Raw genomic sequence first — 265,577 nt, forward strand, 5'->3', positions numbered from 1 at the left:
CATCTACACTCTCGATTGTCCTTTACCCATCACAAGACTTGCTCCTAACTGAGGTATCTATGGAACTGGACAATAATCGTCCATGGTGGTTCCCCCAATCTCGGCTTCTGTCTCAGCGATTAATGGGCCTGGTCCAACTCAGGAGCAGACGAGAAAACCCTCCCTCCCACCAACTTCCCAAACATCTTACAAACATAATCAGTGGCGTTTGTACCTTCCAGGCCCTCCGGCAGCCCAACACCTCTTAAACCCTGTTGTCGAGAGCAATTTTCCAGATCATCGACTTTGGCCTTTAACGCCTTTCTCTCCTCCGCCAACAACCCCATCTCTGCCTCCAAACAGATAATCCAATCGCTGTAATCATTCAGTGCCACCTCCACCTTATTAGTTGTCGTTCCCTTTACCTCCACCCACTGGTCCAACCTTCCCAAGGTTGCATGAATAGGTGACACGGGCCCCTCAATCGCCCAGCAGATCCTCAGCAACCTCTTGTTACTGTTTCCGAAGTTCACCTGACACAAAGTCCACCAACTTCACCAACTGAGGGGGCAACAACTCCACAGAGATCGCCACCATTTTCTCCCCTTCTGAGGCTCGAGAGACATGCGAATCACATGGAGAATCATGACCCGAATGATGCCTTGTGTTGTACCCCCCAGACATCTCTCACCAGCGTGGGTATAATTCTGTCCATCTGTCACAATTTCTTCCCAAAAATCACCCACTAATCGGCCAAAAAAACAAATCCCCAGGTGGGAGAATGCTCACTTCATAGCAACCACCAGAAAGAATTGTCAATCATATGGGCGGAACATTAGCACAGTGGTTAGCACTGTTGCTTCACAGCTCCTGGGTCCCAAGTTCGATTCCCAGCTTGGGAATTTGTCTTTGCGGAATCTGCGCATTCTCCCCGTGTGTGCGTGGGTTTCCTCTGGGTTCTCCGGTTTCCTCCCACAGTCGAAACATGTGCAGGTTAGGTGGATTGGCCAGGCTAAATTGCCCTTAGTGTCCAAAAAGGTTGGGTGGAGTTACTGGGTTGCGGGGATAGGGCGGAGTTGTGGCTTGAATGGCATGCTCTTTCCAGGGGACAGTGCAGACTCGTAGGACCAAATGGCCTCCTTCTGACTGTAAATTGTATGATTCTATGATAAAGGAATGGAATTCTCGTTTGATGAAAAAGGAAGACATTCTAAATGCTGGAAATCTGTAATTGAAACAGAAAATCCTGGAAATAGTCAGCTGGTCTAACAGCATTGTCAGAGAAACAGTAAGCTCAAAATTCTGACCTTAAATCAGAAAGGTGATGAAATGTCACAGTGCTGACATTTAACTGTTTCTCTCTCCATAGATGCTGCCAGACCTTCTGAGTATTTCCAGAATTTTGAGTGTCTATTTTATATGAGGCAATTCAGAAGCATTGGTTGTGGAAGGTGGCACCCTCAGGGGCTGGTTTAGCACAGTGGGCTAAACAGCTGACTTGTAAAGCAGAATAAGGCCAGTTGCGTGTGTTCAAGTCTCGTACCAGCTTACCCGAACAAGCACCGGAATGTGGCGACTAGGGGCTTTTCATTTAACTTCATTTGAGGCCTACTTGTGACAATAAGCGATTTTCATTTCATTTCATTCCATCAGAACAGATGTGACGGAGACAGAGGACCTGAGAGGATGGAATAGGGGGCGGGATTCTCTGATCCTGAGGCTAAGTGTTGACACCGACGTAAATGCCGCCGCGTTTCTCGAAGGCATTAACATGGCCTCAAGAGCAGCAATTCTCACCCCTACGGGGGGGCCAGCACGGCACTGGAGCGACCCAGGCCGCTCCAGCTGCCAATCCACGGTGTCAGATGGTCTCCGCGGGTATGCGCATGCACAGTGGGTCCGGCGCCAATGCGCGCATGCGCAGTGGCTCTCTTCTCCGCGCTGGTCCCGACGCAACATGACGTAGGGCTACAGGGGCCGGCGCAAAACAAAAGAGGCCGCCAGTCCAAGAGGCCGGCCCGCCGGTCAGCAGGCCCCGATCGCGGGCCAGGCCACAGCAGAGGCCCCCCCAGCAGTCGGACGCCCCCCCCCCCCACGCTGCCCCCAGATGCATCCAGGCCGAGATCCCGCTGGGTAAGAGCAGGTGTGAATGGCGGAAGCGGGGCTCGGCTTTTTTAGCTTTGCCGCTTGGCCCATCTCGGGCCGAGAATCACCAGGTGGGCCCCGTAGAGCAGCCCCCGACCGGCGCTGTGCCGACCGCTCTCCGGCGATTCTCCGGCCCGGCCCCGGGGTGAGGGAATCCCGCCCAGGGTTCTTACAAGAATTTTTTAAAATTAGAAATGTAGAGTACCCAATTCTATTTTCCAATTATGGAGCAATTTAGCATGGCCAATCCACCTACCCTGCACACCTTTCTGGATGGCGAGGGCGAGATCCACGCAGACACGGGGAGAATGAGTCCTTACAAGAAATGGGAGGGACGTGTAATCAAGGTAGCCGTGGGAGTCGGAGAGCTTCTAATGGATATAGGTTGATAACCCACCCTCCAAAATGGAGATGCAGAAGCTGAGGATGGGAAGAGTTGGAGATAGGACACCTGCATCTGCATGAGTGCAGTGACCCCACGTGGATAGGAGATTCTAATTATCTCATCATTCGCAGCAAAATAAGTCCCACCACCAGTTTTTTAACTGGTGCCCTCTGATCCGAGGGAATTCAATTTGTGTATTTTCCTGCTTTTACTGAGTTGTAATCATTGGTTTCTGCAATGATAACACATTCATAAGAACTTACAAAATAGGAGCAAGAGTGGACCGTAGAGCCCAACAAGCCTGCTCCGCCATTCAATAGGATCAAGTCTGATCATTGGCTTCAGCTCCGCCTGTTCCCCATATCCCTTTCGGGAACAGAAGTTAGGACAATAATTGCTCGGAGTGTGTCATAATTACAGGAAGTCCTCTCAGCAGAAAGCTTGAGAGCCACTTATAAACTGCTATTCCACCCAGCGACTTACTATCTAATGTCTCAGGTTAAGGCGTTGGCCATTTCACATTGTGATGAGGTACATTTTCTTCACTCGGAAGATTACCTATCCCAGAGGAGTGTGGGTGCTCAGTCAATGAAAATAAAGGTCTCGATTCTCCGCTTCGCCAGACCGAAATCGTGAATCGGGACCGGGCGGAGGATCGGGCGATAGCCGATAATCGAATCTGCCGCCGGGCTCCAGTGCCTCGCCAGAGGCGTCGACACGCTCCATGCCCCGGCCAGCATGCAAAATTTGCATGCGTTACCATATCATTACCAGGTTTGACCTAGTCTTCTCCAGGGATCCCGTTATGCTCTTGCCCCCCCCCCCCCCCCCCCCACCCCCGCCAGGTGGAAGTGATATTTGCGGTATTTAAAAATGGGGCCTGGGCGCTGAGGCTGCTGAGGGAGAAAAAGGAGGTAAGAAAAGTTCCCGAAAACGCGATAGTGGGCTGACAGTTTGCTGCTGGCTGGGGTGCGTCTGCCAGGGTTGGGGGAGTAGCGGGGGCCGACTCGGAGACGGAACATGGGTTCAGGATGGCTGGGCATGGACCACCATTCATTACCGTGGCCTGCGAGCAGCTATCTGGCTGCACACCCAGCCGACTGCCCACTGTGTCCTGTGGACGTATAGAGTGCCACTGGTCGTATCGGAGCCCCCCACAGGCTACCCCATGGGAACCCGCAGACCCCAGCTGACCCATCAATGGGACGGGCATGGCCATGAGCACCCAGTGGCCCACCAGGTGATGCCATTCCTCAGTTCACTTATCGGATGCGCTGCCCCATTGCAGCGACACAGGGAATGAACAGAATGTACCCTGGACAGCGGGCACTTGCACCTTAGCTTTTAGCACCCTCACAAACACACTGCCCCTCTCAGGGCAGAGGCCCCACTAGTGTCACTCTCATCTGGCTCACTCTGCAGGACCACCAGCTGTCTCCAAGCCCTGCCTACCTGCTGTACCCTGCCCTCCTCAATCCTGCTCCCAACTGGGTGCCACAGCCCATGTGGCACACACAGGACCCACACCACATAACTATGGATCCAACAGGTGCCCACCCCCCCCCCCCACCTCCCCCCCTTGGCCCTGCCACCAAGCATGGAGGCGGTCAGTGCATCACAGTGACCCATTTACCCCACAGCCAAGTGCCACCCTGCTAGTAGGGTATCAGATGGCACACCCAAGGAGGACACCCATGGTAGATCCCACAGTGGGGTGCAGGACAGGGGTCACTGGCATGGGTAGCACCAGCCACCGGTACCACTGCCAACAGGGATGGGTGATAGGGTCAGAGGCACCCCAGTGCCAAGCACCGATGGGGCCAGTGGTGAGGCGTGGAAGGAAAAGTGTTGGGGGGAACGGCCGATGGTTGGAGGGTGGGGTTGGGAGGGGGTGCATCCGGAGGCTGGAGCTGTGGTGCAACGCGGGGCCACCATGTAGACTATTGGACCCAGAAAGGAACAGGAGTACACACCATGCTAACATGTCTGCCCCTTTCCCCCAGCAGAGAATGGACTTCAGTATTCAGCCAGCAATGGTTGCCTTCTGCCTGGCCACAGAAACCTTTGCACAACAGGAACCTGCCCTGGATGAGCAAGGGCCAGCCGTGAGGCTTCCATCGCGAATGCCACCCATTCATTTTTGGCCTGGGTGGCAGGCATTGTCGGCATCGCCTCCTGCTCCTGCAGGTGGTTGAACTCCTCTAACTGTACCTGCAGGCGCTGGATGGTTGCTGACACCCTATTATATAGTTCCCGGCTCTGTGTCAGTGCTGGCATACTCATCTAGGCTGGCCACCGAGTTCTTGGATATGGACCAGTCCACTGATTCAAAGCAGTTGCCCAGGAACTCTTCCATTTCCTCGGACCAGCATTGCACGACCTTCTTAACTGGGTCCTCCAGCTTGATTTTCTGAAATGCAGTCGGGGGTGGGCGGGGGGTGTGTGTGGAGGGGGGGGGGGGGGGGGGGGGGTGGAGCGGTAGGTGCCCTTGATGGTTGTGTAGCAGTGGTCAAGCATATTAGGGTCCCTGGTGGGAAAGGAGATGTGTTGGCTGCATTTTGGTTGGACACTCTTGAGGTTGGCCTGCTTGAAGTCCCCGGCTTTGACGAACAAGGCTCCGGGTATTCCATGTCCAGGTTGTTTATATCGGTGTACAATTCATCAAGCACCTCCTTCACTTCCGCCTGGCGAGGGATGATGACAGAAGTGAACTCCCACGGAAAAAAGTATGGGCGGAACTTCACAGTCCGGTATTCCAGGTCCAGGGAACAGTAATTCGCCAGGGTCGTCACATCTGAGCACCAGGAGGAGTTGACGAGTTGGAAAACCCCACCACCCTTTGCCCTGCCCGATGAAGCCGTGCGGTCCATCCGCTGAATTGAGAAATCATCAGGTTGTATGGCACAGTCTGGTGGGGCAGGAGCGAGCTTTGTCTCTGTGAGCAGAGCACACAGCCGACTCTCACTTCCCTCGAAGAGTTAAGTCTAATGTTAAGCTCATCCACCTTGTTTTTCGATTGCTTGGAAGTTTGCTGGGTGTATGCTGGGGAGGGGAGATTTGAAACCATGTTGCTTTAGTCTCACCTGCAGACAGGCTCGTTTTCCTCATTTCCTTCATCGGCAGCTGCTTCTGGGTGGTCCCGGGATCCAATGAGAGGAGCCTGATCCTTCTGGAAGGCAGGTGGTTGGGTCAGGAGGGTTCCTGGGCTCTGGTTACGGTTTTGGGGTCGCTGAGGGGTGCATGTTCGCGATCCGGTCGGGCCCCAGGTTTCCACGAGGTTAGGTCTTCCTTCCGGTGTGGTCAGGTCCCCGTGTGGGGTCTTCTCTGTTTTGGGAGTGATTCTGTTGCATTTGGGACGCTGGCAGGGTCTTCCTGGGTCGGGTTGGGCTGGGTCACCTGACCAGATCCAGCACCGGTGGCCAGGTCGGGTGCTCTTGCGATCAGGCCTCCAACCCGGCCTGATCGGGCCTCCACGTCGATTACCGTCCTTCTCTTCTCTGGTGAGTTGGGGCACTGGGCATCTCTGGGTCGGGTCAGGTGAGGCCGTGTGGCTGGGTACCGGGTCAGGCGCACCGGTCGCTGGGTAGGGCACTTTGGGAGGTGGGTCGGGTGCTTTGGATGCGGGGAATAGTTCCAGGACCTCTTCATCGGGTCTCCTCTGCTTCCAGGTCGAGGTCGGGGTCACGTTGCCATTCGATTCCTGCCGGGTCAGGCCAGGTCATGTGGCGAATCTCCAGACATGAAAATAAACATAAAAGTATTGATAGGTCCTCCCTTTCCAAAAGTCCAAGACCCTTCTGGGCAACAATTAATCCCTGAGATCGGGCCACCATCGACCATCCGCCCCTTCGGAGGTTCCTACCTCCACCTGATGAACTACAGCATGTGTGTCATGTGCACCAGGGAGTGACCCAGGAGCCTCTTTACTATAATGACCCACCCAGGTGAGACCCTCTGGGGTAGTGGAGGGTGTCAATGAAAGCAGTGATGAGAAACCAGTGTCGTCCCTGGACGGGTGCTGGGGGTTGAAGGGTTGTGGCTGGGGGCGATGGAACCCCGGACAGTCCGGCCTCGAGGGGAAGCGACCCTGCAAGTCAAAAGGCAAAACACATGGTAAGATGAGGCTAGGTGTGGTGTGGGATAGAGGCGTGACTCACGTGCCATAGGGTTGTTTAGCACAGGGCTAAATCGCTAGCTTTGAAAGCAGACCAAGGCAGGCCAGCAGCACGGTTCGATTCCTGTAACAGCCTCCCCGAACAGGCGCCGGAATGTGGCGACTAGGGGCTTTTCACAGTAACTTTATTTGAAGCCTACTCGTGACAATAAGCGATTTTCATTTCATTTCATTTCACATCACAATTCATTGCGGGCTCACTTAGTTGTCCCATGCCGGCCTCCTGCTGGACGACTGCCTGCTCTCCCACCCCACCAGCCAGGTCCCTCGCTTTCTGCTGCCCAATGGTGAGGACCCCCAGATCTGACTGGTCCGCTCAGTTCCTCTCGTCCTCCTGCTGGTTGTGGGCCATCTTCGCTTGGGATGACAGATAATGCACAATGTGAGATAGTGTGGGACAAGGGCTGCACAGGGTATCCGCACTTGGTAGCCTTTTTGTGCAGGGCACCCAGCCATGGTGGGCAATACAGGCGTTGGCATGCAAGGTGGGGTGCGAGGGGGCTGCCGGCAGCTGGGGTTCAATCGCCCTCTGGGAGGTGTCCAATTGTCCTCTGGGGGGGAAGGCACGTGTGAGGTGCGGGGGGTTCGCTCACAACCTCTGCCACATCCGCACAGGCCCAGTTGACCTTGGTGGGTGGCAGCCTCCTTCCCACTGGCAACATTCCCGATTCAGTCCCGGCATCAACACTTAGGACGCGGTTCACCCCAAAATTTTAAAGTTCATTTCATAGAATCATAGAATTTACAGTGCAGAAGGAGGCCTGTCGAGTCTGCACAGGCTCTTGGAAAGAGCACCCCACTTAATCCCATGCCTCCGCCCTAACCCCGTAACCCAGTAACCCCTCCTAACCTTTTGGACACTAAGGGGCAATTTATCATGGTCAATCCAGCTAACCTGCACATCTTTGGACTGTGGGAGGAAACCGGAGCACCTGGAGGAAACCCACGCAGACACTGGGAAAAAGTCAAACTCCATACATACAATCACCCGAGGTTGGAATTGAACCTTGGACCCTGTAGCTGTGGGGCAGCAGTGCTAACCACTTGTGGTGTGTTTTTAGGGAGTTTCCCACTGACTCTGCCGGCGAGTTCCCCACCGTTATTCAATGACACTTAGTCACTTTTGTGGGTCCAGGGGAGTTTCCAACTGGCTTAGAATTTTAGGACTGGGGAGCTGAAAACAGAGGGCGTGATCTTCCCAAAAGGGAACAAAGTCCCCTAGCGAGCGGGTTTAGCCACGTGTTTCCTGGCACTCGCTGTGCTGAAAAACGCATGGCTATTCAACAAGACTCTCTTTGAATATGGAGCCTGAATGGCCAAGGCTGCACATAGTCCCAATTTTTACAGTGGGGTGCTTTTTTCGCCGGAGCTCCTTATTGTACCGAGAGAATGGGATGCCATTTTTTAATAGCGTCTGTGGTAATCACCACTGTTGTATATATTAGGAGGTGTGGTAAGGCCCTGTACTACAGGTACGGGGGTAGTCCCTGCCTGCTGGCTCCGCCCAGTAGGCGGAGTATAAATATGTGTGCTCCCCGTACAGCAGCCATTTCGCCAGCTGCTGTAGGAGGCCACACATCTTAGAGTAATAAAGCCTCAGTTGTATTCAACTCTTGTCCTTGTGCAATTGATTGTGCATCAATCCCAATCTCCAAGGCCCCAAACAGAATCCCCGACCTCCCCCCCACCCACACAACCTGAACCCAACATGGGAGAGTCCTCACAACCCCACCCTCCCCAACACCCATGTCAGGCAACCCCAGCTCGATCGCGTGCGCACTTGACAGTGCAAACCTGACTGTGCCACCAGGACACCTTGGCAGTGCCAGGGTACCCAGGTAGCACCAGCAGTGCTGGGGCACCACCCTGTCCAAAGGGCATACAGCTGGGTTCCTCTGATCCCTTTGGGGACCCTCATGAGTGCCGTTCTGTCTGGTCCCCTTTTGTGCCAAACAGGCAGTGCCAAAATACGCATAAAGAGCCTGAATAAAGAGCCTGAGCGGGAAACAGGCAGTGCGCGACCGAGGCTGCACATAGTGAAGGAATAGAATTCCAAACCCACAGGTACCTCAGTGATGCTGACCTGGGGTGTCTCCTGGACGCAGTGGAGGCCAGGAGGGATGGCCTGTTCCGCCGAGGGTCCCGGAGGGTGAGCCACAAGACAGCCAGTGCTGCCTGGGACGAGATGGCGGCAGCAGTCAGCTCGGGGAGTGTGACCAGGAGGACTGGCCTCCAGTGTCGGAACTGTGAACCACGCGTGTGGCTGACAATACCTCAGTCCCCTCAGGAAAAACTCTCCACAATCGCCGGGAAAGGGCCCAGACTGGCGGTGGGGTGCCGAGCTTGAGAATCGTCACCTTCTTTGAGGAGCGGGCCGTGAAGGGGACCGGTGTGGCCGAGGACAGGGCGATCACCAACGCGGAGGTTGGCGGACGCCGTGGAGGTGAGGAACCATTGGGCCCCACCAGAGGACCTGTCAAAGGTGAGTAGTGCTTGCCTTACTGACGGACTCATCCCTCCCATTGACCACATGTCCATTCTCCCGCAGGTCCAGCAGCCGGCTTGATGCCAGCCGGCCCATCCTGGGCGGCATCTTTCCTGACTCCTCAGAGGAGAGCTCCAAGGATGCAACTGTTATAGTCGGGGCACGGCTGTCATCCCCACCCTCCACCAGCGCAGATACTCATACCTCGGTGGGAAATGTTAGTGGTCAGGCTTCTGGGGCACAACCTGGTGAGCACCACACTGCTGACAATGTAGATCAGGTGGAGGCAGGAACCCCCAGGCGAGGCAGCAGTCGGAGGTCTGCTGGTTCCCTGGACCCAGCTGGGTCCCAGCCTGATGCTGAGCCTCTGGAACAGAGTTACCCGGGGCTGAGGGGGACGATGGAGAGCGGCCGGGATGTTCAGAGGGAGATATCAGTGTCACTTCAGCAGGTCCATAGCCGCTTGGAGGAGTCCCAGAGGCTACAGGCACAGGAGATGGTACCGGCAATGAGTGGCATCGAGACCAACACTGCTAGGGTGGTGACCGCAGTGGAGAGCCTGGTGCACAACGTTGGCACCATTAGTGAAGGTGTCCAAGGCGGTGCACAGCCATGGCTGAGGACCTCGGCAGTTTGTCTGCCTCACTGGGGGATGTTACACACATCCAGCCGACCTTAATGGGGTTCTGCGGGACATGTCCCGCTCTCAGATGGGGATGGCTGAGGCGCTGCAGAGCTTGTCCTAGTCGCAGGTGGGCATGGCTGAGGCACAACAGACCATGGCCCAGTCACTGGGGGATGTGTCCCAGTCACTGAGGAGCATCACCGAGGATGTCGACACGATGGTGCGGACTATGGGGAACCACCAGGACTAGTAGAGCCAGATGACGCAGGGGCAGCCGGGGCCTAAACCAACTGCCCTCCGTCCCAAGGTGAACCCCTGGGACCTAAGTGCACTGGGACTGGGAGGAGGGGGCGTTGAGTGCCAATCCGGACCCGTCCCATGGGGCGGTGACGGTGGTCACTGGCACTCCCGAGTTCCACACCTCTGATGAGGCTGCATCTCGGGGTCAGCACATGGGACAGGGCGGCACGGCTGTGCATGTGCTGTCGACAACTAAGCCGGTCCCTCCGGCCCCAGAGGACGCCTGCCGGGGCATCGAAGGCCACGAGACGAGGTAAGGAGCTGGCTGCCTCCACCTCAGATATGCATCCTGGGGAAACACCGAGACGTAGTGTTAGAACTAGGAGGGCCAGGTACATTGAGCATCACTGAGGGCACAGGTGTAGGGGGGAGGGGTTAGGTAGGGGGTGGGGAGGTGGTGTCGTTGGGGGCCAGGGTGGTTGGGGCAGTGGTACGATAGGGAATGAGCTATTGTACAGCACATTAAACAACTTTTTGCACAACCATTATGATGCTGCTGTCACGTTCGTCCGCAATGCAGGCTGATTCCCGAACCCTTTGCCTGTCTCTCCAGGCAATCCCTGTTCCCGTATGATGCTCGATCAATAACTACTGAAACGAAGGAGTAGTCCGAATTGAAGGCTTTAATCTACAAGATGTTTCCCCAGCAGCTCGAGCGCAGAAAGAAGGATGGCTGCTGGGAAACACGGGTTCTTATACCCCGCCTCATTGGGCGGAGCTACCTTACGTCTCGACCAATGAAAAGGCAAACACTTGGGCTAATGAGCAGCGAGCCTTCTCCACCAATGGTACCTCACATTCCCAGGTACCGTAGTGCCTCTATTCATAGTACCACACCGTAGCACCAACCTACCCTCCACCTGTGGTCATGTCCAGGGACCTGTGACCCATCCCCTGGGAGTTCGGATGTTGGCTGCTGCGTGTTGATTGGAATGCCAGGCAATGACTTCCACATGCTGCATTGCCCGCCTACGCACAGGAACCCACTTGGTATGTGCCAAGTGCTCGCTTAACCATGATTGCCAATTCCCTATTAGCGATAGCCTTCAACTGCGCAGCCAGATGCCTCTGAGGTCTGTGTGGATTATGGGTGATCGGTGGGGCAGACGGGCAGGGACAGGGCTTGCCACTGGCATCGGGTTAGTATCCAAGGGTGGCAAGGTGGTTGAGGCCCACCCGCGCTGCTCAGTCCCCAACCGGCCGAGTTCCCGACGGCCTGGGTTACGTGTGCTCACACCGTCCGGGGACCTCGCTTGGCGGGTGCGAACTCAGTCCAGCACCGCCACGGTCGGGGGATGGGGGACCGGGGGGGGGGGGGGGACGACGACAGGGGGGGGGGGGGGGGAGACGATCCTGGGCAAGGGGGGGCTTCATTCGGGGCAGGGGCACTGTGGGCGGGTGGTCCGGGGTGCGCGAGCTGCTGAAGGCGGCACTACTTTTGCAGTCCAGGCTGAGTCCACCATGTATCACGGCACGCCCGCTGCAGGCTGCTGCCGTGCGCATGCGCAGTGCTCAGGGTCATATCGGCAGCTAAAGCAGCGAGCTCTATGCTGCCTCCCTGCCTTCCCACAGCAAAATGACGAATCCGTGGCCGTTTTGCGCCAGTTTTCATGCCGGCATGGGGATGTAGTCTCCAAAATGGAGAATCCAGCCCAGGGAATCAAGGGAATAGGGCGGGAAAAGTGGAGTTGAGATAGAAGATCCGTCATATTGAATGGTGTAACAGGCCCACTCCTGCTCCTATTTTTTTTTTTAAATTTAGATTAGCCAATTATTTTTTTCCAATTAAGGGGCAATTTAGCGTGGCCAATCCACCTACTTTGCACATTTTTGGGTTGTGGGGGCGAAACCCACGCAGACACGGGGAGAACGTGCAAACTCCACACGGACAGTGACCCAGAGCCGGGATCGAACCTGGGACCTCAGCGCCGTGAGGCGGTTGTGCTAACCACTAGGCCACCGTGCTGCCCTTTCCTGCTCCTATTACGTATTATTTTACTGTTAGCAGCAAGAATAGATGCAACATTGCAGAAGATGTGCAAATTTGTGATAATAGGGTCATTATGATTGATTCTGTATTGTTTTGTGACCAAGCTAACCAACTTTCATCACTATGGCTGGAATTCTCCATTGCGGTCCGCCCCGCTAGTGTGGATGGAAAATTTGGTGCTCAGCCAAATCTCCCATTCACTACAGCGGGACTGGAGAATCCCGCTGCCATGAAAGGACGGAGAATCCCTCTCTAAACTTCCAGAACCTCCCCTCTTGTACTTTCAGACTTTCTCCCAGTGGTGTTTAATCAAGCTCTCCTTCAGCTCCCTCCACTGGCTGTAAATGTTATTGCAGCTGCAAGTTTCCATCCTGCACAGCGCCTCAGAACAATGCAATGGAGAGGCTATCATCAGCTACATTTTCCACTGAGCATGGGAACCCTGACTGGTTCCAATGGGCATTTGGCACGAATTTTGATCATCAATGTCTTTTGTGAGCACTGATCTGTTCACTAAACCAATTCTGCTTGCACTCTTGCCGCATTCAGTTAACGCTTGCCCAATATCACATAAATCTAGGACCTGAAAAGGAAATTCAGCGGATTGAAACTTAGCCCTCCTGAACCCTACCTCTCCTGTTCCAACAGACAACTGAAAATTTGTCCCTCCTAATGCATCGCTATTAAACTTGGGATCAGTGTTGTGAGAAATACCTTGAATTCCGTCAATATGACCGACACTGCTATTGCCAAATTAAGAAAACCATTGTACCTACCAAAGGCCTGTTGAGAGGGTTACATGATGGTTTCCTGAGTTACACGTTATTGGTGCAGGCATTGATGTGAAATAGATGTTAGCAGCTGAAAAGCAGGAACGCTAGTGTAACATTTAAAAAGTGCTGTTGAGCTTGCGTTAGCAGCACTCTGAGGGACAAGCAGGACCAGGCAGGGGTGAGCTCCACTCTTGTATGTCCCTCTCTGCACGTTTACCAGGATTTGATTGCCATTGGACAGAATTATGCCAATGGCCAGAGTAGTTCAGAGGCTTCATCCAGGGGAGGAATTTAGAAGGTTGGAGGTGCAAACCTTTAAATCCTACTCAGCAAGTTTCAAGACAGGAAGCAGAGAGTCCAGAATGTGCAACAACACATTAAGTCTGCCAGCATGAAGGTCACTTATGTGCCCAGAGGGACACGACACTGGCACAGAGTACTCCCTCACCACAAACTCTAATCAATGTCCAGTGGTTAATAAATACAAAGCCCACACTTTCTTGGATGGAGATAACATGATAGGTTGTAGTGACAAACCGTACCTTCTTCCACAAGAAAGCTCAGCAGCAGGTGAGTCTTTTTTAAAAATTAAGTAGTGAGAACATAGAACATACAGTGCACAAGGAGGCCATTTGGCCCATCGAGTCTGCAGTGACCCATTTAAGTCCTCACTCCCACCCTATCGCCGTAACCTAACCTTTTTTTTGGACACTCAGGGCAATTTAGCATGGCCAATCCGCCTAACCTGCAAGTCTTTGGACTGTGGGCGGAAACCGGAGCACCCGGAAGAATCCCACGCAGACACGGAGAGAACGGGCAGACTCCGCACAGACAGTGACCCAAGCTGGGAATCGAACCTGGGACCCTGGAGCTGTGATGCCACAGAGCTATCCACTTGTGCTGCCGTACTGCCCTCAAGTCTTATGATCTAATAGATGGAGCACCCCGAGAGTGCACATGCTGTTCCATATGGGAACCTCGGGACATTCCCCTTGCCCTGGGTAAACAGATATGTCGAAAGTGTCAACGGCTGTAACAGCATGAGTTCTGTGTTCCGGAGCTGAAGGAGCAACTAGTGTCACTACAAAGCATCTGCAAAGTTGAGAGTTTTGTGGATAGCACGTTTATCGATGCAGTCACACCGCAGCCAAGGAGTATGCCGGGGGAGAGGGAATGGGGTGACCGCAAGGCAGCCGGGGAAAATAGGCAAGTAATGCAGGAGGCCCCAAAATGCAGCTCGCTCTCCAATCAGTATTCTGAAGACGTTGATGGATCACCTGGGGAGTGCAGCCAGAGCCAAGTCCGCGGCACCATGACTGACTCAACTATGCAGAGAAGCGAGAGGACGACAGGAGATTTGAGAAGCAGACAGCCATTTCTGCAGTCACAGATGTAAATACAGAATGTTATATGACCTCCCTGGTGTCGGGGTCAATGGCGTCACTGAATGGCTGCAGCGCGCCCGATACCAACGGCATAGATGGAAAGAGGATGTGGTCTCCAAGCATCATTGAGAGAGCAGGGTAGGAAATTAGCAAGCAAAACGTCAAAGGTTGTACTCTCCAGATTAGTCCCGATACAACTCGTAAACAGACATAGAAATAGGATAGAGCAGATGAATTTGTAGCTGGAGAGATAGTGCAGGAGGGAGGGCATTAGATTCTTGGGAATTGGGATCAGCTCTGGGGGATTATAAGACCTGTGCAGGTTGCATCTAAGCAGAGCTGGGAGCAATTTCCTTGCAGGGCGAAGGTTTAACCTAATTTGGCAGCAGTGTTCGAACGAGGAGGCAATATTTGAGATGATTTTTTTCATTATTAGATGTGGACGTCACTGGCTGGGCCAGCATTTGTTGCTCCTCTCTAATTGCCCTTGAACTGAGCGTATTGCTGGGCCATTTCAGAGTCAACTATATTGCTGAGGAGAAGCAAAGAGAGAGGGCGCGAATCTCCGGCCTCATTACGCTCTCGCTCAAGCCAAACGAGAGCGGGAGAGGCCAAAAAACGAGGACCCAGCCAGGCGCCAAAGAGTTTGCGATGCAACCGGTTTGGTCCCGTAGGCGAAATCAGGATCTCTCCGTAGCGTGGTGAGAAACCAATTATCACCACTTACGCCCCATTTCCATACAATTAACGAGAGCCACCCCGTACCAATGGCCTCCCGTCATTCACCGGCCTCCCCAGCAAGTGGTCACACTGGCACCCATTCGTACTCCTTTTGAAAAACATTAACCTGGTGGAAGGGCTTCTGTGGGGAGCCAAGGAGGGGAGTAGCCATTTTTGCTGACAGGCAACGAGCCCGGAGGTGCTGGGCTTCCCACCCCTGTGCTCGGTGGGGGGTGGGGGACACTCGGTTGGGGGTTGGGGACCCTCCACAGGGGTGGGCTGCCATGGGAGGGTGGGGGCGGTGCGCTGGGGGGAAACCGGGGCACAACTGCTCGCGGCGCCACCATGCCAAGCCATGTACCCATTCCTGGGGTTTCCCTTGTCCCTGCCCGTCTGCCCTGCCAACGACCCATTACCCCCACCGACTGCCGATGACTCTGGCCGTGTGGCTGAAGGCTATCGCCAATGGGGAATGGACAATCGTGGTTAAGTGAGAATTTCACACTTCCCAAGTGGATTCCCGTGGGTAGCCGGGCCATATAGCATGTCGGAGTCATTGCCTAGCATCCTAATCACGCCTTGATGCATGGACTCTGTGCTTAAACACTGAGGGAGGCAGTACAACAGTTGCAGCAGTCGACATCCGAACACCCAGGGGATGGGATACAGCTCCGGGGACATGTCCACAGCCGGAGGGTGGGTGAGTGCTGCGGGAAGGGGGAGATGCCTGGAGAGATGGGCCAAGGGTTCGGGGGTGGCCTACATTGCGAAAGAAGGTGACAGAAGCATCATACTGTTTGTGCACAAAGGTGTTTACTGTGTTTGACAATTCCTCACTCTCCCGATGGTGCCACCCACCCCCCCCCCTTTCCCCACCCCCCGCCCCCTCACACCCTACCTACGCTCCCACCCCCTCCCCCCGGTGCCCTGAGTGATCCTCAATGTGATTTGCCCACCTAATTCTACCGCTACGTTTAGGTATGTTCCCAGGATGCGCAGCTGAGGTGGAGGCCGGCAGCTGCTTACCTCGTCTCGTGGCCTTCGATGCCCCTGGCAGGCATCCTCTGTGGGCTCTGGGGCCACACGGCGGCACATTTACAGCCTGATACCCTGTTTCATGTGCTAGCTGTGAGACACTGCCTCATCAGAGGGGTGGAATGCGGGGGAGCTGGTGGCCACCATTCCCACTCCATGGGACGGGTCCGGGTTGGCACTCAGCGCACTCGCCTCTCGGTCGTGCCCATCGGGCTCTGGGGTTCGGCTTGCGATGGGGGTGCAGTTGGTTGGAGCCCCTGCTGCCCCTGCATCATCTGGCTCTGCCAGTCCTGGTGGTTTCCCATAGTCCACACCATCGTGTCGACACCCTTGGCGATGTTCCTCAGTGACTGGGCCATGCTCTGCAGTGCCTCGGCAATGCCCACCTGCGACTGGGACAAGCTTTGCAGCACCTCAGCCATGCCCATCTGAGAGTGTGCCATGCCCCGCAGAACCTCATCAAGGTCAGCCTAGTACTGGGTGACATCCCCCAGTGAGGCAGACATAATGCGAGACCCTCAGTCATAGCTGTCACCCACTGCATGACGCCTTGGACACTTTCACTAATGATGCTGACATCGTGCACCAGGCTCTCCTCTGCAGTCGGCACCCCGGCAGTGTTGGCCTCGGTGCCACGCATTGCTGGCGACATCTCCTGAGCCGTAGCCTCTGGGACCCCTCCAAGCGGCTATGGTCCTGCTAGAGTGTCGCTGACATCAGCTCTGGGTAACCCTGTTCCACAGACTCAGCATCATACTGGGACCCAGCGGGATGGGCTGGCCCTGTCGGCTGGAGGACCTGCGGGTGAATGGACATGTGGGCAGTGGGAGGGATGGGTCAGTCAGTAGGGGAATAACAACTCAAGTTTGACAGGTCCTTCGGGTGAGGCCTGTGGTTCCTCACCTCTGCAGCATCTGTCAGCCTCCACGTGGGTAACCGCTCTGTCCACGGCCACACCAGTCACCTCCGGGGCCTGTTCCTCAAAGGTGGGGAGGATTCTTATGCCCGGCATGTCACCGGCAGTCTGGGAAATCTCTCGCCGATTGTGGGACGTTTCCTGACGAGATACAGAGAGAGCATCATTAACCACACACATGGTTCACAGTGGTGGGGGGGGGGGGGGGCAATGTCAAGGAGTGGTTGAGGGGGTTGAAGGGGGAGGGAGTGGAGGAAGGATTGGGGTGTTGAAGGGGGAGGTGGGTAGATGCTCCCTTGGGGGTGGATAGGTTTTGGTGGTGGGGGGGGGGGGGGGAGCATTAGTGTCTATTCACTCGTGCTGCCCGATGTAGGTCATTGACCTTCTTCCTGCACTGGAGGCCAATCCTCCTGGTCACACTCTCCGAGCTCGCAGTCGCAACCACCCCATCCTAGTAGCATTGGCTACCCTTTGATTAACCCTGCTGGATCCTCGCGGGAACAGGATATCCTTCCTGTCCCCCCCTGCGTCCAGCAGCTTCCCCACGTCAGCGTCCCTGAATCTTGGGGCCGGTCTCCTCGATGCCATTGTTGCGAGCTGGCTGGGGTTGGCTGAGCAAGTGCAGCTTAAATGCTGCTCGACCTTGTTAGCGGGGGGGGGGGGACGGCTGGCGAGCGCCGTGCCGGTGAATCTGCTGGCGAGCCTTCATTTGCGGTGAGAAGCCCGTGAGACTAATTAACGTTGAATAGCATTGCCAGCCTTGCTGGGCAGAGCGCCGGGAAGCCCGCGGCAATCCCAGCTCGCAAAAACACCTTCCCAGGGAAATCTTCTCAGGGAATCGCACCATAAGTATTGGGAGAGGGTTGCAGATAACATAAAATGGAATTGAAGAGTCTTCATCAGGCATAAGTAGTACACGGGCGCTAAGAGGAAAAGCTGTGTTGATTAGGAAACACAAAGTGTATTTACGCATGTAGGCACGGGCATGATCGAGATATTAAATTAATATTTGTATTTGTCGTTAGCGAGGAACGTTCTGCTCTCCAGGCAATGGCAAAAAGTGAGGTAGCTCAGGCACTTGAAGGATTTAAAATTAATAAGAAGCAGGTATTGGATAGGCTGTCCGTGCTTAAAGTTGATAAGGCACCAGGGCCAGATTAGATACATCCAAAGATGCAGAAGGAACATAATTTTGCAGCCTTTCTTAGGCTCAAGGGGTACACCACTAGTAACTGAACTCAAGGATGAACATTTGCCATCAACCACCACCCTCTGTCTTCTTTCAGCTAGCCAATTACTGATCCAAACCGCTAAATCACCTTCAATCCCATACTTCCGTATTTTCTGCAATAGCCTACCGTGGGGAACCTTATCAAACGCCTTACTGAAATCCATATACACCACATCAACCGCTTTACCCTCATCCACCTGTTTGGTAACTTTCTCAAAAACCTCAATAAGGTTTGTGAGGCATGACCTACCCTTCACAAAACCGTGTTGACTATCGCTAATCAACTTGTTCTTTTCAAGATGATTATAAACCCTATCTCTTATAACCTTTTCCAACATTTTACCCACAACCGAAGTAAGGCTCACAGGTCTATAATTACCAGGGTTGTCTCTACTCCCCTTCTTGAACAAGGGGACAACATTTGCTATCCTCCAGTTTTCCGGCACTATTCCTGTCGACAAAGACGACATAAAGATCAAGGACAAAGGCTCTGCAATCTCCTCCCTGGCTTCCCAGAGAATCCTAAGATAAATCCCACCTGGCCCAGGGGACTTATCTATTTTTACACTTTCCAAAATTGCTAACACCTCTCCTTGTGAACCTCAATTCCATCTAGCCTTGTCAACTGTACCTTAGTATTCTCCTCGACAACATTGTCTTTCTCCAGTGTTAACACTGACGAAAAATATCCATTTAACGCTTCCCCTATCTCCTCTGATTCCACACACAACTTTCCACTACTATCCTTGATTGGCCCTAATCTTACTCTAGTCATTCTTTTGTTCCTGATATACCTATAGAAAGCCTTAGGGTTTTCCTTTATCCTATCCGCCAACGACTTTTCGTGTCCTCTCCTTGCTCTTCTGGTGCCTGAGCATTGGAGAACTGAAAATGTTCCACCCTTATTTAGAAAAGCGTGTAAAGATAAACCCAGCAAGTCGGCCAGTTTGGCTTTGGTGGTGGGGGCCACTTATAGAAACAATAATTGGGCACAAAATTATTAGTGAGTTTGGGAAATGCAGGTTAATGAAGAAAAGTCAGTGTGGATTCGTAGCGGGCAAATTGTGTTCAATTAACTTGCTTGAGGTTTTTGATCGGATAACAGAAGGGGTTGATGAGGGTAATAGTGTACATGGACTTCCAAAGGCATTGATACAGTGCAACACAACAGGCATGTGAGCAAAGGTAGAAGTTATGAAATAAAAGGAACAGTAGCTACAAGGATACAAAATTGGCTGAGTTACAAGAAACAAGGAGTGCTGGTGAATGGCTGATTTTTGGTCTGGAGGAAGGTTTATGGTGGAATTCCCCAAGTGATACATCTTCTTGATATATATTAATGACCTTGACTTTGGTGTTCAGAGCACATTTTCAAAGTTTTTGGATGAAATGAAACTTGGAATTATTGTGGAGAAGAACGCAGAACTTCAAAAGGACATGGAAAGGTTGGTGGAATGGGTGGACAAGTAGCAGATAAAGTTTAATGCAGAAAAGTGAGAAGTGATTTAATTTGATAGAAAGAACGCAGTGAGACAACATAAAATCAAAGATGTAATTCTAAAGGGGGTGCAGGAGCAGATGGACCTGGGGATATATGTATGTAAATCATTGAAGGTGGCAGGACAAGGACAGGCTGAGAGAGCGTTTACTAAAGCTTGGGACATCGAGGCTTTATGTATAGGGGCAGAGAATACAAAATCTCAAAGGAAGATATGTTAGACTTGTATAAAACACATGTTAAGCTTCAACTGAAGCATTCTATTCACACTTTAGGAAGGATGTGAAGGCCCGACAGAGGGTGCAGCAAAGACGCACAAGAATAATTTCATGAATGAGGAACTTCAGTTTAGTAGATAGATTGGAGAAGTTGGGACTATTCTCCGTGGAGAAGAGAAGGTTAAGAAGAATGATGAGTGATCTGGACAGCGTAGATAGGGAGAAACTGTTCCCACTGGCAAAATGATCAGAAGAGACCTTGGGTAGTGCTCTGGGAATCCCGGTTCAAAACCGGCCAGGGCGGATGGTGAAATTCAAATTCTGTAAAAATTTGGAATTAAACGTCTAATGATGACCGTGAAACCATTGCTGATGGTTGTAAAAACCCAAATGTACTTTAGGGAAGGAAATCTGCTGTCCTTACTGGTCTGGCCTATATGTCACTCCAGACCCAGAGCAATTTGCTTGACTCTGAAGAGCCACATAGTTCAAGGGCAATTAGGGATGGGCAATAAATGCTCGTCCAGCTGACAACGTCCACATCCCATGAAATAATTTTTAAAAATAAATCGGAGAGCACAAATTTAAGGTAATTTGCAAAGGAAGGAATGGGGCACGAAGAGAATGGTGGAGGCAATGGAAGCTTTCAAAGCGGAATAGGATCGTTATCTGAAAAGGAAAGATTTGCAAGGCTATGGGGAACAGTGTGGCATTAGATGAATTGTTCATTCCGAGAGCCAACACAGACATGACAGGCTGAATGGCCTCCTTCAGTAGTGTAACTATTGTTCTGTGAATCCAAGAACAGATTTCAGTGAGTTGAGCTCTGGTGAATCATTGAAACAAGGCATAAAATGGATTGCAATAATACTTTTATTTGAAGATCTCAGCAGTGGTACAATGCACACGGTACGTTACAAATTTCTTTTGAAGCATGAACAAGCTTTTAGCTAGGAAATGGTTATCACATCAAAATGTATGTATTTTTCAAAAGAGCAACCACCTAGAAAAGGTTGAAGTGGGTAAGCATGGACAGATACCTTCACTATTGTGAGTCCACCTGGCTTTTTGTTTGAAAACTGCTGTTTTTAAATTTCTTGGGCCAGCAATTCTTGGGCTTGTCTTTTTGGCGAGGGGCGGGGGGGGGGGGGGGGCACCCAAGATCTGCGATGTGGGTGATTCTTTCACCCAGCCCCTCGCCCTTTCACCCCGTCCCACAGTTAAATCCATATTCCACAGTCAGGACGGCTTATTTTCCATTTGCAACCTTGATGGGACATCCACGTCATTTGCAGAAGGTTGGTGAAGAAATTCACTGCATTGCCAAGGGGAATTTTGATTTTAAAATCCTCAGGCCCTTCTGGACACCCTTACACCCAGTATCATTGGGGTGCAGACAATTACTCCACAAGCCCGGTAGTAGTGACAGCCCTGAGGGTGCGGGGACAGTGCAGGCAGCACATAGGGTAGGGAGGGGGTGTCGGTGTGGGCACCAATATGTGATAACCACCGGTTCTCTCCGGGGCGGGGGCTGGACGGGGGGGGTGGTTTCAGAGGTGGCAGCGGGCAGGGATCGACAGATTTGGGATCTCTTTATTGATGAGGGTTTCCCGAGTCTGGAAGAGCTGGAGGAGGAGTTTGAGTTGGCATGGGGAATGGGTTTGGGTATCTGCCGGTGACGGATTTTGTGTGGAGGCAGGTTTCAACCTTGCCGCACCTGCCGCCCCAGGGGCTACAGGATAAGGCGGTGTCAAGAACAGGAGTAGGAGAGGGGAAGGTCTCACAGACCTATAAGGACAGCATGGTAGCACAATGCGTAGCACAGTTGCTTCACAGCTCCAGGATCCCAGGTTCGATTTGCATTGTCTGTGTAGATTCTGCACCTTCTCCCCGTATGAGCGTGTGTTTCTTCCGGGTGCTCCGCTTTCCTCCCACACTTCAAAGATGTGCAGGTTAGGTGGATTGGTCATGCTAAATTGCCCTTAGGTTAGGCGGGGTTATTGGGTTATGGGGATAGGGTGGATGTGTTGGCTTAAATAGAGTGCTCTTTCCAAGAGCCAGTGCAGACTCAATGGGCCGAATGGCCTCCTTCTGCACTGTAAATTCTATGATTCTAATTAGAAATCTCATTGCTCACTTGCAGGACATTATAATAAATCTGCCTTTCATTGGGCAGAAAATATGATCATGCCCAATTCTGGTGGCATTTAGATGTCAGCTTTGCCCCGGAATTCCGAGGATCACGATCCCAAAAGAAAAGTTGGACAATGCTGGAAATGCAGGCTTGAGGGAAATATTGGGTTCCTCTTCATCATTCCATTTTTTTCATTTCATTTTTGTCTTCTGATCACAGTGAATTATATGGGTACACCATCGATGCTGCTGTATTTCTCCCATGTGATTATTCCGGGGGCTGGATTCCCCGAGCCTCCGCGCCGAAATCGCGATCGGCGCAGGGGCGACGCCGCTCCCGCAATTCTCCGGTCCCAGGAGAATAGCTGCGAATCGCATGCGGTCTACACGGCGGGGGAAGGGGGGCCTTGTAGACCGCACGCCCTTGACAGAAGCCCCCACGGCGATTCTCCAAGTGTAACTGGCCGAGTTTCCGACGGCGTGGGTCTCTCAGTTCGGAACTCAGCGTGTCCACAGCCGCCCCGGTGAGGGGCAGGGGGATCCTTCACCGGGAGGGGGGCTCACAGATGGCCAGGCTATCGATCGGGGACCATTGATCCGTGGGCACGCATGATCTCGGGGGTGGGGGGCTTATCTTTTTCGTGCAGGTCCACGGTGTGGGTCCGCTATGTTGCACGGGATGGCCAATGCAGACTGCCGCCGTGTGCATGCGCGGACTCCTGACCGGATGTGCAGGGCCCTGTATCGTCAACCGGAGCTGCAAGGACAACTAGCCCCCTTCAGGTAGGAGAATTACTCTGGACCTTCTTCAAGAAAGTCCAGAGTGATTCGCCTGCGTTTTGTCTCTGGAACGGGGACATAGTCCCATTATTGGAGAATCCCGCCCCAGGTTTTTATTATTATTATAATAGGTAAGCAAAAAAAACCTGCAAATCTCCAAAGGTGTGCAGGTTAGGTGGATCGGCCATCCTAAATTGTTCTTTAGTGTCCAAAGACGTGCAGGTTAGGTGGGGTTATGGGGATAGGGCAGGGGAGTGAGCCTAGGTAGGGTGCTCTTTCAGAGGGGTGGTGCAGACACGATGGGCTGAATGGCCTCAGTCTGCACTGTAGGGATTCAATGGTTCTATTCTGAAGAGAACCAATTAGTCCTATTCTGAGAGCTGGTTTGCAGGTTACATCACCATCTTTAATTTATTCAGCTTGCAAACAATTATAGAACATGTTTGATTCAGGAGAGACTTGGGATAGGCTACTACAAAAGACACATAAAATACAAGACTCCAATGGAGAAATCTGTCAGTCAATCAGGACAGATGTAGCCATCTCAAATTAAAACATTTTCAACCACTTAATTTTGCAGCTTTTACTAATTTTTCAGAGTATTTTTTTGATGACTTACTCCTGTTTTCTTCCGTTTGTTCCTGAAGATTCAGCGCTACAAATCCACAGTTTGCACATGTGAGTGGAGACAAGCCTAACTTTGCTCTGACCTGATGCCCAGATGTATTTACTTTCTGATAGAGACAATATGAATCCTGACTGATTGCCCTTTCCCTAAAGCAGGCCCAAACTGTCTAATGTATAGATGGCTCACTAAGTATAATTGGCCAGCTTGGATAAGGTACGAGTAGCATTTCAGTGGTTTATAATCATGCAGCGAAATTCAAAAAGAGAATTTAACAATTCCCTCATGTCCAACCTTATGTATTGGTTTGGTGAAAGAAGAATTGAGCCAGAAGCTACATTATTCAGGCGGCTGATTAGGGGGCTGGGGGAATTAGTGTCCTTTTCATTGTGCTAGTGACGGATATCATTGTAGGGAGTTGACTTACAAGCTGTTCAGTCTCAGTAAGGAAGCTCCTGAACATTACTGCCTGATCATTTTCTTATCTTTGGGAAGTTTCATTACAGTCGAGATCGTTAAGACTGTGTTGAGAAGAAAACAAATGAAGGGATTTGGTAAACTCTCCGAGCTCCGATGCTTTCGAATGCCTGAGAAATGCCAGAGAAATTCATAAATTGTGATAAGTTTCCCCCTTAATGAAAAACGCTCCATGTGACTCCAGGTAGCCTTATGGCCATGTCCTCAGCTGCCCTGGTTCAAACTCTAACCTCAGCTCCAACTCTAACTCTAACCTCAGCTCCAAAATGGCAACATTGATGAATTCTAACAGATGATCTTTGCAACAACAGATTTCCATCCACTGCAAAGCAACGAAGCGAGTCCTCAAGCCCTGTGCAGACAGACTTTCCTGGACACGACCACGCCAGCAACTGCCATACAAGTGGAAAAGCTGAGCACCATCAGGAATACCGGCACAGAGGGCAGGCGCCGCTCCCAGAATGTTGTGATGATTGGTCGACCTGGAACTTCCTGGGTGGGGGTAAAGAGTAAGCTTTAGTATTTCCTGTCCAGCAATACAGCGTACTGTTCTTGCATGTCATTGACGTTTTTTATTTTAAGAAGTATATCTCTATCCTTTTTTAAAATGTATTCTTTCAGGATATGGGTGTCTTTGGCTAGATCAGCATTTATTGCCCATCCCTAATCGCCCTTGAGAAGGTGGTGGTGAGCTGCCTTCTTGAGCCACTGTAGTCTTTGTGGTGTAGGTACACCCACAGGGCTATTAGGAATGCAGTTCCAGCACTTTTATCCAGTGATAATGAAGGGATAGCAAAATAGTACCGAGTCATAAAAGTGAATGGAGGGGACCTGTAGATAGTGATATTCCCATGTATCTACTACCCTTGCCATTCTGGGTGGTGAGGGTCATGGTTTTGGAAGGTGCTGCTGAAGGAGTATTGACGAGTTGCTGCAGTGCATCTTGTAGGTGGCACTGCTGCTACTATGCATTGGTAGTGGAGGGAGTGCATGTTTAATGTGAATGTGGGATGTGACGTGACAGTATCTTTAAGAAATTGGTGTTTATCAGTGATGTCAGAGTGTGGGTGGAGCTGGGCTGTCCATCAGCTTTTTACTTTTGTTTTAGGCTGTTTGCTGCAGGGTGTGTTTTAGTTTTGTTTTCAGTGTTGGAGCTGAAGCCAGACAGAGCAGGTGTACTGTTGGTCTCTCTGCCATGAAAAGACTATCTCTTGATCATTTGGTGAATTCAGAATTATAAATGTTCTCAGTAGTGAATGTAAATCTAATGTGCTTCTGTTAAAAGGTTTTTCTTCTGTCTTCTGGATGTTGTTTGGGAAGTTATTGTGGATTACCTAGTGTTGTATTCTTTGAGGGTTGTACTTGAATTGATAGTTGCTAAGGTGTTCACTGTATGTTTTAAAAAGGTTAACTTGAGTTCATAGAATAAACATTGTTTTGCTTTTAAAAAATACTTTTCCATTTCTGCTGTACCGCACCTGTAGAGTGGGCCGTGTGCTCCCCATACCACAATCTATTAAAAGTTGTTGGTCAAGTGAACTCCATGATACACTTTGGGGTTCGCTAAACCCTGGCCCATAACAGATGCCAATCAAAGCAGACTGCTTTGTCCTGGATGGTGTCATCGAGTGTCTTAGGAGCTTCAGGCCAGAATTGTCTGGCCGTTTGCTGGGCGGGCGTTCTCTGGTCCCATTGGCAGCACACCCCCCCACTTGCGGCATTCCTAGCTGAATGGGGTGTCTTCAATGGGAAATTCCATTGACAGTGGCGGGAACAGAGAATCCCACTGCCACCACCAGCGAACAGCGCGCCGCCTCCTGCCACCGATAAACACACAGCGGGGGGACCGGATATATCAGCCCACAGTCATCCAGCCAAGAGAGTATTCCAACAACCTCCTGACTTGAGACGCTGCAGAATTCCCAGCCTATAAACTGCTCTTGGAGCCACAGAATTTACATGGTTTATATGACTGGTCCAGTTCAGTTCCTGGACAGTCGTAATACCCAGGATGTTGATGGTGGGAATTTAGTGATAGTAATGTCATTGAATGTCAAGGGGATATGATTAGATTCTCTAATTGGAGGTAGTCATTGACTGGCACTTGTGCGACGCACATGTTATTTGCACATATTATCCCAAGCTTAGATGTCTTGTTGCATATGGGACAGGGATGGCTTCAGTACCTGAGGAGGTGCTGAACATTATGCAATCATCAGCAAACATTCCCGATTTAGACTTTATATTGCGAAAAGGTCAGTGGTGAAGCATTTGAAAATGGTTGAGACTCGGATACTCTCCTGAGGAACACCTCCAGAAATGACCTGAGATTGATTTCCAACAAGCACAACCATCTTCCTTTGTGCTAGGTATGACTCCAACCAGTGGAGAGGAGCTCAGGCTCCCTGATGCCACTGTCCGTCAAATGCTAACTTGATGTCAAGGGCAGTCACTCACATCTCACCTCTTATGTTTGGCTCTTTTGTCCATGTTTGGACCTACGCTGTATAGAGGTCAGGGCTTAGGGGAATCCAAGCTGAGAATCAGTGAGCAACCTATTGTTGAGATAGTGCTGCTTGATAGCTCTATTTAAATTCTACCATTTTGCTGATGACCGAGAGTAGACTGATGAGGCAGTAATTGGCTGGGTTGAATTTGTCCTGCTATTTGTGAAAAGGTCATACCTGGGTAATTTTCCAATTTACCAAGTAGATGCCAATTTTGTAGCTGTACTGCAGCCCAGATCTTCAGTACTATTGCTGGAATGTTATCAGGGGCCATCGCCTTTACAGTCACCTGTACTTTCAGCTGTTTCTTGATATTACGTGGGGTGAATCAAATTGTTTGTAGACTAGCACTGTCTTGCTGGGGACTTCTGGAGGAGGCCAAGATGGACCATCCACTTGGCACTTCTGACTGAAGGTGGTTGCAAATGCTTCAACATGGAGGAGCACTGATTCATCAGCTGAGGGGGCTTGGTAGGTGGTATTCAGCAGGAAATTTATATATTTATATATACTATTATCTATATTAGACCTGGATGAGTTTTGGATTCAATGTCAAGGGGTCCCACGGCAACTCCCTCCCAACTGTATACCATTGTGCTGCTACCTCTGGTGGGCCTGTCCTGTCAGTAGGACTGGACATACCCAAGGATAATGATGGTGGTGTCTCAGATATTGGGCGGGATTCTCCGTCCCACTGCACCCGTTTTCTGGTGAGGCACCCCCCGCCGGCAGAGGGATCCTCTGTCCCGGTAGCCAGCCAATGGGGATTCACATTGTGGACACCCCCATGCTGCCGGCGAAAAGAGGATCCTGCCGATGGAGAATCCAGCCCATTATCTGTAAGGTATGATTCTGTGAGTATGACTACATCCAGCTGTCCAGGTAAGGATGGCAAATTCCCTCCCCTCAGGGACACTAATGAACCAGGTGGGTTTCTATGACAGCTGATGATGATTTCATGGTCACCATCACTGAGACTAGTTTTTTAATTCCAGATTTATTAATTGAATTTAAATTTAACCTGCTGCCCTGGGAGGATTCGAACCCGTTGTCCCCAGATCATTAGTTTGGGCATCCAGTGACATTACCACTGCCACTATGGCCATTGCCACTCCACAGTTGTGGCTCAGAGCTGGTACGCCAAGGGTGTAGATAAATTTATTTCAACAAATGCCGATGACTCCCAAGAACCTTGTAAAGCACTCAAATAAAACAGAAAGAGCTTGAATTTATATAGTGCTTTCACATTTACAGGGCCTCCCAAGGCACAATACAAGTAATAACTTTTCAGTAAATTTCAGTAAATTCAGTAAGATCCTAAAACTGTGACCATAGGGCCATAAATCTCCAATTCTTACTTCCATCTGGTTACCCTCCGCTTTGTGAATACAATCTTTCTGAATTTGCTTTAAGTTTGAAGGTTTCTTATTCACATCTCACAGCAATAAATGGCCAAATAATCAGCCATCCTGCCGTTCACCCTACTGACCGCCCACTATAGCCTGTGGATGCATAGAACAACCCAACCCAAACCCCCCCCCTTCCATCCCCAACCCCTCCCTCCACCCCACTAAACCCCCCCACCCACAACCAACCCACATGACCCACCCAAGGGCAACGCCCATGGTAGCCGCTACAGTAGGGTGCTGGGCTGCAGAGCATACCTCTGGCATGGGTGGTGCCAGCCACCAGTACATCTGCCGACAGGGACAGTTGCCGGGGTCAGAGGCCAACGCGTTGCAGGACACCGATGGGCCCAGGGGTACGGTGCGGAGGGCATAGTGCCAGGGAAACAGCCAGGGGTGGGTGTGAGAATGGCGGAGGAGGGAGATGTGGGGCAGGGGCTGAAGTGCAAGCCGGGCCACCACGTACCATGGAGGTGGCTTGGCACATGGGTACACACAATGCTAACTCTTCTGCCTTTCACTCCCTGCAGACTATAGATTTTAGAATCTAACCAGGAATGGTTGCCAGCTGCCTAGTCGCCACAACCCTGGGGATGCGCTGAGGCTGTACAAGCAGGAGCTGCTCGGGAAGGGTCCTGCAGCAGTGGAACATACCCCATAGAAACAGGAGCCAGTCAGTGAGGATGCAGAGCAGGCTGCCCAACAGGCCAAGGAGGAGGTGGTAAGGAGGCGCCACATTAGGCCTCGTGTGTACCGGCAGCGCATGTTATTCGAGGACATGCTAGACCGGTCATGCCATCGAAGACCCTGGCTGAGCAGGGGAGAACCAGTGCATGAGGGTGTGGTCTTCACAAACCATGAGCGTACAGTTGGTGTGTGACCACGAGATGCACATCATGAACTTATGCCCCAGAAACCCGAGCAGTGCCCATGACGGCTTCATCCTGGAGCACTCAATGATTTCCAGAAGCTTTGAGGCGATCGCCAGCTAAGGTATTGGCACTTGGGCGACACGGGTTATTCGTGACTGATGACGTCTATCCGTAGGCCACAGACTGCCATGGAGATCAGCTACAACGATGCCAAAGCCACGGCCAGAGCCGTGATCGAGCATTCCATCGGCATCCTGAAGATGCGGTTCAGGTGCCTGCACCGCCCTGGAGGGCCCTCCAGTATAGCGCCAGAAGTGTCTCCCATATGGTGGTGGCTTCTTGCATCCTCCACAACATCGCGCAGCAGAGGGTTGACTTGATGGAGGAGGGGGATGAAGCTAGGCCTCATCTGACAAGGAGGATGCGGGGCAGCGTCAGCATGGGCAGGGCATGAGCCATGGGCAGGCACAGGAGGCCGCACAACGTGTGCATCAGCCCTGGTGCACAGGGACACTCACAGGGACTAGGGGGCCTGGCTGTCGACAGCATGAACATCCCATCCCACACCTCCACTCGCCAACCAGCCCCTCCCATGGTCATCCTCCCTGCAGCAACCCCCCCCCCCCCCTCCTCCCCGCAACTGCTGCAACGCCCCCTCCTCCCCTCTCCTCTGTGATTTCTACCTGCCTCACTATGGGATGTGGGCCCTGGGTTGGCAGTAACAGTGGGTTTGATCCATGATATGGAGGGTGAAGAGGACCCGCTATGCATTGAACTCTGGTGCTCCGCATCATTTGACAACGTCTGACGCCTGCCCACGGTAACACTCTCCACCATCCACCTGGGTGGTCCCTGCATGCGAGCTGGCCATTCCATCACACAGTCCACTGAACCCTTGGAGTGGCAGAGGTGGGGCTGAGGTGATGCGGGGGGGTGGGGTGGACTGGTGTGTAGAGGGATGGGGCGTGGTGGCTAACCTGGGAGTCGTGGCCTGTGCCTCCCTCTAATGGCTGCCCATCCCCCACTCCCCCAATGCCCCCTCTGCAGCCAGCACAGTCCATCACTCACATCCTTCTGACAGAGCACCGAGACAGGTTGAAACATTTGTGAACAGGTGTTTATTGTGAACAGGTGAACATGTATCTATAGGTTTATTCCCTAGTCCCTAACACAATCCTGTGTGTTGCACCTGTGACAGCTTAACTGCTGTCTAACTTTCTGGCCTTACAGGCCCTAATGCTATGTCTAGGTGGAAGTGGCCTGCTGCGATTCCCACCCTGTGACCATGATCCCCTTTGGCAGCTGTCCTCTGGAGCGATCGGGCTTGGACAGGCCGGCAGTATCTCGGGCGTCCCAAGTGGCATATTGCCACCCTGTTTTGCCCGCCACCCATCGGATGCGCCAGGGACTGGAGGAGGGAATCAGAGGCGCTATGGTGTTCCGGCACTTTCCCTACGGAGGGTCACCAGCATGGGCCCCATCACCTCCTCTTCTCTCGAGGTGCCCGACGGCCCCCGGGATAATCGTTCAGACGGGAGTGCATGCGGAGTGAGCTCCGGGGCCTCCCCCTCCACCTGCCACTCCCAGTCCCGGAGGCCGCTCCCGTCTCGACCAGTGTCTCAATGCTCGCAGCCATGAAGCTTAGGGATGAAAGAGCTGCGCTCCGAAAGCTAGTGACTCCAAACAAACCTGTTGGGATTTTAATCTGGCGTTGTAAGACGTCTTACTGTGCCCACCCCAGTCCAACACCAACACCTCCACATCAGGGATAAGGGAGGGGGGTGGGGAGCGGGAAGGAGGGGTAGAGCAGCGAAGGGGGACCAAAACAGACAAAAGAGGAAGAAAAGAGGAAGGGGGTAGGGAAAGGGGGAGGGGAGACACCACCCAGAGTACAGGAGAAGAAGGGCGGAGGAACCAAAGGGTATCAAGAGTAAGAAAAACCCCATGGGTGCAGCCACAGCAAACATCAACATTGGTCCCCTCAAACACGCCCCTGGTATGTTTTAATACCATGGGACAACATGTAGATAGTTAAACAGTGCGGTTGTGATAACTTATTACTGGGAGCCCAATGTTAGTAAGCCTCCTATATGTATATATGTTTCCTATGTATTCATACCTGTTTATTTTTTCTCTTTCTCCTTTTTGTCCCTTGCAATGCTGTTACAAATAAATGCAAAAACCAATAAAAATATATTTTTTAAAAGTTCTCCTCCAAGTCGCTCACCATCTGGACTCGGAAATGTATTGCCATTCCTTCACTGTCACTGGATCAAAATCCTGGAACTCCCTCCCTAACAGCAGAGCGGGTGTACCTACACCACATGGACTGCAGCAGTTCACCAATACCTTCTCAAGGGCAATTAAGGATGGACAATGAATGAATAAAAAACAAATTGTGTAGCCACATGGCCAATGCTAAACAGCAAATTCAGTGAGGCCTCACTCCCAAACTAGAGTTGAAATAGGCTGGAGTATGTGTTTAAGATAGGACTATAACATTGCCATGTTTCTTTGACCTTTGCCCCCTTCTCGGGATGCTGGGGCCGCTAAATCTTCCTCAAATCAAAGGGCTGTTTATCATTCAAATTCCAGAGGTATAGCTGTGATGATCTGGATCCATTTCCAGACCCAGCATTCAAAATCAGTTCACCTTGGAGAAGCAAAAGGAGTCAACAGCAATAATAACATGTATATAGAGCATCGTTTGAATGCTGTTGAAGGTTGCAGACAGATTAGGAAGGATGAGGGAGGATTCGTTTACCATGGGCACAGTCACAGAGCAAGACTTTCCTAGGCATGTTTTCCGGCGGGGGAGGAAGCTCGTCATTGGCTGTTGGCAAGATCTTCGGGTCCCGCTGATGCCTATGGCGTTTTGTGTGCCTCATCCATCCAGTCACCAGGGAACCCGCTGGGGGGGGGGGGGGACCATTGGCAGGACCGGAAGGTCCCGCCAGCAGGAATGGCCAGAAAATCCCACCCACAGTGTCATCTGTGACTTTGCTAATAGCAGTTTCAGTACTGCGGCAGGATGGAAATCTAATTAGAGGGAATCAAGATTTGTGGGCAGGATGGGCATGGATTTAGAAGGCGACAACACGTTCAAGGACTTTGGAGAGAAATGGGAGATTGGGGATGGGGGTCATAGTTTGCAAGGAGAGAGGGCTCTAGGTTGTTTTTTTTTATGTTGAAGAGGGGGGGCAACAAAGAGAGAGAAAACAGCTAACAACGTCCACTAACATGGGAACCGCAAAGATAAGTTAGGTGGTCAGCAGCTGAGATAGGGTCAAAGGGAGCCTGTGGAGGGTCTCATGAACCAGATAAGCACAGGGAAGGCAAGAGAGGTCAAAAAGAATCTAGAGATAAGGACTGGAGTACATCTGAACCTTAGGGGAATTTGGGCCAGATGGATCAATGGATGGCAGGGTAGCATGGGGCAGCTGAATGGGATGGTATCAATCTTTATAACAAAAAAGCCCATAAGCTCCTCGCACTTACTTAACAAAGCTGAGGTTAGAGGAAGCAGAGGAGGGTGGTTTAAGGTGATGGTTTGCAGTAGAGAAGGGAGCCAAAGTTATCTTTGATGATCCTTGAATACTCAGCAGATTTGACAAAGAAGAGCAGGGCCTGCTAGTGCTTTAGTTGGTCTGAGCAGATCTCCAATGCAATGAATCGTGATTTGAGAACAGAGTTCCCACACAATGATCTATAGACCTTCATTCCCATTATATAAAACAGTTAAAAGTTCCTGATCTACACAAAATGTAAACATGAAATACTGCACTCCAGTAGATTGATCACATAAACCTGGGTCCAGGAGAGGATAATCATTCAAACATTGCTTTCCTGGTTCAATACACCATCAATTTCAATTCAGTCCTGTGGGAGTGATTAACCAGGCTGACTATCAATATAACAGATTAATTCTTATTCTATTCATAAACACTGATGATCACATTATATATTTGCTTTTGTGAACATATCCTCCAGTGTCACTTCAAATTTACTAAAGGATCACACAGGGTTTGATTATTCACCATTCATCCATCTGATTACTCAATTTTCAAGTTGCCATTTTGATGGGTAGCTTTACGATTTTAACTTAATCTGTTCACCGCTTACCTCAACCTCAGGCTCAAGGGTCCAGATTGCTGTCTCTGGAATAATTCCTATAGCACACATCACCTACAGAAAGAACAGAGGTTACAGCATTGAACAAATACTCATGCACACATCAAACATATCAAACAGACCTGAGAAATGAAGAGAGTTTTGACTTTGATGCTGAGTGAGAATGCAAAATAGGAGATAACAAATCAGCCCACTCTTTAAACATCCTTCCCAATTTTCAATTCCACTGACTTCATTGCTTGTGTTACGCCATCACCAAATGTCTAAATTACACCCAACCAATTACACACACTGCACAGTTTTTAGTTCAGGAGCAGAACACAAATGTTGCCTTATAGCCCCCAGTGCATCACAGCACTTAGAAGGTAAGGTTTTAAAGTGTCTATTTTCACGTTGCAACTCCAAGCGTACACTTCAATACCGGCCAGAACGTTTTGTTTAACAGAACATTGATGATTATATGAACACCTGCGAATAGAACATGGTAAAATACTCAGCAGGTGAGATAGCATCTGTCAAAAGAGAAACAGAGCTAATGTTTCAGGTCTGTGGCATTTCCTCACAAACCTGAAACTTCATCTCATTTACTCTCCCCACAGATGGCCCTTTCCACCATTTTCTATTTATATTTCAAATTTCAGACAGGGCAGCACGGTAGCACAAGTGATTAGCACTGTGGCTTCACAGCGCCAGGGTCCCAGGTTCGATTCCCTGCTGGGTCACTGTTTGTGCAAAGTCTTCACGCTCTCCCCGTGTGTGCGTGGGTTTCCTCCAGGGGCTCCAGTTTCCTCCCACAGTCCAAAGACGTGCGAGTTAGGTGGATTGGCCTTGATAAATTGCCCTTAGTGACAAAAAAATGTTAGGAGGGGTTACTGGGTTACGGGAATAGGGGGGAAGTGAGGGCTTAAGTGGGTCGGTGCAGAATCGATGGGCCGAATGGTCTCCTTCTGCACTGTATGTTCTATGTTCCAGCATCTGCAGTATTTTGCCTTTTACGTTGATGATTATCAGCCTCTCTTCACTAGCATAATCATCTAGTATGCCACTCCAACATCTACCTGGGTCTAATCAGTGTGGCCTGGAGTTGGGGGGGGATCAATTAACATTTCGCTCCAGTGGTACCTCTCTGGCAGCACGTTCTCCAGCCTGCACTGCTCCATCCATATACCCACTCCACTTGGTGGCTGTCTCGGTCCCAGCAAAATATATCCTCCCAAAGGGCTCTCGCAGAACTCTGCACAAAAATTTAAATCAACTTGTGTGAATTAATCCCTTCAAATAAAACCACTTTATCCAAACCAAATAAAGAAAAGGCTTCAAATATGCAGTAGGCCAGACAGCATCAATAGAGACAGAAACAAATTTAACATTTCAGATTGATGAATTTTCATTAAAACTGGATTTTAACCAAATGCAGAGAAAGGAAAGACAAAAAGAAAAGGTTTATGACAGGGTTGTGTTGTATTATGCCTTTAAAGAATATCAGCATGACATCACTAGAAGGGAAGTGTTTTATGTGATCCAGCCATAGTTTTACTTTTGCATTGAGCTTTTAAATTTATACCTGTGTAAAACTGTATCGAGTCTTAATAAATGAGCCCACAACATATTTACCCAATCCCTTAGGAGTGGTTGCTGCCTTGTGCCTTGCACAGTAAATAAACCCAAGGTATTCTATCATCATAATAATGCAACAGATGGAAGGCATCAGAGATTAAATTAAGGGATGATGGTGCAAGGGTTATAGGGCTGACTGTATCAGCTTTACGCTCCATCTCAGCTGTAGCTGATAATTAAGCATACTCAGGTTATACCATTTACCAAAGACTAGTGAGGTGGAAGCAGGGTATTGACCCCAATCAGCTGGCACTGTCGTGCTTGTGAGAAAGCAGAGACAAAGTTCAGCCCTCCACTTTGAGCAAGAAACACCGTGTGCTATGGTGCAGGTATCTGGAGCGAATATTCACAGGCACGTACCGGCCAAACTGAACAAACATCCCTGGTGGGAAGTATGCAGTATAGCAGCCACCCGAGTACTGCTCCTCACACCAATCTTTCTCTTCATAATGAACAGCCTGGCAACAAGAAAGGTTTGTGTTTTAATGACAAGAGATGATGAAAACCATAATTTATCACCAGTCATAAAAGATACATCTTTGAGCATTGTCAACTTCTTTTCCAAGTAAGGAGTCTTACAGCACCAGGTTAAAGTCCAACATGTTTGTTTCAAACACTAGCTTTCGGAGCGCTGCTCCTTCCTCAGGTGAATTTTCCAAGGCCATGGGAGCTTGAGTGAGTGGCTCCCAAAATCAGGCACAGGAATTAGCAAATCCAATTAAATTCTGCCCATTCAAAGTAATGCAAACACCTCGCAAACTTTGTCCTGCCTGCTAATGACAATGATTGCGGTGTTCAGCCCAGCACTGTAGGCACGTTTGAGTGGCCGTCTACTTCAGTAGAGGGCCCAAGGTCAGCACCACTTAAAGCTAGCCTGCACTACTTAAAGCCAAACTGCACCTCTTAAAAGTGCTTCTCTCCCGCCCCTCCCATTTCCCTCAACCCAACCCAAAACAAGAGCTGCCACTTGGCCAGGCAGCAGGGCAGGCAGTTGAAGCCCTCGAAAAATAAGAAATCGATGAAGATGAATTACCATCACTTGATGTCAAACAAGCAGCCGCCAGTTCTGATACAGACTCTGTGTGAGCATTAGAGTGTAGCTTAGAGGTGGCATCTACACATGGTGAATCACTGGGCACTAGCGGCTACACCCAAATCAGAGGGAAAGGATAGCTGCATAGAGTAGAGATTGGGAGTTGAGGTAAGTGTGGAAGTTTGGAGAAGTGGGGGAAGGAGGTATTGCTGTGTCTTGTTTTTTTAATTATGTCCGCAGGTCAGTGGGGCAGGAGCAGAACCAAGCCAGAGAGCTGGGAGACAAGAAGTCCCACAACATCAAGTGAACATGCCCGTGTGATATCACAGGTAAGTGATTGGTAGGTGAGTATTTCTCTCTTCTACCTTTTCTGACTTGTTTTGTGATTGAAGATTAAGTAAGGAAAAATGAGAGTGAAAGCTAAAGATCGGTAATAAAATTAAAAACAAATTGAAAGTCTAATTAAACAAAATAGGGATGCAGGGCCAGGCGATGTGTTGTGGCTGCAGCATTTGGGAGCTGGTCGACCCCATTGTGGTTCACAGTGACCACATCTTTTCCTTGGAGCAGAGGAGACTGATGAGGGACATGATTGAGATGTATAAAATTATGAGGGGCATAGATAGTGTAGACAGGAAGAAACCTTTCCTCTTGGTGGATGGGGCGACCATCAATTCACGCGAGACAGAGAGTGGATGTAAACTGTGGCTTTAATCAACTAGAACAGTGCCTACCTGCGACTGATCTGCTAGAGAGAGCCGCCTACAGAGCTGCTGCTCTTTATACCTCCCCTCAAGGGGCGGAGCCCACAAGGGCACCAACATGATACATTCTATGTAATATTGTACAATGGTCCATAGGTGGAGCCCACATGGGCAACAGCGTGATACAGAGTATTACATGGTGAAGGTTGATACGATACGTTCACCACATTTACCCCCTGTTAAAGTAGGGAAACCGAACAGGGTGAAGACACTATGTTGGGCTTTAATGACGGTGGCCGCGGTCATTCCGGCGCAGGGGATTGCAAAGGGGAAGTGGGAGAATTCGTCAATGACGTTGAGGAAATACGTGTTGCGGTTGGTGGAGGGGACGGGCCCTTTGAAGTCAATACTGAGGCGCTCAAAGGGCCGGGTGCCTTTACCAGGTGGGCCTTATCCGGTCGATATAGAAGTGCGGCTTGCACTCCGCGCAGATTTCGCAGTCCCTGGTCATTGCCCTGACCTCCTCGGTGGTGTAGGGCAGGTTGCGGACCTTGATGTAGTGGAGGAGCCGGGTGACCCCCGGGTGGCAGAGGTCATCGTGGATGGCCCGGAGTCGGTCATCTTGCGCGCTGGCACATCTGCCGCGGGACAGGGCATCTGGGGGCTTGTTGAGCTTCCCAGGATGATACACTATATCGTAATTATAGGTGGAGAGTTCGATCCTCCACCTCAAGATCTTATCATTCTTGATTTTGCCCCGCTGTGTATTATCAAACATGAAGGCTACCGACCGTTGGTCGGTGACGAGGGTAAACCTCCTACCAGCAAGGTAGTGCCTCCAGTGCCGCACAGCTTCCACGATGGCTTGGGCTTCTTTTTTGACTGAGGACTGTCGAATTTCGGAGGCATTGAGGGTACAGGAAAAAACGCTACTGGCCTGCTTGCCTGGTTAAGGGTGGCGGCGAGGGCGACTTCTGACGCGTCGCTCTCCACCTGGAAGGGGACGGACTTGTCCACCGCGTGCATCGCGGCCTTGGCAATATCTGCCTTGATGCAGCTGAAGGCCTGGCGGGCCTCAGCCGCCAGTGGGAAGGTGGTGGCCTTGATTAGTGGGCGGGCTTTCTCCGCATAGTTGGGGACCCACTGGGCGTAATAGGAAAAGAACCTGATGCACCTTTTCAGGGCCTTGGGGCAGTGGGGAGTTGCAGGAGGGGGCGCATACAGTCGGGGTCGGGTCCTAGAACTTTGTTTGCCACGACGTAGCCGAGGATGTCTAGTCTGTGCGGAAAACGCATTTCTCCTTGTTATAAGTGAGGTTGAGGGCTTGGGCGGCTGGAGAAATTTGTGGAGGTTGGCATCGTGGTCCTGCTGGTTATGGCTGCAGATGGTGACGTTGTCCAAGTACGGAAATGTGGCCCACAGCTCATACTGGTCCACCATTCGGTCCATCGTTCTTTGGAAGACCGAGACCCTGTTTGTGACGCCGAAGGGAACCTGGAGGAAGTGGAAGAGGTGGCCGTCTGCTTCAAAGGCCGTGTAGCGGTCCTCTGGGCAGATTGGGAGCTGATAGTATGCAGACTTCAGATCAACGGGGGAGAACATCCGGTAGTGTGCGATCTGATTAACCATGTCTGCGATCCAGGGAAGGGTGTACGCATCGAGGTGCGTGTACCGGTTTATGGTTTGGCTGTAGTCTACAGTCATCCGGTTCTTTTCCCTGGTCCTGACGACCACCACCTGAGCTCTCCAGGGGCTATTGCTGGCCTCGATGATCCTCTCCCGCAAGAGTCTCTGGACCTCGGACCGGATGAAAGTCCTGTCCTGGATACTGTACCGCCTGCTTCTGGTGGCTACTGGCTTACAGTCAGCGGTGAGATTTGCGAAGAGCGGGGGAGGGTCGACCTTCAGGGTTGTGAGGCTACATACGGTGAGCGGGGGTAGGGGCCCGCCGAACTTCAGGGTTAGGCTCCTGAGGTTGCACTGGAAGTCCAGTCCCAACAGGAGAGGAGCTCAGAGGTGGGGGAGTACATATAGTTTAAATTTGGCGTACTCGGCGCCCTGTATTGCAAGGTTTGCGGCAGTGAACCCCCGATGTGCGATCTAGAAGCGAGGGAGATTGTTTGAAGTGCGGGGAAGATTTGGAGCAAGCAGCGCCTTACCGTATCTGGGTGAATGAAGCTCTCAGTGCTCCCGGAGTCAAACAGGCAAGGCGTTCCTTGTCCATTGACCCGGACGGTCATCATGGAGCTCCGGAGGTGTTTCGGTCGTGACTGGTTGAGGGTTGCCGCCGTGGTCGGAGGTAATGGGGTGGTCCCAAGATGGCTGCCCCTGTCGGTTGCACGTGCCGGGCGGCGTTGCAGATGGCGGCCAAGATGGCGGCCCCCGTTGGTCGCACATGTCGGGCGGCGAGGAAGATGGAGTCCAAGATGGCGGCCCCTGTGAGTCGCACATGTTGTACGGGCTTGGAGATGGCTGCCCCCACGGACAACTCGAGGCAGATGACACGTCCGAAGGGGGCGGAGCCGGCAGGCACGCAGCCACACTGCGGGGTCTGCGGGCCTGTGAGTCTGAGAGTCGGGCCTGCGACTTAGAGGATTTGGACCTGGCCAGGCAAACTTTGGCAAAGTGTCCCTTTTTGCCGCAGTCGCTGCAGTTCATGTTTCGATCTGGGCATCGCTGCATAGGGTTCTGGTGCTGGCCGCAGAAATAGCAGGGTAACCTCCCAGATTGGTCGAGCAGCCGCGCGGCACAGGCCTGGGGTACCCTCTGGTCGGGGGTCCACGAGGGGGGTCGCGTGATCAGACGGGAACGCGTTGAGGATTTGGAACGCTACTTCTAGGGAGGTAGCTAGCTTTACCATCTCTTCCAGGTCGAGGGCACCCTTCTCGTGCAGGCCCTGTCTCACGCAGTTGGACCTGATTCCAGCCATGTAGGTGTCCCGGATGGCGAGGTCCATATGTTGAGAGGCCATAACGACCTCGTAGTTGCAGCTTTGTGCGAGGATTTTGAGGTCGCGTAGGTACTCCTCCAGCGATTCCCCGGGGCGTTAGCGGCGAATGGTGAGGAGATGCCACGCGTACACCTCATTCACTGGCCTTATGTATAGACGCTTCAGCATCGCGAGGGTGTCCGCGTATGTGGAGGCTTCCTCGAGTTGTACAGAGATTCGATTGCTCACCCGGGCGTGGAGGAGGCTCAGCTTCTGATCGTCGGTGACGGAAGGCGAGGAGGAGGTGGCGAGGTAGGCCTCGAAACGGCGGAGCCAGTGTGAAAAAATCCCTTTGGCTTCCGCGGCCTGTGAGTCGTGTTCCAGTCGGTCAGGTTTGAGGGCCGATTCCATTGTGGTGTTGTAGTCAATTAAATTGATGCGACCATCAATTCACGCGAGACAGAGAGTGGATGTAAACTGTGGCTTTAATCGACTAGAACAGAGCCTGCCTGCGACTGCTCTGCTCGTGAGAGCCGCCTACAGGGCAATTTTCTTTATACCTCCCCTCAAGGGGCAGAGCCAGGGGCGGAGCCCACAAGGGCACCAAAATGATACATCCTATGTAATATCGTACAATGGCCCATAGGTGGAGCCCACATGGGCAACAGCGTGATACAGAGTAATACATGGTGAAGGTTAATGCAATACGTTCACCACAGTGGAGGGCTCAATGACCAGGAGGCATAGATTTAAGGTAAGGGGCAGGAGCTTTAGCCGGATTGTGAGGAAAATCTTTCACCCAGAAGGAGGTGAGAATCTGGAACTCGCTGCCTGAAAAGGTGGGAGAGGCAGAGGCCCTCATAACATTTAAGAAGTATTTAAATGCACACTTGCTATGCCAAGGATACAAGGCTATGGGCTGTGCTGGAAAATGGGATTAGAATAGTTAGGTGGTTGTTTTTGACCGGCATAGACCTGATGGGCCGATGGGCTTTTTCTGCGCTGTAGACTTCTATGGCTCTATCTGTAGCACATGTTGATTGCTTGAGGAACTTCGGCTCAGAGTTAATGAGATGGAGCCCACGTTTCAGACATTTCGATACACCAGGGAGGAGGAGAGTTACCTGGATGCTGTGTTTCAGGAGGCAGTCACACCCCATCCCTTAGATTAACTACCTTTAATTCAGTCGATGGACAGGGGCAGGAGGGTGTGACTATCAGTGAGGCAGGTAGAGAGATCCAAGAGGTAGCACTGCAGGAGCCTCAGCCCCTGTCCTTGTCCAACAGGTTCAAGATTCTTGCTCCCTGTGTGGATGACAGCGGAGGTTGTAGGGAGGATGAGCAAACTGACCAAAGGGCTGGCTTAGCTCAGTGGGCTAGACAGCTGGTTTGTGATGCAGAACAAGTCCAGCAGCATGGGTTCAATTCCCGTACCAGCTTACCCGAACAGGCGCCAGAATGTGGTGACTAGGAGCTTTTCACAGTAACTTCATACTTGTGACAATAAAAGATTAATATTAGTAGTAGTACAGTGGTACAGGGAGCCATTCAAGTGGAAGGAGAAAAGAGAAATGTTGTCGTAATTAGGGATAGTGTAGTTAGGGGAATAGACACTGCTCCCTGTAGCCAGGATCGAGAATCCTGAAGGCTGATTGGTGCCAGAGTAAAGGCAATCTCCTCTGGGCTGCAAAAGAACGCGGAGTGGGAAAAAAGATTACTGGGAAAAAAGAGAGATATCTCACTTTCAATGATTCACAGTGGGGGCACGGTGACATAGTGGTTAGCACTGCTGCCTCACAGCGCCAGGGATCTGGGTTCAATTCAGCCTTGGGTGATTGTGTAGACTTTACACTTTCTCCCCGTGTGTGCGTGGGTTTCCTCCTGCTGCTCCGGTTTCCTCCCACAGTCCAAAGGTGTCCCGGTTAGGTGGCTTGGCCATGCTAAATTGCACTTTAGTGTCCAAAGATGTGCAGATTAGTGGGGTTACTGGGTTATGGGGACGTGGCGGGGCAGTGGGCCTAGGTAGGATGCTCTTTCAGAGGGTTGGTTCAGACACGATGGGTCGAATGGCTTCCTTCTGCGCTGTAGGAATTCTATGTTTCTAAGACATCTTTCCCCTTCATAATTGCATATATTGCCTGCAACGAAGTGACACATTTCCCTCTTCCTTCCCATAATGATAGGCCCAATGCCCATTATAGAATCGCTCTGCCATGTGTGAAGTAGACATTTTACCCGATCTGCTCACATTTTCCAGGGTTGGATATAATCTGACTAGCAGCCGCCGCCAAAAGAGTCAATACATTTTGAAAAATAATTCAAGTTGAACCAAGGAGGAGGAGTCCACTCCTCAGCTACACGCCACTGCTGAAGGCTGCTGCCAGCTGCAGCCAGCTGCTGACGCCTTTGCCCTCTCCCCTCCTCCCACCATTCCCAGCAGGCACCTGAGAACCACTGCCAATCAGGCAAACAGCCCAAATCTGTTTTCACCTTGTCTGTGACAGGCTCTTGTAGCGTTCCCAAATTAAATAAAGTAATTTTACTCCATTAACTCACATCCTCACAAATGGATGATAATTGATTGCCGTGATGTCTTATATTAAAAGATACCTACATACAGGGCTTCTTCTGTCTCCAGCACCCGTGCATAAATCTGGCAAATTCGCTGTTGTCTGAAAAACAAGATTTTTTTCATTATTTCCAGGAATGTGGCTATATTGATATTGAGGCACACAATGTGCTAGTATAATCTCCTGCACCTGTGGTTACACAAGTTGCAGCAGACAGAAATATTATCGATTAGTTGCAGATTAAGCTCTATTTATGCTGCTCTATCAACCACTCTCTTTACATAGAGAGTGGTGGGTGTATGGAACTCCGTTGTCACACTGGGTGGTTGATACATTTAAGGTGGATAGATGCACACATGAGGGAGAAAGGGCAGAAGGAGGAGGGCTGGGTAGGACATGGCAATGAGAGTAGGAGGAAGCTTATGGAGAGTATAAATATTGTCCAAAAGCCTATGCTGCAGATTCGATGGAATTCGATGTGGGAGGGTCACCAAGTTGGGTGTTGGCGAGTGGGAGAGAGGTAGTGAGTGGGAGGGTCAGCGAGCAGGAGAGAGGTGGTGAGCGGTGTGGTAGACACCACTGATTGTACAATAGTTATTATTAGAGGTAATACGGTAAGGCTCCTGTACTACAGATACAGGGGTAAATCCCTGCTTGCTGGCTCTGCCCAGTAGGCGGAGTATAAACGTGTGTGCACACCGGGCTGCTTCCGTTCTGGTCGCAGCTGCAGGGGCCACACATCTCTGCTTAATAAAGCCTCGATTACTCTCTACTCTCGTCTCGTTGTAATTGCTAGTGTATCAATCGGGAGAATCTGAAAGTTCTGGGGGGTGGTGGTGGTTTGCAAGCAGGAGAAGATCAGCGAGCAGGAGGGTTGGCAAATGGGAGAGAGGTGGCAAGCAGGAGGGTCAATGCACAGGTCGCAAGAAACACAAATGTGGGCCACGTAGTGAATACCGTTGAGTTACAGCTCATTATAGTTCCCTCTAATCTCAACAAATTAAAGCACTGTAATTTTTCCATTTCCCACATTAGCCATTCTCAATGTTCCTCTTGGGCAGACAACTTTGTGACAATTTACACTGGACAATTCTGTATGTGAACGTACATTTTACACATCAGTTGTAAACTCATATTGCAGGGGTGAAAGGACAATAGGGTAGATCTTGACTTTGGGACATAGTGTAAAATAGGGAAGACTGGACCAGCAGCCTGATTTCGATCTCTCTCGATTTTGATTTCCATTGAGTTGGCTGAGTGACAGAAACAGAAAATAGGGGTGAACAGTTGATCTCAGACTGAAGGTAGGTGCCTTGTTGGGTTCCTAAGGGGTGGTGTCAAGACCACTAGTGGAGGCAGACTCAACTGTGGCTTTAAAAAGGGTATTGGATAATGATCTTGAAGATGGAAATGTGTGGGGTTACAGGGAAGCAAAGGGTGAGTGGGATTAGCTGAGTTGCTCTTGCAGAGAGCTGCCATGGACACTTGGGCCGAATGGCCACCTTCTGTGTTGAAGCTGTTCTAAGATTGACTTCAGGTTTTATGGTGTAACTCTTGAACATTGCAGCCCACAGTGGATGGCGCTCTCATCACAGTGTTATCTGGTGGATCGATGCAATTTTGCAGAATTAACTCTGCACCAATGTGAAAATATAGCCATTTCAAAAACAGCAGCCATTTAGGAAAAGGGTTGGAAGCAAACAGCATGATGTATCAGTTATTTTTAATGTTTCCCATATCTAACTCTCAGTTAAATTTAAATACAGGGTCTTGTCGGAAATGGTAAACGTTGCTGAAGGTACAGGTTTATATTAAACAGCAATGCTGTAGGAAAATTGCAAAGTCACTCCCACTTTTACGTCAGGCAGTTTTGAAAGCTATCGTAGCTTCACATAGTGTCAGCCAAACATCACAATACCCACCTCTCTGCTTTGCTGAGATTAAGTAAAAGTCGAGCCTTCCGTGCCAATATAAACCTAGAAAGAAATAACAGTACTCAATTATACCGTAGATCATTTAATTTGAGGTAATTTAGTTACTGATCCATTGGACATGTGTGCCAATGGGATTATCCCTATTTAAAATTTGGGAGCAAAACATTACGTTTAACAGTTAAAAAGATTTGCACGCATATGAAAAAAAAGATCAAAGGCGGTTAAATGCTAATCAGTAAGGTTTTGAAGTTGCTTCAGTAAAACTTATGATCAATAAACAATTAATTAGCTTGTCTCAGTCGAGGGTAAACACATCACACCATTGTTTTGGAGGGTTTACAAGGGTTAGCAGGATTCTCTGTTGTCGGCCTTTTCCAAAGGTTGTGAATGCAAATAAATAAATGATAGGGACAGAGGTACACGATTTGAATAAGGTTAATAAACGTGGGCTGGCCAATCAAGCCCTCACCAAGTTCAGAAGGTTAGGATGTAGGGCGGTAGAATTGAAGCAAGGCAGTTTACTCATTTGTGAAAGTATAGCGACTTTACTATTTTGTATTATTACATGAAAACAAATTGTACACAAATAAATAAGGGAGTAGAAGCAGAATTGATTTTTTTATTTTTTCATTTGCTGTTTGTAAAATTAAACAGCTTCATGGTATGTATATCCTTGCAACACATGGTACATTTTCTCTGCCAACATTTGAAAAGATTAAAGAAGCATGTTTGTGGGCACATGGTATAATGTCCAGTTTGTATGTCAAGGGAGATGTTCTATTATTTTCCCAGTGTAATGCCATTGTACAAGTAGACATTGGGCAATGTGAGCTAGCACTTAAGGAACGCGGGGTCCACATACAAGGGCAACTGAATTAATAACAGGTGAATAACCATTACCTCCATGTGAAGCCTGGCTTTAGCATCTCTACTCCTGAAGGCCTCCTTGTAGAATGCTGACCCGGAGATCAGAGGCTGAATGTCCTTGACTGCTGAAGTGTTCCCCAACTGGAAGGGAACAGTCCTGCCTGTTGATAGTCGCACGATGCCCGTTTATTCGTTGTCGCAGTGTCTGCATGGTCTCGCCAATGTACCACGCTTCGGGACATCCTTTCCTGCAGCGTATGAGGTAGACTACATTGGTCGAGTCGCACGAGTATGCGCCGCGTACCTGGTGGGTGGTGTTTCCACGTGTAATGGTGGTGTCCCATGTCGATGATCTGGCATGTCTTGCAGAGATTACCCTGGCAGGGTTTTGTGGTGTTGTGGTTGCTGTTCTGAAGGCTGGGTAATTTGCTGCAAACAATGGTTTGTTTGAGGTTGCGCGGTTGTTTGAAGGCCAGTAGTGGGGGTGTGGGGATGACCTTGGCAAGATGTCCATCCTCGCTGATGATGTGTTGGAGGCTGCGAAGAAGATGTCGTAGTTTCTCCGCCCCAGGAAAGTACTGGACGACGAAGGGTACTCTGTCAGTGGTGTCCCGTGTTTGTCTTCTGAGGAGGTCGGTGCGGTTTTTTGCTGTGGCGCGGTGGAACTGTCGATCAATGAGTCGAGCGCCATATCCCGTTCGTACGAGGGCATCTTTCAGCATCTGTAGGTGTCTGTTGCGCTCCTCCTTGTCTGAGCAGATCCTGTGTATACGGAGGGCTTGTCCATAGGGGATGGCTTCTTTAATGTGTTTCGGGTGAAAGCTGGAGAAGTGGAGCATCGTGAGATTATCTGTGGGCTTGCGGTAAAGCGAGGTGCTGAGGTGACCGTCCTTGATGGAGACGAGTGTGTCCAAGAATGGAACTGAATTTGGAGAATAGTCCATGGTGAGTTTGATGGTGGGATGGAACTTATTGATGTCATCGTGTAGTCGTTTCAGTGATGTCTCGCCGTGGGTCCAAAGGAAAAAAATGTCATCGATGTATCTGGTGTATAGCATCGGTTGAAAGTCCTGTGTGGTGAGGAAGTCCTGTTCAAACTTGTGCATGAAGATGTTGGCATATTGAGGTGCAAATTTGGTCCCCATGGCTGTTCCGTGCGTCTGGATGAAGAATTTGTTGTCGAAGGTGAAGACGTTGTGGTCTAGAATGAAACGGATGACTGTCGCGACACGACGGACTTCCTACAGAAACTCAGCACCCATGGACCAGTTGAACCAGGAACATTCCTCGTCACAATGGATGTCTCGGCACTCTACACCAGCATCCCCCATGACGACGGCATTGCTGCAACAGCCTCAGTCCTCAACACCGACAACTGCCAATCTCCAGACGCAATTCTGCAACTCATCCGTTTCATTCTAGACCACAACGTCTTCACCTTCGACAACAAATTCTTCATCCAGACGCACGGAACAGCCATGGGGACCAAATTTGCACCTCAATATGCCAACATCTTCATGCACAAGTTTGAACAGGACTTCCTCACCACACAGGACTTTCAACCGATGCTATACACCAGATACATCGATGACATTTTTTTCCTTTGGACCCACGGCGAGACATCACTGAACGACTACACGATGACATCAATAAGTTCCATCCCACCATCAAACTCACCATGGACTATTCTCCAAATTCAGTTCCATTCTTGGACACACTCGTCTCCATCAAGGACGGTCACCTCAGCACCTCGCTTTACCGCAAGCCCACAGATAATCTCACGATGCTCCACTTCTCCAGCTTTCACCCGAAACACATTAAAGAAGCCATCCCCTATGGACAAGCCCTCCGTATACACAGGATCTGCTCAGACAAGGAGGAGCGCAACAGACACCTACAGATGCTGAAAGATGCCCTCGTACGAACGGGATATGGCGCTCGACTCATTGATCGACAGTTCCACCGCGCCACAGCAAAAAACCGCACCGACCTCCTCAGAAGACAAACACGGGACACCACTGACAGAGTACCCTTCGTCGTCCAGTACTTTCCTGGGGCGGAGAAACTACGACATCTTCTTCGCAGCCTCCAACACATCATCAGCGAGGATGGACATCTTGCCAAGGTCATCCCCACACCCCCACTACTGGCCTTCAAACAACCGCGCAACCTCAAACAAACCATTGTTTGCAGCAAATTACCCAGCCTTCAGAACAGCAACCACAACACCACAAAACCCTGCCAGGGTAATCTCTGCAAGACATGCCAGATCATCGACATGGACACCACCATTACACGTGGAAACACCACCCACCAGGTACGCGGCGCATACTCGTGCGACTCGACCAATGTAGTCTACCTCATACGCTGCAGGAAAGGATGTCCCGAAGCGTGGTACATTGGCGAGACCATGCAGACACTGCGACAACGAATAAACGGGCATCGTGCGACTATCAACAGGCAGGACTGTTCCCTTCCAGTTGGGGAACACTTCAGCAGTCAAGGACATTCAGCCTCTGATCTCCGGGTCAGCATTCTACAAGGAGGCCTTCAGGAGACGCGACAACGCAAAATTGCTTGAGCAAAAACTTATAGCTAAGTTCCGCACGCATGAATGCGGACCTCAACGGTGATCTGGGATTCATGTCGCATTACATTTGGCCCCACCAACAAGCCTGGACTTGCAGAGGCCTACCGACTGAACTGGCTTGGGACAATTCACACCTCTTTAACCTGGAGTTACCTCTCTCTCGCATCTTTGATGATTTGATTGCCTGCAGTGCTGCATTCGGGGCATCTCTGACTGTGTCTATATAAACATTTCTGGAACAAGCCTTTCCATTCACCTGAAGAAGGAGCCGTGCTCGAAAGCTCGTGTTGAAACAAACCTGTTGGACTTTACTGGTGTTGTACGACTTCTTACTTTTATATAGCCATTCCTGTTAGATGAAAAATTGCTCTTGTTGCAATCTGTCCAAAGCATGTATGTTTCTGTTAAAGTGTGACAACCAGAATTGAACTCCACATTGAAAGTAGGATCTAACCTGTGTGTTATAAATGTTTTGCATAATTTCTAAAGATTTAAACTCCACTGCTTTGACAATGTATCCCAGCATTTTATCTGCTCTTACTTCTCCATATTGTCTTGATATTTAAGCCTCCAGGTGTGTTTCAAAATTTATCTGTGCTAATTTTGATCTCTTAAACATAATGTAAGATATTGGTGGTGTGCAGTTATTTCTTCAGCCCTGTGAACTTTACCCCATGATTGCAGGGTAGGAACCATCAGGCTTGGTGTCATCCAATGTCAGGGAAATAGGCGACTCTTCATCTTCGATCATCATGGTCCCGCAATAACCTGTCAACAGAAAGCTGCTTTTAGTCTCACCTATTCTTTCTTTACTCATCACCCTGCAAAATTCTTCTCACCTAGAGTATTTATCAATTCCCTTTTGAAAACTACTATTAAATCTGTACCCACCATTCTATTCAAAATCCTAACTCATTCCATAAAAAAGGATCCCCTTGTATCATCTTTGGTTCTTTTGTCAATGATTCTGCAGTTTGATCATTCTTTGTGCCCTCATTGTTACTGATGTAGAAAGTTATTTTTAAAAAAATAATTGTATTAATGTATATACATTAAACACAACCAGCACGGTAGCATGGTGGTTGGCATAAATGCTTCACAGCTCCAGGGTCCCAGGTTCGATTCCCGGCTGGGTCACTGTCTGTGCGGAGTCCGCACGTCCTCCTCGTGTGTGCGTGGGTTTCCTCCGGGTGCTCCAGTTTCCTCCCACAGTCCAAAGATGTGCGGGTTAGGTGGATTGGCCATGCTAAATTGCCCGCAGTGTCCTAAAAAGTAAGGTTAAGGGGTGGGGGGTTGTTGGGTTACGGGTATAGGGTGGATACGTGGGTTTGAGTAGGGTGATCATGGCTCGGCACAACATCGAGGGCCGAAGGGCCTGTTCTGTGCTGTACTGTTCTATGTTCTAAAACCAGAGTAAGACCAGACAGAAAACCTCATAACAAATAAATAACTACCCACCCGCACCCACCTCCCTGCCGTTCCTATCCTGCCTTGCCCATTTTAACCCTTTTACCCCCCCCCCTCCCTACCCCCTACCCGCTCCCTGCTGACATCTTAATTTAGCTTGAAAATGGCGATAAACGGCTTCCATCTCCAGACAAACGCAGTCACTGACCCTCTCAAGGCAAGCTTAATTTTCTCCAACATTAGGAACTCCATCAGGTCGCTCACCCACACCCCCCCCCCGGCTTCAATGGCCCCGAGTTTCTCCACTCCAACAAAATTTGTCTCCGGGCTACCAGGGAGGCAAAGGCCAAAACGTCGGCCTCTCTCGTCCCCTGGACTCCCAGGTCTTCTGACTCTCCGAATATCGGCACTTCTGGACTCGGGGCCAACTTCACATACAGCACATCAGATATTACATCCGCAAATGCCTGCCAGAACCCTTTCAGCTTCGGATATGCCCAAAACATGTGGACATAGTTCACAGGCCTCCCCGCGCACTGCCCACATCTATTCTACCCTATGCACCTGAATCGATATGAACTCCTCCCTGACCACCACCTTAAGCGCCTCCCAAAGTTGTTTTTAATTTGTTCAGGCTGGCTGGGCCAGCATTTATTGCACCTCCTATTTTCCCTTGAACTGTGTGCTAGTCAACTACATTGCTGTGGGTCTGGAGTGTGCCAAACCAGGTAAGGACAGCAGAGTTCCTTCCCTAAAGGCCATTAGTAAACCAGATGTTTAATGAATTAAAATTTCACCATCTACTGTGGGAGGATTTGAACCCAGGTCCCCAGTGCATTACCCACAGTGTCTCTGGAATACTAATCCACTGACAATATCACTATACCCTATTAGTATCACTGATTATTGAACTTGGAGGTCTTGTGGTGCAGTGGGTAGCATCCTGGCCCCTGAGCCAGATGCTTCGGGTTAGAGTCCCACCCTGAGACTTGATGGCCAAGAAAGGTGCGTTTATAATGCGAGCAACAGATTGAGTGTCAACCTGCTAAATCCTTCCAACACACCAGCGGCAGGCGGTAGGAGTAGGAGATGGTCCTGGTCAGCCATGCTTGGTGTGGAGTGGGCCCTTCAAGCTATATGCATCTAGTGACAGGGTAGTGACCTGTTTCAGGAACAAAACCTTGCATTTGGAACAGATGGAAGTCTGCCTCGTGCACCAGTAGGTGTGGGAAGAGAAACATCAGCAAAGAACTGATATAGAGGGTTGGATTCTCCGAGCCCCCATGCCGAAATCGCGTTCGGAGAGGGGGCAGAGAATGGGTGTTCGCATGGAAATCGTGCCTGGCACCGCTGAATCCCGGAGAATCGCTCGGGAGTCGTGCGCGCAATCTATGCGGCGCATGTAGGGGGCCATTGACAGAGGCTCCCACCGCGATTCTCCGCGGGCAACTGGCCGAGTTCCCGACGGCGTTGTTCTAACCACGTATTGGCCGATGAGAACCGCGGGTGAAGGCTGCGGACTCAGTCCACGGCCGCCCTGGTGAGGGGCAGGGGATCAAGTACCAGGGGAGACCTTATGGGCGGCCGGTGGGGCGATCGGGCGGGTCATATGAAGCGGCACGGGACTGATCGCTGGGACCTTCTTTCCTGGTCCAGGTTCGCCGGCTGAGTCTGCCATGTCGCACGGGGTGGCTGCCGCTGGTCGCCTCCATGCGCATGTGTGGACTCCTGACCGTGCGGGGTCCCATATCCACAGCCAGAGCTGCGAGAAGCATTCCGGGGCCTTGCCAGCCCCCTGCAGATGGGAGAATCACTCAGGACTTTCTTAAGCAAAGTGCAGAGTGAAACGCCAGCGTTTTGACGCTGGCGTGGGGACATAGCCCTATTTTTGGTGAATCCAGCCCAGAATGTATCATTTCACAGAGCTGTACTCAATACAACTATTTAAATTCAAAGGCGATGGCTGGACTATCAATGATTGTCCTGAAAATTAGTACTTCTCTCCCATGAACTATTTTCTTTCCTTTAGCGAAAGGGGTAAACAGGATGCCTGTCCCTAAAGCATTCAGCAATACAGAGTGCCTAACCATAAAGAGATTGATGTGAATGATCTAACATGACAAAATGCGTGTTTGCTATCGCTCCTATTTCCTAGTATGTTCGTATTTGTTACGTGAGGTTGATAAGGGCAGAGCCATTTTCTGCTACATCGGAAGGTGGATGGTGAGACGTAAAATCAATGTGGGACTGGGTCATTCAGACTGGAAGAGCTCAGAATTAATCCAGAGTTTGATCTGAGTTAGCTGACCTTAGTCAGAGTGTCAGTGGTGAAGCTACAATTGCTCACCAGGCCTGGCAGCTTCTGTGGGGACAGAAACAGAGGGCAAAATTCTCCAGCCCTTCCAGCCACAGGTCGATTCCCAGTGCCGGTTCCCTGACAGCGGCAGAAGCACGGAATGTGAATCGCCATCTGCGCCGGATCCCGCCAACGGGCAATGGGGAGCTGTGTAGGCTGCGGGAAAACTAGTCGTGAGGGGGCTGCCGAATATCACCCAGAGTTAACGTTTCGAGTCCACATGAATTCTTCAGAACCCGAATCAAGCTTCGGATTCCAAAGAAAAGCCATTAGACTCGAAATGTTAACTCTGTTTCTCTCTCCAAAGATGCCGCCCGACTTGCTCAGCTTTTCCAGCACTTCCTGGTTTTATTTCGGATTTCCAGCATCCGCGGTATTTTGCTTTTATTTTATAATTGCTCACTGTGCCCCTGGGTGAAGAAGGAGAAAAAACATCAGCCAGGATCCTGCTCCTGATTGTTATCCAGTAGCTCCTGCTGCAAACTGGCAGACTAAGATGATAGGCCCAACTCTGATACCTCCTGCAGTTGAATAGCCTGCTTCCACTATCTAGGCAGGTACAAGAAAAATAGCCAGTTGGGTAAGATAAGGGAAATGGGGTGGTCTAGGCCCGTTCAGCATTACCACAGCATGCATCAAGTGTCTCAGGAGAGAAAGGCTAGATCATTGAAATTAAGAAGGCTTGTTGATTCACCTGATAATGACTGGTACTTAGCTTCCAAAGGTTCAGCACTTCAGTGTGCCTAATAGGGTCAAATCAATAAGTCCACCACAGACATAAATTTTCAGAACATGCACACATTCTGGAATGCCACTGATAGCCTGCCCCTTCCACTAATAGCCACAGTGCTGGCAAATGCCACATCGGTTAGACTGGTACAGACACAATCATACAATTGTGGACTGTTTTATCCCACATCCAGTGGGTGGCGCTATTAGTCAACCAGTCCGTAGCCAAGTCAGGTTAGACTGCTGACTGGTGAAGATGAAAATCCCGGAACGTGAGTTGTTGTTCTGCAAACATCAAAATGACATTGGAACTTTTAGAGAGTTAATATTGTCTCCGGCTATGTTGGACGCAATCTAGCCAAAGAAAACCAGAGCCCGTTCTGGGATTTAATTAGATCTGGGATCTAATGGCACTTTTGTTTCCGGGCCTCAAATGAGGAAATGGCAGCCCAGGCTGCACTTAGCTGCATTTCCTGCACTGAGGAGCTCCGATCTCTCGAGTCTGATGTGACACCTGGACGCCCCCTCAATGCCTCAGTTCACCTATTGGGGAGTCCTTGAGCCCTCCGCACCCCACCTCACATGGGCAAGGCAACCCGGGCCCGATCCCTGACGTGAGCAAAATGCTACTTGGGCACCTTAGCATTGCCAACCTAATGCCCCTGCTAGCCTGGCAGTGTAACCCGTGAACTGGCTGCCATTTGGGTGGCACTGCCAGGGGATCAACGTGGCACGGCTAGCGAGCCAGGCTGGCAGTGCCAAGGTGCCTGGGTGGCATCAGCAGCACCAGGGTACCACCCGGCCCAGATTCCAGTCACCTGGCATCCACCGGTAACCCCCCTCCCCCAAATTGCCAGTACACCTGGTCCCCGTTTGTTGGGGGCGAGTAATAATCGGTGCCTGGCTGGGGTCTCCTCGGCGAGGCCGGTAGACACCAGGAGCCGGTTCAATCTGGCGAAGGCAGAGTTAAATGAGTTTTTAAAATGGGTCCTGCCCATTGTGGGCGGGATCCAGATCACAACGTCTCGCGAGACCTCATTAGACCTCACGAAGCGCAACGAGCATCGCAAATCCCGGGAGAGGCCTCTTCTGGGGTCTACCGGCCGTGTGCTGTTCTGATTCAGGCGGAATGTGGCCAGTAAATCATGCCTGATGTTACCCTTTCTCTGCCCAGGATGTCATTCTTTGGCCAGGAATCCACCTGAGCAGCAAGAGGTTTTTAAACCCAGTTAGGCCAGCATTTATTGCCCATCCCTAGTTGCCCTTCAGAAGGTGCTGGTTATAATGATATGTATATTGACTGGGATGTAAAGAGTTAACAAGTTAATGATAATGTTTCTTACCACTAGAGGGAACTATAGAGCAGTCATATATATATAACCTGACTTTGGGGATTCTGGGAATTAAGAGTTAGGAGAGAGCTGGAAGAGTATCAGGCATGGGAGCAGTTGTATACTTGAGAGTTCTGTAAGTTAGAGATAGCATAGTTTTATATAATAACCTTCTATTTTAGGAATGTGATCGCATCATAAGGTTAAGGGGGGGAGTTGTTGGGTTATGGGTATAGGGTGGATGCGTAGGTTTGAGTAGGGTGATCATTGCTCGGCACAACATCGAGGGCCGAAGGGCCTGTTCTGTGCTGTACTGTTCTATGTTCTATGTTCTATCTTAGTTAGTAGTGTAACAAATTTATAGTTTTGTTCATTAACAAAGCTTTGTGTTCGTTATTCAACACTACAAATTCGAGCCATCCAGGTACAGCAGAATTGAGAACATAATACTGGTGAGCTGCTGTCTTGAACCGCTGCAGCTCCTGAGGTGTAAGGACACCCACTGTGCTGTTAGGGAGGGATTTGTAGGATTTTGATCCAGAGACATGAAGGAGCGGCGAAATATTTCCAAGTCAGCATGGTAAGTGACATGGAAGGAAACCTCCAGATGGTGATGATCCCATCTATCCGTTACTATTGTCCTACAAGATGGAAGTGGTCGTGGGTTTGTAAGGTGCTCCCTAAGGAATTATGATGAGTTCCGACAGTGCATTTTGTACATAGTACACATAACTGCCACTGTTTGTTGGTGGCGGAGGGATTGAATTTTTGTGGAAGGGGTGGCAATCAAGAAGGCTGCTTTGTGCTGGATGGAGTCGAGCTTATCGAGTGTTGTTGGAGCTGCATTCATCCAGGCAAGTGTATTCCATCACACTTGTACCTTGTGCATCAGTCATTTTCAAAACTAGGATCATGCCCCGTGGGTAGGTCGCGGGCAGGTGCCATGTGTCCCGCTGTTCCTGATCGCAGGGTCATGCATCAGCGTTCTCGACTGCGGGAAGAGTGTCTGATGGCGCAACCAGCTTTTAAAAATGCCGGATGGGACTGGCATTCAAAATGTTGGCCTGGAGCCCAACGGGGCAAAACTCCTGCTGGCGCGCTGACCCACGAACAGGTTTTGTTTTTAATCGGTGGCGTCTTCCTGCCTGAAGCAGCGACAGAGAGCAGGTCACCCATTCTGGGCAGGAGAGAGATTCCTCCATTTTGCAGCTTCAAGGACCTCTGGTGAACAACCCATGAAGAAGAAGCTGAGAACAGGAACAAAGCAGCATCACAATGATTACTTGAGGTGTGGGTTATTGTTCCACTGCAAATCAGGATTTAAAGTTCATGTGTGGCATATGCAGGGAAGCCCTGGCAAATAAAAGTTAAAACCCTCAAAACTTCAAAGATATGGTGAGTTTGAGGCCAAACCTCTTTATTTTTTTCAGCGGATGCAGTGAGATCTTCAATCATCAGCTGAAGTCATTATCAGAAATGTAACATTGAATAACAAAGCGAGTGAGATCGTGAGGACCAAGCAGGCTCACCTGTCACATTAAAGGTAAGTGAAAATGGTGGGCCGCGAAATTCAGGCGGTGTGGGACACGAAGGTCGGCTGGCTTGGGTCGTAAATGTCAGCCAGCGTGGGTCACGAAGATCTGCCGGCGTGGGTCACAAAGGCTGGCCGGCGTGGGTCCCGAAGGATGACCGGCTTGGGTCCCAAAGGATGACTGGCTTGGGTCCCAAAAGATGACTGGTTTGTGTCCTGAAGGATGACGGGCGTGGGTCCCAAAGGATGACTAGCGTGGGTCCCAAGGATTCACCGGCATGGATCCCGAAGGATGGCCAGCATGGGTCACAAAGGTCGGCCAGCATGGGTCGCAAAGGTCGGCCAGCGTGAGTCACAAAGATCGGCCGACATGGGTCCCGAAGGATGGCCAGTTGGTAAAAACAGGTCCCGGGCAAAAAAAGTTTGAAAGACACTACTGTAGATGACGGTCAGGGGTATTCAGCAATGGTAATGCTATCGAATGTCAAGGGGTAATGGTTAGATCCTCTCTTGTTGGAGGTGATCATTGCCTTGCACTAGTGAAGCGTAAATGTTATTTGTCACTTGTCAGTCCAAGCCTGGAGGTTGTCCACATCTTGCTCCATTTGAACATGGACTGCTTCAGTAGCTGAGAAGTCACGAACGGCACTGAACATTGTGCAATCATCAACGAGCATCCCCACTTCTGACCTTATGATGGAAGAAAGGTCATTGATGAAGCATCTGAAGATGGTTGGGCCTACGACATAACCCTGAGGAACTCCTGCATGATGTCTTGGAGCTGAGATGATTGACCTCCAACCACCACAAGCATCATCCTTTGTGCCAGGTATGCCTAAATCACCTATGGCTTTGGCCCATGATTCCCATTGACTCCACTTTAGCTAGGGTTCCTTGATGCTGTTCTCGGTCAAATGCTGGCTTGATGACAAGGGCAGTCACTCTCACCTCACCTCTGGAGTTCAGCTCTTTTATCCAAGTTTGAACCAAGGCTGTAATGAGGCCAAGAGCTGAGTGACCCTGGCGGAACCCAAACTGAGAGTCCGTGAGCATGTTATTGTTAAGCAAGTGCCACTTGATAGCCCCGTTGATGACCCCTTCCACCAATTTACAAATGATTGAGAGTAGACTGGTAGTGCGTTAATTGGCTGGGTTGGAATTGTTCGGTTTCTTGTGTACAGGACATACCTGGACTATTTCCACATTGTCAGGTAGTTGAGTGTTTGTGCTGTTCTGGAACACAAGTCTTCAGTATTATTGCAGGGATATAGTCAGGGTCCATAGACTTTGCAGCATCCAGTGCCTTCATCCATTTCTTGATATCACATGGAGTGAATCGAATTGGCCGAAGACTGTCATCTGTGATACCGAGGACCTCCGAAGGAGGCTGAGATGGATATTCCACTTGGCACTACTGACTGAAGAGTATTGCGAATGCTTCAGCCTTATCTTTTGCACTCATGTGCTGGGCCTCTCCATTATTGGGGATGGGAATATTTGTGAAGCCCAGGTCTCCAGTGAGTTTTTAAAATGTCCACCAGCATTCACAGCTGGAAGTAGCAGGGCTGCGGAGCTTAGATCTAATGATTGTGGATTTGCCTAGCTCTGTCTATTGCATGCTGTTTATGCTGTTTATGCTGTTTGGCACACAAGTAGCTTCACCTCATTTTACGGTATGTCTGGTGTTGCTCCTGGCATGCTCTCCATTGTGCTCTCCATTGCAACCACAAGAAGCTAAACATGGAAGCTGTTGCTCCTTATTTCTGATTGCAAAAATTGTTGTAATGTTAAGTCCTTTAAAAATCCATTAATGGCATATTGTACAGTCTATTTGCTTTAGAAACAAAGTCTTCAGGATGGAAATCTAGCCATCTGAGGTCAGGGCAATTAGGTTTGTGTGGGGTTTGCAGTTAATAAAAGTACCTGTGAAGTTACCTTGCCTTCTTCTTGTCCTCCATCTTATCCTCCATCTTCACACATCGGGGGCAGGTTTCTCCGACCCCCCGCCAGCTCGGAGAATCCATGGGGGGGGGGGCACGAATCCCCCCCTACCGCCCCGACGCCGGCTGCTGTATTCTCCAGCGCCGTTTTTCGGGTGGGGGGCGGGATTCAAGCCACACCAGTCGGGGGCCATTGGCAGGGGCCCCCCCAGCAATTCACCGGGCCCCGATGGGCCGAGCGGCCGTCCATTTTTGGCCAGTCCCGCCGGCATAGGTTACGCATGGTCCCAGTTTAGCTAGGGTTCTGGCAGGTAAGCCAGCAGGGGTGGCCCACGGGGTGGCGCGGGGGGATCCGGCCCCGGGGGGGGGGAGGCATGGAGGCCTGGCTCGCGATCGGGGCCCACCGATCTGCGGGTGGGCCTGTTCCGTGGGGGCACTTCTTCCTTCCGCGCCAGTCACTGTAGGGCTCCACCATGGCCACGCGTAGAAGAGAACCCCCCTCCGCGCATGCGGCAAAATACGCCGGCTGCTCTGCGCATCTGCGGAACCACAAACTCGCGCAGCCCCTTCGTCGCTGGTGGAGTGGCGGCAACCCCTCCGCCGTCCACCTAGCCCCGGAAAGTGCGGAGAATTCCGCACTTTCAGGGGCTGTTGACATCGGAGTGGTTGGCGCTGGTTCTCCTGCCAGCGTGGGGACTTAGTTCCGCAGAAGGGAGAATCCTGCTGCAGGTATTTGAAAGGTGATGTATTGCCACAAAAGATATTCGACTATTCGAGTAGTTTTTTTGAACTAGGAACTAGTCAATGTGCAAACAATGATTACTTTCTGTCTGAAATGTATCTATTTCATACCAAGCTGAAACACCATCTGCTGCTCAGGTGAATCGAAAAGATCCGCTCGCAGTTTTCAATGAAGAGGAGAGATTTCCCAGTGCACTGATCAAAATTTCCCTCCTTAATCTGCAGCACCGAAAACACATTGGTTAATTATTCAGTTGCTATTTGTAATATGTGTGATTACATTTCAAAAATACTATCCCACGGATGTGAATAAAGGCAAGTTATTTTTTGATCTCAATACATGTTTTGGGTTTGGAATCTGCCTCAGATCATTGAGCATTCCTCAACAGATACAGACCTTTCTCTCTCCAGAAAGCCCGGCTGTAGTAAACCATACACTTAATGATGGATCCCATTGGCACACGCTGGATCAACTGGTTTCGCAACGGAGGCAGTGGAGGACTGTAGTGAATTTGCTGAGTGAGGGTAGGTGGGATAGCACTGATGACATAGTCAGCCTAGAAATAGCACAAACAAAATTAATCATAGAATCATAGAATTTACAGTGCAGAAGGCCCATCAAGTCTGCACCGACTCACTTAGGTCCTCACTTCCAACCTATCCTCATAACCCAATACCCCCATCTAAACCTTTTTGTGCAACTAAAGGCACTTTAACCGCCTTCTGAGGGCATCATAATAACATTTAAAAGCCTTTGAACATTGGCCTTGAGTTGCCTTCCCTTTACAAATCCCGTCTGGTCTTCCCCTATCATCCCTGGGACACAGTCCTCTATCCTTGAGGCCAGTATCTTAGCCAGCAGTTTGGCATCCTCATTCAGTAGAGAAATCGGCCTGCATGACCCGCATTGCTCCGGATCCTTCTCCCGTTTCAGGATCAATGTAATCGAGGCCTGCGACATTGTTGGGGGGAGGACTCCCTTCTCTCTTGCTTCATTAAATGTCCTCACCAGCAGTGGGCTCAATGTCACTGAAAACTTCTTATAGAATTCCACCGGGTAGCGGTCAGGCCCGGGGCCTTGCCCAGCTGCATGCCCTCCAGCCCCTCGATTATTTCCTTAATTTCAATTGGCGCTTCCAGCCCTTCCACCAGATCCTCATCTACCCTCGGAAACATCAACTGATCCAAAAACTTCCTCATCCCGATCCATCCCAGCCGGGGGTTCCAACTCATATAATTTACTATAAAAGTCCTTAAATACCTCATTCACCCCCACTGGGTCCAGGATAGTATTCTCACCTCTACTCTTTACTTTACCTATCTTCCTGGCCACCTCCCTTTTCCTGAGCTGGTGCGCTAACATTCTGCTAGCCTTTTCCCCGTACTCATAAATCGCCCCCCTTGCCTTCCTCAACTGTTCCACCGCTTTCCCTGTGATCAACAGCCCAAACTCCACCTGTAACCTCCGCTGCTCCCTCAGTAGCCCCACGTCCGGGGCCTCCGAGTATCTCCTGTCTACCTGGAGTATCTCCTCCACAAACCTATCCCTCTCAGCCCATTCTGCTTTATCTCTGTGGGCCCGTATTGAGATTAATTCCCCTCTGACCACTGCATTCAAAGCTTCCCACACCGTTGCTTCAGAGACCTCCCCAGTATCATTTGTTTCCAGGTAGTTCTGGATGGACTTGTTAACCCGCCCACAAACCGCCTCGTCCGCGAGCAACCCCACATCCAGTCTCCATAGCGGGCGTTGTCCTCTCTCCACACTAACCCGTAGATCCACCCAATGTGGGGCATGATCCGACACTGTGATTGCCGAGTACTCAGTGTCCACCACCCCCGGTATTAGAGCACTGCTCAGAACAAAAAAGTCAATGCGAGAGTATACCTTGTGGACATGTGAGCAAAAAGAAAACTCCTTCGCCCTTGGCCGTGCAAACCCCTCCATGAGTCGACTCCCCCCATCTGTTCCATAAAACCCTTCAATTCCTTTGCCGTAGCCGGCCTCCTCCCTGTCCTGGATTTTGACCGGTCCAATTCCGGATCAATGACTGTGTTGAAGCTCCTCCCATGATCAGGTTATGTGACTCTAAGTCTGGGATCTTACCTAACACCTGCCTCATAAATTCCACATCGTCCCAATTCAGAGCATATATATTCACAAGTACCACTCGCAACCCTCCAGCTTCCCACTCACCATTATGTACCTAACCCCCTTATCTGACACAATTCTCCCTGCCTCGAATGCCACTCGTTTGTTGATCAAGATCACTTCCCCCCTGGTCTTTGAGACCAGCCCTGATGGAATACTTGGCCAACCCACCCCTTTCTCAATCTCGTCTGGTCTGTAACCTTTACGTGTGTCTCTTGTAGCATTGCCACTTCTGCCTTCAGCCTCCTCAAATGCGCAAACTCGCCGACTAGACATCACCCTTTATAGGCCAGCCTCTAGCTCGCGCTCTCCGCCTCATCGAGCCGCCCCCCACCTCGGGCATTCACCATTCCCAACGTCATATTTGTCTTCTAGTAGCAGTTCCTTCAGCAAAGCAGCTCCTCCCCTCCCTCCCCCCCCCCCTAGTATCAGCACTAGAAACCCAACTCCCCTAGTCAAGCTCCAGCTTAACACCTGCTCACCCCCCACTATGCTTCTGTGAGTCAGCTGACCCATGCTGACTTGATAGCGCCCACCCATGGCAGCAAGCAGTCTGTCTCCCCATTGTTCTCTCCCCCCACTTGGACAAACATATTAAAAGCATCACATTCCCCAGTAAACAAACATCAGAAAAAACAGTGAAGAAACAGCCACTCTGGAAAATAAAAACACCCAAAAACAGAACCAGCCCCAAAGACCACCCCCCTCTCTAACCAGCTCCCTGCAAGACAACTTTAGCCATCCAAACAGTCCCTTATTATACATAACACTACTTATACTTATACAACCCAGCACAACAAATCACCACCACAGTACTCTCCAAGGCTTCAGTGTCTTTTAGTTCACCTCCAGCCTCTTTCCTTCAATAAAAGTCCATACTTCGTCTGGTGTGTCTGGGCTGGGTACAACCTCCCGAACTTCACCCCCTTCTTAAAGAGGGCCGTTTTTGCCTGATTAAACCCAGCTCGCCTCTTGGCCAAATCCACGCCCAGGTCCTGATAAATGCGCAGCTCACAATTCTCCCACTTGCTGCTCCATTCTTTCTTGGCCCACCGCAGAACGTGTTCTTTGTCCAGGAATTGATGTAAATGTACCACCATCGCCCTCGGCAGCTTGTTCGCTCGGGGCTTCTTCGCGAGGGCTCTGTGTGCTCTATCCACTTCCAGGGGCCGAGGGAACGCCTCAGCCCCCATCAACTTCTCCAGCATGTCTGTCACATAAGCCCCAGCATCCGATCCCTGACTGCCTTCAGGGAGGCTGACAATTTTAAGATTCTGCCTCCTGGACCTGTTCTCCAAGTCCTCCAGCTTCTCCTGCATTCTTTTCTGGCGATCATTCATCATCCCCACCTTGGTCTCCAGCACAGTTAGGTATTCCTCATGCTCGGACACCTTTTTCTCCACCTCCTGGATCGTTCTTCCGTGGGTCTCTTGATTCTGCAGAACTTGATCAATCGAAGCCTTAATCGGGTCGAGCTTGGTGAAGCAATCTTCGAAAAACTTCACCAGCTGCTCCATCGACCACTATGCCGTCTCCCTGCGCGCGGCCCTTGCTCTCCGCCATGCTTTGCCACATTACCGGCTCTGATCGCGTCTTCCTTATAGGACTTTGTCTTCTCACACGGCCACTTCTGGTCCAATTCTCCATACACTGGAGGGGGATTTCTCCTCACTGTCTCACTCTTCACCGATTTACCCCATAAAATCAGGAAAAAAACGGGGGAAAAAGATCCAAAAGTCCGTCACAGGCGAGAGCTATCAAATGTGCGACCTACTCCTCCATAGCCGCCACCAGAAGTCCCTGCAGAATTGTATTCAAGCACAATATGCAACCTCATGGCCTGGCATATCCCCCACTCTATCATTACCACCAAGCCAGGAGATCAACCCTGGTTCAATGAAGAATGCAGCAGAGCATGCCAGGAGCAACAACAGGCATACCGAAAAATGAGGTGCCAACTTGGTGAAGCTACAACACAGGACTACTTGTGTGCCAAACAACATCAGCAGCAAGCAATAGACAGAGCTGAGCGATTCCACAATGTGAACGCATAAGATCGAAGCTCTGTAGTCCTGTCACATCCAGCCGTGAATGGTGGTGGACAATTAAACAACTCACCGGAGGAGGAGGCTCCACAAATATTCCCATCCCCAATGATGGAGGAGCCCAGCACATATGTGCAAAAGACAAGGCTGAGGTATTCACAACAATCTTCAACCAGAAGTGCCGAGGGGGTGATCCATCTCGGTCTCTTCCAGAGGTCCCCAGCATCACAGATGTCAGTCTTCAGCCAATACGATTCACTTCACGTGATAGCAAGAAATGGCTGAAAGCACTGGATACTGCAAAGGCTATGGGCCCTGACAATGACCCGGCAATAGTACTAAAGACCTGTGCTCCAGAACTTGCTGCACCCCTAGCTAAGCTGTTCCAGTACAGCTACAACCCAGCAATGTGGCAAATTGCCCAGGTGTGTCTTGTACACAAAAAAAGGACAAATCTAAACCAGCCAATCAGTCTACTCTCCATCATCAGCAAAATGATGGAAGGAGTCATCAACAGTGCTATCAAGCAGCACTTATTCAGCAATAACCTGCTCACAGATGCTCAGTATGGGTTCTGCCAGGGTCACTCAGCTCCTAACCTCATTACAGCCTTGGTTCAAACATTAACAGAAGAGCTGAATGACAGAGATGAGCATTTGACCGAGTATTGGGCCCTAGCCAAACTGGAGTCAATGGGAATCAGGGGGAATCGCACCGCTAGTTGGAGTCATACCCGGCACAAAGGAAGATGGTTGTGGTGGTTGGAGGTCAATTATCTCAGCTCCAACACATTACTGCAGGAGTTCCTCAGGGTAGTGTCCTACGCCCAACCATCTTCAGCTGCTTCATCAATGATCTCCCTTCCATTTTAAGGTCAAAAGTGGGATGTTTGTGCATAACTGCACAAAGTTCAGCACCATTCATGACTCCTCAGATAATGAAGCAGTCCATGTCCAAAAGCAGCAAGACCTGGACAATATCCAGGCTTGGGCTGACAAGTGGCAAGTTACATCCATGCCACACAAGTGCCAGGCAATGACCATCTCCTACAAGAAAGGATCTAACCATCACCCCTTCACATTCAATGGCATTACCATTGTGGAATCCCCCACAATCAACATCCCGGGGTGTTACCATTGATCAGAAACTGAACTGGACTAGCCACATTAATACTGTGGCTATCAGGGCAGGTCAAAGGCTAGGAATTCTATGGCGAGTAACTCACCTCCTGACCCCCAAAAGCCTGTCCACCATCTACCAGGCACAAGTCAGGAGTGTAGTGGAATATTCTCCACTTGCCTGGATGAGTGCAGCTCCAACAACACTCAATTAGCTCAACACCATCCAGGACAAAGCAGCCCACTTGATTATTCCCCCTTGTACAAACATTAACCCCTTCTACCACCACCGAACAGTTGCAGCCATGTGTACCGTCTACAAGATGCATTGCAGTAACTCACCAAGGTTCCTTAGACAACACCTTCCAAACCCACAACCACTGCCATCTAGAAGGACAAGAGCAGCAGATAACTGGGATCCCCACAATCTGGAGGTTCCCCTCCAATTCACTCACCACCCTGACCTGGAAATATGTCGCCGTCCCTTCACTGTCGCTGGGGCAACATCCTTGAACTCCCTCCCTAACAGCACAGTGAGTGTGCCTACACCTCAAAGACTGCAGCGGTTCAAGAAGGCAACTCACCACCACCTTCTGAAGGGCAACTAGGGATGGGCAATAAACGCTGGCCTAACTAGCGAAGCCCACATCTCGTAAATGAATTTGTTTTTAAATAAAGGGCTCACTGTGCCATTTTCAGGATAAGTATGATTCTGGCCTAATTGCACCATCCCACAACTATACTTCACTAGACCAATTAAAAACTACATGGTCATGCCAAGGTGTCCAAAATGATACAGGTGCAGCATTTGCTGTATTGCCAATAACATCATTGTATTTGAACACTAAGGTGCCATTTCCTTAATGGTAGTAAGTTGATGGAGCAGTACTTCACCAATGAAATATGTTTGCATTTATGTTGCACCTTGAGTGTAACAAACGACCCAAGGAGCTTTAGATGGATGTGTGGCAAATGGATACTGAGCTAAAAAAGAATCATTTATGAGTGGTGACCAAAATCTGGTTGAAATGCTGAGTTTTGAGCAGCTTCAGGTTTTTGTTTAAAGAAGCTAAGGAAGCTGGAAAGGCAGAAAGGGTTTTAAAGAGGGAATTCAGACACTACGACCTAGATGTCTGAATATTCTGTCCTCAATGATGAGGCAAAAAGACCAGAATCTGAGAAACAAAGCGTACAAGAGGAAGTATAGGTTTGGCGGAATTTTCAACACTCAGGAATAGATAGCAGAGCTTTAAACTAATTCGGACTGATGGAGGGTGAAGGATGGGATTGCAGGAACAAGAGTGTAAGAGTAGTCAACTCTAGAAGTGATTGAAGCACCGTTAAAGTTTTCAGTAGTGGAGGGGTTGAAGTAAGATGAGCAGGAAATGTTGTGGTGGCAGAAGGAGACAGTCTTTGTGATGACAAGACTGTAGTGGCGTCTGAAGCTCAACTTCAGGGTTGACTGAGAGTAACCAGAGAAGAGAACATAATCATTAGTAAGGGAGCAGAGTTTGTGATGAGTGCTGAAGACAATAGCTGGTCTTCTAAATGCTGTAGTAGCTAGAACATTCTAGAAGGGCAGTGATTTCCAAACTCAGAATGCTCAATGTCATAATATGCACCCATGCACATCATGAGGTAAAAGCAGGCAGTGACAGACACCCAGGTGAGCCAATCAATATACAGAACAGAACACGACCAATCACAAGTCAGAACACCAAAGGGGGCTTCCAACTATAAAACACACGAGGCATCAGCACTCTGCCTCTTTCCACTGGTGATAGCTGTAGTGACAGTCAGGGTGTACTAATCATTCAACACCTATACGTGGATCAGAGCTAGCCTGGTCTAGATAGTTAGTGTTAGTTTACTTAGAGAAATAGAGAGTAAACCCACAGGCAGCTGTGTGTTTCGTTACTAAAGTTCAATAAACTCTATTGAACAACTCCTTGTTTGCTGTGTGCTTTATCAGTCAACTGCATCGTGTTGCAGTCGGTGTTAACCCAGGGCGAATAACATGACACTCAAGTCTTAGACCCTTCCAATCTCTGCCTCAAACCTTTGCTTAACTTCACTTTTCTTCTCAAAGAAAAGCTCTCATGGTCAGGAACTTTAATAAAATCACTTTATATCATTTTCTATCCAATTATGTTTTTTTCAAAAAATAATTTTTATTGGAATTTTTTGAAAAATATATAGCAACAGAACAATAATAATAATAATACCAATAATAAACACCCCCCCAGCACCTGTAACAATGCATGTAGCGAACCCCCCAACCCAATAAACAACAAAATAAATTAACAATAAACAAATTAACTTAAACAATACCCTCCTGAGACCCCCCCCCCCCCCTTTCCCCCCTCCCCCCGGGTTGCTTCTGCTGCTGACCTAGTTCCTTATCTTTGAGCCAGAAAGTCGAGGAAAGGCTGCCACCTCCTAAAGAACCCTTGTACCGAACCCCTCAGGGCGAATTTGACCCTCTCCAGCTTAATGAATCCTGCCATGTCATTGATCCAGGTCTCCACGCTCGGAGGTCTCGCATCTTTCCACTGCAGCAAGATCCTCTGCCGGGCTACAAGGGACGCAAAGGCCAAAACATCGGCCTCTTTCACCTCCTGCACTCCCGGCTCCACCCCAACCCCAAATATCGCGAGTCCCCAGCCTGGCTTGACCCTGAACCCTACCACCCTCGACACCGTCCTCGCCACCCCCTGCCAGAATGCCCCCAGTGCCGGGCATGCCCAAAACATATGGGCATGGTTCGCTGGGCTCCCCGAACACCTAATGCACCTGTCCCCACCCCCAAAAAACTTGCTCATCCTCGTCCCGGAAATATGAGCCCTGTGCAGTACCTTGAACTGGATGAGGCTAAGCCTCGCACATGAAGAGGAGGAGTTCACCCTCTCCAGGGCGTCTGCCCATGTCCCCTCCTCAATCTTCTCCCCCAGCTCCACTTCCCACTTAGCCTTCAGCTCCTCTACCGACGCCTCCTCCACCTCCTGCATCACCTGGTAGATGTCAGACACCTTCCCGTCCCTGACCCACACTCCCGAAAGCACCCTATCCCTTACCCCCCGCGGGGTCAGCGAAGAGAACCCCTCCACCTGCCGCCTAGCAAACGCCTTGACCTGAAGGTACCTAAACATATTCCCCGGGGGGGAGCTCAAACTTCTCCTCCAGCTCACCCAGGCTCGCAAACCTCCCGTCAATGAACAGGTCTCCCAACTTCCTAATGCCCGCCCTGTGCCACCCCAGGAACCCGCCATCAATGTTCCCTGGGACAAACCGGTGGTTCCCCCGCAGCGGGACCTCCACCGAGCCCCCCGCTTCCCCCCTGTGTCGCCTCCACTGCCCCCAAATTTTGAGGGTAGCCGCCACCACCGAACTCGTAGTGTACCTCTTTGGAGGGAGCGGCAACGGCGCCGTTACCAGTGCCTTCAGGCTCGTGCCTTCACAGGACGTCATCTCCAGCCGTTTCCATGCTGCCCCCTCCCCATCCATTACCCACTTGCGTATCATCGACACATTAGCCGCCCAGTAATACCCAGAGAGGTTCGGCAGCGCCAGTCCCCCTCTATCCCTGCCCCACTCCAAAAAGACCCTCCTCACCCTCGGAGTCCCGTGCGCCCAAACAAATCCCATAATGCTGCTGTTCACCCTCCTAAAAAAGGCCCTCGGAATGAAAATGGGGAGGCACTGAAACAAAAACAAAAACCTCGGGAGCACCGTCATTTTAACAGCTCGGGAGCACCGTCATTTTAACGGTTTATCCAATTATGTTGACTATTTTTCACGACAATGTTTTATTGAGGAGACTGGGTAGCTTCGTGCACTGGCCTGCCAACTGAGTTTCCAATGAACTGTTGAAACTTTCTGTGTCAGCTGACTGTGAAATGGAGAGCTGGTGCAGACATGATGGGCAAATTGACCTCCTTCTCAATTTATTGCTGAATGAGTCAAAACACACAACACAAAATCACCTTTCATTTGGTACCAACGTCACCAAACTAAGAGAGGCCACAAGAAAACTCATAAGGAAAGTAATGCATTTCTGGAGTGGGAGCTACGTCTGATTGTTGGTTATTTCTTGTCCAAGTTGAGAAAAAGTGTTGTTTGCACCCCCAGAATTTGATTTAAAAAAATCATTACTTAAAAAAGCTCATCAGTATGTTTCTCAAAAACATCTCAAATATTTTACAAACAGTGAGTTATTTGTTGCATAGGCAAATACAGCAGCTCTCTTTCATTTAACAAGTTCTTACAAGGTAGTGCCATAAATAATCTGTTAATATCATTTGTCAGTATGAGTTAAAGGATGAATCTTGGTCAGGAAATTGGGGATCCTCCATTTTCTTTTTTGAATAGTGCCAAGAGATTTGCTCTTGGACTACTGGAAGAAGCATTGATTTTAGAACTCAGTGAAAAGATGGGATGTCACTATTTAAACAATTATTTTGTGTTTAAGAATATCAATGGACAAATCCTGTCTTTAATAAAACAAATAAAGTTGGCAAATTGAGTGTGACGTTAGCACATTTTACAACTTGACAAAGGATATTGGACTAGTTAGACACAACTGACATTTTTTAGTATTGCATTCACAGTAATCTGTTGCCCACACACCTCATATTCTTCTCCGTGCAATGTCTCCACACGGATAGTCCCCTCAGTTTGTTCCACTCTCACCACTGGACTGTTTAACTTCACACGATCCTTCATTCGCTCAGCCAAACGTTCACTGATTTGCCCCGAACCGCCAATAAATTTCCTTTCCTGATGAGATGGAAGGTTAAACTGAATGTGCTGCATCTTCCACAGAAAATCAAGGTAAAGGGAGTAGCATTAATACAAACAAAACAGCTATGGTATTGCAATATTTGGCATCTGGGACAAAGAACAGGGGAAACATTTTTCACATGGAGTTGTGAGGCTGTGGATTGCATGACTGGAATTGGTGATGGAAGCAGAGACCATGTACCAGCCTCCCCGAACAGGCGCCGGAATGTGGCGACTAGGGGATTTTCACAGTAACTTCATTTGAAGCCAACTTGTGACAATAAGCGATTTTCATTTTTCTTTCATTTCATTTCATTTCATTTTTCATTTCATTCATGTCAACACGTTACGTACCAACCACTTTGGACGCGATCTAACAGGATCTCGCAAGACATTGCGATCTGGAGTGGGCGGGACCTAAATTTGCACATTAAAGTATGCAGTAAGCAGCATTTTAATATGCACATGCCGGAGTTACCCAAGGCGCGGGATCTAACCCCACCGCCTCGGAGGTTCCGAGTGAGCGCCGGTCAGCACTGGTCTCCACAAACATGGACCAGACGTACCGGCACTTGGGAGGGGGTGGTCTCTCAGGCTATTGGAGCAGCTGGGCAGTCGGGCTCTGGGCAGGGTGGTACCCTGACACCCTGGTGCCACCCTGGCACCCTAGCACTGCCAGGGTTGCAAGGTGGCACAGCCTCAGTCAGACTGGCAGGACCAAGGTGACCAGGTGGTATTTCTCCCGCACTGGGGATTGGGCCTGGGGTGCCCTGCCCTTATGAGGAGGGGTGCAGGAGGCTCGATGACCCCCTTGTAGGTGAGTTGGGAGGTTCAGGAGACTGTGATGGTGCCCCGATCTCACCCGTCAGTGTAGGAAATGGGACTGTGCGAACTCGGTGGGGTGTTCACCGTTGAGTCTCAGGAATGAAGCAGAGTCCAGTTTGATAGCGGGATTGTTCTCGGCGCTGCCAGCACCGGGAAACACCCGGCTAACCGCACTCGACACGGGACTCTGTTTCATTTCCGTTAAACCACGCCCTTTATATTGGTTATTGAGAGGAAAGATGAAAAAAGGGATGAAAGCAGGACAGACAGAATTAGGACTACACCTTGTCTGAACAATACATACCCCAAAGGTTAGTGTCAGTGCAAAATCAAACCAGCTTATGTTGCTAAATGTGGAGCATAAATCAGATATGAAGACCTGAATGAACACTGAAGTGATGTGGAGTTATAACATGATTACATTTTTAATTCATTCTTGATAAGGTATTTATAGTTTGAAGCTAGGAAATTGTCACAATTCCATTTTGAAAGTGGCCATCAAGTATCATTATTGGATGGAAAGTATCAATTGAAATAATGAATAAAATGAATCTGACTGGATTTTCTGAGCTGCATTCGCTTGAGTGACAGCTGAAATTCTAAGGCCTAAGAAATATCAAGCTCTCAAACCTGGCCTCCATTGGTGGTAGAAAATATCCGCCTTGTCCCTCCGCACTGTCTCACATACCACAGAAACCAAAGAGCAGAGACTTCGTATGGTTCCGAAGTGACATTAACGTTGACAAAAAGTGTTGCAAAGTCTCTGGCCACCCTGCAATTAAACATATAGGGTAAGGTTCCTGGTTAAAGTATGCAATAACCCTCCACAGCAATTTACTGTTTACCCATTTTAAATCGGACCAAATGTTTGGCAGAAAAAAGGAAGGGGGTCCTTGAAGCTGGCAGGACAGATGGATAAGGTGGTCAAGGAAGCATATGGAATGATTTCTTTCATTGGGCGAGGTATTGAATACAAAAGCAGAGATGCAATGATTGAACTATATAACACGCCAGTTAGGCGACAGCTGGAATCTTGTGTACAGGTCTGGTCACCACATTACAGGAAGGACATAATTGCTTTGGAGAGAGTAGAGGCGATTTACAAGAATCTTGCCAGGGCTTGAAAGTTGCAGCTATGAGGAGAGATTGGATAGGCTAGAGTTTTTTTCCTTAGAATACGGGCGAAAGACGGGACGAACGGCTGAAGCGGAGGTGAACGCGAGACGACAACGGCAGTGAAAACCATCCGGGAGAAGCAAGCTACAACACCAACACCAGATCCATTCGCGTATTGCCCTCTGTAATTGTTCTGTAATTGTTTCTCCGGCACCCAAATGTATATGTACCTCCCCAGTTTCCCACCCCTCCACAAACAGATGCCTACATATGTGTTAAAGAACAAAGAAAAGTACAGCACAGGAACAGGCCCTTCGGCCCTCTAAGCCCGTGCCGACCATGCTGCCCAACTAAACTACAATCTTCTACACTTCATGGGTCTGTATCCCACTATTCCCATCATATTCATGTATTTGTCAAGATGCCCCTTAAATATCACTATCGTCCCTGCTTCCAGCACCTCCTCCGGCAGCGAGTTCCAGGCACCTCTGTGTAAAAAACTTGCCTCGTACATCTACTCTAAACCTTGCCCCTCGCACCTTAAACCTCTGCCCCCTAGTAATTGACCGCTCTACCCTGGGGAAAAGCCTCTGACTACCCACTCTGTCTATGCCCCATATAATTTTGTAGACCTCTATCAGGTCGCCCTTCAACCTCCGTCGTTCCAGTTAGAACAAACCGAGTTTATTCAAACGCTCCTCATAGCTAATGAAATAAAAATTAAAATCGCTTATTGTCACGAGTAGGCTTCAATGAAGTTACTGTGAAAAGCCCCTAGTTGCCACATTCCGGCGCCTGTCCAGGGAGGCTGGTACGGGAATCGAACCGTGCTGCTGGCCTGCTTGGTCTGCTTTAAAAGCCAGCTATTTAGCCCAGTGAGCTAAACCAGCCCCTCCATACTAGGCAACATGCTGGTAAATCTCTTCTGCACCCTCTCTAAAGCCTCCACATCCTTCTGGTAGTGTGGCGACCAGAATTGAACACTATACTCCAAGTGTGGTCTAACTAAGATTCTATACAGCTGCAACATTACTTGTCAATTCTTAAACTCAAAGCCCCAGCCAATGAAGGCAAGCATGCCGTATGCCTTCTTGACTACCTTCTCCACCTGTGTTGCCCCTTTCAATGACCTGTGGACCTGTACAACTAGATCTATCTGACTGCTAATACTCTTGAGGGTTCTACCATTCACTACTAGACCACCTACCTGCATTAGACCTTCCAAAATGCATTACCTCACATTTGTCCAGATTAAACTCCATCTGCCATCTCTTCGCCCAAGTCTCCAAACAATCTAAATCCTGCTGTACCCTCTGACAGACCTCATCGCTATCCGCAATTCCACCAACCTTTGTGTCGTCTGCAAACTTACTAATCAGACCAGTAAAATAATATTGCCAATTGTACCGAGTTGCTGTTGTTGAGCTGGTGCATAATACCCTACGGTAAATATACTTTGTTCAAAAACCCAATAAAAAATATTTCTAAAAAAAGAAGGGTGACGCAGAATGTCAATGCGCATGTATGAACGTTTGAAGTTGTTCACTGGCGTGGCATTGTAAAGCTGAAACCGACGTTGTAAAGTCGAAACAGGGTGTCAATTTATAAATGTCATGAGTGTCGTTCATCGTAACTCAGAAGTCGTAAAGTCGAGGCTGCATACAGTTCAAGGTACTCCACAGGGCACTTATGACAGTGGCCAGAATGAGTAGATTTTTGAGGGGTTCGAGGATAGATGTGGCCTGAAAACCATGTCCACATGTTTTGGGCCTGTCCGAAGCTGGAGGAATTCTGGCAGGGGTTTGCTGACGTTATGTCTGAGGTCGTGAGGGTGAAAGTGGTCCCGAAGAAGTGGCAATCTTTTGACTATCGGAAGACCCAGGAGTCCAGGGGATGAGAGAGGCTGATGTCTTGGCCTTTACCTTCCTGGTAACCTGGAGACGGACCTTGTTGGAATGGAGGGAATCAGGGCCCCGAAACCAGGCGTTTGGGGGAGCGACCTTGCGGAATTCCTCAGATTGGAAAAGATCAAGTTCGCCTTGTGAGCGACTGTGGCGGGGTTTTGCCGGAGATGGAAGCCGTTCATCGACTACTTTGAAAACAGTTAAGATGTCAGCAGTGAGGTGGGGGTGGTTGGGGATTAAAAAAGAAGGTAGGGGAGGTGGAGATTAGCGGCAGGGAGGGGGGGGACGATAGATTGTTCGATATTTATTTGTTATTTGAATTCCTGTTTGCTTTCTTTTTGGTGTGGTTTTGTTTGATGTATATATATAAATGCCTTAATAAAAATATTTCAAAAATAAGAATTCAGGACAGTTACACTTGGCTGTCTTCAGCCCCTGAGGGATCAAGGGGTTATTGTCACTGTTAACTGTCACGGCCAACAGGAGCAACCTACCTCGTCCAGCAAAGTTTGTCAATTAACTCTTTCATGGTCATGTTATCCCACTCAATTGCATGTTCAGCATTCCATGGTGCCTCTGCAGGAATCTAAAAATATTAAATTAATGATGGTTACAATAATGCGGCCAATATGGGGGTGAGTTAGCTACTGCCTCTCCACATTTAAGATTTGGTTAGAGAGAGAGATGAACAAAGGTTTCCTAATTTTCATATATTATCTGTATTATAACATTCTTCTCAATTATATAAATCTTGCCAAGACAAAAAGCAACTGGCCCCCAAATTGCAGTAGGGCAGGAGGGCGAAATCAGAAATCAAGCTTTTGTGAGGCCAGGAATTTCTGGTAGGCCAAGATTCAACTGGAGAAGCGAACTGGATCAGTTTCAGAGGCTGAAGTGCCTGTCATCACAGTAGCAACCACAGGAAAATGATGAAGCTAGGACAAGATTGTACAACCGTTGCATATCCATTTCCCTTTGAGAATGTATGCAACTGCTTAAAAGGCACAATTTGGCAGGCCATTGCATCAAGGCAGTTGTGGTAGATCAAAGGGAACAAAGATTGTTTATGGCCATATCTTGGGACCCACAGCAAGCTTTGGAAAAATTGACTCACTTTATACGCAAGAAGCCTTCATTACTCTTGGAAATTATTCAATTTTGACACAGTCATTGAGCTAGGACTGATTTCTCAGTGGGAATCATATTTTATATGATCTATATCAGGATTGCCAACTGTGATTAAATGCATTCGTGGAGATATCCCCCATGCTCCAGCCATTAGTCACCCAACACATCTAATTTGTGACTCACTACCATCCTGTGCCACATGGAATGCAAAAAGATGCATTACCCATTTGGCTGATGCTTGACACTAAACACCCTTCCTCCCCCCCCCCCCCCCCCCCCCCCCCCCCTCCATTTTCAATATTTCTATCTGACAAAGGGAAATTTTCAAAGCAAGTTAGAATAAATACCCAATCCTTTTTAATGTCCATTTGATTTTTCTCCAATATTGCACAGGAGGAGGAAATCAAAAAGGTAACCAGGTAGGAGCACGATCATCTTAAAAATATCCATCCCATAGGATTGATATATCAATCTGCGCATTCCAAAACCCCTCTCGAGAGCTCTGCCTCAAGCAGTTGCATTTTAATCACAGTACAGACCGCTCTCACAGGGACACACGATGTGACCACAGATGTCGACTATTCGGCCACTGGTTCTTCCCAGAGAAATCACGGGAGGATTTTTGATTTCACTTCTATCAGTTCAGCAAATGCGTTCTGCTTTCCTCTGTGAAACATGACTGCCAGGGCATCTCAATTCAGGCAATTTGATCATGCTCCCAAACAAACGACTCAGTGGGACCTCAACTGTTTCAGAAATTGCCAGAACTCCCAGGATTGTCAGAGCTGTTGATTGCATCTTTTTGGCACTTACGTGTTTGCCAGGGGCGTGATTGATTTAACCACTGCGTTGCACTAGCCTTGCATCTATGCGCTCTAGTTAAATAGCGGGAAAGGCCAAAATGGAGATCCACACCAGGCTTGAATCAGTTTGCCATGTAACTGGCCCACTCCCGATGGTGGGTTCCAGATCTCACCCAAATATGGCGAGCATTTCACTATTTGCATTAATTTTAGTGAGATTGAAGTCAAATATAATGGCTTCCTGAGAATTAAATGGCCAGAAATCACTTGGGCATCGTTTATTATTCCATTTTTAAAATGTGAAGCTGGCGCAATAGCTACTGAGGGGAACTGAGGAGATGAGTAGCCATTTCCAATCCGGTTTGAAGCAAGAAGTCGCTGTGGGACCTGGTGTGCGACATTGATCCAAATGAGCCACCTGATGACGCCATTGAAGAAAGGGTGATGCAGATTGCTGATGCTTTTGTTGCTGGTGTGGTGAGTCTGCATGTAACTGGCATGTCACCGCAGGTTAAACACGTTGGAAGTCATGGATGTTCAACTGCACCCTGAGCAATGGTGGAATATATGGATGCCAGGATTTGGTTCCGGTGTGATTAGGACATCTGGAAGGGCCTGCACAGCTGCGGCTGCTGGATAGAGAATGGCACTGATATGTGGAATAAGTCACACATCGATGTACACATCATTTCTATGACAAAGTTCAGGACATGATAATACATTCACAGTCATATCGTCCATTGCTGTTGAGGAACCTGCGAGGGGTGATATCATGGGCAGGATTCTCCGACCCCCCACCGGGTCGGAGAATCCCCGGGGGGGGGGGGGGCGGTGTGAATCCACTGGCAGTGGCCCCCCAAGCAATTCTCTGGGCCCCGATGGGCCGAGCAGCCGTCGGTTTCTGGCCAGTCCCGCCGGCGTGAATTGGACATAGTCCCACACGGACCTGGTTGGTAGGCCATCTGGTGTGGTCCTCAGGGGGGGGGGGCGCGGGAGGGTCCGGCCCCAGGGGGGCCCCCACGGTAGCCTGGCCCGCGATCGGGGCCCATCGATCTGCGGGCGGGCCTGTGCCGTGGGGGCACTTCTTCCTTCCGCACTGGCCACTGTAGGGCTCCGCCATGGCCGGCGCAGAGAAGACACCCCCCTACGCATGCGCCAGAATACCCTACCAGTCTGCGCATGCGCAGAACCACGTCGGCGGTCCTGCGCATGCAGCAACTCGCGCCGGACCTTCGGCGCCAGCCTGTTTCCCCGTAAGTGTGGAGGATTCCGCACCTTCTGGTCGGCCCGAAGCCGGAGTGGTTGCGCCGCTGTTGGTGCTGACGTCGGGCCATCCGGCCAGTTGCAGGAGAATCCTGCCCCCGATCTCCCAGCTTCAGGTGTATCTCCTGCAAAAATCCAATGACTGCCTTCAGACTACTCAGATGCATGAACACACACAACTGTTTAACCGGTCCATTCAGCCCTCTCACATTCCATGTGACCAACCTGGTCAGGGGGCGCCCTGCACCCCCTCCCCGACCGATCAATCATATCCATTTTTAAGCCAGTCCCCCATCCATGTCACGCCCCCCCCCCCCCCCCCCGGATGTCCACCTCCACCTCTCCCTTCCCACCTGTGTCACACCAACCACATGCATGTCACCAACCCTCCCCCCATCCCCACGACCAAACAACAAAACCAACCTCCCCCCCATGCCTACCTCCTGGCAGCCCCCCACTTCACTCCCGTTAACTAACCCACCCAGCTAGCATGGTGGACCTCTCCCAAGGTCTCTGACTTCCCCTCATGCCTCCAATATACCTCTAACCCCCAATCCTCCCAACCACCAATAATCAGAGAAACAAAAGGCACACTCACCCAGACCACTCCCCCTTCGAAACCCACCCAAATTGCCCATCCCATGTACCTTACAATGAACATAAAGCTCCTCTCCAAAGTTCAGTGTCCTCACAATCCTCGCAGCCCATGGTCCCTCATAAAGTCTATCGTCTCCTTGGTGAGTCAAAACTCCTGCTCTTAGTGTGTCACCCAAGAGCGGGCAGGGTACAAAACCCTGAATTTCACCCCTCCTTAAAGAGGGCAGCCTTTATCTGGTTAAACCCAGCCCTCCGCTTTGCCAGTTCTTCTGCCAGGGTCCTGATTAATCCACAGCTCACTCTCATCCCAGGTGCATTTCCTGGCCTGCCTCGCCCACCAGAATTTTTCCTTGTCCAAAAATCGATGCAGCTTCACCACCATCACACTCGGCGGTTCCCCCACCTGCGGCCTCCTCCACAGCACCCTGTGCACCCAAGGGGCAGGTCGAAAGCCCTCCGCCCCCATCAACCTCTCCAGCACGTTAGCCACTTGGCAGCCTCCGCTCCCTCGATGCCCTCAGGCATCCCGACAATCCTCAAATTCTGCCTCCTGGAGCGGTTCTCAAGGTCCTCCAATTTCTCTCGTAACCTCTTCTGGCTGTTCAACCTCATCCCCAGCTCCATCTCCAGTGAGGCCAGCCGTTCCTCATGCTCCTCCTTCTAATATAACAATAATAATAGTTTATTTTCACAAGTAGGCTTCAATGAAGTTACTATGAAAAGCCCCGAGTCGCCACATTCCGGCGCCTGTTCGGGGAGGCCGGTACGGGAATTGAACCCGCGCTGCTGGTCTTGTTCTGCATTACCAGCAGCTGTTTAGCCCAGATTGCCAGGCCCTGAGCCTCCTGCCTTCGCTCCACCCTCTCAATCGTCGCCCTGGGCGGCTCCACCACCTTGGTCAAATCCTCCAAAGCCTCTTACCTCGGCTGCTGGAATTTGTTATTCAAAAGCTCCACCAGCTGATCCGTTGGCCATTGGGTGGGCAGCACTGCCTCCTTGCCCCCCCCCCCCCCTCTGCCATCTTCACCTGTGGAGCACCACAAAACGTTCCTGCTCCAGCTGCTCTCTCCTTCTCATGGCACTTCCCATCCACTGATCCATACATTAGCTTCACCAGAGCAGTGTCACCTTCTCTGGACACTCATACACCTTTTGCCCTTAAATACCGCACCATTTGGGTGGGGTAGGGCTGAAAATATCCAACTTGAGCGGGAGCCACCAAATGTGCGACCACTCAATCCACGGCCGCCACCGGAAATGACAGCATCACATTTCAATCAAACTTTGAAGCCTGAACAGTTTGCCTGACCTCTTGAAGCATCAGCATCATAGAGGCAGCAGTCAACAATCAAACACTTAGTACTGCAGATATCCTCACAACCAAAGGGTGAGTGTGTGAATTAGGGGAGGGGGGGGGGGGTGGAAGCCCTAACTGGTTGTCAGTCTCTCACTTTCCCCAATTCCATAAAGATACCAAAATGAATGGCAGTGCCAGTCCCGCAGAGGATGCCCTCATGGTGTTGGTAGCAGCCTAGGCAGCCAGATGCCAGAGAAGACAGCAGGGTTGATGCAGGTTGAATGCGGTACCCCAGATGCAGGTGGCGGCCACACACCTTGAAGTTCCGGCCGCCCATCAGGCCGAGGAGGAACCCAGAGCGTGAGGCCAGCAATGACCCAAGGTGCACAGGCGTTGTGGGGCTTTTGAGATGACAGACAGCATGTGCTGCAGGAGACCCCATCTCAACCCCTGCTTGAAAGGCACCAACAAAGAGATGGTGCTTTTCCTGTGCCATGTCCTCATGGACTTGGCACCCCATGGAGGAAGAGGACACCCATTAAGATCACTGCAGCCCTGAATATCTATGCCATCAGGGAGCGTGCATGACAGCTACATCCTGGGACACTCGGAGATCCCCAGGATGACAGCTTGGCTCTTGCAGCATAAGGGGTACCCGCTGAGGTCCTGGCTGATGATTTAAGATGCCAGTGCAGAGGCTGGAGACCAAGGCGGAGACCCGAAATAATGAGGCCCATGTTGCCACCCGTGCTGTCATTGAGCGGTGCATCAGCCTGCTCAAAATGTGGTTCCAATGCCTGGAATAATCTGGTGGTCCACTACAGTCACCACCCTAGCAGTTGGCTTCATGCCACGTGTTGTTGGCATTATCTCTTGCGCACAGAGCCTTTTGGACTCCTCCAACCGGCTATGCACTCACTGGAAAGTCACTGACATCTTCTCCTGAATCTCACGGCCATGTCCTGGCATCTGCATCAGTTCTGGGCTAACCTTGTCCAGAGGCTCAGCATCTGACCAGGTCTCAGCTGAGCCCTGGAATCCAGCAGAGCTCTGACTGCTGACTCCCCTGGATGTTCCTGCCTCCACGTGATGTGCATCAGCAACTGTATGGTGTCCACCAGATTGTGCCGCAGAAGCCTGTCCACTAATGACGCCCACCGAGGTGTGTGTTTCTGTGCTGGTGGAAGGTGGGGATGACAGCTGTGAGGCCTCGATGGTGGTCTCCTTGGAGCTTGGCTCCGAGGTGTTCTCTTGGGTGGGGGAGGATGACTCTGGCTGGCCCAGCCCCATCAGATGGAGATCCTGAGAGACAATGGACATGTGGTCAGTAAGAGGGAAGGATCATTTTGTCTGACATGAACTACTCACTTGAGAAAAGTGATCTGGGTGAACGGACAATGGATCTGCACCTCTGCGGCACAGGCCAACATCCTGAGTTGGTGACTACTCTCTCTCCTCAGTCAACACCACCATCTCCAGGGTCCGTTCCTCATGGGGGGTGAGGACTTGTATCCATTTATTATGGGCTATCTTCTCCTGTGGGGACAAAGAGAGGGCTTTGTGAGCCGTGCACTGAATGGATCAGGGAGTTTATAGTAGGTGGCATGTGTGGGCATTGCAACAGGACATGAAAGGGTTGTGCTGGTTGGTGCCCCAGAGGCTGCTGAGTAACAACACAAAGGTCAGATGTGGAAAGGGTGCGGGGGGGGGGGGGGGAGTGGATGGATGGGAATTTGAGGGTTGGCAGGTGGAATAAATACCAGGAGAGAGGTGGTAACTTAACCTTGCAGCTCAATGATGGTCATTGGTCTTCCTACATTGTACGATGGTCCTGCCCACACTGACAGTCACTATCACTTTCGCTCAGGCAGTATTGGTGACCCTGCTGCTGGTCTTCTGACCCCCTCATGGGAACAGGCTGCCCCATCTCTCATCAACGGTGTCAGGAAGCCTGACCAGGTCAGCATTGTCAAAGCGAGGGGCAGGTCTGTGTGCTGACATGCTTGTGTGTTGACGAGGAGTGAGTGGGGAGGGAGTTCTGTGAAGCAGCTCCCTCTTGGTAGTGGTGAGCTGCTGAGACGTGAGTCAGGTGAATCAGACAGCAGATAATGGTGAGAAGCTCATGGGGTTCATTTCCAGTACTAAGTGTCATTAACTATGGGCTGTTGTCTCACCAATCACTCCCAAAATTACACTTAGAAATTGTCCAGTTAAATTGCGCCCCAGATGTCAACCCCAGATCTATGTCAAACAGGTGGCTCTTGGTGAGCCCAGTTCCTAGTTAGTGGGCAGCAGAGGTTAGAAGAGCACCCCTTCTTATCTCACTGACTACATATCTACAAGAGAGACAAGAAATGGAAATATAGACAGGAAAATAAACGTATGCGACCTTTCCAACTCAGAATACTCTGGAAAGCAGCTAGCTTGTCACCTTCTTTCCCATTTCATCCAAAGTTCTCCAGAGGTTGTTGTAATCCAAGTACGCAATAGGGTTCCACACAGGAGGAAATGGCCCATTAAACGGGTAAGACCTTCCCTGTAAAAGACGAGAGTAAATGCAACGGAAACTGCTGGATACGTATTCATTACTCAGAGATTATATTGCACTGGATATGCATCTATTACTCAGACATACCAGTTACTACATTAAATATGTTTATGATACTCAGGGATGTACAGTCCTGTGCTGGTTACATACCATTTTACTCAAAGTTACCCATTACTGTGTTGGATATGTTCTTGTTACTCAAGGATACACCTTGAAGTGCTGATTATGTGCCCTACCTTCAGATATAACGTCACCATGCATGTCCATTATGCAAGAGATACGCAGCACTCTGCTGGATACATAATTGTTACAAGGGTTGTATATTGGTATTGTTACTGGACTAGTAACATAGAAACCCAGCGTAATGTTCTGGGGACTAGGGTTCAAATCCTCCTGTGGTGATTTGTTGTCATGCACTTCTTAGCGAACAAAAAGGGATTTATTTAGTGATCCTCAAGAGCAGCAGCATGTTTGCCGCTAGTTCTAAAATACCTCTGCCTCGTAAAGCTCCTCTCCCCGGAGTGGATTCCCCACTCTGAGTCCTGATTGGTCACCCTGGCCAGCTGACTCTTCCTCTGCTGTGATGCCCTTGACAATCACCACACCCACCATGGCAGAATGTGGAATTTCAATTCAATAAATATCTAGAATTAATTCTACTGATGATCGTGAAACCATTGGTGATTGTTGTAAAAGCACATCTGGATCATTAATGTCCTCACCTGCTCTGGCCTACACGTGATTCCAGACCCACAGCAAGATATTTGGATCATAAGTTTTTTTATTTGTTACTTAAGGTTTTGGGTGTTTGTTTTGCTGGGGGTGGTGGGGGGGGGGGGGGGGGGGTTGATTTTCAGTGGGTTGTTTGTGGTCTTTTTACAGGAGACACATTTGAGTGTTCGGGATCAAACAAGGTTGCGGAAAGGATGGGTTGGACAAGTGTTTCATTCGAGCTTTGATGCCAGGACACAGGTTACGCGGCAGAACCATAAGATTTAAACATCCGAGTGTAGAGGAGTTTTCTTCCTTTTCCCATGCTCGTCGGGTTTATTCCCAGATTGTTTTTTTTGTATTGGGTAGGTCTTTGCTCCCTGGGGTTGGCGGGTAATGGGGTTGGAGGGGCTGGTTTAGCTCACAAGGCTAAATCGCTGGCTTTTAAAGCAGACCAAGCAGGCCAGCAGCACGGTTCGATTCCCGTACCAGCCTCCCCGGACAGGCGCCGGAATGTGGCGACTAGGGGCTTTTCACAGTAACTTCATTGAAGCCTACTCGTGACAATAAGCGATTTTCATTTTCATAATGGGGTGGGGGGGGGGGGCACTCGGCAATCATGTCCAACATTATGTGGCTCTGTTATTGGAGCCGGGCTGCTCTCAGTGTCCCCCATCACCGTCAGAGGTGACAGTACCTCCCGGGATATTGTTCAGATCAGGGTCTCAGGTCATGGGTTGGCTTCTGCCCCAGAGAAGGTCAATGAGACATTTGTGACCTTTTACTGTGGGCTGGACAAGTCTGAGCCTCTGGAGGCGAAGTTGACCATGGTACAATATTTAGATGGGTTGATCTTTCTGGAGGTGGAGCAGGATAGAAGGCAGGAGCTGGAGGCGCCAATTGGAGGAGGTTTTGAATTGTATTCGTCTAATGCAGTCAGGTGAAGCACCAGGTCCGGGTGGATTCACTGCCCAGTTTTATAAACAGTTTGCTGGGCTGCTGGTTCCACTTCTGTTGGATATGGTCAACGATTCGCTGTCTCAGGAGGTACTGTCAGCCACGCTGACTCAGGCATCGATCTCCTTGATCTTTAAAAAGGAGAAGGATCCCATGGAGTGTGAATGGTAACGATCTAATGTTCTGTTAAATGTTGAAGCTGAACCGTTAGCTAAGGTGTTAGCAACTCATTTGCCTGGTCGGAGAATCGCCCGGGGCTGACGTCAATCCCGCCCCCCGCCGTGTCCCGAATTCTCCGCCACCAGAGATTCGGCGGGGGCGGGAATCGCGCCTTGCCGGTCGGCGGGTCCCCCGCGGCGAGCCGTGCAATAGGCCGAACTCCCGCCGCTGTCAACCCTCTCCCGCCGGCGTGGATGAAACCACCTACCTTACCAGCGGGAGCAGACGGCGCGGGCGGGCGCTGGGGTCCTGGGGGGTGGCACAGGGTGATCTGACCCCTGGGGGGGTGCCGCCATGGTGGTCTGGCCCGCGATCGGGGCCCACCGATTGGCGGGCGGGCCTATGCCATGGTGGTACTCTTTTTCTTCCGCCTTCGCGATGGTCTTCACCATGGCGGAGGCGGAAGAGACCCCCTCCCCTGCGCATGCGCCGGGATGACGTCAGCAGCCGCTGACGCTCCGGCGCATGCGCGGACTTACATCAGCAGGCGAAGTCCTTTCAGCCCCAGCTGTCGTGGCGCCAAAGGCCATTCACACCAGCCGGCGGAGTGTCAACCACTCCGGCACGGGCCTAGCCCCTCAATGTGAGGGCTTGGTCCCTAAAGGTGCGGAGACTTCCGCACCCTTGGGGCGGCCCGACACCGGACTGGTTCACGCCACCCCAAAATGCTGGGACCCCCCGCCGGGAGGGGAGAACCCCTGCCCAGGTTGCTATGGAGCAACTATATAAATGTCCTTAACTTCTGGGATACAGATGGAGAGAGTGGAAGAGAGCAAGACAGAGTAGTTATGAGATAGTTGAACTAATAGTATAGTTAATAGTGTAGATGTTAATGTGACCATCAATTCACAAGACACGTGGTTGGAAGTGAACAGTGGTTTTAATTGTCTTACCACTGAGCCTGCCTGCGACGAGATGAACTGGCAGCAGGCTCACAACTGCAGATCTCTATACTTCCAGTTAGTGGGAAGAGCCCTGGGCGGAACCAAGGGTGGAGCCCAGTACAAACTCCTCATCTCCCCCTATGGGCAGAGCCGCGCAACTGCTCATATACCGAGTTTACAGAGACACAACACATACAATAAAACATAGTGTGAATTACTAGGATTGTGATTCACCACAGATGTGTAGTGTAATCTTTACTTAACTAATTCTGTAGTAATATGTTCAAATCTAATTCAGCATAATGTAATAAATTAGCTTTGTTTATCAAAAATAACTTGCTGTTCTTTGTTAGCACTATAACCTTCACCATCCTTGGATTTGTAGGGCTTTTTTACAGAGGGATAGACAGTTTGGGGGGGTCGACACTACCTAATCTGCTGTGTTATTACTGGGCGGCAAACATTGATAAGGTACAGGGATGGTTTAAGGATCCGGACTCCATATGGGGGTGGATGGAGGAAACTTCTTCTATAGGATCGAGCTTGAGGGTTCTAGTTACCACTGCTCCTGTTCTCACCAGTAAGATTATCATCAAGCCCAGTGGTAATAGCTTCTTTGAGAATTTGGAACCAATTTAGGCAGCATTTAAACTTAAGTTCCATGTTGCTGTTGACGCCGATCTCCAGGAATCATAGGCTTGTGATGTCGGGTCTAGATTCAACATCCAGAGCATGAGAGAGATTGGAGGGCTAGAGAGATTTAGAGACGTGTTTTTGGAGGGTAGATTTGCTGGGTTAGTAGAGATTGCAGAGAAGTTCCAGCTTCCGAGAGGGAATATATTTTGATATTTGCAGATGCGAGATTGTGTGCATAAAGTGCTTCCTTAATTTCCCCTGGTGTAGGCACCTTCGCTTTTGGGTAGGTTTCTGTTCTTGGACTAGCTAGGCAGGGAAGGATCTCAGACATTTATAGGCAGATGTTGGTGACAGAGAAAACTTCTTTGGAAGAAGTAAAGAGGAAGTGGGAGGACGAGTTGGGGGTGGTCTGGGGGGGGGGGGGGGAGGTAGGGGAGTATAGAGTGAAGTTCTTCATTGGGTCAACTCCACCACCTCTTGCGCGAGGTTAAGTTTGATACGTGATGCATAGGGCACACTTGAATCGGGCACGTATGAGTGGGTTCTTCTCGGGTTGAAGGATAGGTGTGAGAGGTGGTCTAGGGGGCCGGAAAACCATATGCACATGTTGTGGTCTTTTCCCAGGCTTGTTGAGTTTTGGATCTCCTTTTTCAAAACAGTTTCAGGGATTCTAGGTGTTAAGGTGGAGCCATGCCTGAAGGTGGCCATCTTTGGAGTTTTGGACTTGCCGGAGCTGTAGGAGGGGAAGAAGGCGGATGTCTTGGCCTTCGTCTCTCTAATAGCCCAGAGGCGTCCTGCTCGGATGGAAGTCCCTAGCACCGCCTAAGACGTCAGCTTGGTTAGGGTGACGTGGTGGATTTTCTGCATCTGGAGAAGATAAAATATTCCACGAGAAGATCGATAGATGTGTTTTACTCGAGGTGGCAGCCGTTCATTACATTTTTAGAGAGCTGGTTAACTGTTGGAGGCGGGGGGGGGGGGGGTTGGTCAGTTTGGTAGGGCTTTCTTTGTGGGCTGGGTTGTTTTTGGGGGGGGGGGGGGGGGGACGTTGGGGTCGTTAGTCTTGGTCCGAAGCTGGGTTAGGATGGATGGGATTGTGCTGGGGGTATTTGTTTTGTGAAGTTTGTTTGAATGGTTTGAATATTTTGTCTGCTATAAACAAAGATTTCGGAGCTGGGAATAGGATTTCACTTGGCAAAAAGCTGTTTCCAGGGATCTGATTGAATGGTTTCCAACAGTAAATGTTTGGGATGTTGTTTCAATGTGGAGTGAAGACTGGGGCAGGGGAGGCTTCAAGTTTTCTTGTGAAATCCAGAAAAACATTCACGTTCCTCTTGGCCAAATATAAACCAATTGTTTTTATTTTTTTACCGTTTTGGGTCTCTTCTGACCGAGGCTTTGTTTCCTAAAAGGTTTGGCCTGGTTTCCGCTGGGCGGGAAAAGTTGCAATCCACATCTCATATGTAAAAACATTGGAAATATAAACTTTTTTTTGTTACATTACTGTACAAATTATAAAATGGTAAGAAAATGCAAGGATGACATTTATTGTTTGTGAAATGATTCTTTGATAGTATTGGAACACTGGTCAAAGAAATCTGTGCTTGTGCTCTACCTCAAACAGGAACGAAGGCCGATTCCAAAGGCAACAGGATACAGAAGCTAATCTATCAGAAATTTCAACAATGTTATCATCAGAAATGTCATCATACATGACATGGCATCAGCAGCAACATCTTATCAGTGGATACAGTGAGCAGGAAGTCTCCAACTCCTTGGCGAACACACTATTCACTTGCCTGGAAACATGAGACTTTGTAATTACACAGCAGGGAAACAGCAGCTCTGAAAGGAGATCACCTTCTGGTGATATTACTGCTGGAATATAACTCTACATCCCAATTTAGCGATTGTCCGCAGTTTACATCCTAACTATTCGTCATGGAGGGGCCTTCATGTCACGTTGTTTTATTTCTCTATTGTGTTTCTTACTCATGCTCATACACAGGAAATATATGAACAGGTTTCCCCTGATGCCACACTATTATAGATATACTTTTTTTTTTTATAAATGTTTTTATTCAGTTTTCGTATTTTATATTGAACAAATTACAAATTGTTAGGAGAGAGAAAAAAAAACCCAACAAAAACAAACACGCAAAAATTAACACACATATTTACAGGTAAGCATCTTCGTAGTAGTAACTGCGCCCCCCCCCCCCCCCCCCTCCCCCCCTCAACATGTTTATTTAGCTTGGTTTTGGGCCTTAGCTAGCCATCGAACCCCCGTAACGAACCTGTAGCCCCCCCCCCCCTCCCGCTACCTTCCCCCGACTATTCTTCCTCTTGTACATTGGCCACAAATAGGTCCCGGAACAGTCGCATGAATGGCTCCCACGTTCTGTGGAAGCCGTCGTCCGACCCTCGGATGGCAAATTTGATTTTCTCCATTTGGAGAGATTCCGAGAGGTCGGACAGCCAGTCCGCAGCTCTGGGCGGTGCTGCTGACCGCCAGCCAAACAGGATTCTACGGCGGGCGATCAGGGAGGCAAAGGCAAGGGCATCCGCCCTCCTCCCCAGGAATAGATCTGGCTGTTCTGAAACCCCGAAGACCGCCACTATCGGGCATGGCTCCACCCTCACTCCCACCACTTTGGACATTACCTCGAAGAAGGCTGTCCAGTACTCCACGAGTCTGGGGCAGGACCAGAACATGTGGGCGTGGTTGGCCGGGCCTCTTTGGCACCGTTCACATCTGTCTTCCACCTCCGGGAAGAACCTACTCATACGGGTTCTTGTTAAGTGGGCCCTATGTACCACTTTTAGTTGCGTCAGGCTGAGCCTTGCGCACGTGGAGGTGGAGTTGACCCTATGCAGTGCTTCGCTCCAGAGTCCCCACCCGATCTCCATCCCCAGGTCGTCCTCCCATTTCCTCCTTGTTGCGTCCAGTACGGTGTCGTCCCTATCTACCAGTCGGTCATACATGTCACTACAGTTCCCTTTCTCTAGGATACTTGCGTCCAGTAGGTCTTCCAGTAGTGTCTGTCGTGGCGGTTGTGGGTACGTCCTTGTCTCCTTTCGTAGGAAGTTTTTGAGCTGCAGGTACCGTAGCTCGTTCCCCCCAGCTAGCTGAAATTTCTCTGTCAGTTCGTCCAGTGTTGCGATCCTGTCGTCCGCGTATAGGTCCCTGACTGTCAGTGTCCCCCCGTCCTGCCTCCACCTTTTGAAGGTGGCGTCGGTCAGTGCTGGTTTGAACCTATGGTTGTTGCAGATGGGAGCCCTGTTCGACATTTTGGTCAGGCCAAGTTGCTGCCGCAGTTGGTTCCAGGATTGGAGGGTGGCTGTCACCACTGGGCTGCTGGAGTGTTTTTTGGGTGGGGATGGGAGTGCTGCCGTGGCGAGGGCCCGGAGGGAGGTTCCCATGCAGGAGGCCTCCTCCGCACGCACCCACTCAGCTTCTGGCTCCTGGATCCATCCCCTTACTCGCTCGGCTGTTGCTGCCCAGTGGTAGAATTGTAGATTCGGGAGGGCTAACCCTCCCCTGGTTTTTGTTTTTTGTAAGACCTTCTTTGGGATCCTAGCATTTTTACCCCCCCATACGAACGCCATGATGAGTTTGTCCAGCGCTTTGAAAAAGGCCTTGGGGATGTAGATCGGAATGGATCTAAACAGGAAGAGGAACCTGGGCAGTACGTTCATTTTGATCGTCTGAACTCTCCCCGCGAGGGAGAGCGGGAGTGTGTTCCATCTTTGCAGGTCCTTTTTAACTTCCTCCGTCAGGCTGGTGAGGTTCCATTTGTGGATCCCTTTCCAGTCATGGGCTATTTGGATCCCCAGGTAGCGGAATTTATGTCGGGCTTGTTTGAACGGCAGCCCCTTTAGTGCTGCCCCCCCCCCCCCCTTGCGGGTGTAATGGGAAGATCTCACTTTTGCTCATGTTGAGTTTGTAGCCCGAGAAGGCTCCAAACTCTTTCAGGAGCGCGATGATTCCGTCCATGCTGCTTTGTGGGTCCGAGATATAGAGGAGCAGATCATCCGCATAGAGTGAGACTCTGTGCTCTCTACCTCCCCTTCGGATCCCCCTCCAATTTTTTGCTGCCCTGAGCGCGATTGCTAGCGGTTCGATTGCTAGTGCGAACAGCAGCGGGGACAGTGGGCATCCTTGTCTGGTGCCCCTGTGCAGCTGGAAGTATTGGGAGTTGGTATTGTTGGTCTGTACACTCGCCATGGGAGCGTTGTACAGGAGCTTTACCCAAGCGGTGAACCCTGTTCCAAGCCCGAACCGCTCCAGTACCTCTATGAGGTATTTCCATTCGACTCTGTCGAAGGCCTTTTCTGCGTCCAGGGAGACGATCACCTCTTGTGTTCTCTCCCCGGAGGGGGTCATTATCACGTTCAGCAGGCGCCTGATGTTCGCGGTCAGCTGTCTACCTTTGACAAAGCCCGTCTGGTCCTCTGTGACCACCTCAGGTACACAGTCTTCTAGCCTTTTGGCTAGGATTTTGGCCAGTATTTTGGCGTCTGCGTTCAGCAGAGATATGGGTCTGTATGACCCACATTCCGTTGGGTCTTTGTCTTTCTTAGGTATCAGCGAGATTGAGGCCTGTGCTAACGTGGGTGGCAACGTGCCCCTAGCTAGCGAGTCTGTGAACATCTCCCGCATGTGCGGGGCCAGCGCTGTCGCAAATTTTTTGTAGAAGTCCGCCGGGAATCCGTCCGGTCTCGGCGCCTTCCCCGCCTGCATGGAGCTAATGCTGTCCATGATCTCTCCCAGTGCTAGTGGTGCTTCCAGATCCCGTTTTCTGCCCTCTCCCACAACTGGTATGTTCAGTCCGTCAAGAAACCGGTTCATCCCAGCCTTCCCCGTTGGGGGCTCTGAGGTGTACAGCTCTTGGTAGAAGGCCTTGAAGGTTTTGTTAATCTTCTCTGGTTCTGTTTCCAACGTGCCTCTGGTATCTCTGATTTGCGCGATTTCTCTGCTGGCTGCCTGCTTTCTCAGCTGGTGGGCCAACAGGCGGCTGGCTTTGTCTCCGTGTTCGTATAGGGCCCCGCGTGCCTGGCGGAGTTGGTGTACTGCTTTCCTGGTGGAGAGCAGGTCAAAGTTCCTTTGTAATTCTTTTCTCTCCGCCAGGAGTTCTACAGTCGGGGCCTCGGAGTATTTATGGTCTACCTCCAGTATGGAGTCGACCAGCTTCTGCCTAGCCACCCTTTCCTCCCTATCTCTTTGCGCTTTGTAGGCTATGATTTTATTATAGATATACTTGATCATTTTGAACTGTTCAATCAGCCACACAACAGGGTCTCAATACTACCTGGTTCAGTTCATCAATCACACAATGACAGGGCTTCACTATCGTGGAGATTAGTCAGACAATCACACATGGACTGACTTTTTATAGGGTTCAGACAGTCAGCCACAGACTATTGTAGATTTTTAGTTTAACAGCAGTGCTGTAAACTAGAACACAGGCAGGAGCAAACATAAGCAGGAGCTGGGGCAGCACGGTGGCACAGTGGTTAGCACTGCTGCCTCACAGCTCCAGGGACCCGAATTCAATTCTGGCTTTGGGTCACAGTCTGTGTAGAGTTTCTCTCTGTGCCTGTATGGGTTTCCTCCGGGTGCTCTGGTTTCCTCCCACAGTCCAAAGATGTGCAGGTTAGGTGGTTTGGCCATGATAAATTGCTCCGCCGTGTCCAAAAATGGTTAGGTGGGGGTACCGGGTTACTGGGATAGGGTGGAGGCATGGGCTTAAGTAGGGTGCTCTTTCCAAGGGCCAGTGCAGACTCAATGGGCAGAATGGCCTCCTTCTGCACTGTATGATTCTATGATAAAAAAAAGAACTAATAACACAAGAATAGCTTGACATGCCTTGTGAAAACCAAATTACACGGGTTTTAAAACGGAAGTCATTGAGTCAAAGAGGTTTACAGCATGGCGAAAGGCCCTTTGGGCCATCTTTTCTATGCCGCCCAGTTTTTACCACTAAGCTAGTCCAATTTTCCCACATTTGACCCATATCCCTCTATACCCATCTTACCCATATAACTGTCTAAATGCTTCTTAAAATTGTACCCGCCTCTACTACTGCCGTTCCAGACACTCACCGCCCTCTGTGAGAAACAATTGCCCCTCTGGACCCTGTTGTATCTCTCCCCTCTCACCTTAAACCTGTGCCCTTGAGTTTTAGACTCCCCTACGTTTGGGAAAAGGTGTTGACTATCTACCTTTTCATTTTCATTTTTTCATTTCACCTTATCTATGCCCCTCGTTATTTTATAGACCTCTATAAGAACACCCCTAAGCTTCCTATGCTCCAGGGAAAAAAGTCCCAGTCTCTTCATTCACTCCTTAAAACTCAAACCATCAAGTCCCAGTAGCATCCCAGTGAATCTTTTCTGCACTCTTTCAAGTTTAATAATAGCCTTTCTATAATAGGGTGAACAGAACTATACACAGTATTCCGATTGTGGACTTACTAATGTTTTGTACAACTTCTGTATTCAATGTTCTGACCAATGAAACCACGCATGCCAAATGCCTCCTTCATCACCCTGTCCAACTGTGACTCCACTTTCAAGGAGCAATGAATCTGTACTCCTAGATCTCTTTGTTCTATAACTCTCCCCAACACTCTACCATTAACTGAGTAGGTCCTGCCCCAATTTGATCTACCAAAATGCATCACCTCACATTTATGCAAATTAAACTCCATCTGCCATTCATCGGCCAAACTGGCCCAATTGATCAAGTTCTGTTTCAATCCTCGATAACCTTCTTCACTATCCACTATGCCACTAATCTTGGTGTCATCTGCAAACTTACTAATCATGCCTCCTAAATTCTCATCCAAATCATTAACATAAATAATATGGTCACAGGCCTCCAGTTTGAAAAACAATCCTCCACAATCACCCTTTGTCTTCTGTCGTCAAGCCAATTTTGTATCCAGTTAGCTACCCACCCTGAATCCTGTGAGATTTAACCTTATGCAACAAGCTACCGTGCGGTATCTTGTCAAAGGCCTTGCTAAAGTCAATGTAGATAATGTCGACTGCACTACCTTCTTGGTTACCCCTTCAAAAAACTCAATCAAATTTGTGAGACATAATTTTCAACTCACAAAGCCATGCTGACTGTCCCTAATCAGTCCTTGCCTCTCTAAATGCCTGTAGATCCTGTCTCTCAGAATACCTTTTGACAACCTACCCACCACAAACATAAGGCTCATCATTCTGCAGTTCCCAGGCTTCTCCCTGCAGCCCTTCTTAAACAAAGGCACAACATTTGCTACCCTCCAACCTTCAGGCACCTCACTTCTGGCTGTCGATGATTCAAATATCTCTGCTAGCAGACTCAAAATTTCCTCCCTAGCCTCCCACAATGTCCGGGGATACATTTCATCAGGTCCCAGGGATTTATCTACCTTGATGCGCCTTAAGACCTCCAGGACCTCCTTCTCTGTAATTTGTACACTCCTCAAGACATCACTAATTATTTCCCCAAGTTCCCTAACATCCATGCCTTTCTCAACAGGAAATACCGATGAGAAATATTCATTTCAGATCTCACCTATCTCTTGTGGGTGCACACATAGATGACCATGTAGATCCTTAGGAGGCCTTACTCTCCCCCTAGTTACTCCTTTGCCCTTTATGTATTTATAGAAGCTCTTTGGATCCTCCTTTGCCTTATTTGCCAAAGCAATCTCATGTCTGCTTTTTGCCCTCCTGATTTCTCTCTTAACTCTACTCTGGCAACCTCTATACTCTTCAAGGGATCCACTTGATCCCAGCTGCCTATGCACGTCATATGCTTCCTTCTTCTTTTTGACCAGAGCCTCAATATCACGAGTCATTCAGGGTTCCCTACTTCTACCAGCCTGGTAAATGTTCATTTGTATCAGGAAGAAAAAACATATTAGTACTTGAAAGAAATTTTAAATATTGAAGACATGGAATTGGTGCTGCATATCTAGTAGTGTTTGGGTACATATTATCCACAAATCTCAATCTATAACATTAATGAATGCTTTCGAGTACATATTAAGCACTTATAATTCACACTTAATATAATTTTCATAAGTAAAGGTATCAGTTGGATTTTTAGCAGATCTTATGGGTCATAGTTAGCACCCTGTAATAAGTAACCTAGAACCTCCCCTCACCACTGCCAGTGCAGGTGGTCAAGTTTAGAGTCCCTGTACATTGTTGGTCTATATTCACTATAAAGAGGTCACATCCCTAGCCTGTAACATTGTGCACAGCACGTAGCGAAGACAGGAACACACTCTAGTATCTTAATCACTGAATTTGTTTCACTGGGTGACTTGGGTATAGGAGGAAGGGAGAGAGGTGCACTAATTCTTGTCAGCAAATACTGATGTATGGGCCAATCCTTCAAAAGGCTGCACAAAACTTTGTTAGTAGGCATGTATGCAATTGGATGGTACCATCATGGCATGCAGTGAATAATTTACACAACAAACTACACTATCATAAGGTTCAGTCACAGAAACAAACTTGAGTAATGTAGGATTCAATCAATCAAACCACCTCAAACTGTTATCATAAAGAGCTGGTCAGTCACACAGCAATAGAACTAATAATAATAATAATCGCTTATTGTCACAAGTAGGCTTCAATGAAGTTACTGTGAAAAGCCCCTAGTCGCCACATTCCGGCGCCTGTTCGGGGAGGCCGGTACGGGAATTGAACCCACGCTGCTGGTCTTGTTCTGCATTACAAGCCTACTGTGCTAAACCAACCCCAACTATGTTGCATAAAACCTAAACATCTTGCTTTTAAAATAGTCTAAAACACTGGGTGTTCATTAAAAGGTAGCTACAAGATTAATCATATGGAGAACACAGAAAAACATGCAATACGCGTAAGAAAGTAGCAATTGAGAGGATATCCACAGAAGTCAAATAACTGCCCATCAATTCCAAGAGAATTCTACTTTTGCATCAACACATTGTGAAATGGCATGTGTGAGATCAGCTGGTGTTATATGATCATCTCTTGTGTACTGCTATAAATTCGGGCCTGGATGTAGTTTGGGGCAGGTTTTACTCAAGTAGGTAATCCTGTCAGAGACAGTAAGTACAATGACGGAATTAGCCGTGACTCAGTAACTCCTAAAGGTTATTGCCAGATATCAGTATGCACAAAAAGATGTATTAAAGATAACAGCCTACCTTCAGGAGCTTTACTTCAACGATGTATCCATGACAACAAAAACACAATACAAACCAGAAAGGGCAATTTCTCTTTGGAAACAGTGATAGAAGCACATTGCCATTTATATCAAAAAAAGATGAAAATACGAGGCATTTTACTTATAGTTAAAGCAAAGAAATGTAAACACAGGCAAAAGTAGGATACAAGAAATGTTTTTTTAATCTAATAGGCTGGTAACTGCTGAGACTTAACAATCTATCACATATACTGTTTAACATAAAGATTAACATTTTGTCCATTCTGCAAAATTTCGGTCCTGGCTTTCCATCGGTCAGTTAATTCCCGGCTCCGCAAACCTGACTTTGAGAGCTAGTTTTTCACAGAGTTGGGATGGCTCGGAAGCCCTGTGAAAAAAGCGGACATCGCTCAATTCCCAACCCCATCCCTGCAGCTTCTGAGCTTCAAGAAGTTGTTTAGGGTGCAGGCTGGTTTGGGTCAAAGGCCCCCAACCTGCATTCCCGACCTGACCGGCTACATTTGAAGATAGGCATGACCGAGTCCTCCTCCACAATTTTCATGGAGACACGCCAGTTTTTGCTGTTGATGCTGTAAAGTGTCTGAATGATTGACACTTTTATTGGGTTGCAGTAAAAATGAGGTTTTAAGAAAGTGGAAAGTTCTCAATAAACCACAGTTTTGAAAGTTTTTTTTTACATATCCTACTGTCACTATGGGGGTAATTGCTTCTTTACAGTGTATAGTGGATGAATTGGCATGGAAATGCTATTACTTTGCATGGGGAGGCATGAGGGACCACAGGGACAATTTGGGAGCATAGCCAGGCATGAAGGGGCATGAAGGATTATAGCGGGTTGGTGGGGGTCATATCTTGGCATGGGGGTATGAGAGGCAAAGGGGGTGAATGGAACACATAGCATGGCAGGGGTCAAATGAGGGGCCATAGGAGGCAGTTGGGGGCATAAGATGGCACGGATCGAGCTTGGAGAGTATTTGGGGGGTGGGGTGAGAGAATGTGAGGGATGGAGGGCCTGTCTGTTTTATTTTAAATGGGATGAAAGCCCATAGGATCAAGGCGAGCCTTTTAAACAGCCCACATTGACTCCCAGTAGCCCCATTGGCTGCTTCTGAACTCTTTCCTGCGATGGCTGGCTCAATTGTAGACCACACCCGCATCTTATCCTTCCTCCTACAGTGGGCAGGCAAAGCCTGGGGTTTTCCCAACTCTCACTACCCAACTCAAAGATGAAAATCAAGCCCTCAAAATTGGCTGCCCAGATATCAAATTTTTGGTTCAGGAGGACGGGTTATAATTGACATCCAGGTGGCTGACTCCAGAAGTAGTGAGGAGGATGTAGTGGTGGGCCAGGTGGAAGGCCTATCTCGGGGCTAAGGCTCTCCTACCTTGGGGCTAGGCACTGTGTTCAAATATTATTTAAAAAGAATAAAACATAAACCACCCCTCCAGCCCTCACATCTCCACAACCCTCATACGCACCCCATGCCACTTCATGCGCTATGTCCACACGGGAATCGTCTTAAGCTTCTCACCAAAATTGTAAAGGGCAGTTGAGAGTGCCCTCTATTGGTCTGAGTTGAAAATTTCCCGCACGGATGACCCTGCCGTATGGGAAATTTTAGCCTGGAGTGAAATGTGTTGATGATGTTGAGGACTCCTCGGGCAACTCCCTCCCGACTGTATACAACTGTGCCGCCACCTCTGCTGGGTCTGTCCTGCCAGTGGGACAGGACACAACCAGGGATGATGATAGCGGTGATTGATTGATTGATTGATTGATTGTCACATGTACCTAAGTACAGTGAAAAGTATTTTTTTTTGCGGCCAAGGGAATATACACAGTACGTACACAGTAGACAAAAAGAATAATCAAGTACATTGACAAATAGTACATCGACAAATAATGATTGGTTACAGTGCGGAGCAAGGGCCAAACAAAGCAAATACATGAGCAAGAGCAGCATATGGTGAATAGTGTCTTACAGGGAACAGATCAGTCCGAGGGAGAGTCGTTGAGGAGTCTAGTAGCTGTGGGGAAGAAGCTGTTCCTATGTCTGGATGTGCGGGTCTTCAGACTTCTGTATCTTCTGCCTGATGGAAGGGTCTGGAAGAGGGAAAAGCTTGGGTGGGAGGGATCTCTGGCAATGTTGTCTGGGATGTTAGCCGTGAAGTATGATTCTGTGAGTACGACTATGTCAGGCTGTTGCTTGACTAGTCCGTGAGACAGCTCTCCCAATTTTGGCACAATGCTGGGTGGTCCGTCAGGTTTCTTTCCTTTTTATTGACTACGTAGCGATTTGAGACAACTGACTGTCTTACTGGGCCATTTCAAAGGGCGTTTAAGAATCAACCACATTGCTGTTGGTCTGGAATGACATATAGGCCAGACCAGCTGAGGACTGTAGATTTCCTTCCCAAAAATATATCAGTGAACCAGCTGTATTTTTACAACAATCAACAATGGCTTCATATAGACTTTTAATTCTGGATATTTATTGGATTCGATTCAATCTGCATACAAATGCTCTGCGACTGCTGCCTCTATGGCTTTGGTGAAGGCAAACAAGAGCAGAGGAATTCTGCAGTGAGTAGCTCACCTCCTGACTCCCCAAAGCTGTGAAGCTGTGAAGGCACACAGTATGGAAGATTGAAAAATTCACAATCTGCTATACTTAACGTCTGTATGTAGTAGCGTCAGAGACAACAAAAACATGCTAAACAAACTTCAATCTCCAGAACGACATCCCTCCATTTTAATATCGTATTTATAAAATTTTGCTTGAAGTAGAATATTTTACCTTCACAAAGTGAATCAGTTGTTCTTTTTCATTTACTTGGTATGTGTTTATCCCCAGTTCCTTTGCTAACTGCAAAATCCGATTCTGAGTGGGTCCAACATATGCTCCTCCTAAGTCAACATATTGGAACTCCGGACCCTATGAGAAATAATTATATCAGCAGTGTTGGAACCATCAATTCACCAGACACGTGCTTTCAGATATGAACAGTGGTTTTAATCTACTTACTACAGAGCCAGCCTGTTACCCGTTGATGAACTCTCGATGAACTGCAGGCTGACTCTGGACAAGGGTATTTATACAGCAGCACAGGGGGAGGAGTCGTGGGCGGAGCCAAGGGAGGAGCCCTGTACAAACTCCTGAGCATTCCCAGAGCTACTCCCCCTAGTGGTCGGATAACACTACTGCGCTTACAAAGGTATTGGTAAATACAGTGTGAATTACCAAGTTACATTCACCACAAGCAGCATTATTATCTGTAAGATTTTTCTTCTTAATTTCTTGTCTGTTATTCTGATAGCAATGATTCCTGTTGGTCTGGGTGCCAGTCACTCTCTCTGTGATACTCAATTGCTCTTCTTCAAATGCAAGTCCAGGCAATATTTGCTGACAAACCATCCTCCAGTGTGGGCATCGCAGACAGGATGATTCTGTCACTGTATGATATTTGCACAATCTGCTTTCCAGGAGGAATCAATTGGGACCGATCAGAAAGCAGGAATCTTATTCAGTTCAATGACACTGGGGCCAATTTGGCAAGCTGCAACTCAACCAACTGATGCAACAATAATAATTGGCAATCCCGTTTCTCTCCTTAGGTGTTGGAAATATTTCAAAGCACTTTACATTGAGGAGGCAAAACTACAGTGGGCCTTAGTGGGAGGGAGAAAGGGGGAATAAAGAGAATTTGGTTGAAAATTAGTTCTTGGTAAGGTTTGTTAAACTAGGGAGAGAGATAACAAAAAAGAAATCAAGGGAGAGGGAGGCCTAGAGCACAGGAGTGTAATGGTAGGCCTGGCACATTGAGAATATAAGTTTTTTTTATTTGTTCATGAGATGTTGGCCTCACCGGCAAGACCAGCATTTATTATCCATCCTTAATTGCCTTTGAGAAGTTGGTGGTGGATTGCCTGCATTAACAACTGCAGTCCATGTTGTGCAGGTAAACCCACTGTGATTTTAGGGAGTAAATTACACAATCTTAACCCAGCGACTGTGAAGGAATGGCGATATAGTTCTAAGTCAAGTGATGTGTGGTTTGGAGGGGAATTTGCAGATGGTGAGGCTCACTTGCTACTTCTGCCCTTGTCTTTCTAGGTGATAGAAGTCATGGGTTTGTCAAGGAGACACAGCCGGAGTGAGGCACATCCAGAGTGGGAATTGCAACTTGGTAATTTGGTGCAGTGAGGTAATCAGGAAAGGTAAGTGGTAAATCTAATTCTGCTGTTTTTCAGTTAAAAGCGCAGTGTGTAGCTTATTGTCTGATTGGCATAAGCTGCCCCCACCCTAATTGCTGAGAGGCAGTTATCTGTCAGTCACCTGAGGCCTGTTTAGGGGCACAAAGGGCACATTGTATTCTTCTCTTTGAAGTTTAGGTATTTTTGAGTCATCGGTTAGCTGAGGTCTGCATAAAAGACAGACAGAAAGCGCACACAGTAAGCTTGCGCTTGTCAAGGAGACACAGCCGGAGTGAGGCCCATCCAGAGTGGGAATTGCAACTTGGTAATTTGGTGCAGTGAGGCACATCCAGAGTGGGAATTGCAACTTGAAATGAAATGAAAATCGCTTATTGTCACGAGTAGAATTCAACGAAGTTACTGTAAAAAGCCCCTAGTCGCCACATTCCGGCGCCTGTCCGGGGAGACTGGTACGGGAATCGAACCGTGCTGCTGGCCTGCTTGGTCTGCTTTAAAAGCCAGCAATTTAGCCGAGTGAGCCAAACCAGCCCCTGGTAATTTGGTACAGTGAGGCACATCCAGAGTGGGAATTGCAACTTGGTAATTTGGTGCAGTGAGGTAATTTGGTGCAGAGTGAGAGAAGGTGCTTTTTCGGAGGTGCTTTCTAACCCTGGTAAGTGACTGGTAAGTAGTTTTTCTTTTCATTGTCTAATTTATTTATTTTTATTTTGAAATTGTAGTTGGATAAGTTTACCTAAGGTTTAAGACATGGCAAGAGATCCCAGACCCGTGTCATGCTCCTCGTGTGCGATGTGGGAGCTCAGGGACACTTACACTGTCCCTGGCTCTTTCACGTGCAAGAAGTGTGTTCAGTTGCAGCTCCTGTTAGACCGCTTGACGGCTCTGGAGCTGCGGATGGACTCACTTTGGAGCATCCGCGATGCTGAGGAGGTCGTGGATAGCACGTTTAGCGAGTTGGTCACACCGCAGGTGAAAGTTACTGAGGGAGATAGCAAATGGGTGACCAAAAGACAGAGCAAGAGTAGGAAGGCAGTGCAGGTGTCCCCTGCGGTCATCTCCCTGCAAAACAGATACACCGCTTTGGATACTATTGGGGGAGATGGCTCACCAGGGGAAGGCAGCAGCAAGATTCATGGCACCGTGGATGGCTCTGCTGCACAGCAGGGCAGGAAGAAAAATGGCAGGGCCATAGTGATAGGGGACTCGATCATAAGGGGAATAGACAGGCGGTTCTGTGGACGCAATCGAGACTCCAGGATGGTATGTTGCCTCCCTGGTGCAAGGGTCAAGGATGTCTCAGAGCGGCTGCAGGACATTCTGGGGGGGGGGGGGGGGGGAGGGTGAACAGCCAGCTGTCGTGGTGCACATAGGCACCAACGATATAGGTAAAAAACGGGATGAGGTCCTACAAGCGGAATTCAGGGAGTTAGGAGTTAAACTAAAAAGTAGGACCTCAAAGGTAGTAATCTCAGGATTGCTACCAGTGCCACGAGCTAGTTAGAGTAGGAATGTCAGGATAGATAGGATGAATGCGTGGCTCGAGAGATGGTGCAAGAGGGAGGGATTCAAATTCCTGGGGCATTGGGACCGGTTCTGGGGGAGGTGGGACAAGTACAAACCGGACGGTCTGCACCTGGGCAGGACTGGAACCGATGTCCTGGGGGGGGTGTTTGCTACAGCTGTTGGGGAGGGTCTAAACTAATCTGGCAGGGGGATGGGAACCGATGCAGGTAGTTGGAAGGTAGTAAAACAGGGACAGAAGCAAAAGGAAGTAAGGGGAAAAGTGCAAGACAGAGAAGACATAGTCAAAAATCAAAAAGGGCGACAGTACAAGGTACAGTGACTGAGGGGAGCTCAGTGAATAGGCCCAGTAATACTAAAAGGAATAAACTGGAGATGTTAAGATTTAAAGTAGAGGTAAAAAAAAAACAACATAAGTGTACTTTACCTGAATGCTCGTAGTGTTTGGAAAAAGGTAAATGAGTTGATGGCACAAATCATCGTGAATGACTATGATTTAGTGGCCATTACTGAAACATGGTTAAAGGATGGTCACGACTGGGAGTTAAATATCCAAGGGTATCAAACTATTCGGAAGGACAGAGTGGATGGTAAGGGAGGTGGTGTTGCTCTGTTATTTAAGGATGACATCCGGGCAATAGTAAGGGATGACATCGGTGCTATGGAGGATAAGGTTGAATCCATTTGGGTGGAAATCAGGAATAGTAAGGCAAAAAAGTCACTGATAGGAGTAGTCTATCGGCCACCAAATAGTAACGTTATGGTGGGGCAGGCAATAAACAAAGAAATAACTGATGCATGTAGAAATGGTACAGAAGTTATCATGGGGGATTTTAATCTACATGTCGATTGGTTTAACCAGGTCGGTCAAGGCAACCTTGAGGAGGAGTTTATAGAATGTATCCACGATAGTTTCCTAGAACAGTATGTAATGGAACCTATGAGGGAACAAGCGGTCCTCGATCTTGTCCTGTGTAATGAGACAGGATTGATTCATGATCTCATAGTTAGGGATCCTCTCGGAAGGATCGATTACAATATGGTGGAATTTAAAATACAAATGGAGGGTGAGAAAGTAAAATCAAATACTAGTGTTTTGTGTTTAAACAAAGGAGATTACAATGGGATGAGAGAAGAACTAGCTAAGGTAGACTGGGAGCAAAGACTTTATGGTGGAACAGTTGAGGAACAGTGGAGAACCTTCCAAGCGATTTTTCACAGTGCTCAGCAAAGGTTTATACCAAAAAAAAGGAAGGACGGTAGAAAGAGGGAAAATCGACCGTGGATATCTAAGGAAATAAGGGAGAGTATCAAATTGAAGGAAAAAGCATATAAAGTGGCAAAGATTGGTGGGAGACTAGAGGACTGGGAAATCTTTAGGGGGCAATAGAAAGCTACTAAAAAAGCTATAAAGAAGAGTAAGATAGAGTATGAGAGTAAACTTGCTCAGAATATAAAAACAGACAGTAAAAGTTTTTACAAATATATAAAACAAAAAAGAGTGGCTAAGGTCAATATTGGTCCTTTAGAGGATGAGAAGGGAGTTTTAATAATGGGAGATGAGGAAATGGCTGAGGAACTGAACAGGTTTTTTGGGTCGGTCTTCACAGTGGAAGACACAAATAACATGCCAGCGACTGATAGAAATGAGGCTAAGACAGGTGAGGACCTTGAGAGGATTGTTATCACTAAGGAGGTAGTGATGGGCAAGCTAATGGGGCTAAAGGTAGACAAGTCTGCTGGCCCTGATGGAATGCATCCCAGAGTGCTAAAAGAGATGGCTAGGGAAATTGCAGATGCACTAATGATGATGTACCAAAATTCACTAGACTCTGGGATGGTCCCGGTGGATTGGAAATTAGCAAATGTGACACCACTGTTTAAAAAAGGAGGTAGGCAGAGAGCAGGAAATTATAGGCCAGTGAGCTTAACTTCGGTAGTAGGGAAGATGCTGGAATCTATCATCAAGGAAGAAATAGCGAGGCATCTGGATAGAAATTGTCCCATTGGGCAGACGCAGCATGGGTTCATAAAGGGCAGGTTGTGCCTAACTAATTTAGTGGAATTTTTTAAAGACATTACCAGTGCAGTAGATAACGGGGAGCCAATGGATGTGGTATATCTGGATTTCCAGAAAGCCTTTGACAAGGTGCCACACAAAAGGTTGCTGCATAAGATAAAGATGCAAGGCATTAAGGGTAAAGTAGTAGCATGGATAGAGGATTGGTTAATTAATAGAAAGCAAAGAGTGGGGATTAATGGGTGTTTCTCTGGTTGGCAATCAGTAGCTAATGGTGTCCCTCAGGGATCCATGTTGGGCCCACAATTGTTCACAATTTACATAGATGATTTGGAGTTGGGGATCAAGGGCAATGTGTCCAAGTTTGCAAATGGCACTAAGGTGAGTGGTAAAGCGAAAAGTGCAGAGGATACTGGAAGTCTGCAGAGGGATTTGGATAGGTTAAGTGAATGGGCTAGGGTCTGGCAGATGGAATACAATGTTGACAAATGTGAGGTTATCCATTTTGGTAGGAATAACAGCAAACAGGATTATCATTTAAACGATAAAATATTAAAGCATGCCGCTGTGCAGAGAGACCTGGGTGTGCTCGTGCATGAGTCACAGAAAGTTGGTTTACAGGTGCAACAGGTGATTAAGAAGGCAAATGGAATTTTGTCCTTAATTGCTAGAGGGATGGAGTTTAAGACCAGGGAGGTTATGTTGCAATTGTATAAGGTGTTAGTGAGGCCACACCTGGAGTATTGTGTTCAGTTTTGGTCTCATTACTTGAGAAAGAACATACTGGCACTGGAGGGTGTGCAGAGGAGATTCACTAGGTTAATCCCAGAGCTGAAGGTGTTGGATTATGAGGAGAGGTTGAGTAGACTGGGACTGTACTAGTTGGAATTTAGAAGGATGAGGGGGGATCTTATAGAAACATTTAAAATTATGAAGGGAATAGATAGGATAGATGCGGGCAGGTTTTTTCCACTGGCGGGTGAAAGCAGAACTAGGGGACATAGCCTCAAAATAAGGGGAAGTAGATTTAGGACTGAGTTTAGGAGGAACTTCTTCACCCAAAGGGTTGTGAATGTATGGAATTCCTTGCCCAGTGAAGCAGTTGAGGCTCCTTCATTAAATGTTTTTAAGGTAAAGATAGATAGTTTTTTGAAGAATAAAGGGATTAAGGGTTATGGTGTTCGGGCCAGAAAGTGGAGCTGGGTCCACAAAAGATTAGCCATGATCTCATTGAATGGCGGAGCAGACTCAAGGGGCCAGATGGCCTACTCCTGCTCCTAGTTCTTATGTTCTTATGTTCTATGAAGGTGCTGTTGAAGAAGCCTTGGTGAGTTGCTATAATGCATCTTATAGATAGTACACACTGTTACCACTGTATGTCGGCGGTGGAGGGAGTAAATGTTTAAGGTGGTGTGGAAGGGGTGGCAATCAAGTGAGCTGCTTTATCCTGGATGGTGACGAGTTTCTTCAGTGTTGTTGGAGCTGCACTCATCCAGGCAAGTGGGGAGTGTTCCATCATGCCCCAGATTTGTGTCTTGTAGGTGATTGACAAACTTTGGGGAGTCTGAATGCGAGTTACCTGCTACTGAATTCCTCGCCGCTAACCTGCCCTTGTAGCCACAGTATTTATATGGCTTATCTAATTCAGTTTCTGTTCAATAGCCATCCCAGGATGTTGATAGTGGGAGTTTCAGTGAAGGTAATGCCATTGAATATCAAGGGAGATAGTTAGACTCTCTTTTTGGAGGTGGCCATTGCCTGACACTTGTGTTATAAACGCCTAGTTCATGGTTCAATGTATTATGTTAGAGGTAATTTTTAACTCTTGGAAAATTAGTTTAGTAGGCCTGATATGTGAAAGTGAAACGTTTGGAATCCTTTGTCAGGGACCCAGGGACTGGAATTCTCCGGCCATTGAGATTCTCTTTTTCCGCTGGCAACGCTCCCACCCATGGGTTTCCTGGAGGCGTGAGGCGGGCATCAATGGGAAATCCCATTGAAAGGGGCAGGAAGACAGAATCCCACCACTAGCGAGCGGCGCCCCGCCGGGAAAACATGTGGCTGGGGGACCGGAGTTTCAACAAGATTGACTCAGTGGGCACAATTCTCTCAAAGAATTACAGTGTCAGCTCGGCAGGAAACACTGTGCAATTCCAGCCGGGTGGGTCAGCACGTCCCTGATTACAATCCACCCACACTCACTTGTTTTTACGGGGGGGGGCATGTTTTGCACTGGCATTGAGGGGAGGGGGCAGGGGGCGATGGCTAATCATGCCAGCAGATCCAGACCCTCTAAAGGGCACCCCAATCTCAAATTTAAGTGACAGGCCCCCCGTTCTCCCCACCATGGACATCACAACTGCCCGCAGACAAGGGGAACAACCCGAACCCTTGACCACAGAAGGTTAACATACCCCCACCACTAATATTTGGGTCACCACCACCTCCCCCTTGACAACACTACCCATCCTCGCTGGCATCAGTCCCCCCTCCCTCTATCCTCGCCTGCAATAGTCCCCTCCCCATCCTCTCCAGCATCAGCCACCTCCCCCATCCTCACTATCATCAATTCCTTCGCCATCCTCATTGGCATCAGTCAACCGCACCACGCATTCCTCGGCAGCAGGAGTCCTCTTACCCCTTTCTCATTGGCATCACCCCAACCTCCCCAATCCTTGCCATCATCAGATCCCCCCATCCTCGACGGCATCAGTCTCCTCCCCCCATCCTCACCGACATAAGTCCATCCCCCCTCCATTCCCGCCAACATCAGTTCCCCAACTCCCATCTCATTGGCATCAGTGTGGCAGGTGGTTTTTATTACGGTATGTATTCAATTACAATGCATTGCTGATCCTTTCATGCACAAGTTCATCGTCAACATATTTTATAGGCCAGCAAGAGTGTTTGGTGCTGAAAAGGTCTCTGTGCACAATAATGTGAGGCTCTGTTATACAAAGCACTAAAATACGTCAGGAGTCACTGATCATATTATCAGTCCTAATGAATCACTAGGGGGGGGGGGGGGGCAAATATAATGTTTAACTTTCAAATATTGCTTTAAAGGAAATGCTTAATTACTGCCTACATGGCTGACAAACTGGGCAAATAGGTTGTGTGATTGTTCAAATATGCAAATGAATGCACACTTTGCTGTTTGAATACTCGCTCCCCTTTACTTCCAACCGCAACCTTGTACGAAAAATGTTGGAATTTTCATCAGTCCTTCTGGAGCACGTGTCACCAGTACTCTTCTTAGAGCACAGTGTCAACGAAACAGCCTTCACATTAGCCAGAGTATAACCAGCTCATTGCACAGATCCTGAAGTACTCTTCCACAGAATGTGTCCTGGTTTCCTGTTTGATTCCTGTAACACCCGAAATGTAGAAGTTGGAGTCATTTTCATGACTTACTTGAACAGTGTATGTTCGTCCACCAACACGATCTCTAGCCTCCAAAACCATCACTTTCAGGCCCCTCTCTGTTAAGACTTTGGCAGCGGACAGACCTAGAGAATGAAGACAACAGGATAAGATAGGAACCAGGAGGATGTGCATGCCAAGGAAAAGCCTGGACCCAGACCAGAAAATGAAATGAAAAGAAAATCGCTTATTGTCACGCGTAGGCTTCAAATGAAGTTACTGTGAAAAGCCCCTAGTCGCCACATTCCGGCGCCTGTTCGGGGAGGCTGTTACGGGAATCGAACCATGCTGCTGGCCTGCTTGGTCTGCTTTCAAAGCCAGCGATTTAGCCCAGTGTGCTAAACAGCCCCTTGTTGCATCAAAGATAAGTAACTGCATTAAAACGCACCTCATGTTAATTCTTCAGATCTTCTGTATGATAGTTACAAAAATATAAAATGCTGTTGATCAGCTTAAAATGGGCACACTCAGAATCAGGCTCAGGTCATTTGTGATCCTTTGCAGTAACCCTAGAACTACATTGGAACTTTTAAAATGAAAACTGACTGGGAAAATCTGGTCAGTGGACATCATCTAGAAAGTGAATCGCGTGGAAGATAGCTAGTAATTATTGGTCTTCCATAAGCTTAATCGGCTAATGTCAGCATTTTCTTACTAAAATAGGACAACTTAGATACAGGGCGTGATCTAATGGTCACGTTGCGCTCGACATGGATCCATGCAATCTGGTTAGATCGTGAGAGAGGCCTAAATTGCGATCTGCGCCAGGCGCCGACTGGTTTCTGACCTAACTGGCCCACTCTCGTTGGTGGGTACCGGACCCCACCCAGACATGGCAAGGTGCCAAGTAACACCGACTAAGACCAACCTCCATATCGTTAACGGTACAGGCCCCCTATCTAACGGCCTCCTGTGATCTGACCGGCTCCCCAGCAAGCGGTCATGTGGGCGTGAGGGGATCGGAGAAGGTGAGTTGCCATCTTCAAAATCGGGGATACGGCCCAGCGACACTGGAGCTGCTGCCCCAGTGGGGCCGAGGGGGGAATGGGTGCCATCGGTGGGGGTCCGCTCCTGGGCTAGGGGGTGAGGGGCTCAGTGCCTGCAGGTCTAGCAGGCCACCTCGCGTATTGTGTAAATCCATAACCAGGGCAACCTCAGCTGCTACCTGTCTGTCCCACCGAACACCCCCAAGGCAGAGCTCTGACCATGGTAATATGGTGAAGGTCACCTGAACTCTCTCTGACCGTGGCAGCCTCTGGCTGCACAGCTGAATGCTATTGCTACGAAGGAATTAGCATTGTTAGTTACACGAGCACTTGACAGCTCTCAAGTGGAGTCCTGTGGGTCGATGTGCCATGTCGCAGGTGATTGTTACTGTCCATCGTCCCAATCAGATTGCAAGGACTGGACACTTTGCCTGAACACTGAAGGCAGCAGCCTCAATCGAATATCTGGAGCTGGGCTTCAGCACTGGGGATGTCCCCGTGACCACAGAGTGAGTGTGTGGATTGGGGAGGCAACCGAGCCATGGTCCAAGTTATGTTCTGACAGGAGTCTCAGGTCCAGTTCCCAAGGGCCCTGCTATGGCCAGGGGTATGTATGCAGGACGCGTCCCTCCAGCACAACTGACTCTTTGGATGCCGTAATTGATTGTTGGTCTCTCGCCTTCTCAAATCCCTGACAGATATTGTGGATCCTAAAGAGGCTGCTGTCGCGGTGCTGGTGGCAGTCCAGGCAGCCAGACGCCAGAGAAGGGGATGGCAGCAGCGCCGACAGAGCCATGAGGTGACAGCCCATGTGCAGGGACCCACCCTACAGTCTGAGGACCCAGACACCCATCAAGCCGGCAAGGAACCCAGAGGGCTGGCCAGTGACGGCTGAAGGTGTACAGGCATCATGGTCGTTCGAGGAGATGTTGGACAGCATGTGCCGCAGTTGGCTCCATCTCATCAAGGGACTGGTGCAGCATCTGTGCTATATCCTTGCGGACTTGGCATCACGTGGAGGAGGAGACTACCCGCTCCCGGTGGCCATCAAGGCCACCACAGCCCAGAACCTCCGTGCGTCGGGTTAACTCCAGGGCTGGAGCAGGGACTTCTGTGGCATTTCACAACCCAAAGCCCACTAGTGAATCCGTAAAGTCGCAGATACCCTGTTTTCCCAGGCAGCCGTCTGCATAATTTTTGACCTGGACCAGGCCCAACAAGATGCCCGGTCAGTAGGATTCTCCGCCACCACCAGGGCGCCCCTGGTCCAGGGGGTAACAGTAGGCAGGCATGTCACCCTGCATGCAGTGAGGGGTCCGGGAGTGCCCTGGAAGGAGTTCCACTCCCTGAACATTCATAGAATTCATAGAAGTTACAGTGCGAAGGAGGCCATTCAGCCTATCGAGTCTGCACCGGCCCTTGGATAGAGAACCCTACTCAAGCCCACGCTTCCACCCTATCCGCGTAACCCAGTTACCCCACTTACCCTTTTTGGACACTAAAGACAATTTAGCATGGCCAATCCACCTAACCTGCATATCTTTGGACTGTGGGAGGAAACCGGAGCACCCGGAGGAAACCCGCGCACACACGGGGAGGACGTGCAGACTCCGCACAGACAGTGACCCAAGCCGGGAATCGAACCTGGGACCCTGGAGCGGTGAAGCAACTGTGCTATCCACTGTGCTACCGTGCTCCTAATTCATGTGTGACCACCACCTCTGGATCATGCACGTTTGTGCACGCACCCCCGGGGGTGCGTACAACAGTTACATCCTGGGGCAGTCGAAGATCCCCGGCATCTTCAAGGACCATCCCAGGATGACGGGTTGGCTCTTGGGGGATAAGGAGTACCCACTCAGGCCCTGGCCAATGCAGAGGCCGGAGACCGATGCGGAGACCTGATATAATCAGGTCCATGTGGCCACCCGTGCTGTCATTGAGCGGTGCATCGGGCTGCACAAAATGTGGTTCCAATGCCTAAATCGCTCTGGTGGTGCACTGCAGAGAATCGCCCACTTCGTGGTGGTCTGCTGTGCCCTCCACAACCTGGCACAACAGTAGGGCGGTGTGCTGGGGGTGGAGGAGGAGGCACATGCAGCCTCATCTGAAGAGGAGGAAGAGGAGGGGCCGGACCAGGAAGGGTGGGCGGATGAGCCCGTTAAGAACCTGGGGGAGCAGTCAATGGATGGAGGACAGGTGGCAGCTAGGGTCAGATGTGCTCGGAGGACCAGGGAGGCGCTCATTCTCACCCGCTTCTCATAGGATGATTCTTCGTCCATCAGCTCATCACCCCCTCTTCCCTTCCCACTCATCCCCCCTCATCCACTGCACACCCACCCATTCCCCCCCCCCCCCTCCCCCAACACAGTAACACTTTTCCACCCTCCCATCGCGTGTGCAACATCACTCCAAAATGATGGGCCTGTGTCATCACTGTCAACAGGCCAATATACAAGGCAGGAGCGTGCTGATATTCTGCTGTGAGGAAAGCTTTGGTGCCCCTCAAAATATGCCATAGTCTGACTCCTGCCTTTCTGCTGACAGTGCGCACACACCCACCACCTGCACTCACTATGCCAGACCTTGGGCCACCGTGTCCAGGAAGCTGGGGCCGGGGGAGAGTGGAGGGCACCACGGGGTGGGGCTGCAGGCTGGCCCGCAGTGTAGAATAACTTGACAGCCGTTTCACATGTCTCATGTGTAAGGTGTTTTAATTGTGTACAATCCAAACCCTAGCCCTAGCTACCGATGGTGCCTCTCCCCGCCCCCCATTGCCCTCTCAATGATCCTTTCCTTAGCCCTCTGTGCTCCGCCACATCTAGGTGCAGCTCCAAGATGCTCATCAGAGGTGGAGGGAGCCTGCTGCTTTCCACACCGTGTGGCCTTTTATGCCCCTAGCATGCATCCTCTGGAGGGCCTGGAGTCAAAGGATCCTGGCCAACTTGCCAGTGGCACATAGAACATAGAACATAGAACAGTACAGCACAGAACAGGCCCTTCGGCCTTCGATGTTGTGCCGAGCAATGATCACCCTACTCAAACCCACGTATCCACCCTATACCCGTAACCCAACAACCCCCCATTAACCTTACTTTTAAGGACACTACGGGCAATTTAGCATGGCCAATCCACCTAACCCGCACATCTTTGGACTGTGAGAGGAAACCGGAGCACCCGGAGGAAACCCACGCACACACGGGGAGGACGTGCAGACTCCACACAGACAGTGACCCAGCCGGGAATCGAACCTGGGACCCTGGAACTGTGAAGCATTTATGCTAACCACCATGCTACCGTGCTACCATGACTCACCATGCCACCCAGTTCCGCCTGATTACCTTGAGGTGCGTCATTGTCGGGGTGGGGACATTCGGGAGAGCTGGAGACCACCGTCGTCTCCCTGTTGGAAGGATCTGGTCGACCTCTGGTGTTCCCTCCTCCCTGACAGAGGGGCAGCTGGAGTGAGCTCCAGAGGCCCTGCATCATCCCCGGATCCCCATTGTCTTCAACATGGTCTCAATGCCCTCAGAGATGCTCCACTGTGACTGGGCCACAGAGTGCCTCAGCAATGCCCATCTGCTTCTGGGACACGGTCCTCAGTGACTGGGAAATGCTGCAGAGCGTCTCGGTAATGCCCATCTGAGCCCACCCAATGGGCTGGCACCATCCGTTGGAGATCCTGCGGTAGAATGGACATGTGGTCAATGAGAGGGAAGGATCATCTTGTCTGGGATCATCTTGTCTGGCATGCAACACTTACTTGAGACAGGTCATCTGGGTCGGTAGATCCTCACCGCTGCAGCGCAGGCTTACCTTCATGCCAGGGTCTGCTCTGTCCTCGGTCACCACTACAATCTCCAGGGCCCAACCCTCATAGGAGGTGAGGGGCTAGATCTCCGGTTTCCAGCGGGCGGGCCGTGCCGCCGCCAAAGAGTGGTGTGAACCACTCCGGCACAGGACGACCGGAAGGTGCGGAATCCACCGCACCTTCGGGGGCTAGGCTGGCGCTGGAGTGGTTGGCGCCGCGCCAACTTGCACCGAAGGGCCTCCGCAGGCCGGCGCAAGTTGGCCCATGTGCAGAAGCGCCAGCGTGTTCCCAGAACCTCTGGCCTGATTCCTGCGCATGCGCAGGGGGTTTCTTCTCCGCGCCGGCCATGGCGGAGCCTTACAACGGCTGGCGCGGAGGGAAAGAGTGCCCTCAAGGCACAGGTTCGCCCGCTGACCGGTGGGCCCCGATCACGGGCCAGACTACCGTGGCCCCCCCCCCCGGGCCAGATCCTCCTGCGCCCCCCCCGAGGATTCCGCAGGCCGCCCGCAAAGCCAGGTCCCGCCAGTACAAACCTTCTGTAATTTACCCCGCCTGCAGTGGCTGAAAACGGGCAGCCGCTCGGCCCATCGTGGATTGGAGAATCGCCGGGGGGGCCGCTGCCAAAGGCGCGATTCCCAGCCGGCCAAAAACCCTGCGCCAGAGAATTTGGCAGCTGGCTTCGGGGCGGTGGGGCGGGATTCACGGCGGGAGGTCGGAGAATCCCACCCGAGGACTCTATGTGCGGTACCCTGCTGCCCGCCTGGGCTCTTTCCTGCCTATTGCATTCCGACTTCTCCTGCGGGGACAGAGATAGGCCATTGTGAGCCTTATGCTTCATGCTTCATAACGGGGGGGCGAGGAGGGTGCTGATGGGATTCAGGCGTGAGCACCACTGTTTGGTGGTATGGTGCTGGAGGGGGTGTACAGTGTCAACCACTGGCTGTTTGGCAGGGGAGTCTGGGGTGTCAGGTGGGACTGGTGCCAGGGGCCAATGCCAATTCACCCGTGCGGCACGGTAGAGGTCGTTGAGCTTCTTCCGACACTGAACTGAGGTCCTCCTAGTTATGCTAGTTACGAGGTCCTCCTAGGTCCTAGGTCCTCCGCACCTTCAGGGGCTAGACTGGCGCCAGAGTGTTTGGCGCTGTGCCAGGCGGCGCGGAAGGGCTTGGCGCCATGCCAACTGGCGCCGAAGGGTGTCCGTCGGCCGGCACGAGTTGCCGCATGTGCGGGAGCACCAGCATGTGCTGGCCTCATCCCAGTGCATGAGCAAAGGGTTCTTCTCCACGCCGGCCATGGCGGAGATTGTCAGCGGCCGGTGCGGAGGGAAAGAGTGCCCCCACGGCAGAGGCCCGCCCGCGGATTGGTTGGCCCCGATCGCGGGCCAAGCCACCGTGGGGGCACCCTCCCAGGGCCAGATCTCCCCGTGCCCCCCGCAAGGACTCTGCAGGCCACCCGTGGTGCCAGGTCCCACCGGTAAGGACCTGTTGTGATTTACACCAGCGGGACCCGCCGAAAACGGGCAGCCACTCGGCCCATCGTGGGCCAGAGAATCGCCGGGGGGGCCACTGCCAGCGGCCGCCGACCGTCGCGGCACGATTCCCGCCCCCGCCAAAACCCTGGCGCCGGAGAATTCGGCAGCCGGCACCGCCCCCTGGTAATTCTCCGACCCGTCTCGCCTGGTCGACCGTCGGGAAGCACCCGGCAAGTCATACTCTCTCGCTACCGCACTTACTGCTTTTCCCTTTAGATCGCGCCCATACCTTTGAGATGAAAAAAATAGTGTGGGCATCCTGCCGTCTGTGACTTCACGCACTGACCTTGCTAACTCTCACTCCTTTTGAGACGCTATATGTTAAAATGTTTTTCTTTCAAAACACCAGCAAACCCAGTTCCAAAAATGACAAAATAAATCTGTCTGCCTGGCCAGAACCTTTCATTTCCACTACCAGTAAACCTTAGAGTTTAATGATCTATCACTGATATAAATCAATTCAAAGTCATTCATCTGCATTCAGTACAACACTTGCCTCCCACTCATTTCCGACGCACTGACAGTACAATAAAGGTTTTGAGATGATTTGTTCAAGCTATTGAGGTGTAAATCAATACACGTCAAAGTACAGCAGCAGGGCAGGAAATTACACGCCTCAGACAGAGGGTTGTAAACAACTAAACAGGAATGACTTCAGAACACCAGCTGCTGCTGCTGCTGGTCGAATCTACACATCATACAACTTGCTTCATCTGATTCATTTTACGGATGCAATATCCTGTTTCAGTAGCTCAATTCTAATTAAAAATGTCCAAAGTAAATTTGCTTTTGCTTTGTCGAAGGCTGGTATTGTCATTTGGTAAAATGCAAGTGAAGTTAACAAAAATGTACAATATCATTAAATAGGTGTTGTACCTAACTTTTGTCAGTAGTTTCTGTGGCCTATTTACTTAATGGAGTGCTGAAGGGCTTTGACCATGCTCTAATACTATAGCATGTTGCTTTGCATGTCCACACTACCACATTCACTGCAAAGAAATATTCTCACTGAAGCAGCTATACTTACCTCAGGGTGATCGTGACATGAGCATGATGTCTTGCATGTTTTCTTTCTCATTTCTGATGATGCTCCAGACTTGTGAACCCTAGATACAGATGATGTATCACAATAGCCAACAACAACTTGTATTTATATAACACCTCTAAAGCTGTAAAATGTCCCAAAGCACTTGACAGGAACTATAAAAGCTCAGGAGATCCGAGAAGGTGATTCAAATGGAAGTTTATTTATTACCGAAAGAAAAGGCCCTTACACGGCTAACAGCACATAGGTCCCATCCGGGACTACCGATCATGTCGGTCCCAATCTGGGCCGGCTTTTAAGGGTTGTGTGGTGATCACAAGTTAACCAGATGCAACACAACTGAGCGACCACTAGAGGGAGCACGGGAGAGCCATATAAATACATCAGGACAGGAAGTGAGGACACTCTTCACAGCAGGCGGGCTGGTAAGCAGGACACACAGCAAGCAAAGCTGGTAGTTAGCACTGGAAGGTAGTTCTAGGTCGAGCTCTGGAAACTGAACGAACTCACAATAAAGCATCTTCTCCACACTTGAGACTACGAGCTTTATTAAGATACGAGGAACAACACATGGTACCCAGGAGTGATTTCAGGACGCTTACGACAGGACAACTCAGCTGCAGATACAGAAAGCACAAAATGGCATGGAAATCTCATACTGGACATTTGACTGGGGAAGACATCGCTAATTCGAGGATGTGGCATGGATACCCACCTCAGCTGGACACGACTGGTAATGTAATAAATGTCTGGAAAAGGTTTAAACAAATGTTCGATTTTTATCTCCTAGCTAATGATGTTGCAGAAGCCTCAGACAAAATTAAAATAGCAATTCTCATCGAAGGGCCTGTCAATAGGAAAGTGTATAATGGATTTAAATACTCAAAAGGTGAAGACAGGAACAGCTTACAAACGTTACTAAACAAATTTGAAGAGTACTGTGAGAAGTTTGAACAGCAAGGCATGCTCACAGTCCAACCTGCACAGAGACTGAGTGATGCAAGACTTAAAAAATCACAAAAAGATCAGGAAATCGCGAATGCACAGTACAGATCAAAAAGAAGAAATAACAGGAATTTTTCACAAAGCCAAAACGCTGAAATCCAGTCCAGATCGGAAATAAAAGGTAACTTACAACTTTTAGAAAGAAAAAACGCTGAAATCCGCGATAAAATGGCGTCGGGGCACATTTTGCAGTCTATGGTAAACAAAGAACTACAAATCGCGTCTGCGCATGCGCCGGAACCGGAAGTCGCGCATGCGCAGTTTACAAAAGATCGCGGCGCCGATCGTTATGCGCATGCGCAAGCCGCGCATGCGCAGTCAAAAAAAGTGCGCAATGGACACCGAACCGCACAAGGAAAGAAAGCCGATTTGCGCATGTGCAAGTCGTTCCTACGCGTGACGTCATGACGTCTGAGAATCCTGACCACGCCCACTTAAAAGGGAAATGCCCGAAAATTGAAAACAAGACACTTAAAGTGGTAAAACCAAATTTTCTTGCCTCAGAACACAGAAAAACGCCTGAACTTAAACCAACAGTGAAAAACAACTTGCACAAAACCTTGGAAAAAGCTGCCTTCACCACACACAGTGAAGCGAACAAAAAGAATTCCGAAACAACAAAAGATGATTTGTTTTTCGACGATTACCTCTCAGACCTGACTGGGTCAGTCGGATATGCTTATCACAGCATCAGCGACACGGTCGCAAAGCACAACACGAACCAACTCGTGGTAGAAGAAGCCAACGAAGATGAAATGGGTTTCAAAGAATACTACTCAGACATGGAGGAGTTATTTGGACATGCTGATCACAGCATCAGCGACACCGTTGCAAAGCTCAACACGACTCTACTCATGGTGGATGAATCCAACACCATGGTGCCATGGCAGCTCGTCGATACATTGGATGACAGCAATACCCAAGACGAAGACGACGCCACACAGAGAGCACAGGAAGACTCCACGGAGCGAGCGATGACAGGCTCCACAGTGCGGGTGATGAAAGACGCCAACAGGGATGCAAGCAAACACTCCCAGGCGGACACCAAGCATGAACAAGACCATGAAGGTAAACCCGCTGTACCTGAGCAACCGCAAGCAGACTATGAAAGTCTACCAAGCTCACAGGAACAAGAAGAAAGAGCGGACTATGAAAGTCCAACACGCTCACAGGAACAAGAAGAAAAAGCAGACTATGAAAGTCCAACACGCTCACAGGAACAAGAAGAAAGAGCAGACTATGAAAGTCCAACACGCTCACAGGAACAAGAAGAAAGAGCGGACTATGAAAGTCCAACACGCTCACAGGAACAAGAAGAAGACAATGCACCTCTGCCCACTGCATGCGAAGACAGTGACAGGGTGCTCGCACTCGACGTACAGGATCACAGTGAGACTGACAGTTCTCAGCTTGTCTGTACCGAAGCACAGAGCGAAAACAGTGACAAGGTGCTCGCACTTGACGTACAGGATCACAGTGAGACTGACAGTTCTCAGCTTGTCTGTACAGAAGCACAGAGTCGGGCCACCCAACAGTCCAGAGAGACAACGCCAAAAGAAAACATGCAGATTTTGACTCCAGAAGAGGAGCACCTGGAGTCCACAGAGACAATGCCGAAAGAAACCATGCAGATTCTGACTCCAGAAGAGGAGCACCTGGAGTCCAGAGACATCAAACAAAAAGAAACCGTGCAGATTTTGACTCCAGAAGAGGAGCACCTGGAGTCCAGTGAGATAACATCAACAGAAATCATGAAGATTTTAACTCCAGAAGCGGAGCACCAAGAGTCTAGAGAAACCACGTCAACTGAAATCATGCAGATTTGGACTCCAGAAGAGGAGCGCCGAGAGTCCACAGACACCGCGTCAAATGTAATCAAGAAGACTTTGACTCCGGAAGACGAGCACCAAGAAAGCAAAGATGCGGAATCCAATTCTCCACAACTGATTGATGTCACCTGCACCGATGCAACATCAGATCATTCGCACCACTCGCGAGAAGACGAGCACCAAGAAAGCAAAGATGCGGAATCCAATTCTCCACAACTGATTGATGTCACCTGCACCGATGCAACATCAGATCATTCGCACCACTCGCGAGACGGAATGCTCAATGACTCAAATTATCCACTCGGGATACTCATAGAGTATAACAAGAAAAACAAAAGTCAAAAGAAACACAGCAAGAACAAAAACAACATGAAGCGCGACAAGACCAACAACAATAGCAAGAAGCACAGCAGAAACGAGAACGACAACAGCAAGAATAAAAGCAACATGAAGCGCGACAAGACAAACAACAATAGCAAGAAGCACAGCAGAAACGAGAACGACAACAGCAAGAATAAAAGCAACATGACGCGCAACAAGACAAACAACAACGTCAGCCACAAAGATAGCGACAACGACAGAGGCAGAAACAACAAGAATGGCAACAAACACAACAAAGTCAGGAGCAAAGATAGCGACAACAACAAAGACGGAAACGACAAAAACAGCGACAAGTACGGCAACGGAAACAACAAAAACAGGAACGACAGAAACAACAGCAATGAAACAACGACTTGTACACAATGGCACTACTTGGCACATGATGGACGATGCCACAGCACACTGCAAAACGATAACAAGACTACAAACATGTCATGGGATGACAACGAATCGCACAAACTCACGTCTGCTCCAGAACAAGCAAGCACACCAGCATCCAAGGCGGATGAGACAATAAATCAACACCACAAGCACAAAAAAAAAAGTCCATGCCAGTCAACATCAGTGATGTGACCATGCAAACACCTCGGGATGACGCATTGGGTACTTAAGATAACAAGGAACACCAACAACATTCACAGCGGACTTGCAATATCAATATCAACACGTCATCAACAACAAAAAGAAAAAAAAAGCTCTGAACAAATTCATCAAGTTTGGACTCATAAATGTGTTTATTAAGTTTGGACATATAAATACATTGGCTTTGTTAACTAAGGCAATAGCATCATCACTTGTATAGATACGCATATCATAAGTTACTGTTTTGTATAATTTTCCTTAATGATGTACAGAAACTATGTAATGAGAAAGAGGGGGATGTGGTGATCGTAGATTGACCAGATACAAAAACAACAGAGCAAACACGAGCGGGAGAGCTATAAATACACTGGGACAGGATATACAATTTTCTTTAACGATGTTCAGAAAATATGTTAAGAGAAAAAGGGGGATGTGGTGATCACAAGTTAACCAGATGCAACACAACTGAGCGACCACTAGAGGGAGCACGGGAGAGCCATATAAATACATCAGGACAGGAAGTGAGGACACTCTTCACAGCAGGCGGGCTGGTAAGCAGGACACACAGCAAGCAAAGCTGGTAGTTAGCACTGGAAGGTAGTTCTAGGTCGAGCTCTGGAAACTGAACGAACTCACAATAAAGCATCTTCTCCACACTTGAGACTACGAGCTTTATTAAGATACGAGGAACAACACAGGTTGATTCAACGGGCCCCAGTCCTCGTATGCGCGAGCCCCATGGGGTGATCAATCCAATCAGCCCCGTGGGTCTCATGAGGGTTATTACAGGAATATAATCAGACAAAAATTAACACCAAGCCAAAGAAGGTGATTGGTGGATCTCAGTTAAAGAGATAGGTTTTAAGACACATCTTAAAAGGGAGAGATGGGCAGGTGAAAAGGTTGCAGGAAAGTTAGATGCAGATTTGGCATTCGCTCTTATACCGGACATTTGTGGATTTTGAGAAGTTCACATTTAGTGTACTTGCTGGTGTGTGGGGTTCAATATTTTTGCCAGCTCTTCAAAACTTGTGCTTCCTTTTACTCCAAATGTTTCCAAACCCTTCCTTTAAAGTTTTTGATGCCGAAGTTTTAAAATTGGCCGCCCTGATGCAATACCCACCTCTGGATTGTTGAGCTGCTTCAGGGGACGCATGCCGGACTGGACTAACAGTTATCTGGGGAAATGTAAATGAGGCCAGGCCGCAATAATGAAATTGATGCTGATTCGCTCAGGTGGACACATCACATGGTCTGACCATCACATGCCTGATATGCCACCAAGCAAAATAATTTACCTTAGATCTTCCCAATCTCATCTATGCTGTACATGGCCATGTAATATGTTACACTGATATACTGTGCTAGAGAGTAGTAAGATATATTTTGGCACATGCACGTTCTCAGTGTTCGACTGGTCATTGGGGCAAACCCCAAATGTTCAGTCAAATGGATGAAGGAAAGCTGGCAGGCAGCTTAATGTCTTTCTTTTGCACATTTTGTGACAAGCTCAACAATGGTATTATCAGATGCCAATCTCTTCACCAGGAAATGTCTTCATCATCTTTGAACCACTTCTTTAGCACAATGCCTGTAAATTCTCCTCTGAGATTTTCTCCCAGGTATGTGGAATTGTTGAAAAAAATTCCTGCTGGAGAGGACGCTGGGAATTTGCACCGTATTATGCAGTCTGGAGTGTCCTGAAGTTCAGCACAGCGGGGCAGGCTAGATGGCTCGCACCCAACCATCATATCCAGGTGCCATATTTAACAGGAGACTGGACATCAACTGACCCACCATTGAAGTCAGAAGATCCACCTTCTGGAAGATTGTGAAGATAATAGATCCATTTCATATAGGTTACACCCAGCTGCTGCACGTGGTGTTCCAGGATCCCATTGTTGGAGGCCTCCACCTTCACTCCCAATCTCAGTGAGTTGTCCCAGGCCTTCTTCTAGGGAAGTCTGACATTTGCACGTGGCACCACGTTGGTCCAAAAACCCTCGAAAAAGCTGCTGTCAAAAACGCTTGAAAAAGTTATATCTTGTTGACTAAGGTGAAACTGGGTTTTTAACAAGTCCACTAAGATTATAATCGGTGCTGAAAAACCTCTCAGACTCATGAAAACGAACTTTATATTTTTGGAATGTCATATTTCTTCACTATAATAAATTTCACATTTTTAAAAATAATTTTTGTAGAGATTTGTATATGCTTTATCCTGTGAATATCCAAATCATTTGTTTTACATTCTGTAAAATGTGATTAAAGGTGAAGCATAATCAGTACATATTAGTCCCTGGCAAGTTGTCTCTGTGAATACATCAATGTGATTGGCTACTTATCCTGCTTCATGACATCACTGTTACTGAATGCCCGAAGATCACCTAGACTTAGCTTGAATCAAACCAAACTGATGTCAGAGAAGGGGAAGCCACATCACAGATTCCTTGATTTTGTGAGCAGCTTTCTTCAAGAACAAACAATGACTCTTTGTTGCTGACCACAAAATCAGAGTTAATGTTTTATGTTGGTCTTGGGGGTTTAGTGGTGGCAGACTCGCAGCTAAGTCAGAAAGCTGTAGATTTAAACCCCATTCCAGAGATTTGAGCCTGTAATCTAGGCTGACACTTCGGTGCAATGCTCACAGGGTGCTGCTGTTTTGGAGGTGCAGTATTTCAGCTGCACTGTTAAAGGAAAGCCTGTTCTGCTGTCTCAGTAGGATTGAAAAGGTCCCAATGCTCTATTCATAGAACAGCGAAAGAAGTATCAGGGTTGTCATTTATCTTTCAACCAACATAGAATTTGAATTTCTACAACATTCTACATTCGGCCCATCGAGTCTGCACCGACCTTCTGAAGGAGCACCATACCTAGGCCCATACCCCTACCCTTACCCTGTAACCCCACCTAACCTGTACACCCATGGACACTAAGGGGCAATTTTATTATGGTGAATCCACCTAACCTGCATGCCTTTGGACTGTTGAAATGGCAACTTTAATTTTTCTTTTCCTCTCTGGCCATTTTCTCTCTCTCTTAGTCCAATTTTTCTTTCCCTCTCATTGTTTTGCTTTCAATGCATGATTTGAGTCCAATTCACCAACCTTATCTTTCATTTCTGTTTCTTTCTCAATCCTCATTAGTGAAGAACTAATCGATCCCGTCGATCTTGTCATTCACTAAGATTCCAGATCCCCCATTGCCCTCACTATGCCATTTATCACCCCATATTTTCAGCAAAGTATGGGGTAAAACATTTTCAAGATAAAGGGTGCAGGAATAAATCTAACTAACGGGACATGCCGCAAGGTGCCATGCTCCAGCAAGACCTGGTTTATTATGTTTTACATCCCTTTTTTTGTTCCCAGTCATTTGTTGATTTAATTTAGAAAATTGTCTGTTTGGACAATGAGAACGAATTGCCTTGCTGGGAGAAGGGAAATTGGCTTGGCAAAAATATACATTGCAATTGGAATCATGACTAAGAAAACAAAGATAGAATGCTTGCTATAAAAACCCACATTATAACATGCTCTGGCATCACACAGCTCTGCAAGGAGATTTTAAATAAAAGTGTTCTGTATTAACAAATAGTTCATTACAATGATGACTGCAGCTTGCACACATGAAGTCTGAATTTTAAATAAGAACTAAATTAATGTTCATAGAAAACTAAAACACTCACTGTTTCAATACTCATGGGATAAATTGGCAATTTCTTTTCCAGAAATGATGAATAAATTCTAATATATTTATAAACGAGTTTAATTTCCCCCCCCCCTCCGCAAACCCCGCCCCTATCACCAATGATTATGAGATGAATTGAATCCAGATTACTGCTTCCTGCATTATTGTCGTTTACCCATTTATTCATCAAGTAGAAATTGCTTTTCATTTGAATGACTCCAGCTCTGAACCCATCATGCTGACAACTTAGGGAAAAAAGCGTGAACATGAAGAAGCATAACAACAAAGAAACTCACCCGACAAGCCCCCGCCAATGATTACCACGTCTTGTTTTCCACTCGATATTTTCACCATATCTGTTTACACCTGTCTCTTGTGCAGACGATCTTGAATGTGGTTGTTTGGTGATTTCTATTGTTTTTCTACAATTTGGTGGTGTTTGGCTCTAGGCTGCAACTAAATCAACCAGTGTTCATTTGTATGGTCTGAGCTGCACCTGCTCATGCTTTAGACTGCCTGACACAGACATACCTCTTTTATCACTGTGTGTGATGTGTCCTGCTCAAGAGGAGGGGCCATTAACAAGATTGTTACAGATTATGCATTTAATTCTTCAAGTGAAGAACCAAAAATGGGAATCTACTGCGGATATATACAAATAAGAGCATTGTGTTTAAAAGCAGAGAAAGGAACAAACAAGACATTAAACAGAAATATTGAATTACCTTATTCAGAGCTGTTAATTAAACCATAACCCAGGGTTCTTTAGAGGCCTGCATTTCAGATCACAGTGTTGAGCAAATTAATGATTTGTTATTACTATCCAAGGTAACTGATCTATTGCAGAGATAGAAGCATGGTAGCAGAGTGGGTAGCACTGTTGCTTCACAGCTCCAGGGTCCAGGTTTGATTCCCGGCTTGGATCACTGTCTGTGTGGAATCTGTATGTTCTCACGGTATGTGCGTGGGTTTACTCCGGGTGCTCCGGTTTCCTCCCACAAGTCCCGAAAAGCATGCAGTTAGATAATTTGGACATTCTGAATTCTCCCTTTGTGTACCCGAACAGGCAGCGGAATGTGGCGACATGGGGCTTTTCACAGTAACTTCATTGTAGTGTTAATGTAAGTCTACTTGTGACAATAAAGATGGCTTTATTGGTGAGAATCAACATTTGCCTCAAAGGTTACATGGTTATGAGCATATAACTGCATGCAGGTAACACCGCTTAGAGCATGTATAATAACTATGCCATTTTAACTTCTCAGGTTGATTTTATTTTTCTGGGCACAAGGAATTAGCTATTATAATTTTTTTTCCAGAGGAACCAGTTGGTAGATCCAATGAACATCAAAGTGTTACTGTTGTTTTGACACCCTAGGTTAGGGTGCGGTCAATTCCAGTCCCCCTTGACTCAAAGTTGTACCACAACTAAATTAATAATTTAGAAAAATATCCGAAGTCTTTGGCCCGTGGCTACCCAATAATTACAGTCACCAGGTTTGTAAATTGAAATTACCTTTTATTTATAACAAGAACTATAATGAAATTTGCAGCAAATACATCTGCTTAACGGTGATCTAATTCCTAATCCCCCACTTTAACATGTCCCCCACCCTTTATACATACCCACACACACACGTGCAAGAGTTTCAGATAGTTGTCTTTAAGGACACCTTCCTTTAAAGTTAACTTTAAGGTCGAGATCTCTGTTGTCCAGTCTGTATGGTTTTCACTGTAGATTCATTCAAATCTCTGCCATATCAGAAATACAGCAGATTGTCTGGAGAAAACATGAGAGAAAGAGAGCAGGTTCTTTCCCCTTCGTGTCCAGGATTCAAACTGAGCTCCTTGTTCTCTGAAAATAATTCCACTCGAGTAGGACCCAATCACTACTTATTATCGGGAAGAATGAGGCCTTTTGGTCAATTCATTAGCCACCGACCAACCAATTGAACCAAGTTCCACATCTCTCGGGAGTCGAAAAATCTGAGTTCTCCTGTTCAAAAAACCTGCACCATGTACTATGTTGCAATTTTCTGAATTCCTCATTCTCTCTGCTGCTTGACTTAACGACACATGTCCATTAAATAAAGAAAGGGGAAATAAGGGAATCAACAGGAAGGAAGGATGCTTACCCAGTGCAACTTTATACCATCTCATATTATAATTTGAGACAGCTGATAATACATAAGTGGAACCTCAAAGATTAGCAATATATGGATCAAAAGATGGTGCAAAAACAAAAAGCATTCAAATGTCCTGTACTTTTACTACCGTGTCCAATTGGGAATCAAAAATACACTTGAGAGAAACACTTTGAGAGAGGGAAGAAAGAAAAAAGAAAAATGAGAGAGGGAAGTAAATAAAAACAAAGAAAAATAATGAATTAATTAATTTCAGGTCTTTATTATGCCGTACTTTATAACCAGCTGATTACTTTTTAAGTACAGTTTGCTGCAGGCAAACAGCAGCAAATTTGCATGAGGCAATGTCCTGTTATGGGACAATCAGGGCCCAATTTTAACTCTGTATATGTGAATGAATTTTGAATGATTTAAAATCAGGGCCAGCAGGATGCTCCGGGAAAACACAGAGCTGGATTTTGCAGTCAACAGTGTAATGATGGCAAACACCAATTACCTGAGGAAAGTTGCCCACTTAGATCTAGCAATCTCTGTAGCTCAGACCTCCCCATGCCCAATGTCAGATTGAATCTTGTGCCAAATCAAGGGGATGTCCAGGCATCCCGCAGCAATGATATCATCATTCCGGGTAAGTAGCCAAGTATTCTCACGGACAGCAAACCAGGAAGTTAATAATCGATGAATCCCTTCACTTTTAATTTTGAGACAGCAAAATTAAAAAAAGTGGCACATACAGATGGGATACAGTGAGAATTTAAAAAAAAATATTATTTCCCTTTTTCACATTTTTCCCAAATTTACACCCAACAATAAACAACAATCAGTAACTAATGCAATGTCAATCCCATATCAATAACAACGATCTCATCCTCCCACCAAACCTCAAAACATTAGCCACATGTTAACATAAACAAATGACAAAAAGGAATCAGGAATCACCCATAGTCACCATTAACACATTACAGTCCCCCTCCCCCCAACCCTCCCAGCACCTCCCCGCCTAATATTCAATGTAATCCAATTCTCGAAAGTGCATAATGAATAACGCCCATGAATTGTAGAACCACTCCATCCTCCCTCAGTTCAGTTTTGACTTCTCAAGAGTTAAGAAGTCCAGCAGGTCCCCCCACCACACCAGGGCACAGGGTGGAGAGGTTGATCTCTACCCTAACAGGATCCGCCTTCGGGCGATCAACGAGGTGAAGGTGACAACATCTGCCTCCGCACTCGTTTCCAACCCTGGCAGATCCTGGCCGAGGGCCCGGGTCCAGTTTCACGTGCACCACTTTAGAGATTACCCTAAAAACCTCCTTCCAATAATCCTCCATCTTTGGACAGGTCCAAAACATATGAATGTGGTTTGCGGTTCCCCTGCCCCCCCCCCCCCCCCCCCCCCCCCCCCCCCCCACCCCCGTAACGTTAACACACATCTAACCCTTCAGAGAGACGGCTCATCCTCGCCCTTGTAAGGTGTGCTCTATATACCACCTTCAGCTGTATCATGAGGTGGAGGCGTTCACCCTTCGGAGCACCTCACACCAGAACCCCTCCTCCATATCCTCTCCCAACTCTTCCTCCCACTTTGCCTTGATCCCTTCCAGCGGTGCCTTCTCCTCTTCCAGAATAGCCCCATAAACCGTCGATACTACTCCCTTCTCCCCCTGTCATATATTTATAGTTGTATATTTATAAAAGAGTTTAATTTCTCCCCCTCTGCAAACCCCGCCCCTATCACCAATGATTATGAGATTACTTGAATCCAGGTTACTGCTTCCTGCATTATTGTCGTTTACCCATTTATTCATCAAGTAGAAATTGCTTTTCATTTGAATGACTCCAGCTCTAAACCCAGCATGCTGACAACTTAGGGAAAAAAGCGTGAACATGAAGAAGCATAACAACAAAGAAACTCACCCGACAAGCCCCCGCCAATGATTACCACGTCTTGTTTTCCACTCGATATTTTCACCATATCTGTTTACACCTGTCTCTTGTGCAGACGATCTTGAATGTGGTTGTTTGGTGATTTCTATTGTTTTTCTACAATTTGGTGGTGTTTGGCTCTAGGCTGCAACTAAATCAACCAGTGTTCATTTGTATGGTCTGAGCTGCACCTGCTCATGCTTTAGACTGCCTGACACAGACATACCTCTTTTATCACTGTGTGTGATGTGTCCTGCTCAAGAGGAGGGGCCATTAACAAGATTGTTACAGATTATGCATTTAATTCTTCAAGTGAAGAACCAAAAATGGGAATCTACTGCGGATATATACAAATAAGAGCATTGTGTTTAAAAGCAGAGAAAGGAACAAACAAGACATTAAACAGAAATATTGAATTACCTTATTCAGAGCTGTTAATTAAACCATAACCCAGGGTTCTTTAGAGGCCTGCATTTCAGATCACAGTGTTGAGCAAATTAATGATTTGTTATTACTATCCAAGGTAACTGATCCAATGCAGAGATAGAAGCACGGTAGCAGAGTGGGTAGCACTGTTGCTTCACAGCTCCAGGGTCCAGGTTTGATTCCCGGCTTGGATCACTGCCTGTGTGGAATCTGTATGTTCTCCCGGTATGTGCGTGGGTTTACTCCGGGTGCTCCGGTTTCCTCCCACAAGTCCCGAAAAGCATGCAGTTAGATAATTTGGACATTCTGAATTCTCCCTTTGTGTAACCGAACAGGCAGCGGAATGTGGCGACATGGGGCTTTTCACAGTAACTTCATTGCAGTGTTAATGTAAGTCTACTTGTGACAATAAAGATGGCTTTATTGGTGAGAATTAACATTTGCCTCAAAGGTTACATGGTTATGAGCATATAACTGCATGCAGGTAACACCGCTTAGAGCATGTATAATAACTATGCCATTTAACTTCTCAGGTTGATTTTATTTTTCTGGGCACAAGGAATTAGCTATTATAATTTTTTTTTCCAGAGGAACCAGTTGGGAGATCCAATGAACATCAAAGTGTTACTGTTGTTTTGATACCCTAGGTTAGGGTGCGGTCAATTCCAGTCCCCCTTGACTCAAAGTTGTACCACAACTAAATTAACCAATAATTTGGAAAAATATCCGAAGTCTTTGGCCCGTGGCTACCCAATAATTACAGTCACCAGGTTTGTAAATTGAAATACAATTACCTTTTATTTATAACAAGAACTATAATGAAATTTGCTGCAAATACATCTGCTTAACGATGATCTAATTCCTAATCCCCCACTTTAACGTGTCCCCCACCCTTTATACACACCCACGTGCAAGAGTTTCAGATAGTTGTCTTTAAGGACACCTTCCTTTAAAGTAAGCTTTAAGGTCGAGATCTCTGTTGTCCAGTCTGTGACGGTTTTCACTGTAGATTCATTCAAATCACTGCCGCATCAGAAATACAGCATATTGTCTGGAGAAAACATGAGAGAAAGAGAGCAGGTTCTTTCCCCTTCATGTCCAGGATTCAAACTGAGCTCTTTGTTCTCTGAAAATTAATTCCACTCGAGTAGGACCCAATCACTACTTATTATCGGGAAGAATAAGGCCTTTTGGCCAATTCATTAGCCACCGACCAACCAATTGAACCAAGTTCCACATCTCTCGGGTGTCGAAAAATCTGAGTTCTCCTGTTCAAAAAACCTGCACCATGTACTATGTTGCAACTTTCTGAATTCCTCATTCTCTCTGCTGCTTGACTTAACGACACATGTCCATTAAATAAAGAAAGGGGAAATAAGGGCATCAACAGGAAGGAAGGATCCTTACACAGTGCAACTTTACCATCTTATATTATAATTTGAGACAGCTGATAATACATAAGTGGAACCGCAAAGATTAGCAATATATGGATCAAAAGATGGTGCAAAAACAAAAAGCATTCAAATGTCCTGTACTTTTACTACCGTGTCCAATTGGGAATTAAAAATACTCTTGAGAGAAACACTTTGAGAGAGGGAAGAAAGAAAAAAGAAAAATGAGAGAGGGAAGTAAATAAAAACAAAGAAAAATAATTAATGAATTAATTTCCAGGTCTTTATTATGCCGTACTTTATAACCAACTGATTACTTTTTAAGTACAGTTTGCTGCAGACAAACAGCAGCAAATTTGCATGAGGCAATGTCCTGTTATGGGACAATCAGGGCCCAATTTTAACTCTGTATATGTGAATGAATTTTGAATGATTTAAAATCAGGGCCAGCAGGATGCTCCGGGAAAACACAGAGCTGGATTTTGCAGTCAACAGTGTAATGATGGCAAACACCACTTACCTGAGGAAAGTTGCCCACTTAGATCTAGCAATCTCTGTAGCTCAGACCTCCCCATGCCCAATGTCACATTGAATCTTGTGCCAAATCAAGGGGATTTCCAGGCATCCCGCATCAATTCCGGGTAAGTAGTCTCACAGACAGCAAACCAGGAAGTTAAAAATCGATGAATCCCTTCACTTTTAATATTGAGACAGCAAAATAAAAAAGTGGCACATACAGATGGGATACAGTGAGAATTTAAAAAAATATATTATTCCCCTTTTTCACAATTTTCCCAAATTTACACCCAACAATAAACAACAATCAGTAACTAATGCAATGTCAATCCCCATATCAATAACAACAATCTCATCCTCCCACCAAACCCCAAAACATTAGCCCGCATGTTAACATAAACAAATGACAAAAAGGAATCAGGAATCACCCATAGTCACCATTAACACATTACAGTCCCCCTCCCCCCAACCCTCCCAGCATCCCTCTGCCTAATGTTCGATGTAATCCAATTCTCGAAAGTGCATAATGAATAATGCCCATGAATTGTAGAACCACTCCAGCCTTCCCCTCAGTTCAATTTTGATTTCTCAAGAGTTAAGAATTCCAGCAGGTCCCCCCGTCATGCCAGGGCACAGGGTGGAGAGGTTGATCTCTACCCTAACAGGATCCACCTTCGGGCGATCAACGAGGTGAAGGCGACAACATCTGCCTCCGCTCTCGTTTCCAACCCTGGCTGATCCTACACCCGGAATATGGCCTCCCGAGGGCCCGGGTCCAGTTTCGCGTGCGCCACTTTAGAGATTATCCTAAAAACCTCCTTCCAGTAATCCTCCAGCTTTGGACAGGTCCAAAACATATGAACGTGGTTTGCGGTTCCCCTGCCACCCCCCCTCCCGTAACGTTAACGCACATCTAACCCCTCAAAGAGACGGCTCATCCTCGCCCTTGTAAGGTGTGCTCTATATATCACCTTCAGCTGTATCACGAGGTTGAGGCGTTCACCCTTCGGAGCACCTCACACCAGAACCCCTCCTCCATACCCTCTCCCAACTTTTCCTCCCACTTTGCCTTGATCCCTTCCAGCGGTGCCTTCTCCTCTTCCAAAATAGCCCCATAATCCGCCGATACTACTCCCTTCTCCAGTCCCCCTGTTGTCAGCACCTCCTCCTGCAATGTGGAAGCCGGCTCTGCTGGGAAGCTCTGTATCTCCTTTCTGGCAAAGTCTTGAACCTGCATGTATCCAAATATTTCCCCCTTGTCCAGCAAATAAGTCGCTCCCAGCTCCTTAAATCCTGCAAACCGGCCCCAAGAAACAAATCTTTTAGTGTTCTAAATCCTTTCTCCTCCCATTTCCGAAAATTTCCATCCCACTTCCCTGGCTCAAATCTATGGTTTCCCTGAATCAGCATTTCCCTTGGCCCTGCCCCAACCCAAAGTGCTGTCAAAACTGCCTCCAAATTCTCAACAAAGCTATTACTACCGGACTCCCTGACTATCTCCCCGGGGCCGTCGGGAGCGGTTCTGTCGCTCGTTCCTTCAATCCCGACCCCCTACACAAACTCTCCTCCATTCTGACCCATTGGGAGTCAACCCCTCTGACCCAGCTCCGTACATTCTCCACATTCGCCGCCCAGTAATAATACATCAGGTTCGGAAGACCCAAACAGAGTGAGGATTAAAGAAGAAGCTAAAATATCAGAAATTTAAAAATTGCAATTTCTTACCATAATGGAGAAAATTGATCTCCAACAAATAAAAATATACTCTTTCTGGGTCAGTAAGGCTGTTTAGTGTTAATTATTAACCTAGTACGCTGTTAAAAGCTAATACACCTCATCCAATAAGAATAACTTTATCGAGGGTTTTTCAGTGAGTCTGAGTGGAATTTCAAATTAGTTCCATGGTGTCTAATTAATTGCATTCTGGAGAGGCTTCCAGAAGGTAGTCTCAGAAGCAAATGATGACATGTAATGAAGATTCACCACATTACTGCTGCAAGATCAGGCAAAAATCTAGGCAGACATTTCAGGCAAAAAATAAATGGTATGGGAGCTGTGTTGATTTGATTTGATTTGATTTATTGTCACATGTACCGAAGTACAGTAAAAAGTATTTTTCTGCGGCCGAGGGAACGTACACAGCACGTACATAGTAGACAAAAAGAATAATCAACAGAGAACATTGACAAATGGTACATCGACAAACGGTGATTGGTTACAGTGCGGAACAAGGGGCCAAACAAAGCAAATACATGAGCAAAAGCAGCATAGGGCATCGTGAATAGTATTCTTACAGGGAACAGATCAGTCCTAGGGAGAGTCGTTGAGGAGTCTTGTAGCTGTAGGGAAGAAGCTGTTCCTATGTCTGGATGTGCGAGTCTTCAGACTTCTGTACCTTCTGTCTGATGGAAGGGTCTGGAAGAAGACTATGCCTGGGAGGGAGGGAGGGGTCTCTGATAATGCTGTCTGCTTTCCTGAAGCAGCGGGAGATGTATACAGAATCAATGTGGGAGTGGCAAGCTTGTGTGATGCGTTGAGCTGAGTTCATCACACTCTGCAGTTTCTTGCGATCTTGGACAGAGCAGTTGCCATACCAGGCTGTAATGCAGCCGGATAGGATGCTGTCTATTGCGCATCTGTAGAGGTTTGTGAGAGTCGATGCAGACATACCAAATTTCTTTAGCTTCCATTGGTTGTTGGGCTTTCTTAACTGTTGCATCAACGTGAGTGGACCAGGACAGACCATTGGTGATGGTGACTCCCAGGAACTTAAAGCTATCAACCATCTCCACTTTGGAGAGATTAAATCGTGCCTAGTCTGCTCTCTCAATTTGACATTAAAGATCTCGTAGCACTATTTAAAAAGACCAAGGAAGTTCTCCAAGTGCCCTGATCAACATTTATTTCTGAATTAATATTATTCCGAAGAATAGATTACCTGGTCATTTATCTCATTGCTTTTTGTTGTACCTTGCTGGGTGACAATTGCTTACTACATTTACCCATACAATAACTGCAACGATACTTCAAAAAGTACTTAATTGACTGAAAAGCTTTTTGGGACATCCTGAGGTTATAAAAGACATCACATGAATTCTATTTCTTAAATGTATTCATAAGCCAATGCCCTTCTGCCTGAACACATGGTTGTGAATCTATGGTGCAATGGAAAAAAGAGCAAGGAGTTATCATTCTTTAAAATTTGTTTTATGGGATGTAGTTGATGCTTGCTAGGCCAGCATTTATTGCCCATCTGTACTTGCCCTTCAGAAGGTGGTGATGAGCTGCCTTCTTGAACTGCTGCAGTCCATGAGGTGTAGGTACACCCACACTGCTGTTAGGCAGGGAATTCCAAGATTTTAACCTAGCAACAGTGAAGAAGCAATCATATATTTCCAAGTCAGGTTGGTGAGTGGCTTGGAGGGGAACCTCCAGATGGGGGTGTTCCCAGGTATCAGCTGCTCTTGTCCTTCTAGATGGTAGTGGTTGTTATAATGATACGTATAATGTAAGAAGTGTAAAGGGTTAAAAAGATGATATTCATGTATCTCAACACTAGATGGCACCATAGAGTAATCATATAAATAGACTCCACCTCCTAGAGTTTACATAGAACAGTACAGCACAGAACAGGCCCTTCGGCCCTCGATGTTGTGCCGAGCAATGATCACCCTACTCAAACCCACATATCCACCCTATACCCATAACCCAACATCTCCCCCCCCCTTAACCTTACTATTAGGACACTACGGGCAATTTAGCATGGCCAATCCACCTAACCTGCACATCTTTGGACTGTGGGAGGAAACCGGAGCACCCGGAGGAAACCCACGCACACACGGGGAGGACGTGCAGACTCCGCACAGACAGTGACCCAGCCGGGAATCGAACCTGGGACCCTGGAGCTGTGAAGCATTTATGCTAACCACCATGCTACCGTGCTGCCAGTTCTGAGAGAAGGTTGGAGACGGTTGGAGAAGATGTTAGAGAAGGTTAGTTACGGGTTGAGATAGAGTGTTAGTTGTATTAGAGATATTATAGATTTCTGTCGATAGATTGTTCTTATATTAACTGTCACTTAGTAAAGTGCGAGAATTATTTAAGGTTGTGGAAAATAAACAAGCTTTGTTTCAAATACATAGCTTGATGTTCTTTGTCAGCACTACGACTTTTAACCATCTTGGAAGACTACAGAAGGAACATCACAGTTGTGGGTTTGGAAGGTGCTGCCTGAGGAACCTTGGTATGTTACTGCAGTGCATCTTGTAGATGGTATACACGGCTGACACTGTTTGTCGGTGGTGGAGGGATTGAGTGTTTGTGGAAGAGGTAGCAATCAAGCGAGTTGTTTTTTCCCGAATGGGTTTAAGCTTCCTGAGTGCTGTTGCACTGATCCAGCCTAGTGGAGAATATTCCAGTACACTCTTGACTCGTACCTTGAGATGGTGGATAGGCTTTGAGGGCTGGGGGGGGGGGGGGGGGGGGGGGGGGGTACTCACTATATTATTCCTAGGGTGGAACTTTCCCATATTTTCTCCAGAGTGTGAGGCTCAGACTGAAACCCGGCCTGCAGCTCTCCAGCTGCACAGCTGTGTTTTTAGTTCAGATCCTGGGCCTCTCTTGAAAAAGAAAAATCAGTGGGCTTGGTTGTCACCATCACTGCGATGGGCGAGACTGGCTCCACAAAGGTTCGGGCGTCATTTTGAAATAGTGCTTGGTCATCACAGATAGAAATGCACTCCCCTCTCCTCCCCCCCCCCCCCCCCCCCCCCCACAAGCATCAGCATTGTATACCCCAAAAAACATAATGTGAATCACACCCTCAATGGGGCCCCCAGAGGGTCCACTCCTGGCACTGCCCCAGCATAGGTTGGTACGCCAGGTTGCGCCACAAATTGAAATAGTTACCAAAGACTTTTAAGACTTCTTCAAACTTATCTGCAATCTCATTAATGCCCTGTCTTACAATATCATCTGCTTAATTTTCCTATATTAACTTGTTTATCTTTAGCCTCATTGTCCAACCCTGAAGCAATTCGGAACCTCATGAATCTTTTACTCCAAAGACCCAATTTTGAATTTGATTTTGTTCTTCCATAGGTAATGTAAATTTTGAATCCATGACAGCTCTGAGCTTTGAGGTGGTTTGTCCTAAATTTTAAACTCTTCTTGCAGTAATTGCATTTTTCACAAGCTTGGCAGCTTCGCATCAAGAGCTGTTGCTGCCAATGTCTCGATTAGCTATTTATTTCATAGACTCTCTAAAGCCTTTAACTTGAAGTTATTACAAGGCTCTCTTCGCTTCCTTCCCCATTGCTTTGGGTATTTGAGGCTTTTGTTCCCCCCTCATTTGCTACTTGCGATCACCATATGTAATGGCACCGACTGCAGAGTCTATTGAAACCCATGCCTGTTAGGGATGTGATTCGTCAGTGCTTCTGTGCTTCCTGCTTAGGTTTCCATTGTAAACCCTTATTAAGGATGGCTCACCGTTCCACGATCGTGGTTCTCCGACTCTATCGTTGGACCAGTGTTTTCTTCTTGGTCACCACACGTGATGCAGCCCTTAACAAGTTGGAACAGTTGATTTCCACACTCTTCTTGCCTCCTCTGGAGCAGCCTTGGAGTTTTTTGACCGTGCCTCACCCAATTCTGAAATTCTGGTGTCACTTTCCCATGTCAGATTTGCAAACATCTTTGAAACTGACTTTGCAAAGTTTTGGAGTCCTTCACAGCTGCCCCTTGTAGGTTTGTTGCTGGCTGAGGAATGGTTGCTCAGACATTAGTATGTCTGAACAATAACTGTTTATTAGATATAACAGAACGATATACATCTATACATGGCGAGGAGTTACTTGCTAAAGCAAGAAACATTCCCCCACTCAACTCTTGGTCCTGTGTTTCTTACATCATTATTATGGTAAGAAGTCTTACAACACCAGGTTAAAGTCCAACAGGTTTGTTTCAAACACGAGCTTTCGGAGCATGGCTCCTTCTTCAGGAAGAAGGAGCCGTGCTCCGAAAGCTCGTGTTTGAAACAAACCTGTTGGACTTTAACCTGGTGTTGTAAGACTTCTTACTGTGCTCACCCCAGTCCAACGCCGGCATCTCCACATCATCATTATTATGGGTGGTGCTACTTCCACAGTCCCACACTTTCAACCCTCATACTACAATATACATATGCATTTGATTGCTTTTCAAGTTACTTACTTCGGTAAAGTTCAAAAGTTAATGTTTTGTTTTATTTTGATGTTTTCATGCAAAGAAAAGCACTCTTCCTGATGATGGATTGCTACTTCTTTGTGCAAAATTACTCCCTTCCCATTGCTACACCAGGGTTGATGGGAAATAGAGAACACGCAGGGATTACAAACAGCAAGTGTCACATACTGCAATAGCTAGTCCTGCTATCAATTATAGCAGTAGAATGTGATATATTTTCACATTCCAAAATATGATAGTCCTAATTACGCTCAGAGAAGAGATAATCTTAAAGCTCACTCAGAGACATAGCATGTTATTCATACATCAACACTGAACTTGCTGTGACTATTGTTCAATACAGTTGCAGAGTAACACTTGTGCATTGTGCAAATAATAATAATAATCTTTTTATTGTCACAATTAACACTGCGCCTGTTCGGGTACACAGAGGGAGAATTCAGAATGTCCAATTCATCTAACAAACGCGTCTTTCAGGACTTGTGGGAATACAGGGCGGGATCTTCCATTGGCTGACGCCAAAATCGGGAAATGTGATTGGACGGAGAATAGGTTCCGAAGCCAAAATTGTGGCGGGCGGCAATTTGACACCAAATCGCAATTCTCTGTTACCTCGGCATTAGGATCAATGCGTTGCGGACCGTTTGCCTGTCATTAGCAGGTCTGACCCGGTATTCTCCATGGGCCTGCGTGATTCTCTTCCTCTGATGGGCCGGGTTCCCGACAGTGCAGTTCACTTATGCTTTTAAAAATCGTGAAACCGGCATTGTGGCCGATGAGGGAGAAGGAAAGGTGGTAGGACACAGAGGCACGACACTGGCCGGGTTGGCTGGCGTTGGGGTGTGGGTCCCTGCGTGGGCGAGGGAGGGTGGGGGTTATGGGGATTATAGGGAAACAGGCCGAGTAGCCGGGGTGACCCCCCCATGGGACTGGGACGTTGTCCAGTCACGGACCGCCATGACTGCGGCCTGCAAGGCAGCCATCTTGCTACACACCTACTGACCACCCACCTTGGCCCCTGGTTCTGCAGACTGACACTGGCTGGTATGGGTGTCTCGCGGTGGACCTGTTTGGGCACCATGCTAACTAGTCAGACTTTCACCCTTGCAGACAATGGATATTTGAATTTAACCAGCAATGGTGGCCTTCTTGCTAGTTGCCGCAGCCCTGGGGGATGCCAGCTGGAGCTGCTCAAGGAGGGGGAAGCTGCAGCAGTGGAGCGTGCCACAGAAGAACAGGAGCCTGCCGCCCAGGATAGAGAGCGAGCCGTCCAACAGGCCAAGGAAGAGGAGGTGCAAAGGAGGCGCTGCAAAGGCCTTGTGTGTACCGGCAGGGCTTGTCATTTGAGGACCTGCCAGGCCGGGCATGCCATTGAAGACTCTGGCTGAGCAGATGAACAGTGCAACATATCTACCAGATGATGGCAAACCTGGCACTGCGGGGTATGGGTAAGGATACCCACTCTCGGTAGCCATCAAGGTGGAGGTCACCGTGAACATTTACGCAATGGGATCCTTCCAGGCGCTGAGTGGGGATCTGTCTAGGATCTCATAGACCTCAGTGCACAGGTGCAGTCACGCTATCACAGAGGCCCTATATGCCCAGGCGGCTCAATACATCCTACTTCAATGGGGACCAAGCCCACCAGGATGCCCAGGCAGCGGTGGTAGGGGCGGTCAAGGAGTTGGGAGCCGGGCCACCCACAACTTCCGCCTATTCCCCCCCCCTCCTCTGACCAGCCCAGACTAGCCTACCCCGCCCCTCACACCCATCTGACAGAGCACTGAGGTAAGTTGTAACAGTGGTAACAGGTGTTTAATGTAAACAAATGTTTAGATTTACACATATCATGATAGGCCCTAGCTCCTATAACTAAACTGTACCCATGCCAACTTTCTGGCCTTATGTGCTCTAATGCTACATCTAGGTGGATCCCTAGACGCTACAGCACGAGCGGGGCAGCCCTGTTCTGCCCACTGGGCGCCAGGTGCATCAGGGCCGGGGGGGGGGGGGGGTCCTGCGGTATTCCAGCACCTCCCCTGCAGGAGTCACTGGCAAGGCCCCGTCACATCCTCCCCCCTTGGGGCGCCCGGGATACTCCATGGGTCTGACGAGCAGAGCTATCTATTCTCTGTGGCTCCCCCACCACCTGTCGCTGCCAGTCCTGGAGGCCCCCTCTGGTCTCAACCAGTGTCCACATGCTCCAGGCCATGGAGCACAGGGAGTGGACAATCTCCATCTGGGACTGTGCCACCACCTTCTGGGTTTGTGCCACATCAACCAGTCACTGAGCTGCCTCCCTCTAGGACGTTCTATGTCTGCACCACGTCGCCAAGCGCCTGGGCTGGCACATGGTTGCCTCTGAGGTGGCAACCCTGCCCTGGGCATCAGCCAGTGCCTGCACAGGAATTCCCCAGGCCTTGGACATGCTGATCCATAGCCAGAATCATCACCCCCAATGCCTCCACTGCAGATGCCACCTGTGCAATGTTGGCCTGGGTGGCAAGTATTGTTGGCCACCTCCTGCTGCTGCGCACGGTTGGACTCCTCCAACTGCACCTGAGCCAAAGCATCTCAAGCCACTTACTGCAGACATGTTTACCCTGGAACTCCCACATTCTGGAGTCACAACACATCATTTACTCTGCTATCTTTATTATGTAATTCATTTAGAATTAATATAGCCTACAGCTCCAACTGAGCTTTGTTACCACCGTAAACCATAATAACTCTAATAAATCCTTCCCAAGTTTTGAAAGTTAAATTAGCAAATTATTCACCAATCATTACTTGCTTCTCTTCTTCCCCACTGCATCAAAATCCCTTAAACTCGATGAGTCAGCACTCCTAGATAAATTAGCTACCAAATTGAACATCTGCAACCGCCTCTCCTGTAATGAGCTTGCTTATGCTTGACTAAAACAGAAAGAAACACAACTCTTAACAGTAAATTGTTGTTAAATTCCAAATGCAAACTGGACTAAATTTTAGAATGAGATTAACCTTAATTCTAACTCTTAAAATGCCCTTACTCACCACATCCCCAACTTCCAACTCTGTGACTAGTTGCACTTAGTGACGAGATGCTGTCTTCAGGCATGCTTCTTTACATCTAATTTAAATCTTTATCATGGTGGAAATTTCACTTCCAGCATAAAGTCACAATGTAATTTTTTTTAAAAACAAGACAGCAGATAAAACCATTTTCCCTGATTCCATTCACCTTCGTGTCAAATTAAGTTGATAATCCATTTGTAGTTTTCATTCCTGCTTTTGATTGGTATTTTCCTTATTTGTCAGTGAAATTCCTCATTTTCATGATCAAATTTGAATCAATCAGCTTCAAATGTCAAAATTTGCATGTTAAGATGAATGATGTCTGAATTGGATTAGATTTTGTTTATTGTCACATGTACTGAGGTACAGTGAAAAGTATTTTTCTGCAAGCAGCTCAACAGATCTTTAAGTACATGAAAGGAAAATAAAATTAAAAAAATTATTTAGAATTAATAGCATTGTTCCCCATGTAATGACAGTGGATTTATTATAAATGCAGGAGCATACCAAATAAAACAAAGTATTATTCATCGACAAAAGTTTAGATGTGTCCACGTCCCTTTCTAACCACAAAGTCTAACTGACATTAAGTATTGCTATTCAGACTGAAAATATAGCCTCCGAGGCTTAGTTGTTAGAAAGCCACTCAGAGGGCTGGCACTACCCAATCTCTCGGGGTATTACTGGGCGGCAAATGTGTCGATGGTGCGCAAGTGGATGATGGAAGGGGAGGGGGCAGCTTGGAAACGAATGGAGAGGGCGTCCTGTGGCAACACAAGCCTGGGGGCCCTGGTAACGGCACCATGGCCGCTCCCCCCCACGAGGTACACCACGAGCCCGGTGGTGGCGGCCACCCTCAAGATATGGGGGCAGTGGAGGCGACACAGGGGGGAAAAGGGAGGTCTGTTGGCGGCGCCAATAAGAGGGAACCATAGATTCATCCCGGGGAACATCGACGGGGGATTTCAGAGCTGGTACAGGGTGGGCATACGGCAGCTGAAGGACCTGTTTATAGAGGGGAGGTTTGCGAGCCTGGGAGGGCTGGAGGAGAAGTTTGAGCTCCCCCCGGGAAACATGTTCAGATATTTACAAGTGAAGGCATTTGCTAGGCGGCAGGTGGAGGGGTTCCCCCTGCTCCCCAGTAAGGGGGCGAGTGATAGGGTGCTCTCGGGGGTCTGGGTCGGAGGGGGGAGGATATCGGACATCTACAAGATAATGCAGGAGGCGGAGGAAGCATCGGGGGAGGAGCTGAAAGCCAAGTGGGAAGGGGAGCTGGGAGAGCAGATAGAAGACGGGACGTGGGCGGATGCACTGGAGAAGGTCAATTCTTCCTCCTCGTGTGCGAGGCTGAGCCTCATTCAATTTAAGGTGCTGCATAGAGCTCACATGACGGGGACAAGGATGAGCCGGTTCTTTGGGGGTGAGGACAGGTGTGTCAGATGTCGGGGAAGCCCAGCGAACCATGTGCATATGTTCTGGGCATGTCCGGTGCTGGAAGGGTTCTGGAAGGGGGTGGCAAGGACGGTGTCGAAGGTGGTGGGGTCCAGGGTCAAACCAGGATGGGGGCTTGCGATCCTTGGGGTCGGGGTAGAACCGGGGGTACAGGAGGCTAGGGAGGCCGGAATACTGGCCTTTGCGTCCCTAGTGGCTCGACGAAGGATATTAATTCAATGGAAGGACGCGAGGCCTCCAAGTGTTGAAACTTGGATTAACGATATGGCTAGCTATATTCAGCTAGAAAGGATCAAATTTGCCCTGAGAGGGTCGGTACAGGGATTCTCCAGGCGGTGGCAACCTTTCCTTGACTTTTTAGATCAGAGATAGGCGTTCGGGGTCGTGGCAGCAGCAACCCGGGGGGGAGGGGGAGGGGAGGGGAGGGGAGGGGGGGGGCAGCAATGGTCGTGGGGGGACATGCACGACTGTAACGCGGGCAAGTCTGCTCGCTGCTCATGTCTGAAACTGTAGGCTGCCTTGTTTGTTAAGTTGTTGCTTGGGGGGGGGGGGGGGGGGAGGACTGGTGCGCGCGAGAGGGCGGGCGAGGGAGGGATATTTGCCTAGAGGGATTGTGTTGTAAACAATTTAAAAATTAGTAGGGGTAAATGTCTGTATGGAAAAACTCTTTCAATAAAAATTATTTTAAAAAAAAAGAAAGCCACTCAGGAGTCTTCAGCTTCTGTATTTTCTGGTACTGGAGACATTTCCAACTACTCTTTGTGTCTGTTTAGAAATTATAACGCGTGGTGAGTAGTACATGCATTGCTTCTTTTTGTTTTTGCACTGTACAATGTCACTTTTTCTATATGCCTAAAATACCTCAATAAAATTGTTTGTTTTAAAAAAAAATAGTGCATGCATTGGTAAGTTTTTATATTACAGTAGATCTCAGGTGTTATTGCTCACAGGAATCAGTTATAAACTGTACAAAATAGCATCAAGGCAAATGAGTCAAGATGAATAAGTCAAATCATGATTTTAAACAAGCTTTAGTAACAAATCTTTTTAAGATTCAATAAACATGTACGTACAGAACATCATTTAAGGCAGAAAACGTTTGGTCGATATTACGTCAGATCCGTAGAAAGCCGGCGTAATTCTTAATACTGTTTAATTACAAATTACATTAAATACAAAGATCCAATTCAACACATACCCACATCAGTGAACATCTAGGTTGAAGGCTACAAGGCTGCTTTGGTTTATTTGTAGAGGTCAGTATGCTTCACCAGAAGTCACAAATGTGCAGTTAGTGCAATGGTCATAAGCAAGCCAAAACTTTTATTATCTGTGGAAACTACAATTTAGCAAGAAGTGCAGCACCAGTCATTGTGGGATATGGTTGAAATATTTCTGTAAAGTATTAATTCAAACCTTCCAGAGAATCTCAGTGCATTTCAGACTGAATTGTGGCTATATCAGTCCAACAGTTCACCAGATGTATATTAATAACAATGTATTGAGATCAAGCTTGGATACCAATGAATAGCACTAGGGCAGCACAGTAGCACAGTGGGTAGTACTGTTGTTTCACAGCGCCAGGGTCCCAGGTTCGATTCCTGGCTTGGGTCACTGTCTGTGTGGCACCTGCACATTCTCCCCGTGTCTGCGTGGATTTCCTCCAGGCGCTCCAGTTTCCTCCCACAAGTCCTGAAAGACGTGTTTGTTAGGTGAATTGAACATTCTGAATTCTCCCTCAGTGTAACCGAACAGGCGGCAAACAGGCACCGGAGTGTGGCAAGTGGGGGAGGTTCACAGTAACTTCATTGCAGTATTAACGTAAGCCCACTTATGACACTAATAAAGATTATTATTAAATGAAAGTGGTTACTCAAATTATGCCTTAGCCCAAGAAATAAAAGGCACATTCAAAGTTGTTTATGCAGTGGAATAGACAATGGTAGTTTGTAAAAGCTAATTCCTGCAGATGCTGGAATCGGAAACAAAAACAGAAAATATTGGACAATCTCAGCAGGTCTGACAGCATCTTTGGAGAGAGAGGAGGGAGCTAAGGTTTTGAGTCTGAGTGACTGTAAAGTGGGCCTGGCACATGTATTCAATTAAGCCAAGCCACGTTGCTTTGTTGCAGGTCAATGGTTTCCATTCTCACCAGTAACAGGAGAATGGTCTGGGTGCAATTTGCCTGTCCCCCTTCCTATAGCTCCTGTAATTCATTTTCTTTTAGAGCTGTGGAAAAACTGGTCCTTCTCTTGTTGAAGTTCCAGCATATGCTGTTTGCCTAAGTTGATTCCATAATGCCACTCAGATGCCATAGAGTCCAAAATGTTGAAATATTCAATATAATGCAGACTGATGATGTGTTGACACTCTGCTCCCAATAAAGCATCCTAAACATATCTGAAGTGGAGAAGAAAAATTGTTTATACACAGAATTTCCTCCACTTTACTCACTAAACCCAGTCATGGGAAACAAAAAAGTGAAATAAACAATCTAACCTCTTTAGATATAAATGAAGTCTTCTGGAACCTTGTGGCATTGAAAGGTTTGTTCTCCGGTATCCGCCAGCTCTAAACTTTACCAACATGTAGCGTGTATAAAATGATCAGAACATCTACTGACTATCAGCTGTCCAATATGTAGATCACAAATAAAAACACAAGCAGCCATTGTTTTGTTGACAAATTTATCGAATAGTCAACAAATTGTTTCCTGGTTATGAGACATAATATTGATTAAACCAACTTCTAACACCACATTGTGCAACTGACAAAATCATTAATTAAAACATGGTAGAAAACCTGCTTATGCAACAACCTTGCGTAAATAGAGCCACCAATTCCAGTGCTGGACTCCTGAAATGTGGATTCGTAGGTCCAGGAATGGTTCGAACTATCTCCCTTTGACACAAAAGCCAACCATTGCTGCAATATGTCTGCTTCCATTTGTTTGGGCATTAGACTGGCTTGATAAGCAAGACGAAGGGCAAATAAAGGAAATAGGTCTTAAACATGACACTAAAGCTTTGCTACACATCTTGGTTGCAGTCCAACAGCTTCCTTGCTCATCAGCAACAGAAGAATAATTGTGTGCAATTTCCTGTCCCTCTTCCCATAGCTCCTACAATTCCTTTCACTTTAAGGCCGCTAGTTCCTGGAGGAGCTGTTCCTTCTCCCGCTGAAGTTCCAGAATGTGCTGTTTGTTCTGATCTAGGCGATCCTCCAGCCATTGTAGCAGAGGACCACTGATGGATGACATCTGGCTACACAGATTCTTTGTGAATACTAGAGAAATAAAAGAGGTCAGTCAAGAAATGTTAAAACCACATTGGGTATATTCCACATAAGTGGATATTTTTGTATGAAATATGAAACAGAAATATGTAACTAATTCAGATAAAATAAGTGTGACAAACAAAACTCTAAAGCAATGTCTGTCACACCCTGAATTTAGCCCATCCTTATTAAAAACATTCAGAATTACATCTACACAATGATTTGGTCACATCTAGCAAATGCCAAGTCAAAGAGCTCATTCATAGTTTGTACCATTTAGTTTTAATTGGAACTATAATTTTACACAATAAATGGGAACATTACAGTAAGACACCTCTTTCCCCATCCTGTTATCTTTTAATTTACCTATTGGGATTTAGTTTTTTTTTTTAAATTTAGTGCACCCAATTCATTTTTTTCCAATTAAGGGGCAATTTAGCGTGGCCAATCCACCTAGATTGCACATCTTTGGGTTGTGGGGGTGAAACTCACGCAAACACAGGGAGAATGTGCAAACTCCACACGGCCAGTGACCCAGAGTCGGGATCGAACCTGGGATCTCGGCGCTGTGAGACCGCAGTACTAACCCACTGCGCCACCGTGCTGCACTCAGTTAATAATAGGATTGGTTTTTAGCTGGCAATTTTCAGTTTAAGATCCATCAGTATATATCCAACAGCAGAATGAGAAAGTTAGCTAGCTGTCAGATTTCTTAAATATATTTGGCAACCTTTTTCTCTGTTTTAAACTAACTTAAAGATAACTTCTGTATCTTTGCCCTTTAAAATCAAATACTCTCCTGGATCAATTTGTTTGTGGAACAAGAACATTATGTTTCACAATTCACAAGTTATGCACCCTATGGTGCACATTCCCAGAATCCTCTTACATTCTATATCCCATCCCCCATCCATTACCAAAATCATCTATTTCTATCGCGCTAAGATTACCTACTTCTGTCCCTATCTCACCATTCTGATTTCCACAGTTAGGAAAACAAAGGGAATTTTAAGGGATTTACATTTGTATTTAACGTTTCTGTGCCTGGCAAAGTTTGAAATGTCAGCTCTGAGTGCTGTTGGCTGCAATTTTGTGATTCTACATAGAAGTTAGGAGGTTTTGTAGCAGTGGACAGTGCCCCTGCCTCTGAGCCAGAAGCTCCTTGTTCAAGTCTCATTGATGGCCAAGTTAGGTGCATTTATAATGTCGACAAATAGGTTGGGTATCAACTTGTAAATTCATCCAACATACGGCAGTCAGGGTGGGAGAGATCCCTGGTCAGCCATGTGATGGGAAGAAATTGGAGTCTCCACCATCATTATCCATAGCTCCCGACTGCAAAATGCATGTAAAAGTATATGTTGCTGCAGCAACTCAAGAATCCCTGGGGGCTGGTTGGCCCAGTTGCCTTGTCAGCAGGTTGGTGCCAAAATCCCCGTCCTGGCTGGGGTCATTCAGGACCTGTCTCCTTGCCCAACCCATGGTGGAGGTTGTGGCACTGAGTGTTAAGACCTGCTTGTGGTTAGAGAAGTCAAGAAGAAGGAATAGAGGTTTAAGCACATAGTTAATCATTCCTCCTGCAGGAAACCTTTGTAAACTGAGAGGAAGGGGGAGAAAAAGAGCTAATTTGTGAAATGGCGATCTTTCATTCCCACCTTATTATACCTTCTCTAACTCTTCTACCGAATAGCATGTCTGGTTTGCCTGGCTAGCTCAGTTGGTAAAGCATGAGACTCTTAATCTCAGGGTCGTGCGTTCGCGCCCCATGTTAGGCGCCATTGTTTTTGGGGGGCCAGTTTAGCTCACTCAGCTAGACAGCTGGTCCGTGATGCAAAAGCAGAGCCAGCAGCGCAGGTTCAATTCCTGTACCGACTCAGGTTATTCATGAAGGCCTGCCTTCTCAAACATGCTCCTCGCCTGAGGTGTGGTGATCCTCAGGATGAATCACCACCAGTCAGCTCTCTCCCTCAAAAGGGGAAAGCAGACTATGGTGATCTGGGACTATGGTAACTTTACCTTACCTTAAACGCCCCAAACTGGGATGATGTAGAATTTAAGAAGAGGGTATTAGCAAATGGTATATTCCCGGATTGATTTCTTTGCCACGAGCAAAGCGTTGTATGCAGGGGTGGTTGGGTCGGAATATTTGCCGATAGTAGCATCCGACCACGTGCCACATTTGGTGGACTTGTGGGTGGTGGAGGGAGAGGGGCTCCAGGTGGCCGCAGTGGAGATTAGATGTGGGATTATTAGCCGACAAAAGATTTGCGAAAAGGTAGGGGTGACTATTCAAAACTATGTGAAGCACAATAAGATGGGCAAGGTCTCTGCCTCCGTGGTGTGGGAGGTGTTGAAGGCTGTGGAAAGAAGGGAGTTCATTTCAGTCCGGGTGTATTGGTCGAAGGAATGTGGTTGGAGAGGTAGAGGTTGGTGGAGGCCACTTTGGCAAGGGTCGGAGGTATTCAGCGGCCCCTGGCTTCGTTCCCGAAATTGCCATCACCGCGCTACAAGATTCTCTCTGAGGACGAGATACAGGAGGGGCAAGATCACGGACATATATGGGGGGGCTAATGGAGAGAGAGAGAGATCCCCGGTGGAGGAAGTCACATAGAAATGGGAAGAGGAGCTGGGGGTGTGGCCGTTGAAGCCAGGATCTGGGGTAAGGCAATATGAAGGGTTAATTCAACCTCATAATACACAAGACCAAGTCTCATTCAGTTCAAAGTGGTACTAGAGCACACATGACGGTGTCAAGGATGAATCGGTTCTTTCCCGGGGTAGAGGGTAGGTGTGGGCAGCGTGCACGGGGGCCAGCAAACCACATCCACATGTTCTAGGCAACTCCAAAGCTGGAGTTTTGTAAAGCTTTTACAGAGACAATGTCATAGATTTTGGGGGTGAAAATGGCTCCGAGCCTGTGTATGGCAACAGCATGGCAGCATTTGGAGTTTCAAAAGATCTAGGAGTGCAGGTGGGTTGAGAGGCTAACTTGTTGGTCTTTGACTCAGTTAGCCCGTATGCGGATATTGCTGGGATGGCGGGACCGGAGCCGCCTAAAGCGGGGGTATGGGTGAGCGACTTGGCAGCGTTTCTGCAACTAGAAAAGATAACGTTTGCCATCAGAGGCGTGGTTGAGGGGTTCTGCTCGAGGTGGAGGCTGTTCATTGACTTCTGTAAAGATTGGTAAAACATCCATGGGGGTCAGAGGCTTTCTTCTTTTTGGGGTTTGTTACTATAATTAAAAAGTGGGATCTGTGGGAGTAGGCTAGGATGAAGAGATGGGAGTTGTTAGGATATGGTTACTGGTTAATGATTATCGGTGTTGTTGCTTTCTCTTTTTTTCTGTGCGTACTTGAAAATACCTCTAATAAAAATATTCTTTTAACAAATCAGGGTCAAAGACACAAGTCTCCAACTATAATCTTCAATTATGCACCTCCGTGTGCAACTTATTTTCTCAAAAATAGGATTTTGGAGGCAGAGAGCCATCATCTACCTGATCCATTGTGAATCTTGGTTATAGGATCCAGATGTGTCAGGCTGAAAGAAATGATGGAGAGTTACAGCTTTTGGAGAACCTTCTATTGAATAGAAACATCTACTGTTAGAAAGAAAGTGAACTAGATGAATAAACTTTAACCATACAAAACAAAGCAAGAACGCTGTACAATCTACTGAGCCACGGGAAAATGATCCTTCTGTTTCCAATAATATAAACGCCATAAACTAAAAGTAAATTTAAGTTGGGACAAGAGAAATTGTACTGAGCATCCTGCTACAGGGTACAGGAATGTCTCATGATAAAAATAAGTCAACAGGACCATAATGCGACAAAACCATAAACATTTTTATGACATACAGAAGGGAATAAAGTGCAGTCCTTTAGTTTGCACTGTACTGCGGATTCCTCGTTTTTTCTCCAGAGTGATCATGAATCCATTCAAAAGGATAAAATGATTATAACAGAACTGCAGGACTTAACTAACAATTGATCACATATATAATGGCGGGAATTATCCGGCCGTTGGAATTCTCTGTTCCCGACGTCAGTGGACCCCCACCAGTGGGTTTCCCAGCAATATGGAGTGACTTCAAAGGGAAATCTCAGTGACAAGTGGCAGGAAGCGAGAATGCAACACAGGAAGAGGAGTAGGTCATTTAGTCTACCAAGCCTGTTCCTCCCTCCATTCAATGAGATCATGACCACCTGTGACCTAACTCTGTTTCATATCCCTTAGCACCTTTGGTTCACAAAATCTATCAATCTCAGATTTAAATGTAATACTTTATCTTCCCATGGTGATTGGTTAGCTCAGTTAGCTAAATGGCTAGAGTGTGGTGCAGAATGATGTCAACAGCACACATACGATCCCCATACTGGTTGTAGTAGATTATAGAAACCTGTCTTTTTGCCTTGTCCTATTATTGATGCAAGAGTGGTGCCCCTCAAGCTATGGTCCCTCGTGAACAATGGCTAATTCCTTATCTGATCTACCATCAATTGCAGTTTGTGGAAGAAAGTTCCAAATTTGTACCATTCTTGACATGAAAAAGTGCTTCACCCCGAAAGATCTGGCTCTAATCTTTTGACTAATCCCCCTAGTCTAGACTTCCCGACTAGAGGAAACTGTTTTTCCCAATCTATCCCACCTTGCCCTCTTAATATCTTTAAAACTTCAATCAAATCAACCCTTACCCATCTAATTCTGGGGAACACAACCCTAGTTTGTGTAATATCTCCTCATCATTCTTTCCAAGGCTAATATATCCTTCCTACGGTGTGATGCCCATAAATGTTCACAGTATTCCAGTGTGCTCTAAAAGAGCTTCGTATATCTGAAGCATGACTTTTACTTTCTTGTATTCTATTCCTCTACATATAGTGGTCAACATTCTACTAGTTTTGTTGATTGTTTTCTGTACCCGTTCATGACGTTTTAATGATCTGTGTACCTGGAAGTCAAAGTCTCTTTAGACCTCCATTGTTTCTCAAAAGTATTTTAAAAGTGTCCGATGCTCAAGGTTACATCTTATTTCCAACTGTACCTGTGAATTCTTCTGTAAGCATCCTGCTCCTCTTGACAAAGAATTTTTGGAAGCTCCACAGCAGACTCCAGGCACACTTTACCAATGGTTTCATGGGGCACTACATGAATAGGGATTTCTATGCGTTCATACCTGTAACAAAATTATCAAAGGGTTAATGCCATTCAGACGACATCCTAGCCGATAAGCTTAGTTCAAGTACTTTACATTTGTATGGCTGCAGATTAAATTACAGCCTACCAACTTCTATGTATTTCGAGCACAAGTCTCCCTAACTTGAAATTGTTTTCTCCACTAATTGGTTATCTCATATAATGTTCAATCCTTGGCAGAGAAGACAAACAGCTCCCAGCCTATGTGAAAAGTACTGTGTGGACATATGCACCGACCAACTATCCAACATTCCATTACTTCCACTTGGCATTTTCCCATAATTATAAGGTTAATCAAGGTGATTAACATCATTTTCATCAGAATAATATACATTACATTATACTTACTCAGAACCTTTCTGTGCTTGAATTGACTGGAAACAGGTATAGAGAACTCGGCCAGTCTGAAAAAAACATGTAAAAAAAACATATTCTTTAATTCTGCCTGCAACTTTCTAATGTTTTCTTATTTTAAGCAAAAAGTCCATCAAACTGGTGCTTTTAACAATGAGCTACCACAAAATATAGGTGGAATTCAATCATTATTTACTGAAGTACTGACATGACCTTAATTAACCCTGCTCTAAAATTCAGCCTCTCTCTTTATGACCATGTATTCAAATCTATGCCAAATTGAAGGGATAAATGTGACTTTTACCCTTGATGGCATTAAGATTATGGATGTAAAAGGAGTTTGGTTTAGTATCAACCCAAGTCTACAACACAAAACTATTGATGAGTCATTACAAATTGGCAACCACATTCATCAATGCAACAAGGAAGATTCGTTTGGGCAATGTTATATTGTTGCAGCAGGTAGTACTTTGTTTTAGTTTAGATTTTTGAAAATGCATCCAAAGTATGTGAACATCACTGGCAAGGACGGATTCATTGTCCATCCCTAACTGCCCTCGAGAAAGTGGTGGTAATTAGCCTTTATAAATTAACTGCAGTTTGTGTGGTGATATTATTCCCATATTGCTGCCAGGTAGGTGGTTCCAGCAATGATAAAGAATGCCCGTATGCTTTGTTATGATCCCTGTTGATGTTACTACTGGATGGAAAGATTCATGAATGAATCCTAACTCAACTTTTATTTTTCTTTAGAAAACATGGATGAACGGAAACACAGGGCTGTCAAATAGCTTTTAACAACATGAAAAGTTTGACTATAATACAAACTCCCTCCTTCATTCCCACTTATCTTCACAAATGTACACAGATTTCAAAACTGACACAGGTTACAAAATATATCTTCTGCTATAATGTTCTCAGGAAATGCACAGTCCCTGTAACCCAACAGGCTAACAACCCACTCTGAAGCCATCCAATCAATCTTCTGTGGATTTCTCCCCAAATCCCCCAGGTGACTATTACACTGGAGCCAATTGATCTCATTGGATTCCGGCTTCCACGAGTGTTTGCAAACTCTATCCTTGAAAAGACACGCCTTAAAATCTTCTTTCAAACAATGTCTTCCCTCAACTGTTTCTAGCAAGGGTTTACTTCCGGGACTTGTGTACTTGCGGATTACCCCATTCTTCTCTCTCTAGCTGCGTCCAGTAAAATTAAAAACACCAGGGGCATGATCTAATGAAAATGAACATGTCAGCGCATTTAACCAGGTGTGTCCTAATGCCGGCAACACCGAGGACGACCCTGCTAAAGAACGGAACTCTGTTTAATTTTGGGGCCTTGACGAGGAACGGCCCGCCAAGACCACACTCAGTCCCATTTCCTGCACTGGCGAGAAGAGATCAGGGCGCAATTTCTAAATGGTTCCCTGATCTCAAGACCCTCCCACCGCAGCCTGCGGACCCCCCCAAACGCACATCGATTCACCTATAAGAGGATCATCATGCCCCACCCGGACCCCACCTCATAAGGGCCTCATCATGCCCCCCCCCCCCCCACCGATCCCCAGAAAAGGCTAAATGTCAACCGGACACCTTGGTAGTGTCAGCCTGGTACCCTGACATCGCCACCTGGGCATCCTGACAGTGCCAGGGTGGCACCCAGGCAGCATCAGGTCTGCCAGCGTACCACCCTGCCCAGAACCTAACCACTCAGGGACCCCGATCGCCTGGGAGATCCCCCCAAGTGTCTGGCCCACGTTGGTGGAGACCAATATTAACAGGTGCTCGCTCGGGGTCTCCGAGGTGCGGGAGTTCGATCCCATGCCTTGGGTGATACGGCGAGTGCATGTCAAAGTGTGCCTAATTGCACACTTTAATATGCAGATTTGAGTCCTGCCCATTGTGGGAATCCAACAGGATCTTGCGAGATGTCGCGAGTTAGATAAATCTTGCAAGAGGCCTCTCGCAAAATACTGCAGATTCTGGAAATATGAAATAAAACAGAAAGTAATGGAAAAGGTCAAATCCAAAATGACTCTTCTTTTGAAGAAATAAACCACCACTGACAGCCACGAAAGAGACAACACACATTAGAGTAAAGAGCTGGTACATACCTTGGTATTCTTGTCCTCAATGAAACAGGAGAAGATCAGCCCTACGAAGCCCTGGTCCATCATCTGGTACATGGCCTGAGTACGGACATCTGTCAGAGATAACAGAGATTACGAAGCAATAGATCAAGTTTTGCTTCTTGAACAGGTTACCCATGTGTAAACTTAACTGGCAAGGAAACAAAATTGACTCCAAACTACTCCAAGCAAAAAGGCAATAACAGTTAGGATCTGAATTGGTATATTACGGGCTTAACACAAATTCTACTGGCAAGGTGCACTTTTATTGTGACCTGATGCATAATGTCCAAATAGCCGACATAATTAGGAGCTAGCCCTCCTGCAAGCAGTTACTGTAAAGATCCCTAACTGAAAATATTGACTGCCTGCAAAAGAATCATTGTTCTCTTTTAAGTTGACTCAAACAAAATATGCTGAGATGACAGGTGCCCATGCTGCATGATAATGTTAGATAACAAAATGTCTAACAAATTAAAGACCCTGGATAAAGCTCTCTGATGGCTTAGGGGTAAAAAACATCCAAAATGCTTAGTAAAATATGAAAGGCCTTTTGGTTTATCGAGTTTATCTTTGAATGGAAGCGCCCATAGGTCTCTTTAATAACTTGAAAAGATTTGACTGCAGCGTTCCAGACTCTGTTCTGAGTTCGTCAGTTTAGGAAATCAATGAGGATACTCCAACTAGGTTCTAAACCACAAAGCCAGGAAGGAGGGAGAAAATGCAAATATGTCAGTCATTGAGCCTACAGTGAACCCTGCTGTAAGTACATTAAGATACAACTGGGGTCATATTTAATGTCTTTCACAGTCAATTAACATGATTACATATAGGGTAGATTTTAACTTTCCCAAGCGGACAGTAAAATTGGCGTTGTCTTTTGGCCTTTTGTTACAAGCTCTGTGGATTTTTCTTTTCATCGAAGTTGGTGGGAAAAACTGGGTGGTGTGTACAATGAACAGTCAATCCACAATTCCAACTTCAACATCCGTCAGTGAAAGTTAAAGTCTATCTCAGTGACCTGGTTCATATATAAATAACCTATTTGAGCAAGGTGCCAGAGGGCTGTCAACAAGTTTGGCAATAAGAAAAGGGGGGAAAAGGTCATAGCTAACACGAGATACCTACTCTCTAATCTGCTCACACAGGTCACCTTAGCTTCACTGTTACTTGATACCCAGTTCAATTATATACTTACCCACATGTGAAGGCCATACGGTGATATGAGGGTGAGAATGATACCATCCTACCACTCTCATTGGGCGACCAGTCATTTCAGCTAACCTGTGTGAGTTGTCAAAGATCATAAGTGAAATCTCGACCACAAGTTTTTAGTGATGCATCTTTCCCAGAATCTTGCAAACCCACAAACTCTATATAATGCAAAATCTCTAGAATCCTCTGACATCAAAGCCACCAAAAAAACATGCACTTCTCCTAAATAGAAATACAGAAAAATAAGGTTACTAAGGAATATTAGAATTCTAAAAAACATTTTCTTATCTCATCCCAGTATCTTCCAGTTAAGTAGGCAAAAATAAATTACATCTGTCTGTTTCATAATTTGAAATAGTAGCATGGAGGGAGATGTACTCTTCACCTCCTAGTCATTTTATTCTGCATTCAACTTCAAAACCCATGTAAAGACCTTTTTGGAATTTGGAGTTGAAGATGTGGTGGGGTGGGGGGGGGGGGGGGGGGGGGGGGGGGGTTATTTTGAAGCAGATGTCCTTCCTCACGTTTCTGCTTAGTGGAACTACTTCTCTAAAGACAATGGATCCAGTAGCAGTATACCTACACACTCCTCTCAGCTACTACCGTCAGCTGTTGCTCTACTGCTCAAATGCTGACAGTTAAATGACAACTTGCCCTCTCACTCCTGTCCAGGCTTTCATTCCTGATTTTCTGAAAGTAAGGAGAATAGATGCAGGGAAAAATGAAAATTCAGTAACAAGAGCCAGCACTGAAATCTAAATGGTTACCGAAATAGCACAACGAGAGTGGAGTGGAGCGGAGCAATAACCTAATGAGAATGCAGTATATGAAATGAAAGTGAGGGACAATGTATTTGTGGATCTGTCAACCTACATGAAATGGCAAATTAGGGTATTAAAAACTTAAATCATTTCAGCGTTCAATTTACATAGAGGTTGTAGATTTTTCTGCGGTGGAAATTGTTAGTTTCCATGTACGTGAGTAAATATGGTTAAAAATACTGTTACCTGACCTTGGACTGCTTCACAGGTGGATTGGCCATGCTAAATTGTCCCATAGTGTCCAAAAGGTTTGGTGAGGTTACAGGAATAGGGTAGGGGTGTGGGCCTAGGTAGGGTGCTCTTTCAGAGGGTTCGTGCAGACCTGATGGGCCAAATGGCCTCCTTCTGCACTGTAGGGATTGTATGATTCACAAGGCAAAGGGGGAGGAAGCTTTACTCTCCATGTGACCCATGTTATATCCACTCTTGGGCTGCTGAACGAGGACACTGACTGCAAAAGATCCTTATTTCCCAGTGTTTAGATGTCTCAACTTGTTTTTAAATGTGGTAATGTATTGCTCGCCAAAAAACATGTGAATCCCAGAGTCTGTTGATAGTAATCTCTATGAAAAGGATATCTCAGCTTCAGTTGAGGCTGCAGAAAGTTGCTCTGGAGAAATTTCCACCCGATCCTTGCGCTTGTCCGAGCGGCGAAGAATGATGACAGAATGAATATGAACAATTCTGCTTGTGTCAACCTATAGCAAAAATGAAGAGGTTAATTATCTTCTATTTCATCAAAGGGCACACTGGGTTAGAACATTATCTCTTATCTCTGGAACCTGGTCTCACATCCAGCCAGAGAGAACAGATTAAAATTTCTCTCTCCTTGCTGACTGAGTTTTTGTAGTGCTAATCAAACTTGAGACAATCTTGAGACAAACTTGGGAAAATCTTATGAGGAAAGGCTGATGGACTTGAGGTTGTTTTCGTTAGAGAGAAGAAGGTTAAGAGGTGACTTAATAGAGGCATACAAAATGATCAGAGGGTTAGATAGGGTGGACAGCGAGAGCCTTCTCCCGCGGATGGAGGTGGCTAGCACGAGGGGACATAGCCTTAAATTGAGGGGTAATAGATATAGGACAGAGGTCAGAGGTGGGTTTTTTACGCAAAGAGTGGTGAGGCCGTGGAATGCCCTACCTGCAACAGTAGTGAACTCGCCAACATTGAGGGCATTTAAAAATTTATTGGATAAGCATATGGATGATAAGGGCATAGTGTAGGTTAGATGCCCTTTAGTTTTTTTCCATGTCGGTGCAACATCGAGGGCCGAAGGGCCTGTACTGCGCTGTATCGTTCTATGTTCTATGTTCTAATTGCGGAAACAAAATTTCACTCTGGTGCAGTATAGTGTTATCTACTGAGATTCCAATTAGCTGGAGCAGATAGAGAGACCTCTGCATCCCATTCATACTATACCAGAGTGTCCATAATGCTGACACTGAATAAATAAAATGGAAAGTGCGCTATTTCCCTACTAGAAACATGCTTCAGAACTGAATTAAACATAACACAAAAACACTGACGACGCTGGGATTTCTCTGTTTCTCCAATCAACCATTCGGCAGAAGCGCTGCTCATGTGGCAAAAATCTGGGCTGACGTGAATCGTGATGTTTACTTGTTCAGTGTGTGTGCATAATCACAGAGCCAAGCAATAGCCTCGTCAATGGCTTGAAGGAGGTCTTGAAGCCATTCAAGTTTAGTCAGTGGACATTCTTGATAACATAAGATAAATGAAAGAAAGAATGAAACAGATTAGATCGGAGGACTTTATCAGGGTGGGTGTGAAAAGGGTGTTTCCTCTTGTGGGAGAATCTAGAACTAGAACCCATTTAAGACAGAGATGAGGAGAAATGTTTTCTCTCAGAGTGTTGAACGTCTTTGGAACTCCCTTCTTCAAAAGGCATTGGAAACATAGAGGCTGGATATTTTTAAAGCAGAACTAGATAGATTCTTGATAAGCAACGGGGTGAAAAGTTATCAGGGATATGTGGGAATGTGGAGTTGAGGTTATAATCAAATCAGCCCATAATTTTATTGAATGACAGAACAGGGTTGAGAACAAAGCCTCCCCGTTTATCCAGGTGTCATCCTTGACTGAATCCTCATGCTCATTAAGACTTCAAGAAAAAATTAAAACCTACAATAATCTCCATAGTAAATTGGTCATTACCTTGAGGGATCACTGATCAAGACCTCTGCTTTTGTCTTAACATACTCATTCACACCCACCCTGATAAAGTCCTCCGATTGCAGTATAGCAATGTGATTCATTATTTTGACTGCACCACAGCTGCAGCCTGGATGGTCTTGGCGATCCCAATGATGGTGGGTGGCTGCACAGGGATGTTGGCAATCTGGAAAATTTAAAATTGCCCACTGTCGCCACAGGAGATGGGTGCACGAGCATGGCAGTCTACAATGAGAGAGCAATTTCTGGTTGATGTTTTCTCTTGCATTAATTCCTCAGCTGTTGGTGTTGTGAGTTTAACCATATGGGGTGGTATGATGGAAGGCATACGGCACGTGGGTTAAAGAGGTAATTGAATAAGGACAGGCTTGAGTTGGAGGAGACTTTCTCCAGTAGCTTGCCAGGTGAAATAAGTTAACCCCCTGATGTGTGGGGAAAACGGCGGAAATGTTACTGAAGACTGGGGGGACAGGGGAGGTCAGTCGGGTTGAAGTGTATCTGTGATGGTGAGCATAGTTGAGTTGGGTTGCACATCAACAAGTTTGGTGCGGGCAGATTGGTACCATACTCATGCGCCGTATTCTTGCAGATGAGTATGTTAAGACAAAAGCAGAGGTCTTGATCAGTGATCCCTCAAGGTAATGGCCAATTTACTATGGAGATTATTGTAGGTTTTAATTTTTTTTGAAGTCTTAATGAGCATGAAGATTCAGTCAAGGATGACACCTGGATAAACGGGGAGGCTTTGTTCTTTAATTGCTGATCATCCAGGGTGATGTTCAGTTACCTCTTACTTCTGTAATAGTGAACATGGAACATGCGAGACAGTGTCTATCTGGTGCTTGGATGTGGGCACCATGTCTTGCAGTGATCAGCCAGCCTTGCAATGTCATAATTTAGTGCATCTTGCAGCTCAGGCTATGTCTGAGCAAGTATGTCACAGCAGATGTCATCTGCAAAGATAAACTTCCGGGACTGGGTAGTAGGTAGATCATTGGTGTACAGATTGAACATGGTTAAGACTAAGACAGATCCCTGGAGTAATCCTTTTATTCATTTCCTCAGGTGCTAGTTCCGTCACCCATATGCACCCAGGCTATCCGTCTGGAGTAGCAGTTCAATGGAGGGAGAAAACTTGAAGTTCAGCTGGCCGATTGAGAGAATCTCTGAGAAAATGCCCAAAAACGATTTATCCCTTTTGGCTTGAATCTGGAATCTATTGTTATCTTGCAGTTGCTGGAAATATTCCTACAGCAGTGACCAGGAGAGCAGATGAGCAAGATCAGAGCAGGATATAAGGTGTAGGGAGAGATCAAGTCTGAGAGCAGGGGAGTGGGAGCTGAGTGAGAGCAGAGCAGGAGTACGAGCAGAGATTGCTAATAGGGATGATGGCAGAGCAAAGGTGTGGCCAGAAGCAGCACAGGCAGAACTGGGATGAGCCAGTGTAGAGAGCAAGGAACACGAGAACCTGAGGGAACAACAAAAGATACAAATACAAATGTAAATGTAATTCAGTGCGTAACACCCAACCCCGACCACAACCATATTCTGCCAACATAGCTTATACACACAACCCCAAGTCCCTCCAACTCTTCTCGCTAATCCCACCTAAATTTAACTAAACTAAACTAACCCCCCCTGCCCTTCTTATTCCATAACCCCCGCCCCCTTACTGTATCTGCTAACAGTTTAGTTTTACCCAAAGAAGTCGATAAATGGCTGCCACCTCTGGATGAACCCTCGCACTGATCCTCTCGGGGCAAACTTAATTTTCTCAAGCCTGTCGCTAACCCATACCCCCTCCACACTAATAAGATCCGTCTCTGGGCTACCAAGGAGGCAAAGGCCAAAACATCAGCCACTCTCGCCCCCTGGACTCCCGGGTCTTCCGACACACCAAAGATTGCCACCTCTGGACTCGGCACCACCCCTGTTTTTAGCACCGTGGACATGACATCGGCAAACCCCTGCCAGGATCCCCTAAGGTTTAGACATGTCAAAAACATGTGGACATGATCTGCAGGCCCTCCTGCACACCTGTCCTCTACGCCAAAAAACCTGCTCATCCGGGCCACCATCATGTGTGCCCGGCGAACCACCTTGAATTGTATCAGGCTGAGCCTGGCACTTGATGAAGACGTGCTGACTATGCTCAGAGCATCCACCCACAGACCTGCCTCTAGTTCCTTACCCAGCTCATCTTCCCACTTGCGCTTCACCTCTTCTACCTGGGTTCCCTCCCACTCCATAAGTTCTTTATGAATTTCCGAGACCTTCCCTTCCCCCACTCACGTTTTTGAAACTACCTTGTCCTGTATCCCCTGTGGCGGTAGAAGTGGAAAGGTTGAAACCTGCCTTCTCATAAAGTCCCTCACCTGCAGATAGCAAAACTCATTCCCACAAGGTAATTCAAACTTCTCCTCCAGATCCTCCAAACAAGGAAAGCTCAATAAACAGATCTTCCAGTCAAGCAATGCCTGCTCTCTGCCACCTCCAAGACCCCCCATCCAACTTCCCCGAGAGAAACCAGTGATTGCCACAAATTGGAGCCCAGACCGAAGCTCCTTCCACTCCCATATGTTTCCGCCACTGTCCCCAAACTCTCAGAGCCGCCATCACCGCTGGGCTGGTGGAGTATAGGGCCGGCAAGAACGGCAGAGGTGCCGTTATCAGTGCTCCTAAACTTATACCTCTACGTGATGCCGTCTCTACCCGCTCCCATACCGAGCCCCTCCCACTACCCACTTCCTGATCATAGCTATATTTGCCGCCCAATAGTAATTCCTAAAGTTCGGCAAGGCCAACCCCCCACCCCCCCCCCCCCCCCCCCCCCCCCCCCCCCCCCCCCCCCCCCCCCCCGGCTCCGCTCCAACAGCACTTTCCTTACTCGTGGGGTTTTACCCGCCCATACTAACCCAGAGATCACCCAATTAACCCATTTAAAAAGGCCTTTGGTATATAAATAGGGAGACACTGGAAGACAAACAAAAATCTCAGGAGAACCGTCACCTTTATGGTCTGTACCCTCCCTGCCAGTGACAACGGGAGCATGTCCCACCTCTGAAAGTCCTCCATTATTTGCTCAACTAACTGGGCCAGGTTTGATTTATGTAACTACTCCCTCTGCCACCTGGATTCCCAAGTATTGAAAACTCCCTCCCACCACTTTGAACGGCAACTCCCCCAGTCGCCTTGCCTGGATCACAAAAACCTCACTTTTCCCCATATTCAATTTGTACCCCAAGAACCGGACAATTTCCCCTAAGATCTGCATAATCTCTCCATCCCCCTTAACGGGTCAGAAATATACAGGAGTAGGTCGTCCACATACGAGACCACCCCCCCCCCCCCCCCCCACCCCACCTCCGAACTAGCCCCTTCCAATCTTTTGACGCTCTCAGCGCCATCTCTTATGGCTCTGCAGCCAAGGCAAACAGCAGTGGGGAGAGTGGACATCCCTAGCTTGTCCCCTGGTGTAGTCTAAAGTAGTCCAAAGCCACCTGATTCGTCCGTAAAGTCAAAGGCCTTCTCCGTGTCCATAGAGACCGATACCTCCACCTCCCTCCCCTCTGAGGACACCATGATGACATTCAAGAGCCTCCTGACGTTGGCCATTAACTGCCTGCCTTTAACAAATCCCGTCTGGTCTTGCCCTATCACCCCCGGTACACAATCCTTTATTCTCAAGGCCAAAATCTTGGCCAGCAAGTTGGCGTCAACATTTAGTAGGGAGATTGGTCTGTATGACCCGCATTGTTCTGGGTCCTTCTCCTGCTTCAGGATCAATGAGATCGAAGCCTGTGACATTTTCGGGGGGAAGAACACCCCGCTCCTTTGCCTCATTAAATGCCTTCACCAGCCGCAGACCCAGCACCCCAGAGGACCTCTTATAAAATTCCACTGGGTAACCGTTCGGTCCCGGGGCCTTGCCCGACTGCAAACTCCAAATCCTCCAAGAATTGCCTCATCCCCTCCACCCCAGCAGGGGGCTCCAACTCATACAACTGGCTGTAAAATTCCTTGAACACCCCATTCACCCCCGCTGAGTCCAAGACTGTGTTCCCCCCTCTATCCTTCACTCTCCCTATCTCCCTGGCCGTCTCCCTTTTCCTGAGCTGAAGTGCTAGCATCTTACTGGCCTTCTCCCCATGCTCATATCCCGCCCCCTCAACTGCCCCGCCACCTTCCTTGCCCAAACTCCATCTGCAGCTTCCGCCACTCATTCAACAGTTTCGCCTCCGGGGCTTCAAAGTATCTCCTATCCACCTGGAGTATCTCCCTAACCAGCCTATCTATCTCTGCCCACTCCAGCTTCTCCCTATGAGCCCGTATCGAAATCAGCTCCCCCCTAACTACTGCCTTCAGTCCCTCCCATACCGTTGCCGCCGAAACCTCCCCCGTGTCATTTATCTCCAAATAATTTTGTATGGCCGCCCTCACTGCCCGCACACCACCTCACCCGCTAGCAGTCCTGCATCCAATCTCTATTGCGGGCGCTGCCCCGCACTCCTTGCTCACCCGTAAATCCATCCAGTGTGGGGCATGGTCCGACAGAACAATTACCAAATACTCGGCATCCACCACCCCCGCCAGCAAGGCCCTATCCAAAACAAAAAAAATCTATACTTTGTGTACATGGGAGAAAAAAGAAAATTCCTTTGCTTTTGATCGTCCGAACCTCCATGGATTTACCCCCCCACCCCATCTGTTCCATAAACCCCTTTAGCTCCTTCGCCATGGTTGGCACCATCCCTGTCCTCAAACACGACCGATCCAACCTCAGATCTATAACCGTATTAAAGTCCCCTCACTATTTGAGTCCCGGTCTGGGATCTTTCCTAGCACCCGCCTCATAAACTCCACGTCATCCCAGTTTGGTGCATAAATATTCACTATTACCACCGGCATCCCCTCCAATTTCCCACTCACCGTAATGTACCATAATGACCCCTCCTCCCGAGTCCGCCACTATTCTCCCGATTTCGAAAGACACCCGCTTATTGATCAAGATCGCTACCCCCCTAGTTTTAGAGTCCAGCCCTGAATGAAATACCTGCCCGACCCACCCCTTCCTCAGCCTAGTCTGATCCACTACCCTCAGGTAGAATTGCCACGTCCACCTTCAAACTCTTCAAATGCGGGAATACGCGAGCCCTCTTGACCGGCCCATTCAGCCCTCTCACGTTCCATGTGATCAGCCTGGTTGGGGGGTACCCCGGGGGGTGGAGCTAGTCAATGTGGTGCAACTGCAAGACGGAATTTCAAAGATAGCACATTGCAGCAGAGGGTCACATCACAGATTAAGGATGTGGTGGTGGTCAGTTTAACCATCGTGGTGAAAATGCTTTTAGAAATTGTAATCTGGAATAAAATTAACAATCACTTGATTATAGTGCATGAACTAAAGTAAACTAGCTTAGATTTGTTAAAGGCAAACTATGTTATAACTAATTTTTTGAGTTTTTAGACAGGTGGTCTGTCCTGGTACCTAACCACAAATAAAATTTGTCATGCAGCCTAAGTGAAATAAAATGCATTCACTAATTATCATTCTCCCCCACTCGCCTCCCTCCAAACCTATTCCTACACCTTTTTATTTGATTGTAATGTCTGAATTAATTTCTTGTTCTTCTGTTGGTCAGCAACACATAACCAATGCCCACATTTCTCATCTTTAAGACACTTTCCATTGTCAACTCTACATATTTTCTTGTCAAATATCTGAATGTTTTCACAAATGAAACTACCAACACAAGTACAGAATCGCAAACCGTTAAGGGACAATGAGCTACAGGAGTCACAGACAAAAACTGAGGCTTATTTGGTATTAAATGGCTGACCTTGTTCTCTCCTCCCCAAGTTATGAACCATCATGACTAACAGCTAGTTTCTGGGCTGCGTTATTCAGTTGCTGTGCTCATTCAGTAGTAGAACAAACATTTTGGCCTGTTGCTGTGATGATGGTGGCTCAAATCTATTTTCTGAAAGTGATGCAATAATCAGATATTCTTGGAACATTAATAATTTCACAGCATGGAGGCACGAGCCTGAAGGCACTGGTAACGGCGCCGCTGCCGCTCCCGCCAACGAGGTACACTACGAGCCTGGTGGTGGCGGCTACCCTCAAAATTTGGGGGCAGTGGAGGCGACACAGGGGGGAAGTGGGGGGCTCGGTGGAGGCCCCACTGCGGGGGAACCACCGGTTTGTCCCAGGGAACATGGATGGCGGGTTCCTGGGATGGCACAGGGCGGGCATTAGGAAGTTGGGAGACCTGTTTATTGACGGGAGGTTCGCGAGCCTTGGTGAACTGGAGGAGAAGTTTGAGCTCCCCCCGAGGAATATGTTCAGGTACCTTCAGGTCAAGGCATTTGCTAGGCGACAGGTGGAGGGGTTCCCTTTGCTGCCCCCGCGGGGGGTAAGGGATAGGGTGCTTTCAGGGTGTGGGTCGAGGATGGGAAGGTGTCTGACATCTACCAGGTAATGCAGGAGGTGGGGGAGGCGTCGGTAGAGGAGCTGAAGGCTAAGTGGGAGGTGGAGCTGGGGGAGCAGATTGAGGAGGGGACATGGGCGCATGCCCTGGAGAGGGTGAACTCCTCCTCTTCATGTGCGAGGCTTAGTCTCATCCAGTTCAAGGTGCTGCACTGGGCCCACATGTCCGGATCTAGGATGAGTAGGTTCTTTGGGGGAAAAGACAGGTGCGTCAGGTGTTCGGGGAGTCCAGCGAACCATACCCATATGTTCTGGGCATGCCCGGCACTGGAGGAGTTCTGGAAGGGGGTGGCGGGGACGGTGTAGAGGGTGGTGGGATCCAGGGTCAAGCCAGGCTGGGGACTCGCGATATTTGGGGTTGGGATGGAGCCGGGAGTGCAGGAGGCGAAAGTGGCCGATGTCTTGGCCTTTGCGTCCCTAGTAGCCCGGCGGAGGATCTTGCTGCAGTGGAAAGATGCGAGACCTCCAAGTGTGGAGACCTGGATTAATGACATGGCGGGATTCATTAAGTTGGAGAGGGTTAAGTTCGCCCTGAGGGAGTCGGTACAAGGGTTCTTTAGGAGGTGGCAGCCTTTCCTCGACTTTCTGGCTCAACGATAAGGTACTAGGTCAGCAGCAACCCGGGGGGGGGGGGGGGGGGGGGATGGGGGGGAAAGTGGGGGTTTAGGGGGATAGTGTTTAAGTTAATTTGCTTATTGTTCATTTATTTTGTTGTTTATTGGGGTTGGGGGGTGGGGGGTGTGGGGGGGTTTGTTACATGCGTTGTTACGGGTGCCGGGGGATGTTTATTGTTATTATTGTTTTGTTGATATATATTTTTCAAAAAATTCCAATAAAAATTATTTAAAAAAATAATAATTTCACAGCATCATTACAGACTAATCCAAAGTAGTGCAAATTGGGCACAAAACAGGCTTCCTGGTTCCAATGCAATGTGACCAATAGAGAATTCAGAGGAAACTTTAAAAATTCTTTCAAGGGATATGGACATTGCTGGCATGGCCAGGATTTGTACCCATCCCCAATTTCCCTTCTACTGCAGGGCTTGCTAGGCCATTTCAGAGGGCATTAGGAGTCAACCACATTCCTCTGGATCTGAAATCACTCGTAGGCCAGGCTGGCAAGTCCCAGGTGCGTTTTTGAAACAATGGATGATACTTTCATGGTCACTATTGTGACTACTAGCTTTATATTCCAGATTTATGAATTCAATTTAAATTCCATCAGCTGCCATTGTGCGATTTCCAAAGCTATGCTGCCTGAGCCTCTGGATTACTCTTCCAGTGACATAACCACTTTGCCACTATCTCCCTCCCCTCCACATCCCCCACCACAAGGAGTAGTTGAAGCAAGCAGCATTGATAGAAGAAACACAGGACTTAGGAACAGGGGCAGGCCATTTGGCCCTTCAAGCTTGCTCCAATAGTCAATAAGATCTTAGTTGATCTTGTTGTGGTCTGAACTTCACTTTTATGTTTCCTTTTATTCCCTATCAAAAAATCTATCAAACGCAATCTTGAATAAATTCAATAAGCCAGCCTCCACTGCTTTCTAAGTGTAGGGTGGTTCCACCGATTATCGAACCCAAGAGAAAAAATTTCTCATCTCCATCTTTCTATTTGTAAACTGTGCCCCCTGGGTCTAGTCTTCTCCACATGAGAAAACATCCTACTGACTCACCATCTCATGTCCCCTCTGATTCTTCGAAACTCCAATGGGTATTTGCCCAACTGTTCAACTTCTATTCATAAGGTAAGCCTTTCATCCCAGGAATGATTCTGGTGAACCTGCTCTAAAGTGCGAAAGCAACATTGGACTGGATTGTTCCGCCCAGTCCCAAGATTGCCACGGGCGGGATGAGGACCATGTGAAGGTCCATTGACCTTGGGCAGGAATTTCCAGTTGCCGGGCAGACATGGCCAGAGAATCCCACCCCACATCTTTTTCCAAATATGAAAACCAAAAACCTACACAATACTCCAGGTGTAGTCTCCCCAAGACCCTGTAAAGCTACGTAAAACTTCCCTATTTTATGTTCCATTCACCTTACAATAAACACCAACATTTCACTTGCCTTCCTAATCATATGCTGTACATGAAAAATAACATTTTAGGATTTGAGTACCAGGACACCCAGGTGGCTCTGTACCACCAAGGTCTGCAATATTTCTACATTTAAATAGTATACTCTATCCTTCCTGCAAGTACCAAGTTCACATTCTCCCATTATATTCCAACTGCCAAATTTTTGGCACTCACTTAACCTATCTATTTCCCTTTGTAAACTCTTTACCTCCTCTTGACAACATATTTCCCTACCTATATTTGTGCCATCAAATTTAGCTACCAAATATTCAACCCCTTCATCATTGATATTAATTGTAAACAATTGAGCTGCTAGCACTGATTCACTAGTTACAGCTCACCAAACCCAAAACTATCCACTTATCCTAACTCAAGGGCAATTAGGGATGGACAATAAATGCCAGCCTAGCCAGTGATGTCTACATTGTGACAATGAATTTAAAAAAAAACATATCTTCTGGGAAAAATTAATTAATTTCATATTCAAATGAAACCATAACAGCTTCTGCCTTTTCTCTAGGGAACCTTTTGGAACTTGTATATTGTTTCCGAAGGAGTTGGGTTTGCAGCTCGGGATTTGCTCGGTTGAGATATCAATAGCCTCAGTAAATAATCCCTGCACATCAATTTGGAAGTGATTCAAAAACCTAATAATCTTTATTGTCACAAGTAGGCTTACATTATCACTGCAATGAAGTTATTGTGAAAATCTCCTAGTCACCATATTCTGGCACCTGTTGTTACCCAGATGGAGAATTCAGAATGTCCAAATTCCTTAACAGCCTGTCTTTCGGGACTTGTGGAAGCAAACCAGAGCAAACCCATGTAGGCGCAAGGAGAACGTGCAGACTCCACAGAGTGACCCAAGCCAAGAATCAAACCTGGGACCCTGGAGCTGTGAAGCAACAATGCTACCCACTGGGCTACCATGCTACCCATTACACTACCAGCCTCAGACACAGACAGGATTGGATTATTGTCACATGTACAAAGGTACAGTGAAAAGTATTTTTCTGCAAGCAGCTCAACAGATCATTAAGTACATGGGAGGGATGGGCGAATGGCCTCTTGCAATGTGCTCCATGATTTTACTGTGTCAGGAGCCTCCCATCAAACAGTGCTGGGAGTCCTGTAGAAAAGCAGGTTGTGCCAGCTGGTTTGTCCTGGTGGGAGGATGGAGCAGTCCCATGAACGTTGCCCCCCATCCAAGGTGGGGGCAGAGGCTAAGCCTCCCTTGCGGGGAGGGGAGCGGAGGAAAGTGGGCGATGAGGTAAAGGGCTGGTTACCAGGGTACCAATGCTCCGGCCGGTTGCTGAGATGACCGGGGAGGGGGTAAGAGCGCGGTTGCCAGGGTGACGGTCTCCCGGCCCGGTTGCTAAGGGAAGATGTGATCGGTACCTCTCCGATACAGAGCCCCATCACTTCCTCCTTCTCCGTGGACAGGGCGTGATTTAAACAGACCAGGAACGCGTCCGAGTCCAGGTGAACCCCGCACACCGCCATGTCCGCCCGGCCTACACTCGGGATCGAACGTAAACTCGATTTAACCAAACCGGATCCTCTGCCCTTCCCGACAGCAGAGCGGACAATCGGCGCCGGGTGAAAAACCGGGCGTCGCAAATGGGTTCCGGGACATTCGCCGAGTGGAGCTGGAGCGAGTGGCGCGGGGAACCGAGGACCAACGCAACGAGCCGGTTAGAGTTTGAGGCCGAGGGAATCTGACTTGTTCCCACACCCACGGCCGTGACACAAGTTTGAGAAGACGTTGATATTCGCTTCTCCTCGGTTCATTGTGATCTGAACCCGAGCAGATTATGAGGTGACACCGACTCTCCAGCAGGTGAAGGAGGTTTGTCTAATGACAGGGTGAACCCAGCCTTGTGAGTAAATACATCGCCCCTCAAGTGACTAATTGTGCTGGTTAGTTTACAACTCGTACTTAAACGAAGAGAACCGTATTAACTTTTGCACCTTGAGATTCAAGGAAGTTGTCTTCCCCAACCAGGAATACAAATCAAGTCGAACAAAAATATTAATCTGGGTGATTGCAGATTAATGTTCGTGGGTCTGTGGCCATAAAAAGAAACTGGATGCAAACACTTGGAGATTTTTTTTACATGGATGATAGATGCACTAAAGTAGGTATCTTTAAACAAAAGTCACCTTCACTTGGGTGTTTTGCAGCAGAAAATGTCTTTGAAAGGAGGGAATTTGAGAGGCACCAGCATACCTGTCATAGATTTCGATACTGGTTCAATAGAGAGTTGAATCATAGAATACCTACACTGCAGAAGGCCATTCAGCCCATCGAGTGTGCACCAACTCTCTGAAAGAGCATTCCCCCCCCCCCCCCCCCCACCTAACCTTTGTGCAATTTAGGCAATCTTTAGACACTAAGGGCAGTTTAGCACAGCCAATCCTCCTAACCTGCACATCTTTGGACTGTGGGAGGAAACCAGAGCACCCGGAGGAAACCCACGCTGACACGGGAGAATGTGAAAATTCCACACAAGGTGGAATGGAAGACAGGTCCCTGTGCAGTGAGGCAGCAGTGCTAACTGCTCTGCCATCATGCTGTCCGTCATGTCCAAAAACCAATGGTGGGCAGAAATAGTCAACTTGGGATTTAATGTTAACTTTGTATACATTACTGAAGTGAAACTCTGGTGTAAAATGTGGGACACTTTTTAAAAGCTACCTGCAGCTAATTTAAATGTTTAACTGCTGTCAGAGTAGGGAACAGAGTTCCTGATAGGCAGTGTAAACAGGTTGGAACTGGTAATTATAATAACTTTTAAGCTTGGGACAAAAGTGCTCATTTTAAAATTTTGAATTGTTGAAAGTTAGTCTGGAAATTTTTTAAATATAAAATAGCTACTTAAAACTCACTTTTCAAACAGAACTTCCCTACTTCTTATGTGGTATGATGATGAAGACACCAGTTTTTAAAATATTCCAAAAAAGTCATCATAATGCTACTCTGGGGAGTTCCATTTCAGAGTCGGTTCATATTTCACCTCTAATTATGCTGCGACTTCAGCATTCCTGTGAAACAGAAAGTGAGATGTTGTAGCATAAATGTACCTCGGATTTTTTGGGAAATGACCAGATCAACTCTTAAAGTGTAACTCATTTGTAAAGTAAACAAGCCATCTGGCTTCAGCACTGACAACTTTGTGTTCTGTTGCTGGCTGTGTCCTTATTTAGTTACAAATGAAATCAATCATTCTAATCCCATGAATACTTCTTGTTTCTCTATATCTACTTAAAAGTCTTGCATTTTTCTATCACATGTGAAATGAAATTGTTACACATGCAAAATATAAGTCATACTTGGCAGCTGATTAGCTCAAATATCATTCATGATTTTTATATTTTGGAGATCAATATTTGCAACTGTATCAATTAAAAGGATTTTATTTTACTTAGACCATGAATTCAATTCTTTTCCAACAACATCTATTTACTGCATGAGTAGAAAAATACCCTTTAATACACAAATTATCACTTATCCCTTCAATAGTCCTTGTAAGCTCTTTCAAAAATACTTGGTTTAGTCCCAAGCTCAATAAAGATGCCAGAATCATGTTTGCCAACAGGGGAAAATTTCAACTCATTTGGGCTGGTTTCAAAAGTATCTTCTAACTACATCGGACAGTTAATTAGACTAGTTGCCTGGTGATATCCATAATGGTGTCTGTCTCTGCTGTCTAATATAAATTTGATAAACATATTATTTCCGTATGGATGAAGCTTTCCTTTTAGAGCATCCAAGGGAATTGAAACATCCGTAGAAAAATGCCATATATGCCCTTCTCTTGCAGGCACACTGCTATGTCTACCAAAGACCCCTGTCAGAAACAGGCATGTGAAATACAGAAGTGCCTACAAGGTAAAATTTAGGATTTTCCAATTTTCTTCAGTGTACTTAGTTTGAAGTATCTCAGTCTGAAAGTCATCATATATTCTGTATTATCTAGCATAAATTACTTGAATTTTATTGAGACACAAAGATAATGCAACTAGGTATTTTCTCTGGTTCACATGGTGTTTGATACTTTAGCACTAATATACAATATATAATTTTCTCTAACAGGGGCAGCACAATGGTGCAGTGATTAGCACTGCTGCCTCACAGCGCCGAGGATCCGGGTTCGATTCTGACCCTGAGTCACTGTCCCATGTGGAGTTTGCACATTCTCCCTGTATCTGCGTGGGTCTCACCCCCACAATCTAAAGATGCGCCTGGTAGGTGAATTGGCCACGCTAAATTACCCTTTGATTGGAAAAGAATTGGGCATTCTAAATTTATTTATTTTTAAAATAATTTTCTCTCGAGCTATCACACGTTGCTGGTACACGTTGGTGATGACAGCTGCTCTGTACACTAGGACTTTTGTTGTCATTCAGTGGTCTTTGTTGAATTGAAAAACTGAACTGTTGCCCAGCAACCAGGGCCCCACACAGAGAAGCAAAAGCGGTTTGAGTGCAGTTGAAAGAATGTAACTTAAACGCTAGGAGCTTCTCACTGTAACTTCCAAAACAGACAGGACAATACAGAAGGACAAAAACTAAGGAAGAAAGTCACAGAAACCAGGGAATAGGAACAAGAGAGTTTCAGGAAGACCGTAAAGTCAAGGAACAAAACTTGGGAACCAGGACCTATTCAGTGAAGTTAAAAAAGAGGCACAAAATTTAAAAAGACAAAACTGCAGAAAGCAAAGTGGGCTTACAAGTAGCAAAAAGTCTAAGGTGACCGGAAGGTTGGTGACTACATTCTAACAGCCTTTGAAGAAGTTGTATTTTGTCGGAACAACTAGGTATCTGAGAGAATGTGTAGTCAGGAAGCTTGAATGCACGTGAATGCACCAGGGCAGTGGAACATCAGAAGGAGAGGTGGAAATCCTGGAGGTGGATCTTTGTGAAGGCATTCGAGACAAAAGCATCATTTGGGGGGAGATCCAAGGCATGGTCTTGAGAGTAGAGATTGGAAATTCTTGTGTGAAAGACAGAGCTCCACTGAGACCAGTTGGCTCACAGTGGGACAAACGTGAGGGGAGTTAATAAGTAATCCATAGATGTTGTTTCGGTTAGCATCTGCCACTTGGTTTCAGAGTTTGGGGTATCTGACCATTGTTTGCCTATTGGTTTACTTGAACTGTGAACTGACTGAGAACATGAGAGTATAAGAGAGATTTTGTATTATCTTTATAAATCTGCAAATATATGAAATAGTATGGTTGGAGTGAACGACTGGTGTAAAATAATTGATCTTATCTTGTTTAATGAGCTTTCAGCTAACGCATGTGACTGTTCAGTAGCTGACCCCCATGTATATAAACAAAAACAATTTAGGATTATCAAGCCACGCCCCACCCTGAGATCTGACTTTCCAACCGTAACATCAGGTGGGATCGTAAAGTCCACAGTTTTAGCTCCAATTCATTGTTCACTAATTCTACTCACTGAAAAGTTAAACCAAGAATCCAAAGTAACACATGGAGAAAAAAGGTTTTTTTCTTTCTTTTCCACGCTGCCAGCGACGATCAGCTGGAGTCAATGGTAGAAACTCCTATATGAAAACTGTACTGGATGAACACCTATGAAATTGCGATGATTCATACTTTTCCATGTTTCTTTTACAGCCTATAATTATCAGGAGAGCAAATGTCAGCACGTAATCCAAGAAATGCATAAGTGCTGTAAGACATATGCAAAGACCTCTATTTGCTGTTCAGGTTTTTTGAAAGAAGAAGACAGGAAAAGGCTACAAGAATCCACTGAATGCCAGTGAGTGCAAACCCTTTGTTCGTGCTGCACCTTTAGAGATTGCCATGGTACAGTTTAAGTCATTGACTCTGTAAGTCATATCGCTGCTGACCACGAGGATTTGGAAAGAGGAAATAAAAAGCACAATGAAGTCCTTAAATCAGTAAAATGTTAAATGAGAAGTGTACAGAATGCATAATAAATTAATTAAATAATATATTAAACTTCCAATTTTCTGGTCATCAACTGTTCATTATTTCTTGGCACTGCCATTAATGGTATCGCAATTATTTAATCTTAGAATGTGAATATAATTTTGAAATATGAGCATCCGAACGATAGAGGCAGACTGTCCACGTAAAATTTAAATGGGAACTATGTGCATATGTTTTGGTCCAGCCTGAAGCTGGAACGATATTGGAGTGAGGATTTAACACCATCTCAAGGGTGCTGTATATGGACTTGGAGCCGGGTCCCCTAGAGCCATTTTTGGGGTGTCAGACTGGCCCGAGTTGCGGGCAGGTGTGGGGGCTGATGTTTTAGCCTTCGCCTCACTGATTGCTTGTAGGCGGATCCTTTTGGGGTGGAGGTCAGCTTCTCCGCTCTGTGCCTTGGCGTGGCGGGGCAATCTGCTGGAATTTCTGACCCTGGAGACGGTGAAGTTTGAGTCGCGGGGGGGGGGGGGGGGGGGGGGGCGAAGGAGGGGTTCTACGGTTCATGGGGCTTGTTTATCAGGCATTTGAGAGAGTTGGTTGCCGTTGAACATTAAAGGGAGGAGAGGTTTTGTTTGTTGTTTACTTTTTGTTTTTAACTTGGAAATCGATGTTTTAGGTTGCATATTACGGGGTCGTTTGATGTTGCTTTATATTATATATCGAAGGCTGGTTGAAAGTGGTTAATAAGGCATACGGGATCCTGGGCTTTATAAACAGGTGTAGAGTACAAAGCAAATCTTGTTGAAAAAAGATATCTTCTCAAAGCTTTTTGTCTTGTACTCAGAATCACACAGTGCAAAAGAGGCCCTTTGGTCCATCGAGTCTGCATTGACACGTGAAAAACACCTGACCTACATATCTAATCCCATTTCCCAGCACTTGGCCCAACCTTGAATGTTATGATGTGCCACGTGCTCATCCAAGCACTTTTTAAAGGATGTGAGGCAACTCACCTCTACCATTCACCCAGACAGTGCATTCCAGACTGTCACCACCCTCTGGGTAAAAAAGCTCTTCTTCACATACCCCCTAAATCTCCTGCCCCTCACCTTGAACTTATGCCCCCTCATGTCTGACCCTTCAACTAAGGGGAACAGGTGCTCCCTAGCCACCTTGTCAATGCCCCTCATCATTTTGTACACCTCGATCACAACGCCCCCTCAGTTTACTCTGCTCCATAAAAACAACCCAAGATATCCAACCTCTCTTCATAACTTAAATGTTCCATCCCAGGCAATAGCCTGGTGAATCTCCTCCAGTGCAATAATAATAATAACTTATTTCACAAGTAGGCTTCAATGAAGTTATTGTGAAAAGTGCCTAGTCGCTACATTCGGTGCCTGTTCGGGGAGGCCGGTACACATCCTTCCTATAATGTGGTGAACAGAATTGCACACAGTACTCCAGCTGTGGCCTCACCAAAGTTCTATACAACTCCCTATTTTTGTAATCTATGTCTTGATTGATAAAGGCCATGATGTGGAGATGCCGATGTTGGACTGGGGTGAGCACAGGTGTTGGACTTTAACCTGATGTTGTAAGAATTCTTACTTAATTGGCAAGTGTCCCAAATGCCTCTTTCACCACTCTATTAACCTGTCCTTTCGCCCTCAGCTCTATGGACAAACACACCAGGGTCCCTTCGTTCCTCAGAACTTCCTCGTGTCATGACATTCATTGAATATTTCTTTATCAAATTACTCCTTCCAAAGTGTATCACCTCACCTTTCAGGGTTAGATTGCATCTGCCACTTATCTGCTCATTTGACTATCTTGTCTATACCTTCTTGTAACCCAAGACACTCAACCTCATTATTAACCACCCGGCCAATCTTTGTGTCATTCACAAACTACCCCCCACATAGTCATCTATGTTGTTTATATAAATGACGAATAATCGGAGACTCAACACAAATTCCTGAAGTATGCCACTGGCTTCCAGACACTAAAGCAGCCTTCTCTCATTGCCCTCGGTCTCCTACAACTAAGCCAATTTTGAATCTACCGTATCAAATTACCCTGGATCCCATGTGCATTTGTCTTCTTTATAAGTCTCCCATGTGAGACATTGATGTGGAGATGCCAGCGTTGGACTGGGGTGGGCACAGTAAGAAGTCTTACAACACCAGGTTAAAGTCCAACAGGTTTATTTGGAATCACTGGCTTTCGGAGGGCAGCTCCTTCATCAGGAAGCTCCGAAAAGCTAGTGATTCCAAATAACCCTGTTGGACTTTAACCTGGTGTTGCAAGACGTCTTAATGTGGGACCTTGTTAGAGGCTTTGCTGAAATTCATATAAACTACATCAATTGCATAATCTTCATATACACATCTGGTCAACTACTCAAAAAATTAAATCAAATTTGTTGGGCATGACACCCCGCCCCGGACAAAGCTATGCTGACTATCCCTGATCACACCTTGCTTCTCCAATGGAGATAGATTCTCACCTTAAGAATTTTCTCCAATAGTTTCTCTACTGCGGACGTGAGACTCACTGGTAAGTAGTTTCCTGGCTTATTCCTACAACCCTTCTTTAATGTGGAACCACATTAGCTGTTCTCCAGTCCTCTGGCACCTCCCCCATGACCAGAGAGAAATTACATTTTGGGCCAGAACCCCTGAAATCTCCTCCCTAGCCTCCCACAGCAGCCTGGCACACTAATGCTGCATACTCCCTGAACGCATCATTTATCTTCCCCTGCTCCGACGCTACCTTCCCTTCCCAGTCCATACTCTCAGGATTGCTCTAGATGCGGCCTGCCTCCGTAGCTGATGGGCTAGCATGCGGTTTACCTTCTCTCCATATTCATGTTGCAACTCCCCCCACCCTTGCCCTCTGTAGCTGCCCAACAGCCTTCCCTGTCGTCAGCCTGTCGAACTGCCCTGCAACGTCTTTCTCTTCGCCAATCCATCCTTGGCGGGGGCCCTGAAATATTTCCTTTCCACCTCTACTACCTCATCCAATAACCATCCATATTCCTCCCTCCTCCTGCCATCTGTGTGCCTTAAACAAGATAATCTCCCCCAAACCACAGTCTTCAATGCCTCCCAAAATGTGATCGCCGATACCTCCCCATTCTGGTTCATCCTTAATCACCAACTGCACCTTATCACAGAACGCCCTTGTCTGCGAAAAGCCCCGAACCAATCTCCATCCCCGCCTCTGCTCCTGCCTCGAGCTAAGTCTAACCTCCAGCCAATGTGGTGCATGGTCAGAAATCACGATTCCCGTATACTTTATCCCCACCACCACTCCTTGCTCACCACAAAAAAAAGTTCAATTCTGAAGTACATGCGAGTACTCCCTCTCCCCTGGATTCCAAAACCTCTACCGCTTTTCCATTCCCATCCTTTCTTTTTTTTAAAATGTTTTTTATTGAGTTTTCATATTTTATATATGACAGATTACAAATTATTAGAGAGGAAAAAAAAAGAAAACACAAAAATTTAAAATGAATATTTACAGGTAAGCATCTTCATAACAACAATTGTGGCCGCCCCCTTTAGCCAGCATACATATTTTACATTCCCCAGTATGGCCGAGGCACATGTTTATAGGCATTCATTTATAGTTTGGTTTTGGGCCTTGGCTTGCCATCAAACCCCCATAACGAGCCCGTAACCCCCCCCCCCGGCTACCTTCCCCCGATTCCCGTCCATTTTCCCGATTCTTGGCCACCCGACTATTCTTCCTCTTGTACATTGGCCACAAACAGGTCCCGGAACAGTTGCATGAATGGCTCCCACGTTCTGTGGAAGCCGTCGTCCGACCCTCGGATGGCGAATTTGATTTTCTCCATTTGGAGAGATTCCGAGAGGTCGGATAGCCAGTCTGCAGCTCTGGGCGGTGCTGCTGACCGCCAGCCAAACAGGATTCTACGGCGGGCGATCAGGGAGGCAAAGACAAGGGCGTCCGCCCTCCTCCCCAGGAATAGATCTGGCTGGTCTGAAACCCCGAAGGCCGCCACTATCGGGCATGGCTCCACCCTCACCCCCACCACTTTGGACATAGCCTCGAAGAAGGCTGTCCAGTACTCCACAAGTCTGGGGCAAGACCAGAACATGTGGGCGTGGTTGGCCGGGCCTCTTTGGCACCGCTTACATCTGTCCTCCACCTCCGGGAAGAACCTACTCATACGGTTTCTCGTTAAGTGGGCTCTATGTACCACTTTTAGTTGCGTCAGGCGGAGCCTTGCGCACGTGGAGGTGGAGTTGACCCTATGCAGTGCTTCGCTCCAGAGTCCCCACCCTATCTCCATCCCCAGGTCGTCCTCCCATTTCCTTCTTGTTGCGTCCAGTACGGTGTCGTCCCTATCTACCAGTCGGCCATACATGTCACTACAGTTCCCTTTCTCTAGGATACTTGCGTCCAGTAGGTCTTCCAGTAGTGTCTGTCGTGGCGGTTGTGGGTACGTCCTTGTCTCCTTTCGTAGGAAGTTTTTGAGCTGCAGGTACCGTAGCTCGTTCCCCCCAGCTAGCTGAAATTTCTCTGTCAGTTCGTCCAGTGTTGCGATCCTGTCGTCCGTGTATAGGTCCCTGACTGTCAGTGTCCCCCCCCGTCCTGTCTCCACCTTTTGAAGGTGGCGTCAGTCAGTGCTGGTTTGAACCTATGGTTGTTGCAGATGGGAGCCTTGTCCGACATTTTGTACAGGCCAAATTGCTGCCGCAGTTGGTTCCAGGATTGGAGGGTGGCTGTCACCACTGGGCTGCTGGAGTGTTTTTTGGGTGGGGATGGGAGTTCTGCCGTGGCGAGGGCCCGGAGGGAGGTTCCCATGCAGGAGGCCTCCTCCGCACGTACCCACTCGGCCTCTGGCTCCTGGATCCATCCCCTTACTCGCTCGGCTGTTGCCGCCCAGTGGTAGAATTGTAGATTCGGGAGGGCTAGCCCCCCCCTGGTTTTTGTTTTTTGTAGGACCTTCTTTGGGATCCTAGCATTTTTACCCCCCCCATACGAACGCCATGATAAGCTTGTCCAGCGCTTTGAAAAAGGCCTTGGGGATGTAGATCGGAATGGATCTAAACAGGAAGAGGAACCTGGGCAGTACGTTCATTTTGATCGTCTGGACTCTCCCCGCGAGGGAGAGCGGGAGTGTGTTCCATCTTTGCAGGTCCTGTTTAACTTCCTCCGTCAGGCTGGTGAGGTTCCATTTGTGGATCCCTTTCCAGTCATGGGCTATTTGGATCCCCAGGTAGCGGAATTTATGTCGAGCTTGTTTGAACGGCAGCCCCTTTAGTGCTGCCTCCCCCCCCCCCACGCGGGTGTACTGGGAAGATCTCACTTTTGCTCATGTTGAGTTTGTAGCCCGAGAAGGCTCCAAACTCTTTCAGGAGCGCGATGATTCCGTCCATGCTGCTTTGTGGGTCCGAGATATAGAGGAGCAGATCATCCGCATAGAATGAGACTCTGTGCTCTCTCCCCTTCGGATCCCCCTCCAATATTCCCATCCTTTCTATAACCCCTCCAAGCTCCTTCGCCAACTTTCCCATTGACTTGGGGCTCGACCTAGTCACCCACGGCTCCAGTACGCAATTAAAATCATCCCCCCCCCCCCCATGATCAACTGGTGCATGTACAGGTCTGGAATCGCTCCCAGCAACCCCTTCGCAAACCCCATGTCGTCCCAATTCGGTGAATAAACATTCACCAGCACCCTGCTCATCATCCAGTATCTCTCCTGTGGATTGTGGATCTCATCTTTCCTTAGTCCCTATGAACCCAGTTTTTTTGTTCAATATGATGGCACATCCTTGGCCCCTACAAACCCCTTCTTTGTTCAACATGATGGCCAGTCCCCAAGACTTTGAATCAAACCCAGAGTGAAATACCTGACCCACCCATCCCTTTCTCAACCTAAACTGGTCCTTCAGGTGCACGGGGGGGGGGGGCGGTTGCCCCCTTACAAACTTATTGCCCATTAACAATCACAACAAAATCACCCCACCCAAGAGAAACCCCCCCCCCCTTCAAACCCCCACACTACCCACATCGTCCAAACTCAGTTGTTCCAACTCCTCGGTCTCCCATTAACGTTCAGTTCTCCCCCAGTTTATGGTCACTAATAAAGTCATTGACCTCCTCTATAGAACTCCCGGCTTCAAAAGTCACCCAGTTTCACCTGGTACAGCAGCCCAAACTTGATCTGCTTTCAGTAACAAACCATTTTGGGCCTGTTGAACCCAGCAGCCTTTTTGCCAGCTCCGCTCTAATGTCCTGATAGATTCAGACCCTGATCCCCTCCCATTCACAGTTCCACTTATCCCTGGCCCATTGCAGGATCTTCCCTTCTCCACAAATTTGTGGAGACTCACAATCGCCACCTGTGGCAGCTCCCCCATTCTCTGCTTTTGCCTTGGGTACCTGTGCGCCCCATCCACCTCTGGGACCCTGTCCACCAGCATCTTTGAGATGTATCTCATGACACTTGTACCTTCCGGCAAGCCGACGATACTCAGATTCTGCCTTCTCGATCTATTCTCCTGCTCCTCTAGCTTTTCCCTTAGCGACTTGCAAAGGACCCCCAGGAGCCCCACCTCAGCCTCCAATGCCATCACCCAATCACCGTGGTCGGACATCACCCTCTCCATCTCCCGGATCTGCGACCCCTGTGCGTCCAAGCACTTCTCAACTCTCCATTGAGCCTTTCAAGGGTGCAACCGCTCCTTCGATCGGTCTTCCTGCATCTCCCTTCATTGCTGGCGGAACTCCTTTCTGAAGAACGCCATCAACTGTTCCATCTGGGGTTTTCCATCATGAGACAACCCTTCACCCTCCGCCATCTTTCCAATTGTTGCTGCACCACAGGTCTCTTCCAGTTCATTGGCCAGGTCTTTGACGTTCTTCTGCTGAGGTTGATAACCAGCAGATATTCCACTCCCGGGGGTGGGCAGGGAGAAAGCTTCAGCTACTTTCCTGCCACCGCCCCCACCCCCACCCCCACCCCCACTTTCGGATAAAAAGAGCTCAAACCAACGCCTTCGAGCCGGAGCTGCCCTGTGCTGCAAAACCAGCCATTCCATGACCACCACCAGAGGTCAAAATGTATTTTTCAGCAATACTCAATCCCGTAATATCAGATGACTATGAAGTTCTAAAAGTAAAGAAGCAGGAACGTTCAGGGCAAGGAGCCTCGTCGCCTTTCCAAACAAGGACGTTTGGATTCCCAAACACATTAAATATTTGGAGGGGAAAGCTATGGAAAAAAAAAGTGATTGCATTTGAAACACTGTACCAAAGAGCCTACGATCTGATAGTCTGTACTATACCATTATTTAATCCTGCGGGTTTAGAGGGCCAATTAGCCTGTTCCTGTCCTTTGTTCTATCCCTCCCCACAGGAGGGCAGTGTGACTGTGTTTAACTGATACTGACTTTGTTTAGGTCACTCCCATTACCACCACAAGTATTCACTCCACTACTGCCACCTCTTATAGCTCATGTTTCATCTATGAAAGGCAGCTGAATTAAGTACTTCTGCCACCCAGTAGTAACCATATCAGAATATCCTAACATACCCCTACGAGACTGCTGCAGTAGCTTCACAGCTTGGTTACTGTCCACTTTAACTAAAACTTGGCATTAGACTATCTTTGTCAATGGACGTGGGCTATTACCATGAGATCTCTAATCCCCATGTAGATGGGGATTAATACAAATCACAATAAAATACACAACATTTGGCAAAACTTTTTTATGCAGCACTTTCTCCACACCAAGTTATCAGAATAGTGCATTATTTTTCAAGAAACAATACAATTAAAAGTACAATCATAAAATAAACAATGTAAATAGGAGGCACCAAGTGGCAAAATATTCAGTAAAGCAGATATCTGTACTAAGTAGTGTAACTATACTTAAATTAAAAATAAATCAATACATACATGGGAATTTAATGCAAACTATCAGTTTCTCAAACGTATATCAGATTGCAGGCCACAGTATTGCCATCACCATGACACACTTATAAATGTATTTAAATACAGTACACTATTCACTATTGCAACGTCAACATGCCCTTCAGCTGCATTCTTCAATTTAAAACAGATAAATCTAACAATATCTCTAAACGCATGAATTTTTCCAGCAAACATCAGCCTCTAAAAAGATTGCCTTTTGGCTAGAAAGACAAGTAAATACTAGTTTAAAAATGAAAAACAATATTGTATTTCCACTGAATGAGAATACAGCTATATCAGCTCTCCCCCACCATCTCATCCCATTATATTTATCTCGGACGAGGACAGAAAGTTAATTGGTAGTGATGTAGGAGAGCATATTGAACACATTTTTAAACACTAATTTGAAAGATTTTTTAAGAATCACTGTTCGAAGACTAGGACACGTTCTGTACTCCACTACTGCAGTGATCCTTCCCAATAGGTGCATCAATTTTGAAAGAAAAAGATTCCCCATTTAAGATCATGTGTCGCAGAGACTAAATAACAAGTGCCCTCAAAAATAGTCAGTAAATCTTCTCATTTTCTGGTAGGTTAAGGTTTTCAACTTAAGATTGTAATTACAGTCAGCAATTTTTTTGTATGGTGGGCAGAGGAAAGTGCAGATAAAGCTGTATTGTGGCCTTGCATTGTTTACTTCATTTCCTCAAATCGAAGATATTCCCAGACATGTAATAAATTAACGATGCAAACAATCATGGTCACCATGACAGAACTTGCATTTCCAGCCAAGTTCTGAAAAGGGTGGCAAGGACGGAGGACAATCAACCGAGGACATATATTGTACTATGCCCATTATAATGATAGTGACTACTTAAATTTTTGTCAATTAATAAATGGAAATTGAAATAATAGAAACTCAATTAGTAAAACAGATCTAAAGAATTCAAATTGAAGAATTATGTTTGGGGTCCATTCTGAATAGTGTGGGCAAAAGCTACTTTCTGCTCTGAGTGTATAACTGGGTATTTTTAAAAACAAAATCACCAGTTCATCCAAAAAATTAGGTATTTTGCTTAAATGTATAAAAAGAGTACTGGTTTTATAGGCCTACACCAAAAATACATGTTACTGTTCTACATTCCATTTCACAAATAGCAAATGGAAATTTCAATTTAGCTGATTTTAAAAATGATAACCTCACATTTGTTTAACACCTTTCATGTTCTCAAGATATCCCACGCCCTTCCCATTCCATGAAGTACTTTTGAAATATAGTTACTATTGTGGTCAAACACAACAGCCAAATTTGTGCACAGCAAGGTCCCATTGTGACCAGAGTATCTGTTTTCGTGATTCTGTTGAGATATAAATATAGGCTCGGACTCCAGAACTCCCAAACTACCACAAGGTCTTTTACATCCATCTGTGAAGGAATATGGGACCTCAGTCAAGATGCCGCCTCTGCTAGTGCAGTAATCCCTCAGTACCACATAATGTCAACCTCAATTTTATGCTGAAACAGGAGATGAACATATGACCATCCGATTCAAATACAAGTCTTAACTTTAAAAGAAATACTAATGTAAAGGCAAGGCATCATAAAAGCCAGTATTATGACATACATAGCTCCACAATAAACGTATGAAATCAGACATACATAGAATACTTTTCCTTTTAGTGTGACACCAGGCTCTTCGAGGTCTTAGCATTGACTACTGCTGAAGCCAAACAAGTTCTAACTCTAGGTGTGTACTGCAGCAATTGAACTATAAACACCAAGCTTTGGAAAGACATGTTGATTCAGATTTTGCTTTTATGTGACATGATCTGAAAACAATTATGGCAAGGCAATTAATAAGACACAAGACATCTGTGAGTAACTTTAAAAGCTAGAATACAATCAAGATGTTCAAAGGACAAAGCAAACCAAGAGTGCTTATAAAAACTCCTAAGACACTGTTTTAACCTTGCAATACTCTGAAGGACCCAATTTTTAAAATAATTACATTGAATTTGTAGATATACCCGTGTCATGCTGGCGATTACAGCATGTGGTGTAACATAAACAAGTAGCGTAGGTTCCAGTCTTTCTAAAGTGTCATTATGCAGAGTGTCCAGCCTTCATTAACATCTCAACATTTAGAAAATACATACGGTTAACAATGTGCAACATATAGCCCAACAAACATGCAAACATAGGAGCAATGTCAGTCCAGAAGTTACACATGAAGTTAAAATGTGCAGTATGTGAAGTATGAAGTGTCACAAGATTTTTATTCGGTGGGGGAAAATCACCAAGATCAGTGATTATACTACGAAGCAAGTTAAGCTGCAATCAGCCATTTTAAAACATTGCACCACAATTTTGAAATCAGGGTAAAAGCAATGTTGATAGTCTTGAGTCACACATTGAGAATATTGAGGCCACAAAGTCAATTCAGTAAAGGTAAATCCCCTCCAGTACAATATATTGAAGCTACTAGCTCAGCACTGCCTGTGGGGCACTCATACCCAACATAACAAAGCACATACAATCTATCAATGGTTTCAGGGGCAGTGAGCGAAGTGATAATGGAGTGTAGTTCTTCAATTGAAGTAAAATCTTCAACTAATCCTCATGAGGCAAGTCCAAGTAGGAACCCACCGACAAAACCCCCAGTGAGGACAATATTCTTCTTAACAAACACAGTCACCTGCGTGGGGAGAACGAAAGGAGAGAATGGTTAGCATTTCACAGCATCTGCAGAGATCAAAGGACATTCAATCTCATGGAAGAGGATGCCATGTTAAAACTGTTTCTAAAACATAGCTGTCTAAAAATGCAAACCGTAAATCTCAGATTGAGATATACCGAGCACACGCTTGTGAATTTTTGAATCCCAAACTGTTAAAATTTGTTTTGGCAGCATTTAATCAAGCAAAGCTTAACAATCAATGTTAAATTTAAAAATAAATCCCTCCAACATCAATAGTTCAAAGTAGTTTCAGTAAGGGTCAAGGAACAACGGTGGGGATACTTAACTGGAAGGGCTAATTTCAATGAACTGAAAAAAGAACCTGGCCCAAGTAGATTGGAAATAAAGATTAATGGGTAAAATATTAAGTGGACAATGGGAGGCCTTCAAAGTGGACATAGTTCAGATACAGAAGAGACATGAGAAAAAAGGGGAAAGTCTGAAATACTCAATTAGCATGTTATACCTGCCTTTGCAAAATGAGAAGATACTAGCAAAATCACAGTAAAAGGAGAGGGTAGTAGAATAATTAGAGGTATTTAAAGGGTCGGTGGAGCTCAAAGCACAAGTTATTTGGTCCAAATGGCTTGCATTCTAGGTTGCTGTGGGAAGTAAAGGGGGAAATGACAAAAGCTCTGGCCACAATATTTCAATCCTTTTGGATATGGGTGTCAGAAGACTGACAACTATAGGCCAATTAGCCCACTTGCTGGTAGTCGGAAAACTTCTAAAGACTACTCTCAGACAGAATTGTCACCTGGAAAGACATGGGTTGACAAAGACAGCCAGTGTAGATTTGATGAGGAAAATCAGGCCTGACAAACTTGATTGAGTTCTTTGATGAACTAACAGAGAAGGTTGTGGAGTGCTAGTATCGTGTATCTGAACTTTCACATCGGCCTTTGACAAAATACCACATGATAGACTTGTTGGCAAAATTAAAACCCATTGGATTAAAGGAGCAGTGGCTGTGTGGTTAGAAAACTGGCTAAGGAACAGGAAGGAGCGTCGTAGTGATTTTTCCCCCCAGACTAGAGCAAAGTAGACAGTGTGCCCCCAAAGTGCAGTAATGGAGTCACTGATCTTTTTGATGTATGTTAATCACCTGGACCTGATTTCAACAGCGAGGATAGTGGCAGACTTTAGGAAGTGGAAACTTCCAAGACTATTGAAAAATTAATATGGAAGTGTGCAAAATTGTGGTAACTTGGCCACAAAATCGTCGAAATGTATTAATCTTCTTTAATATATAAAAATAATCAAGTTTAAAATACAGTATGGACTCAAAAACAGGAGTGGCTAATTAAACATTTAAATAACAGTAATTGAGGAGAATCAGAACTAACGGAAGTTAAATATGAATATACACAGAAAACAACAATGACACTAACGTTGTTACAGCACTTACTGATGCCATCAGCAAGGGATTTTAAATTAGATGCATAATAACAGTACAACTCTTCTCTCCCCCCCACCAATTTTAATCCCCACTAAAGACAGAAATACAATGAAACTAATGCCTTAATTATATGTCAGTCTTCAGGAGCTTTGCAACTACACTGTGATCTGCGCAGTAACACTGGTGACTCCGTCAACTCCTCCTCCACTTTGCCTTTCATGACGTAGGGCATTGTCCTCAGTTTGAAAAAGCGAGTAGCCTGAGGATTACCAATAATTTAACTGTAGTGCCACGCAATGTAACCCTGTTCATCTTTGAAAACCTCAGGATATTTCTGAATGACATCTTCTGTCACTTGTGTGCTTTATCTCACCCCAGTTCTATTGAATTTTCCTGAGCCAGTCATGCCAGTCGACTAGGTCTTTTATCACCAGGAGCCATGCTCTTACTTCTTGGCTGATATTTTGCAATGTCCGCCACTAACACTCCAAGAAATGGTATAGTCTGTAATGTGAAGCTCCAAAGGTAACTCTGCTAATATGATTGGGTAGCAAATCTTGACTTCTTCAAATCCAGGTTTATTCTGTGCAGCAAATCACTTCTCCATCAACTCACCCAGTGCCACCTGTATCCCCTTTATTTATATGGTGCAGTTATTTAAACATCGTGAAATCTATTTAACAATAAAATCAATTAGAACACCAATTCTAACTCAAATGCTGGGGAACATAAACTCTTTCCTAACATGCAATGGTATAGATCTGAAGGTTGATTCCTGCCTGAGTAAAGGATGGTGCCTGCTTCGAGCCCCAAATCTTCCTGAAGATCTCACTGATTACTAATGCCGAGGCTCCCGTTGCCATCTCCTTCTTGATTTTCTGTCCATCAAAACTCCACTGTAGCATAAATAGGTTCTGTTTGCCCCCACTCATATTAAACACGTCATGAGAGTGTTCCTCTGCCTGCTGAGGTTTCTAAGCGATGCACCTTTAACTGAGACTTCCTTGCATTAGAGTTCCCTGCTCAGCCTTTGACTTTCTCTTAACACCCCGGAACTTCTTTGCTAAATACCCCTTCTTGATGCACTGGTGACATACAGCATCTGAACAACAATTCGCAGTTTGATCTTTCACACCCAAAATACTCCAGTCTTCACCTTTTTAACAGCAGCTTCTTTCCCGACTTGACGCAGTGCACTTGCCTGCGTGCCGCCATTGGCCTTCTCAATATCTTTGGCATTATTGGGAGTCATTTCCATGCCCAAAAAAACATTTCTGGAGCCTTCTTATAAGTTCTCCCCGTGTCTGCATGGGTTTCCTCCGGGTGCTCCGGTTTCCCCCCCCCAGTCTAAAGATGTGCAGGTTGGGTGGATAAGTCATGCTAAATTGCACTTAGTGTCCAAAAAGGTTAGGTGCGCTTACAGGGGGATAGGGTGAAGGTATGGGCTTCAGTAGGTGCTCTTTCCAAGGGCCAGTGCAGACTCGATGGGCTGAATGGTCTCCTTTCTGCACCGTAAATTCTATTCTAAGTGTGGCTTCTCCCAGCAAATGCCACTAGTCTATCCCAAAAAACGTCTTCAAAATCTGCCCCAAACTCACAATGTTCAGAGAGCTGGTGCAATTGAGCAACAAAGTTAGCTACAGACTGTTCTGTTTTCGAAAATGACTAATGAACTGGAAAAGTTGTAAAATTACTGAGGGTTTAGGATTGTGGTGATTCTGAACGAATGTAACTAAATCCGCAAGTGAAATGGCTCCTCGGTTTATGTGGTGTAGCTAAATTTCTCACTAGCTTGCATTCGCCACACACATTCAGGAGAATTGAGCACTTTCTAGCCTCATCCATGATCCCATTCAAAGAAAAAAAAGTGTTCCAACCTTTCCACAAATTCAGTCCAGTTCTCGTCTCTTCCACAAGCTCACTGATAGACCCAAATATAGCCATGGTTCAACTTTGTGTCGAACGTGCTGAAACTCAAATTATTTTTATTCTCCTCATCAAAAAGATGTGCCAACTTGACTACAAAATGTTGTCGAAATGCAATAATCTTAAGGTTAACCTTCTTTAATACATAAAAGTAACAAAGTTTAAAATACAATATGGACTCAAAAACAAGAGTAGTTCGTTAAACATCGAAATAACAGGAATTGAAAAGAATCAGAACAGCAGTTTAAAAACAAATATACACAGCTAACAACACTAATGCTCACAGCACTTACTGATGACATCAGCAATGGATTTAAATAAGATGTCTAACCATAACACTAATGGAAATGTAAGTGGAAACTTCAAGACTATTGAAAAATGGGTCTGCAAGTTTTCAAAATGGACAAGTTACTGAAGGAGTGGCGATGCATGAGCAATAGGTACAATAGCATGAAATCAGTGTGGTCAAGAAAAAAGGAAGGAAACTAGAAAAAATAAAAAGTTAAATCTCTATTGTGGAGAGAGCATTTTAAAAAAAAGTTTTATTCTCTTTTTCATATTTTCTCCCAAATTTACACCCACCAACAATAAACAATAATCAGTAACAGATGTGTCAATCCCCATATCAATAACAACAATCCCATCCTCCCACCAAACCCCACACATTAGCCCGCATGTTCACAAACAAATGGCAAAAAGGAATCAGGAATCACCCATAGTCACCATTAACACACACAGTCCCCCTCCCCCAACCATCCCCCAACTAACGTTCAATGTTATCCAGTTCTTGAAAGTGCATAATGAATAATGCCCATGAATTGTAGAACCCCTCCATCCTTCCCCTCAGTTCAAACTTAACCTTCTCAAGAGTCAAGAATTCCAACAGGTCCCCCCCGCCACGCCAGGGCGTCGGGTGGAGAGGTTGCTCTCCATCCCATCAGGATCTGCCTTTGGGCGATCAACGAGGCGAAGGCTACAACATCTGCCTCCGTACCGGTTTCCAACCCTGACTGGTCCAACACCCCGAATATGGCCTCCCGAGGGTCCGGGTCCAGTTTCACATGTACCACTTTAGAGATGACCCTAAAAACTTCCTTCCAGTAATCCTCGAGCTTTGGACAGGACCAAAACATATGACTGTGATTAGCGCCCCCCCCGGGCAACGTTCACACACATCTTCTACTCCTTCAAATAATTGACTCATCCTCGCCCTCGTGAGGTGTGCTCTATATACCACCTTCAGCTGTATCAGCCCCAACCTCACACGCACGAGGTGGAGGCGTTCACTCTCCGGAGCACCTCACACCAGAACCCCTCTTCAATACCCTCTCCCAACTCTTCCTCCCACTTTGCTTTGATCCCTTCCAGTGGTGCCTTCTCCTCTTCCAAAATAGCTCTATAAATCGCCGACACTGCCCCGTTCTCCAGTACCCCTGTCGTCAGCACTTCCTCCAGCAATGTGGAGGCCAGTTCCACTGGGAAGCTATTTCCTTCCTGGCAAAATCTCGAAACTGCATGTGTCTAAACATTTCCCCCTGCTCCAGCTTCCAGCTCCTTCAATCCTGCAAACCGACCCCTTAAGAAACAAATCTTTTAGTGTCTTAATCCCCTTCTCTTCCCATTTCCGCAAATTTCCATCCCACCTCCCTGGCTCAAATCTGTGGTTCCCCCGAATCAGCATTTCCCTTGACCCTGTCCCCAAACTGAAGTGTTGGCAAAACTGCCTCCAAATTCTCAATGAAGCTATTATTAACAAACTCCCCAAGGCGGCTGGATATAGCACTTGGGGAGAAGGGGATCAAAGGCTATAGGGAGAAAGCAGGATTAGTCTATTGAGTTGGATGATCAGCCACGATCGTGATGAATGGCGGAGCAGGCTTGAAGGGCCAAAAGGCCTCCTCCTGCTCCTATCTTCTATGTATTTACCCGGGGCCATCGGGAGCGGCGCTGTTGCTAGCACCTTCAATCCCGACCCCTTGCACAAACTGTCCTCCATTCTGACCCACAGGGAATCAATCCCTCTGACCCAGCTACGCACCTTCTCCACATTCGGCACCCAGTAATAATGCATCAGGTTCAGAAGACCCAAACCCCCTGCCTGCCTTCCCCTCTGCAGCAGCACCTTTCTAACTCTGGCCACCTTCCCTCCCCATATGAATGAGGTAATCATTCCTTCAATCTCTCTGAAAAATGCCTTTGGCAGGAAAATCAGCAGGCTTTGGAAAATAAACAGAAATCGCGGCAACATGTTAATTTTAACCGCCTGTACCCGACCCGCCAGTGACAGAAGACCATCCCACCTTGCCAGATCAGCTTTCACTCTCCCCACCAAACTAGAAATGTTGTATCTGCGGAGCCCCCCCCCCCCCCCCCCCCCCCCCACCACTCTCCCCGGCAACCTGCACCCCCAAATACCTAAAATGAGTCCCTGCCCTACGGAATGGCAGCCCGCCCCCCCCCCTCACCCCTGCCCCTCCCGGCTGAGACACCACAAAATACTCACTCTTGTCTAGATTTAGTTTGTACCCCGAGAAAGACCCAAACACCCAAAGCAGCTCCAATATTCCCCCTACTGACACTCGGTTCCGACATGTAGAACAGCAAGTCATCGGCATACAAGGACACCCTCTGCCCTGTCCCCCCCCCCGCGCCCCCGCACTATTCCTTTCCATACCCGAACATCTTAATGCGATGGCCAATGGCTCAATCGTGAGTGTAAACAGCAGGGGGGTGGGACATAGGACATCCCAGCCTAGTTCCACGGTGGAGAGAATAGTATAGGAGAGAGCATTTTAAAGAATTACTTAGAGTTAGTTTACTAATTGTCTTGTCAACACAGTGTCATCAAGTTTAAAACAAAAACTGCTATAAATCTATTGGTACAAACATATTGCTCACCATCAATATACTTGTACTTCAACTGGATGTGTTCAAGATTTTCTGCATTTAGTACATTATAGAAATCTACTCAAATCTTCACATGGGACAAATATGCTCACTGGTGTTTCTCTATTCATAATGTACAGGAAACATATATGTATAGCTCTCCCCTTAACACTGACTGTGACTGAATCCATTTACACCACACATATGGCATCACATTTTCCAGTTCTTTCTTTATCTGCAGCAAAAAAAAGTTTCTTTTTGCATAACTCCTTTTAATATGCTTGAAAACTTCTGAATACTTAAATGTGGTGGGATACTAGACAGGAGAGATTAAAAAGTGTCAGACACTGAAGGGAGCTCGACTGACTGAGTTTTTAAGCAAGGACAAAAGGGAAGAGAGCTAACAGGGCAAAGAGCTCTCAGGAAAGATTACACAATTAAAGCAGCTTAATGCTGAAACGCATCTTAGATATTCGGGTAGTAATTTAAATAAATGCCACTTCTTAAAGAAACAAAATAAACTAGCTGCCCAGCTTTAGCAAAGCCACCATTTTGGAGTCAGGAACCTAAAGGCGGCAATTTTTGCCAGGTGTGGTGCAAAATTACAGCAACCTATCGTTTTTCTCATCCTTAGTTTCAAAGTATAATTTAAACCAAAATTAAAGCATGCAGCTTCATTATTTTACTTTTTTTTATAATTATAGGACAATTTAGCATGGCCAATCCACCTATCCTGTACATCTTTGAGTTGTGGGGGTGAGACCCCCACACACACAGGGAGAATGTGCAAACTCCACACGGACAGTGACCCGTGGCTGGGATTGAACACGGGCCCTCAGTGCTGTGAGGCATCAGTGCTAACCACTGTGCCACCCTATACAGCTTAATTAATAAGGTTCAACTGAAAATAAAACAATGCCAAGTGAATTATTTGGTTTCACCATTAACGTTTATTGGATTAATGAAACTGCTGCAGTAAGTGCACCACTCTGACATAATCTCCTTACCTCATCAATTGCACCATGTACTTCTGGAGTAACCTTATTCTTGCCAATTTTCAACTGTTTCTTTGCCTTGTTCACATCCCTCTCCACTCGCTTCCAGTCAACAGTGATATATCCTGTGTGGTTTGCAATCTGGGAAAAAAACTAGAGTATCACCACATCCATCTTTAGGGAGACTTCAACAATCATTATTTCTCACAGGGTTCAGCGTTATAGAATTCCCATGTGGATAAATACACCACTTGGTTCTGAATCATGTGAAATGTTACTGTACGCTTGTTTCTTGCCATGCAATATTGTCAATGTAGTTTTTCTTCCTCGCCATACTAAGTGGAAACAAGGACATGTTCTTAGGAAGTTGGCTTTCACCATTTCCACAGGAGAAGTGGAAGTGGAATAAAAACAGAAAATGCTGGATAAACTGAGCAGGTCTGGCAGGATCTGTGGAGAGAGAAACAGAGTTAACGTTTCGAGTCTAAATGACCCTCCACAGAACTGAAGAAATGTAAATTCTGACCGCCTCCTCCAGTCCCTTCCAAACTATATCATTCTACCGTTCTTGTGTTCTGCAGAAGAGCCATATAGACTCAAAGCGTTAGCCGTTTCTCTCCACAGATGCTGCCAGACCTGCTGAGTTTATCTAGCATTTTCTGTTTTATTCCAGATTCCCAGCATTTGCGGTTATTTTTCTCATTTTAAAGTGAAGGTGGGCGCCTTTCACTTGTATTCTGGAAATTTGATTAATTTCTCTGTTCAACAACACTCAATCTGCTCTCTCCCTTTGGGAATAGCATAAATATTACATATACAGGTTTACAGGTTAATAAACACAGGCATGCAAAATTACACTGCAATAGGGCATTCATGAGGCCTGGACACGATCAGAAGTAATTGCCCATCCACAACTGTCCTTGAGAAAGTGGTGGTGAAGATGGTCCCACAGTGCTGTGAGGGAGGGAGTTCCACAATTTTGACTCTGATGATGAAGGACCAGTGGTATATTTACAAGTCAAGGTAGTCCGACTTGGAGGAAAACTTGTAGGTAGTGGTGTTCTGATGCTCCTGCTGCTCAGCTATTCTGCAAAGCGGTCACCCAGTCTGCATTTGATCTCCCCAGGTGTAGAAGAGACTGTATTGTGATCAGTGAAACAGTAGATTAAATTGAAAGGAGTACACAAAAATTGCTGCTTCACCTGGAAAGAATGTTTGGGGCCTTGGACAATGAGGAGCGAGGTGATAAAAGGGCAGGTGTTACACCCCCTGTGATTGCATGGGAAGGTGCCATGGGAGTGGGATGAGGTGTTGAGATGATAGAGGTTAGGGTTAGGGTTGGACCAGGGTGCCGTGGAGGGAATGGTTCTTTTGGAATGCTGACAGGGGAGAGGAGGGGAAGATATTCTTGGTGGTGGCATCATGCGAGAAATGGCAGAGGCTAATGGGATAGAAAGTGAGAACAAGGGGAACCCTATCATGGTTCGGAGTGGAAAAGAAAGGGACGAGGACAGAAGTGTGGAAATGAGTTGGCCACAATTGCGGTCCCTTGAACCACAATGGGGGAGGGGAAGGGTGAGAATCTTCGATGAGGAAAATGACAGACATGTCGGAAGTGCTGCGGAAGATAGCATCATGAGAACAGATGTGGTGGAGAAATTGAGAGAATGGAATGGAGTTCTTACAGGAAGTTAGGTGTGAGGTGTAGTTGAGGCATGTTTTAAAGTGAATGAATTGCATACTTTTCATACAGCCAGCGATGAACTAATGAATATGCTCTAATTGGTGCAAGTGATTTTTACTTACATGTATGTTGAATATCAGTCCAATTCCACCCGCCACAAAAAAACTTCCAAAGTATTAAGATTGCTCAATTTCTACAGGTTTAAATTCCTCGACCAACAAACACACAAGCCCCAAAATATGCATGCATTTGAATGCATGGATGGATAATAATGAACCACCACCAGTTTGAGAATTAACTCGGCTTTACAGGCCCTCTCCTCAGCTGTCTGCTCTTCTGAAGTCCCTCATTCCACCAGTCTCAGAAGATTCTTGATTTACCAGGTCAATGACGATCTCACCTGGAGCAGGAAGAAGCCTCCACCGACTGCTGTTGCAGCTAATTTTCCAACCTTCTGAAACAGGAATCCTGCACACCTGCAAAAGAGAAGTGGAAGAAATTATTAAAAATTATAATGGAAAAAATTAGGGATTTAGTCATCGCTTCCAAAAAGAAACTTCATTATATTTTAGATTCAGTTGACAATGGAAGGCTTCTTCTGCAAGTTAGTCTGTGAAATAACTAGAGTCTGTATATTGCAGTTGGATACAAAATCAAAAATGAGCCTGAATGGAGCTTAGACTAATAGTATGAAAGGGTTAGCCAACAGCTCGTACTGTACCCACACAGTGGTTAGCACTTCTGCCTCAGCGCCAGGTACCCGTGTTCAATTCCAGCCTTAGGTCTGTGTGGAGTTTGCACGTTCTCCCTGCGTCTGCATGGGTTTCCTCCGGGTGCTCTGGTTTCCTCCCACAGTGTAGGTTAGGTGGGTTATGGGTATGGGGCGGGGGAGTGGTCCTAGGTTGTATGCTTTTTCAGACAATCGGTACAGACTTGATGGGTCGAATGGCTTCCTTCTGCACTGTAGGGATTCTATGGACCCCGAGTGAAACTAATTAAGCAAGTAGGCGATTGAGGCTGAAATGATCAGTATTGGGCACTTGATCAGAAAGTGCTTCTGCTTACACCACTCCTCCATATTGAATATTGAAACCACTCCTCTTCGACAAGAGATTTGAAATCTGTTCTAAATACTTACACTAATGAAATCTGCGATTTGGAAGTGATTTAAGGAGCAGCCTAGGACTCAAACGGAAATATGGAGTCTCGGTTTTATTAAAATCTCTCTTTCTAGTCTATTCACCTACCCAATAGCTATTTGAGCTACTTGGATCTTCATTTTTATTGATGCAGATCACAATGGATGTGTTACCCTAGACGTTTTCTTCAAATCATACAGACTTAGAGATATGTTACTTTCATTCACTGGAATATTGAAGTGGAAAGGAAATTGCTTATTTTACTTCATCAGCGTAGCTTCTGTCTCAATGTTTCTTGGAAATGTAAGTAACCTCATCTGGCAACATTGATATTTCTTCACAGTTAGCGTTTGTTAATCTGCTCACCAGACAAATCTGCAACATCACAACCTCTGCCCACCCTCCTCTCTCACGTTGTTAATGTGATACACAACAAGCAGAAAAATACTCTCTGCTTAAGATCAATATTAAAAGTTAAAAGCTCACCAACCACTGGCTCCTCCAATCATCAGCTGTGTTGCTACTGTATATTTCTCAGCAATTGGCCCAGAGTTTCTTCCAAAGAATCGGCTCCACCACCTTTGTCGTTTGGCATATTCAGCTAAATCCAACACCTCAAACTGACCATCATCATTGCCCTGGTCTGGAGAGAAACAATAAGATCTCAGGGTTTTTTTTATTTCTGCACAGCATATCCAGATGTGTCATCCACTATCCGTAGTATATTCTTACATGCTGCAGTCACCATTAGAATGATGGGTGAACAGATAGCATGGCATTATTGGATGGACAGTCTTATTGGTACAGATAGCACTTCACATTCTGAACAATGGAAAGAAGCAGTATGTGATGATGTTACTACTCAGAACTACAGGTACATCCTTAAATATTATGGCACGGTCCTCAAATATTATGGCATGGTGTTCAGATGTAATACTTCCTGGAAAATGAGGGATTTGGTTTGCATATTTACAAAATGTTGGAAGATCATTTGACCTAGTTACTCAGAGACATCTTTGAATGGAAGAAAGAATACAGTAACTATTAACATCCTGGGGGTTAGCACTGACTAGAAACTGAGCTGGACCAGCCATATAAATAATGTGGCTACAGCAGCAAGTAAGAGGCTAGAAATTCTGTAAAGAGTAACTCGCCTCCTGACTCCTCAGCCGTGTCCACCACCTACAAGGCATATGTCACTCTCCACTTGCCTGGATGAATGAAGCTCCCAACAACACAAGAAGCTTCATACCACGCAGGACAAAGTAACTTGATTAGCACCTTCAGCATCCATTTCCTCCACCACTGACACACGGAGGCAGCAATGTGCACCATCTACAAGATGTACTGCAGCACTTCACGAAGACTTCTTTGACAGCACTTTCCAAGCACACAACCTCTGCAAGCTAGAAGGACAAAAGCAGCAGACACAACAGCACTTTCAAATTCCTTTCCAAGCCACACACCATCCTGACTTGGAACTATATCACTGTTCCTTCACTGTCATTGAGTTAAAATTCTGGAACACCCTAACAGCACTTTGGGTGTACCTACAGTAGATGGACTACAGTAGTTAAAGGCAGTGGCTCACCGTCATTATCTCAAGGGCAATTAGGGATGGGCATTAGAAATGCTGGTCCAGCCAGCAAATCCACACCCGAAGAATGATTTTTAAAAAACTACATTTCTTCTCATCCAATATTGTGTGCTTGACTGTCTTCCCAGCGTGGTACATTGTACAAAATCACTTTCAAACAGGCCTAAAGGCACATTTTCCACTGTATCCAAAGAGCATTGCGAACATTGAAGGCGCAACATCCCAATATATACATTTTAGTAGGTACAGGATAGGTATACATTTTTAACTTCCAGTATTGCCAAAACAACGATTCAATAATTGGATGGAGGTATTTGCATTGCAGAATATGGTTGAATCATGGCTGTGCGTAGTGGAACATTTGGCAGAACCTGCTTATAGCATTTACATGCACAGGAAACCAGTTTTTCCTTTTTAAATTAAACTATGATAATTAACAACAAACAAAACCCAAACTTTAGTGGGTACTTCTGCTTAGACCAATTTCCCCAAGATGACCATTACAACTATAATACTGCACCATGGTGGCCACAAAGAAGTCAAATATGTTATTGAATCCTGGGCAGCACAATCACTGAATATAACCAGAGATATTAAATTGAACATAACTAGCAGGTACACTTTGCAAGAATTTATTTTCAGTTTCATATTTTTTTTTTTTTTTAAATAATTTTTATTCAAATTTTCACATTTTCACAAAGAAAACAATAACAGGGCAGCACGGTGGCACAGTGGTTAGCATTGCTGCCTACGGCGCTGAGGACCCGGGTTCGAATCCCGGCCCTGGGTCACTGTCCGTGTGGAGTTTGCACATTCTCCCCGTGTCTGCGTGGGTTTCGCCCCCACAACCCAAAGATGTGCAGGTTAGGTGAATTGGCCACGCTAAATTGCCCCTTAATTGGAAAAAATAATTGGGTGCTCTAAATTTATTTAAAAAAAAGAAAACAATAACAAAAAATTCTAAGAATGATAAATACAAAAGAGAAACAATAAATTAACGCCAGTCATTGGCAAAAAACAGATATTCAACCCAAAACAAAAACAAAGAGACAACCCCCCCCCTCCCGGGTTGCTGCTGTGCTGACCTTTTGTTTTTACCGTTCTGCCAGGAGATCTAGGAATGGTTGCCATCTCCTGAAAAACACCTGCACTGACCCCCTTAGGGCAAATTTCACCCTCTCCAATTTAATAAACCCCGCCATATCATTGACCCAAGCCTCCACGCTTGGGGGCCTCGCATCCTTCCACTGAAGAAGAATCCTCCGCTGGGCTACTAGGGACGCAAAGGCCAGAACACCGGCCTCTTTCGCCTCCTGCACTCCCGGCTCCACTGCAACCCCAAATATTGCGAGTCCCAGCCTGGATTGACCCTGGATCCTACCATCCTCGATACCGTCCTTGCTACACCCTTCCAAAATTCCCCCAGCATTGGGCATGCCCAGAACATGTGGACATGGTTTGCTGGGCTCCCTGAGCACCTAATACACCTGTCCTCGGTCCCAAAAAAAAACCGGCTCATCCTTGTCCCGATCATATGAGCCCTATGCAGTACCTTAAACTGCATGAGGCTAAGCCTCGCACACGAAGGCGAGGAGTTCACCCTTTCTAGGGCATCCACCCACGTCCCCTACTCAATCTCCACACCCAGCTCCTCCACCCATTTATCTTTCAGGTCCTCCACCGAGGCCTCGTCTACCTCCTGCATCACCTGGTACACTATCGAGATCCTGCCCTCTCCAACCCATACCCCCGAGAGCACCCTGTCCTGGACCCCACGCGGCGGCAGCAGGGGGAACCCTGCCACCTGCCGCCTGACAAACGCCCTTACTTGCATGTACCTAAAGGTGTTCCCCGGGGGGAGCCTGAACTTCCCTTCCAACTCACCCAGGCTCGCAAACTTCCCGTCTCTGAACAGGTCCCCCAGCCTCCTGACACCTGCCCTGTGCCAACTCAGGAACCCGCCATCAATTCTCCCCGGAACAAACCGGTGGTTCCCCCGTATCGGGGACCCCAATCGAGGCCCCCCCCTCCCCCCCTGTGCCGCCTCCATTTCCCCCAAATCTTGAGGGTAGCTGCCACCACTGGGCTCGTGGTATACCTCGTCGGAGGGAGCGGCAGCAGCGCTGTTGCAAGCACTTCCAGGCTCGTACCCACACAGGATGCCATCTCCAGCCTCTTCCATGCCGCCCCCTCCCCGTCCATTACCCACTTACGTACCATCGCTGCGTTGGTAGCCCAATAATACCCACAGAGGTTGGGCAATGCCAGCCCCCCCCAATCCCTGCCCCGCTCCAAGAACACCCGTCTCACCCTTGGAGTCCCGTGTGCCCACACAAACCCCGTAATGCTCCTGTTAACCCGCCTGAAAAAGGCCTTCGGGATAAGGATGGGGAGGCACTGGAACAGGAACAGAAACCTCGGGAGCACCGTCACAGTTTCATATTTTTAACTCTGATCTTTTCAGAGTAAAAAACAAAATCACATCAAAAGAGAATCAGCCACAAAGGCCCGCTTGGAGGTGGTCAAATTTTACACCTCAGTCCAGATATGCTGATGGGTTATCAGCTGGGATACTTGCTAATATTTTACATCCCTCTTGCACGACAGACATGGTGGTAGCATGGTGGTTAGCATAAATGCTTCACAGCTCCAGGGTCCCAGGTTCGATTCCCGGCTGGGTCACTGTCTGTGTGGAGTCTGCACGTCCTCCCCCTGTGTGCGTGGGTTTCCTTCCGGTTTCCTCCCACAGTCCAAAGATGTGCGGGTTAGGTGGATTGGCCATGCTAAATTGCCCGTAGTGTCCTAATAAAAGTAAGGTTAAGGGGGGGTTGTTGGGTTACGGGTATAGGGTGGATACGTGGGTTTGAGTAGGGTGATCATGGCTCGGCACAACATTGAGGGCCGAAGGGCCTGTTCTGTGCTGTACTGTTCTATGTTCTATAGGGTATCATGACATATTCACTATTTGACATCGCAACTGAATAGTTGGACAACAAAAAAAAACAAACCAAGGTTGTAAGAGATGTGGCAGATTGTTATTCAGTAAAATGATTGAACAAGCAAAAGAAATGAATGGGGCAATTATACTTATTGATCAGCTGCTAATATTTACATTTTAGAGCACATGATACCACTTAAACGGAGGCGAGTCTGGGATACACTGACCCTACATTCTGCATGTTATCCATTCTACTTTTTAAAAGTTCACAAGCAAACTTTCTGTCTGAAATCTACTGAAGGGAATGATCATTAACCAGGATCCAAGAAGATTTGATGATCCTACTGTTTAGTCCAAAACACCCACATCAGCTATCACTTTTCAGCACCATGAAAGGAATGCTTGCAGGATTCCTATCCGACATCTGTAAAATGATAGACATTAGCAGCTGCTTTTTGTACATATGAACAAAGTCAGTCTGTATGTCTTCAAATAGGGGTAGTGCGAAAACATTTCTTGGGACATTCTTGTGTCAAATCCAGAATTCCTTCCAAAAAAGCTACAGTGCTGCATTTATTTCCAAACTAATCATCCATTTATCCTAATACCCTGTATCTCCTCTTGTGTCAATTTTTAAAGCAGATGAAGAAAACAAGACAACAAGGAGATGAAAATGAAGTTTAAGCCTTTTTATAGTACAGATCATCTAACAGTCATCTAGATCAGTAATTCCAGCTGACTTTTCTCCCTTTGGCTAGAGAGCTAACAGAATTATGATCAGACAAAATGGGTGCTGAGCCAAACTAGGACATGATAGGGAGGTGATCCAAAGTTTGAAGAAAGAGTGAAACATTCGGAGAGAAATTGTACAGTGTAGAGCATACATAACTGGTGGCATAGGTCTACAAGGGTCAGAATAGAATAACAAAGTTTGTGGGGGCAGGGAGCAGTGGTGGTGGTGAGGTGGTCGTAGGGCTCAAGAAGGCTATATAAAAGGGCAGAGGGATAAGGCCACGTAGGGGAACTAAATATGACGTTAAGAATTTTAAATTTGACGCATTCAGGAAACAGGAGCCAATATCAGTCAGCAAGATTAGCAGTGATGTGACACAACATGGGCAACAGAGACTTAGGCAAGCTGGCGTTCACAGAGGAGAGAGAATAGAAAGAAAATATTGGAATAGGAAATTTTCAAGGAAATTAGAAGCTCACCTAATTGTCTAATAGGATAGAAAGATTACACTCATTCTGGTTCAACTCGAGATAGTGGTCGAGGAGGGCAATAGAATCAATGCTTTGAGTATGGAGTTTCTGGTGGATCTGATGGCATCGAACTCAATCTTTTCAATAAAGGGGTTGACAGTGGCAATATTAGTTGGAACAACCAAATTGGGAGAGTGTAAAGGTTTTATTGGGTATGAAGGCTTTATAAAAGGAAATGTGGAAAATGGAAGGGCAAAGGCTCAGCTATTGGTACCTTGGATATGCAATTATAAGTGACATGAAGGCAACTGTGTACTAACCACTGGACGCATCTCCCTTACAAAGAGTATTGGTTTCATCTTAAGGTCAGTAAAGGCCAACATGAAGTTTAGCAGCATAATTACAGGGTCTACAGCATTTAACTAACGTCAAATTATCAACAAAAGCTTATCCAGCAACCAATCAGAGCAAAGAATCAGACTACAGATACAGATAAAAACACCCAGATGCAAACCAGTCGACTAATAAAAGCTTGCTGCATTGTATTGTAGCCCAATTAGTGAACTTGATTTGACTTGTACAGTCAGGTCTCTTCTTCAATTGTTCTGAGCAAACTAACACTAATGTCCTGATGCTGTAAACGGCACTAATCAAACGCTGCAAGTTTTATCTTTCTCTCTCTATCAAATGATGTGTATTATTCAGTACATTAGTAGAATTTATTTATTTGGTCAGATATCATAAGTCTCCAAATAATCAATTTGAGATAAATTACTGGTGCGACAAGCCTGAATTATAACCAATGTGCCTCTAAATTTGCACTGTGCAGTCCCTTTGCACAACCATGCATGCCAACATCCTAAATTGCTGTGCAACCACATTCCCACACAATTTAGAGAGAATGATGGCTATAACAGATTGAATACAAAGAGATACCAATCAACCTCCTGTAAAGTCAATAAAGAACATAGGCAAAAGGCAAGATACTGAAGCAACTGGAAGACTGAAAATCAGACAAAGTTAGAAATATACAGGTCAGGCAGCACCTAGGTAAAAACTGAAAAGTCAGTCAATGTTTCAGATCTTAAAATATCAACTGACTGCTCATATATCTTTAATTACAACCGATCTACTATAACCAATGTTCTCTCTTAAGCTACACAGGAGTGTGGTTGCACAGTAATCCAAGGCTGTGCAATGTTTCAAACAGGTTGGGTCCAACCAATGTTCCATTTAGGATGCTGGCGTGCATGGTTTTGCAAAAGGACTACAAAGTGCAAAATTAGACATACACTCGTTATCATTTAGACTTTTTCCATCAATAGTGTATCTTTAATTGATCGAAGGCTGATGACATTATCTGATCAAAGAAGTCAATTCTTCTAATGTACTGAATGGTACATGTTATGTTAGAGAGGTCAAACTTGCATTTGATTAGAACCAAAGCACTTTACCACCAATGAAATATATTTGAAGCATGATCACTGTTGTAATGTAAGAAACACAGCAGCCAGCCCTCACATAGTGATAATGCCCAGAAAAGCCTGTTTTTTGAGATGCTGACTGAAGAGATAAATATTGGCCAAGTCGCTAGATTGACTCTCCTGTTTTTATATAAAATAGTGCCATGGGGATCATTCACATCCACTCAAGATAGCTGACAAAAGACTCGCTTTAATGTCTCATCCAACAGGTTTAACAGTTAACCCCAGGATGCTGCCACTGGAGAGCAGGTACCATTACTGAATGTCAGGGTCTATATATTAATGTTCATCACTGACACAACCACAGAATCAGACAATAATATAAACTGTGCAGTAATGTCAGTTTATATTAATGTCTGATTATACAATGTCAGCGATAAACATTACTAATATATAAACAGTATAGTTCATATGAGACATGGACACCAGGCCTATGTAGGGACAGCTTGCCAGTGCAACCTTGACTTGACTTCTCCGTTCTCGGCCTCCTGCCCGCTACTCTTTACCCGCCTTTCGCTTCCCCCTGCGGTCTCCCTCAGCCCGTGACGAACATTAGTTTCCCAGGCTAGCTACCAGCTTTCTCACCTTTCGCCTCCGCCATCCTGCTCCGCCCTCTCACCCGGAAACACTCCTCCCACGTCGGCGGAAATAGATGTTATCGAACCTTGCGTCACGGCGCGCACGCGCTGTTAATCATCCAGCTTGAGATCCAGTCGCAGGGTCAGCCTGTGAGGGTCATCATGAGGGTTACTCTGCCAGGGTCTGTCTGCCAGGGTCAGCATGAGAGACACTCTACCAGGGTCAGTCTGCCAGGTTTAGCCTGAGGGTCAGCATGCCTGGGTCAGTTTGTCAGGGTCAGCATGAGGTTCACTCTTCCAGGGTCTGCATGAGGGTCACTATCAGGGTCAGCATGAGAGGCACTCTGCCAGGGTCAGTCTGCCAGGTTTAGCCTGAGGGTCAGCATGCCTGAGTCAGTTTGTCAGTGTCCGCATGCCAAGGTCAGCCTGTAGCTGCATGTGATGGGAGAAGGATACAGCCATCTCTTGCGATTTTTTTTCTTGACATCTTGATTAGAGAATTAGAATTCCAAACATACATGCATTGTTAAGATATGTTGCGAGATATACATATGTAATAGTGATGCACATTATTATATCGCACAGTTTTAGACTATTGTTAGTGATACACATTGTTAATATATACTGCTATGTGAGGTAATGAAACATATAAGTAAATGTCGACAGCAAAATATCTGAACGGTCTGTTTCCATGTGGTAATTCATATGTAATTCTTCAGTTCATTGTGCAGTAAAGGATACTATTCAGCCCATCTTACCTATGCTGACTTTGAAAGACTTATCCCATTACATCGAATCTCCCTTCTCTTCCCCACAGCCCTATAAATAATTGTGTTTATCAGTACATAGCCAATTCAGTTTTGGAAGATGGCCTTGCACTTTCTGCCTATGTGCCAATGTAATCATTTGTCTGCCTATCTAACCATTTGTTTTAGTAAAAATGTATCTACTTGTCTTTCTAACGATTTTCCGTCTGTATTTACCAATCTAACCATCTTGTAGGTTCAAGTCCCAGTTGAGTGCAAAAAAAAACGATGGACGTTCCTGTACAGAAGCATTCCAAGAAGTTAACACCATTTGGAAAAAACACTATATGCAGCATGAGCACAAAATGCACTTAGAATCATAGAAAAGTTACAGCACAGAAGAAGGCCATTCGGCACATTTTGTCCATGCCAGCCCGAGGACTCTCAGGTGCCCTTTCTAATTCCACCTTCTTGCATCTGGTCCAACATAGCTCTGTAGCTTAGAGTACTTAAGGTGCAGACCCAGGTACTTTTTGAAAGAGTTTAGGGGCTCTGCCTCCACCACTAACTCAGGAAGCGAATTCCACTTGTGGTAGGGTGGGGAGGAAATTCACTGTCCATCCTCCAAAATGGCTCAGCAGCACCAGAATTGACTGAGCTGGTCAAGTCCTAAAGAACTGCCAGACTGGATCTGCAGCAGGTGGTGAAAGGCCCAACACAAGGGAAAAACCCCAATTGACTTCATCGTAGGGAGAGGTGTAGTGGTATTGTCTCTGGACTAGTAATCCAGAGAAAACCAGAGGGTGCTGCTTGGGGGACCAGGTTTAAATCCCACCAAACAGAAAGTGGAATTTGAATTCAATAAAAGAAATGTAGAATTAGAAGTCCAATCATGACCACCAGCGCCGGCCCTAGGGTTGCTGGTGCCCCGGGTAAGCTGAACTTCGGCGCCCTTCGGGGGGGGGGGGGGGGGGGGGGGGTGGAGGGGGGGGGGGGGGGGAGGTTGGGGGGGGGTGAGGGTGTGTGGGGGGGGGTGAGGGTGTGTGGTGGGGGGGGTGGGTGTGTGGTGGGGGGGTGGGGTGGGTGTGTGGTGGGGGGGGTGGGGGGGTGTGGTGGGGGGGTGGGGGGTGTGGTGGGGGGAGGGGGGTGGGGGGGAGGGGGGTGGGGGGGAGGGGGGTGGTGGGTGGGGGGGAGGGTGGGGGGGTGGGTGGTGGTGGGTGGGGGGGTGGGTGGGGGGGGAGGGGGGTGGGGGGGGAGGGTGGTGGTGGGTGGGGGGGAGGGTGGGGGGGTGGGTGGTGGTGGGTGGGGGGGTGGGTGGTGGTGGGTGGGGGGGGGTGGGGGGGGAGGGTGGGGGGGGGTGGGTGGTGGTGGGTGGGGGGGTGGGTGGGGGGGGGTGGGTGGTGGTGGGTGGGGGGGGTGGGTGGTGGGGGGTGGGGGGTGGTGGGGGGGGGTGGGGGGGGTGGGTGGTGGTGGGTGGGGGGGGTGGGGGGGGAGGGTGGTGGTGGGGTGGGGGGGAGGGTGGTGGTGGGTGGGGGGGAGGGTGGGGGGGAGGGTGGTGGTGGGTGGGGGGGTGGGTGGTGGTGGGTGGGGGGCGGTGGGGGGGGAGGGTGGGGGGGGTGGGTGGTGGTGGGTGGGGGGGGTGGGTGGTGGGTGGGGGGGGTGGGTGGTGGTGGGTGGGGGGGGTGGGGGGGGGTGGGGGGGGGAGGGTGGTGGGGGGGTGGGTGGTGGGGGGAGGGGGGGTGGGGGGGGAGGGGGGTGGTGGGTGGGGGGGAGGGTGGGGAGGTGGGGGGGTGGGTGGTGGTGGGTGGGTGGTGGTGGGTGGGGGGTGGGGGGGGTGGGGGGTGGGGGGGGTGGGTGGTGGTGGGTGGGGGGGGTGGGTGGTGGGTGGGGGGGAGGGGGGGTGGGGGGGGGAGGGTGGTGGTGGGTGGGGGGGAGGGTGGGTGGTGGTGGGTGGGGGGGGGGTGGGGGGGGAGGGTGGTGGGGGGGGGGTGGTGGTGGGTGGGGGGGGGAGGGTGGTGGGGGGGGTGGGGTGGTGGTGGGTGGGGGGGTGGGTGGTGGGAGGGGTGGGGGGGGGGTGGTGGGTGGGGGGGTGGGTGGTGGGGGGGGTGGGGGGGAGGGTGGGGGTGGGGGGGAGGGTGGGGGTGGGGGGGAGGGTGGTGGGGGGGTGTGGGGGTGGTGGTGGGGAGGGTGGTGGGGGGGAGGGTGGGGGGGGGGTGGTGGGTGGGGGGGAGGGGGAGGGTGGGGGGGGAGGGGGGGGGAGGTGTGGGGAGGGGTGGTGGTGGGGAGGGGTGGTGGTGGGTGGGGTGGTGGTGGGTGGGGGGGGTGGGTGGGGGGGTGGTGGGGGGGAGGGTGGTGGGTGGGGGGGAGGGTGGTGGGTGGGGGGGGAGGTGTGGGGGGGGGTGGTGGTGGGTGGGGGGGTGGGTGGGGGGGGAGGTGTGGGGAGGGGTGGTGGGTGGGGGGGAGGGTGGGGGGGGAGGTGTGGGGAGGGGTGGTGGTGGGGAGGGGTGGTGGTGGGGGGAGGGGTGTGGGGAGGGGTGGGGGTGTGTGGGGAGGGGTGGGGGTGTGTGGGGAGGGGTGGGGGGGTGTGGGGAGGGGGGTGGGGGGGTGTGGGGAGGGGGGTGGGGGGGTGTGGGGAGGGGGGTGTGGGGAGGGAGGTGGGGGGTGGGGGGGGGGTGTGGGGTGGGTGGGGGGGAGGGGTGGGGGGAGGGGAGGGGTGGTGGTGTGGGGGGGGTGGTGGTGGGGGTGGGGGGGGAGTGGTGGGGGGGGGGGTCGGGGCAGTGGGGGGTGTCGGGGCGGGTCGGGGGGCGGAGTGACCTGGTATATGATCGGGACTCACCGATCGGCGGGCCGGTCTCTCTGTCGGCAGGTCTCTGACGCCGGTCACACACTCGTTGATGGCGCCCTTCTAGCACATGGCGCCCCGGGCGACTGCCCGAGTTGCCCGTACCTTGAGCCGGCCCTGATGACCACGAAACCATTATTGTTTTTCAAAATGCCTATCTGGTTCTTATGTCCTTTAGGGAAGGAGATCTGCTGTTCTTACCTGGTCTGGCCCACATGTGACTCCAACTATTTATATAAACCGATTAAACTAAATCAAATGAACTGAGGGACAAAGTAAAAGGGACAGCCCCTTAAAGGAATACTGCCTTGAACAAATCACAAATGAAACTTGAAACATCAAACTAAAATGTGATTAAAGGGGTCACTAGGTTACTCCACTCCCTGCAGTGTCCCAACGAGCATGGAAGGCCTCAATCGTGCCAGTGGACACTGCATGCTCCGTCACCATGAATGTAGCCGTGGTAGACGGGCAGATGACCCCCTCGGATACCCACTGCCTGGACTTGTCGATGTACATGTGACTCCAGATCCACAGCAATGTGGTTGACTCTTAACTGCTGCCTGAAATGGCTGAGCACGCCACTCAGATCAAGGTTTTGACAAATGCTGATTTTGATAAATGCTGGCTTTGCCGGCGACAGCCACATTCCATGTTCCACAATTCCAATTTTTAAAACCCTCCGTAATGTACCTGTCAAAGATACATTTATCTGGGATTAAATTTGTAAGAAGACAAAGTTCCATCCTCACACGAATGACACCCTTCACCATGTGTGACACCACCGCCATACTAAATAGGATAGATTCAGAATAGGTCAAGCAGCTCAAAACTGGGCATTCATGGGGCGGCACAGTGGTTAGCACTGTTGCCTCACCGCGCCAGGGACCCGGATTTAATCCCAACCTCAGATAACTCTCTGTGTGGAGTTTGCATTTTCTCCCTGTGTCTGCGTGGGTTTCCTCCCACAGTCCAGGTTAGGTGGATTGGCCATGCTAAATTGCTCCTTAATATCCAAAGATGTAACGGTTAGGTTAAGCGATTGTTGGGATAGGACTGGGGGAGTAGGCTTGGTTGGCATGCTCTTTCAGAGCATTGGTGCAGACCCGATGGGCCGAATGGCCTCCTTCTGCACTGTACTGTATTGTAGGGATTCTCTGCTGAGGACCATCAGCAGCATAATTGTATTTAACCACAGTCTGGAATTGCTTGGCCTGGCCTATCCCTCCCTTACCATTCAGCCAGGAGATTTCAATGAAGAGTGCTGAAAAGCATGCCAGCAACAAACCAAAATTAGGTGCCAGCCTGGTGAGGTTATAGCACAGGATATAAGTAGCAGAAGCAACATGCTAAAAGTAGAGCTAAACAATTCCACAACCAATGGTTCAGATCAAAGCTCTGCAGCCCTGGCACAAACAGATGTGAAAATGGTTCAGGTCAAAGCACTACTCCCCAATACCTTTTGATTTATTTCATTTTGGGGATGTGTGTCTTACTGGCAAAGCCATCCCTAATTCACCTTCAGGAGATGGTGGTAAGATGCCTTCTTGAACTACTGCAGTCCATATGGTGCTGGGTCAAAATCCTCAAACTCCCTCCGTTTCTGAGATGAGATTTTAAACCGGTGCTTTGTTTGCTCTCTCAGGAGGTCAATATTTATCCCTCAGTCAACATTAAATGACTGCGGATGCTGGAATCTGAAACAAAAACACGAAATACTGGACAATCTGAACAGGTCTGACAGCATCTGTAGAGAGAGAAAGGAGCTAACATTTCCAGACTGGATGATTCTTTGTCAATTGCTGTTGGGTGGATTAGGGTGAGTGAAGCAGTGCTTAATATGTTGGTTCGACTGCATCCTTGTGGCATCCACCAGTTTTTGTATGAGATTCACCCCGTCTTGACCTCAACTCCGGTGATCTGGGTGTGACGCTTATAGATTAATGTACAATTAAGAACGATACCAAGCAGCAGCATGGTGGCGCAGTGGTTAGCATTGCTGCCTCACGGCGCCGACGTCCCAAGTTCGATCCCGGCTCTGGGTCACTGTCCGTGTGGAGTTTGCACTTTCTCCCCGTGTTTGCGTGGGTTTTGCTCCCACAACCCAAAGATGTGTAGGGTAGGTGGATTGGCCACACTAAACTGCCCCTTAATTGGAAAAAATTAATTGAGTACTCTAAATTTATTTTTAAAAAAGAACGATACCAAGGTATTTTGGTGTTGGGTCATGGGTAAGTGGTTGACCACAGAACTGGACATAAAAATTCCTCCCTAGCCTTCAAGTTATTCAGGTCAAAGGCAGAAAATTAAGGCTAGAGCATTCAGGCGCGATGTTAGGAAGCACTGTTTCTCTTGGGGTGGAAGTGGTTTGGAACTCTCTCCCACAAACAGCAGTTGAAGCCAGGACAGTTGTTAATTTTAAATCTGAGATAGATAGATGTTTGTTCAGCAAAGATATTAAGGGATATGGGCCAAAGGCCGGTCAATGGAGTTAGGCCTCAGATCAGCCGTGATCTCAGTAAATGACGGGACAGGCTGGAGGCACTGAATGGCCTACTCCTGATCCTATGTTAATGATGTTTAAATGAATGTAAATTCATGGTAATCAAGTTCACACCATGAGCAGGGTCGGGGGGCACATCTCTAAGTGAGACTTCCCCAGCACAAATCCTATTATGACCCTCTCACGGGCTTTAGCTACCATGACGGTATTTGCGCCCACAGCTAACTGATCCAAAAAATCACTCCCGCAGATTCAGGTTAGCTGCATTGAATAGAATGTTTGTGGCCCTGTCTGGCTCCCATGCCTAAAAAATTGGTTCCTTTAGCCTCTTTTAGGTTATAAACTGTCTGCATTAGTTAGCTCAGGTGTAGAGCACAGCCAAAAGACTGAATCACTAAAAAGGCAGTTGTCCTGCTGGGGTCCAAGCTGACTGTACTGCCAGAAAACCAGGTTTTCTGACAGTAAACCAAAAATAGAAATGTAGCTCCAGGAACTGGAACATTGGTTCCTCTGGTTATAGATCACAGCCTGCCACCTGGTGCGACTAAAGCAAGGTTAATTACTGCAGCTCACTCAACTCAACAGAAACACAACTAAACTGGGAGTGGATTTTGGAAAAGATTGATTACTTTTACAATTAACCTTGGGTGTCTCGGACAACTAAAATGTTGATTTCTCATGCAGTTCCTGATGGTTGGTTTATTCCACCGGGTGAAAAATTAATTGTTTTGGTTATATACATGTGGCTAACAAGCTGGCTATGATGAATATTTAACCTGCAGATCTTGGTTGTGAAGTTGGTTATCCTGATGTGACTTTCGGACCGTCTCCAAATCAATGCAAGGTTCGCATTCCTAAGTGTAGATGAATGGTGGACTGGAAGGTTGGTTCATGGACAATAATTCAGGTAAATCCATCATTGTCTATGTAAGCAATTGTGAGATTAATAACTGACAGATGTAACCCTCCTATAATTTAATTAACTTGTGTAAGGATCCTCCTGTTTAAACCTTGTTTGTTTCCTGTTTCCCCCTTTTTTAAATTTTTGCAATTACAATTTTGATCCATGGATGAATAATGGACCTGTGACTTTAAAGCATCCTGTGCCTTTAACTCAAGCAGGAGAGATCAGTGGTGATTTCGTTTGACTGACTTGGCTGGTAGCCAATGAACTGGCTCGAAAAGCTGGGCTTTGCCGGTAACCAGCAGTGATTGGTTCTGATTTCTCAGGAATGTTTCTCAGTGCTGGATTGTTTTTAGTTTTGCTTTTCGTTCTGCAGCTGAAAGGGGCAGCTCTGATTTCTCTCTCTCTGATATGATAAAATCTCTTTAGAAATCCAGTAGAGCTCTCTCTCCAGAAAAGGCTGTGCAAGCAGAATCCAGAATCTGATAATCCTCTCTCTGCAGGAAAGAGGCTGAGGTGAAGCAGAGACCAGAATCTGATCGTTCTCTGTGCAAGAAATAAGCTGCTGTGAAGCCAAAGGCCTCTCCTGGACGTTGCGAGTAAGATATACTGCTGGGCTGCAAAGAGGATCATTACATGCTTTATTCCAGAGACTTTAAACCACACTCGTACTGTGAAAGCAAGGACTCTTATGCTTTTAACTTAAAACATATTGACCGGGATTCTCCCCTACCCAGCGGGGCGGGGGGTCCCAGCGGGACAGAGAGGCGTGAACCACTCGGCGTCGGGCCTCCCCATTCTGCACCTTTAGGGGCCAAGCCCTCACATTGAGGGGCTAGGCCCGCGCCGGAGTGGTTCCCGCTCCGCCGGCCGGCGCGCACGGCCTTAGCCGCCCCGCCAGCCGGGACATCAGTGGCTGCTAACGTCAAACCGGCGCATGCGTAGGGGAGGGGGTCTCTTCCGCCCCCGCCATGGTGAAGGCCATGGCGGGGCGGAAGAAAAAGAGTGCCCCACGACGCAGGCCCAACCACCGATGAGTGGGCCCCAATTGCGGGCCAGGCCACCGTGGGGGCACCCCCCTGGGTCAGGTCATCCCGCGCCCCCACCCAGGACCCCGGAGCCCACCCGTGCCGCCAATCCCGCTGGTACTAGAGGAGGTTTAAACCACGCCGGCGGGAAAGGCCTGTCAGTGGCGGGACTTCAGCCCATCGCGGGCCCCTGGGGGGCCAGAGAATTCCGCCCATTATTTTTACCCCTTTGCACCCCTCTGTATTTGTGTGTCTGTGTGTGCTGATAGAGGGTGGAACAGTTGGGGGGGAGGGGGTGGTAGTATATTAGCTTGCTTGTTATCCAGCTGAAATTACTGCATTTTTCATCTTTATTCCTGTTATAAATAAACAGTAATTGTACTTCAATTTACAAACCTGGTGACTGTCATTATTGGGCGACCAAGGACCAAAGATTTTGGGAATTTTTAGAAGAATTATTGGTTAATTCACTTGTGTTGTGCCTCTGGGACGAGTGGGGCTGGAATTGACTACGCACTTGCTCAGCATGTTGTTACTCTTGCTTTCCCCGTTGCATTGTTCACCCCAGCCTTCTTTGTTCAGGTTCACAGAAAGAGAGTGATTTTATTAAATATATCCATTATCCAAACAATTAGTTTGCTTGGAAAAATAGATGCACAGAAGTTATCCCACAAACTATCCACACCAATAGTATGATTTTTTAAAAAAACAGCAAAACTAAAATAGTGGGCGGCACAGTAGCACAGTGGTTAGCACTGTTGTTTCACAGAGCCAGGGCCTCAGGTTTGATTCCCGGCTTGGGTCACTGTCTGTGCAGCGTCTGCACGTTCTTCCTGTGTCTGCGTGGGTACCCTCCGAGTGCTCCGGTTTCCTTCACAAGTCCGGAAGGACGTGCTTGTTAGGTGAATTGGATGTTATGAATTCTCCCTCGGTGTACCCAAACAGGTGCTGGTGTGTTTCGCTAGGGGATTTTCACAGTAACTTCATTGCAGTGTTAATGTAAGCCTACTTGTGACAATAATAAAGATTATTATTATTATCCTACATTACAGTCAATCTGCTAAATGTTTGCCCACTCACTGGTTTAGCTCTCTCAGCTAAATCGCTGGCTTTTAAAGCAGACCAAGCAGGCCAGCAGCACGGTTCGATTCCCGTACCAGCCTCCCCGGACAGGCGCCGGAATGTGGCGACTGGGGGCTTTTCACAGTAACTTCATTGAAGCCTACTCGTGACAATAAGCGATTTTCATTTCAACCTGTCTACATCCCTTTGCAGACTCCTATGTTCTCTTCACAGCTTACATTCCTACCTATCTTTGTAGGCACTGTTGAAAGTCTGTCTCCCCATATCATTAGTTTAAGTATTTTGTTTTCCAGCGGTTAAAATCAAAGATCCTGCAGTTTGTGCGAGGTTTCTGACCTGTGCACTGTCTGTGAGGATTCTGTACGTTCTCCCTGTGCGTGGGTTTCCTCCGGGTACTCCAGTTTCCTCCCACAAGTCCCAAAAGACGTGCCGTTATGTAATTTGGACATTCTGAATTCGGAATGTGGCGACTGGGGGCTTTTCACGGTAACTCCATTACATTTTTATGTAAGCCAACTTGTGACAATAAAGATTATTAATTAAAGGTTATTACTAATCACCTCTGCGAGTATCTGGATGACCAAACGTAGTAAGTGAAATTGTGATGGTGTATTCTTGAGTATAAAGTTTGGAAAATAAACAAATGTCTATACAAGGTCACTTTCGCCACACAATATTATAATGAAGCATTCAACATTTTCTGGTTGGACTCATTAGTACCTCCAGAAATCTGTAGTGAGAAGGTTTGTCAGACCAAATATAGGAGAGGATCCTGTGATATGTATCTCTGCCCAATTTTGATTTGCTCCTCTACTCAATATGCACCTCTGGGTGAGCTGTAATAGAAATGAAAACTGGCATATATCTTAGGAAGAATTTTGGTGTTTCTGAGGATATGATGAAGCTGTGGAAGAGCTTTGCATCTATCGTTTGTTTCGATCAAAAATGTAGGAGCCCCGATGAACATTGGAGCAATATTGTGCACTCAGGAATAATTGTTTTTTTTTATAGTCCTGTGCACTATTTGCCACCAATGTTATAATTTTGTGGTAAATGAAGACATTAGAAAACAGAGCTTGCAGCTGAGAAACAGAAGGGAGAACGGAGCAATAACAAGAATGTTATACTGTATATATGTGTACTGCAACTCATGAAATGTGTTCCAAATAAGATCAACATCACCAAGCATATTTAGTTTCTGAGAACATTTATTAAGGAATAAGGTTTTAAAACACTTCTGAATATATTTTGTTACAAACTTGTTCCCCATTGATGTGCTTTCCTGAACCCTGTCATCTAGGAGTTTTGATTATGTCAACAAATAATGACTGTTTAATGACTTGTCACGGCCTAGAATATAACTTTGTTATTCAGCAAATGTTACATCCTATTTTAAATGTTCCTGTTTGTATGCAAACAATGTGCCTATCTAATAACACAAAGTGCCGTAAGCCAAACATGTAGGTGGCCCAACAACATGGAGAGTCATCCCATCAGAACTCAGGAGTAAGCACTGGGGAGGAATCAGAGAAGTCTATCCAGGGAATACTCCTGAGGTCTAATGGTCACTACTGGGCTCACAAGGCAAAGATGTTTGTGCACAATGACAATGCTTAAGTTGCATGGGGAATTACTATCTATGTACAGGACTGCAATAATGTATTATGTGTGACAGTTAGGGAGTTTTGTACAATTTTGCAGTGAAACAGTGAAAACGTGGGTGTTGGAGAGCCTACAGCACAGTGGTAATGTGGAGTTAAGAATGTTCGATGCAGGATTACAGTAATAATTGTGTCGGTTTGAGAGCTTAGTACAGTATTAGATTGATACATTGACCTTAGGGCTATAGCGAGCTTGATAGGATGTGACTCCATGGGGTTTAGTGAGTGCAGGATTGCAGTGAATCAGTGACACCATAGGAGGTCGGGAGCTCAGTGCAGGATTGCAGGAGCTGAATAAATCCTGTTCATTATCAGATCATCATATTTTCCAACCTTCTTAATGTTGAGTTCTAACATCGAACTGTTTGCTGTCCTGTTCTTTGTTTTAAATTTTAAATAGCACTTGCTGTCGATTTATTTTTGTCGAGGCTGAAAGCTCCTCAGCTGATAGCAAATGAAGTGAATGTGTTTTATAAACCCACATATGTGAATATTCTGTGAAGATCTGGGTCGCCATGACTTCTCAGTACCCTTAAATATAAGTAGATAACACTGAATGATGCAAATATATACACTGTCTTCACACTTTATTATTTCTGCTATTCTCTCTTCATATCCTGCATCTCCTTACTTCTCAGTTTAGTTTTCCACGATGTTTAAATGCGATTTATAAGGTTTTTGACCAGTATTGATTAATTATGTTATAATGTAGTTATGCTGCAACATAATCTGAGAGATTGTGTATGATTATGAGACACCTGAAGCCTCTAATAATTAATGATGTGCATGGGATAGGTTGCACATTTGGCATACTCAACAGTCGGAACATACTGGTGCTTGTGCCATTGATTACTATGAGAAGGAAGCACACCTAACGATCCATGGCATGAATGCCAGATTATAAAATGCAGTTAAATGTTCTCAAAGTGGCAAAAGCAAGTATGAGACTGAACTAGAAAACTGGCACTGCCATGTGCCCAACGCATCTCCATTGACGTCTCTCATTCCTAATGAACAATCTTTGTAGCTTGATAATGTCATCAGAGACCCAGTAACCAGATGTAGCTGTAGTAATTGTGGAACAGATCCTACACTAGCTACTGAGCAACTGATTAACATCTTTCATCCAGCATTTAGGGATCATCATGTTGTGGCTTCTGCAGAGCCAGGACTGGGGTCTCATGTAACCCTGTAATAAAACAGAAACATAAGGAACAATGAATTGATTGTGTAAAACAAAATCTCTGTGGCCAGCGGAGACCACTGAGGTCAAATTCAGACAGATGTTGGAAGATTACTGTTAAAATAAGCCTACAAAGCAATTCATGTGTGCAACTGCACAGGCGCCTTTTACCAGCTTATGTACCAGCTGCAAAGGTTGGATCCGTGAATTATGCACAAACATGCCACCACATGTCACATTTATGGATAGCCTGCGGAGTCACAGAAGAGCACTATTCTTCCTGTTTAATTGAATTGCCTGAGAGTTTGAACCAGTTGATAGCTCCAAGATTGAAATTGAAATGCAACACTTCTTTTCTACAATTTATAGTTTTGCTCAACTTTTGCCTCACATTCTGTTTTCGGGAAACCCAGTAAATTCTGATGGGAGTCAACAGAAATTTATTCATTACATTTGTGCTCTGAGTTATTTCCGGAAACTGATTTTACCATAGTATGTTACACAGACAAATGTTGTAAAGAAACTTCTGGCCATAACTGTAATATTAGTAATGAGACACTGCAAATCAAAAGAATGTGAGGTGCAAAATAATTTCTATTTCAATTTATGTAAGACAATAAGACCTGGGGCGGGGACAGGCCCAAGCAGGTAGGTTTTTAAGAAAAAATTATTTGTGGGGCCAGAAGTAAAACTTAGACCTTCCCTGCCATCTGCGGCTTCCGCCATTCCAGTCTTCCCTACGGCAAGAATCTCCCAAAAGACCCTTGGCACAAAAACTTTTGTTCTGGTGACTATGTCTTACTCTAATTCGTCTGGGAATGCAGCAAGGTGCAGAATTTAGTCAGGACCAGGTGGGTGTATTTCACTCACCCTATTATTGGAGTGAATAGGTTTGGAACTGATCTTTTGTGAAAAAGATCTTCCAATGGGATATGAAAGTCTGCTGTAGTGGCATGGAAGAGGAATGCTTTTCTAAGCCCATTGTGCTGAGTTTAAGGGCTGCTGTTACCTACTGACCACTTAAAATTTGTATTAAAGTAACCATTTCATGTTTGCAGGAAACTCTGGAACGTATAACTGGCATAATTACATCTAATTCCCTTAAATATATAATTCAATACCTATTTCTTTTAAAGCATCCAGTACACATCAACATAAGATTAATGGAATAACTTGGTTTTCCTAAAAAGAGAGTATTGCCCAAAGCAGTTGTTCGGCAATATATTGGCCCAGTGTTTGGAAACTCGAATGTCATTTACATCATTCCGTCAAAAGAGCTTATTATGTAGCAAAATAATAATTAGATACAACATCATTACAAAGCCTTTTCCAGACTTTTTACTTAAATGTATATTCTTCCATTGTTGTTCATTTCAGGAGCCAGTTTAGCATTTTATTATCCTTCGTTAATTGGCACTTAACTAATTTAATCAGCACTTTTGAGGATTAATTAGTCATAAACTACCGTGGCTACTGATGCAGTGGAATTTGATTGTATACCAGGAGCCATTTTTACATTTTTCTTAACCGTAAACCTGATAGGTGCCTAATAAACACAATGAAATTACATGTGCTCTGAAGGGACAGTGGACTGCATTCTAGTTATTTTAATAGACGATTGCACAGCATCTCATTAGCCAGGCATGACGCTAACCTGCTGAATGCTTTGTTTATGTCAGCAGGTGTCGAGATGCTGTTTGTGGTTTATGTGGCTGTCTGAGCTAGACGTGTCATATAGTTCTTCATTGAAAATGCTTCCCCTCTATTTCCTGAACTTACTGCACAAACAGAAAACAGCTGCCTATGTTTACCCTTTTGATTTAATCTCTTACCAATATTCTTAACCGTTCTATGTGCAGGTTTAAATCAGTGCAGCGTAACATGTAATGAGCCATTCCTGTTACATAGATCAAAGCTCACAAACATGGAAAACACATTGGAAAGGGAGTTGTGTGGACTCGACAGTGCTTTATATAAAGAAGCGATATGGGCTAAAAGGTGTTACACTGAAGAACTAGCGAGACTGAAAGGTGTGTCGAACATTTGAAGTGTTGGTTTGAACAGAGAGGCTGTATGGATGGAACCGTTTGTTACACAGACATATATGCTGAACGAGCAACAAAACTGAAAGCAGCTAAGCTAAAAATTGTACTTCTACATTACAAACAGATAAGTTTACCCTATCCTAGATGACAAAAGTGAAACAACTGATCAGGTCACCTTGAACAAATTTACTTGTAGTAAAACCTCCATTTACTAAAACTTGAATGTGTGCCTTTTTACATGTAGTAAATATTCACACTTTGGTATTTTGAAAGAATATTATCCACAAATTGTAACATACCTATTCAGTATTTGATGTCTTCAGCTAGAGATGGCATCTTCAATCTTGACTCCAACGATGTGCTGCTCAAACACTGGACATACACTGAATGAAGCAGTTGCTCGAGCTTACATTCGTTGCAGGAAAACCCCAAACCCAGAGCAGGAGCGAGAGAGTATTCATTCAGCAGGTGCAAGCAGCTTGGCTCAGAACAGAGCAGGAGGTAACAGAGATACAGCCATGTGTCTGTACATCATTCTCTCTGAGCAGGCGTTAGCCAGACTGCTGTTCCACTGTACATCAGTGTCTCTGAGCAGCCCTGAGCCAAGCTATTAATATGTCAGTTGTAGCTGGGTGAAATCCCCTGGTTCAGCCCCTGAGCTGTTCAAAGGCTGTTGAGGTGCTGTTAGTCAGTGCTGGGGCTGCCCCAGCCACTCTGGGACACTGTGCCTACAGCCTTACACTGCTCATATCATGATTGTTTGTGTCTGACATGAAACTGGAGGCTGTTGAATTGAAAGTCATCTCATCTGGAGCATTTCCCGACACTTTCCCCTATGTCGGCCCAGTCAGCACTCAGCCTATTAGAAAGTGGCAAGTCGACCACACAATCCTGACTGTACTTTACTACAATTGGGGAATTTTCTTTTCTTTTAAATGAACTGGAATTTTTAATGACCCGATTGATCGAAACAAAATAAATTTCCCAGGTGGTGTTTAAGAGAAAACCAATACTTAGGTTTTTTAAAAATCCACAAGATCAACTAGTATCAAAGTATTACAGGACTCAATCAGAAAAAAAACATTCTAAGAAAATAAAATTATTTTTGTTAAAACTGAAACTATTTCTCATAACAATCCCTTCCCTCCATCTTAATGAGTGATATGCAGATGAGCTTTGCCTAATCGAACTTTAAAGTTTAAATGTGCTTTATTTAAGTTAGTTAAAATAAGAACCTGCATTTATATAGCACCTTATCCAATTTCGTAACCATCTCAGTTGTTATGTAATGTCCATTTGAACCATTAGAACAGGCAACTGAGAGCTCAGTTTAAAGTCTTATTGACAATCAATACGCAATACTACACTAGTATCAGCCTAGTACTCAAATACTGAAGTGGTTGAGGCAATTCTTTAAATAGAGGTCCTGTTTTTTCCCTCTGGAAGCGCTGTTTTAGAATTTTGAAGTCTCCGTCAGAACTTCTCTATCTGTTTATCCCATTATGATATAAGCAGGCAGAATTCCTTTTAATTGAAATTCTCTATCTCTATGATGAATTCCAACATGTAACAGAGAAACCTGAGATAGCAGGGAGAGGGATGGTGTTACTGGTTGATTCTGCAAACTTCTCGCAGCAACCCACAGAAAAGTTTATAACACAGCTTTTTACAACAAACCTTCAGTTATGTGACAGTTACTATTGGTGTACAGTGGAAGGTGATCCATGTTAATGAAAGAGCTTTGATCTTCCCTTGTCAAAGTTACCAAGATATCATTGGAACAGATAGGGGTGTCATTGGGACACGAATAGTGGACTTGTGGGTTGGATAAATGTTCTGAGGTACTGCTTAGTAAGTTTTGTAGAACTTTTCATTTGTAATTTAACGCAGTTCATGAATGGGCATATCGCACATGACCTGCAGAAGGGCTAGACATGGTGGGTCTAATAGCTTTATTTTGTTCTATATTACCTAAAGTCACTCATGATTAATATTTGAAGGTACCTCCCAAAATTATTCCATTTATCAAAGGCATGTTTGAGTTCAGCCTTTTGGAATTCTATTCATCAATTGGACAGACACATTCAAAATTTGTCTACATTCAAGGAATTAGATTTTTGTATCTCCAAAATCTTACCCTAGTCTCTGGGCATAGACACGTTTTATGTACTACAAGCAAAGTAGTGAACTACTAACATCATAAAGTATTGACCCATTTCTTACTTACAATTTGCTACCAAAACATATTGCAACAATCGGATCTTAACCGGCAATTGTTTTGAATAAGAATGCATTCAGTTCTTTTCTTTACATTTTTTTATCTTCTCAATAAAACGTTTTGTCCGTAAATAACTTAAACAATCATTTTCCTTCCTATTCCCGACATGTTTTTCTTCAATGTTCTTGTAAGCCCTTCTCTATTTTGTCAGAGATGTAGATTTAAAAGTAAGACATAAAGACCTCCTAAGGCCTGCCCTTGAGACACCTCAGGTAGAAGCAGTCAGCATTTCCCTTTAGGTGGCAAGTGTTTGCCATTGGTATTCATAGAATTTACAGTGCAGAAGGAGGCCATTTGGCCCATCGAGTCTGCACCGGCTCTTGGAAAGAGCACCCTACCCAAGGTCAACACCTCCCCCTATCCCAATAACCCAGTAACCCCACCCAACACTAAGGGCAATTTTGGACACTAAGGGCAATTTATCATGGCCAATCCACCTAACCTGCACATCTTTGGACTGTGGGAGGAAACCGGAGCACCCGGAGGAAACCCACGCACACACGGGGAGGATGTGCAGACTCCGCACAGACAGTGACCCAAGCCGGAATCGAACCTGGGACCCTGGAGCTGTGAAGCCATTGTGCTATCCACAATGCTACCGTGCTGCCCATCTTACCTATTTACTTGAATTAAAACAAAGGGGGAAAACAGGCGAGTAATCAGGTTATCACAGAAACTCACTGTTCTGTTACACTTGCCAAGACTAATGTCGATCCAACAAGTCATCCTTGTGCTGCTACTATTGGGTATCCTATGAGGTCAAGGTTGCTTTTTGTTGGAACCTTAATATAAATTAGTTGGCATGCCATCCTAGTTCTCAACACATGAGGGGCTGATTTAGCACAGTGGGCTAAACAGCTGGCTTGTAATGCAGAACAATACCAGCAGCGCGGGTTCAATTCCCGTACCGGCCTCCCTGAACAGGTACCAGAATGTGGTGACTAGGGGCTTTTCACAGTAACTTAATTGAAGCCTACTTGTGACATTAAGCGATTATTATTAAAATGTGAGTCATTTTCTCTTAATCAACTTTTCAGATCGGTCCAAGGAAATCTATTTACCTATGTCATTCTCAATCCAAGCCAGAGCTCACCCTTTTTATTTACCCATATTTATGGTAAGCTTTTACATCTTCCATCAGTGGCATTCTGATTATTCCCCTCATATTATTCAGGGTTGACATCTTTACCAAGTTTGGTCTCCTGTGTATAAGGAATAATGGTGTCATTGTGATGGATTTAGATCTCCATCAATCTCATGCTATGAGATTTGTGTACTTTATGGTGACTTTTGCAAGGTTCCACGTTGTCTGTGCGGTCTCATTCACGGTCACTGTAGCTTAATTTATATATTTTGGAATTTCGACATTCAATTTAATTCAATATTAGTAACCACTCCAGTTGGGGAACACTTCAGCAGTCAAGGACATTCAGCCTCTGATCTTCGGCCAAGCGTTCTCCAAGGCAGCCTTCAGGATGCACAGCAATGCAGAATCGCCGAGCAGAAAGTTTAAGCCAAATTCTGCACGCATGAGTATGGCCTCAACCGGGATCTTGGATTAATGTCTCACTATATTTAACCCCCCCCCCACAATCTAGCCTGGGCTTGCAAAATCCTACCAACTGTCCTGACTTGAGACATTTCACACCTCTTTAACCTGTGATTATCCCTCTCTCCAGTCGCACCATCTGGACCTTAAAGACTTAATTACCTGCAAAGACTCACATTCAAAGTATCATCTTGCATCATTGGCTTTGTCTATATATGCTGTGTTTGTGTAACCTACCTCTCCACTCATCTGATGAAGGAGCTACGCTCCGAAAGCTCGTGATTCCAAATAAACCTGTTGGACTTTAACCTGGTGTAAGATTTCTTGCTGTGTCCACCCCAATCCAACGCTGGCATCTTCACATCATGGTAACCACTCCAATAAGTGGACCTTATTTCTCTAAAGATGTGGGAAACTTCTTACCTCAATTGAGAGATCGACATGGCATGAGATGTCATAAAATATACCTTATAACACTCATGAACTTTCAGCTGGGCCAAGTATTGTAAATGTTTAATGAAATGCTACTGCTGGACTCCAGAAATAACTTTTCTTTGATCTTATTATTGCAGTTGAAGCATCAAACAATGTTTGTTTACATTAGCAATTAGCTTCAAAGGAAAGCTGATGTTATTGCCTATAAACAAATTCTAATCAGGAATTATGTATGGAGCAATCTGCCTGGACTGTACTCGGAACAATTCTTTTCACTGTACCTTGGTACACATGACAAATCTAAATCTAAGATTGGAAAGAATATCAAGAACATCAAAAAATGACTTTCCAGTCTGTAATGGCTGTAAGTCAGGAAATGAAAGGGAGGAAGGAACTCGGGAAAATTACAATCACCGAGAATGTGGTATTGAGAAAATTGTTGGATCTGCCATCTGAAAATCCCCTGGTCGAAGTGGACCTCACACAAAGATCTTGAAAGAAGTGGCTACTGAGATAGTTGATGCATTGGTTTTAATTTTCCAAAATTCCCTAGATTTGGGGAAGTTTCCATTAGACTGAAAAATAGCAAATGTTTAAAAATGGAGGGAGGCAGGAAAAGCAGGAAACTACAGGCCAGTTAACCTAATTTGTGTCATGGGGAAAATGTTGGAAGCCATTATTAATGATGTTATAGCAGGACACTTGGAAACATTCAAGGCAATCAGGCAGAGTCAGTATGGTTTTGTGAAAGTGAAATTTTGTTTAACCAATTTATTGGGGTTCTTTGAAGGATCCACATGTGCTGTAGATAAGAGTGGATATACTGTACTTAGATTTCCTGAAGGCATTTCATAAGGTGTCACATCAAAAGTTATTTCCTAAAATAAAAGCTCATGGTGTAGGGGGTAAAATTTGTCTAGCTAACAGGAAACAGAGTTAGCATCAATGGGTCTTTTTCCAGTTGGCAGGATGTGGTGAATGGAGTGCCACAGGGGTCAGTGGTGGGACATTTTACAATTTATATAAATGACTTGGATGAAGGGACTGAAGGTATGGTTGCTAAATATGTTGACGAGACAAAGATAGGTGGGAAAGTAAATAGTGAAGAGGACATAAGGAGGCTACAAAAGGGCATAGATAGGTTAAGTGAATGTGCAGACATCTGGCAAATGGAGTATCGTGGGAAAATGTGAAATTCTCCATTTTGGCAGGAAGAATAAAAAAGAAGCATATTATCTAAATGGTGAGATATTGCAAAGCTCGGAGGTGGAGAGGGATCTGGGTGTCCTAGTGCATGAATTACAAAAGGCTAGCATATAGGTGCAGCAAATAATTAGGAAAGCTAATAGAGTTAGCTTATTGTTTATTGTGAAGGAATTGTTTACAAAAGTAGGGAGGCTATGCTTCAATTGTGCAGGGCAATGGTGAGACTACATCTGGAGTACTGTGTACAGTATTGGTCTCTTTATTCAAGGAAAGATGTAAATGCATTATAGAAGCAATTCAGAGAAGGTTGACTATACTAATTCCAGGAATGGACAGGTTGTCTTCTGAGGAAAGGTTGGAGAGATTGGGTTTGTATCAACAAGAGTTTAGAAGAGTAAGAGGCGGCGATGGAAACCTTTTATGATCCTGAGGGATAATATTAGGGTGGATGCAGAGAGGATGTTTTCTCTTCTCGGAGAATCTAGAGCTAAGGGTCCCTGTTTAAAAATGAAGGATCACTCATTGAAGACAGTGATGAGGAGTTTCTGGAACTCTCCTCCACAAAAGGCAGGAAAGAAGAGTCTTTGAATATTTTAAAGAAAGAGTTAGATCAGGGGTGGGCAAACTTTTCCGTGCAAGGGCCACATTCAGAAATTCACAATTTTAAAGCGCCGCATAGTATTAATAGTCCCGGTTGTAACCAATTAGCGTGCGGCATATACCTCAGCGCTTCCCCCGGCGGCATCCTGCCTTTAGCCCTCTTTATCTCTACTTTTCAAAAATGGCGCTTCACCCGGTTATGATTCTGGGCGCCTCATATAGAACATAGAATAGTACAGCACAGAACAGGCCCTTCGGCCCTCGATGTTGTGCTGAGCAATGATCACCCTACTCAAGTCAATGTATCCACCCTAATTTTTTATTTTTTTTTAATGACTTGATCTTGGTGGGCCGCATAAAGACCTTTGGCGGGCCGCATGCGGCCCGCGGGCCGTAGTTTGCCCACCCCTGAGTTAGATAGATTCTTGATAATCAAGGGGAAGAAAGGTTATCGGGGATAGGCACAAATATGGAGTGAAATTAGAAGCAGATTAGCCACAATCTTATTGAATGATAGAACAGGCTCGAGGGGCCGAGTGGTCTCCTCCCATTCCTAATTTGTATGCTCCCATGTTCTTATGTTTCTTCACTGTCGCTGGGTCAGAAATCTGAGTTCCCTTCCTAACAGCACTGTGGGTGTACCAACATCGCATAGACTGCAGTAGTTCAAGAAGGCGGTGGCTTCTCAAGCACAATTAGAGATGGGCAACAAATGCTGGCCTTATCAGCGATGTCCACATCCCATGAAAGAAAAAAATGATAAAGGAGCATTGATTTCATTTACAGGCTGTGGAAATTGTTTCCAGTTCAGATACGGTTAACGGATAAATTGAAAGCGCAATCTGCAACACAAAGCTATGAAGATCATCTGTACAGATTTGCAGTCTAGGAAATACCTGCAATAACAACTCATCCGGAGAAGTTTCTAATGACAATAGCGGTTTTGAGTGCGGCAGCTGCTTCAGTGCCTTAATGGGACCATTTTACAGGGATTTCAGTAGTTAACTGGGATTGTATAGATTGTTATCACGTCGATCATTAGCCCAGGACCGGTCCCAGTGAGCTGCGATGAGTGGCAATAATAGGATGAAATTCTATGTTGCGATCTGCATGCAACTGGAGATGTTGACAACACATTGGGAACCTAGAGATTTCAGCAGCTGAATTGCCAGTGGTTTATAATCAGTCACAACATTTGCATCTGACTCCCAGATTTCCTGACCAAATAGAGCAGACATGGGTAATCTAATGATTTGCTGAAATCACTTTCAACTCTGCTATTTAAAAGGGCACTCCAAGGGTCAGAGCTGAGCCAGCAATTAGGAAAATGCAGGGTCAATGTATAAAGGCTGCACCAACGTTCCAGCTACATCCCTGGACATCATGCCGCAGGCAGTAAGGAACTGCTGGGAGGTTATGTTTTCCCACAAATGTCTCTAAGAAGCTGCAACAAAGAAGGATGAAAGTTGCTCAGCGAAGGTCACTGACTGTGAAGAAAAGCAGTCATACAATTCATGCGCACCCTCAACCAGCTTGGATGCACACACCTTGGGCCTCCAAGACAGGTAGCTGGGCTATCACATGCTGTACCACACATCACATGTGAGCAGAAGCAGCTGCTGGAGTCAGGTACAACAGTGGAGAGTCAGAGTGCTCAGGAAACCTCGAGCTCTGTTTAACTGGACACAGCTTCCAATCCCCCAGAGTCGTCGCAAAAAAAGACTATGTTGGAGCAGCAACAGAAAATGTGTGAGGTCTGTCAGCATTCCAGAGGCAGTGCACATGCTGGCCCTCACCAAGAAACTGCACACTCAGACTGTCATCTTAGGGCAGGATGGAGGAAGCCTCATCTTAGCCATTCAGGAGTAAAGTACTCTCCAGCTCTTGGCAAAGCAGGGAATTGGGTCATGAAAGAGCAGACGATGAAAGGAGCTGATGAAAGCGAGGTCTGGTCAGGGGGTTTCCACTCCTTACCTCCTCCTCCTCAGTCAGGGCACCACATGCTGCCCACTATCCTGATGGCTGAGCCTACCCCAGCTCAGGTAAAGGTGAGGCAGTCTTTGATGAAGCCCACGCAGATTCCAAAACCTAAAGGATGTTAGCCAAGGACACCTTGGCAGTACGGTAGCACAATGTATGACACTTGCTTCACAACTCCAGGGTCCGATGTTCGATCCCCGACTTGGGTCACTGTCTGTGCGGAGTCTGCACGTTCTTCCTGTGTCTGTGTGAGTTTCCTCCAGGTGCTCCGGTTTCCTCCCACAGTCCAAAGATGTGCAGGTTAGGTGGATTGGCCATGCTGATTTGCCCTTAGTGTCCAAAAACATTAGATGGGGGTTACTGGGTTACGTGGAGAGAATGGAAGTGTGGGCTTGAATGGGGTGCTCTTTCAAAGGGCTGGTGCAGACTTGATGGGCCGAGAGGCCACCTTCCGCACTGTGAATTCTATGATCTATGACCTGAGCACTCAAAGTGTAGCCATCTGGGATGGCCACTTCCAACTAAGCACAGAGCAACTCGCAAAGACTGATGGGTAAAATGGACAAGCCAAGAGTCAGGCAGGTTCTGAGCCTGAAATGCATATTTTTCAGCAAAGTCCAGACGGTTTTGAAACCCCGTCCCATTAGCATGTTAATCAGGCCCATTGGCAGGTGATGGCCCATCTCCCCCAACACACCAGCTACCGGGACAGTCCCAGACATTTTGTCGCCTCTCCCTGTCCAAGGGAAACACAAAGAACAGAGTCAATGACTGCTTGAGACACACCCAGTCATCCAGATCTGTGCCCATTTATTGGCTAAGGAATCGAACAGAGTGATCAGGGATCACCCAATTAGTAAGGCCCAAAGCGAAGGACCACCCAAAAGAGCGCGAAAGCCTCCCGAGTATAAAGGAAGAGTTTGCCATATGCTCGCTCTCTTTTGGCCTTAATACCCCGGTCACGGCCATTGCCAACTGCAGCAACACCAGAAGCAAGTTCGAGTTCAATGCCCACTACCAGAAGGACGAGCCCAGCTCAGGAGCAGTTACCACTTTGAACCCAAGAGATCCTGAACTAGCGGCCACTGTTACTGATCTGTTTGACTTAAACCGGGTGCCCGAAGTTAAGTACAGGTTGTCTTAGTAATAGGTGTAGTTAACTAGTAGTGTATGTCGCATGATTGTCTGTAAATAAAGTACCCTTGACTTTGAACTAACTAACTGGTGTTTGGCTCTTTGATCGATAGCCAATTGAAACTTGTGGTGGTATCATTCGATACCGGGCGACTCTAAGCATTCGGACATAGACAATATAGAAAGAAGGCAAATCCACTGTTTGCCCCAATTGGAACAGAGCCAGAGTAAAGAGCATAGTAAAGAGGAATCGGCAACAAAGCAGTGAAGAGAGAAACCTGCTTCTAGCTGCTGAAGCGATAGCGATTGTATTATGTTGGAGTGATATGGAAAGGAAGAAAAATAATTTTTAGTTAAACTAAACACTATGTTGCATTGTTACATTTTAGATTAATGTGCATTAACCATAAAGTTTACGTTAAAGTTCCATTGGCTCATGCCTCGTCTCTCTCTGTCCTATGGAGCAGTAGATGGTTTGAGGACAAGGTTTCTGCTCTTCCAGCTGCTGCTGCTGCTGCTGGTATTGACGATGTTCCTCCAGCTATTCCTCTGCTGATGTCTGAGGTACATCTCCATAAGCTGCTCCTGTGCTGCTGAGAAGGTTGATAGAAAAGAAATGCAGATCAAAGTCCAAAAATTCCAAGGTAGCATTAATCTCCAATATATGGGAAAATACCATCAGACCAGTGAAAGTACACTGTTAGAGCAACTCTTGAGCTGAGGTCTTTCACTTAGGCAAGGAAGCAGCTGCCATATCTCAGTAAGTAAAGGCTTTCTTGCTTTTCTGCTCAGCACCGTCAATTCCTGCTGTACTCTCCGGTGAGTACCAGGATGACTGGAAAATCCATGCGTTCGGTTAAAGACAGATTTCAGGGTTAAAATGGCACTGAATTGTCTTTTACAATATGTAAATATAGGGCCTGCCTTCCCAAGAGGGCTTGTTGTGCACTAACAAACCCGCTTAACTTAAATATGGAAGTCAACAGGTCACTAGCAGGTTCTTGTGTTTACCCTGCTGTCTGCACAGAAACCCATCTGCGAGGTTGAAATTCTGTTTACGAGGGTTGTAACAATGAAGCTACATCATTCCAGCTCCTAGTAATGCCAGCAAATGAAGAAAGAACTTGCACCTTTCACACTGTCAGAAAACCCATAAGCGATTCACAAACAAACAATAGCTTTTGAAGTCACATCACTGTTGTTTTGTAGGCCAGAGTTGCAGCCAATGGAGCACATTAAGATGTTGAGATTTCAATGGTCTGTCCGAGTGCGATTCCAGTTTAGATTCAGATTCAGATTTAGATTCAGATTCAGATTTAGATTCAGATTTAGATTCAGATTCAGACTTAGATTTAGATTTATTGTTACGTGTACTGAGGTACAGTGAAAAGTATTGTTCTGCATACAGACCAGGCAGATCGTTCCATACATGAAAACATAGGACATACAATAAATACACAATGTAAAGACATAGTCTTAGATATCGGGTGAGGCATAACGGAATAGTACTACAACAGTAGAGAAGAGATCGATCAGTCCATTAGAGGGTCGTTTAGCGGGGAAGAAGCGGTTTTTGAATCTGTTGGTGTATGTTCTCAGACTTTTGTACCGTCTGCCCAATAGAAGAGGTTGGAAGAGCGAATAACCTGGGTGGGAGGGGTCTTTGATTATGCTACCCACTTTCTCAAGGCAGCGGGACTTGTAGACAGTGTCAATGGATGGGAGGTGGGTTCGCGTGATAGGCTGGGCTTTGTTCACGACTCCCTGTAGTTTCTTGGGGCCTTTGGCTGAGAAGTTGCCATACCAGGCTGTGATGCAGTCAGATAGGATGCTTCTTGTGGTGCACCTGTAAAAATTGGTAAAATTGAATGTGGACATGCCGCATTTTCTTAGTTTCCTGAGGAAATATAGGCGCTGTTGTAATTTCTTGGTCGTGGTGTCGATATGGGTGGACCAGGACAGATTGTTGGTGATGTGCACACCTAGGAATTTGAAGCTGTCAACTATCTCCACCAGGGCACCATTGATGCTGACAGGGACGTGTACATCACTTCGCTCCCTGAAGTCGATGACCAGCTCCTTAGTTTTGTTGACATTGAGAGAGAGATTGTTGTCATTGCACCACTCCACTAGGTTCTCTGACATAATTCTTTGAGATCTGACCCACTAGGGTTGTGTCATCAGCAAATCTGCAGATGGAGCTGGAGCCGCGTTTTGCCACACAGTCGTGTGTGTACAAGGAGTATAGCAGGGGGTTAATTACGCAGCCTTCCGAGGTCCCGGTATTGAGGACCATCTTGGAGGAGGTTTTGATGTTTATCCTTACTGATTGTGGTCTATGGGTCAGACCTAGGCCAGTCCTAGGTTTTGGAGTTTGGATATGAGCTTGGCTGGGAATATGGTGTAGAAGGCGGAACAGTAGACAATGAACTGACGTAGGAGTCCTTGTTGTTGAGATGCTCCAGGGATGAGTGTAGGGCCAGGGAGATAGCATCAGCTGTGGGCCGGTTATGATGGCATTCAAATTGCAGTGGATCAAGGCAGCTGGAAGTATGGAGTTGATGAGTCTCATGACCAATCTCTCGAAGAACTTCATAATGATAGTTGTCAAGGCCATCGGACAATAGCCATTGAGGCACGTTGCATGGTTCTTCTTTGCCGCTGGTATGATAGAGGTCTTCTTGGGAACCTCGCAACATTGTACGGAGAGGTTGAAGATATCTGCAAACACATCCGCTAGTTGGTCCACGCAGGATCTGAGTGCACGATCAGGGACTCCGTCAAAACTTATTGTGAAGTCTTTCAGTGTGTGATGCTGATTTGGTGCTAATGCAATGCTTTAGCCAATGCCCTCTCTCAACACACATTCAGCAGGAGGAAGGACTCCCGCCACCCTACCATCCAACCCTCACCAGGGCTATTTAAAGTGATTCTCAACTAATTTCTTGTTTATTGCTGATTGATTTCTGCTGGCTCTTGCTGTGATTGTCGAAGGTTCCAGCATTGTTTAAATTTGCTAAAGTCCACAGAGAGTAGTGTGCCACATGCTGAAAGACATAGTCCTGACTGCAAGGATTCTGCACAAACCACTTGCACCCAGACAAGGTTGCAGTACTATACCTAGGCCTAATGTATGCCAGAATGAGCAGACGCAGCACAGAGCAGGAAAAGTGGCTGGATAAGGGAGGGGTTAGGAGGAGGAGAAAGTCTGGCAGCAGGAGGCCAGCAACCAGTGTCTTCAGGGAGTAATTTTCCGACCTGAACCTCAGTGAGGAGCAGTTTGCCAGACATCTCTGCTTCACTAAAGAGATCCTCACTGACATTGTCCACTGTCTGCAGCCTCACAATGAGGCAAGAGTGGCATTAACAATCATCTTGAATCTGATCACAGCCATGAATCCTTATGTATCTGGCTCTTTCCAGATTGGTGCTATTTGCAACATCTTCCAGTTTGCTGTTCACTGGTGCATAGGGGAGGTCACTGGGGCTCTTTTTATATGATAGTTGAATGGATTTCATTCTCTCTTGCCAAAGAGAAATAGGCAACAAGGATTATCCGCTGGCCACCGGGCACATAATCCTGATACACAAACCAACACAAATAAGCAGCATGCATATAATGAGTGCCATGCTCCCTCAGAAAATGTGACAAGCAGATCACAGCCATGCTAAAACAATCCTTCCTCTGCCTGGACTGCTCTGGGAGAGACCTACAGTACTCGGCAAAGAGCATGCCAAGATTCATCATTGATAAAAGCAAATTACTGCGGTGCTGGAATCTGAAACAAAAACAGAGAATACTGGACAATCTCAGCAGGTTGACAGCATCTGACAAGAGTCATCCAGACTCGAAACGTTAGCTCCTTTTTTTCTCCACAGATGCTGTCAGACCTGTTGAGATTGTCCAGTATTTTCTGTTTTTGTTCAAGATTCATTATGATCTGCTGCGTAGGGCACAGCCCATCAGAAAGATACAGCCCTTGCCACCAGCCATACGATAACCGGGGACAGGATTTAGCATTTTTGGGTTGATAGTTAATGGATTCTGCATTGAGATGATTCAAAGATGTTGATGGCCTTCACTACAGCAGCACAGGTAAATAGTGCATCTAAAAGGCATCATGGGTCAGGTAGATGACTTTAGTCACAGCTTTTCTCATTCTGATTTAATCCCAGATAACTGACTCCGTTGTGGCAGGATGGCTATCTGAAGAACCCTATTATATGAGTAGCACTTGCTCCCTGAGCTCTCAGGCCACCTTGTTCCACTGCACTAACCAATACCTGATACCTGCACCCAAGCTATCGACTAAGGAATTCCTATCAGCTGACTAACATCAGATTTGACCTGGAGTTCAATAATCGTTACAGTTTATTTGTATCCCCTTCATCCCTGTTAATCCTGCATGTATTTCACAGGATTGCCCTTTAACTATCCCTTCTCATGCAAAAAGCTCTCTTTTTCTAATTCCTTTGAACATAGTTTAGGATGGAAACACTTCTTAGAGCACCAGTACAGACAGATATATGTCTGTCACCATTTTCTATTGACTGCTCTTGCAGCCCTATTTATACGCATCTATTTTTATGTATCGTGTAATCCTTCGAATCAAGACTGTGGTGAGGTAATTTAGAGGAAAAGTAGGGGCTGATGTGTGATTTTCTGCCAATTATTCACGTCAGATAAAGTTCCAGGTCTCATATCATCAGCTGATTCTGCTTCTCATTTGCATGACACCCGCATCATCACCTGAGGAAAGTTTGTGGTAATTTCTTTGAAGAAAAGGTTGCACTGAGTTTTTTAAAAAATCTGTTAATGATGTCATCCTTTTAAGTTGCTTAGTCTGTTAAACAGTAAAAGCCGCTGGCATTACGTTGACATTTCAATTCCAACCTTATGTCTGATGTGTAGAAATGAGTTGCCCAATTGTGGTCACAGAGCAAAGCCACCCAACAAGTACTTGTAGGTCATGGCTGGGAAAGTTGGAATGGGGTACCAGCACTGTAACAAAACAAACCTCCACCGCCCTATGCACTATGTTTGAAATAGGACTCTTCCACAAAGAGCATTAATTTACTCCATGCATCATAAATCTGGGTTGTCAAAGAAATAAAAGCACAAATAGAGCTTGGATAGGGGTCTTGCGTACTAAATACTGATTTCATGTTTGCCTGCATGTTGGGGAGGGATTTCTTTTCTCTATTGCTAAATAATCCATCAATGAAGTTAAAGGTTCCAAAACTATATTTCATATAGATCATTATTTCAACAAAAATCTTGTTTTTCTTAAAAGGGAAAATTCAAAATTGATATTTTCAGACTGTCAGTTTCCAACATGTAGTGCACTCATTTATTCATCGAACCATTGACATTACAAATTCCGGCAAGTCTCAAGTCAGGAGTGAGATGGATGAGTGCAGCTGCAACTCAAGAAGCTTAGCATCATCCAGGGCAAAGCAGCCCACTTAATAGCAACACATCCATCACCTTAATCATTCAGTCCTTCTACCACTAATGCAATGTGCATGCACGACTCATAGGATGGCTGCAACAATTTGCTAAGGCCTCTTTGATTGCAACTCCCAAACCCATGATGCTGAACGCCTAGAAGGTCAAGGACAGCAAGTGCATGGGAGCACCATTACTTCGAATTTCCCTTGCATGTCGTACAACATTCTGACTTCGAAATATATTGCTGTTTCTATAATAAGAGACCAACATATCAGAGATTTCCAGGATAAGGGAGTTATCAGACAGGAGAAATTACTCAAAAAATGGGGAGGCTGTGTTGGAGTGAGAGAGCAGCAAAGGGTCCACACCAGTTTATATTTGTGATTCCAGGTGTTGAGGATGGGGATAGATGTTCTTAGGCTTGCAGTAGGGGTTGAACTACATTTCAATGATTTCCTGCTGAGGTGTCTTTCCAACATGGGAGCATTGTGCAATTACAAGTATTTGTTGTTGACATATTTGCTTCACTTCATCTAATTTAAGGGAGTGCTGACGTTACTTTTACAAATTTTATTTATTCAATTATTATGATGTTTCATTTGATGTTAGTCTTATATTTTATAAGGGTTAAATGAGTTAACCCCTGAAAACAGGCACAGGATTGCAATGCATGATTAACCAGCAGCTGCTCAGTAAAATACAGACAATGGGCCAACTTTGTGCTCATTATAGTGGGTCTGTACATGACTAGCACTCCCCACAATGTTCATTGGCTACACAGATCAGCAAGAGACCCAATCTAGCAGTAAAACTAGCCTTGCCTCTTAAAGGGAGATGCATAGAGGCTGCTAAAGATGTTAAGTGGTGTGTTTTATGCCTCGGTGATAGGCAGAGATGATACCAGTTTCTGTGTATAAAAAAGAGTTTTATTTGCAATACTTTTAAAATGCCTGTTCTCAGGTTTATAACTTCTTGTTTGGGGCCAGAATTGAATCAGTGGTGCATAATTCCTAATGGCTGAAGTGGAGGTGGGTGGTGCTTCCGCTTTTGTATCAGGAATGGCGTGGGACAGGTAAAACATGTGCAATTCCATGACGGGGGTGGGGGGGGGGGTCTATTGGAGGATCCTTCCTTCACGTAATTGTTCAGGAGTTCTAGGCAGGTTGAAAAATAGCTGCCTGGGCAGGCAGGAAAGCTCTGCATCAACGTCCCAACTTTCTTGTCTACCTCCTTTTTGCCAGTCATTTTTTTCTGTACACGACTTCAACCCTCTCAGCTCCTTTAAAACTTCTCCCTGTCACTCCCCCCTACATTAATCTTTATTGTCCTGGGACTCCAAGTCCCAGGAGTAAGTTCTCCTCCAGCGGGAGGTGTTCTTCCCGAGTGATGACAATAGGAGACCCTCCTGTCTGACCAGAGGAAGTTATCAACCACGGATGCACCGAAGATTATCATGTGTGCAGTGCCGGAAAGGGGTCAATGATCTCCGTTGGTGTGTCCAGGTAAGTGTCACAGACATGCAATTGCCTCTCATGTGGGCATCAGGCAACGTATTGTGCAAGTGTGAAGCTAGGCTTGGCTGGTGAATGTCTGATCAGCTTAAGCACCGCATGGCACTTGAGGCCAAAGTGTGTGACAGATTGACTTGAGTGAACCATTGGATCCAACCTAGTTCATCAGAAAAGGAACTATACTCTCATAATCACGGTCCTCAAAATGTCCATGTCTGCTCTATATTAAGCATCTCAAGTTGCACTTTGTGTTGTCATCCAACAGGTAAGCATTGGTAGTGAGCGACCATTAGATTTGCTTTGGCCCTGATACAGATGGTGCAAGGTTGTGATCATAATTTGGCAGCTTGATGCAAACCCAATCTCCAACTGGTAAATGGTTCCTTTACACAAATCTGCTTGTCGAAGTATGCTTTTGCTTTACCTTGTTACTTTGTGATTTCGGCTGCCTGCGTTGTGACATTCTGGTTGGATGGCAGTGATAGGTTAAAAATGATCAGCATCATGCGAACATTGTAACATAGTAACATCCCAGTCTGGGGTTCGGCTGGCGCCTTTTTGGTTGGAGAGCATGAGTGAATTAATATGTTTGAAGTAGAAAATGAATGGATTGCTCAAACATTTTCCCCTCGGATATATTTACTCTCAGAATCTCCATGATCACCCCGTTGAATCGTTCAATGCCACCATTCAATTGCCTGTAGTGATGGTCTCCAGCAAACAACTTGCCTAAAATGTCAGTGGCTGAAGTGATGGGCGTGGAATTTGTTGTAGTGATTTCTAAACATTTTCTATGTAGATCATGAATGACAAACAAAAAAATTGATTGCTAAAGACTGCTTGCACTTCTCCACAAATATCTACTTGGAGTGGTTGCCATGGTTTTGTTGGACATGGGTTCAGTTGTGGTGGTGCAGGATACGGTTCAACAGATGTTTCTCTTGAATGTTCAAGCCATACATTTTCTAATGAAATCTTCTATATGGTGATCTATTGCTGATCACAAGACTGTTTCACAACATTGTTGTTTCATCTTAACAACAGCCAGATATGTTTCATGGGCAAGATGCAATGCACATTGCTGTTGTGCTTTGGGAATAACTCCTCGAGGTCTGCGTTGATACAGCTGTTTGTCCTCCATAGTATGGGACCAGTTCTTTCTCCATTGTGAAAGGCCACTCAGCTTTTAGGCACATGCTCATTTTCTGCAGTGCACTCCCAAAATATCCAAAGGACTGTCTAGTACAAGGTCAGAGAGATGCACGACATGTAACTGCATCAGAAAGCAAACAAACTTCAGGCGGATGTCAACTGCAAAGATTGGAAGAGATTCTATAATGTTCTGAAATCTGTCAATGTGCCCCGTCTACTGATTCATGACCACCCCTCGATGCCAAAGGAGTCAACATTGCTCAAAGAAAAATCCTAAATTCTAGAGGGATGGGCAGAATGCTTTAACTACATCCTCAATTAGTCTTCATTAAACAATGAAGACGCAATCAAATGGATACCACTGGTGACCATCAGTTATTCTCTGATATAATAATCTTTATTGTCACAAGTAGGCTTACATTAACACTGCAATGAAGTTACTGTGAAAAGCCTCTAGTCGCCACATTCAGGCGCCTGTTCGAAAACAGAGGGAGAATTCAGAATGCCCAAATTACCGAACCGGAGCACCCGGAGGGAACCCACACAGCACGGGAGAACATGCAGACTCCACACAGACAGTGCCCTAAGTCGGGAATCGAACCTTGAACCCTGGAGCTGTGAAGCAACAGTGCTACCCACTGTGCTACTGTGATGTCCTTGTGCTACCGTGTTGCCCTTTTACCGGGCTCTTGATAATCTTCGCAAACTGTTAGAAATGACAGTCTGTCTATTGGCAAAGCTCCAGGAGCTAATTCTGCCCCAGCTGAGTCCCAGAAGGCCAGAAGTCAATGCCTGGTCAAGAACTCATTGGACTCTTTCAGTCTATGTGGGAGCAAGGAACCAAGAATACAAAGATGCCTCCATTGCCCAACTGTACAAGGAAAAAGGAATTCGCCGTCCATGCGACAATCATAGAAGAATCTCACTCTTCATTATCATCAAATCTTTGCGAGAATCCTACTGACTACTTAGTGCAACATCGAGACCAGGATTCTCTGCCAGAGAGCGGTGTGGTTTCAGCGAAGCTTGAAGCACAACTGATATGGTACTCACAGTTATGCAGTTGCAGGATAAGTGGCAAGAATAGATCATGAACGTCCATATCATATATGTTGACCTGACCCAAGCCCTTTGATACAGTCAAACTTGAGGGCTTTTGGAATACAGTGGGGAAATTTGGCTGCCCTAAGAAATTCATCAAAATGGTTTAACATCTCCATGACAGCATGCAATGCACATGTTCACATGTGACCCACTCCCAGTAAGTAATGGAATTAAACAGGGCAGTGTGCTAGCCCTAACCCTCTTCAGCGTGTTTTTATCTGCCATGCTTTCTAATGCTTTCCATGATGGCCAATCCTAGCATCAAAATCAGATATCGCTTGGACAGGATACTGCTCAATCTGAGACGATTCCAGGCAAAAACTAAAGTCTCAAAGGCATACTTTGTAATCTCCTGGTTGCTGAAGACTGTGCACGCATACCATGCGCAGCTAGATATGCAACATAGCATGGGCTTGTTCCCCAAAGCATGTGACAACTTTGCCTTACCGACCAGCACAGGAATTAATCTGAAATTGTGTACCAGCATGCACCAAGAAAGCCCTATTTTTAAAAAAAATTTTTTATTATGGGGCATTTATAATTTTAACAATTTTAACCACCAGGTATCAAAAGGAACAAAACAAGATAAACAGCACACCCACCCAATAACAAATGTCAGCCACAAACGGGACCTCTTTCCCCTGCCCTCCTTTCCACTTGCCTTCCTAAGGAAAGCCCTATCTTGAGCCCAAGGTTTCATATGGCCAGAACCTGGAAGCAGCTAATAAGTTAACTTAACTTTGGTAGCGCACTCTTTCTTTCTCGAGCAGTCTAATTTGAAGATGGGACACACGCAAGAATTGCCAAAGTGAGTGTAACCTTCAGCAGACTTCAAACATCAACTTGGGAATGAAGAGGATTAAGTCTGTTTGACAAATTGAAGGTCTATAAGAAATAGTCCTGCCTACTCTTCTCTAATATTTGCGAGGCTTGGGCCATGTGCCAGAGTTATGGCAAGAAGCATGAACCCCTTCACTTGGGCTGCTTTTGGAAGCTTCTGAAGATCAGGGTGGGATTCTCTGAAAATCAGGCTACATCCCCACGCCAACCGGCGCCAACCACTCCGGCGTCAACAGCTCCCAAAAGTGAGGAATGCTCCAATTTCTCGGGGGCTAGGTTGACACCGGAGTGGTTGCCGCCATTCCAGCCGGCGCCGGGTTCGTGCATACGCAGAACAGCCAGCGTGATCTCGCTCATGTGCGGACCGACCGCTGTATTTCTGCGCATACGCAGACCGGCCGCTGTATTTCCGTGCCTTCTCGGGGGTTCCCTTTTCCGCACTGGCCCCCAGGCAATATGGCCGAGCCCGACAGGGGCCCGGTGCAGAGGAAAGATGGCCACCCCACAGAACCAGCCTGTGATGCACTATCAATTACGACGAGACGAGAGTAGAGAGTAATCAAGGCTTTATTACGGACAGATGTGGAGCCTCCCGCAGCTGCTGCTGAAATGGCTGCAGATTGGAGAGCCCACACATTTATATTCCGCCTACTGGGCGGAGCCAGCAGGCAGGGATCTACCCTCATACCTGTAGTACAAGGGCCTTACCATAATACCCTCGTATGCAGTATACACAATACAACAGTGGTCCACGAAGTCCAGGAGGAGTGGGCCGTGCAGTCAGGGGCATATGCCTATATTGCGTGAGGCGACTGTGAGTGAGAGCGCTAGTTTCTTGGTTGCCGCGAGTTCGAGGGTAGCCCCTTCTAAGAGTCGCTGACGGATGTAGGCCGACCCTATGCCTGTAACGAACGCGTCTCTAAGTAGCAGGTCAGAATGTTCAGCGGCCAAAACGGCCTGGCAATCACAGTCTCTCACTAGGAGTTGCAGGGCACGCCAGAAATCTTCCACAGACCCACCGGGGAGTTGATGCCGCGTGGAGAGGAGGTGCCTGGCGTAGATTTTGTTGGTCTGCTGAGTGTAGTTCTTCTTCAGTAGCGCTATGGCCTCAGCGTATGTCGGCGCGTCCCGGATGAGGGGAAAGATGTCTGAGCTCAGCCGCATGTAAAGGATCTGGAGCTTCTGTGCCTCTGAGGGTGGTTCAGTCACAGATCCTATGTATGCCTCGAAGCAAGCTAGCCAATGTGCGAAGGCCAGCTTGGCGTTGTCTGCTTGAGGGTGCAGCTGCAGGCGATCAGGCTTGATGCGGAAATCCATTGCTTTAAAACCTCTGCGTAATAAATTGATGTACTATCAATTACGACGAGACGAGAGTAGAGAGTAATCGAGGCTTTATTACGCAGAGATGTGGAGCCTCCCGCAGCTGCTGCCGAAATGGCTGCAGCTCGGAGAGCCCACACATTTATACACCGCCGACTGAGCGGAGCCAGCAGGCAGTGAAAGACCTGTAGTACAGGGGCCTTACCGTAATATCCTCGTATGCAGTATACACAATACAACAGTGGTGACTACCACAGCCTGCCCGCAGATCATTAGGCCCCGATCGCGGGCCAGGCCACCATGGGGTCCCCCTCCCCCGGGGTCGGGTCCCCCGTGCCCCCTCCCCCCAGGACCACCCCCGCACACTTACCTGCCAGGTCCTGTCATGCGTGAGGTGAGTAATTCACGCCGGCGGGACTGGCCAAAGATTTATGGCCACTCAGCCCATCAGGGCCATGAGAATCGCCGGGGGGGGGGGGGGGGGGCGCTGTCAATGGCCACAACCGCCATGGCGGGAATCCCTTTGGCAACCCGCTGCCCCAGTGAATAGGGCAGCCGGCATTGGAGCGGTGGGGCGGGATTCGCGCCTCTCCCAGGGGATTTCGGAGAATCCCGGCCCAGATGTCAGGACAAAATACCAGACACTGAAATGCTCAACCAAGCTGGCATGCCAAGCACCTAGACCATAACGAGACTTTTCAACTGAGTTGGCTCATTGTGCCGACACACTCGCTCAACAAAGCAAATCTTCGATGGAGAGCTTAAATCTGGGGTGCGCTCTCATGGTGGTCAAAAGAAGCCCTCCAAGGACACTGTGAAAGATTTGCTTACGATTTTTGAAATTGACCCCAGGTCCAAACAGAAGGTTTCCCAGGATCACTGCATCTGACACAACTAAATGGAAATGAGGTCAGCCACCTTCGAAAACAAATGCCCATCAGAGGCAGAGAGAAAACTCTAGGATAAAAAAATCTTAGTCAGCGGCTCAATATCCTGTTTGCAGCAGAACCTTCCAAGCACAGATCTGCTTTAATAGTTTACCTACATAGCCACCAGAACTCTACCAAATACTGCAGATGATGGACATGTCATCTTCGTGTCAAAGGACCAACATCAGAAAAAGCAGATTTTAGACTACCCAGTATTTGGTGAGCATTTGGGAAACCATCAGGTTTTATTTCTGGTGAGCAAAACCCATGGGTTAGATTGTTTCCTCACTGACTTCTGTGATAATTCATGACCTAATCTGATACACCTCAAACTCATTGACTAATTGATAATCACTAGGTTATCAGACGAAGGGAACAGTAATAGGTCATTCAGCCCCACAATTCTGCTCTGCTATTCACTTTGATCACTGCTGGCCTGTATCTCAACTCCATTTACCCACCTTAGCTCCATATCCAACAAGGACCAATTCTCCCCTGAATTTTCACAAAGGTTAAGTGCCATTCCAATTTGGCTCCTCTAGACCAGTCCATTTAGTAAATTGAGATATAAAGGTCTTGGCAAAGCTTCTGGCCATCTGTCTGCACAAATAGTGTTTTATGCTTGGGGGAGCCTTGTTCAGCAGTATCTGCTATCGTTTCACAAAGTATAGCCACAAGCTGAGGTTTCTGTGGTACTTTCCCTTTCAACAGATACAACGTAGTTTGGTTGAGTGGAGATTTTTCCATGGGATGCTCAATAAAGGGTTTGGCTTTGCACAAGTTCCTCTTGTATCTGAATCCAAATTCCTCGGGAGTGATGAACAGAATGGGGGAGGAAAAATCAAAGGAGCTGGAATGAGTCATAGTCAACAGTAACAAGGAGACAAAAGGGAAAGTGACGAGATGGGTGGAAAGTTAGTACAACACGTAAGAGTCATCAAGAATAAGAAAAAATCAGGATGGTAGTAAAGTTTAACTCACCCAGTAAGGCTAAAAGACTTGAGCAGGATATGAAAATAACAGATTCAACAAGCAGGGGAGATTTTTAAAACTTTGACATGAAGGTGAATTATTGACAGACAGTAAGAGAAGCTTTATTCCATATCTAACCTGCTACACCTGACCGGATGGGACAGTTTAGAGGAAGTTTAAACCTGCCCCAAATCCATCCTACACCTGACATGGGAGCATATGTGTTCTCACCACTAATGCTCAAAGACAACTTTTAACAGCTTTCACTTTGATGAGCACAATTGTTTGCCAAAATGCAAAACTTATGAAAATTATAGATAACGAATGTTTTGTAATGATGTACCGTTTAATGATGTTACAATACTGCTGAAGTGAGGCACTTCAATTCCCTGCTGTGCTACAGATTGGACGGGCGCGACTAGTTTTTCAGTTTCAGCTCATCTGGTCCTGGCCTTGTCTGGGCTGAAGCACATTTCTCCACCACTTCTGGATTTTATAACGACTTCCAACTTAACCATCATTTTCCCGTATCCCTTCTGGATCTTCACTTCTGCAGAAATACCTTCAACATCCTCCAAATGTTGCAACTAGCTTGTTGGGGAATGGGAACCTGGGGCGGTGGCTCAGGTTGGAAGGAAGTAAAGCTGGTAACGGGAAGTAGGAAAATAGAAAGTGAAATTTGAAGCATCAAATAAGTCTAGAATGCAGAATAATGTCAAAAAGACAAAGTTAAGGGCACCGTGCCTGAATACGTGCAGAATTCACAGCAAGGTACATGATTTAAAGGGATAAATAGAGGTAAATGAGGTATGATCTAATTTCCATTATAGAAACATGACAGCAGGGTGACCAAGGCCAGGAACTGAATATTCAAGGACATTCAACATTTAGGAAGGACAAACAAAAAAGAATAGGAGCTGGTGATGCGCTGATAATTAGGGATGGGATCAAATCATTAGTAAGGGAGGATCTCAGATCAGAAAGAACAACATGTGGAATCTGTTTGGGTGGAACTAAGAAACAACAAGGGGCAGTTTATAGACTACCAAACAGGACTGGTAGTGCAGGACATTGTGTTACTCAGGAGATTAGAGAAGCAGTTAGCATGGGTAATACAGTAATTATGGGTGACTTCAATCTGCATACAGACTGTGTAAACCTAATGACCTCTAATACTGTGGAGGACTGGATTCTGGAGTGTGTTAGGAATGGTTTTCTTGAGAAGTATGTTGAGAAACCGAGTAGACAACAGGTTCTGTAATGAAAAGGGCTAATTAATAATCTCGTTGTGGAAGAACCTTTAGGGATGAGTGACCATAATATGATAGAATTTTACATTATGTTTGAAAGTACAGAAGCTCAATCTAAAGCCAGGGTGTTACGTATGAACAAAGGGAATCATGAAGGTATCAGGGCAAATTGTCTGAGGTCGATTGGGAAAATACATTAAAAGGTACGATGGTACATAGGCAGTGGATAATCTTGAGGAAATTACTACACAGTTTACAATAACTATATGTTTCTTAAGGCACAAAATCTCAAAAAAGAAATGTCAGTCAATTGTGGCTAACAAAAGGAAGTTAAGGATTGTATAGGATTAAAAGAAAAGACCTTTGAAGTTGCCTAAAGTAGTAGTGAACCTGAGGACTGGAAGGATTTAAAAAATCAATCATAAAATTTTATAGAATTTACAGTGCAGAAGGAGACCATTCGGCCCATCGAGTCTGCACCGGCTCCTGGAAAGAGCACCCTACCCAAGGTCAACACCTCCACCCTATCCCCATAACCCAGTAACCCCACCCAACATTAAGGGCAATTTTGGACACTAAGGGCGATTTAGCAAAGGATGACCAAGAAACTGATAAAGAAATATGAATGTAAAGTAGTACGAAACATAAAAATAGACTGTAAAAGGAGGTATTTGGCTAAGACAAATGTGATCCATTACAGAGTCAGGAAGGTTTATGATGGGGAATAGAGAAATGGCAGAGAAGCTAAATAATTACTTTGTGTCAGTCGTCACTGAGGAAAATTCAAAACAATCTCCCAGGATTAGAGATCCGAGGGATTAAGGAGAATTAGAAATTGAAGGAAATTAGTATTGGTAAGAAGGTGAACTTGGACACAGTTTGTTGAAGTTCCATATGCTGAATCTACTGTATCTCACCAGAAGGCTTTTAACTTTGTGTCTTGGCTCACCACTTTTGCCTCCTATCTATTTCCCATTTATTACCCTATTTTGATGAATTTTAATAATTGCTATATAACCAGGTCTTGTATGGATATGCTGAACAATTGGTTAAGCTGTTCACCACCACATCTGGCTGGAACAGGTAAAGCACTATCAGGTCTACTCTCATCTGCCAAAGTGGATCACTATTCCAGCATCTCCCTGGCATGCAAAGAAAATGCAGGCTTCTTTTCTCTATCACAAACCATCTTGTTCAAGCCCTCTCCCCTGCCTCCTCCATCCTCACCTCTAATAAGTACTTGTCGCTTTCTTTGTCTCTAACATTGAGACCATCCAACAGCTGCCTCTGTCACTTCCATCTCTTCTCTTCACCCACTGGGCCATACCTGGTGTCACATTTGATCCCAAGATGAACTTCCAACCCCATATCCATTCCATCGCCAATTCTACCCCAGTCTAACTCTGCCTCTACCTCAGAACATCTGTTACTGAAACCTTCATTCATGTCTTTTTTACTGGCTCACGACTACTTCAATATGCTCCTGGAGGCCATCCCAAATTTTAACCTCCAGGGCGGCATGGTAGCACAGTGGTTAGCACTGTTGCTTCACAGCGCCTGGGCCCCAGGTTCGATTCCGGTTTGGCTCACTGACTGTGTGGAGTCTGCACGTTCTACCTGTGTCTGCGTGGGTTTCCTCCGGGTGCTCCGGTTTCCTCCCACAAGTCCCGAAAGACGTGCTTGTTAGGTAATTTGGACATTCTGAATTCTCCCTCAGTGTACCCGAGCAGGCACCGGAGTGTGGTGACCAAGTGCTTTTCACAGTAACTTCATTGCAGTGTTAATAAAGATTATTAGTTTTAAAAAATTGAGTTCCCAAGACTATGTTGTCCGCGACTTACACCAAATTCCATTCACCCGCCCCTTTGCTTGCTGATTTACACCGTCACCCAATTAAATATTGCCTTGGTTTTCAAGCTCTGGAATTCCCTGTCTAATCAGCTCCACCTTTCGACCCACTTTTCCTCATTATTTCCAGCTTTTGTCCATGAAACTTAAAATCCCCTTATGTGGCTTGGTGTCAAATTTTGCTTTAAAAATTCCCTATGAAATGTCTTGGGAGATTTGAGATGTGATTAAACCACCGTGTTGCGGATCGCGCCAGTTAAATAGCGGGAAAGGCCAAAATGGAGATTTGCGCCGAGCGTGAATCAGTTTGCTGTCTAACCAGCCTGTTCTCGATGACGAGTACCAGATCATTTCCAAATATGGTGAACATATCATTAACACCAATTTGCATTAGTATCCATCTCACTAGCAATATTGAAGTCAAATGTAATGGCCTCCTGGGAATTAACCAGCTCCCTAGCGAGAAATCACATGGGTGCCGTCTGGCACTCCTTTTTCAAAACGTGAAGCTGGCGCAATTGCAACTGAGGGGAAGTGAGTAGCCATTTCCATTTTCCGACCTGCAGCTCAAGGGCACTGGAGCTACTGCCCCAGTGTTCGAGGGGGTGGAACCTCTCAGGGGGGGTGGGCTTGGTCGGGGAGCTGGAGCCTTAAGCGGTCCAGGTCGAGGGTCACCCCTGGGCCGGGAGGGTGGGGGGAATTCGGCCGGGGGCTTTCATATCATATTTAAATATTGTGGATAAGCATAACAGGGGTGACTGCAGCTGATGCCTGTCTGTCCTACCAAAACCCTCCAGGCCAGAGCCCTATTCTGATACCTGGGCCCTGGAACACAGGGCTCGAGGGGTTGTATGAGTCCAGAATGCACTCCGGTTTGAAGCAAGAAGATGCTGTAGGACCTAGTGCGTGACATTGATCCAAATTGGCCACCCGATGATTGAAGAAATGCTTTTGCAGATTGCTAATGCTTTTGTTGCTGGTGTGGTGAGTGCTGCATGTAACTGGCACATCACCGCAGGTTAAACACGCTGTAAGACAAGGATGTTCAACTGCACCTTGAGTGCCAGTGGAATCACAGAATTTATGGTGCAGAAGGAGGCCATGCGGCCCATCGAGTCTGCACCAGCCCTTGGAAAGAGCATCCTACCTAAGCCCACACCTCCACCCTATCCCTACACCTCCACACTACCCCTGTAACCCCACCTCACCTCTGCTTCTTGGACACTGTGGGCACTTTAGCATAGCCAATCCACCTAACCCGCACATCTTTGGACTGTGGGAGGAAACCGGAGCACCCGGAGGAAACCCACGCACACACGGGGAGGACGTGCAGACTCCACACAGACCGTGACCCAAGCCAGGAATCGAACCTGGGATCCTGGAGCTGTGAAGCAATTATGCTAACCACTGTGCTACCGTGCTGCATGTGGATGCCAGGATTTGCTTCCAGTGAGGTTGCGCCGTGTGGGAGGGCCTGCACAGCTGCGGCTCCTGAATGGAGAATGGCATTGATACATTGAACAAATAGCACATCGATGAACAGATCATTTCTGTGACAAAGTTCTGGACATGGTAACACATTTTCAGGTTTATCCTCCGTTTTTGTTGAGGAACCTGCGAAGGGTGATACCGTGTTTTTGTTTTGTGAAAATGAGCTGATATAGCTTTGTATTGGTACCAATATGGAACGGTGAAGTTTCCTTGTTGCTTAATGATTAGTGTGATATGTAGTTGATTTTCAAATCTTTGTTACTGTTGACCGTGGCTTCTTGTGGGTACTATGACTCAGACGATGATTATTGCATCGCATTTCAATCAAACTTTGGAGCCTGAACACTTTGCCTGAACTCTAGAAGCGTCCGCGCCATAGAGGCAGCAGTCAACAATCAAAGGCTCAAGAGCTGGTCTTCAGCACTGCGGATATGCTTGCGACCAAAGGGTGAATGTGTGGATCAGGGAAGGACACCTGAGCATGGTCTCCCTAATGTTTCCGGCACGTGTCTGTGATCTGGGGTCTAGGGGCTCCTGATGTGGCCAGGGGTGAGTGTGCTGAGTGAGGATTTCCAGCACAACTGGCTTGGTGGATGGCACTCTGAGAGAAGTCAGGACACTTAAATGTTGGGCTGGTTTGGGGGAATGGGAGTTTGCACATTGGCTCCTCCTGGCCGTGAAGGTCAGCACAGAAGAGCCCTGAACCTTTATGCCACTGGTTCATTCCAGGGCTCAAGCGGGGACTCATGTGGCATTTCTCAAGCTACAGCCCATAAGTCCATCCGTGAGGTCATGGATACCCTGTATGCCCAAGCAGCAGACTATATCAAATCTGAGCTGAATGTTCAACTCGTGTGCAAACATCACCTCCGAACATGCACATGCGTGTATGCTTCCCAGGTACCATGCATGACAGCTACATTGTCATTCTGGGACACTTGGAGATCCCCAGCGTCTTCGAGGACCACCCCAGAATGATAGGTTGACTTTTGGATATATGCCAAGGTCCTAGCTGATAACACCAGTGCGGCAGCTGGAGACCGAGATGGAGAGCAAATGCTATCATTGAGCAGTGCATCCGAATGTTCAAACTGTGGTTCCGATGCCTGGAATGTTCTGGTGGTGGACTGCAGTACCCCCCCCCCCCCAGAGAGTATCCACAACCTGGCACAGCAGCAGGGCGACATGCTGGAGCAGGAGGAGGAACATGCAGCCTCGTCTGAGGAGGAGCCGGTCCAGGAGGGGAAGGTGGACGAGCCTGGGGAGAAGCCGCTAGAGGGGCCGGATGTTGGAGGACAGACAGCGGCCCTTCCCTGCCCCAATCCTTTTGCCTCTGGCTACGCTGTTCTTCCCTCACATGTCTGTGTAACATCACCCCAGGGTGATGGGCCTGTGTCGGCCCTGTTAGTGGGTCAATATAAAAGGCAGGAGAGTGATGACCACTCGCTGTGAGGAAAGCTCTGGTGCTCCTCAGTTTATGCCAGTCTGACTCCTGTCTTTCTGCTGATAGCACTCTCACACTCACCCACAGAACGGGGTCTGCATCGGAGGTGTTTGATCTTAGACCACTGTTCCCAGGGGATGGAGGGTGTGGGGAGTGGAGGGTAACAGGGAAGGAGGGTGCAGGAGAGGCAGACAGGCCTGCTGTGAAGATTACCGTTGTCATAATATACATCTATGTATATGATGGAGTGCAGACAGGCAGTGATTGACACACAGGATAACCAGTGAGCACACAGAACAGAGCAGCCAATCACCAGACAGGACACGACCACTATAAAGCCAGAGGGCATCAGTTTTCCCGCTCTCTCGGGATCCAGCATCTGAGACAGTCAGAGCTCATGAGCTAGCCAGTGCAAACACCATGTGGTAGCTAGTAAGTCTGGTCAGGCTAGCATCAGGTCTCCAGTCAAGTCAGCATAGTGTCAACCCACAGTTGAACATGTAAAATAGATGTTAAGTAAAATCGTGTTGCATCTCATTAAGTGTTGGAAGTCTGTCTCTCGCTACACTGCATCAAGCGCAGTCTACATAGACCCAGCCAGCCCAACACATCACGGTACCAGGTAGTGATGCTGAATATTATCAGACCTACCTTGAGTGAATCAGCGTTGACCAGCAAGCAGCCATCCCGTGACATGGAAAACGTCCGCCCTCCTCCGCAGCTCCGCATCGCCGGCAACCTCGGTGCAAATTGGAAGATCTTCAAACAAAAGTTCCAACTCCATCTCGAAGCCACCGACCTCGAGGCCGCATCGGATGCCAGGAAGATCGCACTATTCCTCTCCACAGCCGGGGACCACGCCATCCACATCTACAACTCCTTTATATTCGCTGAAGGCGAAGACAAGACAAAATTTAAAACAGTCCTGCTGAAGTTCGACAGACACTGCGACATCGAGGTGAATGAGAGCTTTGAACGGTACGTTTTTCAGCAGAGGCTTCAGGGTAAGGATGAACCTTTCCAATCCTTTATGACCCACCTCCACATCCTCGCGCAGTCATGTCACTATGACTCGACAACTGATTCCATGATCCGGGATCAGATTGTTTTCGGGGTCCACTCCGATTCCCTTCGCCAGCAGGTTCTGAAAGTCAAGCAGCTCACCCTCACCATTGCCATCGAAACGGGCGTTCTCCGTGAACATGCTAACAATCGGTACTCCCACATCAGGGCGGCAGAGAATGCAAAGCTAACCTCCCACAAGGCGGAACGGGAGCAGGCTATCGCACAAATGCAGGGTCTGAGTCTCGATGCAAGTGGCCATTTCTCTTGCTTTTCTCGGGCTCCAGCGCATGCGCGCCACAACCGAGTGGACGGCGTTGGCGCACGGAACGTGCTATGTTGGCGTCATGACGTGTCCGAATTATGGCTCCGCCCATTTAAAGCGGCAATATCCGGCAAAATCACGACGGTGCCTACAGTGTGGCAAGCTTGGCCACTACGCAGCCCTTTGCAGATCTGCTCCACTGCCCAGCAGCCAGCGATCCCAACCACGACACAGAAGTGTCCATTCAATACAGCAGGCCGTGCCAGACTCCGACCCCGACAGCCCAACAGATCCTGATGCCGAGTGCCTCAAATCCCCATTCCGGGTGGGCATCATTACAAAGCATGTGCTGCCTTTCTCCAAGATAGTGAAGCACCTCCCAATCCTAAGCATGGATCCTGACGACGAGTGGTGTGCTGTCCTCACAATCAACAAGGCTCGCATCAGGTTCAAACTGGACACCGGCACATCGGCGAACCTCATCTCAAAATCCGATCTCGACACCATCCGTGTCAGACCAAATATTCTTCCACCGGCCTGCCCGCTCCTTGACTACAATGGCAATGTCATAGCTGGCAGTGGCTCGTACCAACTCGGAGTGTCCAATAAGTCATTTAAAGCGACGCTGCGGTTTGAGATTGTAGGACCTGACAGAGCATCCCTGCTCAGTGCTCGGGCCTACAAGCTCCTGAACCTGGTTCAGCGAGTCCACACCATGTCATCCTCACAGGCGACGGCCTCACCTGATGAAAACTTCCAGGCTGATATTGATGACATCATCACGCAGTATCATAGCGTGTTCGAAGGTATGGGCACACCCCCATACCGATACAAAGTCCTGCTCAAACCCAACGCCACCCCTGTGGTTCACGCACCACGTCGGGTGCCGGCACCCCTCAGGGACCGCCTCAAGCAGCAGTTACAGGACCTCCAGGAACAGGGCATCGTATCAAAGGTCACAGAACTCATGGACTGGGTCAGCTACATGGTCTGCGTCAAGAAGCCGTCAGTGTATATAATGGAGTGCAGACAGGCAGTGATTGACACACAGGATGACCAGTGAGCACACAGAACAGAGCAGCCAATTACCAGACAGGACACGACCACTATAAAGCCAGAGGGCATCAGTTTTCCTGCTCTCTCGGGATCCAGCATCTGAGACAGTCAGAGCTCATGAGCATAGCCAGTGCAAACACCATGTGGTAGCTAGTAAGTCTGGTCAGGCTAGCATCAGGTCTCCAGTCAAGTCAGCATAGTGTCAACCCACAGTTGAACATGTAAAATAGATGTTAAGTAAAATCGTGTTGCATCTCATTAAGTGTTGGAAGTCTGTCTCTCGCTACACTGCATCAAGCGCAGTCCACATAGACCCAGCCTGCCCAACACATCAAACGTGCCCGAGGTTTCACATGTATCAGGTGTAATATGTTTTAATTGTGAACATTTGACATTTCCATTCCCACTAGCTATAGATTGTGATCTTCTGCCCTAGTGCTCAATCAGTGATCCTCAATCTTCTTGATCTCAGTCACGGAGTGCCCCCAGGATGCATATCAGAGATGGAGGAACCAGCTGCTTTTTGCACCCTGTGGCCTTTGTTGCCCTTGGCCTCTGCATTCACTGCTTCTGCCAGTCCTGGATTTCCCCTTGTCTGCACCTTCAGTGATGCTCCTCACTGACTGGACTGCGCTCTGCAGTGCCCCTGTACTGTCCACCTTTGTCAGGGACATGTTCCTCATCAACTGGGTCATGATGTCGAGGCCCTCAGACATGATTAGCACAGACTGAGCCATGCCTTGGTCAACAGCACTCAAGTCGCTGACCTTGTGCTCCCAGCTTTCCACTACATTGGCTTCCTGGCAGTGCCGACCTCGGTTCCACATGTTGTTGGCATTATCTCCTGCGCCCGGAGCCCTCCAATCGGCTAGGCACTCGTTGGAATGTCACTGACATCCTCTCCTGAATCTCACTGCCATGTCCTGGCATCTGCATCAGTTCTGACCAGGTCTCAGCTGAGTCCTGGCTTCCAGCAGAGCTCCGACTGCTGCTTCCCTTGGATGTTCCTGCCTCTACCTGATGTCCATCAGCAAGTGCGTGGTGCTCATCAGATTGTGCCCCAGAAGCCTGTCCATTAATTGACATAGAATTTACAGTGCAGAAGGCGGCCATTCGGCCCATCAAGTCTGCACCGGTCCTTGGAATGTATATACCACTTAAGCTCACAGCTCTGCTCATCCCCGTAACCCAGTAACCCCACTAATGCACTATCAATTGACAACAGAAGCGAGGTTGTAGTTCGAACTGAAGGCTTTAATAGACAAGATGTTTCCCCAGCAGCTCAGGTACAGAAATGAAGCTGTGGGGAATACACAGGCTCTTATACCCCGCCTTACTAGGCGGAGCTACCTTACAACTCTAACCAATGGGTGACTAGTGTTACATACAATAGAGCCAATGAGCAGCGAGCCTTCTCCACCAATGGTGTCTCGGCATTGCTAGGTACCGTAGTACCTCTAGTCATACTACCACATTCACCCCCTGTTGAAAAAAGAATCCGGCAGGGGGTGGTGGCGGCTTGGTCGCCCGACCATAACTGGCGGTCCGCACGGGTTGAATAGCATAACTGATAGTATGACTCGTTTTGAGGTACTGCACTACTCTCGTACTGTGTCTGCCCACTGGCCCATAACTATTTACAAAGACATAATACAGTTTCGCAATTTCACAATTGGCCATGTACATGTCACATTAAAAGTCTATATACAGTTCATAGCGACACAATCAGACGGTCGGGGGCCTTGGTCGTCCTTTGCGATTGACGGAGCTTCGGCGGAGACGTCGGTGGAGGTGCAGGGAGCACTCGACTCTGGGGGCGTGGATCCAGTCCCTGTAGCGGCTTCAACACCCCTAGGTAGCGGTGGTGAGGATGGCTGACCCGGGGAGGGGGCGTCCAGACCTCTAGATGGCGCTGGTGGAGAGGTTGACTGACCAGGGAAGGGAGCGGGAGTGCAGTGGTGGGCGGGGCGGGGTCCAGGCAGGGCCGGCGGGAAAACCGGTTGTCCAGGGCAGGGGGCAACAGTGAGGTGCGTCAGTGGGGGGGAGGGCTGGTGGCGAGGGTGAGGGAGGGGATCCGGCGGGCGCCAGGTCCCCTAGGGAGACCATGTCTTGTCGGCCGTCGGGGTACTCCACGTACGCATACTGGGGGTTAGCATGGAGTAGATGGACCCTCGCGACAAACGGGTCCGATTTGTGCGCCCGCACGTGTTTCCGGAGCAGGATAGGCCCGGGGGCTGCCAGCTAGGTCGGGAGCGAGGTCCCTGAGGAGGACGTCCTAGGGAAGACAAGGAGACATTCGTGAGGTGTTTGGTTAGTTGCAGTGCAGAGCAGAGACCGAATGGAGTGGAGGGCGTCTGGGAGGACCTCCTGCCAGCGGGGGACCAGGAGATTCCTGGACGGTAGGGCCAGTAGGATGATCTTCCAGACCGTTCGTTCTCCCTCTCAACCTGTCCGTTACCCCAGGGGTTGTAACTGGTCGTCCTGCTCGAGGCAATGCCCTTGCTAAGCAGGAATTGACGCAGTTCGTCACTCATAAAGGAGGACCCCCTATCACTGTGTATGTAAGCGGAGAATACGAACACGGAAAAAATGCTGTGGAGTGCTTTGATGATGGTGGTTGTGGTCATGTCGGGGCAGGGGATGGCGAACGGGAAGCGGGAGTACTCGTCAATCACGTTGAGGAAGTACGTGTTGCGGTTGGTAGAGGGGAGGGGACCTTTGAAGTCCATGCTGAGGCGTTCAAAGGGACGGGAAGCCTTTATCAGATGCGCTTTCTCCAGATGGAGCAAGTGCGGCTTGCACTCCGCGCAGATGTGGCAGTTCCTAGTGACTGTCCTGACCTCCTCGATGGAGTAGGCAGGTTGCGGGTCTTTACGAAATGGAAGAAACGAGTGACCCCCGGGTGGCAGAGGTCCTCGTGAAGGCTCGGAGGCGGTCCACTTGTGCGTTGGCACATGTGCCGCGGGACAGGGCATCAGGAGGCTCGTTTAGCTTCCTGGGACGATACAAGTTCTCATAGTTACAGGTGGATAATTCGATCCTCCACCGCAAGACCTTATCGTTCTTTATCTTGCCTCGGTGAGCATTGTCGAACATGAAAGCTACCGACCGTTGGTCCGTGAGGAGGGTAAACCTCCTGCCGGCCAGGTAATGCCTCCAATGACTCACAGCTTCTACTATGGCCTGTGCTTCCTTCTCGACCGAGGAGATGCGGATTTCGGAAGCATGGCGGGTACGCGAGAAGAAGGCCACGGGTCTGCCCGCTTGGTTGAGGGTGGCCGCCAGAGCTACGCCGGACGCGTCGTTCTCGACTTGGAAGGGGAGGGACGGGTCGATGACGCGCATCGTGGCCTTTGTGATATCCGCTTTGATGCGGCTGAAGGCCTGGCGGGCCTCCGTTGACAGGTGGAAAGTAGTTGTTTGGATAAGGGGACGGGCTTTGTCGGCGTAGTTGGGGACCCACTGAGCGTAGTAAGAGAAGAACCCGAGGCAGCGCTTCAGGGCCTTGGAGCAGTGAGGGAGGGGGAACTCCATAAGGGGGCGCATGCGTTCCAGGTCAGGGCCTATCACTCCATTTCGCACTACGTAGCCGAGGATGGTTAGACGGTCGGTGCTAAACACGCATTTATCCTTGTTATACGTTAGGTTCAGGAGTATTGCAGACTAGAGGAATTTGCGAAGGTTGGTGTCGTGGTCCTGCTGATAGTGGCCGCAGATGGTGATATTATCGAGATACGAGAATGTTGCCCCTAAACCGTATTGGTCGACCATTCAGTCAATCTCTCGCTGAAAGACCGAGACCCCGTTTGTGACACCGAAGGGAACCCTTAAGAAGTGGTAGAGGCGCCCATCCACCTCGAACGCAGTGTACTTGCGATCACTTGCGCGGATGGGGAGCTGGTGGTAGGCGGACTTTAGGTCTACCGTGGAGAAGACCTTGTACTGCGCGATCCTGTTGACCAGGTTGGATATACGGGGTAAGGGGTACGCATCCAGTTGCGTAAACCTGTTGATTGTCTGACTGTAATCGATGATCATCTTGTTCTTGTCCCCGGTCTTTACCACCACAACTTGAGCTCTCCAGGGGCTGTTGCTAGCTTCGATGACCCCTTCCCTCAGAAGCCGCTGGACCTCGGACCTGATGAATGTCCGGTCCTGGGCACTGTACCGTCTGCTCCTAGTGGCGACGGGTTTGCAATCTGGGGTGAGGTTTGCAAACAGGGAGGGGGGGGTCGACCTTGAGGGTCACGAGGCTGCAGACAGTGAGAGGGGGTATAGGGCCGCCGAATTTAAACGTTAGACTCTGAAGATCACACTGAAAATCCAAGCCTAGGAGTGTGGCCGCGCAGAGGTGGGGGAGGACATAGAGCCTGTAATTCTTGAACTCCCTTCCCTGGACCGTGAGGTTCACTACACAATAGCCTTTTATTTCAACTGAATGGGAGCCAAAGGCCAGGGAGATTTTTTGATTGACTGGGTGGACAGGAAGAGAACAGCGCCTTACCGTATCAGGGTGTATAAAGCTCTCCGTGCTCCCAGAGTCGAGCAGACAGGACGTTAAGTGACCGTTGATCAATACCGTCGTCGTTGCTGTGGAAAGAGTGCGAGGTGGAGACTGGTCCAGGGTCACCAATGCCAACCGTGGTAGGAGTTCAGAGTCATCATCGGGCGGTGTGTGGTCACCCACACTGAGGTCCTTGGAGCCGGTCCAAGATGGCGGCGCCCACTGGTCGCACATGGCTGATGGTGGACAAAATGGCGGCACCCATCCCCCGCATGTGGCGTCGGCAGAGCAAGATGGCGGCGCCTGGAGGTCCCACGTGGCGCTGGGGGAGGAAGATGGCGATGTTCGTGGGCCGCACAGGACCCGTGGAGAGGGTTGGAGCGGCGATCCGCACTCGCCGCCCGGGACCGCAGCGACCGCCCGGGCCTGGCAGACCGCCATGAAATGGCCCTTTTTGCCGCACCCCTTACACGTTGCCGAACGGGCTGGGCAGCGCTGTCGGAGGTGTTTCGCCTGCCCACAGAAATAACAACGGGGCTCAGCGGGGTTGTCGGGATGTCTCGCAGCGCAGGCCTGAGGTGATTCAGAGTCCGCTGAGGGGTAATTCCACACCGCCCAGGGGGCCGCCGCGCGGTAGGGGGCATAGGCGCGGGCGTTTCGGGAGGCCACGTCCAGCGAGTCGGCGAGGGCCCGTGCCTCATTGAGGCCCAGAGTTTCTATCTCAAGCAGTCTCTGGCGGATTTGTGGGGAGTGCATACCCACAACAAAAACGTCCCGGATCAATAGTTCTGTATGTTCGTTAGCCGAAACTTGTGGGCAGCTGCAGTTCCTCCCTAGCACGAGGAGCGCACGATAGAACTCTAGTGACTCACCAGGGCTCTGCCGCCTCGTTGCCAGTAGGTGCCGGACGTAGACTTGGTTTACTGGGCGGATATAATGTCCTTTGAGTAGTTCCATTGCGGAATCGTAGTCAGTAGCGTCCTCGATGAGCGTGTAGATGTCCGGGCCCACTGTCGAGTGCAAGATCTGCAGTTTCTGCTCCCTCGTAGGTGTGCTTTCTGCCGTGCCGAGGTAGCCGTTGAAACATGCTAACCAGTGCTTAAAGGTTGCTGCTGCGTGGGGGCTGAGTTGTAGACTCTTCGGCTCAATGCGGAGCTCCATCCTTTAAAGTCTTGTCTATTAAATTGCTGCGCGATCAATTGACCACACAAGCGAGGTTGTAGTCCAAACTGAAGGCTTTAATAGACAAGATGTTTCCCCAGCAGCTCAGGTACAGAAAGGAAGCTGTGGGGAATACACGGGCTCTTATACCCCGCCTTACTAGGCGGAGCTACCTTACAACTCTAACCAATGGGTGACTAGTGTTACATACAATAGAGCCAATGAGCAGCGAGCCTTCTCCACCAATGGTGTCTCGGCATTGCTAGGTACCGTAGTACCTCTAGTTATACTACCACACCCACCCAACCCCATTGGACACTAAGGGTAATTTATCATGGCCAATCCACCTAACCTACACGTCTTTGGACTCTGGGAGGAAACCGGAGCACCCGGTGGAACCCACGCAGACACGAGGACAACGTGCAGACTCCGCACAAACAGTGACCCAAGCCAGGAATTGAACCTGGGACCTGGAGCTGTGAAGAGACAGTGCTAATGACTGTGCTACCGTGTTGCCCATGTTGCCCACCATGGTGTGTCTCTGCACTCGTGGAAGGTGGGGGTGACACCATGATGGCGGTCTCCTCAGAGCTCCCCCTGTAGGATCTCCGGTCCCTGATGGGCCGAGCGACCGTCCATTTTTGTCCAGTCCCGCCGGCGTGTGTTACATATGGTCCCACATGGCGGGACCTGGCAAGTAAGTCGGCGGGGGCGATCCTTGGGGTGGATCCAACCCTGGGGGGGCCCCATAGTGGCCTGGCCCGCGATCGCGGCCCGCCGATCTGCGGGCGGGCCTGTTCCGTGGGGACACTTCTTCCTTCTGTGCCGGCCCCTGTAGGGCTCTGCCATGGCTGGCGCAGAGAAGAGAACCCCCCACGCATGCGCCAAAATGCGATGGCTCGTCTGCGCATGCGTGCAATCACGCTGGCAGTTCTGTGCATGCGCGAGATCATGATAGCTGTCCCGTGCATGCGCAAACTCGCGCAGTCCCATAGGCGCCAGCTGTGGGGGGCGCCAACCCCTCCGGCGTCCACCTAGCCCCCTAGACAGGTGAGAGTTCCTCACCTTGGGGGCCCGTTGATGCCGGAGTCGTTGGCACCGGCTTTGCCATCGGCGTGTGGACTTAGTCCCCGAAAGGGAGAATCCCAGCCTTAATCTTTTCCAATCGCATGAATTCTGCCAGGTCACCCCACCATGCCGCGGCCCTGGCTGTACCGCCGACCTCCATCCAAGCAGGACTCGCCACTGGGCCACCAAGGAGGCAAAGGCCAAGACGTCAGCCCACTACCCCTCAAGAAGTTCTGAGGAGTCTGACACCCCAAAGATCGCCACCAGCAGATCAGGCTCTAGTTTGACCCCAACGCTCTCCGACATGATCTCAAAAAACAAGTCCCAGAACCCAACTAGCTTTGGGCAGGACCAGAACATGTGTGAGTTATTCGCCGGTCACCTTGAACAACGCTCACACCTGTACTCCACTCCAGGGAAGAACCCACTCATACGCACGCGTCTTAGTTAAGTGCACTCTCTGTACTACTTTAAACTGTATCAGGCTCAGCCTTGCGCAGGAGGAGGTAAAGTTTACCCAACAAGTAAATTATTTATTAAAAGCATTTCTAAGGTTTGGGGTTTCACTGTTTGTAATTTTGTGGATAAGAGCACAAGGTTGGAGAGATTACTGGAGGCATAATCCTGGCAGGACTTTCCCAGCTATTCAACACTGACTGTCATCAGTCTTACTCACAGCTACACAAATGAGATTAGGTGTCAACGGGTAGCACTGTAATGAATGGTGACTGGCACAATGTTACCACAAAGTCACACTTAAGATGCTTGTTCGGAACCTAAAACCAGTGCCAAGAATATAGTGGCCGAGAAACCTGAGCCACATATCCAGTGTGCAAAGGGTTAAAGAGCAGGTTCAAAGTGACTGTATCTCACCTCAGGCTAACAATGTGATTAACCCCTTTGTAAATAGCCTGTGTGTGTGTGTGTGTGTGTGTGTGTGTCTCTATCTGTCTGCGTGCGTGAGTGACTGAGTGTGTGCCTGTGTAAGTGGAATTTCACAATCCCCAGAACCAGATGACTCACACACAGGGGAGGGGAAGGGGGTTTCTTATGCATATGCTCAGCGATCGGTGGGTTAGTATTTTTAGAATCAATGACCTCACCGGTAGGAAAAATCAAAGTGATTCAGAATGTCAAAGCTACTCATTTAAAAGAATGAAAATGTACCTAATTTGCATTAAGTTTTTTTTCTGGTGAATCATTTTTCAGTGAGAAACAGACGAAGGAAGGCTGTGCCTCAGCCACACAGGAAATAACTGTAAACACAGACCTCTGCTTCCCCACAATAACCACGACCTTTGGCGAACATGAAGACAGATTAGAAAGGATACAGGATCTGATATTTCATTTTGTCCCCTTGCACTCCTCTCCAAAGTAGGACCAAATTACTATATTTTAGTCAGATGACAGCTAGACCATCATCTGCTTGCAACAAACTATTTAACAGTGACTGAAAATGAAATTGCACCAATCTCTCATGTTTCCACCCCCACATTATATTCAACTTCAAGCAACATCCTGTCCTTGGTTGCCTGCACAAGCATTCTCGTCAGCCGCATTGTGGAATGTTCTCATCAACCAGGACCTGGAGATCTGCCTTCAGCCTTAATCAAATAATTGCTGATTTGAGGAATTACAGGGCTGAGCTCTATCCAGAATAACTTTTACATTTGAATTCAGTTTGTAATAAACGTACAGATATCAGTCAGTGATCTAATAAACCTCAATGTTCCTTGGGTGAGGGAGTTGAATGGCCATTCAGGGTTTCCATCCCTGATCACGAGCCAATACCATTGGAAAGCACAGCCTGTGGCTGAATGGTTGGCCAACACTCACTGTCTGTTTCAATGCACTCTCAGCTGGCCTCCGCATGTCCATTTCATCTCGAAAGTCACCAATTCCACCCCAGTAACATTGTCCAATTCTGCCTCTACCACTTAACTGTGGTGATATGCCTATGGGCAGTATTATAATGGATGGTGTGAGACCTCCAACCAGCAAGCGGCCGTGCAGACGCACCATGCGGTATCAAGACCACAGTCATGTGACCAGCGACTCCCATATAAGTGGAGACACATCCGGCCATTATCAGTTGGTTGCAGATGGTAATAAAACATCCAAATGAATGGTCGGTGGTAGGTGTAGTTCCAGAGGAGAAATAATGAGATTCCATGATAACGCGCTGTGTAACAGACTGCTGTTTTACCACATGAGACTCAGTAAAGATCCTGGTTTGGACAAGTCAAGGCGTTTGGTGGACTCCTTTACAAGGTACAGAAGACCAAACACAAAGGTTGAAGGTTTAAAGATAGCGACAGCAGTGACAACGTTAAGCACTCGGCTTGAAGACCGATCTGGGGACCTGCAGCCTGAGGCGACTCAACGTGTTTGAAGATGCTGAAGCACGAGATGGAGGGATTTAGGATTGAGCCCCCCCCCCCAGCTCCCTCCCCCACCCCCCCCCCCCCCCCCCACCCAACCAGGTTCAGATGTCCGGTAACATACAGTGCAGGCGGCCATTTTAAGTGGCCGACAGGAATCGTTGCTGCCATCTTGTGCCAAATGTGTGGCACTCGACATGCCCCACGGCAATGTCCTGCCTTTGGAAAAGTTTGCTCCAGGTACGGCCATATTGGGCATTTTGCAAAACAATGTTTTGCGCGTTCTACAATGGACCATGCACAAGCAGTGCATGCAGCTGACGAGATAAATACTGAAGAACAGTTTTTCATTGATCTCATCGTGGCAAGAAACCAGAAGAGTCCAAACATCAAAGATAAAAACAAAACGTTAAGGGAGACTGAAGATAGTAAGAACTTTCCGAAGATCTTTACATCTAAATTGAAATCGATGGTAGCCATGATGTGGAGATGCCAGCATTGGACTGGGGTGAGCACAGTAAGAAGTCTTACAACACCAGGTTAAAGTTCAACAGGTTTGTTTCAAATACTAGCTTTCGGAGCACTGCTCCTTCCTCAGGTGAAATCGATGGTGAAATACGTTGTGACTTTGACCCTAAAGCGACAGCCAACCTTGTGAGTCAATCTGCTTTGCAAATGCTAAGCGTGCAGCAGAAATTCGCTGATCAGCCAGGGCTGATGATAGACTTCGGAACAAGAACTATGGAGACATTTGATGTTTGTGAACTGGTGCTCACAGTGGCACACATGGAGCACACACTACTTTTTCATTTTGTAGACATGGGCGTTGACTCAGTACTTGGTACAAAATCATGTGAATCCTAGCTCTGTACTGAGCTCCAGGGCTTCTGGTTAACAGCCTACAAAGAAGAAACTTTACTCGGGAACAAAGCAGTATAAAGATGATTTCTTGTGGTATGGTTTTGTCAATTGTGTCACTGCAAATAGGATGTAAAGTCCATGTGTGTTATATGCAGGAAAGTACTGATGAATGAGAGGAGAAGTTTCAGATTTGGAAAGAGGAGTGGTGTGTGAAAAATTCCTTCTGAGGTTGAGACCCCAGATTCAGTTATTAACTTACAGCTGATTCCAAATGAAAAGACCTGCTGTACCGGACCTGTGACAGCACATTAAAAACATGCCAAAAGTCCACGAGGCTGTCAGCATTCTGGAGTAGCATCTCCCAAGAGTATCCAGTGCTGAGTAAAACAAGCATTTTGTTGCTATTGCCCTTCACGACGACCTACATGTGGAAGGTTGGATTTTCCATTCTCACAAAGATGAAGACGGCACAAAGGAACACGCTGAACTCTGCATCTGATATGCACATTGGCCTCCCCTGCTATGAACCTGTGATCGTGTGCACCAAGCAGGTTCCCTTTCGCATTTAAGGTAAGCAAATGTGAAGTGTGTCGTGAAGGCCAGCCGGCATGGGTCCCGAAGGTCGGCTGGTTGGCAAAAGTGGGTCCCGGGAAACAAAATTTAAAAATACTGCTCAAGGCTCTATAATTCCCTCCCTAATCCTCTGCATTTCTTTCCCTCTCCTCATTTTATACACTCATTAAAGCCTACCAAGCATTTGGTCACCTATCATAGTAATGCCTGGTATGGTTCGGTATCAAATTTTGCTTGATAACATTACTGCGAAGTGCGATAGGAATGTCTTACTATATTAAGGTTGTTGTTGTACTCAAGTTCAGACTTGAAGAATGGCTATTGATATCTGAAGGCTGCCAATGCCTAAGAAATTGCATCCCTGTGCCTTCACGTGAGAGAGAAGATAAAATGTAAGACGATTGCAAAACCAAAACAATAAACATTTTCAAAGAAGAGGCACTTAGTGAGGTACAGTGGCTTAAATACATCCTTCTTCCATCTCCAGCATGTGGACTTGAATCAAGCATTGATGATGGGATGACAAATCTCTATTTTTACTGAGAGTTTGATTCCTTTAAAAAATAGGTTTGCGGCAATCTAGCTAAATTCTTAAAGGCTGCCCCACAGCTGAAAATAGTCCGAGCTCCATACAGATTGGCAATTTCAGGCAGAGGGCTGGTTCACGAAGGTAAATAGTTCACATTGATGTGTCATTTCAGATTGGGGTTAAAGCACTTTAATTGGGCTGGATTTCATCTTCCTAACCTGACCAGAAAGCTGGCACTGGATGTAAAATACATTGACATACACAGTGCTAACATTCTTCAAATTGGTGAGGCCAATTGTTAAAAACAACTATTCTGTATAGCAGATTTGTCTCCGTAGTTCCAAAACATGCAATAAACGCACAGTGAATTCAAAATCAGTTTGTATTAAGAAGCTCTCTGAAAGCCAAATTTCTTTCAACATCAAGGGCTGGATTCTCCGCCGCCCCCAATGCCAAAATCGCATTTGGCGATGGGGCGGAGAATCCGTTTTGATGCCGAAATCGGGAGCGACACCAGTTTTTGGATTCTCCGCCCCCTGAAGAGTGGTGTATTCTAGCAGTATGCAGCGCCAAGTATCCAGAGTAAGAGGGGATCTCATAGAAACTTATAAAATTCTAACAGGATTAGACAGGGTAGATTCAGAAAGAATGTTCCTGATGGTGGGGAGTCCAGATCTAGAGGTCATAGTTTGAGGATAAGGGGTAAACCTTTTAGGACTGAGGTGGAGAAATTTCTTCACCCGGAGAGTGGCGAATCTGTGGAAGTCACTACCACAAAAGGTAGTTGAGGCCGAAACGTTGTGTAATTTCAAGAAGGATTTAGATATTGCTCTTGGGGCTATAGGGAATCAAGGGATATGAGAGGAAGGCGGGATCAGGGTATAGAATTTGATGATTAACCATTACATAATGAGTGGCAGAGCAGGTTCGAAGGGCCAAATGGCCTCCTCTGCCTCAATTTCCTTTGTATGTTTCTATGTATGTTTCTAGAACAAGTCCAAAGTCATTCCAAACTCCCAAGCGTTTACTTCCAAGGAATTTTTAACCCTTTCATGAGGAGAGATTTTCTGCAGATTCCTCCTCCAGCTAAATAAATCTTCAAGCCTTGTTTTAACTCCTCAGTCTTTGGCCTTTTTAATCCAAATGTGAGCTCCCACCTGCATTCCTGCCTGGTGAAGCACAAAGACATTTGAACTCCAGTTGTTCTCTCTCTCCTAGATCCTAACAGACTGCTTGTGTCGATGTGATTTCAAGGATATCTTAGAAACCCTTCCCCTCTCAAAGCCCATCCGCTTAGCAACATAAGCTAAAAATGTTGATTAGTTTTCCTTGAGACTCCAAGTAAATGGACATTTTACAGCATAATTGTTTACAACCTGAGATTCTCAACACCTTTCTGGGACTTTGGAGACTAGCAGTCTGACAACTGTAAATGCATTTTCATTGTCTATAAGCATGAATACCTTACACCTACTTCCTAGCAAAACAATTTGACCTTCCTTCAATCTTTAACAGCTCCCTCACCTCGATCTGTTGTCCGGCAGAATGCAGCACTTGACTCCCTTCATGTTCCTTTAGATAAAGGCACAGTGTCGAAACATAATTGTACCACAATCCATTTATGTTCAAATTGAACACCTCGATATGCTCCACGATTGTAGATGAAGTGTATGGTATTAGTGAGGCCACATCTGGAGTATTGTGTTCTGTTTTGGTCTCCTTACCTGAGAAAGGACGTACTGGCGCTGGAGGGTGTGCAGAGGAGATTCACTAGGTTAATCTCAGATTACGAGGAGAGGTTGAGTAGACTGGGACTGTACTCGTTGGAATTTAGAAGGATGAAGGGGGATCTTATAGAAACATATAAAATTATGAAGGGAATAGATAGGATAGATGCGGGAAAGTTGTTTCCACTGGAGGGTGAAAGCAGAACTAGGGGGCATAGCTTCAAAATAAGGGGAAGTAGATTTAGGACTGAGTTTAGGAGGAACTTCTTCACCCAAAACGGGCAGGTGAAGCGGGAGAATGGGACGGTCTGGAAGGCCGTCCAGCTGGCCCTACGGTCCAGAAATCTCCCGACCTCCTTCTGGCAAGAGGTCCACCCCGACGCCCTTCACGTTATCCAGGTACGGGAAGGTGGCCCGCAGTCCGTACCGGTCAACCATTCGGTCCATCTCCCGTTGGAAGACCGAGACCCTGTTAGTGACGCCGAAGGGAACCCTAAGGAAGTGGTAAAAGCGGTGTACGGGCGGTCCGCCTTGCGAATGGGGAGCTGGTGGTAGGCAGATTTCAGGTCCACTGTCGAGAAGACCCGGTACTGTGCAATCTGATTGACCATATCAGATATGCGTGGGAGCGGGTACGCGTCGAGCTGCATGTACCGATTGATGGTCTGATTGTAGTCAACGGCCATCCTGTTTTTCTCCCTAGTTTTCACCACTACCACTTGGGCTCTCCAGGGGCTGTTGCTGGCCTCGATAATACCTTCCCGTAGAAGCCACTGGACCTCAGACTTGATGAAGGTCCTGTCCTGGGCACTGTACCGTCTGCTCCTGGTGGCAACGGGTTTGCAATCCGGGGTGAGGTTTGCAAACAGAGAAGGCGGATCGACCTTAAGGGTCATGAGACCGCAGACAGTAAGGGGTGGTAGGGGCCCGCCAAATTTCAGGGTTAGACTCTGGAGGTTGCACTGGAAGTCCAGGCCGAGTAGCAAGGCAGCGCAGAGGTTGGGGAGGACGTAGAGCCGGAAGTGGCTGAACTCTATGCCCTGGATGGTGAGGGTGGCGGTGCATTACCCCCGGATAGCCACGGAGTGGAATTTTCATATTTTTCCCATGTGCACAGGATTTATTCGACTTTTTTGTGGTGGACAAGACGTTGCTGGTGGGGGTGGTCGACTCGGAGTATTTGGTGATCGTGGTTTCAGAACACATGCCACACTGCGTGGATTTGTGAGTGAACCGGGGGTGGTGGTGGGGGGGCATGGCCCACAGTGGTGGCTGGAGGTAGGGTTGCTGGTGGATGAGGAGATGTAGTGAGCTGGTGAGGGTTGCCATCCGGGGGTATGTGGAGCTCAATGACATGGGGGAGGTCACAGCCATCATGCTTTGGGAGGCGCGCAAGGCAGTGTTTCGGGGGGAGTTTATCTCAATTTGGTACAGAGGGAAAAGGGAGGAACGGGCAGAGATGGTAAGGCTGGTGGAAGAGATCCTGAGATGGACAGGAGGTGCTCGGAGGCCCCGGAGGAATGGTTGTTAAAGGAGAGGCAGAGGCTCCAAATGGAGTTTGGATTGGTGTACATGGGGAAGGCTGTGGGGCAGTTGCAGAGGGCAATATATGAGTACCGGGAGAAGGCGAGCAGGATGCTGGCTCATCAATTTAGGAAACAGGAGGCGCTGAGGGAGATTGGCAGAGTGAAGGACAGGACGGGTAGGCTGGACCTGGTAGGGGTGAATGGGGTGTTTGAGGAGTTTATAGGAGATTATATGAGTCAGAGCCCTTTTCCTGGGTTGCCGCCCTTGGAGCTGCAAGGTAAGGTGTTGTCGAAGGAGGGAGTAGGGGAGGGGAAGGTGTCCGAGTTTACAAGGAACTGATGGATTGGGAGGGAGCCCTGATAGGAGATGTTAAACGGAAGTGGGAGGAAGAGCTTGGTGGGGTAAGTGGAGACCGGGACAGGGCAGGAAACCCTGCAGAGGGTGAATGCATCTTCGTTGTGTGAAGTTTAAAGTGGTCCACAGGGCGCACATGACGGTGGCTAGGATGAGTAGGATCTTTGAGGGAGTAGAGGACAGGTATGGACAGTGTGTGGGGAGGCCTGCGGACCGTGCAGATTATATTATAGTCATGACATTAAATTAAATTCAGTTCACAAGAGATTAATTCCATAACATGTTGTTTCTGAGAAATATAGATTAGATGCAGATGAGTCATCCGTCCAGAATGGTACTTCATACATATCACTTCAGACAATGAAGATTCATTTGGACATTCCAGTAAACGTTCACACTCATTGGGTGGTATTTAACAGAGGCAACAGGGGTTTTGCCCAGCGGCTGGCGAGCTGGTGAGAACCCCGCATTGCCTCTTTCAGGCAAGGTTTGCCACATCAGGTGCCACCCAGGAACTTGACAGGCCAGCGGAAGGCCTTCCTTGGGAACAAAGACCCCTAAGGCGGACGTCCTGCCCACTGAGTGCTGCAGGCCAATCAGAGGCTGGGAGTTTTATTAAACGCAGTGCCACCGGAAATGCAGTGGCTGCTGCCGATACAACACCTTTCCGAGGCCTCAGATGGTGGAGGGACCTAGGTCAGAGATGAGTAATGCCGGGAAGGGGTTGTAACAGTGGGAGGGAAGGGGGTCAGCTGTAAAGGGAATGGATGTGGTTCTTAATGAGCCCCCTTTCCTAATGCCAAGGCACTGTACCTTTAAACTGGGGACCAACACCACCCCCCCCCCCACCCACCCACCCCCCACCTACCCACCCCCCACCCCACCATCCCAACATTTACTCATCATGCACCCCACATGGTGAATCTTTCTTCATCCGCTGCTTTGTTTATAGTGATGGTGGGATGAACTCCTTAATTGGCTACTGATTAGTCACTTAGAAATCTTAATTGGCAATGGGACAGAAAGATCCTCAGGCCTTCCTACACACACTTAATCAGGGTGGAAGAGGGAAGGTGACGAGGTACCCACCTGCCACCCCCCCACACAATGCAATTTCCTCCCCACTGCCAAACTTGCCATGAGGGAGGGCATTAAATTCTACCCGTTATGTGGACAAGGATCCATTCAATCAAGAGATTAGCCGCCAGCGAAGGGACTAAAGTCAATCTCTTAAAGTTCAGGGCTAAACATTTTCAGGAAATTCTCTGATAACAGGAGTGGATATTGGCCACTAACAAGGACTGTGTGTTACATATTGTTATAGAAATAACTTAAAGCACGATAAGATTTATTATGACTTATTTTGTTCAATAATGTATTCTTTTCAAAATAAATCAGCCAGTAATTTATAATTAGCTTCATTTCACTAAATTGTTCATTGGATTGTGGTTCAGGTGATCAGAGACTCTAATGTTGTGACACACATGGAATTTCAGTATTATTTCATATAACAAGTGACTTCATTGTTACAGCCTCTCAGGTACTACTGTCATCTGAACACATATTAACCAGTATACTCCTAATGATAAAAGGCAGAAAGCCCACCAAGTAAGGGGCAGTGATGCTGCACTCACAGTGCAGACCCAAAATGTATAACAACATTTATAAACTTAAAAGATGTCAGGAAAGCAAATTTATAGGAAGAATGAAAACTCTCAAATTTAAGAAGTATCTAATCTTTATTTACATATTTCCCTCTTCAACAAACATCCTTGCAATATTACCTGATGTTACCAAAGATCCTCTATTTCTTAAATTCAAATTGAGAAATGCCGATCCAAATTACCCCTTCTCGCTCAAATAATCTCCCATCATGTGATGCCTTTTTCTGATGTCTGATGTTCTCCCTCAGACACACAAATTAAATAGAACCAGTCACTGACAGTATGAGTTTGGTAACATTACAATTGTGTTACTGGACTGGTAATTCAACAACGTTGGACTAATAATGATCCAGAGACTTGAGATCAAAACCACCTTGGCAGCAGGAGAAATTAAATTCAGTTAATTCAATAAAAATCTTGATTAAAACACTATTATCAATAATGGTTGTTGCCTGGTTCACTAATTTCCTTCAGAGAAGGAATCCATTGTCCTTACCCAATCTTGCCTACAAACCCAGACCCATAGCAACATGGTTGATTTTTAAATGAATCGCAGAATTGTTAGAGCAGAAAAAGAGGCCATTTGGACCGTCAGGTTTGCACCAAAAATAAAAACAGTAAAAAAAAAAATAATAATTTAAAAAAGGTCTGCACCAGCTCTCCGAATGAGCAATTCACCTAATGCCATTTTCCCGTCTTCTCCCCGTAAGTTTGCACATTCTTCCTTTTCAGATAATGATCCAATTCCTAATTGAATCTGCCTCCATTACACTCTCAGGTAGCACATTCCAGATCTTAACCATTCGCTGGGTGTAAAAGTTTTTCCTCATTTTAACATTGCTTCATTTGCCTATTGCCCTAAATCCGTGGCTCAATTGTTCCACCAGTGGGAAGTTTTACCACATCTACTCTGTCCAGACCCCTCATGATTTCTCCTTCAAGGGAAACAGCCCCAACTTTTCCAATCTCGCTACTTAACTTAAGTTCCTATCCCTAGAACCATTCTCATGAATCTTTTCTACACTCTCTCTCATGCCTCCACATCTTTCTTGAAGTATGGTGCCCAAAACTGGATGCAATACCACAGTTAACATAGAACAGTACAGCACAGAACAGGCCCTTCGGCCCTCAATGTTGTGCCGAGCCATGATCACCCTACTCAAACCCACGTATCCACCCTATACCCGTAACCCAACAACCCCCCCTTAACCTTACTTTTATTAGGACACTACGGGCAATTTAGCATGGCCAATCCACCTAACCCGCACATCTTTGGACTGTGGGAGGAAACCGGAGCACCCGGAGGAAACCCACGCACACAGGGGGAGGACGTGCAGACTCCACACAGACAGTGACCCAGCCGGGAATCGAACCTGGGATCCTGGAGCTGTGAAGCATTTATGCTAACCACCATGCTACCCTGCTGCCCTGTTGAGGCAGACCGAGTATTTTCTACAAATTTAACATGCTTTTGTACTCTCCGTTCCTATTAATAAAGCCTAGGATACTATATGCTTTATTAATCCCTCTTTCAACCTAAACTGCCACCTTCAATGATTTATGCACAAATATACCCAGGTCCCTCTGCTCCTGCACCTCCTTTAGAATTGCACCCTTTATTTTATAAGCTCCTCCTACCAAAATGAATCACTTCACACTTCTCTGAATTTAAATTCATCAGTCACTTGTTCGCACATGTCACAAACTATCCTACTATTCTGAACTATCCTACTCACAGTTCTTAATGCTTTCAAGTTCTGTATCATCTGCAAACGTTAAAATTGTGCCCTGTACATCTAGGTCAGTAATATATATCAGGGAGAGCAAAGGTCTCATATAGACCCCTGGGGAATTCCACTACAAGACTTCCTTCAGTATGACAAAAAACCATTAACCACCCTCTATCTCCTGTCACTCAGCCAATTTTGTACCAATGTTGCCACTATTCCTTTTATTCCATGAGCCGTAACATTGCTCACAAATCTTCTGTCCGTCACTGTATCAAATGTCTTTTGGATATCCATGTACACTACATCAATAACATTACTCTCATTGTAATGGGCAGCACGGTAGCATTGTGGATAGCACAATCGCTTCACAGCTCCAGGGTCCCAGGTTCGATTCCGGCTTGGGTCACTGTCTGTGCGGAGTCTGCACATCCTCCCCGTGTGTGCGTGGGTTTCCTCCGGGTGCTCCGGTTTCTTCCCACAGTCCAAAGATGTGCAGGTTAGGTGGATTGGCCATGATAAATTGCCCTTAGTGTCCAAATTTGCCCTTAGTGTTGGGTGGGGTTATGGGGATAGGGTGGAGTTGTTGACCTTGGGTAGGGTGCTCTTTCCAAGAGCCGGTTCAGACTCGATGGGCTGAATGGCCTCCTTCTGCACTGTAAATTCTATGATTCTATGATTCTAAATTAACCCTCTCTGTTACCTTTCAAAATACTCCAACCAAGTTAAACACAATTTGCCCTTAACAAATCCATGCTGGATTTCCTTAATTAATTTGTATTTTCCCAAATTACTATACATTTTGTCCCATTTTTTTTAAAGCCTCAACACTCCTGGGGTTAGGATGACGTGGGAGGCCCAGTTTTGAGCTATTAGATCTTTGTGAATCTAATTCCACTTTCTCCAGTGTCCCATGTAGCAAAACCCATTTCTCCCACTACCATCTTTGAGTCACGCATTCAACTCTGATCTTACTTACCATGTGGCAATTTGTTCATGATTCAGGTAGTAATCCACAGATTATTACCCTGTGGTTTTGTTTTTTTAATTCAGTCCCTAACAGCTCATACTCCTTCAACACAACCTCTTTCTTAGTCCTGCTATGTTGTTGGTACACCTGTGCATCCTACCCTTAAGGAGATGTCCTTAAACTTGGTATCAGGCAGCCAACACCACCTTCGAGACTCATGCTCTCAGCTGTGCTGTAACTAACCCCCAACCATACTGTCCCCCAGTAGAAGTACATTACTTTTTACTTCCCTTAATAGAATGGACCCCTGCACCACAATCAATGCCCTGGTCAGTTTACTCATCCTCTCCACAGTCTCTGCTCTCTTCCACAAATAATTTCAAGAACCTCAAACCAGTTGGATAATTGCCAGGGCTGAGGCTCCCCCTTACCCCTGGAACCCCGGGCGCGATTCTCCGCCCCCCACGACGGGTCGGAGAATAGCGGGAGGGCCTTCCCGACATTTTTCCCGCCCTCCCGCTATTCTCCCCCCGCCCCCGCCCCCCGCCCAACTCCCGACACGAATCGCTGCCGCCGTTTTTTTACGGCCGGCAGCGATTCACAGCTGATAGATGGGCCGAAGTCCCAGCCCTTTACGCTGTTTTTACGAACGGCAAACAGACCTGGTCTGGCCGTTCGTAAAAACGGCGGGAACAACTCGCTTTTTATAACCATGGCACCGATTGGCACGGCAGTACCACGGCCCGATGCCCGCGCACTATTTCTCCTTCCGCCGCCCCGCAGTATCCATTCGCGGGGCGGCTGAGGGGCATCCCGGCCCGCGCATGCGCGGGTTTCGCGCAAATACGCGATGACGTCATCCGCGCATGCGCGGGTTGGAGTCTTCCAATCCGCGCATGCGCGGCTGACGTCATATGACGCGTCAGCCGGCGCTAACTCCGGCAAGCGGGCTTAACGAAATTCGTTAAGCCCGTGATGCCGGAGCTTGCGGCGTCGGGCTGCTAGCCCCAACCGGGGACCAGAATCGGTTCCCGGTCGGGAAGGGGCGCGCTGGCGTCAAACCCGCCCGGGTTTGACGCCAGCCTTACGATTTCTCCCGTTTTGGGAGAATCGCGCCCCCCATACCTGCCTAATTCATAGTAACACCATCCTGTCTCTGACCATAGATCAAATGTGAAGTACCTAGCCTACGAGGTGTGACTGCCTACTGGAACTAAGTGTAAAGGTAACTACACCCCACCTCCCCCCCCCCCCCCCCCCCCCCCCCCCCCCACAGGACACAATACAGTGCCCAATGTTCCGACACCAGCTCATAAACTCGGAGCTGAAGTTCCTCGAGCTGCAGACACTTACCACAGATGTGGTTGCCACGGGTGTCCACCAGCATCCCACATCACCTACAACACCTGCTCTGCCATCTTTATTGTGTTAAATTTAAATAATTAGGTCTCAAGATCTCCGCAGTACCAGTTAAAACTACCGACCAGTGGAATAAAATCTTTAAAGCTCTGTGAACAATCACTTACCTGTTCATCTAATTAAAGCCTTGAACACGCCTCAGCTTTTGGGGCTGAATTTTTTTTAAAGCTCCACCTCCTTCCCATCTGCACCAAATCCCCAAGTTTGCTCACTCAGGCTCCCTTGGATTCAGCAGCTAAGAAATCTGCAGGAGGCAATGTTGGTGAAATTTTTAAGGAAAAATTATACATCTGGGCAAAGCACATGTGGAACCTTCATCAGTGCAGTATTGGTTGATGTGCTTTGATGAAGAGTCATCCAGACTCAAACCTTCGCTCGGTTCCCTCTCCACAGATGCTGTCAGACCTGTTAAGATTATCCAGTATTTCCTGCTTTGTTTCAGATTCCAGCATCCGCAATGATTTGCTTTTGACTTCACAAAGTCACAGTTTTGTATATAATTTGCACCTTCAATGAGTGATACACCCTCAGATAAGGTGTACAAAACTGCTCATTTATGTGCTGTGGTAAAGTCAACCCAGGAATATTGCAGTTCAATAGGACACCAGGGAGTTTTTATTCAACAGTTTTTGGATGAACACAGCATAGCATTCAAGGGTTAACTCAGCAAACAGGGTTGCACGTGTTTCATGCATTTTGTGCTGTAAACCTACAGCAATTAAAGACAAAGGTTTGCTTAAGAAAATTCAGTGACCTTCAAAAGAATTGTATGCTGACATTTCAAGCTATTAAGGGCAGTTTTACACATGCCATTTTTCATGCAAATGTCTTCTGAATATATTCTAGGATTATTCAAAATGCTCCAAATTCCCAGGGTGTGATTTGTGTCCTTGATATTGGGAATTAGTTTACGAGAGGTGATCTTTTTTGCGTGTATGAGTGGGGCTTTGCATGAGAGTGTCTGGTATTCTTAAACTCTGTCAGCAGCTGCCGTAGTCACTCAACAACCTGACTTGGAATTATATCAGCAATCCTTCATCGCTGCTCGGTCAGAATCCCAGAACCCCCTATCTAACGCTACTTCGGGAGTACCTTAGCCACACAGACTGCAGCACTTCAAAGTGTCTAACCACCACCTTATCAAGGCAATAAGGCTGGGGAACAAATGCTGGCGTTGCCATGCAGAGACACACATTCCTAAATGAATTTATAAAAAACATAATACTAAATGAAGGAACAAAGCGAAACTTCACTTGTCAGATACAAGTCATCACATTTTGGTGATCCAGGGTAAAGCCGACACTCCGGGAACATAAGGCACGGTTCACACTTTAAACGAAGCAGGCTGGCTACATTCTGAGAGTTATCCTTGGATACATTGAAAGAGATAGAGAGAGGGAGCCTGAGGTTTGCTAACACACTCGCCTGGTCAATGCCGGGTCCATAGCATTCCCAACAATACAGTTGCTTTGCAATGTATTTCATATGTTTAGGGGTTTGAGGTTAATAGAGCACCCTCTGCTGGACAATAACAATATATATTCTGTTGCAGAATAATATACAAGCAAAACATGGAACCTTAGCTCCATGGGCCGAATTTTATGCCGGCGGGGTTTTCCAGTCCGCTGAAGTCAATGGGCTTTCGAAAGGATCACCGTATTTTATGGCCCCGTCCCCACCACGAAGAGGCTGTAATATCCGTCCCAAGAATCATAGTGAAAGACATGTATCGAAGGGGTGGGGATCTGATTTTCAAAGACTTCTTCAGGTTCTAAGGTGGTAAAGATGGGGGTACAGCTGATATACCAGTTTATCAGATATTTAGTACATGATCCCCTACATGACGAAGGAATTAAAGCTTACATTCGGAACTGCCACTTGGAGGAAAATTAAGGGGCTAACTGACACTCAACTAACTTTCCTGCTAGTACACGTTAAAAAGGCTGCATGGTACGTTGGTTGATAGACCTAACGTCTTCTCCTTGCAGCTACCAGATGATTGGGAGTGAACAAATCATTGCTGAAAATTTTGAGCGATTCTGAAGGGTTTATCAAGTTTTACTATTCACTTGATGCTGGAGGTTTGAAGAGTTTTTCAAACAGCTGGACCATGATCAGACTTGGGCTGATGGATGACAAATGGCAGGCAATGGCCATCTCCAACAAGAAGCAATCTAATTTTGGGTCGAGGCGGGAAAGTGGAGTTGAGGATTATCAGATCAGCCATGACCTCGTTGAATAATGAAGCACTCGATGGGCCGAATGGCCGGCTTCTGTTCCTACGTCTTATAGTCTAACCATCTCCTCTTGACATTCAATGGTATTACCATCGCTGAACCCCACCATCAACATCCTGGAAGGTGACCATCGACCAGAAACATATCTGGACCAGCCACATAATTACTGCAACTGCGACAGCAAATCAGAGGCTGAGTATTCTGTGACAATGACCAACCTCCTGACTCCCCAAAGCCTGTCCACTATCTACAAGTCACAAGTCAGGAGCAGTCTTCACTTGCCTAGATGGATGAAGGCAGCAGGCGCATGGGAACAATTCCACTTATACATTTCTTTCCAAGTCACAAACCATCTTGACTCGGAACTGTATCATCATTTCTTCACTGTTACTGGGTCAAAACCCTGGATTTCCTCCCAAACTGCAACATGTGCACAGCTACACCAAATGGACTGCAGCCGTTCAGGAACGGGGCTCACCACCACTTTCTCAAGGACAATTAGTGATGGGCAATAAATGTTGGCCTTGTTTTTTTCTTAATAACATTTTATTGAAGGCATTTTTAGTTTATGCATCTTCACAAAATTACAAAAGCCAATCGCGGTAACAAGCAACAAAACCCCTTCTTCCCTGCATCCCCCCCTAACCACTGCCCCGACTCACTCCGTGCCACCCCCACCTCCCTTTCCCAACCTATCCCTCCCCAAACAAAAAATTAACCCCCCACCCCCTAACGACTCACTATTCCTTAAAGAAGTTGAACCCATCCTCCATCCCATGGATGGCGAACGCAACTTTTTCCAAATGCAGAAACTCTACCATATCACTCACCCATACCCCTGCCTTTGGCAGTTCCAAATCCCGCCCGCCCAACAAAATCCGGCTCTGGGCTTTGAGGGAGGCAAAGGCCAAGACATCAGCCTCTCTCCCCATCTGAACTCCCGGATCCTCCAAATATTACCACCTCCGGACTCGGAGCTACCTCTACCGCAAAAATCTTTGACATTACATCCGAAAGTCCCTTCTAAAACTCCCTCAACATCAGATATGCACATGGTTCGCCGCCCCCCCCCCCCTCACACCTTCCTCCAACCTCAAAAAGAACCTACTCATCCTGGACACCGTCATGTGGGCTGTATGCATCACCTTAAATTGAATAAGAATTTGAAAAATAAATTTAGAGTACCCAATTCTATTTTTTCCAATTCAGGGGAAATTTAGCATGGCCAATCCACCAACCCTGCACACCTTTGGGTTGTGAGGGTGAGATCTACGCAAAAACGGGGAGAATATGTAACTCTACACGGACAGTGAACCAAGGCCGGGATCGAACCCGGGTTCTCAGTACAGTGCTAACCACTGTGCCACCGTGCTGCCTAAATTGGATAAGACTTAACCTAGCACATGACAAGGATGAATTCACCCTCTGCAAGGCTTCCCTCCACATCCCAGCCCCCAAAACCACTCCCCCCCCCCCCCCCCCCACCCCGCAACTCCTGCGCCTGACCTCCTCCATGGGAGTACACTCCCTCTTCACCAGCTCCCCATACATGACTGCAACCCTGCCCTCCCCAATTTCATCCGCGGACAAAAGCTTATCCTGTAGCACCAGGTGAGGCAGCGCCCAAGAGGACAGCCCCTCCTTCCTAACAAACTCCCGAACCTGCAGGTACCTGAACCTATTCCCCTTTGGTAACCGGTAAATGGGTTTCCCGACAGCGTAGGGCTGCCCCACAATGGGAAATCCCATTGACCAGCCGGCGTAACGCCGACAGGGTGAAGCAGAAATGTGGCGCGGCGGGGTGGAGAATCCTACCCCATAGATCCCCATAGAGGAGGCCAGGCTGATAAAAGTCTTGTTGGGGTTGAGGTGTTTTTGAACCCCTGATGGGAACGGACAGTCAAAAAGTTCAGTTGTAACAGCACTTTAATGAGATAAAGTCACAACAAGTTTATTAAGTTCCCAGATAAACTATCGCATTGAACTCAGGCAGTGATTTTCAGTCTAACACAGACAATGGGCTGGATTCTCTGCACCCCAACGCCGATATCGCAGCCAGTGCCGGGGCAGAGAATCCATTTCCCCACATGGAACCGGGACCGGCGCCAGTTCCCCGATTCTCCGTGCCCTGGAAAGTGCAGTGCTGCATATCCCCTACCTGCGGCCATTGCTGGAGGCCCGCCCCGCCATTCTCAGCCTCTGACCGGCCAAAGGCCTGATGGCGTGGATCTAACATGGCCCTGTCGGTCGGGATACTAGCGGAGCAGCCGCTGGAGGCCGCTGCCGTGTGCATGCATAGCCTCTGACCCGGAGGTGAGGGTGCCCGTATCTGCAACAAAAGCTGCTAGTTTCAAACTGGTTCACAGCTAGCCCCCTGCAGGGCTAGGAATACATGGCCCTTTCAAGCCAGTTTTCCTGGCGTGAAAGTCCACAGTTTTTACGACGGTGTAGGGACATAGTCCCAAAAACAGAGAATCCAGCCCAATATACTTCCCGCATTCTGACTGAACGGGGATTACACAATGACTTTTGTTCTTGCATCTTTTAGACTTATTCTTTTCTCTTTCACTCTCTCTCCCTTGACTCACATTACAGTTTTTAAAAAAGTTTTCTCACTTTACTGTATTACTGTTGATCAAGACAAGCTCCTGATGAATGTTAGTTTCTAAAAATGAAGTTAGATTACAACAATTTGCTTTCTACTCATAACCTAATCTTTTTTAAATCTGCAGTAACGATAAATTCTGACTCAAAACAATTATCCCTTGCTCAATCTGTTCACTAACACAAGTTTGGGTTCTACCAGGGCCACTCAACTCTTTGACCCCATTACAGCCATGGTCCAAACATGGGCAAAACAGCTGAACTCAACGGGTGAGGTGAGAGTGACTGTCCTTGACATTAAGGCAATATTTGACCAAGTGTGGCTTCAAGGAATCCTAGCAAAATTGAAGTCAATGGGAAACAGGGAAAACTCTCCACTGGTTGGAGTCATATCTCGTTCAAAGGAAGATGATTATGGTTGTTTGGAGGCCAAACATCTCAGTCCTGGGTACATCACTGCAGGCCATCCTCAGAGAAGTATCCAAGACCTGATCACCTTCAACTGCTTCATCAATAACATTTCTTCCATCAGAAGGTCAGAAATGGGGATGTTCGCTGGTGACTGCACAATGTTCAGCACCATTCACGGCTCCTCAGATACTGAAGCAGTTCACACCTGTATGCAGCAAGACCTGGAAAGCATTCAAGCTTGGAGTGAGAAGTGGCAAGCAGCATTTGCACCACACAAGTGCCAGGCAATGACCATCTCCAACAAGAGTGAATCTAACCATCACCCCTTGACATTCAGTGGCATTACCATCACTGAATCCCCCAGTATCACCATCCACGGGGTTACCATTGACCAAAAACTGAACTGGATCAACCATATAAATACTGTGACTACAAGAAACTCGGAATTCTGAGCTGACTAACTAACCTCCTGATTCTGCAAAGCCTGTCCACCATTTACAAGGCACAGGTCAGAAGTGTAATGGAATTCTCTCCACTTGCCTGGATGAGTGCAGCTCCAACAACACTCAAGAAACCATCCAGAACAAAGTAGCCCCCTTGTTTGGCACTCCACCCATCACCTTAAACATTCACCCTCTCCAACAGCAACATAGAGTGGCAACAATAAAGATGCACTGCGGTAACCCATCAAGCCTCCTTAGGCAACACCTTCCAAAGCCACGACCACTATTACCTAGAAGGACAAAGGCAGCAGGTACATGGGAACACCACCAGCTGGAGGTTCCCCTCCAAGCCACTCATCATCTGGCTTGGAAATATATTGTTGTTTCTTCATTGCCACTGGGTAAATCTCCTGGAGCTCCATAACAGCACTGTAGGTGTACCTACACACATGGACTGCAGTGGTTCAAGAAAGTGGCTCACCACTACCTTCTCAAGGAAAATTGGGGGTGGGTAATAAATGTTAGTCATGCCAGCGAGGCCTGTATCCCATGAAAGAATGAAAAAAGCATAATCAGTGCTCTTCTTTTACGACTGGCCAGAAAGTCAAGGCCATCATTGAGCTCATTACCGACTATTTTGGTCATTACAATTGCCTTAAAACATAAGAATTTGTCCATGGTGCACACCCACACTTATGGAGTGAATCACATTGAGCACCATATTTGTGAAAGCATTTGTGAGCACAATAAGTGTCATGGTAAGTATGCAGAGGGAACAGATCATGATGTTGATCAACATGCAATGTTGATTTGCCACCAATGGTTCTATTTTGGAGCTGAATGTGCCAGCTAATGCCTGCTGTTAATCTCACACAGCTAAAAACATGTTCAGCAGCATCATCCCCCTCATCCACCAGTGCAATTCAAAAGGATCACTAGTTACTTACAGGTTAGTTTATGGTCAAATTCTTCTGGCCATTGCTACAATCCTATAAGTTTTTTGCTGCTTTCCACAGTTGTTTCAAGTTCTAAATGTCTACAAGGTGTGGTATGGCAGGTGCTGCAGTTCCTCCTGCTGACTTCAAGGCTTTTATACAAATTAGCTGCTTTCATAAATGGCTGCATTAATAGGCATTCCCTTTGGAATACAGCAAGTGTGAGAATGAACAGAAATCACACAGAGCATGATAGGCTGCTGGAAGAGGGAGGAGAGGTAGAAGGGTAATCAGCAGATCATCATATTTGCCCAGTGCATTCAGGGAGTAATTCACCTATTTGAACCTCAATGAGGAACAATCTGAGAGATGTCTGCAATTCAGTGAGGACATCCTCTCTGCAATGTGCCACCTACTTTTGCCAGGACCCTAATCCCAGAGCAGGGTAAGGCATTGCCAGTGGTTTTGAAGGGGACTGCAGAGATGAATTTATATGTACCTGGCTCCTTCCAGACTGGAGCTGCTGATATTTGCAACAGTTTGCAATTCTGTGCTGCATAACAGTGGCTATCGACACTTCATTTAATTCTCTCTTACCAGAGACAAGGAGGAGCGAGCATGCACATTCAGGGTTTGCAGGCTTCCCCTTGGTGCAAGATGCCATAGATGCATGAACATTGATTTTGGATGTCTCATGTCTGCTCTGCCCAATGTCAGAACTGAAAGGGATTCTACTCTTCAACATCCAGCTGATGTGTGATCATAGGCAGTGAGCCATGCAAGTCAATGCCTAGTATTCCGGCAGTAATCGTGATGTCTTATATATAATATATAATAATCTTTATTGTCACAAGTAGGCTTACATTAACACTGTAAATAAGTTACTGTGAAAAGCCCCTAGTTGCCATATTCAGGCGCCCATTCGGGTACACAGAGGAAGAATTCAGATTGTCCAAATT

The 265,577-nt window shown here is 47.3% G+C and overlaps 4 protein-coding genes, 2 long non-coding RNA genes and 1 other non-coding gene across 14 annotated transcripts; 3 read left to right on the plus strand and 4 right to left on the minus strand.

Moving 5' to 3' along the window:
- Positions 1-23,003: 23,003 nt before the first annotated feature.
- On the minus strand, positions 23,004-121,600 carry LOC119952343 (amine oxidase [flavin-containing]-like). 3 transcript variants are annotated; one of them, XM_038776038.1, is made up of 15 exons: positions 121,367-121,600; positions 102,440-102,534; positions 94,067-94,204; positions 78,528-78,632; positions 71,503-71,594; positions 68,619-68,760; positions 67,011-67,160; positions 57,467-57,626; positions 47,706-47,802; positions 43,566-43,619; positions 41,688-41,745; positions 34,768-34,865; positions 33,913-34,024; positions 32,782-32,844; positions 23,004-24,366 (listed from the first exon to the last, which is right to left on the minus strand). In XM_038776038.1, exons 1-15 carry the CDS (start codon positions 121,422-121,424, stop codon positions 24,220-24,222), a joined length of 1,569 nt encoding a protein of 522 aa, XP_038631966.1. In that variant the 5' UTR covers positions 121,425-121,600; the 3' UTR covers positions 23,004-24,219. The 3 variants fall into 3 exon arrangements, with proteins under 3 accessions (XP_038631966.1, XP_038631965.1, XP_038631967.1); XM_038776037.1 differs by lacking the exon at positions 121,367-121,600 and adding an exon at positions 117,605-117,838; XM_038776039.1 differs by lacking the exons at positions 102,440-102,534; positions 121,367-121,600 and adding an exon at positions 117,605-117,689.
- Positions 121,601-137,112: 15,512 nt separating this feature from the next.
- On the minus strand, positions 137,113-159,801 carry brcc3 (BRCA1/BRCA2-containing complex, subunit 3). The gene is made up of 8 exons (XM_038775073.1): positions 159,604-159,801; positions 148,016-148,135; positions 146,600-146,687; positions 145,387-145,475; positions 143,265-143,320; positions 142,765-142,896; positions 141,215-141,258; positions 137,113-137,727 (listed from the first exon to the last, which is right to left on the minus strand). The coding sequence occupies exons 1-8, from the start codon at positions 159,706-159,708 to the stop codon at positions 137,576-137,578; spliced, it is 786 nt and encodes a 261-aa protein (XP_038631001.1). The 5' UTR covers positions 159,709-159,801; the 3' UTR covers positions 137,113-137,575.
- Positions 139,421-139,493, plus strand: trnak-cuu. Its single transcript has one exon. It is a non-coding gene; the product is annotated as a tRNA-Lys (tRNA).
- cmc4 (C-x(9)-C motif containing 4 homolog (S. cerevisiae)) lies at positions 159,348-164,205 on the plus strand. 5 transcript variants are annotated; one of them, XM_038775074.1, is made up of 3 exons: positions 159,348-159,475; positions 162,030-162,097; positions 163,851-164,205. In XM_038775074.1, exons 1-3 carry the CDS (start codon positions 159,393-159,395, stop codon positions 163,997-163,999), a joined length of 300 nt encoding a protein of 99 aa, XP_038631002.1. In that variant the 5' UTR covers positions 159,348-159,392; the 3' UTR covers positions 164,000-164,205. The 5 variants fall into 5 exon arrangements, with proteins under 5 accessions (XP_038631002.1, XP_038631003.1, XP_038631004.1 ...); XM_038775075.1 differs by having other exon boundaries at positions 159,367-159,415; XM_038775076.1 differs by lacking the exon at positions 159,348-159,475 and adding an exon at positions 159,863-160,343.
- Positions 164,206-171,863: 7,658 nt separating this feature from the next.
- fundc2 (fun14 domain containing 2) lies at positions 171,864-192,778 on the minus strand. Its single transcript, XM_038774654.1, has 5 exons — positions 192,658-192,778; positions 185,337-185,493; positions 184,112-184,187; positions 182,040-182,168; positions 171,864-174,779 (listed from the first exon to the last, which is right to left on the minus strand). The coding sequence occupies exons 1-5, from the start codon at positions 192,671-192,673 to the stop codon at positions 174,702-174,704; spliced, it is 456 nt and encodes a 151-aa protein (XP_038630582.1). The 5' UTR covers positions 192,674-192,778; the 3' UTR covers positions 171,864-174,701.
- Positions 192,779-192,806: 28 nt separating this feature from the next.
- Positions 192,807-200,800, plus strand: LOC119951453. Of its 2 annotated transcripts, none has more exons than XR_005457632.1 (4): positions 192,807-193,844; positions 197,884-198,057; positions 199,524-199,648; positions 199,839-200,800. It is a non-coding gene; the product is annotated as an uncharacterized LOC119951453 (long non-coding RNA). The 2 variants fall into 2 exon arrangements; XR_005457631.1 differs by having other exon boundaries at positions 200,149-200,800.
- A 2,146-nt stretch (positions 200,801-202,946) lies between these two features.
- Positions 202,947-207,388, minus strand: LOC119952455. The gene is made up of 2 exons (XR_005457857.1): positions 206,945-207,388; positions 202,947-204,606 (listed from the first exon to the last, which is right to left on the minus strand). It is a non-coding gene; the product is annotated as an uncharacterized LOC119952455 (long non-coding RNA).
- Positions 207,389-265,577: the final 58,189 nt, after the last annotated feature.

This window comes from Scyliorhinus canicula, chromosome 17, assembly GCF_902713615.1.
Source record: "Scyliorhinus canicula chromosome 17, sScyCan1.1, whole genome shotgun sequence".
Taxonomy (NCBI): Eukaryota; Metazoa; Chordata; class Chondrichthyes; order Carcharhiniformes; family Scyliorhinidae; genus Scyliorhinus; species Scyliorhinus canicula.

Coding starts and splice junctions, on each gene's coding strand:
- LOC119952343 (XM_038776038.1), bottom strand. CDS start 121,424: ATGGTGAAAATATCGAGTGGAAAACAAGACGTGGTAATCATTGGCGGG. Junction 102,535..121,366: donor CATTGGCGGGGGCTTGTCGG/GTGAGTTTCTTT, acceptor TTCATTCTCTAG/GTCTGTCCGCTGCCAAAGTC. Junction 24,367..32,781: donor CCCTTGAGCCTGAGGTTGAG/GTAAGCGGTGAA, acceptor ACCCCCACCCAG/GAAGTTCCAGGTCGACCAAT.
- cmc4 (XM_038775074.1), top strand. CDS start 159,393: ATGAACGTTGCCCCCCATCCAAGGTGGGGGCAGAGGCTAAGCCTCCCT. Junction 159,476..162,029: donor GGAGGAAAGTGGGCGATGAG/GTAAAGGGCTGG, acceptor CTTCTCTTGCAG/GCACACTGCTATGTCTACCA. Junction 162,098..163,850: donor AATACAGAAGTGCCTACAAG/GTAAAATTTAGG, acceptor TTTCTTTTACAG/CCTATAATTATCAGGAGAGC.
- brcc3 (XM_038775073.1), bottom strand. CDS start 159,708: ATGGCGGTGTGCGGGGTTCACCTGGACTCGGACGCGTTCCTGGTCTGT. Junction 143,321..145,386: donor TTGAGGACAAGAATACCAAG/GTATGTACCAGC, acceptor TGTTTTTTTCAG/ACTGGCCGAGTTCTCTATAC. Junction 141,259..142,764: donor GCTTACAGAAGAATTCACAG/GTACAGTTGGAA, acceptor CATTTCTTTCAG/CCTGACACATCTGGATCCTA.
- fundc2 (XM_038774654.1), bottom strand. Junction 182,169..184,111: donor GAGGCTTCTTCCTGCTCCAG/GTGAGATCGTCA, acceptor TTTTTTTCCCAG/ATTGCAAACCACACAGGATA. Junction 174,780..182,039: donor TACATGGTGCAATTGATGAG/GTAAGGAGATTA, acceptor CTCCCCACGCAG/GTGACTGTGTTTGTTAAGAA.